The following is a 271,197-nucleotide window of genomic DNA, read 5'->3' as shown; positions in this document are numbered from 1 at the left end:
TATCTGCTGTGGCACTTGGACTCGGAATATATGTGTGTGCCCCTCGCGCTCTGCTGGAGACCATCTTTTCCTACTGCGTGAGTGTAATTACCGCCCACTTCCTCCTGGTAAACGGTTTCTGTCAGAGGCAGAGCATCAGAGTGAATCTCTCTGCTGAACCATGTGTTTTCCTGTTAAATTCACACAAGTGGCTGGTCTGTGAATGATCTTGATGTTTTCAACTTGCTGAACATCCTGTCCATATGGCATTCTCACCAATGACGAGAATATCTTGATTCGCTAGACTTTGGATGCCAGTGATAGCGACAGATGGCATATCTATTTTAGCTGTGGTGTGTCAACCTACTGTGTCATGGTATCACTACCTACACAGGACACAAATTATAAGCAATACAATTTATACAGCAAAAATATTACCGTAATCTTACTTTTTCCCCTCATTTTGAATTCTGTGGCTTTTAGTCCAGTGCGGCTTATTTGTTGATTTATTTGGGTTAATAGGACACACAAAGATTGCAATAAGACCGTCATAATTATGGCATGACATTATCAAGGGCATTAATGAATATTTATGACAGATGTAATTAAGTGTCATCTGGCAAATTATGTCACTAACTCCAGTTATGTCCAGCTCAGATCTTTAACATCCATTCAAAAAGGAGCTCATTTGCCGGATGACACAAAATCTATCATAAACATTCATTAAGGATCATGGCAGTGTCATATCATAATTATGATGGTCTTATGACAGTCTAGCAATTAATGAAACAACTAGAACTGTAACTGAAGAAATAATTAGCACAGAGCATAGACTTCATAATGATATTGACAGGTCAGATTGGACCTTCACTGCTCCACGCCTTCAAGTAGGGGGCCATCCCACAATCCGCTTCAGTTATTTGCAGTCGGTTGCATGCAGCGTTCGAACACTGGATTTTTTTGAAGGTTGTACTGCATACAAACAGGAAGGAATGTCTCAGGAGTGATTTGTTCGAGGATTCAAGGTAATTATCATATTTTTCGTTTTTTCACAAAAAAAAATTCAACGTAAAAAGCTCCTTGTTGTAAGGCTGCCACCACATTGTCTAAGAGACTAGCATAATTCTTCGACATATTTACGTAAAATAAATGCTAACTGCACGTTTTGTTTTGCTTTTAACCAAGAATCGAGACTGTTTTACGTCCATATCTATCAAGAACTCAAGGATTTAAGCATTTATTCACAAGAATTTCCAACGTAAAAAGCTCTTTGTTGTAAGGCTGCCACCACATTGTCTAAGAGACTAGCATCATTCATCGATATAGTTACGTAAAATAAATGCTAACTACAGGTTTTTCTGCTTTAACCAAGAATCGAGACGGTTTTACATTCGGAAAAGCTCTGTTTACATATGGCGGCTGCCGCATTGATTGACAGACTAACATCGTACTATGACATATTTACGTAAAATAATGCTAACTGCACATTTTTTTTGCTGTTAACCAAGAATCGAGACTATTTTATGTTCATATCTATAAAGAATTCAGGGACTTAAGCATTTATTCACAAGAATTTTCACCGGAAAAGGCGGCCGCCACATTGACTGAAAGACTGGCATCGTACTTCGACATATTTACATAAAATAAATGCTAACTGCAGGTTTTTTGCTTTCAACAAAGAATCAAGACTATTTTACATCCATATCTATAAAGAATTCAGGGATTTAAGCATTTATTCACAAGAATTTTCACCAGAAAAGCTCTGTTTACATATGGCGGCCGCCACATTGACTGACAGACTAACATCGTACTATGACATATTTACGTAAAATAAATGCTAACTGCACATTTTTTGCTGTTAACCAAGAATCAAGACTGTTTTACGTTCATATTTTTAAAGAATTCAGGGACTTAAGCATTTATTCACAAGAATTTTCACCGGAAAAGCTCCGTTTACATGGCGGCCGCCACATTGACTGAGAGACTGGCATCATACTTCGACATATTTACATAAAATAAATGCTAACTGCAGGTTTTTTGCTTTTAACAAAGAATCGAGACTATTTTACATCCATATCTATAAAGAATTCAGGGATTTAAGCATTTATTCACAAGAATTTTCACCGGAAAAGCTCTGTTTACATATGGCGGCCGCCACATTGACTGATAGACTAACATCGTACTATGACATATTTCCATAAAATGCTAACTGCACATTTTTTTGCTGTTAACCAAGAATCGAGACTGTTTTACGTTCATATTTATAAAGAATTTAGGGACTTAAGCATTTATTCACAAGAATTTTCACCGGAAAAGCTCCGTTTACATGGTGGTCACCACATTGACTGAGAGACTGGCATCGTACTTCGACATATTTACATAAAATAAATGCTAACTGCAGGTTTTTTGCTTTTAACGAAGAATCGAGACTATTTTACATCCATATCTATAAAGAATTCAGGGATTTAAGCATTTATTCACAAGAATTTTCACCAGAAAAGCTCTGTTTACATATGGCGGCCGCCACATTGACTGACAGACTAACATCGTACTATGACATATTTACGTAAAATAAATGCTAACTGCACATTTTTTTTGCTGTTAACCAAGAATCAAGACTGTTTTACGTTCATATTTTTAAAGAATTCAGGGACTTAAGCATTTATTCACAAGAATTTTCACCGGAAAAGCTCAGTTTACATGGCAGTCGCCACATTGACTGAGAGACTGGCATCGTACTTCGACATATTTACATAAAATAAATGCTAACTGCAGATTTTTTGCTTTTAACAAAGAATCGAGACTATTTTACATCCATATCTATAAAGAATTCAGGGATTTAAGCATTTATTCACAAGAATTTTCACCGGAAAAGCTCTGTTTACATATGGCGGCCGCCACACTGACTGACAGACTAACATCGTACTACGACATATTTACGTAAAATAATTGCTAATTGCACATTTTTTGCTTTTGACCAAGAATCAAGACTGTTTCATTCATTCAATTCAGGGATTTAAGCATTTATTCACAAGAATTTTCAACGAAAAAAGCTCTTTGTCTTTGATTCCACTCGGTCAGCTTTGAAGGCCACGCCAACAATGCAGGCCCCCTATTAATCGGGCCCGCGCCCCATGTCCTGTCAATTTCATTATGTCAAGTCAATACAGTGAGGACAGTGCGGCTTATAGTCCAGTGCGGCTTATCTATAAACAAATGCCGTTTTTGTATCCAATGTGGTAGATGGCGGCTTATAGTCAGGTGCGCCTTATAGTCCGAAAATGACGGTACCTAGATCAGGGGTGTCAAATGTGAGGCCCTCTGGGGCGTCCAATCCGGTCTGCGGGGTTATTCTGCCTGACATCCATGTTTTAGTTCATTCACAATGTACATACAGAATCGCATGCTTTTATTTTGACAATGGCACCTTAGAACCGGAGATTTGTGCACTACTGCACTTGGTTTACGTTTGTGTCTGTAGTCATATTCGTTCGTTCGCCTACTGCCTGTCAAAATGGAGTAGCGTATCGCACGTAACTCGTCACCATTGCTCATGAATATTCATGACGTTAGCAACTGTTGCTAGGGGGGGGGTCAAACTCGCGTTTGTCCCTCATGCTAGATGCATGTAAACAGTGTACGAATGAGATGCATACTAAGCCAAATCTATCAATTCTATCCGAAAATGATGACTCCGGTGCCAAATTCACTGGTAAAGATTTGGAAGAACAAGTAAATCTTTAAAGAAATGGCTTGAATGTCGAGGGCTGAAAAAGACAAGCCGACCTGATCCAGAGGTGGCTTTTCTATCGATACCTTTTTCTTGTGTGCATTGCCTGACTCCACTGACAATTACATTCTCTATTCTCCAACAAGCTATCCTTTAACATCATATGCCCTGTCTTTCTTGTATTTTATATCCTCTGGTTTTCTCTTTACGACTGTTCTTTGGGGTAATTTATATTGGTATTTTTGTGTAGCGATCGCAAATGCTACTCGGTATGGACCCCAATCACCAACGTCACACAATCACATGATCGCTGTGTTGTGCCGCCATATTGTCCTTCATTGTGTGTCCGTATTCTCAATGGTCTCAATTTATCGTGCAATTTATAGTGCAATTCATGGAAGCCCCGGTGCTTTCAGATGCTGTAAACCCATTGGATGTGTTGCATAAAAGGCGTTATGTGGAAAAGCTTCAGTCGATCCATTCGCCAGATCCATATTTGATGCGTAAATCGATATTTTTCTTCTTCGCCGTCTCTGCCTGACATCTCTTACCCTGATATCTACAACTATCTTGTCCACAGAAACTCAGCCTATTCTCACGAAACTTTGAAAAACTTTAAGAGCAGCACTCTAAGCAACATTACCCCGTGTGACCCTTTACTTCCAATTTTCTAAAGTGGCAACAATCAACAACCACAAAAAAGTTAACTGCGATGGCCGATGCTTCAAGGATAGGTGGATATTGGACTATTTCTTCAATAAAACACGCAACAACTGTATCTGCCTCATTTGCAAAGAGACAGTCGCTATTTTCAAAGAGTTAGATGTGACGCGATATTACCAAACAAGACACGCTGACATGTACGACAACATTACAGGGAAGATATGCAGCGAGAAATTATAGCAACTTGAAGCTAGTTTAATTTCACAGCAGCAGTATTTCGCAAGAGCCCAAGGGTCAAAAGAGAACGCCACAAAGGCGAGATTGTTGAAATTATTAATTAAAAAAAAAATAATAAAGCAATTGTGACACACAGAAGGGCTTGCTAAAATATGTTTAAATATATTGTTCTACGCAAATCAGCCAAGGTAGCCCCCCACATTTTTACCACACCAAATCTGGCCCCCTTTGCAAAAAGTTTGGACACCCCTGTTTAACTGATGATCCGTAGACGAAGCCAGTTTCTTTCACTTGGTACCAGCTAAATATTATTCAAAAAATAATGATGGCGGAAGAAATAAACATCTTGAATTTGAAACTGTACGTTGTCGGGGATTAGCCTTGCACTGATCTTAATTGTGATTGTCAGCCCAAAACCCTCTAAATATATATTAAATGCATCTTACCAGGTATAAAAATGACTACTACATAGTCTGTTGTGATCGTTTGGTGCCCAGTTTTCTCGTCGAATTGCAGCAGTCCATCTCGCTTTCCTCTTCGGGTCTCTCGGAATACGGTAGAACTTCAAGTCCAACCGCCACACACGCCTTCACCATTTTGATTATTAACCCTTTAACACCGAACGTGTCAGCAGCGACAAGTTTATGCATGTCGTCTTTGAAGCTTCGTCACGCTGTAATTACGTCACCCACGTGCCGCTGGTTGGTCTCATTTGAAAGTGCGGAAGTTGATGTCCACGCCAGTTTTTATCTGAAGTCAATCGACCATGAAAAACGGGAGATAATGTCATTTGAGTTTTATAGTTTTATTGCACTCATAAATATGCATTAGAACGCTGCATGTACCATGTATCTATCTCCATATTTCCATCATTTCTTGTCCTTTTTCAAAACCGAACGCAGCACAAAAGACTACATATCCCAAGATCCGTTGTGATGTCAAGAAGGACGAACCGAATGTGAACATTTTTAATAAATTGCCGAGCTAGGCGCCAACTAAGGAAAAGGAGGCATGAACACCGGTTGGATTGCGCGAGCGACTTTGAAACGTGCAGAATGAATCCAAAACTAAATTTAGCGCAAGCTAATGCATTTTTTCATCAACTGAAGGAATAGGATGAGCTGCATTTGTCGTTGTTTTCCTCGGATTAGTCGGCGTCTCGGCGAGTAGAAGTGACAGCAGCGCTCTTTTTTTTTTTTTTTTTTTGACAGCAGCGCTCAAACGGCAGAAGAGTAGGCTGTGTGACGTTGTATGTGACGCAGTTCAGTGACCTGTTCGAAAACAAACTTTATTGAGTGCGCAAAAAAAAACAAAAAAAAAAACTATCGGGTCGCATGCCTGAAAAAATTGAATTGAACTGAACTATTTGTAAATATTTTTGAAAATACTTTTTTTTTTTTCAATATTATATATATATTTTTCTTCACTATGAATCTTTTCAACTTTTATATAGATGTGTGTTCGAGAAGCTTGATTGCATGTACGTATACTTTAGATAAGGTGATGGGTATAATACCTAACTTCACAAAGAGATATCCTCCAAACCTTTTTTGTGTTAGATGATATATATATATAATTTTTTTTCTCACTATTTTGCACTGTATATAACCCTTTTTGACCATAGTATGTGTAAAGGCCAAAAACGCCTATGACCATACCCGCTGTTTGTGTTGAATAGTCAAACATAAAACTATTCAATCTTATTTTTTTCTATTGAATGTATATCCTAACAAGTTGAATAAATATTATCAAGCTTCAAAACGGTTGGTCGAGCATGTTTGGTTGTCAATGGGACACCAACATTGCAAATTTTGAAAAAATATTTTGGGATTTTTTTGTCTTTTTGGGTCCAAAATGTGGATTATAATTGGTCAGTGAAGAAAACAACAGTTTGGACATGAAGTTCAAGGTGTCCTGAAAAAAGGGACCCAACTTGGCCATTGTGAACATTTTTTTCTTTGAAATATAAAGGCAACATCAAATGCATGCAAATTCGGCCAAAATAGGCTTAGGTGTTAAAGGGTTAATGTTAACGAGCAGAAAAACACACCGCAATAGGAGGCATGTACGTAGCGGTGATATGTGAACACGACGAGCTGACGGACAATATGGCGGCTCCAGTCAAGGGGGCGGAGTTGTGACGTCATGTGATTGCGGTCCATTTTAGCGGTTTGCAGCGGATGTGGGCCTCCTTGACTCCCTCGGCTATCCTTCCCAACACAAATCTGACAATCACCCTAATCAATGAACTCACACTAATTGACAACATTGCTTAAGTGCTATGGCAATCAATAACTTTTGGGAAGAAAATCCATGTGGCAAAAAAAAAAAAGAAAAGCTCATGTAATGTGATGTAAGCAACTCTACCATGTTTGATTGTGCGTCCTTGGCTGCAAGGGGACGGGTCTTGATAAGCATATTCTTCTCCCGTCTGCCCTTGTCTATCTTCGGTTCTTTCTTTCTTCGGGCTAATCATATCACATTTTGCAACTGTCAATGATACCGATGATGACAATAAACATTTCATTTCATTTCATTTACACTTCCCCCTTACTAAAGTTGTTTCTTTTCAACAGAAAAGGTAGTTGTTAAATCTAGAGCCTACTTGTAGGCATGAACAAGCTAACTATACAAAAAGACCAAGGCCAAACATGGCTAATTTATTCAAATATCCATATTTTAGTAAAATAGGCCTACATGACTGTTGTGATATATAGATAACTTTTTTTTTTTTTTTTTCAGGTCATTCATTTACAGACAGAAGCAGCACGGCAAAACGCCACACTAATAAATAAATAAAAATATCAAAACGGCTTACCTCTGCGTGGCAGGCATGGATTGTCATCTTTACAACCATGGCCCCCAACAAAATGTTTACGGCTTATGAAGTTGAATGGCTTCACCTAGCTGGCATTAAACTGGTCTTTTGGACGTCCGCACAAGTTGATCCATTGTTCACATTTTTTCCCTCTAAATTTTTGGCTTCGGGAAACGTATGAAGAAAAAATCCTTCATATAGTGGGGAGAACAAGTATTTGATACATGTGGATGGTCGTAATGTCTGAAGCCATTTGTAGAAATTCCATAGCAGCAGTGTTTACTCGGCATGTTTTTTTATTGAACGATTACCGGCACAGAACAAGCAGTACTTGCTTGGGTTGTATGCGAGCGCGCTTCTATGTTGACCTCCTTCCGGTTTATAATGGTGATATCATGCACCCTTGCGGTCTAAAAATAGCATTGGTGTGGTACGCTATTGACGTCTAGCGCCGTCAATGGCAGCTAATAAATTAACAAATGGCCGAAATCAACAAGAAGTAACCTGGAAATGCTCCAAAATCAACAGAAAGTGAAAAATGAACAGGAAGTGGCCCAGAAATGCTCGAAAATCAACAGAAAATGATCCAACATGTACAGAAAGTGACATTGTGATACCTTAAAATGTACAGTAAGTGATCTGTAACTACCCTAATATTACAAGAAAGTTACCCAAAATTACCCAAAACTCATTGGCTTCCACTGACAACGATAGATGTCCAATTGGCTTAAAATGGGAGGACCGGTTGTGAATGCTCATATTCTAGTGCCATTGACAGCGGTACACGTCCAATCCATTTTGACTGGGAGAGGGGGGAATATGGATTGGGCGTTCTGTTCCTACGCTGGTGATGTAACCCGAATTTCCATGTTAGTCTAACTATCCAAAAACAACGACGTCCAATCCATCCGTCCAATAATTAATTGGCTGCTATTGACGGAGTTCCGTTCCTATGCTGGCGACGTAAGCCGAATTTCCATGTAAGTCGGAATTAACCCTTTAAGTACCCCTACATCTCAAAATAACTATCCAAAAACATGGACGTCTAATTCATTGGCAGCTATTGACGGCGCTAGATGTCCAATCCATTTCCCCACCTCTCCCAAAATGGATTGGACCTCTAGCGCTGTCAATGCAGCCAATTAATTAACAAAGAATTGATGCAAAAATGCCCTGACACCAACAGGAATTGACAGGAAGTGACCTAGAAATGTTCTAAAATCAACAGGCAATGATCCAAAATATACAGGAAGTCACAAGTACCCTAAATTACAAGGAAGAGACCCCAAATTTGTTTGCCTTCCACTGACAGCAATAGATGTCCAATTCACTTAAACTGGGATGACAGGCTGAGAATGCTCATACTTCAGTGCCATGCCATTGACGACGCGAGACGTCTAATCCGTTTTGACTGGGAGAGGGGGAGCGGGGGGTGGATTGGAGGTTTCAATCCATCAATTGCAGCCCGTGAGTGAACCGATTTTTGAAAAATATACTGGTCTGGCCCACATGAGATATAATGAACGAACCAAAATGAGTTTGACACTCCTTAATTAGATATGATTGGATGAAATGTAAGTCAGCCATCTGTGACGAATCTTTCTCCAAACTTCAAGAAATCTACTTAATCTATGGCTTGAACATTGTTTTAAAGATTCAAATCAGCATATTAACTTATTCACTGCCAATGACACCCTCTCACTAATAGTTTTATCACTATCAGACGGCCAATCCACTTGAATGAGCAAATGTTCATTCGTTGCCATTCCTCCCATTTCAAATGGGTTGGACGCCTATCGCAGTCAGTAGCAGCCAATGAGTTAAGAATGTAAACACACCACATGTACAGCTAGTGTAGGTTTTAGATTACAAAATAAATGCTGGAATGGATTATTTTAATCGTAATTGTTTGGAAAATTATGCATTAAAATGCAAATGATTCAGCATTTGCTCTGATTTTCCGCCTCACCCAAAATAAAACGACGCAGATTTTTTTTTTTATAACATCTAAAATGACAACTACAAATTCTCTCCAAGGCTTTCTGGTCTCACCTAATGTTCTGACAGAAAATCTGCATACATATAAACTAAAATTACTTGTCGCCATAGCTACCGCCCACTAATCCTTGCTGAATGCTCAAGAAGGATCAACATCTTCCGGTATTGTCCTGTGATTGACAGAACACATATTACTAGATTCAGGAGCAAAAGCTTCTTTACAGTAGATTTCTCTAGTGACATTGCTATGTTCCCCAATTTGCATGTCGTTGCAGCTTTTTCAAGGTGAAGAACCTTCTTGAGGTGGCTGTTAGAAATGAAATGTTTAAAGGCCTCGGGACCCAAGTGGGGGTCAAGGGATAACAGTATTATCTTTTAGTCGTGTTCGTTTACCCGAATGCAGAAGTACAGTGGGGCAAATAAGTATTTAGTCAACCACTAATTGTGCAAGTTCTCCCACTTGAAAATATTAGGGAGGCCTGTAATTGTCAAGATGGGTAAACCTCAACCATGAGAGACAGAATGTGAAGAAAAAAAATAGAAAATCACATTGTTTGATTTTTAGAAAATTTATTTGCAAATCATGGTGGAAAATAAGTATTTGGTCTATACCAAAAGTTCATCTCAATACTTTGTTATGGACCCTTTGTTGGCAATAACGGAGGCCAAACGTTTTCTGTAACTCTTCACAAGCTTTTCACACACTGTTGCTGGGATTTTGGCCCATTCCTCCATGCAGTGATGTTTTGGGGCTGTTGTTGGGCAACACAGACTTTCAACTCCCTCCTCACCCCGTGGCGTCAAAATGAAAACATGAACGGTGAGCAAAAATCCCAGAACCACACGGGGGGACCTAGTGAATGACTACAGAGAGCTGGGACCACAGTAACAAAGGCTATTATCAGTAACACAATGCGCCGCCAGGGACTCAAACCCTGCACCGCCAGACGTGTCCCCCTGCTGAAGAAAGTGAGTGAAAATCTCCTTCCATCAGCAAGGGCATTGAAGATGAGACGTGGCGGGGTCTTTCAGCATGACAATGATCCCAAACACACAGCCAGGGCAACAAAGGAGTGGCTTCGTAACAAGCATTTTAAGGCCCTGGAGTAGCCTAGCCAGTCTCCAGATCTCAACCCCATAGAAAATCTGTGGAGGGAGTTGAAAGTCCATGTTGCCCAACGACAGCCCCAAAACATCACTGCTCTGGAGGAGATCTGCATGGAGGAATGGGCCAAAATACCAGCAACAGTGTGTGAAAAGCTTATGAAGAGTTACAGAAAACGTTTGGCCTCTGTTATTGCCAACAAAGGGTACATAAAGTATTGAGATGAACTTTTGGTATTGACCAAACACTTATTTTCCACCATTATTTGCAAATAAATTCTTTAAAAATCAAACAATGTGATTTTCAGTTTTTCACATTCTGTCTCTTAATGGTTGAGGTTTACCCATGTTGACAATTACAGGCCTCTCTAATATTTTCAATTGGGAGAACTTGCACAATTGGTGGTTGACTAAATAGTAATAATTCAAGACTAGTTTAAAAAAAAGAGACTCACAGAAGTTGCAATTTGGTCCGAGTGTATTGATTCCAGAGATATTGCAAACATCAAATATGGAATTCTGGCTGACAGTTCCCTTACCCTGAAAGTGCCCATGTATAGACTTCACTATCAGTTGACGAGACAGCTCCTACAGACATTGCGTCACGGCTTTCCGTAGCAGGCTAGGCGTCGTTGCAGCCTTCACCGCGATAAACTCAAACAAACGCTGCGTTCTAACGCCGGATTTAGGTGGAAACAGGACGAAAGTTTTAGTGCATACAAGCAGGCAGGAGTGTCTCAAGAGGGATTTGGTTGAGGATTCAAGGTACAGTGATATGAAAAAGTATCGGTACCTTTTGGAATTTCTCACATTTCTGCATAAAATCACCATGAAATGTGATCTGATCTTTTTTAAAATCACACAGATGAAAAAACTGCCTGCTTTAACTAAAACCACCCAAACATTTAAAGGTTTTCATATAAGTGAACCATCAGATTTAATATTTTGTGCCCCCCCCCCCCCCCTTTTGGCAGCAATAACTTCAACCAGATGCTTCCTATAGCTGCAGATCAGTATGACACATTGATCAGGACAAATCTTGGCCCATTCTTCACTACAAAACTGCTGTAGTTCAGTCAGATTCCTGGGATGTCTGGCATGAATCGCTGTCTTTAGGTCGTGCCACAGCATCTCAATGGGGTTCAAGTCTGGACTTTGACTTGGCCACTCCAGAACGTGTATTTAGTTCTACTGAAACTATTCTAAAGTTGATTTGTGTTTTGGATCATAGTCTTGTTGCAGCATCCATCCTCTTCTTAGCTTCAACTGTCTGACAGACAGCTTCAGGTTTTCCTGCAAAACATCCTGATAAACTTTTGAATTCATTCTTCCATTAGTTATTGCAAGTTGTCCAGGCCATGAGGCGGCAAAACAGCCCCAAATCATGATGCTCCCTCCACCATGCTTCACAGTGGGGATGAGGTGTTAATGCTGGTGAGCTGTTTCATTTCTCCTCTTCACATGACGTTGTGTGTTACTCCCAAACAATTCAACTTGGGTTTCATCAGTCCACAAAATATTTTGCCAAACTTCTGTGGCGTGTCTAAGTGCCTTTTTGCAAACATTAAACAAGCAACAATGTTTTTTTATTTTTTTATTTTTATTTTTTAGAAAACAGTAGGTTCCTCTGTGGAGTCCTCCCATAAGCATGATTCTTGGCCATAGTTTTTACATGTAGTTGATGTGTGCACAAGGATATAGGGCTGTGCCAGTGATTTCTGTAAGTCTTTAGCAGACACTCTAGGTTTCTTTTTTTACATCTCTGAGTATTTTGCGCGGAAGTCTTGGCGTCATCTTTGGTGGACGGCCACTCCTTGGGAGAGAAGCAACAGTGCCAAACTCTCTACATTTGTAGACAACTTTTCTGACTGTCGATTAAAGAACATCCAGACTTTTACAGATGTTTTTGTATCCTTTCCCAGCTTTATACAAATCAACAATCCTTGATCACAGGTCTTCAGACAGCTGTTTTGACCGAGCCATGATGCATATCAGACAATGCTTCTCATCAAGACATTTCTTACCAGGTGTGTGTTTTATAGTGGGCAGGGCAGCTTTAAACCACTCATCATTGATTGGACACCCACCTGACTTAAAATGTTTAGTAAAAATTGGTTTCAATTGCTCTTTAAGTTTCCTATCACAGCTGCTAACAGCTTATGACATGCTCAAAAAGAGGAAGAAATATGAATCATAACTTTATTTTAAAAGCAGTCATTTTGACTTGACAATGATCAAAGATAATGGGCCATGTCTTCTCGCAGCTCTCCTATAGGTGTAGAAAATTGGGCCGACTTTCTAAAAGGTGTGTTAGGGCACTCTACTGGAGTCACACCCTGTAATACAACACAAAAGAAATACGTTCAAATACTAAAATCCATCCCAAATCTGATGGCTCTATTCAGAATTGATAGTTTGCACAATTTGAAAATGGCAAAAAGTAGGAAGAAATATCTTGCAACGCTCTCTAAAACTTTTTTTTAACCTTGATGCAAGTACTACAAGTTTTACAACTTCAAACCACGCATTTCCAATGAAACTACAAAAAAATTACCATATTTTCCACACTAAAAGGCGCACCTAAAAAAAGCCTTTAAATGATAAAAAGGTAAGAGTGCGCCTTATAATCAGACGCGTCTCATATATCTATCAATATTGGTTGCTGCAGTGCTACTTCGACATGCGAATTTAATTTTTTCCAGGACCTGAATTGTATGTTGAAATGGTCGTATGTCGAAAGGGATTTCCACGTAAGAATGATATTAACAGATCTAGCATAGTCAAATAAACTCAGAATGCATATCATTGTTTCAAATATCCATGCAGCCATAACAATGTCACACCAAACTGCCGTAATTCATGCTATTCAGCAGGATTGTTTTTTTCAAATGCGTAATGCAACCACAATAGAGAGGAGTTATTCAGGCACTCGTGCTCATGCTGCATTCGAGGAAGGTGAGAAGTCGGACTTGTCCCACTCGGATGGTACCGAGTGCCTCAAAGCGTTCCAAGCTAATGTAAACAGCAAGATGGCTGATTGCGACAAGTTGCTATTATTTGGCCATCAAAAGACATTTTGAACTCCAGCAAACCTGCCTTCTCGTAAGCGATCAAATAGGGGAGGAAAAACGATAAATAGCACACACTGTAAAATGCCTCCTTTAGTTTTATTATTGACGGTCTGCTTTTTGATGGACAGCGCCATTTTGTTGAGTGACATCAGATTGAAACAACTCGTTATGTCTGGGTACTTTTTTTTTTGTTCTCGACTTTGCGACTAGGACCTCCCAGTTTGAGTGGCGTTCCACTCAGGGGTCGCGTTAACCGAATATTTTCCGTCGTTGACCGATTTTTTAAAACGGTGACGGAAAAAACTGAAGTCCACCTGTCATTTTGACAGGTTGCAATTCACACCCCAGACCACAGGGTGGCGAGTGAGCATATTAATTAGCTATTGTCCCTCTTGATGCATGACGTCGTTGGCCTTACTCTGAAAAATGTCAAGGCAACTGAGTGTCCGAAGTTTCTTCAAAAAGCCCCAAAACGACGATGGTGTTGATAAAAGAGGTGAAAAAACAGGGACTGCACAAGCGGGCACGTAATTCAAGTCCATGCGCACCAGGAGGAAGGTGTAAGACTCCGGTCAGGCCACAGCAGGTGAACTGTTAATTTCATTGTTCCATACGTAGCCTAGCTACTGGGGCCACAGTCAGCTGCTCAGCCAAATGGACACACAAGTACGGAAGGTGAATTATGCCAGACAAAGGGTCACCACAATGTCATTATCATCATTTTAAAAATTTAAGTGACGGGTAAAAATAGATTATGACCAGATTTCTATGACCCTGTCAGTCAAAATGACAGACAACGAAAAAGTCTAGCGCAACCTCTGGTTCCAGTGATACTTTTCCGGGTCGGAGGTTGGAAAACTCCGACTTCCCACCTTCCCCGAATGCAGCATCAGTCTACTGAGTCTTGACTGAAGAACGGCAACAATGTGAAATGCGCATTGAAAGACTGTGGAAAGGAAACAAACAGAAGGGCAAATAAAAGTTTCCACAAATTACCTATGAAGAACGAGGAACAATATTAACTGTGATTACTTGCTGCTGGCTACGACAAACACACCGGTGGAAAAAATATCACTCTGCTATGCAGCCTGTTCCCTGCAAAGCTGCTGGATTAAAAATGTTGCTGCTACAATTACTGGCATGCAATGGTAAGTTATAATAACTTTATCCTGAAAACATAGCCAACACCATGGCTTGCATAGGTCATCGGTGATTCTCATGCGTGCATATGTTGTTTTTTATTGGCATGCTAAGATGGGACCATTGACTCGCGCTAGCTTAGCCACTCCAGAACCTTGAAACTAACAATTAATTGATAAACTGCATGCAATTTCTTGAAATCAACTCCACTGACTAAGTAAACCCCCGCTAACTCGAAGATTAAGCCTAATGTCAAAAATTCTGAACTTCCCTTTTAACTTACTGGCTAACGGAAGTCGGATGAGACAGCGGGTGCGGAGGTAGAGGAGGATACAGTGAGCCGTTTAGCCAGTTCACTCGCACGCCACGCTCATATTTTCCTGTAAACATCACCTTCTTCCTTTTTCACCACCACTACGACCACCTTTACTGACCTTCTTGGGATCCATGATGATTTCTCTCACAATAAAATCTGATGCGCTGCTGTCTTGCGGGACAACAAATTGCAACGCTGTCGTAAATATTTTGAATAAGTCGTCATATGTTGAAACAGATGACGAGTCAAATTTCACGTTGTATTTCGAAAGAATCGCATGTCAATGTAGTATATGTATGTAAAGGTACCACTGTGCATGACATTCCCTTTAGCGCAGCTACATCTAGTGGATGCATAACTTAAGCCCTACTACTACTACTACTACAGCTGTGCCTTATAATGCGGTATGAAAACAGTTTTAAAATAGGCCATTCACTGAAGGTGCGTCTTGTACTCCGATGAGCCTTATAGTGTGGAAAATACGATAAACTATGTACAAGTATGTTCCGGGAACAAATGTGACCTACTTGGATCCGCTGAAAATTTTCACTCCAATAGCTGATGGCTTGCTCTGTTGTATAATCATGAAGCTGGAAATGGACGCAATAAAATGACAAATAAGTAATTGGTTTTACACAAAATTCACATGTGAAAGACATGGATGTTAAACAACACAGTTTACAGTGAAGATAAGAAGTATTTGAACACCCTGTTATTTTGCAAGTTCTCCCACTTAGAAATGATGGAGGTGTCGGAAATTTTCATCATAGGTTCATGCGCACTGTGAGAGAGATAATCTAAAAAGAGAAATGCAGTATTTGAACACCTGAGAAAACGAATTTTAATATTTGGTACAGTAGACTTTGTTTGTAATTACAGAGTTCAAATGTTTCCTGTAGTTTTTCACTAGGTTTGCACACACTGCAGGAGGGATCTTGGCCCACCCATCAGTCAGGTTTCTGGGCTGTTGCTGAGAAACACTGAGCTTCAGTACCCTCCAAAAGTTTTCTATTGGGTTTAGGTTTAGGTATGGAGACAGGCGAGGCCATGCTAGAACCTGGTAGTGTCACCAGTAGGTACACTCAAAAAAATGGGGTGTTGAACTGACATAAAAACATTATGGAAAGAATTTGCACCTGATAATATTGTTTTCCTTCAGCATTTAGCAATTGTGTCCTTTTAACATAAAGCACACATGTCTAGCCAATATTAGGCACTCATGTTGTGCTAACATAAAGCACTCTTGTTGAGCCAGCATAAGGCACTCATGTTCACCCCAAAATTCATGCTGAACCAACATTAAAGAAATACATAATATGCACCTGATTTAATTGCTGTCCTTCAGTATTTAGCAATTGTGTTCTTTTAACATAAAGCACACATGTTGAGCCAACATAAGGCACAACGAGGGCTGTCAAATTTATCGCGTTAACGGGCGGGAATTAATTTTTTTGATTAATCACGTTAAAATATTTTACGGATGCACAGAACGACCCACTTATGCATTGCCGCAAACAGACTACAACAGCGACGTTTTACGTATATACAGAGCTAAGAGGCAGTCACAGGTGAGTGGAGTGGATACATGCATTCATTTGGACCTTGCTTTTAATTGTGTAAAGCTTTGACATCTCTTCCACAACAAATATACCTACTGAGGCGAGCAACGTGGGGAAAAATGACAGAAGTTGATCTTTTTCTTAACAACCTGCATTGTACACAACACAGAGAAGATATATTATTTGCAGCCGCCACACACAGTCATGGTTACCCACTCCCCATCATGCATTTGGGCAGAACAGTTTTGTCACTACATTATCATTTACTGACAGCTATACACATACACTAGATGGCAATATTTAGTCACAATATACAAACTCACATTTATCCTATAAGAATCTATCCGTGGATCCCTTTCACAGAAAGAATGTTAATAATGTTAATGCGATCTTGTGGATTTATTGTTATAATAAACAAATACAGTACCTATGTGCAGTATGTTAAATGTATATATTGGTCTTGTCTTATCTTTCCATTCCAACAATAATTTACAGAAAAATATGGCATATTTTACAGATGGTTTGAATTGCAATTAATTATGATGAATTAATTTCTAAGCTGTGATTAAGTCAATTAAAAATTTTAATCGTTTGACAGCCCTAATTTTAACGTAAATGGCCGTCAATGGCATCAATTTATATATGCCTCAATGGAATCCAGTACATTGGCATCAATAGTAACGACATTCATGACAGTCAATGGCATGGACGTACATAGCTGTCAGTGGTATTGACTTACTTAGGCGCCACTTCATTGTCAATGGGCTGTAATGGTAAGTGGTCAAAAATCACAACCACCTATGTTTTCCTGTAATTGAAAATGAAGGGAAAATGTTTGCCATTAAAAACGAATGGAATTCCGGTATTTTGATATTTAAACGGTGCCGGTCAAACGGTTTGGGGTCTCCACTGCGCCGAAAAAATGTGGATAATAAGATTATGAAAGTAAGAAATAAAAATAAAGTTGAGGAATTTTACTAGCTGGGCCTTTTCCTTTCAAAGTCCCATCTAATAAAAAATCTCTTTTCACATACAAAATAATATTTCAATGGTGACGGTAACAATGAGGTGTCCCTTACTTTTTCAGGGAGTTGCCAATCCTACTTTTAAATCTCGCGAGAAATCACGAGACTATTGCAATTAGCTGGAAAGACACAATAACATTATGTTGCAGCAACAATATCTAATCAAGCCCCTCATTCACTGTTCATGTTTATGTAGAGACTGCATGATTCAATCATGCTCACCTTGGAAACATGATCGTTTCTTGCTGAAAATGCACACTGTCTTTTAGTAAACTTTACAACCTGCCTGATTCATTTTTTTGAGTGTAGATGGCAATGTAGTGTAAAGCGCTTTGAGCACCTTGATAGGTGGAAAAACGCTATACAAGCATAACACCATTTACCATTTACGCTTTTTACGGAGCCACTCGTTGATTTTCCTGGCTGTGTGCTTCGGGTTATTGTCATGTCGGAAGACCCAGGCACGACCCATCTTCAATGCTCTGACTGAAGGAAGAAGGTTGTTCCCCAAAATCTCCCAATACAGGGCCCCAGTCATCCTCTCTTTAATACAGTGCACTCGTCCTTTCCCATACGCATAAAAACACCCCCAAAGCCTGATGCTACCACCCCCATGCTTCACTGTAGGGATGGTGTTCTTGAGATAGTACTAATCATTCTTCTTCCTCCAAAAAAGGTTAGTGGAATTATGAGCAAAAAGTTGTATTTTACTCTCATTTGACCAAAAAACCTGCTCCCATGACTCCTCTGCATCATCTTAATGGTCATGGGCAACCTTATGACGGGCCTTGACATGTGCTGGTTATAGCAGGGGAACCTTCCGTGCCATTCATGACTTCAAACCATGACATCTTAGTGTATTACCAACAGTAACCTTGGAAACGGTGGTCCCAGCTCTTTTTTAGGTCATTGACCACCTCCTGTCGTGTAGTTCTTGGCTGATTCTTCCACCTTTCTTAGGAACGTTGAGACTCCACAAGGTGACATCTTACATGGGGCTCCACTCCGATGAGACTGATAGTGATGTTTAGGTTATTCAAGTTTCTAATGATTGCTCCAACAGTAAACCTTATTTCACCAAGCTGCTTGGCAATTGCTCCGTAGCCCTTTCCAGCTTTTTGGAGGTGAATAATTTTGCCTCTGGTGTCTTTGGACAGCTCTTTCGTCTTGACCATGTTACAACTTTTGAGTCTTACTGAATGTATAGGGTGGACAGGTGTTTTTATGCTACTATCGACCTCAAACAAGTGCATCTGACTCAGTATAATACATGAAGTGGAGGTGGACTTTTAACAGGGGGACTAACAGGTATTTCATTGTCAGAATTTTAGCTGATAGACAGGTGTTCAAGTACTTATTGCTGCTATATTACACAAATAAATTGTTTTTAAAAAATCATGCATTGTGATTTATGGATTTTTCTTTTTAGATTGTCTCTCTCACGGTGGACATGCACCTACGATGAAAATTTCAGACTCCTCCATCATTTGTAAGTGGGAGAACTGGCAAAATAGCAGGGTGTTCAAATACATATTTTTTTCACTGTATATTACAAAATATAAACTAGATGATTGTAGTATAGTTTAGCTCTATAAATCACATGCGATTGACAAAACATTTTTACTTTTGTTTCCCTTTTTTTAACAAAGACGGTCGAAAGCTAAAAATAAAAAAAGATTAATTAGTTCTTTCACTACCATTGACATCAATAGACAACAATTCTATTTGAATAAGAAGACTGGCAGTGACTGATTACAGCCAGCTAACTAAATTTGAGGGTGGGGGGGGGGGGGTGTATGCAAGGAAACATACGCGGTTGTTTTTACTAGGTTGGGGTACGAATCCCTCAACTCTAAAATCCCTCTGAGTTACAGATGCAAAGTCCGCTTGGGGTAGTGGTGGGTTCTGTTCTGCTTGAATCTTGTCTCTGCAAACACATCATCAAATAATTACTACATAATTGATGCGTAATTTGTCTGGTAACGTTTTAGCAAATGTTTTTTTCATGTCTCTTCAGCTCACTAAAATGAATCTCAAACATGTATGATAATTTGTTGCATAATTATCAGGAGGGAAAAAAAAAGACTCCTGCACTTTACTTTTTAATAGAATTAATGTTAAATATTTTGTGTGTACCCAGGGGTGAAAGTGGGCCAGAACGGTCAGGAATTCAAGGCCGGAATGCTGCTCCGGTACACCGTGCTTTGATTCCAAAAATATGACGGCAACTGTCAAAACGCTATGTAAACAAAAAAAAATGCTAAACTGCCACACATGCATTTCATCTCCCAGAAGAAAAAAAATCTACCAACATCAGATTTACATACACAAGTGTTAACAACAAGCATCATAAAGTGCTTGTGTAGCGTAATCCGTTTTCACTGATATTTATTATTTATTTTATTCCACGGACGACATGGAGGTTTCCCCAGCTGCTGCAGTTATCTGAGTCTGACGATGGTAAGTCACGTCAATGTGCGAATGCACGCAGCAAAGCAAAACACCTGGACTCATTGATCCGTTCAATTCGCTGACATACTGACATGTGATCAGCAGAGATAGCTCCGATTGGTTCAAATGTGCGTGTTTCCTGGAACAGCAAAAAAATCTTTCCAAGGAGGGATAGAGTTGAGGAGGCTTATTTATCATATTCAGTGACATGTTCAGAACATCTTAGCTGTCAATGTGCGCTTTGGATTTATATTTGTTCATTTATGTTAGGCTACTTATTCATTTCCTTATGACTTAAAAACTTCAATGTTTGCGCAATCTTCAAAATATATTCTGTTTCACTCTGCATAATATGTCATTTCTACTTATTTTTCTGAATGTATGTTACTTATATCTTTATTATTATTATTTAAAAAAAAAAAAAAAAAAGCAGAAGTAAATGTTTACATTAACTTCAATTTTAATATACATTTCATGTTCTTAAGTAGTTAAAATTGAGATTTGACATTTAGTATGTGAGGAAATGAGGGAAAATAAAAATTAGGAGATGGAGGTTGGGGTTATTGCTGTTTTGTTAACTTTTATTTTGCAAATCATTGAAAAAATACAATTTTGAATGAAGATCAGTTTCTGTATGTGTTATAGAAATAACCGTGCCAAAACAGTTTTCTTTGCATTTCAGTAGTTTTAGGAGGTTTGAACCCCCCCCCCACACACACACACACAAAAAAAAAAAAAAAAAAAAAAAAAAAAAAAAAGAAAATGAAATGAATAAATAAATAAATAAACAAAATTTCTGGCTCCATGGCGACCTTCACGTCGGGGAGTTCCGGCAAGAAATTCTAGCCACTTTCACCCCTGTATGTGCCTCTTTGGGAGGTCTTTATGGATTGAGTTTAAAAGAGCTGTTCCTTTTGGAGCAAAATTACTAAATGAAATGATTAAAAAAGATAAGTAAGACAATGCACCAGCCCATGCTTGGATAGATACAATTGAAGATTACGATGCTATGGATATCAAGATAGAAAGACATGATGTGGTCAGTTTTTCCCTGACTGCCACCCTATTGAAAACATGTTCAGGCAGTCATCTTTTTATTGAGATATGTGTGGTTGCTGAATGTTCCAATAAATATTTAAATAAGAATAAGAGTTGTCCGATAATATCAGGTAGCCAAAAATTAGAGGTCCACCGATATATCGGCCGACCGACTTTTTTTTCCAACATCGGCCATCAGCCGATAAACAAAAAAATTAAGCCGTTAAAAAATAGGATTTTGATTGCTGAAATACGGGGCTGGAGGTCAGCGAATGCATAAAAAAATGGAAGAACCTCCGATACAAGTATGTGTATGTTCGGAAGCAAATGGCCACACGAAGCGGTGACCCAGCCAGCCAAAAACTGCCAGCTTTTTATCAGTTTATATTGTATTTTTGGTTGGTGCACTTATCATTTAATTTGTGCATACTAGTCTGTTTGCTGTGAGTCTGTGACGTATTTACATTTAAACTGCAAGTATATGAAGAAAAAAGCACAGGTTTGGTGTCAAAAGAGTTGTATTGATGTTTAATTTTCAACTTCAGACAGTTGACACACTTGATACATCATAACTGATTTAGAGTGCTTCGGCACGACATTTCACTTTTCCATAGCACAGTTCCTTGAGGTGACTGAAAGAAAGCCATCAGGTCATTTTGAACAACTTTATAGTTCAAGTATTCGCTTCCTGAATGTGATGGTGCTTTTGCTGTGCGTTGTCTGGTGGAATAGCAAGGGATGTATACGGCGCAATAGGTCATCAAACCAGTCCATTGAATGCAAAAGTAGCGAAAGTGCATTTCCGCATCGAGACGCAGTGGGCAAACCAGTGTTGTAAATTCGCCGGTTCTCAACCTAGACTGGTTGAGTGGTCGGACAGACCACCTCCGCAACCGTCTTCTGCATTGCCTACACTTCAACACTTGTATGATCAACATTTGTTGTTCAATGTTGATGAGCTGAAGATCCACATCCAAGCGTTCCATCACTGTTGGCATTGTTGTCGAAACGGAAGAAAACTAGAGGAAGTCGACAAGAGTCCCCCAAAACAGTAAAACACAACGCCACACCCATCTAGTGGGTTGCTGGTGAATTACAGATCAAAGCGTTCCCTTGCCGCAGAACTTCGAATGCTCATTGACGCCGGAAGGCCTACATCGTCGCTACGCCGTCACTGCAACGCAGAAGCATAACTTAACCTTGACGGTAGGACCCTGGACGGACCCTGCAGCAGCTTGAGGGCCGGTTGCTACAGGTAGCTTCAGGCTTGCCTGTTTTGCAAATATTGTAAGTTTTTTTTTATCTTGCATGAGAGAATATGCAGTGTTGCTTTAGCCATTTAATGTTTTTACAAAGTGATGCTTACACTCCAAGTATAGCTCGTAGCGTTAGCGTAGCATTCGCGTTAGAATTAGCTTTAGCATGGCGAGCATCCTCTTAAACTCTCGCTTGTTTACGTCTCATCGTGACGTCCTGGCGGGTATAACTATTCGAAAATAGTATACTGTTTTTGCTGAGTGTGTATAATCATAAAAAGAAGTGCTGCGTTCATTGGATTGGTAGCACTAGACCGAATAAATCCTTTAAGTCTCGGGTCATCATTGTAAATTTGAAGCTGTTTTAGCAATTTTTTAAAGATTGCATTTTATAACTTACGAACCTATGCCTCAAATATCGGCTTACAAATCAGTTTATGATATCGGCAATCGGCTGAAATTATTTTTAGATATTGGTTTTGGCATCGGCATTTCAAGATCCCATATCGGGTGATCTCTAACAATAATATCGGCCGATAGAAAAATTTAAAAATGATATTTGATAATATCAACATCGTTTTTTCATTATCAGATTTGGGACAATATGCATGTTTTCTTCAAAGTGAATGTAGACACCTTTGTACAAGGGCTGGTCACAGCTTAGCACAGCAGTTATGCTTATTGATCATTAGATGTCTCCAAACTAAGATGCTTGCTTCAGGAGATCAGGGCAGATTGATTTCCGTTTACAATAACATTATTGTACTTTTTTATTTGAAAAGTTATTGCCTGTTGGTTTTCATATGCCAAACTTTTACCTCATTCGCTGTATTAAAGTTGTTTGCCTTTGTTGTTATTTTGAGCTCACTGTGTGAGCCATATGTGATATGAAAGCTCCTTATTAGCACTTTTTTTGGCATTTGCACTTGATCCCCAAAAGCTGATGTTTGCACTATTTTGATTTCAACAATAAATATAGTGGTGCAATGTAGGCACCTTTTCCATTAGTTCAGTTGAAGTTGCTCTCTTATTTTTCCACAGAATTTTTATTTGGAAAACATTGAAGTTGTTACATTTATCATTATTTAAGCATCCAGGGGGCATCAACATACAATTAGCATAACATACAATATGTTAACATCTACATACAATTAGCCATAATATGTTAAGCCCATGACCGCATATATCAGTATTGGTTTAAAATCGGTATCGGATTTTTGGAGTTGGACAATATTAGGATATCGGTTAAAAAGTCATTATTGGACAACTCTAATAAGAATAAACAAGTCCTTAATTGCGATGATAACAGGAACAATGAAACTGAACCTGTAATGTGAATAGTTACCTTACTAGCTGGGCAATTCGTCGTTCCAAAAGCTCTGTCCTGAGGCCTGAGGATATGAAGCATATATTAAAAAAACAAACAAAAAACAAACAAGTTAAAAAAATATACATATAAATTAGAATACACAATATTCTAATTTCCTGACTGTCTCAGGAAATTAGAATATTGTGTATTCTAATTTCCTGAGACAGTCCTGTATATATACACAGGACTGTCTCAAAAAATTAGAATATTGTGTATTCTAATTTCCTGAGACAGTCCAGTATATATATATATATATATATATATATATATATATATATATATATATATATATATATATATATAGTGCCTTACAAAAGTATTTGGCCCCCTTGAATCTTGCAACCTTTCGCCGCATTTCAGGCTTCAAACATAAAGATATGAAATTTAATTTTTTTGTCAAGAATCAACAACAAGTGGGACACAATCGTGAAGTGGAACAACATTTATTGGATAATTTAAACTTTTTTAACAAATAAAAAACTGAAAAGTGGGGCGTACAATATTATTCGGCCCCTTTACTTTCAGTGCAGCAAAGTCACTCCAGAAGTTCAGTGAGGGTCTCTGAATGATCCAATGTTATCCTAAATGACCGGTGATGATAAATAGAATCCACCTGTGTGTAATCAAGTCTCCGTATAAATACACCTGCTCTGTGATAGTCTTAGGGTTCTGTTTAAAGTGCAGAGAGCATTATGAAAACCAAGGAACACACCAGGCAGGTCCAAGATACTGTTGTGGAGAAGTTTAAAGCCGGATTAGGATACAAAAAGATTTCCCAAGCTTTAAACATCTCAAGGAGCACTGTGCAAGCCATCATATTGAAATGGAAGGAGCATCAGACCACTGCAAATCTAGCAAGACCCGGCCGTCCTTCCAAACTTTCTTCTCAAACAAGGAGAAAACTGATCAGAGATGCAGCCAAGAGGCCCATGATCACTCTGGATGAACTGCAGAGATCTACAGCTGAGGTGGGAGAGTCTGTCCATAGGACAACAATCAGTCGTACACTGCACAAATCTGGCCTTTATGGAAGAGTGGCAAGAAGAAAGCCATTTCTCAAAGATATCCATAAAAGGTCTCGTTTAAAGTTTGCCACAAGCCACCTGGGAGACACACCAAACATGTGGAAGAAGGTGCTCTGGTCAGATGAAACCAAAATTGAACTTTTTGGCCACAATGCAAAACGATATGTTTGGCGTAAAAGCAACACAGCTCATCACCCTGAACACACCATCCCCACTGTCAAACATGGTGGTGGCAGCATCATGGTTTGAGCCTGCTTTTCTTCAGCAGGGACAGGGAAGATGGTTAAAATTGACGGGAAGATGGATGCAGCCAAATACAGGAACATTCTGGAAGAAAGCCTGTTGGTATCTGCACAAGACCTGAGACTGGGACGGAGATTTATCTTCCAACAGGACAATGATCCAAAACATAAAGCCAAATCTACAATGGAATGGTTCAAAAATAAACGTATCCAGGTGTTAGAATGGCCAAGTCAAAGTCCAGACCTGAATCCAATCGAGAATCTGTGGAAAGAGCTGAAGACTGCTGTTCACAAACACTCTCCATCCAACCTCACTGAGCTCGAGCTGTTTTGCAAGGAAGAATGGGCAAGAATGTCAGTCTCTCAATGTGCAAAACTGATAGAAACGTACCCCAAGCGACTTGCAGCTGTAATTGGAGCAAAAGGTGGCGCTACAAAGTATTAACGCAAGGGGGCTGAATAATATTGCACGCCCCACTTTTCAGTTTTTTATTTGTTAAAAAAGTTTAAATTATCCAATAAATGTTGTTCCACTTCACGATTGTGTCCCACTTGTTGTTGATTCTTGACAAAAAATTAAAATTTTATATCTTTATGTTTGAAGCCTGAAATGTGGCGAAAGGTTGCAAGGTTCAAGGGGGCCGAATACTTTTGCAAGGCACTGTATATATATATATGTATATGTATGTATATGTATATATATAGTGGTCTAATGATGAAAATTACATAAAGCAAGGGTGTCAAACTGGTGGTTCAGGGGCCAGATCCAGCCTGCTGCATCATTTTCTGTGGCCCGCCAAAGAAAATCATTTTCATGGCCTCTTTTTGCTAAATTAAAAATCATTTCAAATTGCCGTAGTCGAGAAATCTGAGAGATGTTACTCTAACCCTTTCTGCCCCAGTTTAGCAAACTAATTAAATAAGAATAAAAAAAAGTTAACAAAAATAAGGAGAATATTAGGGTTTTTTTGTTTTTGTTTTTTTAAATAATGGTAACAGGTAGGTTAAATTGTCAACAAAGGATTTGGGCCAATGTCTCTAAACTTTTTAATGCCTACCAAAATACGTGATGATTCATTTGCTAGGCATCCAATCCTTATTGACTAGGAAGGGCGAATAAATGATATGGGTTGACTCAGAAAATGGCCCTCCATTTTTTTCTTTTAAACCTGTCCTGTTCAGCTGTTTGACACGGAGAATGAAAGTCTAAGTGTCCGGTTGGTCTGAAGAGCTTTAATGTTTCACATTGAGACCATGACATACTCCCATTGTGATCATTCAACATACCTTGTTTATAATGACAAAGCAGTGAACAGGAAGGGGTTATGGGGGAACAGAATAAAAGAAAAGAAACACAAACAACAAGAAATAAAAAAAATACATTGAACGCCTAAACTAACTATGAATATGTTGGAGATAATGGCCCTCCAAAGGAAACCATAACTACAATGTGGCCAGGTTTAACACCCCTGCCTTAGAGTGTACATATATATATACACATACCCTGCAGCCTCACCCCTGTTTTCTTTGGAGGGGCAAATGATGCTCTCAGAGTGGTGATGTTCTCCATTTTAGCCCCAGTGTTCATGGTGAGGATTCCTTTGTGTCCATATCTCAGGATTTCCTGCCTTGTTTGTTTGACCTTGAATAAATGTGACATTTAGATGAAAAAAGTACTTATGAACAATACACACTGCTAAAAAAATAAATTAAAATAAAGGGAACACTAATGTAACACGATGCAGATCTGAATGAATTAAATGTTTTCATTAAATAATTTGTTCGGTCCATAGTTGAATGTGCTGACAACAAAGTCACACAAAAATTATCAATGAAAAGGCTTGTTTGAAGGACTTTACATCAAAGTTGGATCAGCCTGTAGTGTGTTTTTTCCACTTTTGATGTGAGTATAACTCCAAATTCAGACCTCCATCGGTTGATTTATTTCATTTTCATTGATATTTTGTGTTTTTTTTTTTGTCTGCACATTCAACTATGGAAATAATAGAGTTTTTAATAGATATATTTCATTCATTCAGATCTAAAAGTGTTCCCCTTTATTTAATTTGAGCAGTGTATATATTACCGAAGTGCAAGTGCACATCTTGATTTAAGTCATGTTGAAATTCGCCCCCCCCCCGGCCAAGACGCACGGAAACAGCGACAGCCAAAACAAGTGCCGCTCGGCCGATGCTGCCACCGCGCGCACCAACCAGGAAGGCAGAACTTCGCGCGTCCACCTCTGATATTAACCCTTTGTACTGACTCCATGTTCCAAAAGTTTGAAAAAGACTCGCCGAAAGCAGGTTGACAATTTATTCGTCGACAATGGTCAAAAACAAGGCAAAAAACAGACGACGGTGGGGCAATTCTGGATCCAAAACAAGGCTACATGTTTCCGAACAGCAAAAATCTGTGTTATCTCAGTGTCCAGTCTTTTTAAAGTCCGTGGCCGAAGCGGGCCGTGCTGAAGGTGTGTCCGAAGGTGTGTCTGGGTGTTGCTTTTGGGTCTTCTCCTCTGTGGCTGGTTTTGGGCGGCTTAGGTTTGTGCACGGATGGGACGCCCGCTATCAACTTTGTTGTCCGGGCTGGCTTGTACTTGTTTTAGGACAAAGCGCTTTGTCCTTGGAGTTTGCTGGGAGAGCTGATTGCAAGAGTTGGTGTGTCAATCTTGTTCGTGACGCACGCGTTGGGCTTCTGTGATAAGACGGCATTGTGGATCTCTTCTATTTCTTCTCATTAAACTATGGTGTGCTATTTATTTTATATCAGTAGTGCAGTCCTACCGTAGATATGAAAATGATACTATTTCCTGATAAATTATATTACGTGTGTTAGAAACACATAGACGGTGCCTACGAGAACCTGTACCATTCTTTCTCATCTCCCCCTCATTAGCCCGAATAAGGTGATTCACTTTACTGTGTCAAAGGGCATGTAGTGGAGTTTGCTTAAACAATAGTTAGATGAATGTGTTAGAGACTAAGGCAAACAATTATATGGTGTGTGCGATGACGTTATCTTTTCCCTTCAGTCATGATAATGGACCATTACATCACCAGTGATTAGTGTTTTGTGAAATTTATGCATATGCAAATATTTTAGAAGTGAGCCATTTTTATAAAGTGATGTCTTCAATCTGAATAAAAATGTGTGACCATAGCTGAATCCCAAATAAGAGGTCTAAAAAAATTGCAATAACAGAATTCATATTGTACAGCGGAAAAAGTTTACAGGGGTTTATTTTCGACGCTATCAAAGCTGCAAATACATTAACTAATTGGCCGCCAATGACGGCGATATACCGTGAGATCGATCGGTGCTGGCCCCCCAGTCAAATAGCGTACAGCACGAATGCTATTTTTAGACCGTGGCATCGCCATCGTAACCGGGAAATGGGTCAACATGGACAAGCCCTCGCATACAATCCATGTTATCACTGCTTGTTTTCTGCAGGTAATCTCGTCCAAAAACTCAGAGGAAAAATGTGAAGAATGGATCAACCTTTCGTGGACGTTCAAAAGACCACTTTAACACCAGCAAGGTGAAGTCATTCACATTTCATATCATCCCCGTCACTGGCAAGGAAACTCAATGCCAACCATCCTGGCTGAAATAGAATTGATGTGTATCATTGTCATTGGCACTGAATGAGGTAATTATTGCAAAAAAAAAAAAAGTGAGAATTAAGTTTTTATTATTATTTTCATTCATATAAACTTATTGCTTGACTTTTGCTCTGTTGTTTTTGAAATTTAATGGGACAGGTCATGATAAATTCACAATATGAGGCACAATGGTTATAGCACATTAGATCAAAATTAACTAATTGGCTGCCATTGACGGCGATATACGGTGCCAGCCCCCCAGGCATATTGCATTGGACATCTGCAGTGTATCACAAAAGAGAATAAGCCCTTACATTTCTGCAGGTATTTAAGTATATCTTTTCACGGGACAACACTGACAAAATGACACTTTGACACAATGAAAAGTAGTCTGTGTGCAGCCTATATAATAGAGTTAATTTATTTCCCCTCAAAATATAGCCATTAATATCTAAAAAACCCTGGCAACAAAAGTGAGTACACCCCTTTGAAAAAACATTCATCTCTAAATGTCCAAATTGAGTACTGCTTGTCGTTTTCCCTCCAAAATGTCACGTGACTCGTTACAGGAGTGCTGTCAGCATTGCTGCAGAGATTGAACAGGTGGAGGGTCAGCCTGTTAGTGTTTAGACCATATGCCGCACTCTACAACAAGTTGGTGTGCGTGGCTGTCACCCCAGGAGGAAGCCTCTTCTGAAGACTGTAAACAAGAAAGCCCGCACACAGTTTGCTGAAGACATGTCAACAAAGCACATGGATTACTTGAACCATGTCCTATGGTCTGATTAGACGGGCGGGCTTTCTTGTGTACCATCTTCAGAGGAGGCTTTCTCCTGTGGTGACAGCCATGCACACCAATTTGATGTAGAATGCGACGTATGGTCTGAGCACTAACAGGCTGACCCTCCACCTCTTCAATCTCTGCAGCAATGCTGACAGCACTCCTGTAATGAGTCACATATAACATTTTGGAGGGAAGATGACAAGCAGTACTCAATTTGGACATTTAGGGGTGTACATAGTTTCTAAGGGGTATACTCACTTTTGTTGCCAGGGGTTTAGATATTAATGGCTATATTTTGAGGGAAAAAAATAAATGAACTCTATTATATAAGCCGCACACAGACTACTTTTCATTGTGTCAAAGTGTAATTTAGTCAGCGTTGTGCCATGAAAAGATACTGTATACTTAAATACCAGCAGAAGTGTGAGGGGTGTACTCACTTTTGTGAAACACTGTACCATGGTCACTGGCAATGAAACTCAATGCCAAACATCCAAGCTGAAATAGATTTGATGTCTATCACAGTCATTGGCACTGAATGAGATAATTATTGCAAAAGCAAAAGTGAGATCCATTAATTACCATAAATTTCACACTATAAGGCACCCCTGACTATAAGCCGCCACCTACCAAATTTGACACGAACACAACATTTGTTCACAGATAAGCTGCACAGGACAATAAGCCGCAACTGTCGTCACTGTATTATGGGATATTTACACCAAAAGATATTAACCGGTAACACCACGACAGCGGCATCATACGACTGTCATGACCAAATGAATCACCATGAAGCTTTGAACCAATTGGCTGTAAAGCTTCATTGCTTCAAGAAGCTTCATTTCGCCATCACAGCTCCCTTAGGGGAGACAGTCAACCTCTGCTGCCACCTGCTGTCAACACTGTTGTTGTCAAACATGCCTCCTAGCATGCATTACAGCGCTACAGATGTAAATAACAATCAAAATTCAAAATTTTCTGCAAATTATTTCTTCATTTACTGTTCCAGTTGTTTCATAAATTGCTAGTTATTATATTTGGTAACACTTTTATTTGAAAGTGGTGCCATAAGAATGTCATTAGACAATCATAATTATGACATGACACTGTCATGAGCGTTAAAGAATGCTTACAACATATGTCATTCAGTGTTATCCGGCAAATTATCTCACTTTTGAATGGATGTAAAAGATCCGAGCTGGACATAAGTGGAGTTATTGTGGAGTGGAGTGACATAATTTGCCGAATGATACTTAATGATATCAGTCATAAGCATTCAGTAATGCTCATGATAGTGTCATGTCATAATTACGACGGTCTTATCACACCGCTGTCAAAAAAAGTGTTACCTATTATTCCCAAAAAAATCAACAATTAAGCAGCACTGGACTCTAAGCCAGTTTTTTTTTTTTTTTTTTTTTTTTTTTTTTTTTTTTTTTTATGGGACAGGTCATGATGAATTAACAATATGGGGCACAGTGAAGAACACTAAGAAGGGTTATGGCACATTAGCGGGTGTAATAATGGTTATTATTCAGTTTGACATAGGTGGTGCAGAACCTATCTTTGCTTATCTATGGAGGTGACGTTTTGTGACAGCTTAAAAAAAAAAAACTGGTAGAAAGAATAAACCTTGTTAAACAGGATTAAAAAAAAAAAATTCTGTGATTCTTGGGATTGTTTTCTCTGCTTTGGTTTAACAAAGGTCGGAGGGAAAATAACCGAATTGCGCACATTGGATATTCGATTTTTGTTTTAAAACGGACTTTTAAAGTTACGTTCGTATTCTTTTGTATTTCAGTACAGCCACGCGTTTTTCCTCGATTCTGTATGATAGGAAAAGCAGAACATTGCCAACGGAAGATTGCCCCTGGACGTTTACCTGAGTTTGAATACGTTTGGTTCTCTTAAAATAAGCTAAATTGTATGACAGTCCAGCCGTCGGTGACTCACCTCTTGAGGTTGCGAGCAGTCATTATGTCGATGTCCAGCCACTTCACCGTCCGACATTTTAGCAAAATTTGAACAGAGATTAAAATGAGTCAAGGTTGATTGAACTGCTTTTTAATCGAAGTAATACCCCGAAAATCCATTCGCGTCACGACGACGGAAGTGTCTCCATGGTAACGGTATAAACATACGGGAGATGAAAGCTTCGAGAAAACCCACGTTGTAGGTGAATTTGACGTCATATCATTCGTTCATACTTCTTAAACTGATTTAAACATGATATATTTTCACATATATGTGTTACCTTTTAGCTCACTTTTAAGTGCACCCAGTCTTGTTTACACCCTAATAATCTTTCAGTGCGTTTATTACAGGGGCGTCACAAATGCAATGCTGGAGCACAGCGGGCACAGCTAGCTATTTTGGTGCCCTAGGCATAATTACTTTGTGGTGCCCCCGGTGAAATATTGTTTTGAACCATGGTACAAACATTTTCTAAATTAATTATAGTATTATGCTGGCCCATATTTAAAACACAGATACATGAAAACTTTAATATTATACCTTTATAGACATGGACTGATAGGGCACTATATAAAAATTCTGGACATAATGTGGAAACAATGAATATGAAAGGGGAAATCTACATAGCTTTGAGATTTTTTTTTTTTTTCTAATTAGTTTTTTCTACTTAACAGTAGATGTCGCTCTTGGCCTCTGAACCTCTCGAAAATGACCACGGCTTCTTACTAATGGAAAAATTTCGGTATCAACATAGTCGTTGCATAAAACCACTACCGGTATGTCTCGTAACATTCCATTTAATTTTCATTGTGCAATGAATTTGCAAGTCACATAATTTCCACCACAGCGTTTTGGAGTGTTTTTTTTTTTTGGTTGTGCACACTAATAAACCAATCATAAACCGATTTCTGAAATTACCAGATTATTCAAGTGGTCATGTAAAGAGCATGATCCGCTATCCATTATCTGATAAACACCGCTATTTTACATCTCTGAGCATGTGTACAAATGGAAAAACGGATGTCGCTAGAGAGGCCTTAGGGACGCCAAACTGATTCGCTTTCAGCCTGTGGGCCTACTCTGCAGTTAGCGAGCTTGTGTAACACAATCGCCACACTCGCATTTGAAGAGGTTCAGTGGGACAACTTCAAGCAAGCATAGGTTTTTGGTAGACATAGAGAAAGGCCTATGCTGAGACCAAGAGTTTTACGTCATGTACTTGGAAAGAAATCGAACTATTGACTTAACATGTAAACCAGGTTTTTCCTGATTATCACATCACTGAAGTGCATGCAAATGCGTCAAATCTCATTATTGTCATTACCTGGTTATTCCCAGTTATCAGATTATTGTAGTCATGTAAACGTAGCTGATAATGAATAAACAATTGTTTAAAAAAAAAAAAAAAAAATTCTTACCTGCAAGTGATGCGCGGGCATCATCTCGCTGCTTTTTCCTCTCCCCTTTTCCCGCCCCCGACTCTTGTTGTCTTTTCGATGACATTTCCTTTCAAGAATAAACTTGAAGAATAAACCAAATTTGCGACTGAAGCATAAAGCCTGAGTTATACTTCCGCGTCAGACCTATGCCGTCAAGGAAGAATCGAGTTACGACCCTACGCCGTAGCCTGACGCGCACCTCTCGATTTTTGTAACCTTCGCGTCGCGTAGACGCGTATGACGTAGCGAAAACGGACTGTGATTGGTCCGCTCAGACTGTTGTTTCCGGTTTACCGCGAAAACACTGCCATTGTACAATAGAATCAAACATTGTTTTCTACACGCAAAAATGGACCAAGCTGACGGGAGTATCATCGAAGAGCAAGTCTCGTCAAGAAATTATTATTGTGATTGCCAAATGGCAAGGTCGGCGATCGAAAAAATAAATAAATGGAAGAACCACCGAGACGTGGGTGGTCGGAATCGAGTGGCCACACGAAGCGGTGACCCAGTCGGCCAAAAACTGCCAACTTTTTATCACTTTATGTCGTATTTTTGGTTGGTGCACTTCATCATTTACTGTGTACATATGTTTCAAGTATATGAAGAATAAAGCACAGATTTGGTGTCAAAAGAGTTGTTTTGATCTTTAATTTTCAATAACAGACAGTTCACACACACAATACATCATCACTGATTGAGAGTGCCTCGGTGCTTTTTATGATAACCTTAAAATCAAGCCTCCCAACGCAGTTTGGGAAGTTCCCTAGACGCCAGAAATCTGCTATGGCTTCCCACTGGCTGGTTGTAGGACACGGCAAACAAATCAGGCTGGAGGGCTTTGCAGACCTTGAACGCAGTGCTCGACGCCAGTTTGAAGCTAGCCGCCACAGCTAGCTCTCTCCACCCGAGTCTAAAACTCTCTATGCGGCATCAAAAGTCGGCCAGACCGACTCGAAACCGTCTTCTGCGTCGCCTGCCCGTCAACATTTGTATGTTCAATATTTATTCAGTGTTGATGAGCAGAATATTTACTTTCAAGATTTCCATCTTGCATTGTTTATTTTTCTCCGACTAGCGGAAGTAAACAAGCATGCCCCAAAACCGTACAAACATAACGCCACGTCCCTCTAGTGGCTTGGCGGTGAATTACAGAGCAACGCGTTCCCTCACCGCAGAACTATCGAATGTCGAATGACGCCGTAGTCGCTACGCCGTCACCGCAACGCGGGAGTATAACTCAGGCTTAATGGAGCAAACCACTAGGGAATTTGGGGGGGGGGGGGGGCACCAACCAAAGGTAGACTGACGAGAGGGCCGCACAGGAGATTTTCTTTTTTTGTGTAAATAATGAGCCTATGTTACTTATATTTGTATTACTTGCATTCATCAGTTATAAGTTTTATTTTAAATACGATATATTGTTGTTATTACTACAATTACTATTTTTTAGGATTTTTTACAAACTTGATTTTTTTTTTGGTGCCCTTTCAGGCAGAGTTGGTGCCCTACGCGCAGTGCGTGTTATGCGTATGCGGAGCGCCGTGTCTGGGGGGCACTGGCAACAGAGCAAAAAAAAAAAAAAAAAAATATATATATATATATATATATATATAAAAGGACTTATCTGTCATAAAAAGTCAGAAATAGCGCTTTAAGCTATATACTAGTATAATCAAAACAAAATCCATGTTTCTGTAAAAAAAGAAAAAACTTTTTATTATTTTTTTTTCAGCTCTCAGTTTTCAAAATCAGAACTAGGGCATCCCTTTTTATAGTCAATTCACCTCTGCTCACGCTCATTAACTTCCATCTCTCTTCCTGCACTCTCCTTCTCTACTTTGTCTAGACAGAAATGTGCATACAACTAAGTATTATGCAATTACCGTAATTTTCGGACTATAAGCCGCTACTTCTTTCCTTCATTTTGAATCCTGCGGTTTATAGTGCAGTGCGGCTTATTTTTTTATTTATTTGGGTTAATAGGTAACACTTTATTTCACAGCAGCATCATAAGAATCATATTATCATGGGAATACTGACTGGTTATGACAGCTATCACTAAGTGTCATTTGGCAAATTATGTCACTGCAAATCTTAGTCAAGGAAACACAAAGTGGACCTTTGATATATTATGATATCTGACCAATCTCTGGGAGATTGCTTGCTGCAATTATGGACAAAGTAAGAATTTGCATTCATCAATTACTTGGAGAAGCTGGGGATTGAACCCATGCGAAGCACACGCTCTACCACTGAGCTACTTCCCCACAGTGTTTCTCAAATACTTGTTCTCCCCACTGTGTGTGTGTGTGTATATATATATATATATATATATATATATATATATATATATATATATATATATATATATATATATATATATATATATATATATATATATATATACTGGACTGTCTCAGGAAATTAGAATACACAATATTCTAATTTTCTGAGACAGTCCTGTATATTGTTCTATGTAAAGGACGTCAGCCAAGGTCGGCCCCCCACATTTTTACCACGCCAAATCTGGTCCCCTTTGCAAAAAGTTTGGACACCCCTGCTTTAAATGGTGGATTAATGTACAGGACTGTCTCAGAAAATTAGAATATTGTGTATTCTAATTTTCTGAGACAGTCCAGTATATAAAATGGTCATGTCATGATTATGACATGGTTATGGTTATGATTGTCTAATGACAGTCTTATAGTGCCAGTGTCAAATAAAGTGTTATCAAATACCATAACTTGCAATTAATGAAACAACTGGAACAGGAACTGAAGAAATAATTAGCACAGAACATGAATTTTGATTTTTTATTTATGTAGCGTGGCAATGCATGCTAGGAGGCATCCTGGACAACAACAATGTTTAAACCAAGTGGCCGCAGAGGTTGAATGTCTCCCCCAAGGGAGCAGTGATGCCAAAATGAAGCTTCTCGAAGCAATAAAGCGTTGCAGGAATTGGTTCAAAACTTCATGATCGTTTATTCTGTCTTATGACAGTCGTATGATGCCGCTGTCAAAAAAAGTGTCACCGGTTAATATCTTTTGGTTTAAATACCCCACAATACAGTGAGGACAGCTGCGGCTTATAGTCCAGGGCAGCTTATCTATGAACAAATGCCGTTTTCGTGCCAAATTCAATAGGTGTCGGCTTAAAGCCAGGTGCGCTTTATAGTGTAAAAATTACAGTAATCAGTGTTACTCAATTGGTACAACCCCTAGCAAAAAGTATGGAATCACCAGCAATCATCACTTTGTCCAATGTAGATTCTTGAGTCTTGACACCTTGTCCAATGCAGATTCTTGACTCTTGACAAGGTGATGATACTGGAACTTTGCTTTGGTGGTGTTCCAGTGAGATTTACAAAGATGACTGGCTGAAGAAACCATCAAAATTCCCTCAGTCCTTGATGTTATGGGGTTGCATGTCAGGCAAAGGCACTGGCGAGATGGCTGTGGTTAAATCTTCAATAAATGCAGAAGTTTACATTGAAATTTTAGACAGCTTTCTTATCCCTTCAATTGAAAATATGTCATTTTCCAAGATGACACTGCATCATGCCACATAGTTAAAACTGTTAAAGCATTCCTTAGAGACTCATTCAGTCATGTCATGGCCTGCAAATAGCCCAAATCTCAACCCTATTGAAAACTTGTGGTGGAAATTGGGAAAAAAATGGTCCTCAGCAAGGCTCTGACCTGCAAGGATGATCTTGCAACTGCAATCAAAGAGAGTTGGCACCAAATTGATGAAGAATACTCATCAAGTCCATGCCTCAGAGACTGCAAGCTGTCATAAAAGCCAGAGGTGGTACTACTAAATACCAGCGATGTGTTTTGTTATTTCTTTGTTTCTCATGATTACATATTTTTTGTCCTCAGGATGGAGTGCAGTCACAGTGATGCCAAGATAAGCTCTACCAGTTTCACCAATGAGATGTCGCTACAATACTCGACCAATCAGACGCAAGCTTGCCGTTCTATGATCACGCCAGCCTTTTCAATCACGTGGCGTCTTTATCGCACAGTAAAAAATGAAGTATTTGACATAGATCGGTGCCCTCAATATGACTCGAAAGTGCGGGATATAACCTCTCTTGTGGTTTTTATTTGGCACCGATTGGCCACGGAAAACAGGAGATATGATCCTTTTAATTTCATAATACTAATAACTATGAAGCAACTAATCACTGTTCAAACTAGGAACTATTTTCTCCACTAGAGGGCACTCGTGTTTTTTGACAAATAATGCTCAATTTCTGTCTTTTTTTTTTTCTCTCGCTGGAATTCAATGTTTTTTTATTTTTGGGGGGAATTTCTTTGGCATAATGTCGTTATGTCAAGGGTTATTGTACAGTATCATTATAGCAACAGTTCATATTGATAACGTTGTGATGAGAAAAAAAAATAACATTGTTTAAAAAAAAAAAAAAAAATCAAACAAAAATGTAAGCGGAAACTCACAAAGTAAGTGAGTATTCTTTTCACCAAATAATTTTTTACTTGTATTTGAGACCATTTTTTTGGATGTCTACTTTTACTTTTACCTGAGTAATATTATTTTGAATTAACGCTACTCTTACTTGAGAAATTTTTTTGGTTACTCTACCCACCTCTGATAGCCAGTTTGCTAAAAGACAGAAGCTAATATGATTCTTCAATTTGCGACCAGAGTAGTTTACCACAGTTAACTGCCTGGTAGGTCAAGAGTAAAGTTGAACCATTTAAATTTGGAATATGTGACCAAACAAATATCAACACAGAGGTAAAAGTGAACAACAAGGATGGGTTATTTTATCTGGTTACTAACATGTGAAGCACGTGGGAAAGTGTCATTTGCACCGTCGACTGTATGACTGGCATACGCACCGTAATATTGATGCTGCATTCATGTGTTGTTGGAGTAATCTATAAAAATAATTATCTATTACATTGCGTCTACAAAAAGTGGCAAACAGTCACTCAACTTGTGATGTAGTGTTGGGGCATTAAATTGGGCTACTATCCTTTGTAGCAACCATTTTCTTATCCCACATTAAGACTTTATAACAAAATCAGAACGAACACACAGATCTCCCGATACACCTGAACGCAGCATATCTTCCGAAAGTGCTTCGCGGAGGTGTCAACTCATATGCCTATCACAGCCAAAATTACGTGCATGAATTACCATATTAGGTAGCCATGTGAAGATTGTGTATATTGGAGTGAATACAGTAATATGGCCATATTGAATAGGCACATTTTGTAGATTATGCTATGTAAATTTAAAAATCAAAAGTTTTTTTTTTTTTTTTTTGACCGGTGAAATTATAATGTGGCAATGCAGATCAATACTGGGGCACGTGCCCCAGTGAAATATGTCTGGTGACGCCCAAGGTTTATTATTAAGATAGTCAAATATTTTTAGTTTGTTTTCACTGTTATGTATTGAATTCATTGGCTGCCATTGACAACGATAAACATCCTATTCATTTAAACCGTGAATGCTCATCAATCCTGTGCCGTTGGTGCGATAGATGCTCGGATCATTTCGTCTGGGATGGGTGAATAGAAGTTCATTCGATCCTCCCAGACAAAATGAATTGGACATCTACCCCCATCAATAGCAGCCAATGAGTTAATGTCAACATTGTATAACGTTAATGCCATGTGGCTACATTACATGTATTTGCCAATTCCATCTGAAAAAGTCACTCATCTTACATTAAGCCTTGTAAAAATAAAACGATTACATAAAAACAACAATAAAGTTGGCTGAGACATATCGATACACATTTCGAGTAGTTCAATATCTCCATCCATGTTGTACAACGCTTATCCTTTTAATACAAGGGCTGCAACTTAATATCCCAGCTGACTTTGGACAAAATATGGACTACAGCATCGTATGGTTTTTGTCACCTGTCAGTTCCTCCCAAAAAACATTAGATAAATGCCACTGCACAATTAAACCACAAAAATCAACGTATTGCCATATTAATACATCTCTCAGAGAAATGCGAATCGTTTGGTCTTGCTTTGGTACATTTTTCCTTGTAGTGGCTACGTACAGAGTATTGAGTATTCTCCTGTAGCGAATCAACAGGTAATCATCTACCTGACATTCCTTCAGCTGCCCACAGATGAAGTTTGCGAGTGTTTGATTCAGCTAATAGCCTTGTCCCCTGTGGTGCAATCAAGGGGGTGGGGGGTAGCCACACTCCTGTCATTTGACCACCTGTTTGACATCCAATTACATCCAATCATTGATCCAGCCAATCTTCATTTTAACAGCAGGGTTCAACTCAAGCATGTGTTTTCTGGTAAAATCTGAAATTTTTTTTAAAGGGTTGGTGTCTTGGGCCACCTATATAAATTGGTTGTTTGATCAGGTCATTCAATTAGAAATACTAACGACAGTATTTGAAGCAGTTATAAAAAAAAAAAAAAATTTAATCCTACAGACATATACTAAATATGTACGAAATAAATGAAATTGGGCTCTAAATATTTTGTTGTGCAACCTTTTGAGATACCCACATCAGTCACATAAACATAACTCAGTTGCAGTGAATGAGTTATTCATTTAAGAAAAAAAGTAATTAGGTTATCATGATGCAAAAAAAAAAACAAAAACAAAAAAACAAGTTAATGCTCAGTCAAAATAATTAACTACGGAATTTACTGTAAATTTAATGATGTATAAAAATTATTCAATAGTAATAATAACAATGATAATAATAATAATAATAATAATAATAATAATAATAGTGCCTTGGATTTATATAGCGCTTTTTTTGGACACTCAAAGCGCTTTACATTGCATCATTCTTTCATTCTGCACTTGATGGTGGTAAGGCACTAGTGTAGCCACAGCTTCTCTGGGGCAGTCTGAGAGAAGCGAGGCAGCCAATCCGCGCCATCGGCCCTTCTGACCACTTGTTCTCACACAAGCAAGAAGTTTGAAGTATCTTGATGAAGGATACAGTTACAATGGGCACAGGTTTGAGCTACAAACGACCCCCTGATCTGTCAATCAGTGGACGATCTGCTGAACCACCTGTACCACCAGTTTTTAAGCACACTTTTATTTTAAATTATTACTGTTATAATCATAAAATATCAATCTGCATAAACTCACTATGAGACAATGAGTTAATGTGCAATATGAATAATTAACTGCGTGAATAATATCAGAGTTCACTCACCCAGCCTAAAAAAAGTATATTAAAATAAAAAATAAAAAACATCCTCTTAACCCTATTGAAAGTGCCACAATCATTCTATTCTGCCTTCACATCCAATTCATTTCCCATCACATCCCCTTCGTCTTTATTCAAAATGATGCAGAGCCTGCTAAATATAACACCCTGGTCTTGTTACAGTGGATATGAAACCAAATGAAAACCACAGAGCTTGTTGCTCAGACTCTGCAGCAGAGTTTTGACTGTCAGGCAGCCAATATGTCTGGAAAAGGCTGCCAGCTCAGCATGAAAGAGCACTCAGAACTCGACAAACTATCAAACTGTGCTTCATCAGGCTAAACGCTCTTACTAATAGGTTTCCAGGTGTTCACAGTGAGCGCACATTTTGCCTACAGAAAGGCAACAAACTTTTTTGCAAGCCAATTGCCGGAAATTTCAGACTATAAGCAACTGCTTTTTCCCTAATTTTGAATCTTGTGGCCTATACTCGGGTGCGGCTTATTTGTTGATTTATTTGGGTTGATAGGTAACACTTTATTAAACAGTAGCATTATAAAACTGCCTTAAGACAGTCATAATTATGACATGACACTATCATGGGCATAAATGAACGCTTATGACAGATGTCATTTAGTGTCCGTCCGTCCGTCCGTCCGTCCGTTCGTCCATCCATCCATCCATCCATCCATCCATCCATCATCTGCCGCTTAATCTGGGGTCGGGTCGCGGGGGCAGCAGCTTGAGCAGGGAAGCCCAGACTTCTCTCTCCCCAGCCACTTCAACCAGCTCCTCCGGTGGGATCCCAAGGCGTTCCCAGGCCATCGAGAGACATGGTCTCTCCAGTGTGTCCTTGGTCGTCCCCTGTGCCTCCTGCCAGTGGGACATGCCCGTAACACCTCTCCAGGGAGGCGTCCAGTAGGCATCCGAACCAGATGCCCGAGCCACATCAACTGGCTCCTCTCAACGCGGAGGAGTAGCGGCTCGACACCGAGTCCTCCCGAATTTCCGAGCTTCTCACCCTATCTCTAAGGGAAAGACCGGACACCCTGCAGAGGAACTCATTTCGGCCGACCCTTGTATCCGGGATCTTGTCTTTCGGTCACGACCTACAGCTCAACAAGGGTAAGGTAAGGGTAAGGGTAGGAACGTAGTTCGACTGGTAAATCGAGAGCTTCGCCTTTTGGCTTAGCTCCTTCTTCACTGCTACGGACTGGTGCAGTGTCCACATCACTGCAGACGCTGCACCGATCCGCCTGTCGATCTCCTGCTCTCTCCTACTCCTCCTACTTGTGAACAAAACCCCAAGACACTCGAACTCCTCCACTTGGGGCAGGATCTAATTCCCGACCCGGAGACGGCACTCCACCCTTTCCCAACTGAGGACCATGGTCTCGGATTTGGAGGTGTTGATCTTCATCCCAACCCCTTCACAATCGGTTGCGAACCGCTCCAGTGAGAGTTGGAGGTCACGACTTGAATAAGCCATCAGCACCATATCATCTGCAAAAAGCAGAGATGTAATGCTGAGGCCACCAAACAGGACCCCCTCAACGCTTCGGCTGCGCCTAGAAATTCTGTCCATAAAAATTATGAACAGAATCAATGACAAAGGGAGCCTTGGCGGAGTCCACCCCTCACTGGGAACGAATCCGACTTACTGCCAGCAAGGCAGACCAAACTCTGACACCGGTCGTACAGGGACAGAACAGCCCTTACCAAGTGTTCAGTACCCCGTATTCCCAGAGCACCCCCTACAGGACTCCCCGAGGCACCAGTCGAAGGCCTTCTCCAAATCTACAAAACACATATAGAGTGGTTTGGCGAACTCCCATGCCACCTTGAGGGCCCTGCCGAGGGTATAGAGTTGGTCCACTGTTCCACAGCCGGACGAAAACCACACTGCTCCTCCTGAATCCAAGATTCGACTTCCCGACGGAACCTCCTCCAGCACCGCTGAATAGACTTTACCGGGGAGGCTATAACTGGAACACACCCTTCGGTCCCCCCTTCTTAAAAAGGGGGACCACCACCCCCGTCTGCCAATCCAGATCCAATCCAGTCCTCGATGTCCATGCGATTTTTCTAGAGGTGTGTCAGTCATTTAGTGTCATCAGACAAATTATGTCACTTGCCATTTATGTCCAGCTCAGATCTTTTAAAAGTAAGATAATTTGCCGGATGACACAAAATGACATCTGTCATACGCATTTATTAATGCTCATGGCAGTGTCATGTCATAATTATAATGGTCTTATGACAGTCTTATGGGGCCACTGTCAAATAAAATGTTACCAAATACCATAACTAGCAATGAATGAAACAACTGGAACAGTAACTGAAAAAATAATTAGCACAGAACATGAATTTAGTTTGTTATTTGCATCTGTAGCACTGCAATGCATGCTAGGAGGCATGTTGGATGGCAACAGTGTTGACGGCAAGCGGCAGCAGAGGTTGACTGTCTCCCACAAGCGAGCAGTAATGGCCAAATAAAGTTTCTTGAAGCAATCTAGCTTTACAGCCAATTGGTTCAATGCTTCATGGTCTTTCATTTGGTCGAATGACAGACTTATAATACCGTTGTCAAATAAAATGTTACCGGTTAATATCTTTTGGTGTAAATATCCCATAATACAGTGAGGACAGCAGTGGTTTATAGTCCAGTGCGGTTTATCTATGAACAAATGCTGTTTTCGTGTCAAATTTGGTGGGTGGCGGTTTATAGTCAGGAGCGCATTATAGTCCAAAAATTACGGTAAGCTGCCATTGACGACGATCGGACGATCGCTGCCAGACCCCAGTCAAATTGGACTGGACGTCTATCGCTGTCAATGGCAGTGAAAAAGGTAATGATAAAGGCTGCCTTGCTTTATATTTATACATTGCAATTTTGCTCAATTCATTATATGCAAATTGAAAAAGTTTTTTTTTTTCTAAACATATGTGAGGTAACACTTTTTTCCCACCCTTTAAAAAGAATTTTCAGACTGATCAGGTGTATCTAATAAAGCGATGAATATAGGCATACAGTATTTTATTTTTCACTGGATTTTCACTGGAAAAAGCAAATCAAATATATTGAAACAAAAAGAAAAATTCCTTCGTCAGTAACCACTGACATAAAGGTCTACACCCAGAAGTCAGTGTGCTTAATCTGGCCTGTGTGGGCAAGGTTGTACGCAATCTGCTCAACAACTGGTCTCCATGGAAACATGAACATTGGCAAAGATTCAGACCCGGTCCCTCTCTGTTAGACAGTAGAAAGAGAGTGATTCAGACACTTCCGATGGATTATTCAAGACCTACCATTACATCCGTATGAGTCCAATGAATAGCAGACATTAATTTGTCTTAAATAGAATAGAATAGAAACCGTGATTAGGCCTCTATGACATTGGGAAACTAGATGCAGTATACTTGTATTGCACAATGTTGTTTTAACTACTAGCAACACTGCAGCATTGTCAAAGTAACCATTCCATAGCAACAGATCCATGGTCATCTTTCCTCACTTTACTTTAATCTTTTCCTGACCTTGTTCCAACTCACACCAGCTCCCATTACCAATACGAGCCTCAGATAACAGCTGAGAGCAGTTGCGGGCTTTCATCTTCTCACTCTTCTGAGTTTTGCTGTTTTCCATCATTAGTCGGTGCAACATTCCAGGGTGCTCTTCAGGTCTTGCAAACAGTAGTTTTTTTTTTTTTTTTTTTTTTTTTTTTTTTTTTTTTTAAACCTGTCTTGTTCAGCTGTTTGACACAGAGAATGGAAGTCTAAGTGCCCAGATTCTGAACAGTTTTAATGTTTCACATGGAGAGTCTGACATACTCCCATTGTGATCCTTCAAAATACCTTTTTATTATGACAAAGCAGGGAACAGGAAGGGATTATGGGGGGACAGAAGAAAAGAAATACAAGAGAAGAAAGAAAAGAAACACATACACAAACAACAACAAGAAATACATTGAACATCTAAACTAGTTACTAATATGCTGGTGCTATCGTCAGCGAGATGTATTTCCGGTTTACACCATGTGGGGGCCAATTGGCCAGTGAAAGAGGAGAATGGGGGTGGGGGTGTCTATAAGACTATAAGCTAAGTGATTGAAAGGGGTAGAGTGTACACAAATCAGTTCTGTGATCTAGAACCCAGTAATCGTGTGAATCTCTTATGAGTGTAAGCCCGTTGGCGACCAACCCTACGCCGCCGCATCGCCAATCCCGGCACCGGAACCCCCAACCCGAGCATGCCCTACCACATCCAGCAGCACGCAAGCCCCACCGGGCGCGCGACAGCCACGCAGACGGGCGGAGAAACCATTTTATTTACGAAAGGTGGTGGGTCTAACGTACCCGTTAGTGATGGAAATTTGCTTCTGATGGCTGCCCTGATTTTATTGTATTGAAGGAAATTGACCCCTTTGATCTGGAAATCTTGTAATATTTTTTCATATGACATGAATGTATTATCTTTAAACAAATGCTGTAACTGGTTTATTCCCGTATCATCCCATGTGCTGAAATAAATAGGAATTTTATTAACTCCAAAGTCTGGGTTGTGCCAGATTGGTGAAAATTTACACGGGGCTTGTTGTGATTGCGTAATTTCCATACCTCTCCACCAGGCTTTCAAGGTACATGCTATCATTGGGTTTTTGAAGCAGCTATGGTGCTTAATACTAGAACTAATAAAGGGGAGGTTTGCCAATTGTATTTGGTTGCAGTCTGTTTGCTCTAATTCTAGCCATGACTGTTGTTCAGAGTTAAGATATAACCACCTAATAAGATATTGTATTTGATTTGCTATATAATAGTGTTGGAAATTAGGGGCCTCTAGACCCCCCTCTGGTTTATTTCTTTGCAATTTGGCAAGGCTAATTCTGTTTTTCTTGTTTTTAAAGTAGAATTTTGTGACGGCTGAGTCTAGGTCTTGAAACCATTTTTGAGTGGGTTTAAAGGGGATCATTGAGAACAAATACCTGTAGTTTATTTGTGGTAATACTTTCATTTTGACTGTTGCTATCCGGCCCAAAAGTGAGATGGGTAGATTATTCCAGTGTGTCAAATCTTCACATATTTTTGCTAGGAGGGGTGTATGGTTTAGTTTAGTTAATTCTGTAAGTTTTGGTGAAATGTTGATTCCAAGATACTTTATATTCCCTATTGGAATATTGTGATTTTGATTTGCAGGATTCCATGAGTTTGTTGATAAGGGCATTATAATTGATTTTGACCAATTTATAGCATAATCTGATATTTGTGAAAATGTCTTTATTAGTTCAAAAGTCTCATGTAGGGAGGATTCTGGTTTTTCTAGATATAAAAGTATATCGTCTGCGTATAAGTTAATTTTGTGTTCCGATGTGTGCGAGCAGATCCCTTTGATATTAGCGTTTTGTCTTATTGCAATTGCTAATGGTTCAATAAATAGAGCGAATAATAGGGGTGAGAGTGGACAGCCTTGTCGAGTTCCCCTTTGAAGACAGAAACTTTGTGAAATGACCCCGTTTGTGTTTACAGTGGCTTTTGGGGCGTTGTAGAATATTTTTATCCAGCGGATAAATGGCTCACCGAAGCCAAATTTTTCCAAAACTTTGAAGAGAAAAAACCAGTTGACTTTGTCAAATGCTTTTTCTGCGTCCAAAGAGAGGATAATTGCTTTCTGTTTATAATTCTGTGCAATATTAATAAGATTTAACAAGCGTCTTATATTGTTTGTAGAGTTACGTCCTTTAATAAAGCCGGTCTGGTCTTTATGAATTATAGTGGGAAGAGTTTGTTCTAATCTAGTAGCTAAAGCCTTTGCAATAATTTTAATATCTGTATTCATTAAGGATATTGGTCTATAGTTTGCTGGTTGGGTTAGGTCTTTCCCTTCTTTTGGCAGTAGTTTGATTACTGCAGTGTTCATATTTTCTCTAATTTGACCCTTGGCACTGATTTATTGAACAATTCTATAGAAAAGTGGTGCCAGCATATTCCAAAAGTGTTTAAAATATGATGTCGAGAACCCGTCGGGCCCCGGTGCGCGACCTATTGGCATGTCCTTTACGGCATTCCATAATTCAGCGAGGGTAAGTGGGGTATCTAGCAATTGTTGGCTTTCTAAAGTTATTTGGGGGATGTCAAGATTATTAACGAATAGGTCAATGTCTTCATTATGATCGTTTGTCCCCGAGTATAAGTTTTTGTAGTAGCTATAGAAAGTTTCGTTAATTTTTTCTGGTGATTGTGTTATTATGCCGGCTGAATCTTGTATTGTTGTAATTAATGTTTTTTCTTTGTTACGTTCGAGTTGGTTTGCTAAATATTTCCCGGATTTGTTATTATGCTCAAAATTGGTATATCGTAGTTGTTGTAACAGAAACTGAGTTTTTTTAGACAGAATACTATTGAGCCGTTCTTTGGTGCTGAAAAGTTCTTTTGTGGTATTGTCTGTGGGATTATTGGCGAATTCCTCCGTCAGTTGTTTGATTTTCATTTCTAATTCGTTTTCCAACTTCTGTTCTTGTTTTTTTTAATATGATGAATATGAGATAATCTTGCCTCGAATTACGCATTTTCCTGTTTCCCAAAGCAATGACGGTGAGATGTTTGGGGAATCGTTAAGTTCCATAAAGTCTTTCCATTCTTTCTTAACGAATGTATCAAATGCTGGGTCATCTAATAAGGAATCATTACAGCGCCAGGTTGCGTGGGGTATCGTGCGGGAGTCAGTTTTAAGGGCTAAAGAAATTGGTGCATGACCACTGATGATTATTGGATGTATTCTTGGCGAAATATTATTAATGGCGGAATTATTCGCTAGAAAAAAATCGATTCTTGAGCACGAACCATGGGCTAGGGATTGAAAGGTACTGTATATTCCCTTTTTGTTAAATGTTTTGCTCTCCAGACGTCACTTAAGCCAAAATCGTCCATATATTTCCTAATGGTTCTTGCAGTTTGTGACTGTTTAGTGAGTTTATAATTGGAGCTATCTATACTTGGATCAAGTGTAGTGTTAAAGTCCCCTCCTATAATAATTGTTGAGTTCACTGACATGTCACTCAGTTTACCAAAGATATTGTGGAAGAACTGTGTATCCTCGTTGTTTGGGGCATATATGTTCACTAATGTGAACAGTTTATTACTTATGGTAGCTTGTACTATTATGAATCTACCTTCCGGGTCTGCAATTGCACTATTTAATGTGTATGAGATCCTTTTATTGATTAATATTGATACTCCTCTTTGTCTGCTGTTATAGCTGGCTGAATACATCAAGTTAAAATTTGAGTGTTTAAGATATTTCTCTTCGGATTTGGCTAGATGTGATTCTTGCATGAAAAAGAGGTCTGCCTTTAATTTGGTGATGTATTCCATAATTTTAGTTCTCTTTGCCTGCGATCGGAAGCCATTCACATTAAATGAAACAAAATTTATATATGTCATATGCGGATATTTCTAAGTATCTTAAGGAAAATAATGATCTCAGGATGTGTGTTATAATATTTGGTCCTGAGTGTCATCAACCATTCACATTCATTAGAAGCCATACGAGTATGTAATATATCAAATTCTAATAGAAATGAATGCAATTTTTTGTAAACCGCTTGGCATAATTCCCACGACATTAAGACGTTGTTAGAAGGATTAAATACATGGGTAGCATCATCACTAAACATTACAATTTTAAAGCGTGTACTTAGTGTGTGTTTGAAAACAGCGGTGTGGAAAAGGTGAGACAAATAACCCAGAAAAAGAAAAGATATGAGCGCCAGTACAGAAATGTGTAGTGTGAGACATGCGTGACTCTTAAAGACTAAGTGATTATCATGCAACCCTGATCTGTACGTGTGCATTGTTGAAATAAAATCGACTTAATACAGCATTGTGTACATATTGGAAGTGCTTAGGAAGTACAGACAAAGTGATTATCATGCAATCCTAATCTACACATGTGCCTTGCTCAAACAAAAAAAACACTTAATTCAGCATCATATACGAACTGGAAGTGTTTCGAAGGTACAGACAAAATAGTTATCATGCAGCCCTAATCTACATATGTGCCTTAATCAACCCAAAACAATTTAATTCAGCATTATATGCATACTGGAAGTGTTTAGGAATAGCAAACTAAGTATTAAGCATCCCTAATCTATACATACAGTATGTCTTGCTTAAATCAAGGCAGCTACATTCAGCATTGTATGCATAATAGAAATATTTAGGCATTACTTATCGGTCAGAATAGCCATGGGGTGAGCACTTGGTCTCGGTATAGTTGACCATCAATGAAAAGTTTGTCGAGCGTGATAATTGCACGTTTGCCCTCTGCTCTGGACCGCTTCAGAATTGGATAGAGGATTTTCCGTCTTTCGTTGATCTCGCGCGGGAAATGATCATTCATACCGAATCTTGTTCCTTGTAATTCTCTTCCTTTGGATTTCACCAGTACTTTCTGCTGGTAGAGCTCGAACTTGGCGATTATTGGACGCGGACCACTTCCTCTTGGCTTCCCAAGACGGTGTACCCTCGCAAACTTGATCGAATCCACCATTTCCTTGGGCAGCTTGAGAGATGTTGCCATAAATGACTTAACGAGGGCTTCTGGTTTGTCTACTGTGTTTTCTTCGATGCCAGAGAAAATTAAATTGTCCCTCATGCTCCTTGATTGAAGGTCCAAAATAGATTCTTTCATTATCTTGTTCTCTTTTTTCAGGGATTGTAATAGACCTGTCGTCGACTCGAAGGCGCCTTTAAGGATATCATTTTGCGACTTGAGATATACTACCTCCTGCTGAGTAAACACAAGGCTTTCTTTTAACTCTTTAATCTCGGCTTGAAGGATTTCTAATGCTATCGATATTTTCTTATCGATTGATCCAATTCCCTCGCTAAGTGACTTTGTGTATTCGGGTGGGCTTGCTAACAACAGATCGTCGGTCGATGTAGCCGAATCAATAGAATCTGCCTTTTTACGCTTCGCCGGGAGATCACTGCGTTGACTGGATGTTGCCATGGCGTTTCCTTGATGTGTGGCGGAGTCGGAGAAAAAAGGTAAATCACGATCGTGAAAATTTTTAGGGAAAAATTAGTTGAAGTCTTCTTGAGCAAAGTTACTTGCTAGCCTAGCCAGTTGATTGCGTCATGCGTCTACGGAGTCTCGCGAGAGTAACGACGTCACAGCATGCTCCTGAATGGATTCTTCCCAGGTCGTACAGTACAGTACAGAACAGTAGTTTTTCTCCTGCTACTTTCTAAAAACGAGCATGTTGACCTGAAACATGTTTTTGAGCCTTAGTAAATCAATATTAATTTCTTGCCAGTAAAAAAATATATATATAAACACAAATGTATTTTTAAACAGATACAGTGCGGTCAACACCTGGACGGTCTCTTTTGGATTCAATATGGTCTTCAGTGGTGTTTGAAGGAACGACACATGCAAATTTAAGAAACTGTTGAAGGTTGAAATTGTGGAGAGACAATCGAAATAATTTTGAGATCCACTGGACTCAACAGAAACTCAGCTTTCCTGTGGGGGTTGCATTTCAAAAGACACCGGCACCACTGAAGGAAAGAAATATGTGTGGATCACAAACCAAATAATTTACTAATCGTTAGAGATGTGACTGAAAATTCAGCGCTGAAAACTCCATCATTCTATCCATTACCTACTGCTTAATCTGAAGTGGTCAGGTTGTGGGGGCAGCAGCTTTTGCAGGGAAGCCCAGACTTCCCTCTACCCAGCCACTTCAACCAGCTCCTCCGGTGGGATCCCTAGGCATTTCCAGGCCAGCCAAGAGACATATTCTTTCCAGCGTGTCCTGGGTCGTCCCGCTGGTGGGACATGCCCGGTAAACCTCTCCAGGGAGGCATCCTGGAGGCCGAACCAGATGCCCGAGCCACCTCAATTGGCTCCTCTCAATGCGGAGGAGTAGCAGCTAGACACAGAGTCCCTCCAAGATGACTGAGCTTTTCACCCTACTGTGGTACGAAAAATTATCTGAACCTTTTGGAATTTCTCACATTTCTGCATAAAATCAAAATCAAATGTGATCTGATCTTTGTCAAAATCACACAGATAAAAAAACAGTTTCTGCTTTAACTAAAACCACCCCAAAATTTGTAGGTTTTCATATTTTAATGAGGATAGCATGCAAATAATGACAGAAGGGGGGAAAATAAGTAATTGAACCCTCTACCTAAGGAGATGTAACACTGGAAGTCCCGGGTTTTTTTGGGCTATAAAAAAATACCAGAAAGGCGTCAAATAACCCCGACTGATTACTTGGCTTTGTCAAACAATAGGCCACTCAAACAAGCAATCAAGAAGTCTAGGTGTGAAGGGGGGGGGGGGATCACTCTGGATAGCTGCAATTAGCATCTTGAATATTTGCAAATCCAGACTTGTTAACTCCTGGGTTAGTGTAAAATTGATGAGAGGGCCATGTGGCATGAAAGTACGACTAGCATTCGGAACTGTTGTTAAACCCGACTGTCTGCATTTTAGAAAATTGAGTGTTGTTGACAGTTTATTATGTTGAAGCACACAATGACCAAAGAACTTTCCACAGGAACTCAAACAGCTGTTTTGTCACAGCAAACACAAGCTTCAGCATACAGTACATACAGTACATACACTGTAGGCCTGGGGTGCCCAATCCTGGTCCTCGAGAGCCCCTATCCAGCTTGTTTTCAGTGTCTCCCTCCTTTAAAACACCTGAATCAAATGATCAGCTCATCAGCAAGCTCTGCAGCATCCTGATAACGATCCTGATTAGTTGATTCAGGTGTGTTAAAGGAGGGAGACATGGAAAACAAGCTGGATAGGGGACCGGGATTGGGCACCCCTGCTGTAGGCAAACTGCAGCTTTTGGAATCTGTAAAAAGGTTGTCCGCCTGACTGCCTGCCTGAGCGGTCCACTGTCCAACAAAGTAAAGGCAGCCCTGCCCTGCAAACACTCAAGATGCTAATTGGAGCAATCCAACCCTGTGGTTTAGCAAGTGTGAATGGGAATGACTAATGAGGACCTCAGTGCTCACAAAAGATATGCTGATTAGGGACAGATGACCCTTCTCTGGTGACAAAAGTGATTTGTCTCAACTGATCCACCCTTGGTAGTTCTAGTGTTAAAGAGCAATTGAAACCAATTTTTATCAAACATTTTGAGTCAGGTGTGTGCCCAATCACTGATGAGTGGTTCAAAGCTGCCCTGTACAATATATAACACACACCTGGTAAGAAATGTCTTGACGAGAAGCATTATCTGATGTGCTTCATGGCTTGGTCAAAGAGCTGTCTGAAGACCTGCGATCAAGGATTGTTGATTTGCATAAAGCTACATAAATCTCTAAAAGTCTGGATGTTCATCAATCAGCAGTCAGAGAAATTGTGTACGAATGGAGAGAGTTTGGGACTGTTGCTTCTCTCCCAAGGAGTGACCGTCCACCAAAGATGACGCCAAGACTTCAGCGCAGAATACTCAGAGAGGTAAAAAAAAAAAAGAGTGTCTGCTAAAGACTTACAGTAATCACTGTTACCGTCCAATATCTCTGCGCACACATCAACCATATGTAAAACTATGGCCAAGAATGGTGTTCATGGGAGGACTCCACGGAGGAAGCCACTGCTGTCTGAAAAAAAAAACATTGTTTCTCGTTTAATGTCACAAAAAGGCACTTGGAAACAGAAGTTTTGGCAAAATATTTAGTGGACTGATAACACCAAAGTTGAATTGTTTAGGAGTAACACACAACGTCATGTGTGGAGGAAAAATGGAACAGCTCAACAACATCAACACCTCATCCCCACCGTGAATTATGGTGGGGGGAGCATCATGATTTGGGGCTGTCTAAAGCTACAGGAGGCATCTTCTGGTTGAAGTTATTGCTGCCAACGGGGGGGGGGGGGGGGGGGGGGGGGCAAAAAATATTAAATGTGATGGTTCATTTACTTATTTTCCCCCTTCTGTCATTATTTGCATACGATGCTCATAAAAATATAAAAACCTATAAATGTTTGGGTGGTTTTAGATACAGCAGACAGTTTTTTCATCTGTGCAATTTTGACAATGATCCGATCGCATTTGATGGTGATTTTATGCTGAAGTATGAGAAATACCAAAAGGTTCAGATATTTTTTCATACCACTGAATCTTTAGGGAGACCATGCGGAGGAAACTAATTTCAGCCGCTTGTACCCGGGATCTTGTTCTTGGTCATGACCCACAGCTCGTGACCATAAGTGAGGGTAAGAAAGTAGATTGACTGGTAATTCAAGAGCTTCGCCTTTTGGCTCAGCTCCTTCTTCACCTCTCCGAGCCGGTGCAGAGTCCGCATCACTGCAGACGCTGAACCGATCCGTCTGTCGATCTCCTGCTCTCTCCTACCGTCACTTGTGAACAAGACCCAAAGTCACTTGAACTCCTCCACTTGGGGCAGAATCTCATCCCCGACCTGAAGAGGGCAAGCCACCCTATTCTGACTGAATACCATAGTCTCGGATTTGGACCGCTTCACACTCGGCTGAGAACCGTTTTCAGTAAGAGTTGGCGCTAACGGCTTGATGAAGCCAACAGCTCCACATCATTTGCAATAGCAGAGATGCACTGAGAAAACTTTCAGCCAAACATAGCTAAAATTGCATTTTCAGTTTTCGGTTAAAAGACTGAAAGTTTACCACCGAAAAGTGTAATGAACCGTAGTCCTCTTGTGATGACGTAACCACAACACAGCAAGAAGCAACACTACTGGCTCACCGCCAACATGTCCGCAGTTTGGAAGTATTTTGAGGTATCAAAAAAATATAAAAATGATTAAATAAAGGAAGATAAAATAGCTTTGCTTCATCGCTTGTACGTGCACATTCAGAAGTTGCTTTCCTTTGATGTCCCACATCACACAGATGATTTGAGCCGGTGCATATGTAGTTTGGAGTTTAATCAAGCGAACAGTATACAAATAAAAATAGTATTTTAAATGCATACACGTGCATTTGCTGTGGTTTAGTACAATACTTGTACGTAGCACGACCACTTCCTCCTTTTGCCACACTTTTTTCTGCGACTTCCACACCCCCTGTCGCGGTTTAATCAGGCCGGGAGCAACTTCGCTTGGCTTTTTGTTGCTAGAACAGGGCCGCTCGCCCGGTGTTCCGACTCACTCAATTTCACTTGTTGCACAAGAAAGAACCAAGTCTTATTTTAAGGAGCAGGAGAGATTGTAATAGTCTTTTAAAGAGCTTTACTAGCTTCGGCGAGAATTAGTTTTTTGTTGTTGTTGTGAACTACAGTTCCACACAAATTCATATCGAGAACTCATTTAGTTTAGCAATTGGAGGAGTGAGATCCATTTACGAGTGTCTCAAACTTCCAAGAAACCGCATTTATATAGGTTTCTTAGGCCGTGACGTGTGCCTACGTCCACCGAACAGGTGGTGCTACGATGACGCCAGCGCTCACCACCACCGGGAACGGACCTTTCTATGGGCAGACGCAGATCTCGAAAAATACTGGGTGACAAGAGGGGTGCCAAATATATGAAACATCAGATTTTTTAACAAAACAGGATATTGAAATGATAACCATTTTGCATTTTGATCGAATTACATTCAGTTGTTCTTCCCTAATTGAAATAGTATTGAGCCACAACAACTAATGTTACACCCCTTGTGGATCCCTCCCTGCCCATGAGGTTTCAGAATCGCCACCTTTCAAACTAAATTTCTCGAGCGTCCGGGGTTGTTGAACCAATGCCAAGGCAAAGGGCATTCATCGGAAAATAATTAAAAAAAATTTAAAAAAGAAAGAAAAATTAATTATACGCATGTGCAGAGGCGTAGTTAGAGTCCCCGGGGGCCCCAAGCAACAAGCAACATGGGGCCCTTCGGAGTCACGTGACACACATACATACTCGCGCTGTATAATGAACACAAAGGGAGTGCGGGTGCGCCCTGCGTGCACGTGCGGTCATCTTGGCCATAAAAGTGGCGAAAACTAAGCACTTTACACTGACTCATATGGATGTACTTACATTCATTCATGGACGCACACATTTTAACAGGTGGCCGTCCTCTGCTCGAAATGCACACCTTCCACCTATTCTCGCTCCCAGAATACGCAGCGCTTGTGACGGTGGAAAATAACAGGACTAGTTGCTCTGGGAACGTACGCTGAAAGGAGTATTAAAATTGATAATAAAATCGTTTAGGATCATTTTAGATGCATATATGTTATGTTTTTCTTATAGAGTATTCGACGAGGAATACGATAGACCCATTAAAAGACTTTTTTGGAAAAATGACCATTTCTTTAAGTAGTTACATGAATAATGAGGTGGCCTGTGAAAATCGACGTTCATTCTTGAAAGGACTTTCAAGAGGTACTTGGTGAGTCACTCTTTAAACAATCATGTGGTATTAGTAGCTGATTGGACTTTCTTAAACATGTATAATCTACCTGATATGGTTAGTACTGGTTGGGATTGATAACAGAATCGTTAGATATTCTGCCAAATTTTTCCATGGTATGGAAACACTCCCTACACTTGTCGCTGCGATAGTGCAGTAAAGCTGCGTGTGCTAAATCTGTTGGCCCTCTGGGGGCCCCTGCTGGCTGGAGGCCCTAAGCAATTGCCTGGTTTGCCTAATGGGACGCAAAGCCTCTGCGCATGTGTATTTTTCAACTTTTTGGTTTCGGGTTTTCAGCCAGGTGTTTCCAATATTCTGGATTCGGCTTTTCAGCCAGGTGTTTCCAATATTCCGGATTCGGCCAAGAATTTTGTTTTCGGTGCTTCCCTACTAATCGTATTCATAAAACGTATTGGTAAAGCATTGCTAACATGGCTGCATAAGTAGTCAGCTGTTTATTCTTGCTTATCTTAGCCAAAAAATATTTTTTCCACTAACAAGGCCATGGAAAAAGGAAGTGGCAGGTCATCATCCATCACTGTCGACTGTACCACCTGTCAAGGAGGCGATCTTCTCATTTGTGGGCAACATCATAAGACAGAAAGGGGGGAAAAAAAGCATTTTTAGTATATAGACAGCATACTGGCTGGGGGACAGCACTGTTGATTCTCGTAAACTGCACACTACTGTAGTCAGGGCCAGGAAATATCAGACATGATCCTGTATCTTGTTAGTCAATATGTTTGGAATATCAATAGGCACGGAACAAATTGCAATCATTAAGTATGTGAGTCATCATTGAGTCATTCTTTACTTTCTATTCACTGTAATTATTGAATACGGTGGTGAAATGTGATACACATTTTCCCTGGGCCTTGCGTGGTGGCCTATGGATTTCTTAATGCCCTTTTAATCCAACAGATTGCACCGATACCGATATGGCACTAAATGTCATTGGTATCGGGGAGTTTTAAGAAGTAATGTGCCGACGCTGCGCAATTTATACTCTTTAAGATCTAGTTTTTTAGCCTTGCCCAAGATGCCTGCCAGCTACGCACGCTGCTGTAAAAAAAAAAAAAAAGGAGTGCTTTTTGCCCTTCCCAAGATGATGATAGAGGTCCAGTCATGTGGTGTCCAATAATTCTTCTGCTGAGAATTTTATTAATCAGTTGGAGAGGTCCAGTTCATTTGAAGTGGGAGAGTGGCAGCGAATGAACGTTAGTTTATTCGCTACCAGCACTCCCACTTCGAATGGATTGGATGTCTAGCACCGTCGATGGCAGCAAGGGCAGATTGGCATATGGGGTAACCAGGGATTTCCCCAGTGGGCCGTGAAGGAATCTGACCTTTTAGCCAGATTGCCCGAATCACGGCAGCCGAACCGACGGAACCGTGCTAGCGCAGTTCCAACGACCCAGGCCGGCGGTAACCCGACAACCCGGCAAAAAGGCCAAACTCTGCGTATTCGCCTTAGTTTGTACTGACTCCATTATAAAAGCTGGAAAAAGGCTTCATATCACAAGTTGACAATTTATTCCATGTCAGCAGCAATCATACAGCACAGAGAGACCCAGGCAAGGAGGCAAACTGGATCCAGGGTCACCGTATCACAAATCAACAAAAGATCCCCGAGAAAAATGACAATTAGTTAAATGTTCAGTCTTTTAAAGGCTCTGGTGAGGCAAGCTTTGGTCCAGAAGAAGGGTGTGTTTGGGCGTTGTTTAGGATTGTCTGTTGGACAGGAGAATTCAGGCGTTACTGTTGTCAGGGCAATGAGAGTTAAGGATCTTGCCATCCTCAGCGCCACGTGAGTGCTGAGTGTTCACGTCTCGGTCGTGGGTTCCTCTGTATCAGATGTTCCTTGTGACAAAACAAGATGTCCCGCCATTTGTTCTGGACTGTCCAGAAGAGCTGGTTGCGGAATTTGGTGGTGCGGACGTGGGCTTGTAGATACCTTGCCTATCACCTGCTTGTCAGCGTCAAGCTTGCTTAGTCAGCTGCATAACATGTGCGTCGGGCTTCCGTTGTCCTAAGGCGTCCAGTATCTGTTTTGCCCTTATCTAAATTCTAATCAGTCCAGGTCCAACTGTTCATTCTATTAAATACATTCTGCTTGTTTTTCTTAAACTATGCTATAAATGCTATATATGTTTTATATTGGGTGTGTTAGAGTAATACAGACAATTAGACAGTAAATATGAGAAAAGATACTATTCACTGATTGATTATATCAAACGTGTTAGAGTAATAAAAACCGTCAAATAGTATATATGAAAACGATAATAGTCCCTTCAGCCTGTGTCTGGAGAAATAAATAGGGTCGTGAAACTGCACTCAAGCCAGCGGACGTTCGCGCTCCCATGGTCAAATGAGCGGACCCTAAAATCGACGCACCTGCGTTGTCCGAGCATTACGTTCAGTTCGACCGAGGCAGTTGACTCCCACATGCTCGAACTGTTCACAACTCTTAAAAAGACTCTCAACACTCTAAAATACTGTATATAACACCAACAATTTCATCTTTTAAAAATCAAATAAAGTCACCTGATTTCAAAACCGCTCCATCCATATGTGCGTCACGTCAGTATAACCTTATGTGATTCCCGGAGCAACGGGTCGTTTTAGTAGACGATAGATTAAATTTCCCGTTTTTGTGGCAGCTTTGGCCGAGAGCAGACAGCCAGGTGTCGGAATACGAATCAGAGCTAAAAAATACTATCAATGAAAGACTGGTTTTTTATCAATACAGTGGTATGAAAAAGTATCTGAACCTTTTGGAATTTCTCACATTTCTGCATAAAATCACCATCAAATGTGATCTTATCTTTGTCAAAACCACACAGATGAAAAAACAGTCTGCTTTAACTAAAACCCCCCAAACATTTATAGGTTTTCGTATTTCAATGAGGATAGCATGTAAACAATGACAGAAGGGGGGGAAATAAGTAAGTGAATCCTCTGCCTCAGGACATTAAAGAGCAATTGAAACCAATTTTTACCAATCAGTTTAAGTCAGGTGTGTGCTCTGATTAGTGGTTTAAAGCTGCCCTGCTCACTATAAAACACACACCTGGTAAGAAATGTCTTGATGTGAAGCATTGTCTGATGTGCATAATCGCTCGGTCTAGAGAGCTGACTGAAGACCTGCAATCAAGGATTGTTGATTTGTATAAAGCTGGGAAAGGATACAAAATCATCTCTAAAAGTCTGGATGTTCATCAATCGACAGTCAGAGAAGTTGTCTACAAATGGAGAGAGTTTGCCACTGTTGCTTCTCTCCACCAAAGATGACGCCAAGAGTTCAGCGCAGAATACTGAGGATAGGTAAAAAAAGAACCCTGGAGTGTCTGCTATAAAGACTTACAGATAAACATTGTTGCTCGTTTAATGTTCGCAAAAAGGCACTTGGACACACCACAAAAGTTTTGGCAAAATATTTTGTGGACTGATTAAACCAAATTTGAATTGTTTGGCAGTAACACACAACGCCATGTGTGGAGGAAAAATGGAACAGCTTACCAACATCAATACCTCATCCCCACCGTGAAGTGGTGGAGAAGAACATCATGATTTAGGGCTGTTTTGCTACCTCAGGGCCTGGACAACTTGCAATCATTAATGGAGGTATGAATTCAAAGGTTTATCAGGATGTTTTGCAGGGAAACATGAGGCCGTCAGTTAGACAGTTGAAGCTAAAATGAGAATGGATGCTGCAACAAGACAATGATCCAAAACACAGAAGTAAATCAACTTCTGAATGGTTTCAGAAGAACAAAATACACGTTCTGGAGTGGCCAAGTCAAAGTCCAGACTTGAACCTCATTGAGATGCTGTGGCATGACCTAAACACAGCAATTGATGCCACACATCCCACGAATCTGACTGAACTAAAGCAGTTTTGTAGAGAAAAACGGGCCAAGATCAGTCCTGATCGATGTGCCAGACTGATCTGCAGCTACAGAAAGCGTCTGGTTAAAGTTGCCAAACGGGGGGCCAGGCACTGTTTTTTCATCTGTGTAATTTTGCTAAGATCAGATCACATTTGATGGTGATTTTTTGCAGACGTGTGAGAAATTCCAAAAGGTTCAGATACTTTTTCATACCACTGTATTTAATCTAAAAAATTTAAAAAAAAAGTTTATACAAGACTAGATATTGTTCAAAACATTACGTGAAAGCAAATTTTTCCTGATTAAGGTGAAAAATTGCCAACTTTTAGATATTTGGGCTTAATAAGAACAAATGGTAAAATTTACTGAAAATAAGAGGAATAATCTGATCTATGAATCTGTTAACTAGTCTTAACACTCAAAACAAGATGGAGAAAATTATTTGACTAGATTTGAGAAAAATTAAGACATTATACATTTGCAGTGAGATGCAAAGAGGAAGACTGGCAGTTCAACAAAATAAAATTAGGCCTCTAAGGATGCTATAAAAAAAACCTAGCTGAAAAACAAAAGAAAAAAAACATTACATTCGTTTCATATGACCGACTGGCGGTACTCTAATTACAAGCTAATATTGATTGAGCCAATCTTCATCCATTGTTACAGTCCCAGTACAGCAGAGCTGAGACGTACTCAAACACTTGCTTCATTAAAACCTTTGGTTATCCCTCACAATAGAGCTGTTTTTGGTCATTTCGAAAGTATAATTAACCAAAACGCTATTGTTTTTATCAGGGGTGAAAGTTGCAAGAATTTCTTGCCAGAACTCCCTGACATAAAGGTCGACACGGAGCCAGATTTAAAAAAAAAAAAAAAATTCAGGAGGATGTCAAACCTCCTAAAACCACAGAAATGCGAAGCTGTAATAGCTGGTTGTTATACCTATAATACGCAATAAAACACAACATGCTTAACACATGCATTAGGCTACTGCATTACAACTACTGTAACAAGGCATACATGAGAAACGTATTTTCATTAAAAATTTTTATTTTTTTCCAATGATGTGCAAAATAACAGTTAACAAAAACACCATGCAGTCACCCCAACTTCTATCTCCGATTTTTTATTTTCCCTCATTTCCTTACATTTAAATGCAAAACCTCATTTTCAACTACTTTAGACCATAGGATGTACCAGTGTAATTTTCGTCAACGATGACATTAACGAAAATATTTCGTGAACACTTTTTTCATGACAATGACGAGCTAAAGACGTGTTTTGGGAGACTACAACATAACTAGCCTAATTCCAGTTTTCGTCTGACGAGACAAGAACGAGACGAAAATGTGCAATAGTTTCCGTCACATGTTCACAATGTGTGACATTTTATGTGTAATTAGCCTGCAACTGTGTCACTTGTGTCACTCATGTGATGTGCTGCTCCACTTACCAGTACAATGTCCTCTCCAGTCTCAAGACTTGCACACAATCATACACGGTAACATTTGTTTTCTTACCTTTGCCAGAGAGAATAATCAATGTTGCTTTAGCCTTTAAAGCTCTGTGCAGAGTTATCATCAGACACTAAATGTAACTCATAATGTTAGCATAGCATTCACTTTTTGTGTTAGCATTAGGCTAATGCTAACGGCGAGCATCCGCTTAAACTTTTGGAAAACACTAGATAAAAATAAAAGATAATATAAACTTTGGCTTACATATTTTTGTTAATGTATGTTACTTTTTTAAAATAATAAGTACAAATGACTTACATTATGCACAGTGAAATGGAATCTAATTTGCAATTAACGCAAACATTGACTTTTTTGTTTTATATTATAAGGAAATAAATAAGTAGCCTAACATAGGTAAATGAACAAAAATAAGTCCAAAGTGCACATTAACTATACAGTATTGCCAAATGTATCACATTTGAGACAATCATTTCTGGATCTCAAACCTTATTGTGTTCAATCTCCCTTTAGTTATATTTGTTTTACCATGAGAACTGCATGTAATAATTCATGTATCATTTATGATACAAAATAGAGAACATATATACAAATTCATTTTTAAAGGGAACCTCAGACTTAAAGACTTGTAGGCTCTAATAAGCCACAATTGTTCTGTTTTCCTAAAATATGTTATTAGGAACACATATATTATCGCCATTGATTTAAAAATCTATAATATTTAGTACATGTTTTGACATGCAGAGGGCGCCATGTTTTACACACGCAATGCACGTTGGGGGGATGACGCAGTTGGCCTGGACTGGAAGAATAGCTGTGCTAGCTAGCAAGCGAAGCTAGTATGAAGACTGGCATGATTTTGTCACATTCTGGTGTTGGTCAAATTGTTTTGTTACAGAGCTGTGGGATGAGTTCCCAACATCGTACCTGCATCCAATTCCAGCTCATCAGCAGTGTCTTTAAACCGATCCTAGGCCGCTTGCCGAAATATTGCTGTTAATTGACAGTTTATATACAGTATCCCTTTGTTGCTAGTTGCATCATTGCCTTTTTTTCTTTTTCGCTTGTCTGCATCTCACCGCGGTTTTTCCTTGTTTTTTAAAATGTTTTTTACTGATCCCGTCCTACTGTCACGGACCTTTTATGTGTCTCCCTTTCGCAATCTCGTGTTTTTTTCTGTGTTCAATAAACCCTTTTATGCAATCCCTACGTTATTGTTGTCTGCTTGCTGTCTGTAATTGAGCCATGTTTTCTAATTCCGTGGTCAAGCCAGCCATACTTCTTTTTCAGTTGTTTCAGTTTCCCTTTCAGGTTTTACCGCACGGACAACGCATGTGGGTTGCGATTGCTTTATAAAGAAAATCATGTACCTAAAGTCACATGGAAGTACAGTGCTGTGGTCTACGCGCTCATCTGTCGCACAGGAAACGCGGGTTTAAATCCCAGTGGAGACCTTTATTTAATTGGTTTTGCTGCTCGTTTTGTGAAGTATAGACAGTGCTCTCCTGCTCATCACTTTTCTGCTCGGATTTAAATTGGAAGGGCAGAACCGATGACATGTTTACATATCTAACGAGGGACACTGTGGAAGCACGGCAGCGCTGCCCAGTGGTGTCACTGCCCAGAGTGCATTGTGTCGTCCACAACAATGGCGACCTACTAGTTAAACTAATTTTTCAAATTTTATAAAAACGAAAAAATTAAGAGTTTGAATGTCAAATTATTATCACTCATACGAATATTTATCTTTTAAGAACTACAAGTCTTTCTGTCCATTGTTCCCTTTAAAACAATGTTTTAAAAATGTTATTATATTATGCTTAAGGACCATATAAACCTTTTAAAATGTTCTGTTTATTATTTCTGGGGTCAGGGATAATAACATGGAAGATGTTCTGAACCTCCCCATCAAAGCAAATATTATAAAATAAGCCTCTTCAACTCTTTCTTTTCTCTTAAAGATCTGATCAATTTTCTGTTGCATTGCCCTTTTTTGTCGCATTAATTCAACAAGCTTGTTCTTTTTTTTTCTTTTTTTGTTGTTCCAGAAACATGTGCATTCGAACCAATCAGAGCTAACTATCCATGATAATCACATGTCAGTTTTCAGCCAATTGAAGGGAAAACTGGAGTCCAGGCAGGGGTGTTGCTGAGCACATGCCCACATCGACGCGAGTCGACTCAGATACACACGCGGGGAAACTCCGTGGAATAAATAAATAATAAATATTGGTGGAAACGGATGACGCTACACAAGCATTTTATTTGGCTTGTTGTTAACACTTATGTATGTAGATCTGATGTTCGTAGATTGTTTTCTTCATGGGGATGCGTGTGTGTGTTTTTTTTAACATGGAAGTTTGATAGTTGCTGTCATAGGTCGTGATCAAAGCACCATTCCGCCCACGAACTTTATACTAGAACGGCGTTCCGGCCCACTTTTTTATGTAAAAAAATTAGGACACCTAATGGAAGCCTGTGTGTTTTCTAACATATTTGGTCATATGGATATTTAACATCAATTTTAACAATCGTGACAGATTCAAGTAGTAGAACTAAACAATTAAAACTGAAAAAAAAAGATTTTTTTAACAACTTCCTGTAAAATGTAATTTAAATGAATGCTGTTAAAGAATAAATTAGGACATCCCCATATTCAATCCCACTTAAAATGGCTAAAATAACATACAGCGGGATCACATCAGGTGCACATGATTAGAGCATCATTACCAAATGTTTTGAAGAAGGCTTGCCTTATTTAAACCTCACATTTAGTTTGGCGTGCCCCTGACTGTTGAAGTGAGAGAAAACACCATGTTGATATCAAAGGTGCTGTCTGAGGCCTTCAGAAAGAAGATTGTAGACGCTTATGAGTCTGGTAAGGGATTTCCAAAGATCTCAAAAGCTCAATCAGCCATTCCACTGTCCGGAAAATAGTCTACAAGTAGAGGACATTCAAAAAAACTGCCAACATGCCCAGGTCTGGCTGTCCAAGCGAGTTCACCCCGAGAGCAGACCGCAAGATGCTAAAAGCAGTCTCCAAAAACCCTCAAATATCATCATGGTATGTCCAGCAGGCTCTTGCTACTGCTGATGTGAAAATGCATGCCTCTACAACAGTGGTTCCCAAACCGGTCCTCAGGGGTCCTGGTTTTTGTTCCTACCGATCGAGCACAGACCGTTTAACCAATGAGGTTGCTGCTAAAACAATCAGCACCTGACTACAATCAACTGATTACACTTGTAAAACACCAGATTGGTACACAGGTGTCGTCCTGTTTTGTTGGAAAGTAATCCAGCACCCACAGCGGCCCGATGTGGAATAGTTTGGGAACCCCTGCTTTACAATCAGAAAGAGACGTCACAAGTTCATGGCAGGTGTGCAAGGAGGAAACCTTTGCTCTCCAAGAAGAACATGAAGGCCAGACTGAAGTTTGCCAGAGTGAATGTAGACAAAGACTTCTGGCGCAGCCCATCCCTCCTCCCGCAGCACAGCAAAGGAGCTACCCCCCCCCCATCCGCCCGCCCACCCGGGCCACGAGCCACAGCCGCAGCCCCTCAACCGGCACGGCACACCACGGGACCCCCAGCGGCCCACCAAGCCCAAGGCAGGGCAGGGCAGGGCCCCCCACCGGTGTAGGCAACACCCAGCTGATACACCGGCGCCCAGCCAGCGGCCCGCGACGGAGCGCAGGGCGGATGTCCAGTCAGAGAAGAGGGGAAGGCGGAGGCAGGAGAACGCCGAGGAGAGCCCAGATCTTAATCCCAATGAGATGCTGTTGGGTGACTTGAAACGGGCTGTACATGCAAGAAACCCCTCAAACATCTCACAGCTGAAAGTATTCTGCGTTGAGGAGTGCGGCAAACTTTCTTTAGACTGAAGGAGATAGTACCTTTTCTCGTAGTCACCGTCTAACTGTTTGCATTATTCTAACACACTTAAAATAATCAATCAGGGAATAGTGTCTTTCCTTGTATTTACCGATCGGCTGTTTGTATCACTCTAACACAGGGGTCCCCATCTGCCAGGCCGCGGACCGGTACAGGTCCGTGGCGCATTTACGACCAGGCCGCAAAGAAAAAAATAATTTAATAACGACCGCATTATGGCCGAATTAACCCTGTACCCCTGCTTAACACACCAATATCCCTGTCTACTCTAGATATAATACTACGGGATAGATTACAGTGTTGTCATAGAAGTCCATTGATTGGACTGCTAGCAGTACATCTTGTTTGTGTATATAATATATCTATGTGCGCTTGTCCTCGATAATAGCGTATTACTAGGCCGCGGCGCAGCACATTTGTTCCCGGAAATAACACGAGCGAAGATAACAGGAAAACAGACGTCTTTGGAAATATTTTTACGGCGAAAAGGGCACCTGACGAGCCTACAACCTCGAAGACCCACGAACTGCGAAGGAGTGCATTCGTGACCCGTTTGTGAATAAACAGAGAGATCGCAAATGACGGCGACCTTATTAAACATACATTTGAGACAACAACTCTATCGAGGTTCTGGATTAAAGTCATTCTGGAATATCCTGACATCGCGACAAGAGCGTTGAAAACCTTGCTACAATTTCCAACATCGTATCTTTGTGAAGCGGGCTTCTTAATTAATGTTTAACGACCCGGCGAAGTCATTAATGGTGAGCGCGGTGTGCAGCTGTTGTGTGAAGCTTACATGGCAGGATGAATCTGAGGAGAACTTTTCTACAAGTCCTTCCATGATCAAACGTAAGTTAATATTCCTTTCTTTCAAGAAAGTTTGTAGTGTTTACTTTGGAATCGCTGCATTTGCGCATTTTGTGGCTATGTTTAACGTTACGCGCATGCGCAGAACCGCATCGTTGCAATTTTTGATGGGTTGCAAAATTTGTCAGAACACCGGTCCGTGAAAAAAGACCCAAATAACACCGGTCCGTAGTGCAAAAAAGGTTGGGGACCCCTGCTCTAACACACCTAATATAAAATAAATAGCACTTATACCATAGTTTAAGGAAAACAGGCAGAATATAGGGCATAAGAGATACATGACACCTTCTTATCACGGAAGCCCAACGTGTGTGGCATGCAACTGACTGAGCAAGATTGACGCCGACATCTACAAGCCCACATCTGCACTACCAACTCTCGCAATCAGTTCACCCGGACAGTCCAGAACAAATTGCGGGACGTCCTGTTCCAACACAAGGAACACCGGAAAACGCCCGATATGCAAATGATAACACGACTGATAAGACTCCAAGAACCCCTTTGACACTGAGGAGGCAAAATCCATAATCCTTGTTGACCTGGGAACAGTTATAACAGAATAGTTTCGAATGCTCCTGTTCAATCCCACAAACAGACAATAATCCTAAACAGCACCTAAACACAACCTTCTTCACAACCTTCGCCATGCAAGAGCCTTCAAGAGACTGAATGTTTAACTAAGTATTGTCGTTTTTTTCTTGGGAACATTTTGCTGACTTGTGATATTGTGACCTTGGATCCTCACCTGGATCCATCTGTGCTGCATGATTGCTGTCGACTCAGAATAAATTGTCAACTTGTGTTTCCAAACCTTTTTCCAGCTTTCAAAATTAAGTTAGTACAAGGGGTTAAAACGAAGGTGAACGCGCAGAGTTTGGCCTTTTGGTCAGGTTGTCGGGATCTCGTCGGGCCGGGTCGTTGGATCTGTGCCAGCCCTGGTCTGGCGGTTCGGCTGCCGTGAATCCGGCAATCTGGCTAGGAGGTCAGATTCCTTCAAGACCGATATCAAAGACTGGTAGATGGCTACAAAAAGTGTGTCACTGAAGTTTTTTCAGTCAAACTTTTTCCTCAGTTAGAATATGCATTTTTGTTAATATATTCGGTTTATTGAGTAAAACAATGTTAAATTTTGTTGTTTACCTGCAATTAAATCCCTTTCTTTTCCAGAGATAAAGAAAAACAAGACCAGACATTGATATGTGAACATTTCTTAATCAGGAGCTGAATATTTAATGGGGTGTCCTATTTTTTTCACATGACTGTATGAAGTTTGTTCATGACAGTATGAAGTTTTTTCAGTAACATATTGACTTTTCTTCTTGCAGAATGTCAAGTAAAATCAACCGTTTTTCCTGTAGAGTTGATATTTTGCTTTTTTGATCATCAAAATGTACTCAGTGGTCAGATTATTCACTTTCATGGTGATATTATGCATGTACAGGTGTTTACAGGTCCTTGAAACCATCTGGCCTCAATATAATTGGGGAAAGAAATTCAACCAACTTGTTACAACATTCTCCTTTAAGAATATCTTCCAACTTTAGATTGTTTCAGCTGCTGCCTACACGACACACAAACACTTCAAAAATCATTTGTCACCTTTTTGCACTAATCCTACTTCGACATTTCTGGAAAAAATAATAGTGGACAATGAGTTAAGGTGGCCTGTCTTCATCACTAGAGTATGAAACCAGAATGCTCTTCATGGGTGGTTAATCCAATTCCATTATTTTAAAAGTCAGCCATTATGGATTAGTCTTCTTGCTTGCAGTTACTTAAAGATTTCCCGCCGTTTTGTTATTAATGGCCCGAACTCATCCGCAAAAAGACTTTAGTTAACTCCTGAGAAGACAACACACTTGAGCAGTTCAATACTTCTCAGCTCTGTTTTAAAGCTGTCATCTAATTTCCTGAGCTCAACAGGACAACATTTGATGACGTTAAGGATTAAAGCCAAAGTAGTCATTCAAATGGTATAAAAGCATGGGAGCTGGTTGAAACCACAACAAGACATCGAAATATCTGCAAAGACATCTGTCCCTGAAGCCGAGCATTCTTCACCATGAGACAGTCCGTCATCTGCGTGATCTTCTCCGCTGCGCTCCTGCTGCACTCTTCTTGCGCGTCGCCCATGGGCCTGGCTGAAGAGAGCTCCTTGGAGCAGGATACATTGGCCTCCTTGCTGAGCGAGGAGGTGACAGACAACATCCGCGGCGAGGCGGATCTGTTCACCGACGGCAAATCGAGAGGGCAGAGGGTCATCGTTGTTGCAGATCCGAGTCTTTGGCGTGACCTGCGAGCGCTGCACAATGGAATGCCGCTCTACAAGCGACGAGCTGATGACAACAGCCAGGTCGTTGAACATAGAAACAGCGGTCAGGAGCTGAGCATCCCCATCCTGAGGCGGGACACCATGAGATGCATGGTGGGACGTGTGTACCGACCATGCTGGGAAGTTTAGGACATTTTACTGCTTTTACTGCCATGTGCTATATTGTAATGTATTCCAGAATAATGTGTCCATGCTCAATTGAGTACACCTCTGAAATTAAAATCTAATGTATTCTCATTTGTGTTTTGCTTATGTTTATGTATTTTGTAAAATCTCAGAGAATGGGAATATGCTTTTTCATTGGTAATTGATTACAGTGATCCCTCGTTCTTCGCGATTAATGGGGACCGCCATACCAATCTCAACCACCAATCCCCAACAATCGCTTTGACGCACAATCTTTTTGACATATGACGAAAATTTTAACTTGCCTTTTTTTTCAACCTGCAACGACACGCTCGAAATACAATGATTTATGACAGCGCCGCAGTTTTTTTGTTTTACCGCAAAATGGACGCACGGCGGATTTTCTTGTGAGAGAAATCGACACGGGTTCCAAGGTTAGTGCAAGTGGTGAAAAAAGGAAAAAGGTGATGCTTACCAATGAAATGAAGAGGAAAATGATAGATAAATATGAGCGTGGTGTGCCCATCTGTGAACTGACTCGACAATACGGCCGTAGGATGTCTGCGATCTCGACGGTCCTCCTCCGACTTTTTACTTTTACTTTTACTCTTTATAATTTAAGGTAACAATTGTTATTGTTGTAAAATCACCAAGAAATGGCCAGTTTTTGTCGGGTTTTTAATCATTTATTTCAAAACTTGTGCAACACAACACGCCTACTCTCCGCTGCAGCTGACACCGACAACAGAACATTAGAAGACAAACTAAATTCTCTGCCGCACCAATCTCTCGCTGTGATGCTAGCCACGCAGTACGTTCAGATACATCACGCAAAACACATCGGCCAGATTAGAACCCGATTCGTTACATCATTATTATTATTATTTATTATTTATTGGTTTTGCTCTGTGTAAGCAGTATATATTAAGGACTTGGTACAGGTTTTCGGGCTGTGGAACGAATTAATGGAATTATAATGTATTCTTATAGGAAAATTCTGCTTGATATACGACCAATTTGACTTACAAACAAGGTCCTGGAACGAATTGACTTTGCATGTAGAGGTAACACTGTATATTTCTTTATTACCTCATTTGCTCCCAAAAACATATAAATACGTTCTATTTTTAATTGTTTCAGTGTCCCAAAAACGTATTTTTAAGTCTTTTATGTTTTTTTTTTTGTTTGTTTGTTTTGATTTTTGACAGGAGGCATCTCTTGGTTCTGTTGCACTTAACTGCAATGCACAACGCTCAAAACAAATTTTAAAGCAATAAAACTGGCCACTGGAGGGCAGCAGTGCATTTTGTAAGAACTCATCTCCGGCCAAGAAAGGGAGTGAAGAAAAATAGTCAGGAAACGGAAGTTGGAGGGATCTTGTGAAGGCGCGTGAGAATTTGAGAAAAATGTGGAGAACGATCGGGAAAAAAAAGGCATATGACACTGGAGGAGTGTTTTGAAAAGAAAACGAAACCATCGTCAAAGAAGGATTCATAAAAATCTATCTTGATGAGACAGACGGTGATGGCCGCAACAGCGTCAGGTTCCAAACGCGTTCTGCCGAGCTCATGTTGCGTTACTCCTGAGCCCGATGTTGAAAACAACGATGAAGATGATGAAAAAAATGAGACCGATCTTGATCCGGACTAACCAGATTACTGGGAACCACCTAATTCAACCGGGAGGAGCCGAGAGCATAAGTATAAAAAACATACAGTATATAAGTCCCACTGGAGTATAAGTCGAATTTTGGGGAGGTCAAGCACAAACATTATACATTATTGCTGTAATAAAACATAACAAAGTGCTAAACAGGTATCTGTTAACATATTACAGGTATTCAGCTAATGATAAACAATACAAACTCTCAATCTCTCTGCAAATCACTATCAAATCTCCATTCAGTCTTCATCTTCACTTTCACTTTTGAACAACTGCACCCACTCCAAGTAGTAGGCACGGGGTAATGTGAGACACCCCCTGTATCTAAATGAGGGAGCACATGTCATGGTCATTCAACCATCATGTTTTTAAGCCCCTACCAATTCACCTTGTCCATGGAGAATAGATCATCCTGTTACAGTGGTAAACATGTTTTTTTTTTTCCCCCAAAATATTTTTTGCACGTAAAAGTAGTTTGTGTTTCTGTCAACTTAATCAGCAGTTGTACTAAAATAAATTTATTAAACTTGAAAATATTTTATCACATATGTTGATGAACTAACAACATATAAAACCATGTGCGGATCCTTGCTTAAGGTTAGCCTGTGTTGCTTGGAGAGGCTGTCTTTTAACAAAATTGTGGCAATGGGGTAAAAAGAGACCAATGACGTGGGTAAAGTGAGATGTCTCACTTCACTCCTTCTTGTCAGAAGTGACACTACACAACATCACATCTGGATTTAGAAGTACTGAATTTTCTTTGATTAAGCATTTGCAACATCAATGGTTTCAGACAGGCCAAACCATGAGCCATGCTTGCCACTGCAGAAGATCTGGATGGCCCACCCAGGCAGATGATCCACCTGCAGATGAACTACTCGCTTCAGACAATTCAGTAACTGATTATCATCAGTCTACTGCACACCTGGATAAGCCTGGCCAGCTGACTAAGATGTGCCAAATGGTCCCTGTCAAAAATTGGTTGGGGAAAAAGGCAAAGTTGTAAAGAAAAGACCAACCTGAAAAAGCAAACAACCAAAAATAAAATTTAGTTAGCAGCTCTGAGAAGATTGATATCATTGTCCCACTTGCTCGATGACAAGAGTTCTAAAGATAAAAGAAGTGATCCAGGAAAAAGATCTGGCCATGGGTAGTTTTGTCATAATATGTAATGATGCATAATGATATTGTATTATGGTGTAGTAGATCTCGAATTGCATTCAGGTGTTTAAAAAAATGTTTTTAATCGACCAAACTCGAGGATGCTGTTACTATGCTGATATTCATTCTGAATTGTCCTTTTGTCAAGCTACCTGTTAGAATTTGACTTTTCACAATATTCAATATTATGATTTTTACATGAAGAATGAATAAGTAAGTGAATCAGTTTACTTCTCATTGGTTCACTTTACCCCTTTAATTTTTCGAGACTGTCTCAGTTTGCACTGTAGAAGGGGTTATAGCAGGGGTCGGCAACCCATAATGTTGAAAGGGCCATATTGGACCCAAAAAAAAATGTGTGGAGCAACAAAAAATGAAAAGCCTCCTAAAGAAGGCAACACATGGTATCTGTATTAGCTATATTAGCATACTGTCAAAACGACTAAGTTAGCTATACAAATACATCCTGAGCCTTCATGATTAAATGTTTATTTTCCCTGCAGTGCATCCTATAGAGAATGACGCACCACGTGACTACAGCTGTTGTATGATGCCGCCTCAAGTTTAACTTCATTACATCTATGCATGTGCCAGTATGACATTCTGAGGGTATGGTAACCTTAAGCAAAAATATCACGATTTCACGGTATCACAGTGTTGCAATTACAGCTCTAAAATATGTTACTTTGAGATATCTGGGTTTAGAAAAAAAAGAAAAAAACTTTTTTCTATCGAACAGGATTTTTCTTTTTCAAAACAGTATAGCAAATGGAACATAAGTATAATGTTAAGTTAAAATAAATTTAAAGAAATAACAAAATATTCTAAATAAAATTAAAATAAATGCAGTCCTAAACCCACAACCACAGCGCAACATTTTTAGTTTTTTACCATTAAAAAATTCTATTATTTCCCATAAAAATCACGTGTGTAGGACTCGTATCATGTTTACATTATATACACACTCTTTCTTAACACGGACAGTTGCCAGAGAGAAAAAAACACCACGTTTTACCACCGCTAGACACAATAAACACGCTGGAGTTAACTTCCATAGCTGGTGGGAAACGTTCATGACACCTTTAATTTTGTATAAATGCGAAATCATATTGGAGGTATTGCTTCCCCAGCAGCCACCCTCAGCAAACATGTTTTACATGTCGGTTGCCCTTCCTCTAAGCCGCGGCAGTCTGTAACTTTTTTTGTAGCCAAAGTATTCCCATACCAGCGATTTTGTTTTCTTCGATGGGGAGAAAAGGTTACAGGCATCGTGTAGCACAGCTGACTCACTGACACTGAGCAACAACCGGTAGGGGGGGGTTCAGCCTTGCAGCTGCAAGCGAGGGATTTCTCCATGCATTTTTGGGACATAAAAAATAGCTAATACCAGAGAGATGGTATGACAGAATTTTTTTACAGTTTTGAAACCATGACATTTTGATACCACGCAGTGTTGTTTTTGGCAGCTGTTTTAATTTTTGTCTTAGTTTTTGTCTTTTGAACGATAATAGTTATTAGTCTTAGTCATATTTTAGTCATTTCAAGATGTGTTTGTCTACGTCTAGTTTTTGTTGACGAAAACTCAGACTAATTTCGTCTAGTGTTAGCCAACATTAACTCAATATTTCTGTTAGTAAAATTTAAAAGTTTCACTCCAAAAATAAGTAAGAAAAGGTTTCTAATAAACATTGACAGAGGAGCACATATTTTAGCATCCACAAATCTATCACGTGATAATGCACCCTCAGTATGAAAACAGTAGGCTACATTATATTCAATTACCTGCCTGGACGCCACGAACTGTATGTGAAAAAGTTGTCCGAGAGTTTAGGAGGACACTCGCCGTTAGCAATAGCCTAATGCTAATGTGAATGTGTATGCTATGCTAATGCTACAAGTTACATTTAGCACTCAGCACAGACCTTACTAGGCTAAAAACACATTGCATATTCTCTGTTGCCGAGATAAGAAGTCAAATCTTACCGTTTGTGTATCAAAACAAGCAATGGGGAGACTGGAGAGGACACTAGACTAATGGGTGAGTTGTGGGGGGTCGGAGCACGTAGTGACACACAATGTTGTTAATAACGGCGTTACAATATAACGGCGTTACTAACGGCGTTATTCTTTTCAGTAGTGGGTAATCTAATTAATTACTTTTCTCATCTTGGCAACGCCGTTACCGTTACTGAGGACGGAAAGGCATGCGTTACTCTGCGTTACTATATTGGTCGAAAAGTCAGAGGGAGACGGACTCACCGAGACGACAGAGCAGAGCAGGAGTGAGGAGGAGCCAAGAAAGTTGTGACGAGGAGCAAACGCGATGCTAGGTAGCTCCAATAATACATGTTGTAGCCGATAGCCTACAAACTACACCCGCTGCTATGGTAGATATGGTAGACATGGTAGATATCACATGTACTGTATATAGATATAACTAGATGCAAATGACAGACATGGCACTAAATGCGTTAGTAGACAGCCGCCATCTTAAAGCAGTAGACTTTTTAGGACGGCTCTGTTGTAGAGAACCTTCCTAGCGAACCTAAGTAACTTTTTATCTAAAATACTCCTAAATCGGCAAAATCTTGACTTGAATCTATCTTTAAATGATGAAACAGTTTTAAAACTTTCATATGTCGAAAGTAGAGAGAAGGGAACTAATGCAATAATGGGAACAATTTTAACAACTTTTAACAGTTGATTAAGGGTAAAGGGTAAATTAGGGTAAAGAATTGGGCTCGGGCCAATTGTACCAAAAACCTTCACAAAAAACTTCACATAGTGTGGCCAATGTTTTTTTTTTTTTTTTTTTTTTTTTTGAAGGAAAAAAAAAAGTAATGATCACCAATTACTTTGCCAAGTAACTAATTACTCTTACATTCAGGTAATTGAGTTACTAACGCAATTACTTTTTGGGAGAAGTAATTTGTAACTATAATTAATTACTTTTTTTCAGTTAGATTAACAACACTGGTGACACATAAAATAGCACACATTGTGAACATGTGATGAAAACTATGGCTCATTTTCGTCTCGTTCTCGTCTTGTCAGACGAAAACTGGCATTATTGTCGTTAAGTTTTAGTCTCCCAAGATATGTTTTTAGCTCGTTAGTGTCTCGTCATCGTCATGAAAAAATTGTTTGTCGACGAAATATTTTCGTTAAAGTCATCGTTGACGAAAACAACACTGATACCACGGCATACCTTGAAACCGGTAATCGGCACATGTCTATTACAATATTAATGAATTAAAATGTTTGTGTCATGTTTGTCCTCCTACAGAAACCAGAAAAAAAATATTTCCCTCTCCCATCTTTTTCTTGCCTGGGATACCAGACTCACCGCTGTTCCAGTGATTGAGTCCGGCGACTGTCTGGCGGATCAAATTCCGAGGGTGGAGCAAGCCACAGCAAACAGACAGCGGAGTGGACCAGTCGGCGACGGGCAGACGTGACGTTGTTAAAGCGACAAGTAATTAGCGTGAGCGGAGAATGGAGAAGTTTATTCAACATGGCTAGCGCGAGCCATGTTGACTGTTGTCAATGACTTGTGTCGATGTGGTTTTGGTAATTTAAAACTGGTTTTGAACATATTCTCAGCTCTCCCGTTCGCCATCTGTAGTGTTGTAGAGACGACTTTCGGCGCGCAAGAGTGTCGTTACTCGTTAAGAACACGTCACGCAAATAAACAAATCTGATTGGACGGTTGATTTTGTACTTGCTCGAGAGGCCGTTAATGGGCTGGGTGAAAAATACAGGGAGAATAGTCTGGCGGTGCCATGCAAATATTTTTCCATTGTCAAAAATTTTTCAACAAGCTCCAAGGAGCCACTAGGGCAGCGCTAAAGAGCCGCGGGTTGCTGACCCTTGGGGTAAAGTATGATACAATATCACTTTTTTTTTAAACTTCTTATATTTTCAATACAATTCATCCTGAGTATATTCTGATAATTTCCATGTCTATGAAACATCCTAAATTAATGGGTAATATGTAAAATTTACTGGTCTGTTGTTAATTTAGCCTGCTGGGAGGAGAGTAAATGTAAAAAAAAAAAAAAAAAAAAAAGTCTCACATTGCCCCTGGCTCCTACTAACATATAAGTTGCTCCTCAACATAAGTCGCAGGCCCAGCCAAACTATGAAAAATAGTGTGACTTATAGTCTGGAAAATACGGTCTGTATTATAGGTAGTGTGAGTCATCAACACAGCAACCACAAATACTTTTTGTAGTCTGCCAAATATTTCCCCCAGTGGATGATTAAAAAAATTAATTTATGAGCACACACTAACACACAGTATGATAATAAGACAAGAGAAAAACAAAAGACTGTCTATCAGTAAAAGGCTACAAAAGGTGATAAAGTATTGAGTTTTGCAGTCTCATAGTAATAGTTGAAGTTAGATCGTTAAACATGGATAGCTTTGCTGGCAGAGTCAAATGAGGTGGGTGAGTTGACCATTTTAATGGTGTTCAATTGATTTCAAAGTGAACTTCCCCCACCATCTGTCTCAAGCAATAAAGCGTGTCCATAATCGTTGCATTTAGTGCTGTGACAATGACTAGCACTCACTGGACGAAATTTGATTCTAAAACCTAATTAGAGCCTTCCTATCTTTTTTTTGGGCGTCCTCTAACATGATAAATCTAACATAAACGGTTAAACGGTTCCACGGCATCTGGCGTCAGTGGGGTCTCCGTTGTGCATTACAAATTGAATCCCACCCAGTAGGTTTAAATGATCAGTTGAGTCTGATGACCGGTCTCATCCTAGAAATGGAAGAGAACAAAATCACTAAATAAAGCATAAATTCTGTTTGGTGGAGCAATACATTTTTAAATCATCACCCAAATTTGGTTCGTTTTTACATACTGTATATTGGTCATAAAATAATGAAAAGAACGCAAAAAAGGACAAGATTAACATTTCACAGATGACTCTCCTATCTTTCACCAAAAGAATCAGTGATGTTATCTTCCACATCAGTTCATCTCAACCATTTATTACAGGGACGGAAAGTAGGGGGGTACTAGTGGTCTGACCGCACCCGGACATCTCAGGCAGTGGTCCCCAATCTTTTTTGCACCACGGACCGGTGTGATGCTGAAATTTTATTCACGAACTGCTATGTGTGGCAGAAAATATATACAGTAAATATAAAATAACATGACAGGGCTAAACATCAACATTAAGTCAAGGGCGTAGGTTTGCATAGAGATGGTAGGGACATAACACTACCAACTTTTCAGGATTCTCACATTGTCCCCACTAACTTTTAAGTAACCTTATTTGCATTAGATAATGAGTTTAGTTATATAGGTAATTTAGATTCTCTTCCTATTTGTTGTAAGGATATAATTGACCCTACCATTATTAAGTGAGTTATTTTCATTATGTTCAGACTTACATTTACCCCTTCTCACTTGCTAAGCATTTTTCCCCCCTTAACTCATTCACTCCCAGCCATTTTCACCGGCGCAACCCCTTCGCTCCCGGCCATTTAACTGGGTTTTGACTGATTTTGCAAGGCCCACAGAAAATTCTGTTCTATTGCTATTTAAACATGGAACCCAACAAAAGAAAGATTAGACTCTCTTTTTTCAGCAAGAAAACAAAGTCAGTTCATATCTTTTTCCATTCTTTAGAAATCAGCATTAGAAAATAGCTTAGTTTGAGCAATTTTCCAATTTCTGATGAAAAACAGAGAAATTTAGCTTTTTGTAAAAGTATACATTTCAAACAAAACTTTGACTTTAACACAGCTATTTTTTTTGGTTTTTGTGACATCCCAATCATCTGAATAATGTTTTCCTTCTACAAAATAACACGAATAACAAGACAAATAGAGCTTTTGATAGCAAAGTAACAATTTATTTACACATAAGTAAACTATTGAACTGAGACATGACGCTGTTGTGGCCGCTGTTGTGGCCCGGCTGTCGCCCCGGCTGTGCAACTCGACCGTTCAATTCCGTTAAATCGGGTTACGCCTGGTGTCCTGTGTGGGTGAATTCTGGGGGGGACCTGTGTAGTGAACACTACCTCATAACAGAATTTACATAGGGAACTTGTGTGGGGCATGTGCCTTGTGTTTGGCATCGTTCTCCACATTTTTCTCACGCTTCTTACTTCTTCCAACTTCCGTTTCCTGACTATTTATCTTCATTCACTTCCTTTAATGGTCCGATATGAGTTCTTACCAAATGCGCTACCTCCAGTGGCCAGTTTTATTGCTTTAAAATGGATTTTCAGCAATGTGCTTTGGAGCATAGTTGCATCAGAACCTAGAGATGTCCCTTGTGAAAAAAAAAAAAAACGTAAAATTTTGGGACACTGAAACAATTAAAAATAGAACATATTTATACGTTTTTGGGAGCAAATGAGTTAAACACACGTTTGATTGGCTGATGACTTGAATTTATTTAAAATGTATTTATTTATTTTCTACTATATTTATTTTAAAAGTTTTTTTATTTGCAGCCTGTGCAGACATTTTTTCCCCAGATACATTAATCATATTCGAGGTAAAAAGTTTTCATATTTTGTTGAGTTTGGCTGTGCTTGTGGACAAAAGCAGTAGCGTTTTACCTGAAGGAAGGCTCCATTTTCATTTATTTTTCTTATACCGTGACAAAGACGTTTTTCAGTTATATTTAATTTCTTTATTTAGACGGACAATGTTGAGTGGTCTTAGGACGAATGTTTATATTTTGCATTCCTGGATAGTTCATCATCATCACAGCTCCTGGACAGTTAAGACATTATTTATTTAATAAGATTGTGTTTATTATGTATGTTAATACAATTTAAGTTATGTTCAAATATTGCAATTTTAATTTGCTAACAAAATACAGACATTAATTCTGGAAGTTTTCAGAATGTTTCTTTAGTAGTTTTTGAAAACAAAGGTTTGAATCGAATGCTGTGTCACCTAAACCGATACATGTGAAAGTTAATATGAATCAATACAGATTATTTTTTTGCATTGATCATTTGGCCTGTCAATTATTAGGTTCATATTCATGAGAAATATACCCCTGACCCCCATTCACTCAATCTGTTTGGTCGTATTGATGTCCTGTCCCCACCAAAAAGTTTACACTCAGGTTATGCTGTTTCATCCTCCTTACCAATGTTGAGACCAGACCTATGCCCTTGCATGAAGTGCAGGGAAAATGTAACTCAGCATCAGTGTAGTTTTCGTCGACGATGACGATAATGAAAATATTTCGTCAATGAACAGTTTTTTCATGACGATGACGAGACGATAACTAGCTAAAAATGTGTTTAGGAGTGATAAGATGAATTTTAAATGGTTATTAAATAGGGCTCACAATAAAGTATTGATTCCTATAACGGTAGGTTCCATGATTAATTGCTGTAAGAGACATTTTAGTGGTTGATAACTATAGACATGTTTAGCTCTTGATAAAACTGCCTTGTCATTCTGACCGGTTAAAACCCGCATAGGTCCACTTCAAGCCACAGACATTGAGAAACTAAAACTGTCTGGGACATTTAAGAAATCATATTGTTACATTTTATTACTTGCCAAATGCTATTCCTTCATGAAATGTATTTGATGAGATACTTGTTCAGATGTTATTATATATTTGCTCTAATCAATTGCTGCTCGCAATGAATAAATGCTTTTGCTTATTGCTGCCCGCAATGAAGAAATGCTTTTGCTTACTGTTATTGTTCACAAAGAAAGAATGTTTTGTCCTGAAGAAGTCTCGTGCCTGGTCAAAGGCAGAAGAGGCCGCTTTGCTTTGCAGAATTGTGCTGACACACATGTATATAATTCCACCCAAATGCACACACATAGCCAAAAAAAGACAAGGGGTGCTTCCCCTTATTCCCTTTTAGGGCAAGACACCCGTGTGTTTCTAGGGCCATCCCAAATAAAAGAGAGGTGTAGGAGGGGCTAGTCAGAACGATTGTGGAACCTGTAATTTGTATTGTAGTATAGTTTCCCCTCCTTCTCCTTGCAAGCTTTTCAACTAAATTGAGTGCCTTCTCACCTTATTTTGGGTAATATTATACATGTCTACCTAAGGATTTGTATTTAAACTTGACAAGCAGACCAAAAGATAACAAGCCTAATGCCAATTGGGTAGTAGTGTCTGGTTATATTATGTCATGTGAGGTGCTTCACATGCGCCACCTCACCCTTTACATTCTCCAGTGCAGAGTCCCCTCCACTCTCAAGGCTTGCACATACGGTTAGATTTTTTTTCTTATCTTGGCCAGAGACAACATGCAATGTTGTTTTAGCCTTTAAAGGTCTGTGCTGAGTGATCATCACACACTAAATGTAACTCGTAGCATTAGCATCACATTCACCTTAGCATTAGGCTAATGCTAATGGAGCATGTGCTCTTAAACTTTTGTACAACTTCTTTTTTATACAATTCGCGGCGTCCAGGTGGGTATAGTTTATTGAACATGCTAATGAGTGTTTATTGTCACCAAGTTGGCGTTGTCTTTGTAGGCGCCACAATATGTGCTTGTCTGTCAATTTTCATTGGAAATAGTAAAACCTTTATTTATTTATTTATTTTTGGAATATACAGTTGGGCAAATAAGTATTTAGTCAACCACCAAATGTGCAAGTTCACCTACTTGAAAAGATTAGAGAGGCTTGTAATTGTCAACATGGGTAAACCTCAACCATGAGAGACAGAATGTGGGGGGTAAAAAAACAGAAAATCACATTGTTTGATTTTTGAAGAATTTATTTCCAAATTACAGTGGAAAATAAGTATTTGGTCACCTACAAACAAGCCAGATTTCTGGCTGTCAAAGAGGTCTAACTTCTTCTAACGAGGTCTAACGAGGATCCACTCGTTATCTGTATTAATGGCACCTGTTTTATCTCATTATCGGTATAAAAGACACCTGTCCACAACCCTCAGTCAGTCACACTCCAAACTTTACTATGGCCAAGACCAAAGAGCTGTCGAAGGACACCAGAGACAAAATTGTAGACCTGCCCAGACTGGGAAGACTGAATCTGCAATAGGTAAAAAGCTTGGTGTAAAGAAATCATCATTAGTGGTTGACTGAATACTTATTTGCCTCACTGTATATAGTTTTTTTTATTCCACAGACGAAAACATCTTTACTCAATGTTGACTAAAACTAGACAAAATTGGCTTGAGTTTTTGTCAACAACAAATAGACAAAGACAAACACATTTTGAGATGACTAAAATATGACTAAGACTAATAAATTAGTTCAATCTAGGACCTTGTTTGTAAGTCAAAATGGTCGTAATGTATGTTGACCAGGATTTTCCCATAAGATTTCCGTTAATTCATTCCACAGCCTGAAAACCTACACTAAATCCTTAGTGAATGCTGCTGGTGCTATTGCAAATAGCAATTACACAGAGCAAAACAAATAAATTATGAATAATAATACAATAATAGTAATAATAATAATAATAATTATACCTGTAAAAATGTAACGAATCGGGTTCTAATGTGGTGAATGTGTTTTGCGTGGTGTACTTGAACGCACTGTGTGGCTGACCTGACAGAGAGAGAGAGGACTTTTATGTTCAGCTGCAGCGGACAGTAGGTATGTTGTGTTGCACAAGTTCACAAATAAATTGATAAAAAACTTGACAAAGCTGGTGATTTTTTTAGCGATGTTACCACAATAATAATTGTCTCCTTAACTTATGAAGACGTGAACGGAGGTCAGAGGAGGACCGTCAAGATCGTAGACACTCTACGGTCGTATTGTCGAGCCAGTTCACGGACACACACACTTTCTATTTTTTCCATCTTCATTTCAATGGTAAGGTCACCTTTTTCCTTTTTTCACCACCTGCAATAACATTCTTTGAACCCATGCTGATTTCTCTCACAAGAAAATCCGCCATCGGTCCGTCCTACGGGAAAACAAACTACGGCGCTGTCATAAATCGTCGTATTTCGAGCATGTCGTCGCATGTAGGAACAAATGGCGAGTCAAATTTTACATCGGATGTCGAAAAAATCGTGTGTCGAAACGATTGTATGTCAAGGTACCACTGTATTACTGTAAAAAAGAATAAGACTAAAGCCTGAGTTATATTCCCGCGTTGCGGTGACGGCGTAGCGACTACGGCGTCATTCGACATTCAATAGTTCTGCGGTGAGGGAACGCTTTGCTCTGTAATTCACCGCCAAGCCACTAGAGGGATGTGGCGTTATGTTTGTATGGTTTTGGGGCATGCTTGTTTACTTCCGCTAGTCGGAGAAAAATAAACAATGCAATATGGAACTCTTGAAAGTAAATATTCTGCTCATCAACATTGAATAAATATTGAACATACAAATGTTGAGGGGCAGGCGACGCAGAAGACGGTTTCGAGGCGGTCTGGCCGACTTTTGATGCCGCACAGAGTTTTAGACTCAGGTGGAGAGAGCTAGCTGTGGCGGCTAGCTTCAAACTGGCGTCGAGCACTGCATTCAAGGTCTGCAAAGCCCTCCAGCCCGATTTGTTTGCCGTGTCCTACAACCAGCCAGTGGGAAGCCATAGCAGATTTCTGGCGTCTAGGGAACTTCCCAAACTGCGTTGGGAGGCTTGATTTTAAGGTTATCATAAAAAGCACCGAGGCACTCTCAATCAGTGATGATGTATCGTGTGTGTGAACTGTCTGTTATTGAAAATTAAAGATCAAAACAACTCTTGACACCAAATCTGTGCTTTATTCTTTATATACTTGAAGTGTGACACGTAAATAAGTGACAGACTCACAGCAAACATATGTACACAGTAAATGATGAAGTGCACCAACCAAAAATACGACATAAAGTGATAAAAAGTTGGCAGTTTTTGGCCGACTGGGTCACCGCTTCGTGTGGCCACTCGGTTCCGACCACCCACGTTGCGGTGGTTCTTTCATTTATTTATTTTTTCGATCGCCGACCTTGCCATTTGGCAATCACAATAATAATTTCTTGACGAGACTTGCTCTTCGATGATACTCCCGTCGGCTTGGTCCATTTTTGCGTGTAGAAAACAATGTTTGATTCTATTGTACAATGGCGGTGTTTTCGCGGTAAACCGGAAACAACAATCTGAGCGGACCAATCACAGTCCGTTTTCGCTACGTCATACGCGTCTACGCGACGCGAAGGTTACAAAAATCGAGAGGTGCGCGTCAGGCTACGGCGTAGGGTCGTAACTCGATTCTTCCTTGACGGCGTAGGTCTGACGCGGAAGTATAACTCAGGCTTAAGGCAAAAATTAAAAGGGCTGCCAAAAACCACACTGCTCACCATACGCTGAATCAACCTTTTTTTAACAGCGGCTTCTCCTAAAACTTGACGGCAAATATCACTGGTCGCAGGCATAATGATTTCATCTCCAATCGTGAACGGTTCGCCACAAGTTATGATGCTCTCAGGCTACGTCAACACTAGGAAGGATAATATTTTTGCCTTGTAATTCGGACAATATTTTATACCTGTCCACACTACGTTTAAGGTGTGTTTATAAACACCACGCTCCTGCAAGGGACGCCTGCATTTGAGCAGACTTTGCCAGCCTCGTATGTGACGTCATCGTCTACGCGGGTCACCTCTGAAACAGAAGCTTCTAATTTTTCGGCATTGTTCGATGTTTTCTCCGGCCATATTCAAGGGTAAACTTTACAAGCTCTTCAGCTGGAAGAAGAGGACCGGGAAAGCTGAGTCTGTACCATTGGCCTTCATTGTTTACGATGCCATAATGACACACAAAGAAATCGCAATGGCACGGTCAATGATGTCACCTCTGTTGGTTCCGATTTTTACACTAGACCAGGTATCCCGGGTTTAAGAAATTAGATAGCCCTTTCCTCTGTGTAATAAAATATCTGTATAAGAGGTATACATTATTATGGTCGACATGTCGTATAGTATAATAAATTGAACGCTTAAGGCCATTATCTGTCCGAATGTAGACGTAGCCTCAGTGCATTCGCTTTTGTTGCCTTGTTTGCTGGCTTTTAGCCACATATTATGCAGAATGGACTTGGTTGTAGGTTCCTCTTCTGGCTCAGCAGGTGGCCTTTTCCCTGTTAAAAAACTGTTTTTCAGTCATCTTCGCTAATGTGTGGGCTGACTATTTCCAGGAACACATCTGATGCGTCTACGTCATTATCGAGGACAAGAGCACATAGATATAAAAAATAGTAATCTGAGTACTGCCAGTGCTGCCCGCAGCACACAGTCAGCAGCAGCTAACGTTACTTTTTACATTGACTGGCACTGGGCTGCCATAGGTGTGCAAACACCCCAGCAATGGGGGCCAACCACTAGAGGGCGAATTACACAAATCTCTGCTCGGCCATTAAATTAATAAAACAAAAACTAATTATTGATCATCGGCCCGGTGGTTGTGTATCCCTGCTCTAAGCGACCTGGTTGACGGGTGGAAAGTGGGCGTGGTTGGGCGAGGGGAGGGTCAAACAGAAATGTATGATGATACACAGAGCTGTAATATAGTGTTTTAGGTAGGGATGTACCAAAAGCAAAAATCTTGGCCGAAACCGAAAACAGAATATTGGAAACAACTGTCCGAAAAACAGAAAGGCCAAAAAATACACATGCATACAATTATTTTTTTTATTATTTTATTTCATTATTCTCCAATTAATGCCCTTTGCCTTGGCATTGGTTCTACAACCTCGGAGGCTCGACATATTTAGTTTGAAAGGTGCTGATTCTGAAACCTCATGAGCAGGGGCAGATCCACGATGGGTGTAACAATTAATCCATGTGTATCAATACCATATCAATCAGTTAAGCACAAATGAATGTAATTCGATCAAAATGCAAAATGATTATCATTTCAATATCCCGTTTTGTTAAAAAAAAGTTTTCATTAAAAACATCTGATGCTTCATCAACAAAATTGTCATACATTTAAAAACTTATTTGTATTTTTTATTTAATCAGTTGGAACTAATTGTGTTAAATGTTTTTGTGCAAAGTTCCTGCCTTCCTCTCGCCACCCCATAAATATTTTTCTTTTAAAGATATTTTTTAAATAATTTAGTAATAATTGCTAACAATAACATTTTTATATTTTAATTTTTTTACCTGTCCTGTTCAGCTGCTAGACACGGAGAATGGAGATCTGAGTGTCCGATTGATCTGAACAGTTTTTATGTATCACATGGGAGTATGACATTCATCCACTGTGATGATTCAACGTACCTCGTTTATTAGGAGAAAGCAGCGAACAGGGATTATGGGGGAACAAAATAAAAAAGGGAGAGAGAAACAGTAAAAGCACAAACAACAGCAAGAAATACATTAAACACCTACTCTAACTAATTAGGAATATGTTGGAGCTATCGTTAGCTAGTTGTATTTCTGGTTGACACCATGTGCGGGGCCTGATCACCATGGAAAGGGGGGGGGGGGTCTGAGAGATAAGTGACTGGGAGGGGTGAAGTGTATGTTGGCATCCTATTCTATGCTGTCTCATCCTTAATCCTGACACCAAGGTTTCCTACTTGAGTGCGTCTAATTTCATCTAGTCATGCGTGAGTCCCATCTAACATGATACGTTGTTCTGAATGTGATTGTCTCGCAGACGACTAGAGATGCAGCGTGGGTGCCAATTTAGGGCCACGGCCCTTCCCCATCCAATCCGGGAGCGAGCCAGCGCAGCACATCCCTCCTCCCGCAGCCCAGCAAAGGGGCCATTGTCACCCCACAGGGACCCCGCACCCCCATCAAACGGCCTTCAGGGATGGAAGAAGGAGACGCACCACCAACCTCAGTGGTAAACTTTTAAACTTCGACCTTTTAACCGAAAATGCAGTTTTAGCTATTTTCGGCCGAAAGTTTTCGATGCTGAATTTTCGGTCACATCTCTAGCTTTATGTGTTAAATATCTATAAGCGGGCTGCGCTTGGCCGGTTGTCTGGAGGGGCCTGAAAAAATTTCCACTTGACCCCGCCCCCCCCTCCCCCCCCCAAACACACGCAGACGCCCCCCCCCCCCCCCCCGCCCACCTACACGCACCAAATGATTGTATTGAAGAGCCTGCAAAGGTATTTTTACCAGCACCCCACCCCTGTCGGACGATCCACTCAGGTCGGGGGTCCCCTTTTCTGCTCATTGCACCTGGGCCTTGTTCACATTTGTTCCGCCACTGATCTGATATGAATTTGAAGCTCTTTTAAGGCTCTTTTGGCAGTTTTTTTTTGTCTTCATGGCATAGTACCTTTATTTCTTTTCCTTGTTACAAATGGTGTTGATTTCCACTGAGTTTTAGTGTTTCTGCTCCACATACTACATCTGAACTTCCCAGAAATGACCCAGAAGTCATTCCAGCAGGAGAGCAGAAATACTTCACACTACTTTGACAACATACATGGCTGTCTTTGTGTATGCTTTTAAGGCACGACAAGGCAGCTTATTTTAAATTGCCTTTCCTATACAAGGTAACTCAATGTGCTCTACGTGATTAAAAAAATAAATAAATAAAAAAACTCAAACTGACTTAATCAAGCATTATTTCAGTTTTTCGTAACTTTTCAAACAGCATGTTAATATTTAATGTCCTTATCAGGCAGAGTAAATATTTCTTCAGAGTGTTCTTTGAGTCACACTGTTCTGATATCCTATTTAATGCCAACACTTGTCTGTCCGCATGAAGTGAGTGAAAACAAAAAAATGTCAGAATGTATTGTCTCTAATTCCGCGAATTCTGAATAAATTTCTATAATGAACGTATTGAAATTGAAACAAAACATTCCAAGGTCAAACCCTGACAATAGTAGAACCTGTATTAAAGTGCCTATGACAGCAAAAAGCATGTGTATTTCATATTTCACGTGGTATTTTATGCTCCTGAATGAAATGGACCGCTTGAATGTGTGGGGAAGCGATCGATTTATTTATTCAATTTTCTTTAATCCCGCGCAATGAAAATGTCTTTGTGTCTGTCATCGTAGCAGACATTGGTCAAACTATGATTCATGACTATGAGTTCATCATCAAGTCCCAGGTGTCCTGATTTGGTTCAATGGGCAAAAGTGACATCATCCTCATGCACCCTCCTGTCCACCCCCATTCTTTCTTCGCCTTCTGCCTCTAACAGAGGGCAGACCTTTGGATGGGGGTTGGGGGCTTATTAATAATTAAGGCACTTGGGTGCACTTTCCAACCTAGCCAGCAATGTTTGCTGTGACATTCACCCTAAGTGCATTAGTATAACAGTCCGAGCGGAAACCGGTCTTTATTGACCAATATAATCAATACCAGTGCTTCTGCTGCCTGTTAGGACCTTAGAGTGCGTATGTGACCAATGAACTGCTAAATCTCTGGAAATACCTCATGAAAATGGATGAAAATAAATATTTTTGAAGAAACGTGACTGGAGTGTGGTTCTTGGCAAATTCATTTTTTTCCAAGTAAGGAATACTTCTTAAACAATCTATACAATGATTAATTTCTGTTATGCTGTTGAGTGAAGAGAAGTAATCAATATAACAAATTATGTTATGTCGATGCTGTATGTATTTCCTTTTATTCACATAAACATATACAGTCATGAGAAAAAATTAGGACATCCCATTAATTATTCAGTATTTATTGAGAAATGTTCACATATCAATGTCTGATCTTGTTTTTATCTCTGGAAAAGAAAGTTATTCAATTGCAGGTAAGCAACAAAAAATAATTTTGTTTTACTCATTAAACCAAATATATCAACAAAAATGCATATTCTAACTGAGGAAAAAGTTAGGCCATCCTTACACCTTATAGACCCTACTCACCAACTTCACAGAATGACGTGTCGCTGTATCCGGCCGCCATATTGTCCGTCTTTGTTTATCCGTATTCTCAATGGTTTCAATTTGTCGTGCAATTTATAGTGCAATTCATGGAAGCCCCAGTGCTTTCAGACGCTGTAAACTCATTGGATGCGTTGCATGAAATGTGGAAATATGTGGAAAAGCTTCAGTCTATCCATTCGTCAGATCCATATTTGATGCCTAAATCGATATTTTTCGACCCGCTGTCTTCGCCCTCTCTGCCTGACATCTGCTACCCTGATATCTACAACTATCTTGTCCACACAAAATCAGCCTATTCTCACGAAAGTTTGAAAAACTTTAAGAGCAGCACTCTAAGCAACATTACCCCGTGTGACCCTTTACTTCCAATTTTCTAAAATGCCGACAATCAATAAAAAAAAAGTTGACTGTGATGGTCGACGCTTCAAGGATAGGTGGATATTGGACTATTTTTTCAATAAAATACGCAACAACTGTGTCAGCCTCATTTGCAAAGAGACAGTCGCTGTTTTCAAAGAGTTCGATGTAACGCGATACTACCAAAAAAGACACGCTGACATGTACAACATTACAGGGAAGATACGCAGCGAGAAATTATAGCAACTTGAAGCTAGTTTAATTTCACAGCAGCAGTATTTCGCAAGAGCCCGAGTGTCGAAAGAGAACGCCACAAAGACGAGACTGTTGAAATTATGAATTAAAAAAAATAATAAAGCAAATGTGACACACAGAAGGGCTTGCTAAAATTTTTTAAAATATATTGTTCTATGTAAATCAGCCAAGGTAGCCCCCCGCATTTTTACCACACCAAATCTGGCCCCCTTTGCAAAAGGTTTGGACACACCTGTTTAACTGATGATCCGTAGACGAGGCCAGCTTCTTTCACTTGGTACCAGCTAAATATTATTCAAAATGCAATGATGGTGGAAGAAATAAGCATCTTGAATTTGAAACTATGTTGTCGGCGATTAGCCTCGCAATGATCTTAATTGTGGTTGTCAGCCCAAAACCCTCTAAATATATATTAAATGCATCTTACCAGATATAAAATGACTACTACATAATCCGTGGTAATCGTTTGGAGCCCAATTTTCTCGTCGAATTGCAGCAGTCCATCTCGCTCTCCTCTCCGGGTCCCTCGGAATACGGTAGAACTTCAAGTCTCTCCGTCTATCTTCTCTATTATTGCAACCAACCGCCACACAAGCCTTCACCATTTTGATTATTAATGTTAACGAGCAGAAAAACACGCCATAATAGGAGGAATTTACGCAGCGGTAACACGACGAGTTGACGGACAATATGGCGCGGAGGCGTGGTTGTGACGTCATGTGAGTAGGGTCTATAGCTAGAGTTACACTCTTTGGCTGAAATAACTTCAGTGAGATGCTTTTTGTAGCCATCTACCAGTCTGACATCGCTCTAAAGAAAGTTTGCCCCGCTCCTCAATGCAGAATACTTTCAGCTCTGAGATGTTTGAGGGGTTTCTTGCATGTACAGCATGTTCAAGTCACCCCACAGCATCTCAATAGGATTAAGTTCTGGGCTTTGACTCATCCATTCCAGGACTCTCCATTTCCTTCTTTTCAGCCAGTCCTTGGTGGATTTACTGGTATGTTTTGGGTCATTGTCATGTTTCAGGGTCCAGTTTCGCTTCAGCTTTAATTTTTTCACAGATGATCTTATACGTTCCTCAAGCACCCACTGATACACGATAGATTTCATGGTGGATTCTGTGATGGTGAGCTGGCCAGGTCCTGCTGTAGCAAAGCATCCCCAAACCATGACACTTCCACCTCAATGCTTCCCAGGTGGTATGAGGTCCTTTTCCCGGAATGCTTTATTGGGTTTACGCCAAACATTTCCTCTATTCGGGTGTCCAAATAATTCAATTTTAGATTCGTCTGTCCAAGGAACATTATTCCAGCAGTCCTGGTGTTTGTCTACATTCACTCTGGCAAACTTCAGTCTGGCCTTCATGTTCTTCTTGGAGAGCAGGGTTGCCTCCCCCTAAAATAATTTTTTACCCATTCAAGCACTATTCCTCTAATACCATACCATTTATTTAATAATATGTCATGTTTAATTGTATCAAATGCCTTCTCCAGATCTATAAGTGCCACTCCAGTGGCATATTTCTTATGATCTATAGCATTTTTATTGATTCTATTGCTTCTTCTGCCCCTAGCAAAAAGTATGGAATCACCAGTCTCGGACGAGCACTCAGACATTTTATCATGCAGAACAAATGCAGATAAAAAGCTTGAAAAAATAATGAATTTGTTCAAAAGTGCAACTCTTTAGCATTCAGAAACGCTAAAAGAAATGAATAAAAACATTGTGGTGGTCAGTAAATGTTACTTTTGTAGAGCAAGTGCAGGGAAATACATATGGAATCAGTCAATTCTGAGGGGAAAAAATGATATCATGAGAAACAAACAAAGAAATAACAATCAAAACACATCTCTAGTATTTAGTAGCACTACCTCTGGCTTTTATGACAGCTTGCAGTCTCTGAGGCATGAACTTGATGAGTATTCTTCATCAATATGGAGCCAACTCTCTTTTGTTGCAGTTGCCAGCTCATCCTTGCCGGTCGGAGCCTTGCTGTGGACCATTTTTTTTTTCCAATTTCTACCACAGGTTTTTAATAGGGTTGAGATCTGGGCTATTTGCAGGTCATAACATTGACTGGATGAGTCTTTCGAGTGCTTTAACTGTTTTAACTATGTGGCATGATGCAGTGTCATCTTGGAAAATGACATATTTTCAATTGAAGGGATAAGAAAGCTGTCTAAAATTTCAATGTAAACTTGTGCATTTATTGAAGATTTAACAACAGCCATCTCCCCAGTGCCTTTGCCTGACATGCAGCCCATATCAACAAGGACTGAGGGAATTTTGATGTTTTCTTCAGGCAGTCATCTTTGTAAATCTCACTGGAACAGCACCAAACAAAAGTTCCAGCATCATCACCTTATCCAATGCATATTTTTGACTTTTGACACCTTGTCCAATGCAGATGATTGACTCTTGACAAGGCGATGTGTTTTGATTGTTATTGCTTTGTTTGTTTCTCATGATTCCATATTTTTCCATATATATTTCCCTGCACTTGCTCTATAAAAGTAACATTTACTGACCACCACAATGTTTTGTATTAATTTCATTTAGTGTTTCTGAATGCGAAAGAGTTGCACTTTTGAACTAATTCATTTTTTTTTTTTTTTCAAGCTTTTAATCTGAGTGAGTGCTCGTCCGAGACTGGTGATACTTTTTGCTAGGGGTTGTATAATTGCCAGAGTTGTTGACTCGTTTGACCAAAAGCTATACTGATTTTCAGCAAGGATGTTGTGTTCCTCCAGGAATGAATCGAATCTATTGTTGAAGAGTTTTTCAAGCATTTTTGAATATTAAGTAATAAAGATATCAGTCTATAATTGGTAACGGAATGCTTGTCCCCAATTTTGAATATTAGTATTACCTTGGCTATCTTCATTTCTGTTAAATGTTTATCCTAACAAGTTAAATAAATATTATCAAGCTTCAAAACGGTTCGTCAAGCATGTTTGGTTGTCAATGGGACTTCAATATTACAAAATTTGACAACAGATTTGGGGATTTTTTTTTTTTTTTACTTTTTGGATCCAACATTTTTATTTTAATTGGTCAGTGAAGAAAACAACAGTTTGGACATGAAGTTTATGGTGTCCTGAATAAAAGGACCCAACCTTACTATTGTGAATTTCTTTGAAATATAAAGGCAACATCAAAGACATGCAAGTTCAGCCAAAATAGGCTTAGGTGTTATAAGGTTAAGTGTACAAAAAAAAGTGAGTACTTCATCCACCACTGACAGAAAAACACTAAAGTGGATCTCTTACCTTAGCCAATTTGGGGATGGGTAAAAGAAAAAGTAATTGCTTTCTTAAAAATTAACATGCAGAGTTCACATTTTTGTTATTTCCCTAAAATTAAAGTATTATAAACCACTCAGTCATTTTATGTTGAATACAACTCCTGAGATTGTACAGGTTGTTTCGTTTGAATTGTGACCATATTTTTCTGAAAAATATGCCTTGTATTCTTGAATGGGAAATTATAATCACTGTCATGCATCATGTCTCTCACATCCTCAAAAATTAGGCAAGAGCTCAAGGGAGCTCCAAAGAACTCAATTAATTTTTTTCTTTATACTCTACATTATATTTAGGTTGACAGTTCGAGCTGAGTAACGAGTCAGTGTCAAAGCATGATCAAATTCATTATCCTGTGTGACACATACCTAAACAAACAACCTCATCATTTTTTAATTCATGCGAAATGTTTGAGAAGAGACGTCGGTGTCTGCTCATCATGCAGCATTGTAGCTACTGCAATTGTCGTCATGGTGATGAATTCTTCAGGTGTGCCATGTAAGTCTATACCAGGGAGGAAAGCATTACGTAATAGAATTGATAGGAGAAAGTGAAAAGACAGGGTAGCAGTTACCAACTCAAATAGACTTAGTAAAAGACAACAAAAACAAAGCATGTGAGATAATTCTATAGTAACAACAGATGATTAATATTTTAAAATTCTTAATTCAAATTTTATGTTAAAAATGCAAGATAAAAGAAATATATTAATTTAAAAAAAAAATAAAAAAAACACTGACTAAAGCACAGCAGTTTAAAGGGGCAAACTGATTGGTCAATAAAGGGAAGTGCTGACTAGAACAGGTGAAATTAACACACATAATCGGAGGATTAGCGGCTCGACACCGAGTCGCTCCCTGATGACCAAGCTTCTCACCCTATCTCTAAGGGAAAGCCCGGACACCCTGCGGCGGAAACTCAATTTGCAATAATAACAGCTCGTGACCATAGGTGAGGGTAGGAAAGTAGATCGACTGGTGAAGAGTCCACATTACTGCAGACGCTGCAACAATTGGCCTGACGATCTCCCGCTCCCTCCTACCCTCACTCGTGAACAAGACCCCAAGATACTTGAACTCTTCCACTTGGGGCATCATCTCATCCTGGTTTCTTCTTCCTGCCTTCGACGGGGGCGGACGTGTATTTCCTCCCTGCTGCTGCTTGCTGCTATCTTTGTCTTCGTCAGTCAGTCTGTTTGCTTTTTTTTGTATTTCCTGGTCTCTCATACAAAAATGGATCTGATTAGTGGGTCTATCAGCGCAATTGACAAGATTTTTTCATCAAAAACACGGTGCACAAGGAGAGCCGTCTTGCCCGGACGGCACCTTCGCCGCTGGTTACGTGAGAGATTCATGGGAACACTGGAAACCAGCGTGCCTTTCTGTCCTGTCCGTTGAAGATATTGAGGATATTTGGCTGTTTGGCGTGATGGTTGTGGGGTTCCTTCTGCTTGGCTTAGGAGGTGCCCTGCTCTACCGGAAAGTTTCCAAGACGGCAGCTTTCAAGGAAATCAACAAATTGACCATGGATCAAACGGTGCGATTCAAGGCATTGGAAGATAGCGTCGAGGCTCGTACCGAGAACTGGCTCCGTGGACTCCCGGTTCGGTCTGAGGAAGGATGGAGAAAAGTGGATGCTATCTTGCGCCAGGTGACGGAACTGTCGAGGCAGGTGACTAAACGTTTGAGACAGACCGCGACTATTGGCAATGACTTAAGAGACCTGAGATCTCGCCTACGCCATGAGGAGCGCGAATTTGACTGAAGACCAACAGTATTTGGACATGTCAAATTACTTATTCGGCTTAATTTGATTATTTTTATTTATTTTATTATTTATTTTATTTTTATTGAGCCGCGCAGATGGCCGTATCTTTTGCCCTTGATCTCTACCCAAGGCCGGTCGCTCTGCGACTCTTATTTTGTCTACTAACACGTACAAATACTGATACACTTGCGCACACGCACACACTCACACACAACCCCCCCAACACTTCAGTCCGCCACCGCATTTTTCTCACTTTGACAGATTTTCCCCCTCCCTCTAGCCATGACTAGTAGTTCTCCTTGTTTTTCGTACAAAAAAAATCCCTGCACATGACCTGTGCGTCATGTCATACCATGCTATGTAGTATGATATATATGTGTCTACTTGTAACTTGCTCTGTAATTTCTGAAGAAGAGAGAGAACTGGCGGCGTGGAACAAAGTCTCCAGCGGCCCGATGCTCACTCATTGAACGTAATTTCGTTGCATCTGTTGTCATCTTGTGAGTGCTGGTGTCAATGACAAATAAATCTCTGAATCTGAATCTCCGACCTGGAGAGGGCAACCCTTTTCCGACTGAAGACCATGGTCTCGGATTTCTAGGTGTTGACCTTCATCCCAACAGCTTCAAACTCGGCTGCGAACCGCTCCAGTTGGAGGTCACGGCTTGATAAAGCCAACACCACCACATCATCTGCAAAAAGCACAGATGCAATGCTGAGGCCACCTCAACGCTTCGGCTGCGCCTAGAAATTCTGTCCGTAAGAATTATGAACAGAATCTGTGACAAAGGGCAGCCTTGGTGGAGTCGAAACCTCACTGGGAATGAATTCGACTTAATGCCGGCAATGCGGACCAAACTCTGACATCAGTCCTACAGGGACCGAACAGCCCTCCTTATACTAGTACATTGTTTACTTATTTATTTTGCATTTGTTTGTGCGAAAACCTTTTTGGGGTGTGCACTTGTGGGTCCCAGGCAGAGGTTGTGCTAGACTTTTTCGTTGTCTGTCATTTTGACTGACAGGGTCATAAAAATCCGGTCATAATCTATTTTTACCCGTCACTTCAATTTTTAAATTGTTAATAATGACATATTCAATAGTATTTAGTTTTCATTCATCTTTAATTAATATTCTGTCCGAACAAGCTTAACAGAGAATCCACACCGCGCCATCACACATCATGCAGCTGTGGGTTATTAGCACCTAGCTTGCCTTGAACACGGCTTTTTAGGAAGGGTCGGACTTGACAAGTCATTAAAAAAAAAAAGGTTTGAGGATAAGCCTGAGAATGATCGGTTTTCTCTCTGCTCCATATAAGCAATATTTCAACATTGCTTACACGGCCGAGAGTCGGGGCAAACTGCTCGTATGTGTGTGTGACATGCACGAACAGTGCGTGCATGCTATCGATCCATATACTTTGAATATAAACCTGTACAGGGATTATTTATGCCTGTTATTTGTGTCCTCTTTTTAATAAGCAAAATATGATATCCCTGGAATGACGGATGACAGCCAGCATGTGTGATTGTATGGTAATTTGTTTTGATGCTTCTGCGCATGCGGGTCGTCTTGCTCAGCGCATGTCGGACTGCGAATTAGTGCGCATGCGTAATACTTGAATGGTCTCAATGGACAAAGGCAGTCTGAACAGGGACGCCAAAAAAACAGATATGAAAAAAATCGGATTCGTGCATTAAGACCTGTAGTATGAACGTAGCTATAGGCTTGTTGCTGTTAAAAAGAGGACACAAATAACAGGCATATATAATCCCCGTTTAGGCTTATATTCAAAGTATATGGATTGATAGCATGCACGCACTGTTCGTGCAGGTCACACACACATACGGGCAGTTTGCCCCGACTCTCGGCCGTGTAAGCAATGTTGAAATATTGCTTATATGGAGCAGAGAGAAAACCGATATTTCTCAGGCTTACCCTCAAACCTATTTTTATTTTTTCATGACTGTTGTCAAGTCCGACCCTTCCTAAAAAGCCGTGTTCAAGGCAAGCTAGGCGCTAATAACGCACAGCTGCATTGCTACCGTAGCTACCGTACCGTCTCTCGCTTTTTGATGACGTAATTGCTGCATTAAATCCGATTTGCGGGACTGGACAGTACAGACCACCGCGACAGTCTGGAAAAATGTGGCCCAGATCGGATTTAGACCACATACGAAAGTGACCCAGATCGGATTTGAAATGGTCCCGTTCTATGCGACTTGTCACGTTCAGACCATCAAGTTAATGCCTCACTCGAGTCGGAAAAACACGAAAAAATCGGATTCGTGCATTAAGACCTGTAGTATGAATGTAGCCTTAGTTCGGACGCTCAGTTGCCTTGACATTTTTCCGAGTAAGGCCAACGACGTCATGCATCAAGAGAGACAATAGCTAATTAATATGCTGACTCGCCACCCTGTGGTCTGGGGTGTGAATTGCAACCTGTCAAAATGACGGATGGACTTCAGTTTTTTCCGTCACCGTTTTAAAAAACCAGTCAACAACGGAAAATATTCGGTTAACGCGACCCCTGGTCCCAGGTATTCCTTGCTTTGAGCCCCAACAGATCCTAGCAACCCCACTGCCCCTGATATTACCAAATACAGTTACGAAATAAATTTCAGGATACGAAGGGCAAAAATACAGTATTGCTGGTACTCGCAGCTCCCAGAGTTTACTAAATGAAATAGACATATAGCTGCTCTTCCATTGGCTATTGCCTAGCATTCCTGCATCCAATGACTAAGAGGGACCTCTGCTGTACTGTATGTGTGCATCCCAGCGTCGTCTTTATTCGCCCCTCGTGCTCCAAAAGCTTTACATGAGTGTATTAACTTTGATTCTTTAGTCTCGGTTTTTTACATTATGCATAACTGTGATTTTATGTTTAGTGTGCAATAATCTAACTGTAACATGTATTTGTTACATGTTTTGATGCATTTTCATTAGGGCTGTCAAACGATTAAAATTTTTAATCGAGTTAATTACAGCTTAAAAATTAATTAATCGTAATTCATCACAATTCAAACCATCTATAAAATATGCCATATTTTTCTGTAAATTATTGTTGGAATGGAAAGATAAGGCACAAGACGGATATGTACATTCAACATACGGTACATAAGTACTGTATTTGTTTATTATAACAATAAATCAACAAAATGGCATTAACATTATCAACATTCTGTTACAGTGATCCATGGATAGAAAGACTTGTAGTTCTTAAAAGATAAATGTTAGTACAAGTTATAGACATTTTATATTAAAACCCCTCTTAATGTTTTCGTTTTAATAAATTTTTTAAAATTTTCAATCAAAAAATAAACTAGTGGCCCGCCATTGTTGATGTCAATAATTACACAATGCTCATGGGTGCTGAAACCTATAAAATCCGTTGCACCCAAGCGCCAGCAGAGGGTAACAAAACTCCAAAAAACACAAGTAACATGTGGACAATACACTGTGCTGTCATTTTAATCTGGTTGAGCGGGGCATGTGCCTTAATTGCGTCAAATAGTTTAACGTGATTAATTTAAAAAATTAATTACCGCCCGTTAACGCGATAATTTTGACAGCCCTAATTTTCATAAAAGATTTATGTCTGAATTTTGGAGGGACCTGGAACGAAGTACCGCATTTACATGGAAAACGCGTCTCTACTTAGAGAATTTTCAGGTTACGAAAGAACTTCCAGAACCAATTAATTTCATAAGTAGCGTTACCACTGTACACTTTATGTTCAAAGCCATATCAAAGTCTCTCAAATGTTTACAATAATCTCTGAGAAGAACTTGTGTAATTAGAAGAAATAATGTTTAATTCTTGGAGCATCTTGGGAATTTTACTCAAAGAATTATTAACACTGGGCAATGAACCAAACTTTAATATCTTTTATAGAGCAGTGCAGCAGACTAGGTGCTCCAACTAACACACACATTTGATAATATCAGTTTAATATCAGCAGAGTACTCAAACACCAAGATATTAAAATTCGCGCATTTAATAAAAGGTTCTGGTCTAGAAATTGAAGCCAATAAGTACTCGAACATAGCAGGCAAAACGGCAGATGCTACAGTGACCCCCGAACACTCGTGACCACAAAACACACAGGGGGGTGTACGGCAATCACTGTAAAAGGGTAAGAAAAACATCAATCCCATTCTATTAGTCACCATCTAAAAAAGGGCCATGAATGTTTGAACCCTTGCACAGCATCAATCAAATGTCATGTTGAGCAGTGGCGGAACAAATGTGAACAGGGCCCGGACGATGAGCATAAACGGGACCCCCCGGGTGCGGTCGTACCCAAGCGTCCCCCCCCCCCCCCCCCTCCAAGTTCTGCCCCTGATGTTGAGGGTTCACGATGGATATTTTTATGGTGTTACTGTTTCCTCAAATCCATGCTGACTCCCACAGCAGTATTATGCAAATTCACACCATAGATTATACACATAGGTTATTAAACATTTATCAAAGTAAGATTTGTAGCTATTAGGTGATGGACCAACCATTTTGATAAAAAATTGTAAAAAGCTGGAACCAGAAGATACGAAACTTAAACACCAAACAGATAGATGCATTGGCTCATGTGTCACGTAGACTAGAATGAAGATGCCCAAATGACACACTTTGATTTACGAAGTGTCAGCATCTTCCATCCCCTCCCCCAAATCATCCTAGGATTTATCACCACTCAGGATTACACGTCTGCCCGGCGGTCTGACTTAGCTGCTCAGGTCAGATTACAGCACACCGCCAGAAACTGGTCATGCTCATTGGGGAGTCTTCATTACGTTCACATATCAGAAAACCTTTAAAACTCCTGAAATGATCACCATGCACTTGACAATATCAGCTAAGAAACTAGCATCAATAAAATTTGGATAGCATTTAGATGCTATCTATATGTGTCAAAAAAACAATGTTGCACCAATAGTTTTTTAGCTCCCAATACCAACTACAACCCCGAGCAAAAAGTATGGAATCACCAGTCTCGAACGACCACTCACTCAGACATTTTATCACGTAGAACAAACTCAGATAAAAAGCTTGAAAACATAATGAATTAGTTCAAAAGTGCAACTCTTTAGCATTCAAAAACACTAAAGGAAATGAATAAAAAACATTGTGGTGTTCAGTAAATGTTACTTTTATAGAGCAAGTGCAGGGAAATATATATGGAATCACTCCATTCTGAGGAAAAGAACATAGAATCATGTGAAAGAAATAACAAAACACATATCTAGTATTTAGTAGCACCACCTCTGGTTTTTATGACAGCTTGCAGTCTCTGAGGCATGGACTTGATGAGTATTCATCAATTTGGTGCCAACTCTGATTGCATTTGCCAGATCATCCTTGCAGGTTGGAGCCATGCTGGGGACATTTTTTTTCCAATTCCAATTGATGAAGAATACTCATACTGGCACAGCACCAAACAAATGATCCAGCATCATCACCTTGTCCAATGATGATTCTTGACTTGACACCTCGTCCAATGCAGACTCTTGACTCTTGACAAGGTGATGATGCAGGAACATTTGTTTGGGGCTGTTCCAGTGAGATTTACAAAGATGCCTGCCTGAATAAATCATCAGATTTCCCTGCAGGTCAGGCAAAGGCACTGGGGAGATGGCTGTGGTTAAATCAATAAATGCACAAGTTTACATTGAAATTTTAGACAGCTTTCTTATCCCTTCAATTGAAAATATGTTTGTCATTTTCCAAGATGACAATGCGTCATGCCACAGAGCTAAAACTTTAAAAGCATTCCTAGGAGAAAAACTCATCCAGTCAATGTCAATGCCTGCAAATAGCCCAGATCTCAACCCTATTGAAAACCTGTGGTAGAAATTGGGGGGGGAAATGGTCCACAGCAAGGCTCAGACCTACAAGGATGACCTGGCAACTGTAATCAAAGAGAGCTGGCACCAAATTGATGAAGAATACTCATCAGGCCCATGCCTCAGAGACTGCAAGCTGTCATAAAAAGCCAGAGGTGGTGTTGCTAAATACTAGAGACGTGTTTTGATTGTTATTTCTTTGTTTGTTTCTCATGATTCCATATTTTTGTCCTCTGAATGGAGTGATCCTATATTTATTTCTCTGCCCTTGCTCTTTAAAAGCAACACTTACTGACCACCACTATGCTTTTTATTCATTTCTTTTAGTGTTTCTTAAGGCTGTCAAACGATTAAAATTTTTAATCGAGTTAATTACAGCTTAAAAATTAATTAATCGTAATTAATCGCAATTGATCGCAATTCAAACCATCTATATAATATGCCATATTTTTCTGTAAATTATATATATATTCTGTAAAATAAATTGTTGGAATGGAAAGATAAGACACAAGATGGATATATATACATTCAATATATGGTACAAAAGGACTGTAGTGGGCATTTCACTCTACTGTCATTTAAATCTGTCAATGCTGTCCTCACTCCGAAGCGTCTACTTTTTCCAAAGCTAGACAGCTAGTGAACGACGCCTTAATAATTAGACTTCTTCCTTTTTCATCTGATTTATTAATAAAATGGCCTCAAACCATTGTCCTCTTTAGACCGTTGTAAAACTACAAAAAAAAAAAAAGTACACAAGCATTGCATTAGCAACAACGTTAGCTTAGCACGCTATACAGGTTCACTAAACATAAACAAAAAGCGTCTCATACAAAAAATATAACATTTCGCTTACTAACATAATACGTACATTCTTTACAACAACCATACTTACGGACAAATCTTGTCCAAGGATCATATAAGCACAACATTATCAGCCCGAGACGTCGTGCAGCCATAATGAACTGGAAAGAAAACAATGAACCATGTCGCAAAGCGACCACAAGAGTTCGCTGTTGGACAGCACAAAAAGTCTTGCTGTAAAACTTACCAAAAGGCAGAATACTTTCTGAGCGGGACATGTGCGTTAACTGCGTCAAATATTTTAACGTGATTAATTTAAAAAATTAATTACCGCGCGTTAACGCGATAATTTTGACAGCCCTGGTGTTTCAGTATGCTAAAGAGTTGCACTTTTGAACTAATTTATTATTTTTTTCAATCTTTTTATCCGAGTTTGTTCTACATAATATAATGTCTGAGTGAGTGCTCGTCCGAGACTGGTGATTCCATACTTTTTGCTACGGGTTGTAAATTTGTTACATATATATTACATACCAGTATACATTTTTTTCCACTTGAATGTAAAGTATTTTCTAATCATGGCTTGGTCAGACACTACTTAACTCAATGGCTGCCATTGACAGTTGTACATGTCCAATACATTAGAAGTGGTAGGGAGACAGTGAATGAATGTTTGTTCCAGTGTTGTTTTTGGCAGCCATTTGAATTTTTGTCCATAGACTTCATAATGATATTGACGGGACATGGGGCCGATTAATACGGAGCCTGCATTGTTGGCATGGCCGTCAAAGCTGACTGACTTGAGTCACAGACAAAGCGCTTTTTTGTTGAAAATTATTGGGTATAAATGCTTAAATCCCTGAATTCTTTTTGATTTGGATGTAAAACAGTCTTGATTCTTGGTTAAAAGCAAAAAAAAAAAAAAACATAAATATGTCGAAGTACGATGCTAGTCTGTCAGTCAATGTGGCGGCCGCCATATGTAAACAGCTGAACATTCTTGTGAATAAATGCTTAAATCCCCGAATTCTTTATAGACCCCATTCACCTACATCACATAATCACGTGATCGCTTTATTGTGCCACCATATTGTCCGTCATTGTGTGTCCGTATTGTCAATGATCGTAGTTTCTTAAGGGGGATTCAATTGCAAATTATGGAAGCCCCAGTGCTTTCAGACGCTGTAAACTCTTTGGATGAGTTGCATAAAAGAAGCTATTTGGAAAAGCTTCGGTAGATGCAGTCGCCAGATCCATATTTGATGCCCAAATCATTGTTTCCTCCCATCCGGTCCAATCCCGTGCGTCAGAGCTCGTCCTGAGACCACAAAATTTCCAGTCATACTCCAGTTTATGTCACGATGAGGAGTTGGGTACCCTAAATCGGCACCGGCCCGAATATAAACCGACATTTGGGCAGCTGGGCGTCACCGTTGTCACGATTGTAAAATGAAACCTGATCGGCCGTTCAACGACGGACCGGAAATGTTGCGCTCACCTTCTTGCTGCGCGACCGTGACGACGAGCTTCGTAGTCTCTGTCTGATGACGTCTGCGATCGTGTTGGCATCAGGACTATTGATGTTTTCACCGCTGTCTGACGGCTGTCGACACAAACGCATAGTGGACCGAGATAAACCAACCGTGCTGCTTTAGAGATTTGCCCTTTTAACAATGGGCACACAGTAACTACTAAAATGACCGTTTCTTTCACTTGGTCCCAGCTAAATATTATTCAAAAAATAATGATGGTGGAAGAAAGGGAAGAAATAAACATTTTGAATTTGAAACAAACTGTATGGTGTCGGCGATTAGCCTCGCAATGATCTTAATTGTGGTTATTTGTCAACCCAAAACCCTCTAAAGATATATTAAATGCATCTTACCAGAAATAAAATTACGACTACATAGTCTGTGGTGATCGTTTGGTGCCCAGTTCTGTCGTCTAATTGCAGCAGTCCATCTCGCTCTCCTCTTCTGGTTTCTCGGTATACGATACAACTTCAAGTCTCTCCATTTATCTTCCCTGTTACTGCAACCAACCGCCACACATGCCTTCAGCATTTTGATTAAACAATGTTAACCATTGTCAGGAAGGTTTTTTTTTTGGTTCCTTTACTAGGCGGTGATTCCTTAGACAAGCAGAAAAACACGCAGTAATAGGAGTGCAGTAATGTACGTAGTGGTAGTGGTTGTGGTAATATGTAAACACGATCAGCTGACGGACAATATGGCGGCACAAGTCAGGGGGCGATGCTGTGACGTCACGTGAATGATGTCTACAGATATGGACGTAAAACAGTCTCTATTCTTGGTTAAAAGCAAAAAACCAAAGAAACTTGCAGTTAGCGTTTATTTTACGTAAATATGTCGAAGTACGATGCAAGTCTGTCAGTCAGTGTGGCGGCCGCCATATGTAAATAGAGCTTTTTTTGTTGAAAATTCTTGTGAATAAATGCTTAAATCCCTGAATTCTTTATAGATATGGACAGTCTCCATTCTTGGTTAAAAGCACAAAAAAAAAGGAAAAAAGTGTAGTTACCATTTGTTTTACGTAAAATGTTGAAGTACGATGATAGTCTGTCAGTCAATGTGGCGGCAGCCTTACAACAAACAGCTTTTTGCATTAAAAATTCTTGTGGAAAAAAAAACGAAAAATATGATAATTACCTTGAAACCTGGAAGAAAATCACTCCTGCGCAGTGTTGTTAACCTTACTTTTAAAAAGTATTTAATTACAGTTACAAATTACTTCTCCCAAAAAGTAATTGCGTTAGTTACTCAGTTACCATGAATGTAAGAGTGATTAGTTATCTGGCAAAGTAACTGGTGATAATTTTCTTTTTTTTTCCTCCTCAAAATAAATAAATAAATAAATAGATAAAAAAAATAAAAGGTCACACAATGCGAAGTTTAAAGGGTTTTTGGCACAATTGGCCCTAGCCCAATTCTTTACCCTAAACTTAACTAGACACAGGGGTATTGTGGATATTGCGATAACTAGATAGTAACCTTTGCTATGTGTGGAAGTAATTTAATGTTGTGAATCAACCGTTAAAGTTGTTAAATTTGCTCACGTTATTGCATTAGTTCCCTTCTGTCTACTTTTGACATGCGTAAGTTTAAAAACTGTTTCATCATTTAAAAATAGATTTAAGTCAAGATTTTGCTGATTCAGGAGCATTTTAGATAAAACGTTACTTAGGTTTGCTCGGAAGGTTCTCTACAATAGAGCCTTCCTGAGAAGTCTACTGCTTTAAGATGGTGGCTGTTTACTAACGCATCTAGATCTTTATACATGTTGCTAATGCCACCGTGTCTGTCATTAGCATCTACTTCTATATATACGTGATATCTACAGTAGCATCATGTGGGCGTAGTTTGTAGGCTATCGGCTACAGTCAGGTATTATTGGAGCCACCTAGCATCGCGTTTGGAACGGTGTCACAAGTCCCTTGCCTCCTCCCCACTCCTGCTCTCCTCTCTAGTCTCCGTGAGTCCATCTCTCTCAGACTTTTGTCGCGTCATTCAACCAACATTGTAACGCACAGTAACGCACGCCTTTCCCGCCTTAATAACGGTAACGGTGTTGCCAAGATGGGAAAAGTATTAATTAGATTACTCACTACTGAAAAAAAATAACGCACTTATATTCTGACGCAGTTATTAACAACACTGCTCCAGAGACAATCCTTCCTGTTTGTATGTGGTACAGCTTTCGTATTTTTTCAACATAAATCCGGCATTATATCGCTGCATGTGTCGCTGCAACCGACCGCGAATAACTGAGGTGGATTGTGGGATGGCCTCATACTTGAAGGCGTGGCGCAATGAAAATCGAATCTGACCCGTTAATATCATTATGAAGTCTATGGTCAGACAGTGCACACTCATTGGCTGCCATTGACAGTGCTAGATGTCTAATCCATTAGAAGTGAGGGGGTGGCAGTCAATGAATGTACGTTGCAGTGTTGTTTTTGGTAGCCGTTTAAATTTTTGTCTTTTGGATGAATATACTTATTTAGTCTTATTTTCATCTTAGCTGTATTTTAGTCATTTCAAAATGTTTTCTAGTTTTAGTTGACGAAATCTCATACAAATTTCGTCTACTTTAAATCGACAGTTACTCAAAATGTTTTCTTCTGTAAAATTGAAGGTTTTGTCCAAAAATAATTAAAGGTTTCCAACAATTTTGAGTGAACATTGACAGATGAGCACATAATGTAGCATCTACAAGGACAACACAAACTTTGTGAAGATAATACACTCAGCACATTATTTTCAATTAAACCTATTTAGAAGCCACCAATTGTGTGTTTCAAAAAATGTCCGAGTAATGCATGACTAGGTGAAATTAGACACACTCAAGTAGAAAACCTTGGTGTCAGGATTAGCGATTAGACAGCATAGAATAGAATGCCAACATACGCACACTCACAAGGGATTCACACAAACACTGCGTTCTAGACCACATGGCTGATTTATGTACACTTCACCCCTCCCAATCAATTATCTCTCAGACACCACACCCTCTTTCCTTGGTTATCAGGCCCCCCACATGGTGTCAACCGGAAATACAACTAGCTAATTATAGCACCAACATATTCATAGTTAGAGTAGGCGTTTAATGTATTTCTTGTTGTTGTTTGCGCTTCTTCTGTCTCTCTCTCCCTCTTTTCTTCTGTTCCTCCATAACCCCTTCCGGTTCACTGCTTTCTCCTAATAAAAGAGGTACGTTGAATGATCACAATGGATGCATGTGATACATTAAAACTGTTCAGATCAGTCGGACACTCAGATCTCCATTCTCCGTGTCAAGCAGCTGAACAGGACAGGTTAAAAAAAAAAAAAGAATACAAAAATAAAAACTGTCCTACAGTTTAACATTCTCTAGACTTACTGACCAGAAAAGCCAAGTGGCCCTGTTTTAGACTGGCCAGTGTTTTAAGAGGACGCTTGCCATTCTGGAGCTAATGCTAATGCTAGGAGTTACATTTAGTGTCTGAAGACCACTCAGCACAGATGTTTAAAGTCTAAAACAATATTGTATATTCTCCCTTGCCAAGACAAGAAAACAAATCGTACCGTATTTCCAAAGAAGCAAGATGGAGCGCAGCCTAACTTGAGATACATCCTAAACTCCCGTGAGGGTGAGGCACAGTACATTTCACATGAGTGACACGACCAAAACACTCCTATGATGCAAGCTGACATATACCATGTACAATATGAAAATATCACACGTTGTGAACATACGAAAGAAACGGTATCGCATTTTGTGTCTCATGTCGTCTCGTCAGACAAAAACTGTCATTCCTCCTGTTATACTCTAGTCTCCCAAGCAACATTTTTAGCTCATCATCGTCACGTCATCGTCATGAAAAAAAAGTTTGTCGACGAAATATTTTCGTTATAGTCATTGCTGACGAAAACAACACTCATCTGCCACTGACGGTGGCGCTAGACATCCAATCTATTTGGATTGGGAGGCTTGACAGCGAATGAAAATGTTCAATAGCAACGAATAAGTTAAATATGTGCCTTGTAATGTTTAGAAGAAATATTTGTGCATTAAATTATAAATTCAATTTACTTTACATGTATGGGGATGCAGGAGCAAAACATTTCGTTTTTGCTTATCTTGAAATACCCTTGGACGCACTTAACAATGTCCCTCCTTTCAGACAGTTCGATAAATGTTAGTTTAACCTTGATGTTAAAGTCTACTTTCGCTTCGTAAATAAACCCAAACATGAAGAGGCTTAAGAGGTCTCCAGAAAAGCCTACTTCCAGCACTCTGCCGTAATAGGTCAGAATAGGTTCTTTGTTTCCTTCAAGACACTGAAAAATTAATGTTCCAAAAGTTTTTACATTGAAAATCTATACGCTGGAGAAATAAATGCCTGTGTTTATCCGTGCCATACTCGACTTCGATCCACTCCACAAGACCGCATTCCATTTTGCTTTCTGCCAACATATTAACACCCCGCAGAAACGATAACAGAAACAAAACTGCTGGTTTGTTTGACTTTGTCATTCTTCAATTAAGACCCGCAGAAATGATAGACAGGAGTATTTACTTCTTGTGAACAGTTCATTTGTTAGACGGCTCTGACTTTACGGGCCATGTTTAGACTGGGAAGAAGATTCAAATGTACAAGACTGATCTCAGACAATCTCTGAGTTGCTGGAATTTTGAGGGGTTTGAGGCCAAGATTTTCATTCTTGGTGGACCTCAGTGCTGACTAGCAAATTCTTGCAATGAATGCCTCAAACATGTAAAGGGTATAAAATGTCTCTGCTATGGAGACTGAAGAAGACTATGGCCATTGAAGGCGTATGTTTGCATAGGGACGACAGGGACATTACACTACCAACTTTTCAGGATGTTCAAATTGTCCCCACCAACATGTAAGCAATCTTATTTGCATTATACGATGAGTTCAGTTAAATAGGTAATTTATAATGTCTTCACATACACTGCTGGCTAAAATTATTGGAACCCCTGCAATTCTGTCAGAAAATGTTCAATTTCTCCCAGAAAATGATTGCAATTACAAATGCTTGGTAGTAATATCTTCATTTATTTTGCTTGCAATGAAAAAACACAAAAGAGAATGAAAAAAAGTTAAATCATTATCATTTTACACAAAACTCTGAAAATGGGCCGGACAAAAGTATTGGCAGCCTCAGCCTAATACTTGGTAGCACACCCTTCAGACAAAATAACTGCGAACAACCGCTTCCGGTATCCATCAATGAGTTTCTTACAGTGCTCTGCTGGAATTTTAGACCCTTCTCCTTTGGCCAACTGCTCCAGGTCTCTGAGATTTGCAGGGTGCCTTCTCCAAACTGGCATTTTCAGATCCCTCCACAGGTGTTCAATGGGATTCAGGTCTGGACTCATTGCTGGCCACTTTAGAAGTCTCCAGTGTTTCTCTCAAACCATTTTCTAGTGCTTTTTGAAGTGTGTTTTGGGTCATTGTCCTGCTGGAAGACCCATGATGTTTGAGGGAGACCCAGCTTTCTCTCATTGGCCCCTACAATATGCTGCAAAATTTGTTGGTAGTCTTCAGACTTCATAATGCCATGCACACAGTCAAGCAGTCCAGTGCCAGAGGTTGCAAAGCAACCCCAAAGTATCAGGGAACCTCACCATGTTTGGCTGTGGGGACCGTGTTCTTTTCTTTGAAGGCCTCGTTTTTTTCCCCCTGTAAACTAATAATACCTTTTCCTAAAAAGCTCTACTTTTGTCTCATCTGACAAGACAACATTCTTCCAAAACGATTTTGGATTTCTCAGGTAAGTTTTAGCAAACTCCAGCATGACTTTTTTTATGTCTCTGGGTCAGAAGTCGGGTCTTCCTGGGTATCCTAGCATAGAGTCTCTTTTCATTCAGACGCCAATGGATAGTACGGGTTTACACTGTTGTATCCTCGGACTGCAGGACAGCTTGAACTTGTTTGGATGTTAGTCGAGGTTCTTTATCCACCATCTTTCGCTGAAATCTCTCGTCAGTTTTTCTTTTCCGTCCACATCTATGGATCTTATTGATGGCATTGCGCACGGTAGACACAGGAACATTCAGGTCTTGTAGCCTTGAGCTTGCCCTATGCTTCCTCACAATTTTGCTTCTCAAGTCCTCGGACAGTTCTTTGGTCTTCTTTTTTTCCCTGCATGCTCAATGTGTTACACACAAGGACGCAGGACAGAGGTTGAGTCAACTTTAATCCATTTTAACTGGCTGCAAGTGTTATTTAGTTATTGACACCACCTGTTATATGCCACAGATAAGTAACATGTGCTGGTAATTACACAAATTAAAGAAGCATCACATGATTTTTTTCTACCAATACTTTTGTCCAGCTAATTTTTGGAGTTCTGTGTAAAATTATAATGATTTAATTTTTTTCCCATTCCCTTTTATTTTTTTTTATTTTATTTTTTATTGCAAGCAAAACAAATGAATATATTATTACCAAAGCATTTTTAATTGCAATCATTTTCTGGGAGAAATTGAGCATTATCTGACAGAATTGCAGGGGTGCCAATACTTTTGGCCAGCAGTGTACAACAGAAAAAAAAAGTTCTTTTTTTGAGGGCTGGGCCATGTTTTAAAACCTTGTGTATAACTACATCACCAGAACAGGGAAATCAAGCAAATCAGTGCAGCAGTGGCTCCGCCCAGGGGATACAATTTTTGACGGGGGTAACTACATTGGCATGACACCGGTGGGTGTACCATATTGAGTGGATGACGATTTTGGCGAAAAGTATAGCTGTCCTACGCAGCCTGATTTAGAATTCCACTCAAGAATGATGGAAAACAAAAAAACACTCATCTTCATTTCACACACCCCCCCCCCCATTCTCTTTTGATTTTTTTCATTGCAATCAAAATAAATAAAGATATTACTACCAAAGCATCTGTAATTGCAATGATTTTCTGGAAGAAATTGAGCATTATCTAACAGAATTGCAGGAGTGCCAATACTTTTGGCCAGCAGTGTATGTTGTAAGGATAGAATTGACAGTACCAGTATAAGTGAATTATTTTCTTTTTTTTTCAGACCTACATTTACCCCTTTTCACTTACTTAATGTGCAGGTCCATTTTTTCCCCGTCAAACGTACGTTTGATTGGCTGATGACTTGAACACACACATACAGAGCCCCGACAGAATTACAAGTCGACGACATGTAGCCTCCTCCGCCCCCTTCGAAGAGGAGGGATATTGGAAGACTTTTTTTGGCCAGCAGCAGCAGACACCGTAAGTAATGTAAAAAGACGGGAGGTGCGTAACACGCCATTAATTTTGCTACTGAAAATCCGATCTGCATCAGAGTCAGCATAACATTAAACTGTGTGAACTTGCTAACCTACAAAAACTCGAGTAGGAAGCTGCTTGGAGAGAAGTGTCCTCCTGTATGTGTTTTCTACTGTTAACATTACTTAAACTGAGAGAAATCTAGTGAACTATGCTGGAAATTATAGAACCAGAAAAACTTTAGCAAGAAGCTGCTTGCATGAGAGGTCCCCAGTCTGAGTGTGTCAGTCATTTTACATTTTTATTTGATTTATGTGGCTTGAAAGCAGCTCAGCGTTCATTTTTTGTTGAGTTTGGCTGTGCTTGTGGACAAAAGCACTACTGTTTAACCTGAAGGAAATCTTATTTTTTTCTCATTTTTGTCATTCTCTGACAAAGAGGTTTTTTCAGTTATATTTTATTCATTTATTTAGAAACACAATGTTGAGTGGTCTTAGGAAAAAAAAAATTTTTTTTGCATTCCTGTATAGTTAAGAGATTATTAACAGGTAAGTATACTGTATATTGTGTATCTTGATATAATTTAGGTCATGTTGAAACATTGCAATTTAAATTTGCTAATAAAATCCAGACATTTATTCTGGAAGTTCTAAAAATGTTTCTTTAGTAATTTTTGAAATTAAGGTTTGAATCGAATGGTGTATCACCTGAACCAATACACATGAAAGTTAGTATAAGTTAATACCGAATTATTTTGCATGCATCATTTAGCCATTCGATTAATTAGGTTCAAATTCGTGAGAAATGTAGCCTTGACCCCCATTCGCTCATTATGTTTGGTCTTATTAATGTCCCGTCGCCAGCAAAAAGTGTACATGCAGGTTATGCTGTTATGTCTCTACCAATGTTAAGCCCTTGATTGCCCTATTCATAGCGTAATGCATTATAGTCACCTGAAATGCAATGTTACGTGTTTCTAAATCATAAACGCCGCATAGATAAACACTATACACAGGAAAAAGTTCCTGGCAACTGCAAATGTATGGACTCCAGCTAAAGATGATTCTCTTGTAAATTGATACATCTGCGCAGTCGTGACCTCAGTCTTCAAGCATGAATTCTTTGTATTAGCGCTGCGCCTAAAAGCTCCGCTTGTCAGCATAACCAAGACAAATGATGGATCTTGCAGGAACGTAATAGAGCGTTCAATACGTGAGTGGTTTGAGAAAACTTTTTAAATTCACTGATTCAATTTCACAGTAAATAACACTTCAAGCCAGGTGTTTGATTTTGGAAGATAAAAATATTAAATTTCAGCCCTGTTAAATATGACATATGTATAGTATTTTCTGCACTATAAGGCGCATCGGAGTGTAAAGCCTGAGTTATGCTACTGCGTTGCGGTGACGCAACTACGGCGTCAATGAGCATTTGATAGTTCTGCGCCGTTTCTCTGTAATTCACCGCCAAGCCACTAGAGGGGTGTGACGTTGTGTTTGTAGGGTTTTGGAGGACTCTTGACGACTTCTAGTTTTCTTTCGGTTACACTGCTATGCTAAAATGCTAACGAAGATAAAACGCTTGAATGTGGATCTTCAGCTCATCAACGTTGAACAACAAATGTTGATCATACAAATGTTGAGGCACAGGCGACACAGAAGACTGTTTGTTGGACTGTTGATGCCGTCACATTACGAATTCTAGCCTCGGGTGGAAGCCAGCAAGCTGTGGTGGCTAGCTTCAAACTGGTGTCGAACACTGTGTCCGAAGTCTGCAAAGAATTGTGGACGGCCCTCCAGCCCGATTTTTTTTTTTGCAGTGTACTACAGCCTGCCAGTGGAAAGCCATAGCAGATTTCTGGCGGCTATGGAACTTCCCAAACTGCGTTGTAAGACTTGATGGTAAACACGTTATCATAAAAGCACAGAGGCACTCTCAATCAGTGATGATGAATCAAGTGTGTGAACTGTTATTAAACATCAAAACAACTCTTTTGACACCAAACATGTGCTTTATTGTTCATATACTTTAAGTGTGACACGTAAATAAGTCAGACTCACAGCAAACATATGTACATAATAAATGATGAAGTGCACCAACCAAAAATACAACAGAAAGTGATAAAAAGCTGGCAGTCTTTGGCCGACTGGGTCACCGCTTCGTGTGGCCATTCGATTCCGAATACAGATACTTGTCTCGGTGGTTCTTCCATTGTTTAATTCAAACGCTGGCTGACCTCCAGCCCCGCATTTTCAGCAATCTCCTCCCACGAATTGCTTGCCATTTGGCAATCTTCACAATGTCTTGACGAGACATTGTAAAAGTTGTCGTACTTGCTCTTCGTTGATACTCTTGTCGGCTTGGTCCATTTTTTGCGTGTAGTAAAATAATGTTTGAAAATGACGGTGATTTCGCGCTGAACCGCAAACAAGAGTCTGAGCGGACCAATCACAGTCCATTTCCACCGCGTCACACACGTTGACGTGACGCAAAGTCATAAAATTGTGAAGGAACATGAAAGGCTACGGCGGAGGGTCGTAAATCGGGTCTGCCTTGACGGCGCGGGTCTGCCGCAGTAGCATAAGTCGGCCTTAAGGCGCACCTTAAATGAATGGCCTATTTTAAAACTGTTTTCATATATAGAGCGCACCGCAGTAGTAGTACAGGTAGTCCCCGGGTAACTATGTACTCAACTTACGTGATTTTGACTTACAACGCCTTAGTCTTGTTCACCATTTTGCCCCCATTCGTTTTTTTTTTTTTTTAGTTGCGTAAACAGTACCTTGTTGTACCTCACTGTATCCTTTTTTTTTTTTTTTTTTACTTTACTTTATTAAAGTGATGTGTTCTGTACTGGCTAAACATGAAGTTGTTCAGCTTGAAAGCCAGTAAACAAGGCAGTTGTGGTATTTGAAACTTTTGACTTCCTTCACTTTTGACAATTTGTAAAGCTGTAACATACATACAAGTATGTACACTTATGTTCAAAATGACACACATTTTAACAATAAAACAACTGGCACAAAACAAATGGTGTCCGAACATCCATCTAGTCTGATCAATATGTAAATTTAGTTGATTAAATTAGCCCAATTTGCCTAACAAAAGTCTGCTAGCTTAAATGCTATGAATGCTAATGTATTTACAATTCTCATAGTAAATCACTCACACATAACTCCACAAACAGTAGACCTAAATTACAAATGCATACACAAACATATATTAGCTGAAACAACTTAGTCTTATGTTGGCCAAAACAGAACGCAGCTGTCCATTATCCATGTCAGACAAGTCTGCTACTCAATCATAGAAGCAAAGGTGACAGTCCAACCACACCCAACGGTGCCACTAGAGGGTAGTCTATCTATCCTGCATCATCAAAAAAAAAAAAAAAATACAATACCTTTTGAAGGCTATTTTGCGAGAGGTATTAAAAAGGTCAATTTTGATTTACGTGGCAATTCAGGTTACGTCGCCACCGTGGGAACGGAACTATTAGTAGTAGTAGTAGTGGCTGGGATTGCGTTGTGCATCCACTGTATGAAGATGGGCTCAAGGGAATGTCCATGATCAACAATATTGATCCATAATGTACAGTGTATCACAAAAGTGAGTACGCCCCTCGCATTTCTGCAGATATTCAAGTATATCTTTTCATGGGACAACACTGACAAAATGACACTGTGTGTAGTCTGTGTGCAGCTCATATAGTTAATTTATTTTCACCTCAAAATAAAGCCATTAATATCTAAACCCTTGGCAACAAAAGTGAGTACACCCCATTGAAACTACATACATCCCTAAATGTCCAAATTGAGTACTTTTCATTTTCCCTCCAAAATGTCATGTGACTCATTACAGGAGTGCTGTCAGCATTGCTGCATAGATTGAAGAGATGGGGGGGTTAGCCTGTTAGTGCTCAGACCATACGCCGCACTCGACATCAAATTGGTCTGCATGGCTGTCACCCCAGGAGGAAGCCTCTTCTGAAGACAGTACACAAGAATGCCCGCAAACAATTTGCTGAAGACATGTCAACAAAGCACATGAATTACTGGAACCATGTCCTTTGGTCTGATGAGATGGGCGGGCTTCCCTTGCATCTATGCATTGACATAATTGTGCCATAATCTACACGTACTGATTAGCAACAGGGTAGCAGCAGATACAGTAGTTGTAGTAAACATTAAAGAACGTCATAATTACAATTACAATCATCACCGTAATAACAATGTCACAGGCAACAAGTCGTTTCATGCACAAGATTTAATCTTTAGTATTTTTTGAGCACCAGACACATGAAAATGCAGGGATAGGAAGAAGATAACGTCCATAACACAGCAGCAACATGGCTACAAAAACAACCGGTCTTTGTGGTAGCACGAGCTTGATTCCACATTTGTGGACATGTCGTCCCCTGCTGTGATGAGAGCAGATGGATGTGGTATTTCCAAATTTTATTTATTTATATATTTTCCAAATTTAAGGGATTTTGATGAGTAATGTTACTCCAGCTCCACTGTTGTTTTGGGTGGAGAAATTCTAAAACGGAAGTTGCTTGCAGACATGCAGAAGTACCGTACCTCGGAAACTATGTAACAATACTTTTTACCCTTCCAAATACCAGGGGGTGCTGCAACACCCTCAGCACCCCACTTCCTGCACCACTGAATCCAATCAAATACAAGGACTAAAGCAGTGTTTTTCAACCTTTTTTTGACTCACGGCACGTTTTTACATTGGAAAAAATCTCGCGGCAAACCCAGACCAAAAATGTTCCTAAATTATTTTCTGTGCAGTATATTTAAGTATAAAATAATTTCTCAGTATGTATACTTACTCGGTGTGAAACTTCAGCCTGTTTAGATGAACACAAAGTCGATATCCTTATTCTTCAACAGCTGTTTTTATTTTAATAGCAGTTAGGCTTGAAAAAGCTCAGAATTATCAGGCAGGGGGACTTGAGCTATGTCTTAACCACATCAGGGCTGAGCATCTTGCAGACAATGGCTTTGCAGGCAGGTAGTATTAATGTCTCTGTCACGGTGAGGGACTTTTTGGATTTAGCAACAAGGTAACTGGCTTTGAGGGCTTTCTCATTTACCTTCATTGTTTTTATCAAAAAAAGTTTTCACAAAGGCAAATAAAATAGTCCATCGAGTAGTTTTGAAGTGACGGGTGTTTAGTTTGGAGATGACGTTTAGGAGAGCTGCTAATGTCGCGTTCAAGAACTGCTTGGATTTCTAGCAGTCAGCCATTTTGGTGTCCTAGACAATGTGTTAGAATTAAACAGGGGGCGGATTGAAGGTCATCACATATGGATAAAATAGAAAGGACACTTTTGAATATATCAACACATGACGAGTCTAACCAAATAATGTGCAGTAGACGTGCTGGGGTCCACATTGTTGCAGACAGCAAGGTCGTTGATGGCTAGAAATCTGAGTTTTTGAACACGACACGAGCATAACTGCGCATTACTGAGAACTTTCTACCTAGTACCTACTGCACTTCGCCCGACGACGTAAAAAAATATTGTAATAGCCCCGAATAGTGAAATAGAGGAGCCGGTGATGACTTCCCCACTTTAATGTGGCAACAATGGAAAATAACATAACATGCGACCGCTAACTTTGCTCTCAGGCCGTGCTCCCTCTCTCCTTGCTTCCCGCTACGTCACCACTGCAGTCTGATGGCCCCTTCAAGGGCCCGCAGTTATGGACATAATATTTATAGAAATGAGACAGAATTTCTCGCGGCACACCTGACGATCTCTCACGGCACACTAGTGTGCCGCGGTACACCTGTTGAAAAACACTGGACTAAAGCAACATTAACACCCACAAACATGTAACAGTTCAGGGAGCCAAATGTCAGATTACCTTCGGTAAAAGTATTAATGAATCTCCTACAGTTCAATGAATTTGAAGGGAAATACAAATTAAAGCCGAACATGTGCAATGTATGAGGCTGCAGTTGTCATTGTCTTTAGCTCAACAGTGCAACAAAGCCAGCCCCAAATCAAATATTTTCAAAGTCCCATCTAACCATTAGACAGCTTCAGGGAGTGATAGCCTTGTGAACCTGATGAAAAGACTTAGCTCATGTAGTATACAGCAGGTGTTCCTACCCATAAAGGCCCTCTGGGGAAACGGCAAAATGGATTGGGACCAAATGTTACCTCCAGGGGCTTGACAGAAGACAAGGCAACCAGTGTACTGTCCACTAGCTTTAACTGTGACTTGGTGCAGCATAAATGCTTGTTAAAATGGGAAACGATGGTTTAGAACCTCATTTTATTGAAATTACCAGAAAATTGTCCGCAAACAGTTTGAAAGGGCATTTTATGAAATTTCCACAGGACGACATTTGTCAGAAATGTACCTTACCATTCAAGCCACCGTGCTAACATTAATTTTCCCACACCACTTATCTCAAGGGTGTTTGAGTATACCGGCATCAGCAGTATTGAAATGGCCAATAGTCCAAGTTATCCCAAAAATAATGTACAATTAGAGTTTACTAATGCTACAAGAACATTAAAAGTGGAGCAGTATTGACCACGAATTCAACTTCCCACTCTGAAAACAAAAAAATGGCCCGATTTCTTAAATCGGTGGAGGCCTTTCAACACAGCAACTTTTCCCCTCAAGTAGCGAAAACATGCGTGCAGTACATTAACAGTGCCCTCTGTTGGCAGTAAATACAAATTAAAAGTACCACATTCATATAACTTACACAATAGCATCCTCTAGAGAGCAAAAACAATTACTGCAAAAAAGTTCTGGTCAAAACATTTAATATAAAACTCATTCAAGAATGAAAAAACCACTGATGCTTCGTTGTACATTTACAGAACAGCAGAATATCAACAGCATAAATGTGACCGAATATTTGTAAATAAAGCCACAAGTCTATCGGTAGCACATTGCAAACAATCTGGGGTTGAGTGCAAGCATTTCAAAGATGAAATGAGCCGATGTAGGGGGTAACAAAACGCAACCTTTAAACCGACTTGTGCTTTTTAAAAGCAGCTTAAAAGTGATAAAACGCTTATACAACAAACAATTGAACACATTGTCAAACCTGTACAAAATTAACAAATTGAATCATTGTGTGACTTGCTTGGCAAAATCTTTCACAATAGACGAGTTAAGCTGTGAGATTGTTGCAATTCTCATCTGTCTTGAACTGGAGTACTTTCCTTTCACAGCCTGTAAAGAAGAAATACAATGTGATTTGACTTTTAAGTACAGTGCTAGTAAATGCCAACATAATCTTACCATATGCTTCGTTTTTCCTGTATTCACCTTCACAACATTTTTGGCAATGTGTGCCATGACTGGAAGCAAACTATCCAAGGTGTAGCTCATGTAGTGCTGCAGCGTTGCATCCTAAAGTAATTAAAACAAATTAGTGACACGCAAACAACTCAAAATTTAGGGTTTAGGTCAAATTATAGCAATACTTACCCATTCACCAGCATCCAAGATCTTGAGTGTAAGAGCCAAAGCAGCACTTGCTACCATTGAAGGCGGATAATGAACCATTTCATAGTCAACCATGGTCAGCTCGAGCAAGTATTTAGCCAGGGTGTGTTGCTCTGCAGTTACCTTAGTGATGACAGACATCTCAAAGTTTGAACTTAGCAGGGGGTGAAGGAAAGAACACATTTAGTATCAGCAACAAACTTCATGAATCTTTGACGCCCTTCTGAGGAACTGCAATGGAAGAGGTCTGCCAAGTTGAAATTTCAGCACACGCAGGATTGTCATTTCCATTTCTCTGATTTGTGCAGTGCTGTAAGCCTTATCTGTCACAAAGGCAAAGTCTGAAATCTCTGGTGGATACATCTCCTCATACTTTGAAGCAAGGAACATTGAAGCCACTCCGACAAGTTGCAGCTCCTTTTTGGACACTGGGTTGACCTATGGAAATGAAAAAGTGCTTATTTGCAGGTTTTTATGAGGCAAGTACGCCATAATGAGGACAGTCTACCTGAAGAAAGCGATCAATTAATCCCACAGTCATGTACATGGTCTCTTGAAGCAGGCGGAACTTCAGGCTCACTTGGACTAGCCAGTCAATAAGTATGGCACGCATATTACCAGTCACTTCTTGATCTTTTAGATAATTGGCTCGAACACTCTGTTCAGCCTGAAGAAGAGATACTTAACACTTTTGCAAGAAGGTAGCTACTGTATACAAGCCAAGAACATTGACGGAAAACAGACAAAGCTGAAAAAGCAGTTTCTGCTCTTGCACCCTTTAAAATCAACTGTTTTATAGAACAATGTGTCTACATGCTGTCATAGCAGATTCATGGTGCAGCAAGCCCCCAAACCATTTTTAATTTGTCCGTCTTACCCTGCAAACCCCCGTTTACAGACGTCATGCGACCGCTTTTGTTTCAACCTTGCCATCAAAAAAATAATCGTATTTATTATTTGAAATGCCCATCATTGATGTCCAATCTTTAGTTATGTAATAAAATTATTCACTCGCATATTTTAAACCAATTACGTCACAATGAAAAAATTGGCGTCTAATTAAGCCACGATACCTACCTCATAACTGGCTTAATTGTATTTTTCTAGTCGTTAGTCACATTTTCCCCAATATTTTAAATATATCCAAACAAATTGGAAAAAACATTTAAAAGGGTAAATATATGAAAATCTCGACTACTCCTGGATGTCTGCATCGTGACCTTTGTTATATTCACGCCTAAAATTCCCCCCAAATCCAGCTGTGTCTTGACACTGATACATGCTACATTAAGTTTTTGGATCAAAAAGAGGCAAGTATGTGATTATCTCATAAATATCATCAAGTCTTTATGCCCTCACCTCCAGTTATGGTTTTGCCGTTTATTTATTTATTTATTTTTTAATTCCTCCTGTTCAAAATTTCTCTTCCTTCAGAAAATTGACATTTTAAGCTTTCCAATGATGAGAATTTTGAAATTTGGCCAAATTGGGGCTCAGAGCGGAACTTCAAGTCACCCGAGTGTTTTCCGCCATTTAAAAGCACAATTTCTCACCTCTAGCTGACACATGTACTTGTAAATATCTTTTACAAATTCACTGCAGAGCATAGGATTGTCATGGTCATCTGCATCCACATCCCGCACAGTTTCCAGAATGACATCAGAAAATGCCTGGCACAATTCAGCGGGCTCACACCCTGAAGTCTCCATTGGTGTTGGGGACACGGGCCCAGGCGCCACCTAGAACAAGGACATTGTTTCGAAGTTCAGGCACAAATCAGCCACTTCTGATGAAACGCAGTGTACCTCAACCTCGGGAACATTTTTGGGTTTAGCCTCTGCTTTTTCAGTCACAATGGGAGCCTTGGTCTTCTTAACCTGGGCCTTGACTGCCTAAATGGTGAAACCATGAACAAATAAATCATTTCAAATGTACTTAAATCCAGACATTTTATAGAAAAAATGGTAATCGTCATGGTTATGAAGCAAATAATGCATTTTTTTAGCCAAGGCAATGTCAATACTCTGCATACTTCAGAAACTTTTCGACGAATGGTGAGATTTTCTAAAATGGCTGCAGAACTTTGGGCAGCAGCTAGAGGCCGTGGTAACAAAACGCCAAGTACGTTAATCGCGGTTTCTCAACAAAAAATACATTTTAAGCAAATCCATTACCTTCTTTTGAGGTTCGTTGTCAGCTGGAACATTACCGATTTCATGGAGGGCGACTCGCGGCTTGAGTGTGGGCCCACTCACGGAGGAAGTCTTCCCAGCAGGGCCAGTCCTGGTGGAGGCTATGCGATTCTGAAAAGCAACAAAAAGTTCGAATGTTTTTATACTTCAAGGTGTACTGGCAAATGTGACTTTGAAGGAATGGCAACAACAGGACAATCCATACGACTGCACAAAGAACAACCGAAAGCCAAGCATTTAAGCTACATCGTGACCACGCTAATAAAGGACTTACAAAACATCCTTTATCAGTTGTGAATAACTTACCCTTGTAACACGAAAAGCCATTTTTTCCGAAGCTCGTTGTTTTGTTGAAGAGCGTTTTCTGACGGTGTCCCGTTTACTTGCAATGTATCTTGCTAATGCCCAGACCACTGAGAAGTGCTTGTCTTGGTTTAAATCCTCGCGCACTGCAACCCGATTGGCTGAATCAAAATGTAGGCGCATCTGATTGGTCGAGCGCATCTGCTTGAAATGAGTTCCCTAGCTAAATGCCTGCAAACAAATAAGAATAAATAAGAAAAAAATAGTTATCAGAAGTCAAACATAGATATAACTTGTGTTGAGCAATTTGATTCGTCACCGTTATAATATATATACATGCTTAGTAAACAAATCAATATAATATTCGACGTTTTTGTTGAAGTTTTTCATCATTTAAAAAAGTATGTCTGTTAATGCCTACTCGTGGTCCTTTAGTGAGTGTGAAATACGTCAAATATGGCAATACAGCCACCAAAGAAAACAAAAGTGGCAAAAAAAAAAAAAAAAAAAAAAAAAATCCGTAATAAACAAGTTGGTGTAATATTGCATAGATTGCGATCAAAATAGGGACTCTGCATAAATAGAAGAAATCGAGAGAATTGGACTCTACCTCTCCAGAATGTTTGTGCAGAAGGCGCACATGATATGTAATTTCATCATTGTGAATGTTGTATTTGTTTTATTTCTAAATATATTGCTCTTCTGTATTTCTGCCGTTGTTTTAAATTGTATTTTGTCAGCAGAGATTCAGTGGCGATTGACATGACTGAACAAAAATAAAACCTGGCAAAACACCAGATGGAGTTTCAAGTCACATGGCTTTTAGACGCTTCGCTTCTTTTTCCTGTTTCCTGTGACGTATCGGACCAATCCTAAAAGTACAAATTTCAAACCTTTACTCCACTTTTCCGTAATCTTTGTTGGATTAAGTAAAAATAAGTAAATATTTATAGATAAAGTAGTTCAATTATAACATGGAAAACCACAGCACTGGATGAAGTTATTTACTACTGACGTCACTGCGCGTCGGTGAGGGTTAATGACGTAACTCACTTGCGACTGTTTTGTCTTTGTTTAAAATTTTATATTTTGTGTGATTCTGTACTTATTTTGAGTTTATGTATAGTACTTTTCATGTGGTCGTTATCATGTTTGCTGCCATTGACGGCGATAGACGTAAGATTCATTTTAATTCCGAGTGCGGGAATGAGTGCCGTTGAAAGGCGAAAATTGAAGTGGGAGGAATGGTGGTGAATTATCGTGTTTTGGTACCACTGACGGCCATAAACGTCAAATTCATTTGAATATGGAGAGTGTAAAATTGTGGGTTACCTTAAAAGTCAGTCGTACGCGATTCTATAAATATCCTGCAACTACACTCAAACACGTCTCGGTCTGACGTTGAATTTCGCACAATTGTCAAAAGATGGCGATAGTGCGCCACAAGTTGTTTGCTCACCGCCCAAAGAAAGTATCCGAAGAAGATGAATTAGCAACACAGTAATAAGTAGTAGGACGCTAGCGACATCTCGCTCATTTCTGTTAGACGATTCCATAGAAAACTGCCACATAATCGGCCCTAGTTGTGCACTTTAAATTCAATTTTATATTTGATTTGAGCTCAAGAGATCTACCATCTGACGTAAGCGGTAAGTAAACTTTTTGAAAAAGCCGACTGGCTGTTCCATGAATTTATGAAGGACCGAAAAGCTTCCCCTCGCGTTTTGTTTGTTTGTTTGTCTAAATTTATTTTTTTATCAGATGTAAAATCGATTAATGAGCTTTGTTGTCGGTGACACAGTCAACCTCCAAAAAGTTACATTCGATACATGAAGTCGTGCCCGTCGTGTACAACCTCTCATTGGTAACTGGTATCGAATGTAGATACATTACCCGATCTTACTTTGGGTATTATTGTTTATTAAATATTCACTGACGTTTCTGAAATAGGACTCATTTTCCTTTAGCAACATTAAGAAGTAACATGAAAGCTTCTTCAATGTTTCTCGGGTACATGCCTCTACAGTTTATCTTTTTTTTTAATTAGTATTATTTTTTTAACATAAACACTTGTAAATATATACTGTGTTATTACATATATGGATAATACGCAGATTGTATGTTGACAACAAGACACGGGAGGACACAAAAGCGAGGGACTTTCCTGCTAACCATGAGCTCATATTAGCAAAATCACGAGAATCCTCTCACGCAGTATATGTGGCTAGCTATCGTTAGCATGCTAGCTACAAGACGCAAAGTTGGGTCGATATATATTTAAAACTACACGTTTAGTGTCCCATACGTGAAGCTGCATTCATCATATATATCGTGTTGGAGCGTGGGATATGTTAAAACGTGAAACAAATGATTTTGACAGACATTAGCGTGCTAGCATGACTCAGTGGATTTCTTCCAGTTACACTATTGTGGCCTGTTTTTCGAATGAAGCGACGGCTATTGTAAACGTATTGTGTTCTTAACAACTTCGAAGACAACCAGGTAAATGGTAACATATAAAAAATATTAATTTTTGCGTTCTTATAGGGCTTCGTTTAAAGGTTTCGGGTTAGAAGTACTTGTGGTACAAGAACTTTGTGGGATTGCTTGTCTTTGTCTTGATGGTGCAAGCATGCTGCTATTGATTTGATTTTGGTACTGCTAGTTTTGTGTAAATATGTTTTATCCTTGGTGGAAAAAAGGTAAATTATCCTCGTAGTAAAGGGTTCCTTTTTTCCCCCCTAACAATCTCGTGGTTGGACGTCTCACGAGGGGAGCTCTTGGCTCATGTTTGTAAAATCGTTTGGGTATGTGCATAGACCATATTGCCGAAAGTATTAGCTGTATTCATAGCACCAAAATCTATATTCTTATGGACCTTCTTTTAATGTTGTAGATTCATGTTTGGTCAGAAAGGTGCCTTTCCCAAAATGTACCTTCCAAGTTTAGAGGAGCGAATTGTCCAAAATCACTATGTATGCTGAAGCATTTAAAATTCCAATCACCATAACTCAGCGGCTAATATTTTGGCCAATGCCACATATCCAAAGGTTGTAGAAAGACTTGATAAAAGTGTTTTAACTTGTTTAGCTGTTGACTGATATCATAGTAAACCACAGAATGACATTTGTTTAATTTCTGTTTTATAAAATGCAAACCAACTCAGATTTTCATGAAACATTTTTTGTTTGTTTGTCTCCAGGTCAGTGCACTAGACATCGTCATGGCTCAGGAGACCAATCAGAGCCCAGCTCCTATGCTCTGTGCTACTGGCTGTGGTTTCTATGGTAACCCCAGGACTAATGGCATGTGTTCTGTTTGCCACAAGGAACACCTGTCAAGACAGAACAATGGCGGAGTCAGTTCCCTCAGTCCTGTGGGTAAGACCTGCTGTTTTTTGTTGTTGTTGTTGTGTTCCACCTGCATGGAAAAAAATATCATACAATTCCATGCATGGTTTCCTAACCTTATATGAACATGTATCTGTGACTTTCAAGGTTATATTAATTGAATGCTAAATTGTCCTAAAGTGGGAGTATTATTATGAATGTTTGTCTACACTATTTGTCGGTGCTGTCTCTTACACCGCCTGCGTACAAATTTCCTTGCAAATGCATTTTGAGGTCATACAGAAGTATATACAGAGAGAATAATTTCAAAGGCACATTATACAGTGGGGCAAATAAATATTTTGTCAACCAATAGTAGTGCAAGTTCTCCCACTTGAAAATATTAGCGAGGCCTGTAATTGTCAACATGGGTAAACCTCAATCATGAGAGACAGAATGTGGGGGAGAAAAAAAACACAGAAAATCAAATTGTTTGATTTTTAAAGAATTTATTTGCAAATCATGATGGAAAATAAGTATTTGGTCAATACCAAAAGTTCATCTCAATACTTTGTTATGTACCCTTTGTTGGCAATAACGGAGGCCAAACGTTTTCTGTAACTCTTCACAAGCTTTTCACACGCTGTTGCTGGTATTTTGGCCCATTCCTCCATGCAGATCTCCTCTAGAGCAGTGATGTTTTGGGTCTGTCATTGGAAAAAACACAGACTTTCAACTCCCTCCACAGATTTTCTATGGGGTTGAGATCTGGAGTCTGGCTAGGCCACTCCAGGATCTTGGAATTCTTCTTACGAAGCCACTCCTTTGTTGCCTTGGGTGAGTGTTTGGGATCATTGTCATGCTGAAAGACCCAGCCACATCTAATCTTCAATGCCGTTGCCGAAGGAAAGAGATTTTCATTCAAAATCTCTCGATACATGGCCCCATTCATTCTTTCCTTTTCACAGCTCAGTCGTCCTGGTCCCTTTGCAGAAAAACAGCCCCAAAGCATGATGTTTCCACCCCACCCCCATGCTTCACAGTGGGTATGGTGTTCTTTGGATGCAATTCAGTATTCTTTCTCCTCCAAACAAGAGAACCTGTGTTTCTACCAAAAAGTTCTATTTTGGTTTCATCCGACCATAACATATTCTCCCAGTCCTCTTCTGGATCATCCAAATGCTCTCTAGCGAACTGCAGACGGGCCTGGACGTGTACTGGCTTCAGCAGGGGGACACGTCTGGCAGTGCAGGATTTGAGTCCCTGGCGGCGCATTGTGTTACTGGTATTAGCCTTTGTTACTGTGGTCCCAGCTCTCTGTAGGTCATTCACTAGGTCCTCCCGTGTGGTTCTGGGATTTTTGCTCACCGTTCTAGTGATCATTTTGACGCCACGGGGTGAGATCTTGCATGGAGCCCCAGATTGAGGGAGATTATCAGTGGTCTTGTATGTCTTCCATTTTCAAATAATTGCTCCCACAGTTGATTTCTTTACACCAAGTGTTTTACCTATTGCAGGTTCAGTCTTCCCAGTCTGGTGCAGGTCTACAATTTTGTCTCTGGTGTCCTTCGACAGCTCTTTGGTCTTGGTCATAGTGGAGTTTGGAGTGTGACTGACTGAGTTTGTGGACTGGTGTCTTTTATACCAATTATGAGTTTAAACAGGTGCCATTAATACAGGTACCGAGTGGAGCCTCGTTAGAAGAAGTTAGACCTCTTTGACAGCCAGAAATCTTGCTTGTTTGTAGGTGACCAAATACTTATTTTCCACTATAATTTGGAAAAAAATTCATTAAAAATCCAACAATGTGATTTTCTGTTTTTTGTTTTTTTGTTTGTTTTTTTTCCCCCCACATTCTGTCTCTCATGGTTGAGGTTTACCCATAATGACAATTACAGGCCTCTTTAATCTTTTCAAGTAGGAGAACTTGCACAATTGGTGGTTGACTAAACACTTATTTGCCCCACTGTACGGTATATCAAACCAAGTCTGGAACGAAGTTGAAAATGTCATCTCACTGCTTTGATAGCCATGATGTGAAGTTGCAATAGAAATTAAATGAGTGGCAGCGGGGAGAAGAAATGGTTTCCGCTTCTGTAAACATTTTTGAATTGGCAAAAACAAAGAATCTTGACATATTTTCCATTTCATAATTGAATTTTCATGATTTTGACTGACATAAAGAGCTGACTTAGAGTCAGTCTCCAGGAAAGAGTTATACCTTATCAAATATGACCAACTTCCTTTTTGCTCTGTTTCCTTTTGGTTATATCAGGTTAATCAAATCAAATCAAGATGAGAGATCAACGTTTAGCTCTGTCGTGTAAGTGTTTTGTCATGTATCCTCCCCGCCAGGCAGCAGCAGTGGCCCCACAGTCGAGGCTTCAGCAATCCAGAGGTTAGAGGCCACCTTGAATAATGCTGCAGCTGCATGTGCGGCGGCAGCAGAGGTTGCAGCTGAGGCTGCAGCATCGGAAACTCTCAGGTAGGCTCCTCTGTCATAACTGCAGAGATTTGTTCAAATTTGCAGATGGAAATGGCAGCACAAAATTGTTTTAAGGCATCAATTTTCGGGAACCCATGATTGCTTTCATGTTAAAATGTGATATGTAAAATACAGGTTTATAATCATTGTGTACTTCCTTCACAACACGTTTCTATATTGCAGTGCAATATCAACAACAGTTTCTATAACACAAAAGATGGCTGAGATGAGTCTGTCGCTTGAGAAAGGAGCATCGGGATCGGGGAGTAAAGCAGAACTCTCAGAGCCGGGTGGGTGTCATGTTTTCATCCTGCAACCCCCCCCCCTCCTTGTTTAATCACCATTTTACATTTACTATACCTGAGTGGAAGTGGGAACCTCAGGGCACCTCACGATACGATTCGCGATGCAAGGTTCACGATAACGATTATCGCACGGTATCACGATACAGCGATTATCAATATATTGGTCAGAAATTTGATACATGATATTCTACGATACAACTGTTGAAACGAGAGAAAAAAAGATATTTCAAAATAGAAAAAATACTGTTTTAGTCATTTACTAAACAGTGACACCTTTTCAGTGCATCATTGTTGCAAAATATAAATCTACTGCAAATTGTGTACCTGCACATATAGAGGAAAGAAACCACAACCACTGATATTTCTTGGAGAGATCATGATGAATGGCACCCTTAATATATTTAAAGTTTTAAATACAGTGCTGTAGGTGTCAGTCAGCAATTGAGCTTGGAGTGGGGCAATGATAAAATCGGTGGGTTTTTTTCTTCGTATATGACCTTTGTTGCCAAAAGCATTGGTTTGAGCACTTCCACCATCTGCTTCAGCATTTGAGATGTCGGACTCAGTCACATTCTTCCTCACCTTAAAAACAACAAAATAAATATTAGCTACTTATTAGCTTTTGAGTTGAAATCCTGATTTTTTTTTTTTTGTGTTGGATGTATTGAGTGAATTAAAAAAATATGAATTGAATGTATAGAAATTAAAAATGCAGTAATTACCTATTTTTAATATGTAGGGTACATTAATTATCATGCACATCACCTTATATATCTTGGAAGTTATTCAAACCATTTTTATAGCTTATTGTATCAAAATGGTAGTAATAACAGTTTGTGTAGTAAACTAGATGGAAAGTGGTTCTCAAATAATAACAAATAAATCTGTAAATTCGCGTAGGCTTGCTCGATATTCATTTTCATCCAGTTTAGGCTCCTGGTTTATTTTATATCATTTTACACCAAATGTCATCAAAATAATACATGTAAATTAAAAAATCAATTACTAGTACATTGCAAAACTTTCTTACCTCAAGTGATGGAAGCGAAGCAGTGAAGAAATCCGGTGTCCACTTCATCACCAGCTGCCAGTGAACCTTATTTTTATGAGACAATTCTTGCATGCAACAAAGACCTTGTTCACCTTACTTCCATTCTTGTTGGTGTAAAATCCAAAGTGTGTCCACATGTGTTATTTGTAGCAATATTTTTCTCACTTTTTCCTCCACCGTTCTCACGAAGTTTTTCTATTTTTTTCAACCCACTTGGAGCTTCCTTTCTTCTTCTCTAGGCGACTTGTGTGCACTTTACCTTCACCGCCACTCTTGAGCGTCCCTAGTGGACCGCCTAGGAATTGCTGAACAAAAATTGAGCAGTTTACAGCATCCATACTCCATTGTATGGCCAATATGTCAAATAAAAGTATCGATACTTGGCGGGAGCATATCGATAACCGATCGGGTTGCAAAATATTGCGATATATCGCTGTATCGAGATATTGTCACACTCTTATACCTGAGTGTATGATATACTTGAGAAATAACAGTGTGTTTTTTCATTGCGCTTTTGCAGTCGCTGATCAGATCACTGTTGCTGTCTGTCCACCCTCCACTGCTGGCAGTGAAGAGTCCCAAGCCTCGGAGCCTCCCAAACCCAAGAAGAACCGTTGTTTCATGTGCCGCAAAAAGGTTGGACTTACAGGTGAGTAAAGTTTGAAAGGAGGGCCTGCTATAGTGATTCACCGGTCTTCCCAGGCTTCATCTGATCACCAGTACCATTTAGGGCTGTCCTAAACGACTAATTTCCTTCCGATTAGTCAGCCGACTATTTTTACGATTGGTCGACTACTCTTTTAACTAATTTAATAATGAAATTTTTGTTGAACCTTATTAATTCACAAAAAACAATTTACAACACCTAAATTCTTTATTAATGTATAAATAACATAAATATCAATAATAAATCACTAACAATTAGGTCAAATGCTGCTGGCATTAACTAGTGTGGGGGGGGGGATGTAAACGGAAACACTGTGACTTCACCTTTTCAACAGGAGTCAAAACAATTCTTACTCTTTTTGTGGTATGTCTATATTGTTCTAAATGTTAAAATGAATTGCAATGGGCCTCATGTCCCGGACAATCATTTCCAGAATACTTTGTGTGAGTTCAGATGCTCTTTCTGGTGTGCATTCCGCGTTTTTGGGGGAAGGCAAAAACTGTTCACCTTTTGTTTGTTTCAACCTGAAAATAGATAAAGCAGAGGGCACACTGAAATAGTAATGCAATTATTTTGTATGAAAGGCACACATGGTCATAGTAACAAAAATTAAATAGTGTGTTAGTTTGATAGTATACTACTATATGTATATACACAATAAAAAAAAAATTATAACAGTAAACAAATAATAAAAAATAACAGTAAATAAAATACTCCAGTCCCCATTCTGTATCAGCAGCTTTAAACTACATTCAATTAATTTAATGTTGTGAATCAACTGTTACAGTTGTTAAAATTATTTCCCTTCTGTCTACTTTTGTCAAAGTTTTAAAACTATTTCATCATTTAAAGATTCAAGACAAGTTTCTATCGATTTAGGAGTATTTTAGATAAAAAGTTAATTAGGTTCGCTACAACAGAGCCTTCTAGAGAAGTCACTGCTTTAAGATGGCGGCTGTTTACTAACGCCGGAAAGTCTGTCATTTTGCATCTCTGTTCAATAATACATGATCCAACACCGCCGTCGGCTGTCATTTTGCATCTAGTTCTACATATATATGATATCTACTGTAGCCGTATGTTTGTAGCAACTAGCATCTGGGCGTTGTTTGTCGCAGCAGTCAGGTATGATTGTTTTTTTTATCTAGCGGCATGAATTGAACATATTTACTCTCGGTCCGTTCCTCATTGCGTCCCAAAGACCGCGCTGACTGTGTTTTACCTCTGTTTTACCTGGTATAATGCAATAATCGGAATTTGGATGTTTGTGAATCGTTCTTGAATCTTGCACGGCCGAATCACGAATAATCTAAGAATCGGAAATTTCGCACACCTCTTAACTGCTAGGATGATTTACAATTTCTGATCAAATTGGCTCAAACTCTTCCCTTGGCCAAAGCTAGAACACTATAATGTAATGTTCATGTCTAGGTGTATTGTACTGTACTGTACTGTAAAGGGGCAATTGAGTCAAAAAAGGCAGTGCAGGTGGAGAGATTGGCTTTCCAGCAGACAAAGGGGCCAGAAATGTCAAAAATGATGGGAAGGTGGTCCGAGATAACAGTATACACTATTTCTCTGATGGAGACTGAAAGCCCAAGCTAAATTACCAGATCCAGACTGTGACCTTGCTCATGAGTCTGTGCATTCACAGACTGGGTGAGGCCAAATTAGTCCAGAAGTCCTTTGAACTTATTCACCAGCTGATTGGCAGAGCAGCAGACATGAATGTTAAAATCCCCACAAATTAAAACCCTGCCAAATTTTGGAATAGCATCTGATAAAAACTCAGTAAACTGGATAAAATTCTTTGTTAAAATCAGGGGGGCGTCAGTGACGCTATTCTGCTATAAAGCCAGCGAACCAAAAAAAGATACACTCCAAACACAAGGCGTACTTTTTTTGAATTGATGGACGTCTCAAATAATGGTAACTGAAATAAAACGAATACATTTATAACGTACAATAGTATTTTTACATGTGTGAGTAGCTTCATTAGCACAAACACAGTAGAATGTGAGGAAGTCATATCCTTGAACAACATGAAAAAGTTTGCCAAAAACAAAACACACATTTTCCCTTCAAATTCAATTCAAACTAACTAAAAACTTACAGAGACGAATGTTAGCCTAGTCTTGGCAGCGAGAGCAACTTCGTCGAGGTTATAAATCTCACGGCCACTCAGAGAAACAAGCTTGAATAAAGGGGAAATGATATCGTCAAAGATCGCTGATTGCGACAGATGATCTTGCCCTTAGCACTTAAATGCACGTTCGCTGGACAAGGCGAGGTCTCACTCCCAATGTTTTTTACATGAAACCTTTACACAACAATATTTAAATTTTATCTAACTGATACATATTTAACTTAATAACTTATGAATTCTTTCTTTTTAACACAAAGGCATGACATGTAGACTAGAGTCGCCCCCTCAAAAAAATTGTACAGTAGATATTTCTTAATTTTATTTAGAAGTGTTTTTACTTTTTTATAGCAATTATTTTTGTTCTTGCTCTAATCTTGAGCAACCTGAGCGGTGGCTGTGGGTAGTCTAAAAGTTCTATTGATTTTAATTTTGTTTAAAATATTTATTTTTTTGTTTACCGTGTTGTTATTTTAACATTTTATTCATGTTTCAATTTGCAAATATGTTATGGAAAAAAAAAGAAGCATCCCGGAAAGACTTTTTTTTTTTTTTTTTTTAAACCCATACATCTCAAAAGAACACATTTTGGAGCAATACCGTGAAACCGAGGTATTTTTCCTCAAGGTTATTGTACCGTGAAAATCTCTAACCCTGTGACGCAGGATTTCCCCGTGTCATGGCTTACAGACATTGGGAGATGTACCGGGAACAACGGAGACTTTCAGACCTGTCCCATTTTGGCGACTCTGCGCTCTCTGAGCGTGGAGGGCGAGGGACGGGATTTTATAATCCGGACATGAAATTTTTTTGGGTCATTATCGGCAACAAAACAAACCAGACATTTCCAAAGATGGAGGATTAGCTGTCTATTCCTCGGTTTTAAGATTCAGTAGCAAATTAATTTCGTTAGCTTTCAAGTTGAATTTACCATCTTTTCAGTTTGCAATGTTGATAATTGCCTTTTCGTCTTACTGCGAAGAAAGAGCAAATGACAATCTGCCCCCCCCCCCCCCACCCCACCCCCATGCTATTTACGTCATCAGCCTTCATGCCGTGACCGGGGAATTAATAGGCCGCTTTCATGCATGCCACGCCCAGCTGAAGTCCCGGGCATTATACGAGAACGCAAGTCTGTTAATGTCCGTGTCATCTCCGTGTCAGTCGACCCGGGAAATTGCTTTCAGACATGAGGGCTACCCTTTTAAATCAAAGGATATACTGAAATTTAGCGTATGTTTGAAAGCGGCTCAAGATTCATGATGCTGCGTTTAATCGACTTGTAAAATACGAAATGTTTAATTATGAGTAGTAAGGATGGGAACCTCTTGGTAGCTCACGATAACGATGATCTTACGATATGGCGCTACAACGATTATCGATATTTGTAGAATACCCTAGAATGATTTTCTGACCAACAACTACTAAACAGAAAAACAAGCTTCTGGTGTGAATTGAAATGCGTGAACATTCTCATTCGCTGCCATCCTTCCCACTTCAAAGGGATTGAACATCTATGGCCGTCAGTAGCAGCCAATGCCAGGCAATGAGGTAATTTTGGGCCATTTAAGGTCATTTACTTATTGGTTTTCAGTTACTTCCTGTTGATTTTGGGGTATTTTATGGGTCACTTCCTGTTCATTTTGTGTTACAGACCTGGGAATCACCCAAATGAATAGGCAGTGACTCAAACTTAACAGGAAACCGGGAAATGCCCTAAAATGAACAGCAAGTGACCTATAAATGCCCTGAAAATCTGACAGAATGACTGTGAATGCTCTGGTTTCGGATGAACGAACGTTCCCAGTCTAAATGGACTGGGTGTCGAGTAGAGCTGTCCCGGCTAGTCGACATAGTCGACGTCATCGATGACGTCGACGACGTAAATCCGTCGACGAGGACAACATCCCGTCGACGGTTAATGAAGGGTTAAAAAAAATACATGTGGGGAAAGTTCAGAATGTCGGATGCTCTGTATGCAAGCGGGGAAAGCGGCACAAAGCCAAAAAAAGCGCACCAGAGTGTCCAAAACATTGACTTATTTCAAAGAAACAACGGAGGGTACACTCTTCTGTCCTGTCTGTTCAATGCCAAGCTTGGCTGCACGTCGGCCGTGAATGAACACCTCAAGCGCCGTCACCGTTTGTAATTAATTTTTTTTTTTTTCATTTTTTGTACACCAGAGGGTGCTGTCGCCTTACTGAATAATAATGTTTCATTGACAATTGGCCTATAAGTGCTATTAGTATTGTCCTTCATGCTAACTGAAAGGTTTATTTCATGTTATGGTTTATTTTATGGTATAGAAAATTATATAAGGTTAAAAGGTCATAAATATATACAGTATATAGAGTGATTGCACTCAAGGGAGAGATTGTCAATGATAAGGTAATAAATTAAGGTAAAGGCAATTCATTGATAAAAAATAAGGTTTAAAAGGAAAAAGGTGAAAAGTTTTTGTTAATTTCTAATAGTGTTGTTTTATTTGTGTGCACCATAGCTCTTACGGTGTGATTACATCAAGGATGGAATAAAAGTTGTAAGCCATCAGTTTAAGAGACCACCTTTTCAATCAGGGATGCTACACTAGTAAATTCTATCAGCATTTAAACTAATTGTTTATTTGTGATTTATTATTATTTATGTGTTTATTTGTACTTTAATAAATAATTTAAGTGTTCCAATATGTTTTTTGTTGATTGATAAGCGTCAACAAAAATTTCATTGCTAAATTAGTAAAAAAAAAAAAATTAAAAACATTTTTTTTTTTTATCATTATTAGATTAGTCGACTAATCGTAAAAATAGTCGGCTGACTAATTGCGAGAAAATTAGTCGTTTGGGACAGCCCTTGTGTCGAGCACTATCAAGGCAACCTTAAGACTCAACTGAGAAACTATTATGGTGGAAGAGTTCGGTAGCAATTTGTAGTCTTCCCCCCCCATACATTGACACCTTTTTAAAATGATATCTCGATTCCTGCAGGAGCATATCGATAACCTTTTGGGATACAAAGTATCACGATATATCACCATTTCGATATTTTGTCACACCCCTAATGAGTAGGCAGTTAAATGACTAGTCGCGCACATCCCTAGTTGGTGAACTCCGTCCGAACGCCGGCTGTAGATCGCTGGATGAATTCAGCCAAGCGGGCTCGGCGACTTGACTGTAAGAAATGGGGCAACGGTGTTTTTTTGTCTTTTGAGACCAATAGAGGTGAAACTATAGATCGACAACTAATCGTTTAGCTAATTAACAACTATTTTGATAACCAATAATCGTTTAGGACCTTCACCTTAAAGTTGTCTAAATTCTAACATACCGTACATTAGAGGTGGGAATCTTGGGGCACCTAGCGATTCAATTACGATTCAGAGGCTACGATTGAATTATAAATCAATTATTGATGCCCCCCCTCCCAAGCTATTAGCTGCTTTTAATGTTTCGTACATTGGATACAAAAATTGTACAAAAATCCTCTCAGGCTTAAATAAACTACTATTTCAGTATCAAGTTAACAGTTCAAAACAGTAAATAAAGTACTCAAGTCCCTATTTTGTATCAGCAGCTTTAAATTACATTTAATTAATTTCATGATGTGAATCAACCTTTAAAGTTGTTAAAATTGCTCCCGTTATACCAGAATTACCCTTCTGTCTACTTTCGACATGTGAAAGTTTTTTAAAACCATTTCATCATTTAAAGATGGATTCAAGTCAAGATTTTGCTGATTTCGGAGTATTTTAGATAGAAAGTTAATTAGGTTCGCTCAGAAGGTTCGCTACAACAGTCTTCCAGAGAAGTCTACTGCTTTAAGATGGCAGCTGTTTACTAACGCTGTCTGTCATTTCACTAGTGCTGCAACGATTAATCGATTAACTCGAGTATTCGATAACAAAAAAAATATTCGAATTAATTTTGTTGCCTCGAGTATTCGTTTAATTAAAGTGGCGTTGTAATGGTTTATTTTGAAAGCGTTTACATTTAATTTTATTGATTAGGGTGGATACAATGCCCTCTGGTCTGCCTCAATTCACATGGCTGAATCTAATTGCTCCCTGTTAAAACCAACGAAAGCTACGTTTTTGTTTGGGCTAATGTTTCTTAATGCATTCGTAATTTAGTTTATAGGTATAGTTCGTCATTTTTTTTTTGTGGGAATATGAACCATTTGTAAAGAGCATTGTAAAAAAAAAAAAAAAAAAAAAAGTTAGCATTGTATAGCATTTAAGCATTAAGGACTTTTGCTATGTAAGTTTGCCAATTGTACTTTTGTTGTACATACATCCTCATTTTGATTCATTCATTCATTTTCCATTTATTTTATTTTTTTATACCGTTTGAGGCTCATCCCAGGTATTTTAATACTTCATTTTCTTTATCCGATTACTCGATTATTCGAACTAACTAGTTCATCGATTAATCGACTACTAAAATAATCGATAGCTGCAGCCCTACATTTCACATCTAGCTTACAGACCTGTTTGTTTTTTCAGGTTTTGAATGCCGCTGTGGGAACTTGTTCTGTGGCTTTCACCGTTACTCAGACCAGCACAACTGCCCGTACGACTACAAAGCTGAAGCTGCGGCCAAAATTCGTAAAGACAACCCCGTGGTGGTTGCGGATAAGATCCAGAGAATATGAGGAGAACTTTGATTTACTTGGATCGACCGGCTTTACACAAAATGGACTTCAGCCCCACAGTCTCTGATGGACCCCAGCATCCACTAATGAATTTCTTTCTGTTGATCCCTCTTTCCAATTACCATTCTTTGTGTGATTTTTATTTTTAGAATGTGTTAGTAAATCGTAAGGAAGGGTAATTGGGTCCGTATTATAGTATCCATCCATTTTCTATACTGCTGTTCCCGTGTTGCCCTTGATGGAAAAAGTGATTTTTCTATAGAGCAGTTGAAGGTTGCCCGGTGGCTATTGTGATCCTCCATTAAGATAGAAGGACCGCATGTTTGGGCTGTACTGAAACCGTTACTGCTGTTGGCTTGTGATGCCATCCCAGCCATGCTTGCTCTCTGCTGGCATGAGTAGCAAAGTGGATTTTGGAGTTGTCCCCCTTTATTTTAGGTTTGGCTCCTTGCTCAGAATCTAACCTTTCTGAAACGGTCAGGTAAATGCATCCTGTGTTTGCAAGTGCGTGGCGCCATGTGTTCATGTTGCTAACAAAATATAGTAAAATTGTTGGAGTGTGTCGGTGTGAATTTTTGAGAAAGATCTGAATGTTGGCACATCAACTTTGTGCTCTTTAGGTCCTTGATTAACACAACTGTTTCTTCTATTCTCATACACCCCCCCCCCCCCTTCACTGTTTTTCAACAATGTGTATGTTGTTGTCACATGACAAGTAGCCTAAACTTGAATAATTCGTTTGGCCTTTGACAGGGTTTGGTCCCACTAATACTTTCCGTTAGTCTTCACTTTTGAATGTTTTCTGCTGTTTTAATGTGAGTTAATATTCACAATGTTGGGAGTGTTACATTGTTGCGATCTATATATAAAAATAGACATTTTTTTTGTTGGGAAAAGACGTGAATGGTTGTTGACTGAGTATATGAGGTGACTAGTGATCATTAATTTTTGTTTCTTTTCTGGGGGCAGGAGGGTTCTGGCTGCCCCCCCCCCCTTTTTTTTTTTTAACCCTTTTAGTTATGCAAGTTTGTACAAACATTTATTTATATACTGCAGTGTGCGTAATCTTTCAATAATACAGAGTAAGTTGTATGATGTAAATAAAATGTGTTCACAAAATCATAAGAGTTGTTGACTCTAAATGTTCCTGTTAATAGCTAATATGGTTGCTCAAGTGTGCAGGTTCTTTGAATGAATTGACTTAAACTGGGCTTTTATGATATTAGAACGAGATCCCAAATACAAGTGGCCAAAATGAGTTTCCCCCACAAGGTGTCCGGAAGCTCTTTCTCCCAGAGATAGGTGAGAAACACTGTCATCCAGGTGGGACTCTACTACTGTGCGTTGAGCGGAGCGAGCTGAGGTGGCTCAGGCATCTGGTTCGGATGCCTCCCTGAAGAGGTGTTCTGGGCCTGTCCTATCAGCAGGAGAACCCAGGGACGACCCAGGACACTCTGGAAAGACTACGTCTCGGCTGGCCTGAGAACACCTTGTGATCCTGCCGGTAGAGCTGGTTGAAGTGGCTGGGAAGAGGAAAGTCAGGGCTTCCTTGTTAAAGCTGCTGCCCCCGCGGCTTCAGGTAAAACACTACTGCTTTTGTCCACAAGCACACCCAAACTCAACAAAAAAATGAGAGTTCCCTTGTAAGCTGCTTTAAGACCACATAAATTTTTTTTAAAAAAGTCAAATTGGGCAGAAGGGGGAAAACCTCGGTTTACTGCATTTCTAACAGTTAATTTAACGTTAACAGTAGAAAACATATACAGGTGGACACCTCTCTAAGCAGCTTCCTACTCGAGTTTCGCAGGTTAGCAAGTTCACACAGTTTAATGTTATGCTAACTCTGATGCAGGTCCGACTTTCAGTAGCAAAATTTGTGGTGTGTTCCCCACTTCCCCAACATTGACGTCTTTTTACATTTCTCAAAGTGGCTAGTTCTGGCTGAAAAAATAAACTTTTAATATCTCTAATATATGATGTGGGGGTGTCAAATCATCAGCCAATCAAATGTGCGTTTCGGAGGGGGGGATGGACCGGCACATTCAGCAAATGAAAAGAACTACATGTAAATCTGAACATAATAAAAATAATTCACTTAATAATGGTTACATTAATTAAAACATGGGAAGACAGTGTAAATGACCTATATAAATGAAGTCATTATATAACGCAAATAAGGTTGCTTAAAAGTAGGTAGGTAGGGACAATTTGCACATCCTGAAAAGTTGGTAGTGTTTTGTCCCTACCGTCCCTATGCGAACCTACGCCCTTGATCTGAGCGTCTTCATATCCAACACCGAGGGTGAAGACTTCCATGGTTTGAGTGCACAGGAGGAAGATGAAGATGGCCAACAAAGACTTTTACGTTTTAATAACCAGCCCACTTAGTGCTGTTACCGCCGTGTTAATGCTATGTAACTTCCGTGCCGCTGCTATATAACTGTCGTGTTTGCTGGCGCTGTTTGGAATGAAAAGGTGTGTTATTAAAATTTAGAAAACTCTTTCTATTTCTTATTATTCATATTTCTTTGTCAATATCTCATGTTACAAAGTGGGCACACGCGGCTTATAGGCAGGACAGGCTTATGTATGTACAAAATGGTTTTTCCTTTAAAAATGTACCGGGTGAGGCTTGTAATCAGGGGCGCCCAATTGTCCAGAAATTACGGTAATTGTTTAGGACATTCTTCACCTTGTCTAAATTCTTGAAATTTAAACATACAGATTTCTTTGTCATAAATTTGTTGAAGGAGCACAAAAACCAAAATCTGCTTTTACTTTGGAAAAAAGCAACTCCCATTTCTGCCAATTTTCAGACCTCTTACTGTCCAAGCCCGTCAACGGGGTTGTCCCGGGCCTCAGACCATAGGGGCCCCTGAATGACCCTTAATTTATTTTACTTTACATTCACATTTAAAAAATATATATAAATTCTTGTCTGATTAAATATTATGTTCTGCACGATATATCCTTAAAAACTTAACATTCAAATTTTCAAATATATATATATTTTTTCCTTTTTTTTGCACAACTCCCCACCCCCTCTGTCTTAGCAGAGAATGGTTTGACCCTGCTCTGGCACACTCTAGGCTAGACCACGTACGTGCCCTGAAGCGAGAAATTAAAATCTGTCATTGTTATAAACTCTAAACATGGCGATACCCATAAATGGGGTGCGCAGAAAAGAAAAAGAGATGAAGATCATAGAGGTGAATGAGAAAAAAAGTTTTTAAAAGGGGGACAAGAAGCCAGAGAATTAGGGCTAGAGTTGGCTGCGGACGGTGATGTCGGTATGTGAACAACAGCCGCTAGGGTTTGAACGTTTACATTCGCGATCACCGTGACCATAGCCCGATTCGAGTCTGTCACCGGCCGCTTGTAGCCTATTGAGCTGTGGTATGACAAGACATGCTGCTCGCGTTGAGCCGAGGCAAGAGAAGGTGATGGGAGATCTGGTATATACAGTATGTTAGTCTGTTGGGAGCAGGTGCGTGAGGCTGAACAGACTCTGGTCCAGCGGCTGGATTTACAACCTACTGTGTATTACAGCAAACGCTAATACGAATCCATCACCAAAACAGCACAAACAAGCAACAGTGAAACAGCAGAGGAGCCTGTCAGGGAGCTGTCAGGCAGCCCACAGTCTATGAGCTAAAGAGGGGGCGCGTCCCAGGTCCCACTCAGCGCAGCAGCCGTAGATCGATAGGGAGCAACTTAGCTATGCTCTCCATTGAGCCTGAGCTTGCTCAAAAACTGGATTTCACTGATGTTATAAATGACTTTGCTGTCAAAAAATGTACGCGCATCACAGTTTGAGGGCTTCATAACCCCAGGAATGTGGAGGGGCAGGCACAGGATGTTTAGTTATACTGTTTTGTTGCTTAGCAAGCAGGCATAGCACTCTCAGTTGTATTGTATTGTAGCCTACGTGGGACAATAAATGGAAATGTTTTTTGTTTATACTACACACATTACAGTCTGTTGAATTTAACTGTCCATCTCAAATTAAATAATTTTAAAATTTATACTGTCATTGCGTGCAAAGCGTTAAAAGTACTGTGTATGTTGTGACAAGCCGGTGGCAGGGGCGGGGTTGGAGGATTCACTCATTCATGCCTTTATTCAACACCATATACTGTGGTGGTCCTTTCCCACACTCCCCTTTGCTGGCTTTTATTGTTATAACACTTCTGGTTTTGATGTAAGATATCACTTCTAACTTGGCTCACCTGGGAGTGCACCTGCAGCTCATCAGTGATCTACACTGCTTATAAGGAGCGGCCTGGGCAGCAAGCAGGTGCCAGATGATTCTGCCAGTCACCACTGGTACATCGACCAACTAAGCCTTTAGTTTGTGACTCTTGTCTTTGAACGCTTAACTAATTCTGTTTTTTGCCGTCAGGACACCCACCTATCAAAGCCCTCGCCGCCACAGCCACAGCCAGTGACCATCCAATCCACCAGCCGCTCAACACCCTGCCCTTGTACAATAAATATCACTTCACACTTCATCTGTTTCCGGCTCGCATTTTGTTCCACATTAACTTTGCCTACCCTGCCTTAACATATACTCTACTATACTAGTACATCTAAAAGTGTCTTTGGCAAGACCTATGATACCGGATGTAGATGTTACAACACCATTGACCACGATCAAGCAGCTGCTTATCAACTGTCATTGCCTTGTCTCTGCATGTGAGGGGGGAACAAGATCTGTTGCACTGAGCGTCCATGACTGCAGGTCACGTTTCCACCTCCGGCTCTCTTGCCTCACCATTAAACTGCACGTTTGGATCATGGTGTCCTTATCATTCACACCAGGAGCGCAGAGTAGGACGCTTTCCTAAATAATCCCCCTACAGTCCAGAAATTCTCTATTTTAGCACCTGAAAACCATAACATTTGAAGGAAATGGTTTTGTATCATCTTTACTGTATAATGCTGTTAAATGAGTTTGTCAGTAGTCGAAATGGATTGGACATTTATCGCCGTCAGTGGTAGTCAGTGAGTTAAGACTGAATTTCACATGTGAAAAATATTCGTGTACTTTTCAATGTGATGTTTCTCTTCCTGTTATAGGCTGGTTGAATTACTTGACACCTGGAGTTCGATCATGAACAGTGAGCAGGAGTACACAATATAGATATCCCAGACATACTTTTAAGACCATCAGGGCCACCAGAATGCTCCGACCACTAGCCTGGTGGGGCCAGTAAAAATAATGTGTCGATTAAAAAAAAAACCCATCTTACTTCACATTAATTCCTTGTGGTTCTGTGTTTTTATGACGTTACACTATCCCGATCGAAGACCTTTACAGTCTATGCAGCAGCCGTTGCTCTCCGTGGGGCATAAACACACCTTGTTCGCTTGCTCCCGTGTGAAAGTGCGCAACAGCTGCTGATTGTTTGTCAGTACCTCACTACCCACCTAACGTTAAGCTTCAAGACGGCATGTTTCTAAAATCCCCAGCACCTGGCCAAGCACTGGGGGAAAAACACTCAAGAAAGACAGTCACCGGAGGAATTGAGGGAAAGGAAAATCCAATATGAAAAGAAAAGGGAGAGAAAGTTTTAGCCCCAGTGGCGAGACTGCTGGAATCGGCTCAGTGACGATGAGACAAAAAAACAAGGTTTACTGTGAGGTGTGCAGATCAATGACCATATATGCAGACAAGTAAGTTCGAGAAAAGTTAACTAGTATAAAACCTTTGGTTTGAACATAATGTGATAATTCATCCACCTGACTACAGAGAAAATAATATCGTCATTACGACGGTTTATCTTGAAAATCATTAGCTGCCTGACACGGAGAATGGAGATCTGAGTGTCCGATTGATTTGAACAGTTTTAATGTATCACATGGAAATATGAGATACATCCAGTGTGATCATTCAAAGTATCTCATTTATTAGGAGAAAGCGGCGAATCTAGCACAGCCCATCCCTCCTCCCGCAGCCCAGCAAAGGGGCATCGTCACCCCCCAGGGATCCAGGGTGATCCCCCGGACCGCCTGCGCCCCCATCAACCAGCCTTCAGGGATGGGAAGTGGGAACGCACCACCAACCCCCACGCCCACCCCAACGAACCGCCCGCCCACCCGGCCTATGAGCCACAGCCGCAGCCCCCCCAACTGGCACGGCACATTGCGGGACCCCTAACAGCCCACCAAGCCAAGGGCAGAGCCCAACGCCGGAGCAGCCGACATCCAGCCGACCCACCGGCATCCATCCAGCGACCCGCGCCGGAGTGCAGGGCGGATACCCAGACAGAGATGAGAGGGGAAGGCGAAAGCTGGAGAACGCCGAGGAGCCGCCGCGGGCCGACACGAGATCGGAGCCCCGACCTCACCCCACTCCCGCGGCCAACAGCCCAGGTGGAGGAGATGCCACGCCCCGGGAGCCACACCATAAAGAACAAGTGTGGGACCCACCTACCACTTATTACTGTGGCTGTCAGGTCCCTGACTGGCAGCCATTACCCAGCACCATGATGGTATTGTGTAGTGCAGTGTATGCATCAAAATAGGAGAGCTCGGCTTGGGGCAGTGGGGCGCTGCATGGAAATTCTACCCAGCCGCCTGTCCCACCGCCCCTTGCTGGAGCTCCCCCATGGTGTATGATGTGTGTGGTGCGTTAAACGAGGTGCAGGAATGGCGGGGCCTGCCGTGGGGTGTTAACCGTGATGTCAACTCCCCCCCAACAGATCTCCATCCATCCCACAACCTTGGTGTGTGATGTATTACAATCAAGGGGGAGCCGGTCCGGGACTGTATGGCCCGTCCCGACTCTCCCCTGAGGCATGAGTGAGTATGTAGGTGCCAGGGTGAAAGATATTTACAGTGCAAAGTGAGGCGTGGCCCCGTCCGCCAGAACCACCGGCCCCAGACGGCCCCCCCATCCGCCCACCCATCCCCCCGCCACCCAGGTACCCTCCTCGCACCCCAGACAGGCGCCACACCGAGCGCCAGAGACCAGGGGATATCCACCCCACCGGCAGGGGACAACAAGCCCTACCCCAGGAGGCCCCAACGACGACCTCGCCAACAGAGGGGCAGCGGCAGCCACCGCGGTCCTGGAGAGACGGACAGGGCCGAAGTCAGACCAAGGGGAGGCACGAAACCCCCCACCCCACCCCCGGGCCGGGAAGTATGCGCGGTATGACACCAGGGAGCACCTCCCTGGTACCCAATACAAGGAGACATGGCCGAGGAGACCTTCTCTCTTTGACTTCTAAATTGTTGCCACAACAACTGAGTCGGGGGAGAATTCCAGAGGGCGGTAACTAGAAAAACACAAAGTTTCCCCCCAGGCACTTATTCATGTTCCGGGTTGGTGCATGCCGTAAAATTGAAAACGCTACATGCCAGTTTGTTGCACGCCGACATTACACACAAAAAATTAAAATTATAAACATGATTTTAGCGCAAAAACTCCCTGGTCATGTGACCAATGGACTCAAAATCTGTGGGATGACAGCACTCTACTGGCTGAATCAGTTAGGCTATGCAGCTTGTTGGTACATTATACATTATATATGATTATAGAATTAAAACAAGACTATTTGCTCTAGATTATTTGCTCTGGATTAGACTATTTGCTCTGTTTTTGCACAGTTTTGCTGCACTTTTCAATAAAGCAGCAATGGTTCGATGCTAATAAATTATCTCTAAATCTCGAAAAAAAAAAAAAAATACATGCTATTTGGCAGAAAAGGTCTCAAGAAGCACTTAAACTTACAAATAAACAATGTGATGATACCAAGCGTAAGGCAGCACAAAGTCTTAGGTGTAGTACTAGATGATTTACTAACATGGAAGGCCCATGTGGACCAACTGCGCAATAATATAAGCTTGCCAGAAATATTGCTATTCTCTTTAGAGCTCAAAATACGCTAGATGAGAAGGCTCTCCAAACTCTCTACAGCACACTTATCTTGCCGCATCTTAGTTATTGTTCGGAAATATGGGGGCATACGCATAAGGTTCACCTCTATCCTCTTTTGAGCTTGCAAAAGAAAGCAATTCGGATCATCCACAACGCACCGTTCAGAGCACACACAAATGATCTACATCAAATCCAAACTATTAAAACTCTATGACCTGATAAACTTCATAACTGTTCAGATGATGTACAAAGCCCACTCAAACTGTCTCCCGCCTAACCTACAAGTTCGCTTCCAACTGAGGGAATCCAATTACGACCTGAGAGGAGCTAGATTGTTCTCTTATCGGAAAGTCAGAACTACCATAAAATCATTTAGAAAAGCATTTTGAGTCGCTACTTGCACACCAGCTGTGATAACACATAGCACTTTTGCTACACACACAGCCACAACGAAATGTTCCCACAACAAATAGATGCTGGAATGTCAGGGACAATGACAAAGCCATAACTTTGTACGCCCTGAAACTCAGACTACTTATCTGCTTGTGCTCGAGACTGCTGTGTGATCTCAACAACTGCAATGGAGCTGCTTGACTGGACGCTAAGTTCACTGGACAGAATTTTCTCAACAATGCGGCTTAACCAACGGCCATGTCCGGGCAACACCTTAAGGAACTCACACTAATCGACAACATTGCTTAAGTGCCGTGCAATTAATAACTTTTGGGAATATAATCACGTGAAAAAAAAAAAAAAATAATAGGCTCATGTTATGTGATGTATGCAACTCTACCATGTTTGATTGTGCGTCTTTAGCTGCATGGGGAACAGGAAAATGATAAGCATATGCTTCTCCAATCTGCCCTTGTCTTTCTTCGGTTCTTTCTTCCTTTGGGCAAATCATATCACATTTTGTAATTGTCAATGATACCGATGATGATGATGCTAAATATTTCATTTCATTTCATTTCATTTCAAAGCTACCATAAAAAAATGCTATTCATGTTATTCAAGCAAATTGTTCTTTTTTGTGATTATTGGATCAATAACTGATGAGTTGACATGGGCCAGTGGTTTTGATAGTGGGGCCAGTGAACTTCAAAAGCCACTGTCCCTTATTGTCTACCCCGGGTGAGGCAAAAAAGTCGAGGTGTTTACTGTTTAGTTTAAAGTCCCTGCCTTAAGAAATCTAAACCTTCATTAAATCTTAAAAGTGTCGAGCTCTTGCTCGTGTGTGTGCGTGTGGTCGAAGATACATGAGACTGTTCAGCACTTACTCTATAACTAATGGGGTGTTTTGGCCATTTAGCAAAGCAAATGGGAGTCATATGAGGTTTGGAGGGAGTCACACAACTGAACAAAATTAATTTGAAATAAAAGTTTTCCCCTCCAATGAAAAGAAGTTTTGTGTTTTTTGACACGTAGAATGGGAATCTAAGTCTCTTTATGGTCTGAACAGTTTTAATGTATCACATGGGAGTATGATATACTCCCATTGTGATGATTGTTCTTTGTGTCTCATTTAAGAGGAGAAAGCAGCGAGCAGGAAGGGGCCATGGGGGGACAGAAAGGAAAACAGAAGTGGAGAGAAAGACAGAACAAAAGAGCAAACGAGCACAACAAATACACTGCTGGCCAAAAGTATTGGTACCCCTGAAATTCTGTCAGATAATGCTCAATTTGTCTCAGAAAATGATTGCTATTAAGAATGCTTTGGTAGTAATATCTTCATTTATTTTGGTTACAAAGAAAAAACACAAAAGAGAATGGGAAAAAAAATTAAATCATTATAATTTTGCACAAAACTCCAAAAATGGGCCGGACAAAAGTGTTGGCACCCTTTGAAAAATCATCTGATGCCTCTCTAATTTGTGTTATTAACAGCACCTGCTACTTAGCTGTGGTGATTGATCTGTATGTGCACATAACAGGTGGTGGCATTAACTAAATCGCACTTGCAGTCAGTTAAAATGGATTAAAGTTGACTCAACCTCTGTATGGGCAATCTCAAGGCCAGAAGTCTATCTCCAAAGACCTTAATGTTCCTGTGTATACCGTGCGCAGTGTCATCAATAAGTGTAAAGCACTGTGGCTAACCTTCCTAGACGTGGATGGAAAAGAAACATTGACAAGAGTTTTCACCGAAAGATTGTGCGGATGGTGGATAAAGAACCTCGACGAACATCCAAACAAGTTCACGCTGTCCTGCAGTCCGAGGGTACAACAGTGTCAACCCGTACTATTTGTCATCGTCTGAATGAAAAGGGGCACTATACTATGATACCCAGGAAGACCCCACTTCTGACCCAGAGACATAAAAAAGCCAGGCTGGAGTTACCTGCGAAAACCAAAAACGTTTTGGAAGAATGTTCTCTGGTCAGATGAGACAAAAGTAGAGCTATTTGGGAAAAGTCCCCACAGTCAAACATGGTGGAGGTTCCCTGATGTTTTGGGGTTGCTTTGCTGCCTCTGACACTGGACTGTTTGACTGTGTGCATGGCATTATGAAGTCTGAAGACTACCAACAAATTTTGCAGAATAATGTAGGGCCCAGTGTGAGAAAGCTGGGTCTCCCTCAGAGGTCATGGGTCTTCCAACAGGACAATGACCCAAAACACACTTCACAAAGCAATAGAAAATGGTTTGAGAGATAGCACTGGAGACTTCTAAAGTGGCCAGCAATGAGTCCAGACCTGAATCCCATAGAAAACCTGTGGAGGGATCTAAAAAATTTGGAGAAGGCACCCTTCAAATCTCAGAGACCTGGAGCAGTAGGCCAAAGAAGAATGGTCTAAAATTCCAGCACAGCATTGTAAGAAACTCATTGATGGATACCGGAAACGGTTGTTCGCAGTTATTTTCTCTAAAGGTTGTGCTGCCAAGTATTAGGCTGAGTGAAGATGTTACTACCAAAGCATTTGTAATGTCAAAATGATTCGTACTCATATTTATTTTTAGTGCGTAAATTCGCACTCATATTTGTATTTAGGCATTTGTGTTTGTAACCACATAATTCTCACGTCGGATTTTTTTGTGGGTATGTGAATACAACTCGACGACTACGAATCTTGTCTGTGGACGAATTAAAGTTTACGGCTACGACTCAAAAACGTTGAAATGACGTCATGTAGGTCTCAGGGAAAACGAATCTGTCCTCATATCCTCTAACGGCGCATGCGCCAAAACAATAAAAAAAATGGCTGACTGCAGTGTTGTGTACGGCAGTAACCTGTTAGGTGAAAGTGATGAATCACTGTTAAAGTCAGTAACCTGTTTGTCCAATATTGTTTTTCTTGTAATTGAAGTTTATTAAAAGATGTACAGTTCATTGTCTAAAAGTTACTCCTGTAGCCCGCAACTGTTTTTGTTTTGGCACATGCACCGTTAGAGAATTCGGGCGTGCCGTGGCGCAGTTGGTAGTTGGAGTTGTCCTTAGACCAAAGGGTCAGCGGTTTGATTCCCAGCTACGACTGCCTACTGTCGAAATGCCCTTGGGCAAGGCACTGAACTCTAATTTGCCCCCAATGGGTTGGCAGCACCACCATTGATGTGTGAATGTGTGCTAATGTAAAGTGCTTTGGGCATGGTAACCATGTAGATAAATGCGCTACATAAGTACTGTCCATTTACCATTCGAAGACAGATTAGTTCTCTCTAAGACCTACGTGACACCATTTCAACGCTTTTGAGTTGTAGCTTTAAAATTGAATTCGTCTACAGACAAGATTCGTAGTCGTCGAAAAGAGAGTTGTATTCACACACTAACAAAAGAAATCCGATGTCAGAATTTTGTGTTTACAGATACAAATGTCTAAATACGAACACGAATGCGTAAATATGGATACGAATCTCTTATATGGCGGAAAACACTCAGGTGACTTGAAGTTCCCCTCTGAGACCCCCAATTTGACCAAATTTCAAAATTGTCCTCCATGCATGTGTGATACATCGTTGGAAAGCTTAAAATCTCTTTTTTTCTGTGGGAAGAACATTTTTGAACGGGAGGGCATTTACAAAAAACACAAAAAACAAAACAAAAAAAAAAACATTTTTTTAAACAGCAAAAACCTAACTGGAGGTGAGAGCACGCAAGAGCAGAATTACAGACGCCATGACTTTAACAAGATATTACTGCGTACTTATCTTGTTTCAATCCAAAAACTCCACGTAGCATGTATCACTCAGTGTCAAGATACAGCTGTGAATAGCCACAGCTGGATTTTGGGGGGATTTTATGGGTGAAACATGGTCATATAACAAGGGTCGCGATGCAGAAATCGCAGACATCAAGGAGTGGTCGAGATTTTCTTTTTCATATATTTACCCTTTTAAACATTTTTTTTTTAATTTATTTTTTTGTTTGGATCGATTATTTATCACCTAAAAATTTGGAGAAAATACGACAGTAACAAAAATAAAAATACAATTAAGCTATAGTTCTGAGGTAGATATCCGTGACTTTTTTACAGACGCCATTTTTTTCATAGTGACATAATTTGTTTAAAAGTTTAAAATATGCGAGTGAATAATTTTTTAAAGTCGTTTAAAAAAAAAAAAAAACGATATACGAGACATCAATTAATGATTCTAAGCTAAAAACGACAGATATTTTGAATAATAAATATAATTAATTACCTTCGTGTTATGGCTGGGTTGAAACAAAAGCGGTTGCGCGACATCTGTAAACGGGGGTTTCCAGGATAAAACGGATAAATTAAAAATAGTTTGGGGCTTAATGCGCCATGAATCTGCTATGGCAGCATATAAACATTTTGTTATATCACACACAACAGTTGCTTTGGCTTAAAATACAGCAGTTTCTTTTAAAGAGGAGTGCATGAGCAGAAACTGCTTTTTCAATCTTGTCTGTGTTTTCCGCCATATAAAAACACAAATGTGTAAATACGAGCTCGAATCTTTTTGGCAGTTATCTTACTCCATGTAGAACACAGTTGACATCCTCTTCTATGCTGCCTCATCGCTAAACCTGGCACTGACATTCTGTCTACTTGAGTGTGTCTAATTGCACCAGAATAGAAGTTGCTTAGTTTTTTTGTAATTTATGTAAGCATTTCGGTGTGGAAAGACAATTAACAACTGGGGAAAAAATACAGGGTGTTCCAAAATGTTTGACCCCATTTCGTAGGCCAATAATTTTGACAATTTTCGTTGGAATGGCCTCGAATTTTCACAGCTTGTGTAGAAACATTTCAAGTTTTTGTGTGTAGAGTTTGGCATTTCTATCTTTTCAGGTTAAGAAATGCCGTTCGCTTCAAAAGAAAAGGCATTTTGCGTGTTAGAGTATGCTCGGACTCAGTCACCGAAGAGAGTGCAGCGTGCCTTTTTCACAAATTTTGCAAAGAAGGCACCAGAACTGAAACAGGGAATTACAGCTGCACTGGAAACTGTTACCGAAGACATACTACAGTGAGTTTGGCATGAACTCGAATACCGACTCGACGTATACAGAGTCAAAGGCGGCGCTCGTATTGAACATTTATGAAAATCTGTCATAGAACCAACAAATATCTGTACTTTTCTTTTTAATATTTAACCAATAAAACCTATGACCTTCAACATAAAGTGTATTTAGTTCCATTAAGATCCATCAAGGTGTTTCTAAGATATGGGCATTTACTGTAGAATGGGGTCAACCATTTTGGAACACCCTGTTTTATAACCTGGGATCACCTCAGAAAGAATGATTTCATTGAACTTGTCAGGACACCTTATGTGACCAGATCACATGCTGCTGTCGTCATAGTGACAGCAATGGGAGATACCTGAGTCTGGTACTGGCATAGAGCCGAGACAAAGGAGAATTAAACGGCTACGGGGAGGACACCGCTGTAGAGGACTGCGAAACGCTTGTGTTTTTCCATCATGCCGAGAAAAAGGGATTTGTCAACAGATGATGGTGAGATACTGTACTGTATATCAGAACATTTCTGCTCTGAATGTGATTTGATCTAGATTCATGATGGTGTACTGGCTTGAGTGTGTTTTACAAATTTACACAGAAGTAGTTTATAAGTATCAATTCAACTTGAACACTGAACGATCAAGCGGCTACAGTTTTTTTTTTTAAGTTGTACACAAAGTTTAGTGAGGGTGGTATTAGTGATTATGAGGTATTAGTAATATTAGTTTATTATCTCACTAGTATTTAATGTAAAGTATTTTTCCCCATTAGATGGTGATGCATCATAGAAATAAAAAGTTGTCACACTCTTGGAAATGTTCTTCCTCTGTCATCACTTTAATATTGTTAACATTTTGCATGTATAATTTTACAAGACATGATGTTACATGTGGTTTAAGCATGGCGGCTTGATTACAGTATATAGCGCATTTCATACACACTGCAAATTTATAACACCTCAGCAAGATTATTTTTCTTAAATCTAGTCAAGTAATTTTCTCCATCTTGTTTTGAGTGTTAAAGACCAGTTAACAGATTAATGTGTAAGATTATCCCACTTAGTTTAAAGCAACACCATGTAACTTTTCAGTTTTGGTTGATTTTAGCGACGCCGGTGGACAAAATCGGTAGTGTTTTGCCTTAAAGTGCCTGTGACACGAAAAAGCATGTTTATTTCATAATACGCACAGTATTTTATGCTCCTGAATGAAATGGACCACTTGGATGTGTAAAAAGCGATCGATATATTTATTCAATATTTTTTTTTTACTTTCACGCTACGAAAATGACAGACTTACGGCTTCAGTCTTGCATTGAGGAACAGGGCGCTGTGACGTGTACGGGAGAAGGAGTACTTTTCACTATACAGCCGTACTGTTGTATGAGAAGGACTAAGGATTCAGCTGATTTTGCGGATTAATTCGTTTATTTTTTGCATCACGCCAGCCAAATGGCTGCAGAAAAATCTTGCTGTACGAGGGAGTGGCGCGTGAGCCTTTTTGGGGTTTCAAAAGGTTCCATTTCACCGGTGGATATTGGCCAAAACAAGCCCTACTACTGTGGGACCATGGGACTCACGAGGAAGTGAGTAAACATTGTGTTTTGAATTATGTCAAATACTGGATCATTTTAGTATGTAGGTGGCTTGCATTTTGTGGCTGACAAGCTCATTGTCCCCTCGGCCGACGACCGGCGGCTTCTCGCACATGCCCCCGCGGGGAGAGCACTATAAACGGCTTATTGCCCTCTTCATGTGCCCGGTGTTCTGTCAAATTTTCCGACCGATCAGAAATTGCAACTTTGTGTGCAAATACAGCAATTACAAAGTAAACACTACAAACTTTCTTTAAATAAAGGACTACTTAAGTTTGATCATGGATGGGCATGTAAAAAGCTCTCCTCATACACATATTGTCATGTTAGCTGTATAACAACTGCAGCCGCCCTCCTCCACTGAGTCTCTCGCTGTTTACGACTTCGCCGTGTAGTAAAGCATTATTTTGCCCTATTCGTGTTAACCATTTGGCAGCTATACGCTCCTCCGACGTCGGCCGGTTTGTCCGGTGGTCATTGTCCAGCTGCTTCCCCGCAAACGAGCCCTCTGCCCTCAGCAGGGGAACGACGAGCTCTAACTTGTTCGCCCCTGGGCGGGTTGCCGATCGGCAAAGACGATCGACAACCCAGTCGTCATGTGAAATGATCCGGGCTAGTTATGTGTGATTTTCCGCTTCGAAGACTTTGAAACATCACTCGGTTCGGGTTAGCATGTCAGCTAGCTGTCACACCTCTTGGTTTGTTTACATTCTCCGAAGCCGGGGAAGAGAAATGACATAAGCCCGACTTAGGTGGCATAAAATATCGTTTGGGAGGTGCGACAGTAAAGGTGAAGTCGACAGTTTTGACCATTATGGAGTAATTTTGCAATGTCGTCCTGAATAAATGCATTTATATTATTTCATATTCCATTTAGCACAAGACTGTTATTTTTCATGACCATGCCATTTATTTAGCTATTGGGGAAAATACTTGGATAAAAAGAATATCCTGTAAAAATATTGGAGTAGAGAGACTGAAACAATGACATTTTGCGGCTCTCTTCGTCGCGTTTTCCTCGTTCTGAATAATTCCCCCTCAATGGGCTGAATAGTAAAACCGATGAGCCCAGTCTACCGCTGACGTCATCCACCTGTTGGGGACGCTAAAGCCCTATAATGGTAGGCGTGGCTGACCAGCAGATTAAAAGACTAATTTCTCATCATCTGCGCTTTGCTAAATTGTTGTATGCAGTCGAATTGTCTCAAAATATGATTCTAATTCACATAATAATGCTATTTTTTTCTCATGTCGTATGCACTTTGGGGAAGACTGTGTTTCCCATGAGGACCAGCGCATACCCACATAGTGTCGTAAAATCATTAATTTATTAAAAAAATGCCTGGTTGCCTGCAGATGGATTAAACGCCATTTCTGTTTCCAGCGGCTGTGTGAGGGATAAATAGGAATAAGGTACTGAATCCAGTTGTGGCTAAAAAATAGCATATGACCATTAGCAACCCTGTGGCTAAAGCCTGAGTTATGCCTCTGCATTTGGTGACGGAGTAGCGACTACGGCGTCAATGAGCATTCGAGAATTCTGCGGCAAGGGAACGCGTTGCTCTGTAATTCACCGCCAAGCCACAAGAGTGCATTGTGTGTGTAGAGTTTTGTAGGACCTTGTCAACTTCCTTTAGTTTTCTTCCGCTTACCCAACAATGCCAAAAGAGTTGGAATGCTTGAATGGGTGGATTTTCAGCTCATCAACATTGAACAACAAATGTTGATCATCCAAATGTTGAGGCGCAGGCGACGCAGAAGAGAGTTGCGGAGGTGGTCTATCCGACTGTTGATGCCAAACGGAGACTGGCAGTCACATTATGAATTCTAGCATTTAGGGGTGTAAGCCAACAAGCTGCGTTGTTCAGCGTTTTGTCCGATTTCTTTGCCGTGTCCTACAACCAGCAAAAGGGAAGTCATCGCAGATTTGTGGCAGCAATGGAACTTCCTAAAATGCATTGGAAGCCTTGATGATAAACACGTTATCATAAAAGCACCAAGACACTCTCAATCAGTGATGATGTATGTATATGTATGAAAATTAAACATCATAACAACTCTTTCGACACCAAACCTGTGCTTTATTCTTCATATGCTTGAATTGTAAAACTTAAATAAGTCACAGACTCACAGCAAACATATGTACACAATAAATAATAAAGTGCACTAACCAAAAATACGACATTAACTGATAAAAAGCTGGCAGTATTTGGCCGGCTGTGTCAGCGCTTCGTGTGGCCATTCGCTTCCGAACACACACCTATACTTGTGTCGGAGGTTCTTCCATTTTTTAGGAAATCGCCCTGTATTTTCAGCAATCTCCTTCCACAAATTGCTTGCCATTTGGCAATCTTTATAATGTCTTGACAAGACGTTGTAGAGGTTGTCGTACTTGCGGATCTCTTTGAGGATATTCTCGTCGGCTTGGTCCATTTTTGCGTGCAGCAGAACAATGTTTGAAAATGGCGGTGATTTCGCGCTGAGCTGGAAGCAACAGTCTGAGCAGACCAATCCAGTCCATTTGCGTCACGTCACAACGCGTTGACGTTATGCCCAGCCAGGATTCTGTGAAGGTGTATGTCAGGCTACGGCGGATGGTCGTAAATCGGGTCTGCCTTGACGGCGTAGGTCTGCCGCAGAAGCATAACTCAGCCTTTAGTGTGGCCAACCCCCACCATCTGAACTCATCATTGACGAGTTTGGGTGCGGTTAATTTTGCCTGCACTGTAAAATATTATAAGTTGACTTTACTAAAACAAAATATGCAAACTTGCTGCCTTAAAAAATTTAATTTATGTTGACTTAGATGAATTAGATTTGATTAACTTAATTATTTTGAGTTGGCAGTACTCAAATTAACTTAAAATTTTTGGATTATAGTCACTTGTTTATTGTGAGTTGGCAGTACTCAAATTAACTTAAAAAATTTGGATTATAGTCACTTGTTTATTTTGAGTAGGCAGTACTCAAACTAACTTAAATAACTGGATTACAGTAACTTGCTTATTTTGAGTGTACAATACTCAAATTAACTCAAATAATTGGATTGTAGTAACTTTTTTTTTTTTTTTTTTGAGTGCAGTATTCAAGTGATAATTGTGTATTAATTATCTTTAGTTTTCCATTTCATCCATCATATTCAGGTCAACTTAATTTTCTTGACCTAAAAGAATTCCACAATAGAAATTACAACTGCACATACTAATTTTATTAAAAACACATTATCTAATAGTAATGACCCCCAAAACACAATAAATGGAGAACACTCATTGGATTAACTCAGTGGAATTAAAGTTTACTTTAAAATGCTCAAAAGTGCATTTAATGGGAGACACTGGCTCCTGGCAGGCTGAACAGTGTTTGGTTAATTCTCAGTATCAATGAACAATCAGTGGATTAATTATAAACCCACTTTTGCCAACATTTTGCACTTCATACAAAGTACAGTATAAGTACCTAAGATAACCTTTTGCGACAGAAATTACTGAATAATACCTGAACTGCATCAATGGTCACTCCTATCCTGTGATTTCCAAAGACTAACAGGAGAGATCCTATTTTCATAATTTCAGGACATTAACTTAGCATTGAAGACATGGCAACAAACTAGTTGCCCATTATTTTTATTTATTTATTTAATAGGGACAGTGCACATTGATGAACATCTAAAAAGATGTAAATATGCCAGATTGTAGCAAGTATATGCTAATTTACATCTGTAGTCCCTAAACAGGTGACACAAAGATACAAAAAGGAAAGAAATAACAAAAGATCACAATAAAACAACAATACAATACGTTACTAAGAACTTAAAAGTCAGTGATTGCAAGACTGATTTGCTTTCAACCACTGCTTGAGCTGAGTTTGAAAGTTCGTATTGTGGGACATTGCCTGATGGCCCATTACAACATGAGCTTGAGCTCTGGTAAAGCTAACAGTTCTGATTTCTTCAACAATATTAGTGATCACAACGAACTACAATCAACATTGCCCCATGGTTTAAACTGTGCAGCAGTGATAAAATAAATATAAAAATACAGAACTCTTTTTAAAACACACAACTCAGTTCAAATTCAAATTTCACTTTAACACCTGAAACAGTGAACAAGATACCTTGTTTTTTTCACATCACCAGAAGAGTACATGCAAAACGTGTACTGGAGTTATACACCTCAGAAACCTAAAATCTTACCAAGAATATGTGTCTTATTTTTATTCAAATTCTAATTTCATATTAAGCTCTATCGTCTAAAAAAAAAAGTCTAATTTCTAGTCAAAAGTATGTCATTAGTAGATATATATTTTTTTCAATCGAAGAAAAAGTAACTTTAAAAAAATCAATTGTAGAAAAAAAGGTTTGAATGTGAAAAAATATTTGAGACTCAGAAATTCACATTTCTACACTTTATTTTTCATTGAAACTGTTTTCTTTGATCGAAGCAATCCTTTTTGTGTTTGAGCCATATTATGGGTAGAGGACATTTGTGTCCAAATCATTCAATCCCAATAAAAGTTGCTTCAATCAAAAAAACTATTTTTAATCAAAGAGAAAAAAATCTTTTGCAAATTTTTTTTTAATTTAAATATATTTTTTTTTATTGACGTGTCACTTTTTTTGAAAAGCAAAACGTTTTAAACGCCTTTTTTTTTTTTTTTCTGAAGTGGAAAAAGTTTTGAAGGCACTTTTTTTCGGTTGAATCATTTTGACACGAAGATACAACTTCAACGCTACTTCCGACATGTTTGAGTGGCAGGTGATTACGCCAATGGCATAAAAGCAGGCAGCAAGAATAATGGCCACCAGGGCTCCATCCAGCCATCGGACTCTGCTCGAGTCCAAGCCAAAAATAGGGCACCGGTAGGGGGGTGTGACATCGGCATCTCACCGGAGTGTCCGCGATGGTACGGTGCCCTGTCTCGGCACACTGGCGGACCCCGATATCACCCCCCCTCCCCGGCGCGGAGGCCGGCTGTTGAGTGGACGGCCCACGAGTGACACAACACTCATTCAAAGCTGAAGCGACGGGGCTCCCGAAGGGGGCTCCCGGCGCGGATGCCGGCGACTCGCCGGTAGTCCACTCGCTTACTGGGCAGGCTAGTGTCGGGCCACTCGTCAGCCACTCACGTACCGGCGCGTCGCGACACTGCGGTTGGACCACGATTGCCAACTATCACGTCAGGGCAGCGGGTGAAGTTCCCTTTGTTGAATGACATTAAGCAGCAGCGCACCATACCATCGCAGGCACTCCGGTGAGATGCCGATTTCACACCCACGTACCGGTGCCCTATTTTCGGCTTGGACTCAAGCAGAGTCTGATGGCTCGATGGAGCTCTGGTGGCCATTATTCTTGCTGCATGCTTTTATGCCATTGGCGTAGTCACCTGCCACTCAAACATGTCGGAAGTAGCGTTGAAATCGTATCTTTGTGTCAAAATGATTCAATCGAAAAAAGTGCCTTCAAAAACTTTTTCCACTTTAAAAAAAAAAAAGTTTAAAACTTCATGCTTTGCAAAAAAAGTGACACGTCAATAAAAAAATATATATATTTCAAAAAATATATATTTTCAAAAAAACATTTTAGCAAGAGGTTCTTTTTCTTTCATTAAAAATATTTTTTTTGATTGAAGCAACTTTTATTGGGATTGAATGATTTAGACACAAATGTCCTACCCATACTATGGTTCAAACTCATTTCACATTTCTGCTTTTGTGTGCAGTGAAGGTAGAATAAACAGTGCTCTGAAAGTTACAGTCTTGATATATGCAAGTAACCATTTGCCTCAGCTTAAGATGTCTTCGCAAATGGGTAAAGAAGTCTGCTTCTTAACATGGCTCCACAAAGTTGCACAACTGACAGTCAAATGCAGTTTCTCCACTTTTGTCTGCATCTTTTTGAGAGTGGCATGTCGATAGGTGTACTTTGAGTGCATTAAAAGATTTAAATGTGCAGAGGCAGTCCTTATGAAGACATGGGGAGTAGGGATGTCCGAGTGTGGTATCCATGTTTTAAGCGGTAATGCTTAAGCAAGTAGCCTCTCTTTCCAGCAGAAAATGTGCAGTACTTACAAGTCCACTGCATTAGAGAATACTGCTCTGGTTGACCTGAAAAGACATAATAATTTCAGCATTGAGAACTTGTTAGAAAAAAAAGTTACATTTTTTCTTAACAGTTACAAATTAAAATGTCCAATTATTTTTAATCACAAATTAAAATCTGCAATGAATTAGTTTAATATTCACAAACTGTGTAATAATGAGTTATTTTTAAATTAATGTAATTGATTATTTTTTTAACATTCAAATTGAGATGTACAATTAATTTCTTAATCCATCTGTAAAAACATTAATGCATGTTTGTTATCCCAACCCAACAAATACAAATATTAAATAATTCATTGATCAGTGTATGAGACATACCTGTAATTGCAGAGACTGAGGTATGTGTGGACTTCTGACCATTTGCTTCAGCCTGATTGGGGGACGGTGAAAAAGAACACAAAATTAAGGCAACAATTTCAAAATATAGGCACATAAATGACCAACCTTCAACACACCAGGTTGTTATAGCATCGACTGTGATCTCTGCACTCTGAAATGTGATCTAGTCCTCCGTTTTTGCGATTAATGCATTTTAAAACAATTTCAAATTATCAGTGCAGTTTGATCAAACATGGAGGGGGAGCACTGCACATGAAGAAAAGCAAATGGAAGTGCAGATGACAAACACTCTAAAGCAGGGGTCCCCAAACTTTTTCCTGTGAGGGCCACATGACTTTCCCTTCTCTGATGAGGGGCCGGGTCAGTTTGAAACAGAAACAGTGTGACGATTGCAGCAGTGCCTAAATGTAAAAATGTATTGTTTTTCAGAAAGCCACAATTAAATTACCCTTTCTGGATTCTTAACGCAACAAAATAAAATAAAAATAATAACATAATATAATATGATATAATATCATATAATAATAACACTATTAATTAAAGAGATAATAACCAAATAACCCTGTTTGGATTCTTCACAGAAAAAAAGCCAGGAAATAGATAACACTATTTGGGGGGGGGGTTCAGGAGGCCGGACCAAATGTGGAGGCGGGCCGGATACGGCCCGCGGGCCGTAGTTTGGGGACCACTGCTCTAACGCAAGAACCGATTACGTTGGCGTACATTAAGTCTGAGTGTGCATTTAGCTCTTACCTGAGCCGAAATAGACAGGCTGAAGCTGACTTAATTCTGGCACTAACTCTGTAAATAAATCACTTTATCGACATTTCTAACATTTTTACGTGAGAAAGTAGCCGTTTAGATCCACAACGTGGAAATTCGGCGCTACTCAAGCTGGCCGTAGTGACTAAGGCACTTCCTGTTATTTTCACAAAATAAAACACCCACTAACGATACAATTACTGTTTTTATTTTGAAAACAGGAAGCGAACCTCCTCTCGGTCTAGCTAACTTAACTAGTGACAAGATTTGTCGTTCACTTGAGTAAACGAATCGATTCCGGTTCGTTCAGTAAAAAGATTCGTTCAAACAAATCGTTCAACGAATCGTTCGCCCCCCCTCATCTCCCTCCCCGCCCAAACGAATCGTTCGGTTACTGAACGGGAAGTGACGTTGCCGAACGAATCACCAAAGACCGCTTCGCAGTATAACTGAACGGGAAGTTACATTGCTTGGTCCCTCCCTCTCTTCCACATTGACCACTCGTCGTAGTTTCAGAAATGAGTGACAGGCGGTATCATTCTGCTTCCACAGACAGCCTCGTCTCCCTCCTGCTGCTGCAAAAGCGAGGGAGAACTTCCGCGTCGTCTGTCCTAGTTCTATGGGCTCAAAGTCATGGCTCGTGCTTGCATTTCGATTTAGGACACGGTTAAACATTTTCCTTTTGTGAGGGGAGTAGGGGGCGGGGGCGCACGGACTTTCTTTAGCAGGTTCTTGATCACACATGCAATCACATATACAGCATGTTTGCTGTCACGAAAATAAAAATACATCGAAAGTTTAATTTCTGAATATGGAACGACCAACACATCATATTTACATCTCGCTCTGTTGTATTTTTGTTTTTTAGTATTAAGATGATCGTGTTGAATTTTTGCACTGGTATTAATAAATAAAATAATCCGGTCAGCTCCCCTGTCGTCCCCGCATCTCAGATCGTCAAATGCTGACGAGAAATAATTGTTTGCTCTTTACGATGTCGCCTTTCTACTCTCATTAGTCTGTTAAGAAAAATGTAGACATATTGCGACATCTCCCGTGTCCGCGTGCTTTGTTTTTGGGCGCTTGAGTAGCACATGATGGACGGATTGACATAATTTGTCAAACCAACCAACACCTGACACGAAAAAAAAAAAAAAACTCGGAAAAAAATTACATGTATATACAGTTTCATTGCAAATCAGTATTATGGTGATCATATTGTTTTTTTGCACTGGTATTAATAAATAAAATAATCCGGTCAGCTCCCCTGTCGTCCCCGCATCTCAGATCGTCAAATGCTGACGAGAAATAATTGTTAGCTCTTTACGATGTCGCCTTTCTACTCTCATTAGTCTGTTAAGAAAAATGTAGACATATTGCGACATCTCCCGTGTCTGAGTGCGTTGTTTTGGGCGCTTGAGTAGCACATGATGGACGGATTGACATAATTTATCAAAACAACCAACACCCGACACGCTGACACGAAAAAAAAAAAAAAAAAAACACTCGGGAAAAAATTGACATGTATATACAGTTTCATTGCAAATCAGTATTATGGTGATCATACTAAATATTTTTTTCTGTGCACATATGAGGTAAATATCGCTGCCATGAAGCCTCCATATAGTGACAGTTCTCTGCCCGCTTCACTGCCGTCACGCGACCGCAGCTCAGCTTTTGCTTGCCTGGTAGCTACCCGTGTTTTAAATTACTGTAAATTTGATAGTATGTCGTCATAGGCAGTCACGAGTTTGTTGAGAAAAGTACTACTCTAAACAATGCTCGCTAGATTTGTGTGGTGTTTTTGTCTGTTTGAGCAGCATTTGATAGGCTCCACGTTAACAAATATGTGACAAAGTCATTTCCTTTCATTTTCTGATTCGTTCACCGCATAGTCATTACTGGAAAATCAAGTTAGCAGCAAGCTAGGTCAGGAACCGGAGGACCGAGTCACTGAACGGGAAGTGACAAAACTCAGTCTTGCCCCCTGCCTGCACGCTGGCTGCTTATTGGCCACACGTGGACGTGAGTGACAAACGCCCTGATTCTGTTTCCGCTCCCTCCCCAGCCCGCGATGAGGCTGGCGTCTGATTGGTCGTGTGCGATGTCAGAAGACGCTGCCGCTTGCTCAACGCCCTCCCACGCAGCGAACAAGCACCACCTTCATAGAACGAATCAGTGCAGATGATGATTAGTTCGGTCTCGTTCACCAAAACAATTCGTTCAAAAAGAACGAATCGTTCGCGACCGATACAACACTAAACTTAACTGCTCGGTAACACAGGAAGCGAACCTCCCCTCGGTCCAGCTAACTTAAAACCGCTCGGTAACTGTTTTAAATCGGTTTTAAAAACCTCTCCCATCGCCTAAAAAACGTTACGAGCCCCGTCTGTCAACTTAATCACCAAGAATTCAAAACGCCGGCATAAATGGTAGTCTACCATAAACTGTAGTCTACATTTGTTTCTGAAAATTATGAGGTTACTGTCACGGTCATATAGCATGCTTGCTAGCGGTGATATTTGATGTAATTGACACTTTTCCTCCCTGGCAGCACACAGGCTACTACACTACAACAAGACAAATAGACGGTTTACAAAAGAGTAAAATATTTACTTACCAAATCAGTGTGCTGAGGACAAATAAACCCACAATGGCGAAAATAAATGAGAAAGGTGTTGGAAAGAGCGCGAAAGTAGGCAGGGCAGATCTGCGCATGTCTGATAGAACGCGCAAAGGACACTGGGTACAATAAATTATTTTTTCTAATTTGACTTAACTGGGATATATCAAGTTAAGCAAGTTCTCCAACCCCAAATTACTACTTACTTATTTAAAAGTAGTGTTCACAACAGGTTGATGAAAACTGAGTTTAGTTCACTTATCAAATTTAATTAATTTGAATGTTCGGATTTACAGTGTGGTATACCAGACTCACCGCTGTTCCAGCGATTGAGTCTGGCGACCATCTGGCGGATTAAATTCTGAGGGCGGCGCAAGCCACAGCAAACAGACAGCGGAGTGGACCAATCAGCGACGGGCAGACGTGACGTTGTTAAAGCGACAAGTAATTAGAGTGAGCGGAGAATGGAGAAGTTTATTCAACATGGCTAGCGCGAGCCATGTTGACTGTTGTCCATGACTTGTTTCGATGAATTTTGATAATTTAAAACTGGTTTTACCGCGGATTGGAACATATTCTCGGCTCTCTTGTTCGCCATCTGTGTTGTTGTAGAGACGACTTTCGGCGCGCAAGAGTGACGTTACTCGTTAAGAACACGTCACGCAAATAAACGAATCTGATTGGACGGTTGATTTTGTATCTTGCTCGAGAGGCCGTTAATGGGCTGGGTCCCAGACTATTTCTCACAGTGTTTGAAAAATACAGGAATAATAGTCTGGCTGTGCCAGGCAAGGGTTAATTCATGTTAATTCATGGTAGCCTCCCTTTTTTTTTTTTTTTTTACCCTCCTCGGGCAAAACCTTTTGTCTCTTGATGCCATGTTTGCAGAATTCGCACAAAAGCGTTTGCATCGTCTTTATAATGAATGGGGAAAGGGGAAAGTGATGTATGCCGTTAAAGAGTCAGCACATTTGTAGATTTTTTCTGTGGCAGGGTTCCTGCCACCCTCCTCAAACAAACTAGTGCTGGTAAAAGTGATACAAACCCCCTTAAGATATAAAAGAGGTGTCATTCAACTAGTTGTCAGTCGACATACCATCACAAATATTATGAAAATATTTTATAAAGGTTGAAAAGATACCTAGTGTTGCTTTGAGTAAATATTACTATTTGTTCTTATTAAGCCAATAGATCTAAAAGTTGGTAATTTTTCAGCGAAATCAAGGAAAATTTGCTTTCAAATAATATTTTGAAGAATAACCTTAAATGAAGAACATTTGATACATTTACTTTTCCCCCCTTAAACACTCCAATATAACTTAAAATCACTTTAGAATTGAATTTTTATGTTTAAAAAAAAGAAACAAATAAGACATTTTAATCTTAGTAAACAAGTGTTTCAATTTTTTTTTTCACGATTTAACTAAGTGGATTTTAGTGTTTTTTAAAAGGTTAAATTTCCTTGATTTGTTGCCTCTAGTTTTTTGTGCTTGTGCTAAGCAACATGTTGCTTAGGGTGATGGTTTAATGCTCTAAAAGAATGAATATACTTGGTTTCTCAGCAAAATATAACTGGAGCGGACATGGGCCAGATGTACTGAAAATTTCAGCCCAACTTCGTAAAATGGATCCGCCCCAGTGTCTTTTTGAACAACGGCACAAACTCACACTACATTATTGTATGGCCTGGATACGGCACACGTTACCCAATCTGGGCCAGATTTGTATCAAAAGTTTTCAATATTAAAATTTGGGTCAATTCTGTTCAACGTATCATACGTTAAAGTGTTTATATTGCAAATTAAATTAGTCTATTAAAAGCAATAATGACAACACTTCTTTTTCATGCCATTTATTAATGCTAACATTAATTAATGCAATTAATTAATTTTAATTTTAATTAATTAATTAATTAATGCAACATACAACAATATAACATTGTTTTTTTCCACATAACTGGAACAAGCAACTCAACATTAAAGATGACCCATATTTAGACAGTAAATAACATATTGTATTTGTTAAGGTTCCGGGGTGACCTGGGGTTACCTAATTAATTGACAATGAGAGGGAGTCGTAGATAGTGTCCGAAGTATCCGGTGGGCAGTTTGGTGATAGAACAGGCAGGCAGGTGTTTTGGCAGGCAAGCAGTACAGGATCTCGGGGGGGAAAACACAAAAATGAGCTCAGTATCAGGTTTACAAGATTCTTTCTTAGCTGAAAGTCACATACCTGTACGTGAGTTGTTGATCTTGCGATGATGTGAGTCCAAGGACCGGTTTAAAGTAAGCTGCTGATGATGATCAGCGGCGCCTGGTACCAGACTCACCCATCTGTGCAATCAAGGCCGTGAAAAAAAATACACAAACACAAGGATGAGGGGCTCAGTTTCAATAATGGGATTCAAACATTGAAACATTTACAGCAACCCAGAGTAAATGCTTTCTCCCTCCATATGTTGTCATGCTATAAATTTAGAATGACTTAACTTGCAGACATGGCAGATCACTTGAATACACCGGCTATTTTATTAAAGCTCGATTGAATAACTTGTTTAGCGGTCAAGAAGTGACTTGAAAACGCAATTATGACTTTGAATAAATCACTTATCTTAAACATTCCGTACGACGAGATGATGTGTCTTGAATCCTGCGTTCCCCTGTTAAAGGCTGATTCTGACGTGCACCTCCATAAAAAAATCCTGACTACACGTCACATCAACGCATGTGATGTGAACATCGAAGGACAGTGATTGGTTTGCAAAGAACGTTTCCGTTTCAGCACAGCAACAACACCGTTTTCAAACATTTCCAAGCGTCTTCTGTGTCGCCTACGCTTCAACATTTGTATTAACAACATTTGTTTTTTCAATATTGATTAGCTGCAGCTGCAAATACACACGTTCCAGCTTCGTTGCCATTGCTGTCAATGACCGGAGTCGCAATGGATGCCCGCCTTCAGGGTGAGCGCTGTTGTGATGTCACACGCCGAACGTTAAATTTCAGGTGTTTAGCGCGTTCAGTCTGCACGCTCCGCCCCGGAGCAGTGCCTAACCTATCATTTAGACTGTCAGTTGCTATGCGGATCTGGCGAGCTGAGGCCGGATCCGGCTCAGAGTTGGCGACTATGGGGTTGTTGCTTGATTTGTGATTTTTTTTTTTTTTTTAAAGGTTTAATTTCCTTAATTTGCTACTTAGAATAACTTATTTGTGCTTATTATACACAAAGTGACACTTAAAATAAGTGTTTAAAGCTTTTTTTAAAGATTTAGTATACTAATTCATTGCTTGAAATAATTCATTCATTCAAGAATTCATTGCTTATTTTTACCTGGCTATTTTTCTTATTTCAAGAAATTATGGTGAGTAAAATGTACTTCAAGCACGAGCAGATAATTTTACTTATTTCTAGTAGGTTTACACCGAAAACAAGGGAATTTAACTAGTTTAAAGGAGCTGTGTTTTTGCAGTGCACAAAGTTATGCTTTCCATGATTAAAATAACAAAATAGAAAAACATTTGAGAGTGGAGAAATAAATACTAGCAAGGCAATCGCGTGAGTAAAAAATTTAAAAGCGATTTGAAAATACCAAGAAAGAAAAAATGAGTTTAGACATTGCAACCAATTACGTTGTTGTTTATACTATGTTTGTATCACATAGTTGAGATCGATATGGGGGACGATGCCAGTGACAGTGACGGTAAGTCAGCTACAATATCCCACGTAACGATCATGTACACCAGTTTGAAATCTGATGACTGATGTCATCATTTAGACGGTGGCACCCGGAGGCGAGGGAACAGGAGGCAAGCGGCTGGACGAACCGCTTCAAAGGCAAGAGCCCGTGGCAAAAAAACAAGTGAAGATGAGGAAGATGAAGAGGAGGCCCCTAGAACAAGAAAGGGAGCAAATGCAAAGAAGCCGACCAAGAAACGTGGCGGTGATGATGATGACGAGGATGAAAGTGAAGGGGAGCGCCCCAAGAAGAAGCAAGGGGCAGCTGCCAATAAGAAAAGAAGAGGCAAAACAGTGGACAGTGAGGAGGAGGACAGCGATGTGCAGAAAGGTAAAAAAGGGAAAAAGGGAGGAGGAAAAAAAGGAGAAAAAGAGAAGGATGACAGTAAAGGAAAGAAGGGTGATCCCAAAGGGAAAGACAAAAAGAAGAAGAAGAAGGAAGAAAGGTAGGCTGAATACCGATACTGTACCAATACCACGTTTGTTGAAAAAAATTATTTATTTTTTCTTTTAGTACTACTTTACTACATACTCACTTGAATGTAGGGGTGAAAGTGGGCCATAGCGGTGTTCTGGTAGAATATTCAGGGCCGGAATGGGACAGAACAGTGCTTTAATCGTGTAAAAATGATGGCAACTCTCAACACCCTGTTTTTAAAAAATCCTGCCAGGCACACACGCATCTCATCATCTCAAGAAAAAAATCTGCCAATGTCAGATTCACATACGCAAGTGTTAACAAACATAATAAAGTACTTGTGTAGCATCATCCGCTTCCACCGAAACCGTCAAAATGGCTTAATGGCGCCCCCTTGAATTTTTCAAAAAAGCATGAATAGACCCTACCCATGTGACGCCACAACTCCGCTCTCCTGAATGGTACCGCCCAATTGTCCGTCAAAACATAGTGTTAACCTGTTACGGCTACGTACATTCCTCCTATTTACGGCGTGTTTTTCTGCTCCTTAACATTAATAATCAAAATGGTGAAGGCGCGTGTGGCTGTTGATTGCACTAACAGAGAAGATGGAAGGAGAGACTTGAATTTTTACCGTATTCCGAGGGATCCAAAGAGGAGAGCGAAATGGACGGCTGCAATTCGACGTGAAAACTGGGCACCAAAAAATCACCACAGACTATGTAGTAGTCATTTTATATCCGGTAAGATGCATTTAAGATATACTTAGAGGGTTTTGGGCTGACAAATAACCACAATTAAGATCATTGCTAGGCTAATCGCCGACAACATACACGTATGTATATAGTGAGAGTGCTATCGCTAAACCATATAAACATTAAAAGCCCTAACTCCATTGACAAACGACATGAAATACATTAGACTTGACAGTGGATGTTAGCAATAACAAAAGATTTTGAATTGAAAATTTCGTAACTCACCTTTCCAAGCACAAGATAGATTCCTGCCGAATTTTCGTGGACGAGGACCTGTTTCACCCAACCAGCAATGAAGTATTTATAAGCCTCCAAGCTCTTGAAGTTTTTCAAATTTTCGTGAGAATAGGCTGATTTTGTGTGGACAAGATAATTGTAAATATCAGCGTAGCAGATGTCAGGCAGACAGGGCGAAGACAGTGGGTCGAAAAACATCGATTTGGGCATCAAATATGGATCTAGCAACTGTATAGAACGAAGCTTTTCCACATAACGCCTTTTATGCAACACATCCAGTGAGTTTACGGCATCAGAAAGCACTGGGTCTTCCATGAAATGCATTTTAAATTCCTCGATCAATTGAAACCAATGCTAATACAGAGACAAAATGACGGACAAGTGGGCGGAACCATACAGCGAGCACGTGGTTTTGTGACGTCGGTGGGTAGGGTCTATACTGGGGAGTTGATACCTTGTACAAAACAGCACCAAAAAGTCTCCTGGACCCATATGCCAAACCCAACAGGAAATCAAGTATTTTGGATTGAATGTGAATTTCTTATTGATTTATCGGTGCACATTTGAGACATTGGCGCCTAGAGTGTTAGTTGGATCCTCCTCAAAATTGGTGAGACTGTTCATGAGACATACAGTATGAGCTTTAAAGTCTTCAAAATGGTGAGTTTTCATTCACAGGCCTGACCTGAGAAGGGTGCCAAAGTCAGCCATTTTTTGGCAACACGGCATATTCAGTAAATGACTAATAACTTTTTCATATCTGGCATATATAAGAAGTATCCCTGCCTGTGCCGTCCAAGTTGCGCTAAACTGTAAGAGCCCTTTCAGTCCTACTTGCAGCCCTAGTTTGTACTTTTTTTTGCGAATGTATGGAACTTATATCTTTATGATTTGAAAAAAAAATCAGTAAATATTTACATTATCTTAAATTTTAAAGGGATTCTCGATCTTAAAGACATGTAGGCTCTAATAAACCACAATTGTTCTCTTGTACTAAAATATGTTATTAGAAACACATACAATGTTAAATTAATGGCAATATTTTATATTATTTAGAACATATTTTGACCGATAGTTGGCGCCATGTTTTGCGGGCTCGGAGTGATGACGTAAATGGGAAGTTTCCAATTGTGTATTGCTGCCTAAACTTGCTAAGTAAAATGCCAAGATGTGCTGCTTTTGAATGCAATTTCCAGTCAAATGGAAACAAGGGGAGTCCCCACAGATTTCGTATTGACAAGAAGAGGACAAAGGTTTGGGAAAATGCCTGTAGACTAACAAAACTTCCCAAAGACCCAAGGCTTTGTTCTCGCCATTTTTCTCCTACCGCGTTCGATGCTTTTAGTCGACGACAACTTATGAAAAAGCTCACCAGAGCGGCTGGATATAAGCGGAGACTAAAATCAAATGCTGTTCCAGCTATTTTCCCTCACAAGAAGCCTCAACGCGCTCGGATAGCGAGTGAAATACGCACAATAAAGCGCCAAAGACAAGAAATTGTGGGCAGCTCTCTTAAGCAGGCAAGCCGCTCCTGTCGTCACAGCGGTAGGCAAACCTTCTGGCGTACCGCTAGTCACAGAGGAAAGCTAATAATCCACCTTTACTGTCAGTTCATCAAGCAGTAAGTGTGTCTGTTCAGTATTCACCTAATGTGAGTGATGCTGCCACTTAAACTGCTCCAGACACGTCCGATGCAGCGATACAGTGGCCAGCTGATGCGCGCCGAGCACTTAATATGGACCACCCTTACGTAGCTAAACGTGAGTTGGATGTACAAGACATGGCGGACACTCGATCCAGATGACGAATTTAATGAGGACAGTCAGCCACGACACGACTCCGATCCTCACTATCACACGTGTGCATTCATAGTTTTATAACCTTCAGTGAGAGTTTATAATGTCAATAGTCATGAAAATAAAAATGCACGAATGACAAGGTGTGTTGAAACTTTTGGCCAGTACTGTATGTAAAGCACACAACAGCTCTGGATGCTAACAATCGTCACAATTATATTGGAATAAGTTTGATCACGCAATAGCTCACCTTGAAGATCTGCTAACAAAAACCGGAGTTCTCAACAGCATACACTCTCTCTCTCCGTTGTCATTGAAACGCACTTGCCGCGAGTAAGTCTTGCTGTCCTGCTCTTCACTTTTCCGCTCTGGTTCAAATTGGAAGGGCAGAACCTACGACATGTTGGGGTAGCTAACGAGTGACACGCTGGAAGTTCAGCAGCGGGCCCGGTGACGTCACCGCACTCCGACGTCAACAAGCATGGCGACCTATCACTTAAAATAATTTTACAAATTTTATTAAAACGGAAACATTAAGAGGGGTTTTGATATCAAATTATTATAACTCATACTAACATTTATCTTTTAAGAATTATTTTTCTTTAAGATCGAGGATCTCTTTAATGTACATCCTCTTTTCTTAAGTTGTTAAAATTGAGGTTTTGCATTTAGATGTGAGGAAATGTGGGGAAAAGAAAAATTAGGAGATGGAGGTTGGGGTTACTGCTGTTTTTGTTAACTATTAAAAAGAAAATTGAATGAAAATCAGTTTCTCATGTTTGCCTTGTGACAGTATGTGTAATGCAGTAGCCAAATGCATGCATGAAACCAGTTTTTTGTGTGTATGTGTCATAGATATAACTATGCCAAAAGCAGTAGGAGGTTTGACACCCCAAAAAAATCTGGCTTCGTGGCAACCTTCATGGCAGGGAGTTCTAGCAAAAATTGTAGCCACTTTCACCCCTGCTTGAATGTAAATGCTCTCATTACTTAGACACTGCTTAACTCATTCTCTGCCATTGACGGCGCTAGACGTCTAATTCATTTGAAGTAGGTGAGTGGCAGCTAATGAACGCCACTTTCCCACCTCAAATGAATTGGACCAAGGGCGTAGGTTTGGTCTCAACATTGGTAGGGACGACATAACGTATCAAGATATCCAAGGACTGATCTACATCTGAGGCATACTGGACTTCCCCAAGACTGGAACCAAAGTACTCTCATGAAATTCTGATGTGTGATTTCATTTCACAGATTTTTTTTCTTGTGTCAGTAAATGTTCATGTTAAGTAAAGGGACTTGGACTCTGAAGCCACCACGTTGCATTACCGTAATGCACATAATGCAAACAATGATCCAAATGAGGTACGGCTAGATTGACTTTGTTAATCCTTGTGGAGGCTGTCCTGACCGAAGTAGTTTTGCAGGTTAGCAGGTTCACACAGTTTAATGTTATGCTAACTCTGATGCAGGTTGGACTTTCAGTAGCAAAATTACTGGTGTTTCCCCCACCTCCACAACATTGGCGTCTTTTTACACTACTTGCAGAAGCTGCTGCTGGCCAAAAAAACTTCAAGTATTCCTCCCTTTCGAAGGGGGCAGAGGAGGCGACATGTTGTCGACATGAATCTGTCGGGGCTGTGTGTGTCTGTGTGTGTTTGGGGGGCGGCGGGGGCAAGTCATCCGCCAACCAAACGTGCGTTTGGGGGGGGGGGTGCATTCAGCAAGTAAAAAGGGATAAATATAAGTCTGAACATAATGAAAATAATTATCTTAATAATGGTAGGGTAAATTCTATCCTTACAACATATGGGAAGACAATCTAAATTACATATATAACTGAACTCATTACAAAATTTTTATTTTTCTATTTTATCTTTATTTTAATTATTTTATCTTTATTTTATCAGGCAGTCTCATTGAGATTAATATCTCTTTTACAAGAGAGGCCTGAGCACAAAGAAACATTCACAAATATCAAACAACACAAAATACACTACCGGAAACAGTTACAATAATCAGTAAAAACATCAGACAAAAGAGATTTAAAATCACCTAGATGAATGATTGACTGTAGTTTAAGAGTGGTTTGCAATTTGTTCCATTTAAGAGGAGCATAGTAGCTAAAGCCAGTTCTGCCAACATTAGTGCGAGTGGATGGAATGTTTAAGGTTAAGTAGTTGGATGATCGTGTTTTGTAGTTACTGGATTTGAATGACAGGAGAGATGTGAGGTAGTTTGGAAGTTTGCACAGTAAAGCCTTATAGATGAATAACATGATATGGATATTTCTTCTTGACTGTAGTGAGGACCAACCAACGTTTTGATAAAGGGTACAATGATGAGTGTAGAAATTGTCATTGGTGATGAAACGTAGTGCACTGTGATAGACCGGGTTTAACTGTTGAAGAGTTGATGGACCTGCATGACAGTACAGGATGTCCCCATAATCAAGAACAGAAACAAAAGAAGATAATACAATGGTTTTTCGGTTAGAAGTTGACAGACAGCCTTTGATTCTATACAGGAAGCTAAGTTAAAATTTAAATTTACGGATTAGATGATGAATATGAGTTTTGAATGATAAATTACTGTCAATCCAAATTCCTAAGTATTTGTATGAATCAGTGAGAGTAATTTGAGTACCATTTAGGGATTTGATTCCGGGTAAGTCATTGTCAGAAATAGTGGAAGTGGAGAAAACCATGTATTTAGTTTATTCAGACAATTCAAACAATGTTGCTTAAAAGTTGGTGGGGACAATTTGAGCATCCTGAAAACATGGTAGTGTTATGTCCCTACCGTCCCTATGCAAACCTATGCCCTTGAATTGGACGTCTACTAAGTTATGAACTAATTGAAAGGAAGGCACATCTTAACCATTGACAACTTATTCTAGTGCAGCATCGATACCGATACCCGTATTGGTATCAATGCAAGACTAGTTTAAGCAATGCTAGAAACTCACATTTTCTAGTTAGAACCCCAACAATCCTAACTTCATAATCTGCCACCTGTCTCCAGTTCATCTGACTCCAGTTCAAGTTCTGATGAGGAGGAAGAATCTTTGTCTGAGGGCGAGATGGCCCAGTTGATGGAGGAGGTTGAGGAGAAGAAGAAACTGATATCTAGCATCAGGAATAAGCCATGGAGGATGAAGAGGCGACTCACACACCTCAAGTAATGTCAAACTGGTAGTCATAACAATACATCAATGGAATATGCGTCCATCATTGTGTTTTGTAGCTGAATATTATTATTTTACCCTCTTTGTGTCCTCGCAGAGAAGCTCAAGAGTTTGTGGATAAATTTGAGGGAGCTCTCGGCAAAGGAAAAGGCAGGAAGTGGTACGCCTACAAAGTAATGATGACAAAGGTTGGTTTAAATAACCTGATTGTTTCTGTAACCCCTTACTTATTCTGAGTGCACGTGCTTAGCCTTATAGTTAGTCTTGAGCCAATACCGATATTAGTATCCACTGGCGTGCACACATCGATGCCAGGTGGTGTTCAAGCACTGGCCTTTGGCCTTTTAACCGAGCAAGCACCCTTGTCAAGGTTATTAAGTCAGTTAAGTTTTTTATGTTAGTAATGCTTGTGCCCTCTAAGCGCCGCAGCCATAATCACTGTGACATCGCCCTCTGTCCTCCAAACGTGGAAACACGCCTCACCCCCGCCTCTGTGTGGCGCTATATAGCAATAGCAAAAATTAATTAAAAACCTGATCCTTTTCACCCAATTCCATACCTGTCAACCCGAGGCCGTTGGTAATCTTACAAATAGTGACGTATGCCCTGACAAATTGGTGACTAATCTTACAACGTTGTATACTGGACTGTCTCAGAAAATTAGAATACACAATATTCTAATTTTTTGAGACAGTCCTGTGTATATATACAGGACTGTCTCAGGAAATTAGAATACACAATATTCTAATTTCCTGACTGTCTCAGGAAATTAGAATATTGTGTATTCTAATTTCCTGAGACAGTCCAGTATAGCGTGCAATATGAAAAAAAAAATAACACTCAATTTTTAAAATAATATGAATTTATTGGTAATATTGTTACATATAACCTGGTGCAATCAAAGAACAATCAATATCATCAGCTACATCATGATTACTAAAATTTAACAGTGACTTTATTATAATTGTATATGGCACTTTTGGCAATTTCTATCATGTCTTGATTGCTGCACTTCAGATCGCAATTCAGTTTGACTTGAAGGTAGTTCGTTAGTGTGTCCGCTTATACATTAAAAAGGTCAATTGATAAAATTAACTTACCGATGCAATCTTTGAGTCAGGGCACATTTCTTTTGCTAGTGATAGTGAGAAGTGATTAGCAATAGTTGCAGGCAAATTGTGTTCGGCAACAAATTGGCAGAATAAAATCTTGTCACTTTTCATTCTGCAGACTTCTTCTTTATGACCAGTGTTGTTAATCTTACTTTTATAAAGTAATTAATTATAGTTACAAATTACTTCTCCCAAAAAGTAATTGCGTTAGTAACTCAGTTACCTGAATGTAAGAGTAATTAGTTACTTGGCAAAGTAACTGGTGTTACCTAACAAAAAAAACATAGTAAGCTTTGCCATGTTGGAAATCGTTTAATGTTGTGAATCATCAGCTGTTAAAGTTGTTCACATTTCTACCGTTTTTGAACATGTGCCCTTCTGTCTACTTTCAACATGTGAAAGTTTTAAAACTTTCACCATTTTAACATAGATTCAATTCAAGATCTTGCTGATTTAGGAGTATTTTAGATTTTAAAAAATTACTTAAGTTCGCTTGGAGGTTCACTACAACAGAGCCTTTCTGAGAAGTCTACTGCTTCAAAATGGCAGCTGTTTATTAACGCTGCCGTCTGTCATTTCGCATGTAGTTCTATAAGCATGTGATATCTAGGCATAGATTGTAGGCTGTCGGCTACAGTCAGGAAATATTGGAGCCACCTAGCCTAGCATAGCGTTTGCTACAGCGTCACAACAAACACTCTTCTCTCTCAGTTTCTCTGACTTTTATCAGGTCATTCAACCAACGTAGTAACGCATCGTAACGCACATTGTCTCGTTGCCGAAACGGTGACAAGATCCGAACGGTGTAAAAAAAAAAACAACAAAAAAAAAAAACGTAATGCACGAAAAACGTACAGATTTTGAACGTATGGCATACACATTTAAAAATCAGTGCTCACTTGTTCAAATTATGCCGGAACCGTACAACTTGACAGGTAGGCAATTCCGATCCTTTGAAAAATAGCCCGATTGGCATGATTTTCGATTACGTGATCGGATCGGGACATCCCTAATTGGTACAATATTGGCATCTGCCGAAACCACACATAAACCCATTGTGTAGGAATCGGTCTCAGGAGCCAAAAAAAAATGTATTGGTGCAACATAACTTATCATACTGTTTGTATCTTTTCATGTATTTTTCTAAAGAAATGGATTAAGTTCCAGAGGGACTTTGAAAATTTTAAAACAGCCTGTATTCCCTGGGAGAGGAAGATCAAAGAGGTGGAAAGTGAGTCAATTTGCTGTGCAGATTTGCACTGATTTCCTTTGTTTGATAATAAAATCTTTGTTCATTTCTTCAGGTCACTTTGGGTCATCTGTGGCGTCTTACTTTATCTTCCTGCGCTGGATGTACGGAATGAACCTTGTTATGTTCGGTTTTACTTTTGGACTGGTGGTTATTCCTGAGGTAAAGTATGTGGGCTCCCTCTAGTGGTATTTGAAAGAATCATTGCCAAATACCGTAATTTTCGGACTATAAGCCGGTACTTTTTCTCTCGTTTTGAGTCCAGTGCGGCTTATTTGTTGATTTATTTAGGTTAATAGATAACACTGCAATAAGACAGTCATAGTTATGACATGACATTATCATGGGATTTAATGACATTATGAATTATGTCACTAACTGCATTTATGTCCAGCTCGGATCTTTACATCCATTCAAAAGTGAGATAATTTGCTGGACGACACAAAAGGACATCCGTCACAAGTATTCATTAATGCTCATGGCAGTGTCATGTCATAATTATGATGGTTTTATGACAGGCTTATACGCCACTGTCAAATAAAGTGTTACCGAATATTATAACTAGCAATTAATGAAACAACTTGAACAGTAAGTGAAGAAATAGCACAGATGATGAATTTTTAATTGTTTTTTACATCTGTAGCACTGCAATGCATGTTATGAGGCATGTTGGACGACACCAGTGTTGACAGCAGGTGGCAGCAGAGCAGTGATGGTCAAATGAAGCTTCATGAAGCAATGAAGCTTTTCAGCCAATTGCTTCAAAGTTTCGTGGTGGTTCATTTGGTCTTATGAAGCCGCTGTCAAATATAGTGTTACCGGTTAATATCTTTTGCTGTAAATATCGCATAAGGGAGGGCAGCTGTGTCTTAAAGTCCAGTGCGGCTAATCAATGAACAATGCCGTTTTTGTGTCAAATTTGGTGGGTGGCGGCTTATAAAGTAGTCAGGTGCGCCTTATAGTCCGAAAATTACGGTACAGTTCTGTTGTTTTTAACTTTTAATACACAATTCATTAGCCATTAATCTGTATTAACTCATTGGCTGCCATTGAAGGTGATAGACGTCCAATCCATTTAAACTGGGAGGGCAGAAAAAATGTTCATTCACTGGTTTATTTTTTGTTTGTTTGTTTGTTGTTGTTGTTTTTTTTTGTTTTGCGTAATGCTTCCTTACATTTCTACTACAAATGTTTTTTGTGTAATGTACAATAAGTTCATTGTTGTTTTTCCCAATTGTTATACATTTTTAATAAAGCATCCCTCGTGTTTTTGATAAATATTTAGGCCTACTACACTCCTGTAATTTAATGTTAGTCACTATTAACCATGGTACCTGGACAGCCAATGACTAAAGCAGTAGTACAGAGATGTTAATAGTTTAGTTTCGAATTACCGTATTACTTGATTATAAGACGACCCCCTCTTTTTCAAGACTCAAGTTTGAAGAAAGACTTTTTGAACACCAAATTAATTTTTATACAGAAAATAATTACAGTACATCTGAAACAAATAATTATAACAATATATTTGAGAGAAAAAGCATGTATTTTGCCTCATTCAAATCTTAATATCTGAACATTTAAATATGTAAACTAAAGTGCAATCACATTCGTAAATGAATGGCTTCTGGTTTTTGAAATGTAAATATCCCAATTTATTGCGATAAAACAACCAAATTGCAATAACTGCATTAACCATCAAAGTGAAGTCTAACTGTAACTGTAGTCTTGAAACAAATCTGAATAAGGAACATTGCAATAAAATAATGCAAACTGGTAAACTAGTAGCTGAGATCTGTCATGACAGAACATCGCTTCAATGATATCTGGCGCCATCTAGCGTCGTGAATGGGGAGAGTAGCTGAGATCTGTCATAAAGAACATCGTGTCAATTATATCTGGTGTCATCTAGCGTCGTGAATGGGTATAATCTCTAGACCGCGAATATAAAACGACCCCCTCTTTTTCAATCTTATTTCAATGCAAAAAACACCGTCTTATATTCGGGCCAATACGGTATTTTTGTTCGATTGAATTTTCATGATTTTTACTACAAATCATTTATTCATTATCTATGCCAGTGATAAAAAGTGACATTCAGAACAGTTAAATTATCTTCCACTACCTGGTAAATGGTACAATATACTGTTTTAGTGTATCAGAGTAATACGTTTGAGTTAAATTAACCAGGATCATATTCCACAGTGAGCAAGACCAGTTTGATGTGAATTTAAATCATCTTTTTATCAGTATGTGTACTTTTTTGACATCTGCTGGCAGGGGCGGACTGGGACTAAAAAGCAGCCCTGGACTTTGACTCAGCCCAGCCCAAAAGAATCGCTGTACGAAGGGAAACACAGACCCCCTAGGGGGGTCGGGGGCATGCCCCCCGGGAGAAGTTTTTTTTAATGTTTTATTGTAAAATGCATCAATTTCGTGCACTTTGAGAGAAAAATGAAGAAAATGTGTCTAGAGTGTGAATGTCTGACTTGGGGCGCTCAAAGTACTACAAGGCTGAACTGGAGTTGGATTCATCTTCTGCCCTAGCTCTATGATCAACCTGAATAAACAAATGAAAAAAAATATTTTTAAAGCAAGTTTTATGTATCCAATTGATTATAATAACACCTATCCCCTGGGTCTATAAAATGACTTCATTGTTTATGCCATAATTAATCTTGCCACACAAATAATAAATTTCAATGAAAATACAATAAACATTTCAAGACAAATCCTGTATACATAACCTTCATTGGAAAGTATTAACCAGAAAACAAAACGATATATAAATGATTAAAAATATATATCATATCAATTTAACTACCTAAACTCTAAAGTAAAACCATTCATTTTATTAATATTTTGTTATATTTCTTCTGAATTAATATTGCTGCTGCGTGTGCATACGTTGTTTTACAGCTAAAATACTAGCCCTTTAGTTGCCATTTATTTCATTTAAATTGTAGCTACCTAGTGGATAACAATAGCCAATGCCCCTAACAAGTAACCCTCTTCATTCCATCTCAGCCCGGTGGCAACTAGAAAGTCCGCCAAAGCTCTTATCGTTCTATCCTGCCCCTTCGTGTGCCACAGCAAGTCTTTCAGAGTCACAGCGCCTTGCGGCAATGGCCCACTTCTTCGTTCTCCTCCTATCAGATTGGCGGTTAACAGCCAGGCGCATTGCTGCCACCTGTCGGATTAGGAGCGAACTGTAGATAATCATAAAGGATAAGGGGATAAAAACAGTGATGTGTGTATGGCGGCCGCCAGCCGTCCAGAGCATCGGCCGTTCTGTGATCCTCCAGAAGCTACAGATTACCAGTCCGCCCCTGTCTGCTGGTGTGCCACGTTACTTTACAAACGTATAAAACACAAAAAATTACCTTGGCTCAATTAAAAAAAAAAAAAAAAAAGTGTAAAAGTAAAGATGAGAGGGGAAAAAATCATGATAAAATCATTTATTTTTCTCCTGTTGCGATCTAGGTTCTGATGGGACTTCCCTATGGATCTATTCCCAGAAAGACTGTTCCTAGAGCAGAGCAGGCCACTGCGCAAGACTACTCTGTCCTCATGGACTTTAATGTAAGTTTGAGAAAAAAAAACATTAGAAAAAAATCTGCTCTTGTAGTGGATGTCAGACTCCAGATGTGCCTGTAATTGACGTGGCTAAAATGAACACGGAAAAATCCCCAATAAGAGAAAAGACAAAAGCATTTTCTTCCATCAGGGATATTGCAAGTACTCTGTCCTGTTCTATGGCTATTACAACAGCCAGAGGACAATCGGCTTGCTGAAGTTCAGGCTACCTCTGGCCTACCTTATGGTTGGGATTGGAACGTTTGGGTACAGCTTGATGGTCGTCATACGCACGTAAGTAATGAATATCAGATGTGACCATCTTGATGCAATCACTTTAGAATCACACAAACTAAACAAAGACGAACAAATTAAGAAATGATTTTGCTGTCACTTTATTTAAACTACAGCATGAATATCGCATTAGCTCTCACAAACGCATCCATCTCTTTTTGTTTCATCATTCAGAATGGCAAAGAATGCAGACCTCGGAGGCGGGGATGGCGAAGACGGTGAGTTCACCTTTGCCTGGAAGATGTTCACCAGCTGGGATTATCTCATCGGAAACGCTGAGACGGCAGACAACAAGTACGCATCGATCACCACCAGCTTCAAGGTAACCATGGAAAGCTTGCTTGATGAATGTGATACATGAACAGAAATGACATGTAACTGTTTTCCTGCGAATCCTGTGCAAGATCAGGAGTCCATTGTGGACGAGCAAGAGAACCAGAAGGATGAAAACATTCATTTGAGGAGGTTCCTTAGGGTCCTGGCCAACGTCCTCATCACCTGTAGCCTAGGAGGAAGTGGATATCTCATCTATTTTGTGGTTAAGAGGTCTCAAGAGTTTGCTAATAGAGACGATCTTAGCTGGTATGAGAAAAATGAGGTAACGTCAAGACAAATAAAAAACAAACCTGAAAACGTTGTCTTATAAAGATAACCTCATTCCTACTTTCCAGCTAGAGATCATCATGTCTCTGTTGGGCCTTCTGTGCCCTCCACTGTTTGAGACGATTGCTGAACTTGAGGACTACCATCCTCGCATCGCCCTTAAGTGGCAGCTGGGGCGCATCTTTGCCCTTTTGCTGGGAAACCTGTACACATTTCTCTTTGCCCTCTTTGATGAAGTCAACACGAAGGTGCGTGTTTCCATTCTTGTTCAACATTAAAGGTGAACCTCAGCATCATTACAGTAATCCCGCGTCAACTTCTTTTGACCAATAAGCTGGAAGAAGAGCAGTCCATAAAGAATGCGACTATACTGGCCATGAAAGAATATTATGAGAACTACACTCGCCTTGTCAATGACACGGAGGCTACTCCACCCCCCATGAACCCAGCTGATGTCATCAGAGGTCCTTGCTGGGAGACTGCTGTTGGCATAGTAAGGGCATATATACAACTACGATTCAATTTGTATCAATTTGTATTTGCGATTTAAAGTGCCTGTGACACCATCAGTGTTGGGAATAACGCCGTTATAAATAACGCCGTTACATAACGGCGTTATTTTTTCATTAACGGAGTAATCTAACTATTTTTTCCGCCGTTACAACGCCGTTACCGTTACTGACGGTCAAAAGCGGTGCGTTACGTTAATTGAAGAAACTACCAGCCGTAGCGAGTCTACTCTGCTCTGTGTATTTTTCATCCAAGACTTGGGGTGCGTTCAGGTTTGAAAATAGTGCACGTGTTTTGTTTTCTGCTTTTTCTTAGCAAAGATATATCACACAGGATGTGATGGCAACAGAGGTTGCGCTAGACTTTTTCGTTGTCTGTCATTTTGACTGACAGGGTCATAAAAATTCGGTCATAATCTATTTTTACCCGTCACTTAAATTTTTAAAATGATAATAATGACATATTCAATAGTATTTAGTTTTCATTCATTTTTAATCAAAATTCTGTCCGAACAAGCTTAACAGAGAATCCACACCGTGCCATCACACATAGAGCAGTGAAAATGTAACTTTTTCTCCGCAGTGACAAAAACAGCTGACTGTGGCCCCAGTAGGTAGGCTACATATGGAACAATGAAATTAACAGTTCACCTGCTATGGCCTGAACGCAGTCTCACACCTTCCTCCTGGTGCGCATGGACTTGAATTGCGTGCCCGCTTGTGCATAATCAAATGTCTCAAGTGGGATTGCTGCAGAGGCTATTGTCATGAGGTTTTGGACTTTTGCCTCCGACAGACGACTTCTCATGGCCGTTTTGATGTTGTTCTGGAGGCTGAATCCGCGCTCTGCGGCCACACTGGAGACTGGGATTACAAGCGCCACTTCAGCCAAAGTTTTGAAATCAGGGAACATTTCTCCAAGTGATCTGATCAAAAGTTGACAAGACTCTCTGAACGAGGGGTTTCCTGAACCTGCAAGCACCCGCTTCAGCGGAAGGAAATCCCGCAGCATGCGCTCCTTCTGCACCAGTGGTTCAGCTGCACTGGTCTGTGACCCAAGGTCACAGACGCGCTCCAAAGCCTCCTGTCCATAACCGGATAGCGAGATGCGTCAAGAGAGACAATAGCTAATTAATATGCTCACTCGCCACCCTATGGTCTGGGGTGTGAATTGCAACCTGTCAAAATGACAGATGGACTTCAGTTTTTTCCGTCACCGTTTTAAAAAAATGGTCAACGACGAAAAATATTCGGTTAACGCGACCCCTGGCTGGCACTCTGTTTCTTTAATAGCACATATAACTTCAACATTAACACAAACGTACGTGTCTCTAACTCACTGCCACATCATGTGAGCAAAACAATATTGGCGCCGTGTGCACTTTAGGGTGCCTCAGATGATTCTGTATCAGAATATTACAGCACGTACTTCTTATGACCCCAGGCTGTTTGTCCCTGCTCATTCAATTTGACAATGCTTTCCAAAGCTTGCTAACGTTTCTGTTTTTGTTACACCTGAATGCTAGCCTCGTTCCCATCCCCCACTGTCAGGAGCAAGAATGCTGCTTCCATCTTGAGGACGGCAGACGCTTTGAGGGTGACGGTAGGAGTAGGGGGACGAGGCTACCTGAATGCACCACCTGGATAGATGCGATGCAAGTGATTGTGATTGGCTGAGTCATGTGTCATGGTAAGCCAATCTGAGCCGACGTTTTCGCACACAAACCGGAACTGCGTGTGCGGCAAACACACACGCAAAACAGATGCAGAGGGCTATGATGGCAGAGCATTCAGAGGAAAATTGTCCTTTACGAGGTGGAGCTATAAACACTATTTCAAGTCAAAATACTTGAAGTACAGTAGGCTATGTCTACTTGACCAGTTGTCTCAGGTTGTGAGAGTTAAATTTAATTAATTAAACTCACTTTATATTGTTTACTGCTGATTGTTATTTTATTATGTTGTTTACTGTTTATTTTTGTTGCACTTCAAGTGTAGGATACATCTCTTGCTGTTGAGGTGCAATAAATATTACAAGGTTCTATAACACAACTACCTCTCTGTTCTTCTCTATTGAACTGACTCAAATACTCCTCAGAAAATGTCAAATTCTTTGACATACAACAACTTATTTTTAAAGTAACGGAAATAATTACTTTCCCTGGTAACTAGTTACTTTTACTATAGAGTAATTCAGTTACTAACTCAGTTACTTTTTGGAAGAAGTAGTGAGTAACTATAACTAATTACTTTTTTTAAGTAACGTGCCCAACACTGGACACCATTAAGAAAACCTTAAATAGCATTATTATGTGAATTAAAATCATATTTTGTGACGATTCGACGATATACAAAAATGAGTCTTTCAATCTGGCGTTTAGCTACCCCTGTCATTATAGTGCTCTGGCGCCACCATCTGGGTGATGACGTCCGCAGAGTAACGATTTAAACTGATTTAGAATTCAGCCTAATAGAGGAGGAAGATGCAGAATGAGCAAAATGCGACAGGGAGCAGCAAAAGGTCATCATTGTTTTTATCTCTCTACTCCAATATTTTTACAGGATATTCTTTTTCTCTGACAGTTTTTCCCCAATTGCTAAATAAATTGTATGGTCATGAAAAATAACAGTCTTGCGCTAAATGAAATATGAAATAATAAAAATGCATTTATTCAGTACGACAGGGCTAAATTACTGTATAATGGTCAAACCTTAAACATCCGAACTGTATTTTATGCCATCAGAGTTAGTCCTGCTTTTGTCATTTTCCTGCCCCGGCTTTGGAGACGGAGGAAAAAGTGTAAACAAAACAGGGGGCATGAGAGCTACGCGACATGCCAACCCGAACAGAGCGGCTCTTCCAAGTATCTTCCTCGCCTTTTAGACACGAGAAATCACACAAAACTACCCTGACTCATGTTACACACAGCGGCCGGGATGATTGTCTTCACCGATCGGCCAGCCCTTGGCGGCAAGCAAATTTCTGTGCGTTGTTCTGATGTGGCCCGGCAGGCAAGCTGTGCGCGTCGCCGGGGACGCAGAGGGGAATGAACGCCGAAAATGGCGCATTCTTGGTGGACAAACCGGCCGACATCAGAGCACGTGGCTGCCTGAGCCCAAGTCGAGTATAGTGCTCTCTAGGCAGGCACGTGAAGAGGACCGAAGGGGCTGGAAATCTCAACACAATCGAGAACCGGAGACGAGAGCGGGGGGCTCCTTGGGCCAAAGCCGAGGATAGCGCTCTATAGGTGGGCACGCGAAGAGGACCGAAGGGGGTGGAAGTTGCAACACAATCGAGAACCGGAGACGAGAGCGGGGGGCTCCTTGGGCCAAAGCCGAGGATAGCGCCCTATAGGCGGGCACGCCTTTATCGGCCGGCGACCATGGTGTCCACCGAGTAGCCTTCTCGGTGGACAGGGAGCATTGTCACCCACAAAATGCAAGCCACCTCCTTATTAAAAGGTTTGCCATGATCCGAGTATTTGACGTAACATAAAACACGTAGCTTACTCACTTCGTCGTCCGTCCAATGGTCTCTAGATTGTCAGAGTTGTTTTGCCCATTCTTCACGGTGAACAGGATCATTTGGAAATCCCAAAAGCCTCACACCACACTCCCTGGTGTAGTAACAAAAGCCTGCAGCACATTGGGCTGACGTGATGAAGAAAATAAACAAATTGATCCGCAAAATCAGCTGAATCTGCAGTCCTTTTGCATACTGTAGTAATGGCTGTATTGTGAAGATGATTAGTCTGCTGACGTCACATTCGCCTCCTTCCTCAATCCAGACTCTGGCCGGAAGTCACTCATTTTCATGGCGGGGGATTCCAAAAATTGAATAAATATATTGAGCGCGTGGTCCATTTCATTCAGGAGCATAAAATATTGTGTGTGATATGAAATAAACATGCTTTTTTTGTGTAACAGGCACTTTAAATCAAATATTTCACATCTGTCTGTACGATGCGGTAAAACACTATGTAGGAATTCAACATTACTGATCAAAATAAAAATGTTTTTTGTAGGAGTTTGTGAAGCTCACTGTATCAGACATTCAAGTTACCTACCTGACCATCCTAATAGGTGATTTTGCCAGAGCTGTCATCGTGCGATTCCTCAACTACTGCTGGTGCTGGGACTTGGAGGCTGGATTTGTAAGTATAAATGCTAAGTGCTTCATCGACAAGGTACACGATGACTTATTCATCAAATATAGCAGTTTTGAGCTTTATCAATTATAAAACTACAGCAAGGGAAGCTTTCTTCAGTTTTCACTGTTTCGCTAAAAGAACACATACACAAATCACACTACATTTTTAATTGTGTAAATAAAGTACAGTGGTATGAAAAATAATGTGATAATGAAAAAGTATATGAACCTTTTGGAATTTCTCACATTTCTGCATAAAATCACCATCAAATGTGATCTGATCTTTGTCCAAATCACACAGATGAATTTCCCTGAGGCAGCCAAACAGCCCCAAATCATATTGATCCCTCCACCATGCTTCACGGTGGGGATGAGGTGTTGATGTTGGTGAACTGTTCCATTTTTCCTCCACACATGACATTGTGTGTTACTCCCAGACAATTCAACTTTGGTTTTATCAGTCCACAAAATATTTTGCTAAAACTTCTGTGGAGCGTCCAAGTGCCTTTTTTCAAACATTAAATGAGCAACAATGTTTTTTTTTAGGACAGCAGTGGCTTCCTCCGTGGAGTCCTCCCCCTGAACACCATTCTTGGCCATCGTTTTACATATAGTTGATGTGTGCACAGAGATATTGGACTGTGCTGTGCCAGTTATTTCTGTGAGTCTTTGGCAGACACTCTAGGGCTCTTTTTTACCTGTCTGAGTATTCTGCGCTGAACTCTTGGCGTCATCTTTGGTGGACGGCCACTGCTTGGGAGAGAAGCAACAGTGCCAACCTCTCTGCATTTGTAGACAACTTTTCTGTCGATTGATGAACATCCAGACTTTTAGAGATGGTTTCATATCCTGTCCCAGCTTTATACAAATTAACAATCCTTGATCGCAGGATGACAGCTGTTTTGACCGAGCCATGATGCAAATCAGACAATGCTTCTCATCAATACAATTCATACCGGGTGTGTGTTTTATAGTTGGCAGGGCAGCTTTAAACCGCTCACCACTGATTGGGTGCACACCTGACTTAAATTGTTTGGTAAAAATTGGTTTCAATTGCTCTTTAATGTCCTTAGGCAGAGGGTTCACTTCCTTACACTCCCCCACCCCCCTTATTGTTTGCATGCTGTCCTCAATAAAATAGGAGAACCTATAAATGTTTGGGTGGTTTTAGTTAAAGCAGACACTGTTTTTACATCTGTGTGATTTTGACAAGATCAGATCATATTTGATGGTGATTTTATGCAGAAAAGTGAGAAATTGCAAAAGGTTCAGATATTTTTTCATACCATTGTAATTTAAGCTATTAATCTACACACTTATTATTATTATTTACTATTTTCAGGTGTTTTTTTTTTTTTTTTTTTTTTAACATTGCAAGGAAAATTTCAATGGTACCAGTAAAAGAGCTTCTACTATGTAAACCACCGCAAAACTGTACTTAACATAATTATAGTGTCTTTTCATTTTAGCCATCATATGGAGAGTTTGACATTAGTGGCAATGTTTTGGGACTTGTCTTCAATCAAGGAATGATCTGGTATGATTTATATTGAATGTTAAATATTTCGTAACGTGATACATAAGCAATGTAATGTATGATAATGATAGCAATGTAGAATTAAATGTTTTAATTTCTGCAGTGACTCTTATTTGAATGAAATAATTCATGTTTCAGGATGGGGGCATTTTATGCACCCGGTCTGGTCGGCATCAATGTTCTCCGCCTGCTGACATCCATGTACTATCAGTGTTGGGCTGTCATGGCCACCAACGTCCCTCATGAAAGAGTCTTCAAGGCCTCCAAATCCAACAACTTCTACATGGGTCTGTTGCTTCTCATCCTCTTCCTCAGTTTGTTGCCAGTGGTCTACACCATCATGACCCTCCCGCCCTCATTTGATTGCGGACCCTTCAGGTATCATGTACAGAAAAAATAACCAAAAAGCTTGGATTATGAGCTTGTTCATGTCTGATTTCATTGAGACTTCTGCTTTTTGAAGTGGAAAGGCAAAAATGTTTGACGTGATCATTGAGACCATCGACCTGGACTTGCCAGCCTTCATCGGGACATTGTTTGGCTATGTGGCCAACCCTGGCCTCATCATACCAGCTGTTTTGCTCATGGTGTGAGTAAAGAGGCCTTTAAATGCTTAAAAAAAAAAAAAAAAGCATGCAAACAACTTCAGGTATGTAGTCTTTGTTATCATTTAGAACCATCAAAACGTATCTTTCCTTTGCAGACTTGCTATCTACTATTTGAACTCTGTTTCGGAGGCGTATAAGAACTCCAACTTTGACCTGAAGAAGAAAATGCAGATGGTAAATGGAGACGATAATCGTAAAACTTCTCGTAGTATCGTTCCTTCCAAATCATAGACAGTATATTGTTGCATACTAAGGGCTCTATTTTGGAACTCCAGACTCATATACTTCATAATTATATTAATGGGACGTGGGGGCGATTAATAGGGGGCCTGCATTGTTGGCGTGGCCATCAAAGCTGACCGAGTGGAATCAAATACAAAGAGCTTTTTCCGGTGAAAATTCTTGTGAATGAATGCTTAAATCCCTGAATTCTTCATAGATATGGATGTGAAACAGTCTCGATTCTTGGTTAAAAGCAAACAACGTGCTGTTAGCATTTATTTAATGTAAATATGTCAAAGTACGACGCTAGTCTGTTAGTCAATGTGGTGGCCGTCGTATGTAAACAAAGTTTATCCGGTGAAAATTCTTGTGAATAAATGCTTAATAAATCCCTGAATTCTTTATAGATATGGACGTAAAATAGTCTCGATTCTTGGTTAAAAGCAAAAAAAAACAACCTGCAGTTAGCATTTATTTTACGTAAATATGTCGAAGTACGATTCTAGCCTGTTTCAATGTGGTGGCCGCCATATGTAAACAGAGCTTTTCCAGTGAAAATTCTTGTGAATAAATGCTTAAATTCCTGTGTAGATTTGGCCGTAAAACAGTCTCGATTCTTGGTTAAAAGGAAAAAAACGTGCAGTTAGCATTTATTTCACATAAATATGTTGAAGTACGATGATAGTCTCTTGCTCAATGTGGCGGCCATATGTAAACAGAGCTTTTCCAGTGAAAATTCTTGTGAATAAATGCTTAAATCCCTGAATTTTTTATCGATATGGACGTAAAACTGTCTCGATTCTTGTTTGTGTGGCGGCAGTCTTACAACAAAGAGCTTTTTACGTTCAAAGTTCTTGTGAAAAAAACGAAAAATATAATAATTACTAGAGATGTCCCGATCGAGGGTCTGATCACGTCATTTTCAAAGTATCGGAATCGGCAAAAAAATATCGGCCATGCCTTTTTTTAATATATATATATTTTTTAATTAAATCGTTTTCTAATTGTATTTAACGTTACAAACATAATATGTTACACTCATCCAGAGTCTTTAGGGTTAAGGTAGGGTTATCAAATTTATCCCAATAACGGCAGTAATTAATTTTGTAAAAAATGTATCACGTTAAAATATTTAACGCAATTAATGCATGCGCTGCACGACCCACCCTTGTCGCACTCAATCTGTAATGGCGCTGTTTTACCTATATAGAGAGATAAAAGGCAGTGTATAATGAGTAGAGTGAATTTTGGCAGCCTTTGGCGCCTTTTTTTAATTGGCCAAAGCCTTACAATCCTTCTCCCTATCATTAAAAATATCATGGGAAGCAAATGCAATGTGGGGAAGCAAGGTAGCAAATGATCTTTTGCTTAACACTTTATATTATTTCCCAACGCAGAGAAGATATATCAATTGATAGCACTACGCACAGTAATGGTTCCACTTCCCATCATGCATTGGGCATGGCTACAGTATCATTTACTGCAAGCTCAACAAATACACTAGATGGCAATATTTAGTCACAATATACAAAGTCACAGGTCTTTCTATCCGTGGATCCCTCTCACAGAAAGAATGTTAATAATGTAAATGCCATCTTGAGGATTTATTGTCATAATAAACAAATACAGTACTTATGTACTGTACTTTGAATGTATATATTCGTCCGAGTTTTATTCATTTTTATCTTAATGCATTGCCAAAATGTATATGATTGGGAAAAATTATCGGGAATGATTGGAATTGAATCGGGAGAAAAAAAAAGCAATCGGATCGGGAAATATCGGGATCGGCAGATACTCAAACTAAAACGATCGGGATCGGATGGGTAGCAAAAAACATGATCGGAACAACCCTAATAATTACCTTAAATCCTCAAACAAATCACTCCTGAAACAATCCTTCCTGTTTGTATGCGGTACAGCTTTCGTACTTTTTCAGCATAAATCTGGCGTTGGCTCGCTGCATGTGTTGATGCGACCGACTACGAATAACTGAAGCGGATTGTGGTATGGCCCTCTACTTTGAGGCGTGGCGCAGTGAAGATTGAATCTCACCCGTCAATATCATTATGAAGTCTAAGCCAGACTAGATTATGATTTTTAGGAGGTTTATTTATTTGTTATATATTTATAAAACCCTTACTGGGCTCTGATTTAACTTTAGTCCCTCGCAATATGCAATTAGTAAATTTATCGAATGGTGGTATGAGGTATTTTTCCCGGCTGCGATTTATCGATGCATGCGTCTGTGTTTGCGTGTGGTGCGTGCACACGTGCATGTTGAGAGTGTTTTCCCTGGAGCTGTAAGCAGTGTACATTTCTGTTTTTATACATTTTATTTACGGCGGAAAACACTCAGGTAACTTGAAGTTCCGCTCTGAGACCCCCAATTTGGCCAAATTTCAAAATTGTCTTGCATATCATGTGTGATACATCATTGGAAACCTTAAAATCTCTATATTTTGGGGGAAGAAAAATTTTAAACAGAGGGCATTCAAAAAAAGAAAAAAAAAAATTAAACCCCTAAACCCTAATTCGAGGTGAGAGCATGAGAGAGAATAATTACAGACACCATGAGCTTAAAGAGATATTATCGTGTACTTACCTTGTTTTGATCCAAAAACTGTGTGTAGCATGGCTCACCCAGGGTAAAGACACAGCTGTGATTGGCCACGGCCGGACTTTTGGGGGATTTTATGGGTGAAACACGGGAATACAACATGGGTCTCAATGCAGAAATCGCAGACATCAAGGAGTGGTTGAGATTTTCTTTTTCAAATATTTACTCTTTTGAACATTTTTGTTTGTTTGTTTGTTTGTTTGTTTGTTTGGATCAATTATTTATCATCTAAAATATCGGGGAAAATGCGACAGTACAAAAGAAATACAATTCAGCGATAGTTATGAGGTAGATATCCGTGACCTATTGACAGACAATTTTTTTCATTGTGACAAATAATTTTATAAAGTCATTTTCAAAAAACTAACTCTTAGACATCAATTTATGATTCTAAGCTAAAAATGATAGACATTTCGAATAATGAATATAATTACCAGCCTTCTTTTTATGGCTGGGTTGAAACAAAAGCGGTTGTGCGGCGTCTGTAAAAGGGGGTCTCCAGGGTAAAATGGACAAATTAAAAATAGTCCGGGGGCATAATGCGCCATGAAACGGCTATGGCAGCATATAGACATATTGTTCTATCAAAAACAACAGTTCTTTTGGCTATACAGCAGTTTATTTTAAAGAGGGGTGCAAGATAAGAAACTGCTTTTTCAGCCTTGTCTGTGTTTTCCGCCTTATTTATTTTGTATTGACATTGTATTCATTAATACATTTATTTATAATGACAAAATGTATAAAAAAATAAGATAAACATTAATAAATAAAAAATAATAATATAATAAATTGTTCTTATCTTTTTTAATGACCATAAATAGTCACTTGCCCTATAAAAGGTTAAGACATGGCATGCCATGGCATTAGAATAAAATACAATAAAATATAAAGAATTATCAAAAATAGTAGCCCTAGCCTTGTTCTAGCTCAGTTGAACACAATCATCAAAACACAACATTACATCACACCCCTCCTTATATATTTCTTTTTTTTTTTTTTTTTCTTTATTCAAATTTATTATTTGTTGTAGGCCCGCGATGAAGAAAAAAACCGGAGGAACAACACAGACAGCACTAATGAAGTTATGAAAGATTTAGAGGATCTACTGCCAAACCGCTCTCTGGCACCCCCTGCTCCACCTCCGGAGCCAGGTTAGTAAGCATTGACTCAGTTATAAACCAATTCAATCCAAGTGCAAACTGCAATATTTGGTCATTGATGTCATTGTGTTTCCTCTTTCTTGTTAAACAGAAAAGACACCAGATCCAAAGCCAATGAAAACCAAACCTGGGGCTGCTGGGAAAGGAGTTCACCTTCAGAAAGACGTGGCACTGGCAACATCCAATCCCTCCAGTCGGGAGCCAGTGGTTCGACCGCCTGGACCGAGAGAACAGGGTCCTGGGCGAGGGAGAGGGCGAGGCCGCGGGAGAGGAGCTCCTCTTAGATAATGCCAGCTAATTTAACATAGATCTGCAATTTTTGGATCACGACATAAATTGGACTCACAGGGATGGCAATTTGGCCCTCTTTACTTTGACTTTGTAAACATAATAAAGTTTTGTTGTAATTTCTGGAAAATTCAATCTACAATTTCACTGTGCTGCATATCCAAAATGACTCTTTATTGTTATGCATACCCATTTATGACTCAAATGGCACTAAACATGCCATGATACAAGTCCATTTATACAACTGTCATTAAATTGCTGCTACTATTTATTTTTACTATTATTAAATAGCCACTGTTTAAATCAAGTCAAAATAGTGGACTGTACTTGTTGGGTTTTTGGGGTGTTTAGTTGTGAATAATTATTCATGCATGACCCTGTCAAGGACAGTGGTCATTACAATGGACATAGGATGAACTACCACATAGTAAGCAATCTAAATGGCAACAAGAGTCGAAAAGATATTAGATAACACGGTAGTCAGTTTGCCTGCTGTGTCTATAATTCTCGCGCTAGCATTCGACTGCAATGTATGTCTTTTTGTGGCTTTCCAGTAACTCGAGGTGCGAGCATGAGCGAGCATCATTAAAGACATGCTGATTTTAATGAGATATTATCGCGTACTTATCATGTTTCGATCCAAAAACTCAGTGTAAACATGCTTTAGGCATTTTAATGCAGTTTAGTGTTTGCATCATTCCATTTTTACACTTTTACTGCAAATGAATATCGGCTCCAAAAAATCAATTATCGGTCCCTCTAACTTCTAATAATCGGTATTGGTCCTGAAAAAACAAATAAGTCGGTCTGTTTAAGGAATAGTATCTTTTCTTGTATTTACTGTTTGACTGTTTGAATTACTCTAACGTACCCAGTATAAAATAAATAGCATTTATATCATAGTTTAAGTAAAACAAGCAGAATATATTTGACATAGGGCATAAGAGATACATGACGCCTTCTGACCACGGAAGCCCAACGCATGCGTCATGCAGCTGACTGAGCAAGATTGAGACTGATTACCAGGTGATAGGCAAGACATCTACAAGCCCACGTCTACAACACCAAATCCCGCAATCAGCTCTTCAGGACAGTCCAGAACAAATGGCGGGACATCCTGTACTACCGCAACACCCGATAACAAAAAGAACTCCAAGTTTGATAGCTCAGCCCCTCTCAGACAGTGAGGCATGCCGACCTCCCACCTCAGTTGCCTCATTAACCATGACCCAGCAACGGTGACACACAAACTTGACCGGCCAAATCTGCAACAGAAAAAGACCCAAACACCCCTCTTCTTGTCCAGGGCCCGTCCCACACCCCTCTTCCTGTCCATGGCTCGTCCCGCGAGAGCCTTCAAAAAGACTGAATGTTTAACTAATCGTGGTCATTTTTTTTTCTTGGGAATATTTATTGAATTGTGACATGGCGACCCTGGAACCAGTCTGCCTCCTCGCCTGGGTCTGTTGCTGCTTTTCCATGCCGTTTGATCGCTGTCGACTTGAATAAATTGTCAACTTGTGTTTCGAAGCCTTTTCCCAGCTTTCAAAATCAGTCAGTACAAGGGGTTAAGACTAAGGTGAACGCGCGGGGTTTGGTCTTTTGGCCGGGTTGTCGGAGTCTCGCCGGCCCGGGTCGTTGGAGCTGTGTCCGGCGGTTCGGCTGGCGTGGTTCCGGTAATCTGGCTAAAAGGTCAGATTCCTTCACTCTTATATAAACAAAGTAAGTACACCCACCCACACACCCACTCAAGGTGGGCCGTCCAGGACAGAAATGCCAGGGCCATTTTTTAGTTCCAGTTCACCTCTGATTGCATGACTGCGGTAGATATCTTACTCATTTAAACTAGGAGGACTGGCCGTAAATGCTAATTTTTTCTTTGCCATTGACAGCGCCAGACATCCAATCATAATTTGACTTGGGGGATGAATGGATGAACATGTAAAAATGTGGATGATCAGGTTCAGCAACATCATACACGAACACATTATCCTGATGGTTGTGCCAGAATAGTGTTAAGTTTGCATTATTTTATTAGGTATTAAGTAAACCAACTGTTTTCGTCTGAGTTGCCCTCATGTTCATGTGAATTACACTGTTTGGTTAAAAGATTAAGCAATTATACACACACCAAGTCAGAACAGAAGTCACCCAACCAGTCAGAGAGACAAAAACCCATTGATTGCTGGGTGTGTTCGGAAAGGTGGCATACGACTGGTTCAGCTTGTGCAGATTTTTCTGTGTGTTTTTGGTGGGTGGGGTTACTTTAAAACTTTTATTCCCTTCTCAACTATAAAGCAGATTGTGAAAACTGTCTCGAATAGCTCAAGTAAGTTTCCCAGCGCTTCTCGTGCTCAAAAAAAAATAAATAAAAAAATAAAAAATTTTTAGATTGTTTTGATCATCTTGCCTAGAGAAGATGTCTTTCCTCAAGAAATTCTTCCAAAACATCATCCATGACAGAAACCCTGAGGATGACCAAATTAAAGTGAGTAGAACCTGCTCTGCGTTGGATATATCCAGCTCAGTGAGTGATTCACTTTTCGGTTAAATCTATTGGTTTTAGGTCAAAGGAAAGTTGACACCTGTGTTTTACGGGACTGTGTCTCCATACCCAAACTTCAATGCAACTAAGGATGCTCAGGTTCTGCAAAGTGCAATTGAAAGTAAAGGTATGTGTGCACTTTCTAATCTGCGCATTTAATTAATTAAAAATACTTAATGACAAGTGCTAACTTTACCTTCATTCACTTTCTTCATTGTATATCACTTGTAAGTGGAATTTTAACAATCGAAAACTTTTACTTCATTCATTCTAAATGGTCCCAATTTAATTTAAAAGATACCAATATGACCACTACAATGGTGTTTCTCAGACATATAGACTAGAGGTCGACCGATATATCGGGCCGATATGTGGAGCATCCTCTTAAACACTCACTCTCACTTGTGTTTATCTCATCGTGATGTGCTGGAAGGTTTAATTATTTGAAAATGATGTACTGTTCTTAGTTGGAATTGTTAGCACCAGACCGAATTAACCCTTTAAGTCTCAGGTCATTATTGTAAATTTGAAACTGTTGAAGCAATTTTTAAAAAATTGCCTTTCATAATGAACGTGCTTTACACATACATTTGTATATTGGCAATCGCCTACAATTTTTTTTAGATATCGATATAGGCATTGGCATGTGAAAATCCCTTATCGGTCGACCTCTAATAAAGACCTATTAATCCATTGGCTGCCATTGACAGTGATAGATATCGTCTGTTCACTCGCTGCTAGCCCTCCCACTTCAAATGGATTGGATGTCTACTTGTAGTAAACTCATATAAAGAGTTTTAATTTAGTTTTTAAAAGCAATATGATAAACAGATGAAAGAGTAACTTGTTTTTCTCTTTTTGCAGGGGTGGATGAGGATGTAATTATTTCAGTCTTGGTCAAAAGAAACAATGAGCAGAGACAGAAGATCAAAGCAGTTTATGAGGCTTTAACTGGTCAGGTTGTACCATCATGTCATTTCAATGGTCAAATTTTATTTTTATCAAGTCTTTCTATTTTATAGTTGTTGTTCTCATTTGGGTTGTGGGTGAGCTGGAGCTCATTCATCTTTTACTTGCTCTAATGAATGATCTTCTCTCCATGGGTTGCAGCTATTGAGCAAAGCCCTGAAGTCTGCGCTCAGGTCAGATTTAGAGGACATATGTCTGGCCTTACTAATGCCGCCAGCCCACTTTGACGCCTACCTGATCAGAGCTGCAACCAAGGTATTGTATCAATACTTTACTAGGAACAGTGTCATTAATCTTACTTTTAAAAAAGTAGTTAGTTCGAGTTACAAATTACTTCTTCCCAAAAGTAATTGAGTTAGTAACTCAGTTACCTTATTGTAAGAGTAATTAGTTACTCAGCAAAGTAACTGTGACATTTTGTACACGTTATTTCTAGTGCTGTCAAACGATTAAAAAATTTAATCTAGTTAATCATATGTCAACTGTGTGATTAATCATGATGAATCACATTTCCCTTGGGATAAATAAACTTGCTCTTCAGGAAAAAAAAAATTGGGAAAATACTATAATTGACTTAAAATTTGTTTTAAACTGAAATGTATGATGTGTGAATGAATTAATACTTAACCAAATAGAGTTTTAAAATTTTATTTAACAACTCGTATAAAATAATAAATAAAATAAATTGTATAATACAGCAAAGAGCTTTAACAGATTAAAGTGCCTCAGACTAAAAATGTGGCTCAAGTACCGTTTGGCATATTACCCAAAATTAACTGCCAATTTAAAGAGCAGACAAGCACAATACAGTAACAATAGCTAGTGTTTCAAAAAATGTGTAAACAACTTGTCTGTTAAATTGAACATTTCACACAAATAAATGCATCATTTGCAGTTTTACACTAAATGGCCTGAAAGCTGTGTGAGATATAAAATAAATTGTCAATTTTCACACACTTAACTGAAAAACATTAAACTAAACTGTGTGTAAAGGTGTTTAGAAACACTGCTTAAGTTAGCCAGTCATACTCTATTTTTTTTAACCAACTGCTCAGGCAAACTAGCTTGTTGACTTTTTCAGATAACAGAGCAGACCTTTTCTTTTGAACAGTGTGCTCTGTCAAAGAAAACAGTCTCTTGCAAGGAACAGTTGTGGCAGGTGTGACCAGATACCTTTTTTTTTGCATGGGCCAGCTTACTGTGGGCACCTCTGTAGTGGACATGAGTCCATGCTAGCACTGCCTTGTACCTGTCTAGTGGTCTGTCGTTGTTGTTTGTTGTCATTGGATTTTCAACGCCCTCGTCTTCGACTATGTTAATGGGTCTACACTCTACAGTCTCTGTATACCAATGTAGCGATAGCAGTAGTCAACCTACTTGTTGTCTTTTGTTGACAAGTCCGAGTCCGCACTCTGCCAGCGTAGCTTGATAACTGCGGCTTGTTTCCCGCAGTGTTAGCGTCATTGCTAACACTAGCTGTGCCCGAAGGTGGTACTTTAGGCTGGTTGAGCTTCGATCGAACGACAGTTCATTACATCAGTATGTGCACACAACTTTGGTTTTATGCAGATTTCCATTAGGCAGCTTTTTAAAACGGAATTTGGTCATCATCCTCACTCATCGTGGCTGGCTGCATTATGTCCTGCATTGCCGCGCGGACAATGTAAACATCAGCGTGTGGGACTACGGGAGGCATTTGTGGCTAAACTTAGTGTGAACGGTAAATTGCATTATTTTTTTTTAATGCGTTAATTTTTCCAGATTAATCATGGTCGTTAACGCGTTATTGTTGACAGGCCTAGTTATTTCATTATACATTCTATAACATCTTTCACACCAGAGATGTTTATATTAAGTGATTGAATTGAACTGATTTTTTTCATTAAAAAAAAAAAAAAACGTAGGTCACACTTTTTACATTTTTTTATTTTAATTTCACCTACTATATAAGAGTGTAATAGTATACAAATTTTAACTTTCAAATACTGTGAGAAAAAAAGCCTTTTTGGTTTTTCTGTTGTACTCAACCTGCACCGAACTGTGACCCCTGTACCGAGGTACATACTGAACCGTGACTTGTGTGTATCGTCACACTCCTAATATATTTTGATATATTTTTCAATAAGCAGGTGAGGCTCTGCGTCTCCTCCCTCTCCTATCTTTGCTCGAGTTGTTTTTTTATTAAAAAACATCACACAAGGTTCATGGATACATAATTTAAAAAAAAAGTTTAGGACAAGTGACTATTTTTGGTAATAGAAAAAAAAATGTTATACTACAAGGACAACGCCAACTTGGTGATGATAATGCACACTCAGCAGGGAATAAATAATACATTATTTTCAATCAATTGTACCCACCTGTACGCCACAAACTGTGTGTAAAAAGTTGCCCGAAGGTTTAAGATGACGCTAATGCTAACGAGAACGCGAATGCTACGCTAACACTCCGAGCCAGCTAGCCAATCATCATTACTTTTGCAACGGCGTCATCCCCCTCCTTCCCTCCTCCCCCCTCCCGCTCTGCTCTCTCCCAGGAAGCTGTGACTAAATCAAACAACTTGCATTTCATTCAACCAAATCGTAGTAACGGACGCCTTCACAACCTCAGTAACGGTAACGGCGTTGCAAAGATGGGAAAAGTAATTAATTAGATCACTTACTACTGAAAAGAATAATGCTGTTATCCTTTATAGTGCCTGTGACACCATAAAATAAATCTTAAATAACATTATTATTGGAAGGAAAATCAAGTTTTGAGACAAATTGACTATAAACAACAATATGGCAAAGCACAGATGACGAGAAATGAGTCTTTTAATCTGCCGTTTAGCCCCGTTTATCATAATGGCCTCTATCTGGGTGATGACGTTGGCAGAGTAGCTATTTCAGAATTCAGCCCAGCGGAGGAGGAAGCTTTTTTCACTGATTCTGGTTGAAGTGTGTGATACAGCCATATATGTTTGAGTCGTATTTGGAGGAGGAGGAAGATTCAGAACGACAACAAACACGAGGCTGATGACTAGAGAGCATATTATAAAATGTGATCATTGTTTTTTCTCTCTACTCCCATATTTTAACAAGATATTCTTGGCTATAAGTATTTTTCCCTGATTGCTAAATAAATTGAATGGTCATGACAAATAACAGTCAGTCCGAGCCCAAGCCAAGGATAGTGCTCTCTCGTCGGGCACACGAAGAGGGCCGAGAGAGGGGGGAGGTGTCTACACAATCGAAAACCACAGACTAGAGCGCGTGGCTGCCCGAGCACGAGCGCTCGGCGACAAGCCGCCGATCGTCAGCTGAGGGAGGGGGCCACTCCCGCCTTTTTGGTGGAACTGGAGCATTGTAACCCACAAAATGCAAGCCACCTCTTTATTAAAATGTGTGCCATTATCCCAGTATTTGACATAATATGAAACACGTAGCTTACTCACTTCCTCGTCCATCCCACAGTTGTCGGACTTAATTTGTTCAATCTTCCCAGTGAACAGGATCTTTTTGAAACCCAAAAAGGCTCACATGCGTCTCCCTTGTGCAGCAACAAAAGCCTACAGCACATTGGACTGGCGTGATGCGAAAAATAAACAAATTAATCCACAAAATCAGCTGAATACACAGTCATTCTGCCTACTATAGTAATGGCTGTATAGTGAAGATGAGCCTTCCTCCTCAATCCAGACTCTGACCGGAAGTTACTCATTTTCATGGCGCGAGATTAAAAGAATTGAACAAATATATCGATCGATTCACTTTGTTCATTCATTTCTGAATACACAGAACCAATAAATTAAAGATATTTTCACCCATAGGCATTGCTTTGGTATTTAGGTAATTGAGAAAATTTATCCTAAAATCAGTGATGAACTTTTTGAATTGTAAAAGTCAACTAGAAAATGCAATTTCTGAAGAAATTGTGGTGGTAGCTTTGCTGGGATGGTTGGTGTATCGGGTCACTTCATGTTGATTTTAAGGTACTGAAACACACTGTGAGCAGGGTGGGTGGAGTCTTTCATGATGCGGAGGGCCCTGCCTCTGCATCGTGAGGTGTAAAGGTCTGCGGTGTTGGGAAAGCTGTCCCCCACAGTCCTCTGTGCAGCCCTCACCAACCTCTGCAGAGCCTTTCTCTCAGCAGCAGTACAGCTGCCGTGCCACACGCTGATACAGATGCAGAGGACACTCTCCGCCACACAGTGGTAGAAGCTCGTGAGGACGGAGTTCCTGAGTCCAGCTGTCCGCAGCTTCCTGAGGAAGTACAGGCGCTGGTGGGCCTTCCTGACCAGATGGGAAGTGTTTGTACTCCAGGTGAGGTCTCCAGTGATGTGCACACCCAGGTACCTGTGGCTGGAGACCACTTCCACAGCCACTCCTCTGATGTACAGGGGAGAGTGAGGGCGTCCGTCCCTCCTGAAGTTTACCACCATGTCCTTGGTCTTTGGCACATTGATGCAGACGTTGTTTGCTCTGCACTACTCCAGCAGGTGTTCCACCTCCTCTCTGTGTTTTGACTCATCGTTGTTAGTGATGAGTCCCCCTACTGCTGTGTCGTCCGCAAACTTGACAACATGACAGCTTGAGTGTTTCGCCGTCAGTTGAGTGAACTAGAGGGGGCTCAACATTCAGCCCTGTGGTGAGCCAGTGCTGAGGGTGATGGAGGAGGAGACGATGTTGTGGATCCTGATAGTCTGTGGTCTGTTTGTCAGGAAGTCCAGTTCCCCAAAGTCGGACTCAGTCCAAGTGTGGAGAGCTTCTGCACCAGGGTCTGTGGCCTGATGGTGTTGAATGCTGAGGAAAAGTCCAAGAAGAGCAGGCGGAGTTCCTGCTCTCCATATGGGTGAGGGTTGCGTGGACCAACGACGAAATGGCGTCATCTGTGGAGCGGTTGTTCCTGTATGCTTATTAGTGAGGATCCACAGTGATGTCGATGGAGTCTTTGATGTGGGTCATCACCAGCCTCTCGAAGCACTTCATGACTACCGGGGTTAGGTATATTGGGTCAAGCCCTGTTGATTTGGTGGCATTTTGAATTCATTTCCTGTTGATATCGGGCCACGTGGGTTGTAAATCAATTGGAGTGAAAGGAAGTTTATGTTCTATTCAAATGAATGGTGAATAGGGCCATTGGAAATAAATGGGAAATTTTTGCGATTAGAAATGAATTGGTATGTTTTTGGTAAATTTTGGCCGAACTGTATGTTTTTAGCAAAAACTAAATGCAATTTTTGTGCCCTTTGGACTCCTGGATCCTTTTTATGTATAAATGATGTTATTTTGACCCCCAAAAAATAGTACAAGGAATGTTTAGAATTTTTTTTTTTTTTTTTTTTTTTTCATAAAAAACCCTGCATTTCTTGGGGGAGTCAAACAAAAGACAGCCCACGTCGCATGAGAATTCCGTTTGTTTTGGTGTATGAACAGTGTCGGTGGGTCAAAACGGTTTCGGCAGGGTGGTGGAAAAAGAAAATACATTATCAGTAGTAGTTTTTGTATACATGCAATGGTACCATTAGTAACGTTTGATTGTATTGCAACAGAGACTGGGCACAGATGAAGATGTCCTAGTGGAGGTTCTGGCAACCAGGTCAAATGAAGAAATCCGAGAGTTGACGAGGGCCTTTAAAGAAGGTTTGGCTTAGAAAACTACCATTGTGAATGCCATTTTCAAGAACTGAGTCCAGTTAGCATTTCGTTTTCTCTCAGACTACGGGGAAGACCTGAAGGAGATTATTAAGGATGAAACAAGCGGTGACTTCACTGCAGCACTTCTGAGAATGTTGGAGGCCGACAAAGATGAGAGCACGGATGTTGACATGGATCGGGCCAAAAAGGATGCCAAGGTAAAATATCTCCCTTAACCCCAAAATATTCAAGAAAATAATCAACCTGCGATGTGTACCTGCAGACTCTGTTTGACGCGGGTGAGAATACAAAAGGAGTGGACATCTCTCCTTTTTTGGACATTTTGACGAAACGCAGTGGGCCTCAACTCTCCAAAAGTAAGTGTGTGACTCCAAAGTAGGTCAATGCTTCCGCTGCAATTCTTGACTCGTGAGATCGAACAAACAGGTAGAGCCACAACCATCTTGGGTAACAGGTAGAACATGCCTTGCAGAGTAGAGAACATTGCAAATGTGCTGATCCTGAGATGTCAAATAATAACTGTGTGGCAAATACTATTTATAATATTTAATGTTTGATTGTGTCCCCTTTTTCCTGCTAGCATTCCAGATGTATGCCTGTGTCAGTGACATGACGTTACCTAAAGCTCTGGACATGGAGCTCAAAGGAGACATTGAAGACTGTCTCATTGACATTGGTGAGCATGCACTCAATGTCACTTTCCATTCATACTCACACTGACACACATTTTAAGAATGATTGTGAGTTTACTGAATTCAGTACAAAAAAAAGGATCAGGTAATCGTTTACATCTCTGGTGATGTCAATCAAAAATGAGCATTCATTTGAAAGGTAGGATTTCAAATACAGTGTACATTTTTTGCTCCATATGAAAGGTTAGTTGATGGTAGTTTTGTATGCAATGCAGCGCTACCATCTATAATATTCTTTTTGATTTTAATGGCTTTTCTTCGCTGAAGCGCCCAACCAAAACCGTTTAACCGTATAAGGCAAAATGGATTTTTGTTGGTGGCATTTTTTTGGTATGTGGCAAAATGACTTTTGGTACATGGCTTTTTTTATATATACAGTAGTCGTATATGGCGTTACTTGGGTGCCAGTTGAATGTCAATGTGCTGTAATGGTAAGAGTATGGTCAAAAATCACAACCACCCGTTTTTCTGCCATTCAAAATGAATGGAAAATTCCATACCCAAAAAAAAAAAAAAAAAAAAAAAGCCAAATACCAAATCCATTTTGCCTCATACAAAATAAAAATGCCATATACCAGAAGCCATTTTTCCACATGTCAAACTCCATTTTGCCACATACCAAATAAAAACACCATATGCCAAAATCCATTTTGCCACATACCAAAATCAGTTTTGCCACATATCAAATAAAAACGCCATATGACAAAATACATTTTGCCGCATACCAATAAAATGCCACATACCAAAATCAATTTTTCCATACACCAAAATAATGCCACATACCAAATAAAAATGCCATATACCAAAATTCATTTTGCCACATACCAAAAAATGCCATATACCAACATCTATTTTGCCACACACCAAATGAAAATGCCATATACCAAAATCAATTTTGCCACATACCGAAAAAAATAAGCTACATTCCGAAATCAATTTTTCCACACACCAAAAAATGCCACATACCAAATCCATTTTGCCACATACCAAAATACATTTTGCCACATACCAAATAAAAATTCCATATACCAAAATCCATTTTGCCAGATACCAAAAAAATGCTACATACATAAATTCATTTTGCTACATACCATAAAAATGCCACGTGCCAAAAGCCATTTTGCCATACACCAAATACCACTTTTCGTTCTCGGCCCTGCTGCAAAAATGACCATTAGCCCAAAACCCCTTTTTTTTTTTTTTTTTTTTTTTTTAAGAAAAAGTGAAATTTGAAAACATTACTTGTCCTACAGTTTGGTTCGGCCAAAATTTGCCAAAAACATGCCCATTCATTTCTAATGGGCAAAATTTCCCCTTAATTTCCAATGGCCCTGTTCGCCTGCTATTCATTCCGATAGTACAAAAACTTCCATTTACTCCTTTGGATTTCCAGCCCGAGTGACCCGATATGAACAGGAAGTGACCCCGAAAAGCGCCCAAATCATCAGGAAGCCCGATATCTACAGGAAGTTCAAGATGCCTCAAAATCAACAAAAAGTCACCCGATATACCAACCATCACAGCAAAAGCTTCCATTGCAATTTCTCCAGAAATTGCATTTTCTAGTTACCAACCTTTTTTCACTTATCTGTTTGAATGTGAAAAATACATCAAATCTGAATATGTATGTATTATTCGTTAATCAAAGCAATAAAAAATTACAATATTTTATTTCTTTTATGCTCAGTGAAATGTGCGTGGAGCACACCAGCCTTCTTTGCCGAGAAGCTCCATCGAGCTATGAGGGTATGAATAACCTAACAGTTTGATTTACAGTATTTTAATGTTTCTTAAATTATTAGAGTTGCCCTCGGTGTCAGCCTTTTATTATTATTTTTTAATTAATTATTCTATTTTCTAAATGTTCTCTTGCAGCGCCACGGAACGTGTGAAGATACACTGATCAGGGTGTTAGTAAGTCGCTCAGAGGTAGACCTGAAGAGAATCCTGGAAGAATACAGGGCTATGTATGATGCAACTCTACAGGAGGACATACTGGTAAAATCAACTATGCCATTTATCCTGAAAGGCTTAGCTGCAGTTAGATGACAGTCATGATATTTGCATTACGGGTTTAAACTTTTGTTACCTGTATTCACAGAAAGACACAGAGCATCATTTTGAGAAGATCCTCATTGGACTGTGTGGACCCCACTGAGAAACCACTTCACTGAAATTTGAGACGAAAATGAGGCGAATAAGAGAATATCAGATGTCTCATATCTTTGAATTAGTGGAAATTGCTATGGTAGTCTGTTTAGTTGATAGTGATAAAATTAGTAATAGCAGATGCTGCATGATTATACTGTATGTTTACTGAGAAAAAAATGGATGAAAAGAGAGAGGATTCAAGTGTCTTTTAAAGCTTAAGTTATTTCCAAATAAAAAATTTAATAAAAATTCTATTAGTACTGATAAATATTTGATGGGCACATTTATTTTCATTTCCTCCTTCCATTGAATGTGCTGGCTGTTCTCATTAATTTTGTGTGCTGGAGCCCAGCTAATTACAATTGTAGATCAAAAACACCTGACTGAACAACAACAGTATAACATAGATTTGAATGGGTCTGATTAACCAGGTCATTAGTAAGTAGTAACATTAACGGTAGAATACAAATTTTAACCCTCTGGTGAAAAGTGGTCACTACAATGGATTCAGTGGTATGAAAAAGTATCTGAACCTTAGGGAATTTCTCACATTTCTGCATAAAATCACCATCAAATGTGATCTGATCTTTGTCAAAATCACACAGATGGAAAAATAGTGTCTCTTAACTAAAACCACCCAAACATTTATAGGTTTTCATATTTTAATGAGGATAGCATGCAAACAATTACAGAAGGGGGAAAATATGTAAGTGAACACTCTGCCTAAGGAGACTGAAAGAGCAATTGAAACCAATTTTTTACAAACATTTTTAGTCAGATGTGTGCCCAATAACTGAGTGGTTTAAAGCTGCACTACCCACTATAAAACACACACCTGGTAAGAATTGTCTTGTAGAGAAGCATTGTCTTGTAGAGAAGCATTGTCTGTGTATCGGCTTGGTCAAAAGAGCTGTCTGAAGACCTGCAATCAACGATTGTTGATTCGTATAAATCTGGCAAAGGATACAAAATCATCTCTAAAAGTCTGGATGTTCATCAATCGACAGTCAGAGAAGTTGTCTACAAATGGAGAGAGTTTGGCACTGTTGCTTCTCTCCCAAGGAATGACCGTCCACCAAGGATGAAGCCAAGAGTTCAGCGCAGAATACTCAGAGAGGTAAAAAAAGAACCCTAGAGTGTCTGCTAAAGACTTACAGAAATCACTGGCACAGTCCAATATCTCAGTGCACACATCAACTTTATGTAAAACTGTGGTGAAGAATGTTGTTCATGTGAGAACTCCACGGAAGAAGCCACTGCTGTCTAAAAAAACCCCGATTGTTGCTCGTTTAATGTTCGCAAAAGGCACTTGGACACTCCACAGAAGTTTTGGCAAAATATTTTGTGAACTGATGAAACCAAGTTGAATTGTTTGGGAGTTACACACGACGTTATATGTGGAGGAAAAATGGAACAGCTCACCAACATCAACACCTCATCCTCACTGTGAAGCATGGTGGAGGGAGCATCATGATGTGGGGCTGTTTTGCCACCTTAGGGCCTGAACAACTTGTAATCATTAGCCACGTTTACATGCTGACTTTTATTCATACCGATTCAAATCATTCTGAATGGAAATTTCACATCAGCTGTTTACATGTCACTTCATCTATTCCGATCCAGCGTTTACATGTGACTGCCTTTATTCCGAAAGGACGTTTGACAACTGCCGTCTGACATGCGCAGATTAATCAAAACAAAGCGTCACGTTGCAAAACATGGAGATCGATCGTCAGATCAGCTGCTGTTTTAACTTTTCGAGTGGAAACAAAACTTCAGAATGATACGCCGTTCATTTAAAAAGTTGTATGGGTGCGCTGTGCATGTGCTTGGAAGCCATGTTGCAAGTGACGTTACTTGCGTCACCAAGTGACGTCACCACGTCAGTACGGAGCATGCGCAGAAAGAACGCAACCAGACACCATTCCGCTTCCCTGTTTACATGATATAATTTTACTTCTAATCGGTTTGGGAAAAGGAATATTCCACCCCTGTGAATCGGAATGAAATACCATTCGGTTTGGGCCTGTTCATTCCGAATGAGATGTTTATATGGAACACATTTATTCGGTTTGAACAAATATTCCGATTGTAATTGGAATATTTGGCTCCATGTAAACGTGGCAACTGATGGAAGAATGAATTCAAAAGTTTATCGGGATTTTTGCAGGAAAACCTGAGGCCGTCTGTCATACAGTTGAAGTTAGAAAGAGGATAGATGCTGCAACAAGACAATGATCCAAAAGAAGTAAATCAACTTCAGAATGGTTTCAGAAGAACAAAATACACATTCTGGAATGGCCAAGTCTAAGTCCAGACTTGAACCCCATTGATATGCTGTGGCACGACCTAAAGATAATGCCTAAACTCCGTGAGGAACAGTCTGTCAAGATACAATATGCAGCCTCCCTGCAGGTGTAAACACAGACGCATGGTGATGACGTCCCCAGATCGCGGCTCTGTCACCATGACAACCACGGAGCCAGGAAGACGGTTCAATTTACTTTCCTTCCCTTCCTCTCATCACAACTCGTCTTTCTCCCACTCTCTTTTCTCCCTCTCATCTATTTTATTTACTTAATATTATTTCTTCTCTCTTTCTCAATTTGGCTTAGGACTTGGCTTAAATAATATTTAACTGAACAGACCGAGGCCCTCCTCATTTTCCTGGCTGCTCTGTGACAATATAGTTGGTAATGTTCACAGAGCATTACTTTAAGTCTGAGTGTATGGTTGTATGTGTGTATGTCGGCCGGGTCGTTTTTGGCATGGATGAGTGTGTGTATGTATATTTACATGTTCTTAAGTGTGTGTGTTGGTTACAGGATGTCAGTAAATTGCACTACATTGTAAATGGCATTTAATGAATTACACAGTGAAGGAGAGGAGGTGACACAGTGTATCGACTATTATAGAAACATAAGTCGCAATCAGTACAAACCTGAGCACCTACAAGCGTTGAAAAATATAAATAATTGTTCATTTCTACATTTAAACATCAGAAGCCTGAACAAGCACTAGATCTAGTGTACTCTCTGACATTCGGGTCATTTGCCCATTGTACTATTTATTGACCATCCTATTAAACTATCACCCATTCACCATTAAATAAATATAAAAATACTAAATGAAGAAACCATCCAGCATTTGAATGAGGACTTAAAGGCCAAGGCATGGAATAGAGTATACTGTTGTAGTGATGCTAATGCTGCATTTGAGACTCTCACTAAAGAAATAACTGACTCGATTCAAAGAACCATTCCAGAAAAAAACTATCAAATGCAGCACATTGAATCAAAATCCATGGATCACTAAGGGCATATTAAAATCTATTAAGCACAAAAATAAATTATACAAAAAATATATAAATAAACCTAATTATGATAATAAAAATGAATATATAAATTATAGAAATAAACTCACACATACTATCAGGAAAAGGAAGAGTAATTATAATGCAGAATTGATAAACACATCTCGTGGTGATTACAAGAAATCTTGGAGAGTACTAAACAAGGTCCTAAATAAAGGACAAAAAACTCCTGTGTTTCCTGACCATGATATCAATCCAAACGCATCCGCCACAAATAATAGTCTTGCTGACGAATTTAACGATTATTATGTCTCTATTGGTAGCAGCATCTCTAGTATAATCAGCCAGCCTCAAAATGCCTCCTTTAGAGACTGTTTATCAGGTAACTACCTGGGCTCATTTTTTCTGAATCCAACTAATTGTGGCGAAGTACATAAAATAATCATGAATATGAAGAACTCAAACTCAGTTGGAGCAGATGGAATATCCAATAAAATTCTGAAACGCATCTCCAACATTATCACTGCAGCTCTAACCCACTGTATCAATCTGTCTCTGCTCTCTGGAGTGGTGCCCCAAATCGCAAAAATTGCACGAATCACACCAATCTTTAAATCTGGGAATAAAAATGATCTGAGCAATTACCGGCCAATATCAGTTCTGCCTACCCTCTCCAAGGTTTTAGAAAGAATAGTCCACAACAAACTCAATAACTATCTAGACAAACTAAACATCATTGTCCCATCACAATATGGATTCAGAAAAGAAAATACTACATATATGGCAGCACTTGACTTGACAGAAAAAGTCTATGATGCAATCGACAAAGGTGACTTTGGAGTTGGCATTTTTTTAGACCTACACTGTAAAAAATTTCACTGTAAAATAACGGTAAAGAGCTGGCAGCATGGTTGCCATTTATATACTGTTATTTTACAGTCTTGGTATTGTAAAAATGTTTCACAGTAATAGTCAGTTATCCAGAAAAACTGTTGATTCCTGAATTTATTGAAAATACAGTAAAAGTGTCAGCAGGATTGCCATTACCAGACAGTTATTATACAGTCTTGGTAATGTAAAAATGTTTCACAATAATAGTCCGTAATCCAGAAAAACGGTTGATTCCTGTATTAATATAAAATACACTAAAAGTCCGTCAGCGGGACTGCCATTACCAGACTTATTTTACAGTCTTGGTAATGTAAAAATATTTAACAGTACTAGTCTAATCCTGGAAAACTGTATATTCCTGTATTACCAGAATTCACAGTAAAGAGCAGGCAACTGAGGAGCTGCAGTGCGCTGCGTTTTCAATGATATACTGTGTTTTAACGGTATTTCAGAAAATGAATTTACAATCTATGAATGCATATATTTCCGTCTAGTACAGAAAAAAATGCTGATGTCAGGTGCGAAACAGAACAGGTTTTATTTCATCGTGTTGGCAGGCAGTGAAAACGGACAGGATCGGGTCGTGTAGGTCAGGCTGAGCAGGCTGGAGATCTGCCGTAATCGGGTCAAGCAGGACAGGTTGAGCTCATTGGAGTGCTGGCATAGTCTGGTCAAGCAGGACAAGGTGAGCAAGTTGATTGGGCTGGAACTCTGGCGTAGTCAGGTCAGGGAGGCAGGCTGGGTCAGAAGTGGTGATCGGTCAAGGACAAATCCCAAATTACCCCTAAACAATATACTACAATTGTCCAAACATTTCCACCCGTGAGTCAAGCCATGTGCTAATGGCCGCTGCTGGCACATTTCATCTTTTAATTCTGCTGCTTACCGGCTGCCTCTCTGGTTATCTTTTGCCAACGTCTTCAGCTGCACAGGACTGCAAGTGTCAATAGCCAAACCAGGCTGCCATCTTCCTTTCCTGCTTTTATAGCTCTGGGTTGCTCATGGGTTGATTGGCCAATCTCTTCCAGCTGTGCATCGTTTCCATAGTGCTTGCATGCCAGTGATTTTCCAGTTCACGCCCTGGTTGTCTGCTCAATGCTTTTTTGTTGATGGTTATCAGGGTTTGACTTTAGTATGCGTAAAAAATCATTGTCCATAATACCCCCATTCTTTGCATGGGTTCTTCAATATGAAGAAGTAAGAGTTTCTAAAAAGAAAAACAAATTGAAGCAAAAAAGCACCTGTCTAATTTACTCCAAATGTAAACATTGGTCCCATGTGTGATGTGGGGACAAAGTTTGTCGCAGCCACTAGATTGGTGTGGCTTTGTACTTGTGTGGTTTTGGGGGACTCTTGTCGAATTCCTTTATTTTCCACTGGTCATTGACAGCAATGGCAATGGAGATGAAACGTGTGCATTTGCAGCTGCAGCTGATTAATATTAAACAACAAATGTTGTCAATACAAATGTTGAAGCGTAGGCGACAAAGAAGTCGTTTGCGAATGTTTGAAAATGGTGTTGTTGTTGTGCTGAACCGGAAACAATGTTCTGAGCGGACCAATCACAGTCCTTCGACGTTCACGTCAAGCGTGTTGACGTGATGTGTAGTCAGGACTTTTTGGAGGTTCACGTCAGGCTATGGTGTAGGGTCATAATCAGGTCTGCGTTAATGGCATAGGTCCGCCGTCACCGCTACACAGACACATACTGTAAATCAGCCTTCAGGGTGATAGAATACTACAATTTTTGGAGAAGGGCCAGTTTAGATCAGAGTGGGGATACAACAAGAAACATATAACATATGAGTAGAATAGAATGGAGGCGACGCCAAATAATATAATAATATAGCCTATAGGCCAACAAAACATCCAGTCTGGTGTTTGCGTCGATGTGATTGTGTTTTAGTCTGAGGCCCCATACATCATCCGCTACAGCTAACGCTAATGGATTTAGCTAACATTTGCAACATTAAAATTTAAAACTACTAACAATCAAAACATAAACATAATAAATTCATTAAATAAATAATAATATAAATAGAGAAATAATTAAAAATAAATTTTATCGTATTGTAACTCCACTGTTGGATACATATGAGACACTCGGATTTTGCCTTTTTAACCGCTCACTGGCAAACACCTTTTATTTATTTCCCCAAAAAATTCACTCAGCTGCATCTTTTGCAAAACAATACAAAACTGCCCTCTACTGGCACTCCAGAGGAATTAACATCAATATTATATATCGCTATCCACCAATCCTCAGAACTTTAGTTTAATATACAATAATTTAGGTAATATGAGTAAGACTTAATTAACTCACCGTTAATAAATTGGTACACATAAATCCCAATATAAGTTGTAGAACAAGCACTGCAGAGCAGCAAATGTCATCTAAAGTCATCCTCTGAAGAGTCTCCAAAATCCAAATTATGGCTAATTATGTCCTCCAGGATTTGATGGCAAATTATTTGCGGTATCTAGTTATTTTAATTTAAATTGGCAAAAAACACAGTCTATATTGCCACAATGTAAAAGATGTCAGATTTCTGACCATGCTCCAAATTTCCAGTCAAAACTCAGTTTCCACAAAATACGGTAGTGTCATGTAATTGAAACATTAATATACCATTTACAGCATTTGTCTTGTTGCTTTAATGCTGGTAACCCACAATGCATTGCTAACTACAGTAGTAAACTGTTTAACACAAAAACGGTATTTTAGTGTTCAAAATTGGCCGTAAATTTACAGCAATTTTTTACAGTGTATCCAAAGCATTCGACACCATTAACACTGAAATACTCATCAATAAACTGCAGCATTATGGGATTAGAGGCCTAGCGCTAGACTGGTTCCGTAGTTATCTGTCTGGACGACATCAGTTTGTCAACATTAACAATTCTAAATCATCATCATACAAACTCATCAAACATGGAGTCCCCCAGGGCTCCATCTTAGGGCCGCTCCTCTTCAACCTGTACATTAATGATTTTCTTAATTCCACGTCCGTTTTACATAAGGTAATATTTGCTGATGATACAAATTTGTTTTTTTCCCATAAAAATCCAACTGCACTAGAGCAAATCATAAATAGTGAATTAAAGAAAATAGACACATGGTTGAAATTGAAATGTAATAAACTATCTCTAAAAATCAATAAAACAAATTACATTGTGTTTCGCTCCCATAAAAAACCAGACACTAAACAAATTTGCCTAAACATAAACTGAGAAAACATTGAAAGAGTTGACTCTACAAAATTTTTGGGAGTCCATATTGATGAGTGCCTTAATTTTAGAAAACGTATTGATGATCTTACAAATAAACTGTCAAAATATGCTGCTCTTTTCTTTAAACTGAGACACTATCTCCCACTCTCTGCACTTCTCATTTTTCATATATCTTTATTTGAACCACACTTACAATACTGTAATGTCATATGGTGCAACACATATCCAACTTATTTTAAAAAAGCTTCAAATACTACAGAAAAAAGTTATGCGTGCCCTAACATGGTCTGAGTTTAATGCTCCAGCTAAAATAATTATATATTAATAATTAAAATAAAATGTCTAACTGGGCCCCTGCTAAAAGCTTTGAATAGCTTCTTTGGAGTGCCCTATTTGCCCATCTTAACATGTGAACTGCTAGCGTATGATCATGTACTGTATTTGATGATGTGCGAATAAACTGAAACTGAAAGACAGCAATTCATGCCAGTTGCCAAATTGAACATTATTTTCATGTTCTAAGAAGAATTACAACAAGTCAGAAAAAAATCTTGACGAAGGATTTCATAATTCATGCATCAGAGGGTTAAGATTTAAACTCGCGCTAATGTTTTTACATATAAAAAACCTAACTGGGGTGTGCAGATGTTTTTTTAGTCCTGTGCCACTTCTTGAACGGTACGTTTTTATTTAATTTTATTTTTAATACATATTAATAATAATCTAAAATTGATTATTGGGGGGGGGGGGGGGGGGGTCCCATTTTAAAAATTTATTTATTTTTACTCTGCGCACAATTTGCGCAGCATTGTTTTCGTTAAGCTATTGCATGACGTGGATTGTTTATCGTGTCCGGAAGTGGTTCATGCACAGTTTAGCTCTCAGTCTAGATTCGCTTTTGTTTTGGACACGGACGCCATTTACCACTACTAACCTATTATGAATACATGTATTCAAGTTTAAGAGACGTGTTACAATTTACAACGTGGAAGGGCGAAAACAACCGGTGTTACCGCTATTCTAGCCAGCTAGCTCGTAGCTAACCGCACTAAGAGCCACTTTCCTATGGTTTGTTTGCCAACGTGGGTATTAATAAAGGGCAATTATGACAACATTTTGAGACCGAGTAGAGTGGAAGCTGCTGCTGCTTTATTGCTAGATGAGCTCCAAATTAAATTCGCTTCTTAGATAGCAGTAATGTTTGGGACGTAAAGCCAGCTGGTTGAAAATGGACGAAAAATACAGTAACAATGTCCTTTCTGGGGGGCAACTGGGGATGGTTGAGGTCCCCAATTCCAGGTAATGGAAATAAATACTTTTGCTGCAAACGTTCATGTGTTCATGTAAGTGCTTATCATCTTCAGGTTAACCAGGTACTTAGTGTTACTGGTCATCTCGAAGATCTTGAAGGCCTTGGGGATATTTGAATCATATGACATATTGAAGGTTGTTCACATTGTTCAGTTTATCTTCATACTAAAGTTAGGGTGAGTAAAAATTAGTACGTGTAAACCTGAGTGGAAATGTCGGCAATAATGTAAACGGTGAAGATTGAATTTGACATTAATTTTCTTAGGTCTGCTGTTATTTTACTTCTCTTTCAAAAACCTTTTTCTTCTGGAAAAGTCATCTCAAAAAGACAGGTATCGTCTGTTGATTTTTCTTCCTTTACCGTTCATAATTTGACACGCTTTGCATTTCCGTGCTGGTATGATGATAAACCTGTTTTTTCCCCCCCTTTCGTTTTTCACAGTGGATAAAGTTACTAAAGCACAGTATTTTCAGCTGCATCATATCCCTACTGGGATTTTTTGGTCTCACTCTCTGTGGACCACTGAGGTAAATGTAAATGTAATCTTCTATATACTGTATATAATAATGCAATTTGTTCCCCAAATTATTTTCTGGTTTTGTCTTTGTTTTACAGGACATTACTACTTTTTGAGCACAGTGACGTGGTTGTGATTGCCCTCCTTGGGGTTCTCTTCACCAGCTCAGGAGGTGGACCATCCAAGGTAAACAGTGCTTATTTAAACATTGAGCAACAATAAGTGTTGGTCCATCTATTCTACACAAAAAAAGTTTTTTTTTTATGGAGGTAGATTTGTGTCTATTATTCAAGCCCAAAAAAAGTTGCTTCAATAAAAAAATATATTTTCAATAAAAAATGTCACTTCAATCGAAAAAAAAATGTGTTTGAATGCAAAAATAAATTTTAAAATAAAATTTTTTTTTTTGAAAACTTTTTTTTTCTTTTTCTTTTTTTGTTGTTGTTGATTGAAACAACTTTTTTGATTGAAGTAACGTAGTTTTGCATTTGGGCAACATTTTGGCTAGGACATTTGTGTCTTTATTATTTAATGAAAAAAAATAAGTTGCTTCAAAACAAAACAAAAATTTCTAAAGAAATATTACTTCAATCAAAAATAAAAAAATATATAATCATAGAAAAGTTTTTGAATGCGAAAAAATGACACTCAGAAATTTGCATTTGAACACTTAATTTTTCATTGAAACTGTTTTCTTTGATTGAAGCAATCCTTTCTGTGTTTGGGCCATATTATGGGTAGGACATTTGTGTCTAAATCATTCAATCCCAGAAAAGGTTGCTTCAATCAAAAAAACTATTTTCAATCAAAGAAAAAAAAATCATTTGTAAGAAATAAATTGCCCTTCCCTAAAAAAAAAAAAAAATATATATATATATATATATATATATATATATATATATATATATATATATTGCTGTCAAACGATTAAAAACATTAATCTAGTTAATTATATGTCAACTGTGTGATTAATCATGATTAATAACATTTCCCTCGGGATGAATAAAGTTGCTCTTCAGGGAAAAAAAAAAATCTAGGAAAAGACTATAATTGACTTAAAATTTGTTTTAAGATGAAACGTATGATGTGTGAATGAATTAATACTTAACCAAATAGAGTTTTAAAATTTTATTTAACAACTCAGCTCGTATAAAATAAAAAATAAAATAAACTGTCTGTATTGTACAGCAAAGAGTTTTAACAGATTAAAGTGCCTCAGACTAACAACGTGGCTCAAGTACCGTTTGGCATATTACCCAAAATTAACTGCCAATTTAAAGAGCAGACAAGCACAATACAGTAACAGTAGCTAGTGTTTCAAAAATGTGTAAACAACTTGTCTGTTAAATTGAAAATTTCACACAAATAAATGCAGCATTTGCAGTTTTACACTAAATGGCCTGAAAGCTGTGTGAGATATAAAAAAAAAAAAAATTGTCAGTTTTCACACACTTAACTGAAAAACATTACACTAAACTGTGTGTAAAGGTGTTTAGAAACACTGCTTAAGTTAGCCATACTTTAATTTTTTTTTTTCAACCAACTGCTCAGGCAAACTAGCTTGTTGACATTTTCAGATAACAGAGCAGACCTTTTCTTTTGAACAGTGTGCCCTGTCAAAGAAAACAGTCTCTCGCAAAGAACGGTTGTGGCAGGTGTGACCAGATACTTTTTTTGCTAGGTGGGCCAGCTTACTGTGGGCACCATTGTGCGCAGACCACCACTGTAGTGGACATGAGACAATGCTGGCACTGCCTTGTACCTGTCTAGTGGTTTGTCATTGGTTGTTGTCATTGGATTTTCAAGGCCCTCGACTTCGACTATGTTAATGGGTCAACACTCTACAGTCTCTGGCTACCCTTGTAGCGATAGCAGTAGTCAACCTACTTGTTGTCTTTTTGTTGGCAAGTCCGAGTCCGCACTCTGCCAGTGTAGCTTGATGACTGCGGCTTGTTCCCACAGTGTTAGCATCATTGCTAACACTAATAAAGATATGCTTTGCCCGAAGGTGGTACTTTAGGCTGGTTGAGCTTCGATCGAAGGACAGTTCATTACATCAGTATGTACACACAACTTTGGTTTTATCCAGATTTCCATTAGGCAGCTTTTTAAAACGGAATTTGGTCATCATCCTCATTCAGCCTCACTCATCGTGGCTGGCTGCATTGCCGCGCGGAGAATGTAAACATCAGCGTGTGGGACTGCAGGAGGCAGTTGTGGCCAAACTTAGTGTGAGCGGTAATTTGCGTTATTTTTTTTAAATGCGTTAATATTTCCAGATTAATCATGGTCGTTAACGCGTTATTGTTGACAGGCCTAATATATATATATATATATATATATATATATATATGTATGTGTGTGTGTGTGTATATGTATATGTATATATTAGGGCTGTCAAAATTATCGCGTTAACGGGCGGTAATTAATTTTTAAAATTAATCACGTTAAAATATTTGACGCAATTAACGCACTAGCCCCGCTCAGACAGATTTAAATGTCAGTATAGTGAAAGGCCAACTTGTTAATTGTGTTTTATGGAGTTTTTCCGCCCTCTGCTGGCGCTCGGGTGCGACTGCTTTTATTGGTTTCAGCATCCATTACCATTGTGTAAGTAGTTATTGACATCAACAATGGCGGGCTACTAGTTTATTTTTGGATTGAAAATTTTACGAATTTTATTAAAACGAAAACATTAAGAGGGGTTTTAATATAAAATTTCTATAACTATACTATACTATACTAATATTCATCTTTAACAACTACAAGTCTTTCTATCCATGGATCACTTTAACAGAATGTTAATAATGTTATTGCCATCTTGTTGATTTATTGTAAACAAATACAGTACTTGTGTACCGTATGTTGAATGTATATATCCATCTTGTGTCTTATCTTTCCATTCCAACAATAATATACAGAAAAATATGGCATATTTTATAGATGGTTTGAATTGCGATTAATTACGATTAATTAATTTTTAAGCTGTAATTAACTCGATTAAAAATTTTAATCGTTTGACAGCCCTAATATATATATGTATATATATATATATATATATATATATATATATATATGGTGGAAAACACAGACAAGACTGAAAAAGCAGTTTCTGCTCTTGCACTCTTCTTTAAAAGAAACTGCTGTATTTTAAGCCAAATGAACTGTTGTGTTTGATAAAACAATATGTCTATATGCTGCCATAGCAGATTCATGGCGTATTAAGCCCCCAAACTATTTTTAATCTGTCCGTTTCACCCTGGAAACCACCGTTTACAGACTTCGCGCAACCACTTTAGTTTCAAACCAGCCATAAAACGAAGGTAATTAATTATATTTATTATTCAAAATGTCTGTCATTTTTAGCTTAGAATCATTAATCGATGTCTAATAGAGGTGTGCAAAATTTCCGATTCTTAGATTATTCGCGATTCGGCCGTGGAAGATTTGAGAACGATTCACAAACGTCCAAATTCCGATTATTGAAATATGCCAAGTAAAGCGGAAGTACAACACACTCAGCGCGCCGCGCGGTCAATGAGCAACGGAGCGAGAGTAGCTAAACATCATGCTTCTCATTACCCGGCCCCTCGGGTAATGCCAATGCTCAACTCACGGCTCTAGCTCAACTCATGCCAGGAGATAAAAAAACACAACAACATACCTGAAGCTGCTACAAAAGTACGTCATCCACATAATGTTACGGTAGATATAATTTATATAAGACTAGATGCACTCTGGTAGCGGTAGCGTTTGTAGCACATCTACAAAAAGCTAGATGCAGACGTAGTAAACGGCCGCCATCTTAAAGCAGTACACTTCTCTGCAAGGCTGTTGTAGCGAACCTTCCAAGCAAACCTAATTAACTTTTTATCTAAAATACTCCTAAATCGGTAAAATATTGACTTGAATCTATCTTTAAAATAGTTTTAAAATTTTCACATGTCGAAAGTTGACAAAAGGGAAATTATGGATTAACGGGAGCAATTTTAACAACTTTAACGGCTGATTCACAACATTAAATTAATTGAATGTAGTTTAAAGCTGCGGATACAGAATGGGGACTGGAGTTTTTTATTTACTGTTATTTTTGTATATTTGTTTACTGCTATATGTTAACTTGATACTGGAATAGTAGTTTGGTTTAGCCTGAGAGTATTTTTGAACAATTTTGGAACAAATGTACAAAATATTTTACAAAAATGCATCAATAATCGTTTTAGAATCGAATCGGACCATCTGAATCGTAATCGTAATCGAATCGTTAGGTGCCCAAAGATTCCCAGCTCTAATGTCTAATATTTCGTTTAAAAAAAATAAGACTTTAAAAAAATTATTCACTTGCATATTTTAAACCTTTAAACAAATTACATCACAATGAAAATGTACCGTATTTTTTTTTGTTATTGTCGCATTTTCACCGATATGTTAGATGATAAATAATCGATCCAAACAAAGAAATATTGGAGAAAAAAAAACGTTTAAAAGGGTAAATATATAAAACAGAAACTCTCGACCACTCCTTTATGTCTGCGATTTCTGCATCGCGACCCTTGTTATAGTACCATGTTTCACCCATAAAATCCCCCAAAATCCGGCTGGGCCGTTCACAGCTGTGTCTTGACACTCAGTGATAAATGCTACATGGAGTTTTTGGATCGAAACAAGGTAAGTACGTGATAATATCTCGTTAAAGTCGTGCCGTCTTTAATTCTGCCCTTTCATGCTCTCACCTCCAGATAGGGTTTCACTGTTTAAAATTTTTTTTTTTTTTTTTTTTTTCCAAAAATGCCCTCCTGTTCAAAATTTTTCATCTCCCAGAAAATTGAGATTTTAAGCTTTCCAATGATGTATCACACATGCAAATCGGAAAATTTTGAAAGTTGGACAAATTGGGGGTCTCAGAGCGGAGCTTCAGGTCACCTGAGTGTTTTCCGCCATATATATACTATTTTTTTTTAAATATGTTTTTTATTTGAAATATATTTTTTTATTGAAGTGTCACTTTTTTGGAGAGCAAAACATTTTTAACTCATTTTTTATTTGAAGTACTAAAATTTTTGAACACACTTGACTTTTTGTTTAAGTAGAAAAAGTTTTGAATCATTTTGACACAAAGATCCAACTTTGCCGCTACTTCCAACATGATTGAGTTACAAGTGACTACGCCAATGGCATAAAAGCATGATGAAGCAAGAATAATGGCTACCAGGGCTCCAGCCAGCCATCGGACTTTTTATTTGATTGAGGCAACTTTTTTTTTTTTGATTGAATAATAAAGACACAAATCTACCTCCATAGTTTTTATACTCACTTGCATCCGATGAAACTGAGTAGGCCTTAGTTTTTTTTTTAAACGTCTTAGACGTGAGCGAAAGGATGATAATTTCTTTTCCTACAACTGCAAACATTTTTTTTACCATACTGATGACTCAACTTTTACACATGTCTTTCAGACCAGAGGTGCTGCTTGGTTCATCATTGCTGTGATCTGCCTACTCCTCTTTGACAATGATGATCTCATGGCGAAAATGGCAGAGCATCGTATCCTTAAGTTATGAGCTTTTAAATTTTCATATAAAGTGGTACCTCTACTTACTAACGTCTCTACATACAGAATTTTCAGGTAAAGACACACCTCAACGGGAACATATTGCCTCTTGTTACGAAATAAATTTCAGGATACAAAAGGCAAAAATACAGTATGGGATGCTCCTCTCAGCTTCCAGAGTTTACTCAACATAACATACTTTTAGCTATTCTGCCATTGGTGATTGCCTAGCATCTTCCTTGCATCCAATTGGCTAAGAGGGACCTCTACTGTATGGATGTATCCTCGCGTCCTTCATTCGCTCCTCGTGTTCCGACAGCTTTACGTGAGCGTATAATTTTTTAATCTTTATTCTTTGTTTTCTTACATTATGTGCAATGCTTATTTTATTTTTATTGAGCAATAATCAAATTTTAACATGTATTTGTTACATTTTTATTAGGGCTGTCAAACGATTAAAATTTTTAATCGAGTTAATTACAGCTTAGAAATTAATTAATCGTAATTAATCGCAATTAATCGCAATTCAAACCATCTATAAAATATGCCACATTTTTCTGTAAATTATTGTTGGAATGGAAAGATAAGACAAGATGGATATATACATTCAACATACGGTACATAAGGACTGTATTTGTTTATTATAACAATAAATCAACAAGATGGCATTAACATTATTAACATTCTGTTAAAGTGATCCATAGATACTTGTAGTTCTTAAAAGATGAATATTAGTACAAGTTATAGAAATTTTACATCAAAACGCCTCTTAATGTTTTCGTTTTAATAAAATTTGTAAACCATTTTATGGTTTATAAAAGATTTACGTCTGAATTTCGTGGGCTTGGAACTGATTAGGGCATTTACATGGAAAACGTGTCTCTATTTACGGGATTTTCACATTTCAAAACTACTTTCAGAACCAATTCATTTCTTAAGTACAGGTACCATTGTATCTTGTTTCTATTTTTGCTGCGTGACAGCCTTAACTTCTCTCGTAATTAGCTGAAGGACATCATGACAGTGCACTAACGCACTTCCTCTACACCACCATTGCATTTTTAGGAGTTGCCGATCACAAAGTAAGTTTGGAATCATAACCATGGTTTATTCATAAGTCAGAATGTGTCATAGTTTATACAAACGTACTAGTTAAGTCAAAATTACAGTTAGTTCAGAGGCCTTTTTTAATGTTGGCTCCATGTACAGTGTAAAGTGACATAATGTAATAAGTAAAAGTACTTGTACTGTATTGTGACTGTACTTGGGTACATTTTTGTGGATCTGTACTTCACTAAAAATATGAATTGGTACTTTTATAGCTATTTTCAGCGCCAAATTTCCGGTCACATCGCATATATGGCAGTGTATCAAATACTTGTTCTCCCCACTGTATACACTCACCGGCCACTTTATTAGGTACACCATGCTAGCAACGGGTTGGACCCCCTTTTGCCTTCAGAACTGCCTCAATTCTTGGTGGCATAGATTCAACAAGGTGCTGGAAGCATTCCTCAGAGAGTTTGGTCCATATTGACGTGATGGCATCACACAGTTGGTGCAGATTTGTCGGCTGCACATCCATGATGCGAAACTCCCGTTCCACCACATCTCAGAGATGCTCTATGGGATTGAGATCTGGTGACTGTAGAGGCCATTTGAGAACAGTGAACTCAGTGTCATGTTCAAGAAACCAGTCTGAAATGATTCCAGCTTTATGACATAACGCATTATCCTGCTGAAAGTAGCCATCAGAAGTTGGGTACGTTGTGGTCATAAAGAGATGGACATGGTCAGCAACAATACTCAGGTAGGCTGTGGCGTTCCAACGATGCTCAATTGGTACCAAGGGGCCCAAAGAGTGCCAAGAAAATATTATCCACACCATTACACCACCACCGCCAGCCTGAACCGTTGATACAAGGCAGGATGGATCCATGGTTTCATGTTCTTGACGCCAAATTCTGACCCTACCATCCGAATGTCGCAGCAGAAATCGAGACTCATCAGACCAGGCAATGTTTTTCCAATCTTCTATTGTCCAATTTCGATGAGCTTGTGCAAATTGTAAGCTCAGTTTCCTGTTCTTAGCTGAAAGGAGTGGCACCCGGCGTGGTCTTCTGCTGCTGTAGCTCATCTGCCTCAAAGTTCGACGTACTGTGCATTCAGAGATGCTCTTCTGCCTACCTTGGTTGTAACGGGTGGTTATTTGAGTCACTGTTGCCTTTCTATCAGCTCGAACCAGTCTGGCCGTTCTCCTCGGACCTCTGGCATCAACAAGGCATTTCCGCCCACAGAACTGCCGCTCACTGGATATTTTTTCTTTTTCGGACCATTCTCTGTAAACCCTAGAGATGGTTGTGCGTGAAAATCCCAGTAGATCAGCAGTTTCTGAAATACTCAGACCAACCCTTCTGGCACCAACAACCATGCCACGTTCAAAGTCACTCAAATCACCTTTCTTCCACATACTGATGCTCGGTTTGAACTGCAGGAGATTGTCTTAAACCACGTCTACATGTCTAAATGCACTGAGTTGTCGCCATGTGATTGGCTGATTAGAAATTAAGTGTTAACGAGCAGTTGGACAGGTGTACCTAATAAAGTGGCCAGTGAGTGTATATCTCCAGAGATCTGAGTCAATATTCAAAGAAAGAACCAGAAAATTGAGTCCTCAGTTTTATTTAAAACTGTGCAGAATGAAAAAAACAAGCAATAAACTTGACTGCACTGTAAACAGAAGTTTAACGAGCTCAAAAACTCCATAATTTAGCTTAATGGCGGATTGCAAGCAACTATCAGGTGCATACTGCCACCTACTGTACTCAGTTGCAGTATAGTTGCACGGTGCTTATCGATTGAGCAAGAGACATTCAAACGAAACTATCAATTCACAATGAGAAAAAAAAATTAATGTGAAACACAGGCGACGATTTGAAAAGTAATGGAGTGAAAAGTACAGATACGTGCTGTAAAATGTAGTGGAGTTAAAAGTATCCCTTCTTATCTGTACTCAAGTGAAGTACAGATACACAAAAATTACAGAGGTACGTACAGTAACAAGGTACTTTTACATGGTTGCATTCCACCACTCCTTTAACGTTTCTGAACATAAAGATTTGTCAAAAATAACTTCAGCATAACTTACTGAATAAAAGGAAACTACAATGCAATCAGTCAAACAGTGGTAGAAGTGATAGTCTGTTGAGCTACAATGCTCTTTCAGGACTTGGACATTTAATCCCGTTGTCTACCTGAAAATCATTTTTGTTCTTCTCGTCAGGGTGGTGTTGTACTACTTGTGGTCTCGCTGTGCCTAAAGGTGGGCTTCCATACAGCCGCAAGGAAACTCTCAGTAGAACTCGGAGGAGCCAAGCGTCTGTATGCCCTGGACAACCTTGTGTCTGCTGTAGTATTACTGCCTTGGGTCATAGTGTTGTCATTTACTACAGAAGTAAGTGCAAAAATATTATTACGTGCATTTCGACTCTTCTGAGGTTATAAAGCTTTTTTGCCCCATTGTTTTTCCACAGAGTAAGGTGGAGTCATGGTCTGCTCTCATCCTTCCTTTTGCCATGATCATCTTCTCTTTGATGATCCTCGAGTTTTACGTGGAGGCCATCTGCAATGCGAAGATGGAGGTGCAGCGTTGCGCCCGCTACGGCTCTTTCGCTCTTTTCTCCAGCGCTCTGCTGCTCGCCAACTTTTGGACTCACCCGCTGACTGACCAGTTACGCTCTATGAGCAAACCACTACAGGGGAGCAGCACGGAACATGTGCTATCTGGAGGAGTTCTCGTTAGTGCCCTTTTCTTTATTATGTGTAAGTATGACGCTAGTGATAGGTACATCTCTTATTTTTTCTTTATTTTGATGTATTTTTTTCTTTCTCTTTAGCATCCAGTATTCTCTCATCCCCATCAAAGAAAGGCCAAAAGGGCACTTTGGTTGGTTACTCACCTGAAGGGACTCCTTTGTACAACTTTATGGGTGACGCTCTACAACACACGTCACAGTCACTGCCGCGGTTTATTAAGGATTCCCTGAAACAAATTCTGGAGGAGTACGACTCCAGACAGATCTTCTATTTCCTGTGTCTCAACCTGGTATGTGCGATATTTTCAACTCATCAGCTGCCGGAGATGGCGATTAGACATCTATGGTCGTCAAAGGCAGTGGATGTGTCAAGTCCATCTCAGAGTGTCTTCTGTCAAAGGACGTTTACATGAGGTTCTCTGTGTTCCAGGCCTTCACCTTTGTTGAGTTGTTTTATGGTGTTTGGACTAACAGCCTGGGACTGATCTCGGATGGGTTCCACATGTTGTTTGACTGCTCAGCTTTGGTCCTCGGGCTGTTTGCCGCTCTGATGACTCGCTGGAAAGCGACCAGGATCTTCTCTTATGGGTAAAATTGAGGCGGTCTCATGAGGAGGTACAGGTAGTCCCCAGGTTACGACAAGTGTTCTCACTAACCCGTTACTGTAATCTTATTCATTTCCTCAGTAACGAGTAATCTAACGCGTTCATTTTTTCAAACCAGTAATCTGATTAAACTTAGTTTCCTTAGTGTCTGTGCGTTACTATTTTGTTATTGCTTCATAATGTATATTGTAGTCATGTACGAAGAGCATTTTAAATAGAAAATGTTCGAAAGGTTCTCGCTACATGTTAGTTGCCATGGTAACCGTTCATAGGTCTTCCTGTTTTGGTTTTGAGTCACATGCGCCATGTGTTTTGGGACTGATGTGTGCCAGTGCGGGTGAATATTCAAGCAGAGTGCAGCCACTTGTTGAGATGTGCGAGGGAATGTTGATCTGTGTGCGTCCATGAATGAACGTGAGTATTTTTCCTTCATTGTGGTGGGTTCCAGCGATAGTTTAGAGCCGTTAAGTTCACAGCCGTTTCATAGCTTTGCAGTTGCAACGGCAGGTCATTGTCGCTACCATTCGTCCTTGCGAAGTCGGCAACCATTTTTTAAATCATATTCGTGTTGCACATTATGCCGTGAGGTGAAATGTTCGTTTAGCATCTTTGGAATGTATTGTTAGTCCAATTGAGTGTAAAGTGCTTAGTTGCCGCCACGTTTTGTGGCCAAATTGGTCGCATGTGTGTATGGTGTACTTCCGCGCCCGCCCCGACCTTTGTGTTTATTGCACAGTGCAATTCATTTGTGTGTTGTTGATTATTGTGCAGTCAATTTGCCTTGCTTCATAATGGCACTGATATGCTGTTAACCCTAACCCGAAATTCAGAATTTTTGACATTAGGCTTAGTCTTCGAGTTTGCGGGGCTGAATTAGTCGGTGGAGTTGATTCCAACAAATTCACTGCAGTTTGTCAGTTATTTGTTAGTTTCAGGACTCCAGAGTGGCTAAGCTACCGCGAGTCAATGGTGGTTGAAATCAACTCCAACGACTAAGTAAACGTCCGCTAACTCAAAGTTTAAGCCTTATGTGAAAAATTCTGATCTTTCCCTTTAAATTCAATTATCGGAAAGTCAATTACACGTGATGACATTTTTCTGTTGGCATTCTTATGTTGAGGCAGCAATGGAAGAAAAATTGGTAACTGATAAATTACTTTAACTTAGTTACTTTGATAATAAAGTAATCAGTTAAGTAACTAGTTTACTTTTTTGAGGCATAGTCAGTAATTAAATGACTATTTCAGGTAATCTGTGACAACACTGGTTACAACGTACTCGACTTAAGCGATTTCGACTTTACGACGCCGGAGTCTAGCCAGCCATTTTGTCTCCAGTGGTTTTTTTGTTTTGTTTTTTTTGTCGCATAAAAAGTACATTATTGTGCCTCACAGTATCTTATTTTTTACTTCACTTAATTAATATGACATGTTCAGTCCTCACTAAATGTGAAGTTTACAGACAGCAAACAAGGCCATTGTGGTTTTTAAAGCGTTTTACTTCACTTTTAACAATTTATAAAGCTATAACACACATATGTACACTTATGTTCAAAACGACACACATTTTACCAATAAAACACTTGACTCAAAACATTTGGTGTTCAAATGTCCATCTAGTCTGATCATTATGTAAATTTAGTAGATTAAATTAGCCTAATTTGCCTAACAAAAGTCCACTAGCTTAAATCTACAAATGCTAACGTATTTAAAATTGTCATAGCAAATCGCTCACACATAACTCCACAAACTGTAGCTCTAAACGTTAGAGATGTCCCGATCTGATATCTGGATCGGATCGGACGCCGATATGGGCAGAAAAATGTGTATCGGTATCGGATCGGCCGACACGGAAAAATTCAGATCCAGACTTCCGATCCAGTTTTTTTGAAAGTCCGGTCCGGGTCATCCAGTGCACCGATTTACATAATCCATTCCAGTTTTTGCTTCGGTTTCCCTAAAATCCGGTCCGCATTTTACGCACACCTTCAACACACTACATTACCGTCTCCCAATTGACTGAGAGACTATCTGTAAAAATGTCATATGTGTGGGATTATTTCACTTTAAAGGACGACAAAGATGAAGAGGCAGAGTGCAACATATGCCACAATAAAGTCAAGCGTGGTGGTAAAGCTGTAAGAAGTGTTTATACAACCAAACTAATCAAGCATTCATGTAAATACCACCACAAACAATACAAGGAGTATGAGGAGTATATGAGTAGTATAAGGAGAAAACCGAAGACAGAAAGAAAGGTCATACGCAATGAACTCTGGCAGACACTTTTGCTATGCGTGACAAACTGGCACTTGACAGTCCCAAAGCCCAGGGAAGAGTCATTGCCGAAGGAATCATTCTGGATGACGAGCCATTATCTCTCGTGAGTAAAGTGGGATTTAGACGCATCGGGCAGACTTTTTTCAAAAAAAATATATACATATATTTATACTAAAACGATGTATGTATGTACTTTTCCAGCGTTATTTCGCTGTGTAAATGCATTTATAATGATAAAAATATGTAGAGTATTTCAACATTGAGAAAACTTGCATTTTTTTCTGCCAACTCGAGGAGATTAAAATGTCAAATCCACTATCCACCTGTTAGAACACACATGCAAATATAAAATATATACAGTGGGGAGAACAAGTATTTGATACACTGCCAATGGGAAAACCCATTGGCAGTGTATCAAATACTTGTTCAAATAATGTTTATTGAATATCCATCTTACAGTCTTGTATAACTGGGAGAATTTGTTACAAAAGACAGGCGATAATTTGTTATCATTATGCATATATGCACTGGCGTCACCAAACGTGATCACACAAAACATAACCACGCATCGCTCCTGAGTCCTCACAATTAAAGCATAAAATTTTGGGGTTTTTTTTCGGGCTCTTGCCTACAAATAAAACATAAAATTTTGGGTTTTTTCGGGCTGGGCAAGCAAATCAAAGGGAGTGTGTAATAGTTAATAGTTTGAGGTAGGCATGTGCCGGTTACCGGTTTCACGGTTTACCGTGGTGTGAAAACGTCGCGGTTTCAAAACCACTAAAATTTTCCGTCAGACCGTAGTACGGTATTCGCTATTTTTCTTGTGTCAAAAATGCAGTCAGAAGCGGCTTGGCGCAGCAGCGCTCACCCCCTCCCGTTTGTTGCTGTGTGTGAAAGTGACGCTATCGGCTAGCAAGCCAGCTAACCAAAACAAATACTCCAAATATAAGGCGTACAGTTCTTCAATTTATTGAGCTCTCAAATCGTGGTAAGTGTAATATACAAAATGAATACATTTAAAATGTTGTACAATTAGATTTTTACATGTGAGTAGCTTCAACAGATTAGCACCATGGAAAAAGTTCGCCAAAAACAAAACACACATTTTCCTTTCAAATTCAATATAAAAACTAACTAAAAGCTTACAAAGATGATTGTTTGCCTAGGCTTACCTGGGAGAGCAACTTCGTTGAGTGTGACAGCCGCAGAGTGAGAAAACAAGCTTGAGTCGCTTGAATGAAGGGGAAAAGTGATGGCGTCAAAGATCGCTAATTGCGAAAGATGATCTTGCCATAAGCACAAATCCACGTTCGCTGGATCAAGGAGAGGTCTCACTCCCAATGTTTTTTATTTTATTTTATTTTTTAGATGAAACCTTTCCACAACAATATTGACATTTTAACTAACTTATACATTTTTAAGTAACTTATGAATTCTTTGTTCTTTTTAACACAAAGGCATGACATCATGTAGACTAGAGTTGACACAGTGGCTGAAAATGGCGAAACTTCACTTAAGCTTTTCCACCCTCAAAAAAAAGTCATGCAGTATAAATTTCTAAAAAAAATTTATTCAGAAGTGTTTTTACTTTTTTATAGAAATTATTTTGTTCTTGCTCTAATGTTGAGCATCTTGAGCTGTGGCTGTGAGTATAGTCTATAAGTTATATTTAGTTTAATTTTATTTAAAATATTTTTTTATTGATTATTTATATTAACAATATATTCATGTTCCAATTTGCAACTATGGTCTGAAAAAAAAATCCTGTTCAATGGAAAAAAGTTTTTTTTTTTTTTAACATCTCAACATTTTTTGGAGCTATGATTGCAATACCGTGATACCGTGAAACCGCGGTATTTTTGCCCACGGTTATCGTACCGTCAAAATATCATACCGGCACATGCCTAGTTTGAGGTTGTTTGTGTGTTTTGCTTTTTTAAGACAGTTTACAATATTATTAGCATGTTTTACTGTCTGAATATGTCATTTGTTTGTTATTTATAATGTTTTGTGTTTATCATTTAATAAACAGGTCAGTTTCTTGTTACCAACCATTATGTGTTATTCCAACTCACCTAATTCAGCTGGCAAGTTGTTATCAAGACTACTAAAACCCTTTTCAACATGAGTCTGAACAACTAAGTAAGGAGACTAAATAACTTTAAACTTTAATACATCCTCAGAGAGGCCGGTATCGGATCGGAAGTGCAAAACAATATCGGTATCGGATCGGAAGTGCAAAAACCTGGATCGGGACATCCCTACTAAACGTTATTACAAATGCATACACAAACATATATTAGCTGAAACAACTTACAGCTGAAGGAATCGGAACTTTTAGCCAGATTGCCAGAATCGCGGCAGCCAAACCACCGGACCCGCGCTGGCGCAGATCCAACGACCCGGGCCGGCGAAACTCCAAAAACCCGCCCAAAAGTCCAAACTCCGCGCGTTCACCTTAGTCTTAACTTCTTGTACTGACTCAATTTTGAAAGCTGGAAAAAGGCGTCGAAACACAAGTTGACAATTTATTCAGGTCGACAGCGATCAAACGGCAAGGCAGAACAGCAACAGACCCAGGCGAGGAGGCAGATTGTTTCCAGGGTCACCATATCACAAATCAACTAAAGATTCCCAAGAAAAATGACAGCGATTAGTTAAGCATTCAGTCTTAAAAGCTTTGGTGAGGCGGGCCATGGTCCGGAAGAAGGTTGTGTTTGGCTGTTGTTTAGGATAATCTTCTATTTCAGTTTGGGCTGTTTAGTTTGTGCGTCACAGTTGCTGAGTCACCGTTACTGGGCCAACTGCAGTGGGAGGTTTTGCCCGCCTCAGCGTCAAAGGGGCGCTTGGAGTCTTATCAGTTGTGTTCTCAGTTGGATACCGGGCTGTTCTCCAGTGTTCCTTGTGTTGGGACAGGACGCCCCACCATTTTTTCTGGACTATCCTGAAGAGCTGATTGTGGCATTTGGTGTTGGAGAAATGGGCATGTAGATGTCTTGCCTATTACCTGGTTGTCAGCGTCCATCTTGCTCAGTCAGCTGCATGACGCACGTGTTGGGCTTCCGTGGTCAGAAGGCCTCATTTATCTCTTATGCCCCCTGTCAAAAATATTCTGTTTCTTTTCCTTAAACTATGATATAAATGTTATTTATTGGGCGTTTTAAAGTAATACAAACAGTCCAACAGTAAATACGAGAAAAGATACTATTCCCTTCACAGCCTGATATTGGCCAAACCAGAGCGCAGCTATCTTTTACCCATGTCAGACATCTGAGTCTGCTCAAGTCATACAAAGCGACAGTCCAGCTAGACCCAACGCTGCCACCAGAGGGCAGTGTATCCTCCATCATTAAACAAAATACAAAACTTTTGATTTTTTTGGATAGTTATTTTGACATTAAGAGGTGCTCAAAGGGTAATTCCGACTTATGCGCAAATTCGGGTTACGTCGCCAGCGTAGGAACGGAACTTGTTCATAACCCCAGGGACTACATGTATTTTAATAATATACTTTTACATGTGTTTAAAATGAGTGTCTGTTGGTCTTCCCAGTTATGGTCGTGTTGAAATCCTTTCTGGGTTCATCAATGGACTGTTCCTGATGGTCATCGCTTTCTTTGTTTTCATGGAGTCTGTTACCCGTTTAGTGGACCCTCCCAACATAAACACAGACATGTTGACTGTGAGTGAAGTTCTTTTCCATTATCTTATACTTGTAAAAGTGTACTTCTTGTTGCGTGATGTCGTTCTATTTTGGCATAAATTGCAACTAAATCATCTTCATTCACTGTTCTTTTTCCCCCTGGGGTCATTAATAACCGTCAGAATGTTATGCAAATGTTTTAGTGCGCAGGGGCGATGTCCACTCAGAGAACATAAACCATGTCATTAACATCAGGCCTGCATAGATGTGGAATCTGCAAATGTCAAACAAAAAGTTAGTGTTACATCGAAATGGGCACTTAGCAGTCACAGTCTAGTTGGAAGACACTATTTCAGGGTTCATCATAGCTCATCCTTTTATGGACATCCCTTTTGTAATATCACCTTTGTTGAACATGCTACTTTTATTCAATTCAGTTTGAGGATTCACCAAATTGAGGGATTCACCAATACACCTAAGGAGCTTCTCAAACTACTTAGCATGACTTTTACATATGTATTTTATGCAAAGTGTATCTTCTCTATGATATCTCCTTTAGCCGGTGTCTGTTGGCGGCTTATTGGTCAACTTGGTGGGAATCTGCGCTTTCAGCCACGCCCATTCCCACGGAGGCAAAAATTGCTCGGGGCACGATCACGGCCATTCGCACCACGGCCACTCCCACGCCGACCACAGTCACGGCGGGCACGGCCACTCTCACGGCGGTCCCGGGCACGGAGGACACGGACACAGCGGGCACGGGCATTCCCACAGCTCAGGTGGCGGAGGCATGAATGCCAATATGAGAGGTGCTTGCTTACGCTGCCAAAATAAAAATTGTCATATTTAATTCGTCCCCATTAAATCATTACATCTTCTCTCTAGGTGTTTTCCTTCACGTCCTGGCTGATACTTTGGGCAGCGTCGGGGTGATCATTTCCACCATCCTCATCCGCCAGTTTGGCTGGTTAATCGCCGACCCCATTTGTTCCCTCTTCATCGCCACACTCATCTTCCTCAGTGTCATCCCTCTGCTCAAGGATGCTTGCGAGGTTCTTCTTTTGAGAATTCCGCCAGAGCATGAAAAAGAACTGACTAATGCACTGCATAAGGTGAGAAGACGTTTATTGCACAGATCCACTTGCAATCGTTAAAAATCTGCTATATTGAAAGACTATCTTTTAGGAACGAGAACTTCTGGGTGCCTCTCGTTACGATACGATTTGTTATACAAAACGATTATCTCACAATGTGGCGATACAACAATTATCAATAAATGGGTTGGAAAACCAATTTACGATATTCTACGACACTACTATTGAAGAGAAAAACGATTTCTAAATCGAAAAATAAACACGTCGCGGACAATCTGTCAAAAATCTGTTCGTCTTCCTCACAGATTGGGAGAGTATTCAGTGCAACCTTTCACTAAATGAATACAGCAACTTTCATATTGCACCATTCTTTCGTAACTCATTGCCCGCCGTTGACAACAATGGACATCCAATTCATTTAAACTTGGAGGACTGGTTTTGAATGACTGGTTTAATATTTCTTTGTGCTTCAACAACATTGAACTGCGAATCGATCATTAAATTAATGGACAAATACTGTTTTTTTTTTTAATTCTACAGGCCATCTAACCCACAACATTTTACCAGAATATTATACAGTGGGGCAAATAAGTATTTACCGTAGTCAACCACCAATTGTGAAAGTTCTCCTACTTGAAAAGATTAGAGAGTCCTGTAATTGTCAACATGGGTAATCCTCAACCATGAGAGCAGAATGTGGGGGGAAAAAAACAGAAAATCACATTGTTTGATTTTTAAATAATTTATTTCCAAATTAGAGTGGAAAATAAGTATTTGGTCAATACCAAAAGTTCATCTCAATACTTTGTCACGTACACTTTGTTGGCAATAACGGAGGCCAAACGAGGCCAAATGCTATAATTTTTTTTAAAACATTTTTTTAAACAATGCTGTTAACAGATCATCCAAACACATATTCCCGCAAGAAGAATTGCTGTGTATACTTCTAAACTAAGGCTACGTCTTGCCGACTATTTTATACCTGTCCACACTTGCGTTTAAGGTGCCCCCCCCCCCCCCCCCCCGCTTCTGCAAGGTACGCCTGCATTTGCTCAAACTACGCATGCGTAGGAGGGAGCGGCCTCATATGTTACGTCATCGCCCTCGTGGTTTACCTCTGAGCCGAAAACTCATTACTCGGCGGCGACAAATTTCGAAATTACTTCACCTAGGCGTTATTATTTTGTGATCACAGTTTTTTTCGGGAACGCAACTGAACGCATCACGCAGGAGAGAGAGTGAAGGGAAAGCACACTCGGCTTTTACGAGTAGTCGCCGAGTTGCAATTGAAATAAATCTTTAGAAAACGACTAAAGCCTGACATCGTTACTTGGGATGTTACAATTGATGCTCAGTTGCGCTCTCACCACTTGAAAAATAACAAATAGAAGCAAATGATGTGGCGCTGCGTATATTTCCTGGAAGCCGCAACCAGGAGTGCTTGTGCATAACAGTGGCGATCCTGGAAGTGGCGACAGTTTTGACAGGCAGAAATGTCATGGAAAAAGCTGATCGCGCGCCTCTTTGACTGGGGGTACCACGCAAGTCACTTTTTAGGGTTTAATTTTCCTCTACGCATTTTTATATACTCATGTTCGGTCGGCATTGAGTTGCGAGGGGCCAGTCCCGGAGTCATCCGCGATGGGAGGACCACATATGGCCACTGAATTGAAGCATATTATTGAGACGTAGCTTGAAGGTTCAAGAAAAATGTGTGGAAAAGAAAAGAGGAGCAGGAATGCCACGTCGTGATCGTCCGCCTCAATTGTTTATGATGCTGTCATGCCACACTAAAAATGGTGACTGCATGACGTCACTTCCTTAGTATCCGCTTGTTGTATGGAGAAAGCAGTCCATATTAAGTGGCGGGTAATATTACCCACCAACATTATCCGTCTAACAACTAATCCGGATAATAGGCTTACTATTGTAGCTGACATGCCGTATAGTCCAACTAATTACACGTTTAAGGCCATTATCCGTCCTAAGGTAGATGTAGCCTAAATTACGAATGTATAAACATAATCATATTAGCTCAAACAAAAACTTAGAACCTTTAATTGGTCTTTACAGGGAGCAGCTGGATCCAACCATGTTTGATGAGTCATGTCATATTCACTGTTGCCACTAGAGGATAGTAAAACCATCAAATCAATTAAACTACCGTAATTTCCCGAATATAAGGCGCACCCGTGTATAACGTGCACCCCAACTTTACCTGTAAAATCTAGGGAAAATTCTTGTACCTGTGTATAAAGGGCACCTTAATTTTACCACCAATAAATATGAGTCTGGTGTCTCGAACTTTTAAAAAATACGCGGTTGCAGCATTTTTCAATCCTTTTGTCAAATATTTTTTTTAAAATAGAATATTAATTTTCTGTGGTAAAATTGCTCACAGTAAACGATAATAATTTTCACAAAGTAAGGAGTTGTAGCGAGTTTTAACAGAATTCACCAGCAGAACTAATGTTGGCAAGTTGTGTAGTTCCCGGGGGGAAGAGTTTAGTTAAGGGAACAGCCGAAGTAAACAAATGTCCCGCGATTTGCGTGCAAGACGTACGTTATTACCTTGTGAGTTTCAATGTAAATAAAACAACGCGGCTTGGCTCAGTGGTTCGACACTCTTCCTCAGACTCCTGTCCTAGCTCGCCACACGGTCAACATTTATATGAAACGGATCGTCGTACACGTTCTCTTCAAGACAACATCGCCGTAGGCCAGCTGGCATGTTGCAACGCAAAGGTTGGAAAAATGTACCGGTAAATAATAAACGAATAGTACAAAAATTTTAATTTTATTAGATGTGGAAAAATATCATGAAAACAATTATTTACCACATAAAACTTGATTATTATATCACTGTCGTTCAGATTAGGTAATATTGTGCTGGTCCATGCTTACAATGGAACATGAATCATGATGAATTTTTTCTGTCTCCGTCCCTGTACCCGTGAATAACGTGCACCCATGATTTTACGTGTAAATTTTGGGAAGAAAAAGTGCGCGTTATATTCGGGAAATTACGGTATATGCAAACACTTTCAAAACAAATAATTACAACGCCACTAAACGAATACTCAAAGTGGCAAAATTTGATTGGAAGCTTTTTTCTAATCATATTACTCGAGTAAAATCAGTAATAATTCAACTACTGAAATAATTCATGGCAGGCCTTTTGCGCACAGAGTTCTTCAAATACGAGCATATAACACAGTGGTCTCCAAACTATTCCACATAGGGCTGCAGTGGGTGCAGGGTTTCACTCCAACAAAACAAGACCACACCTTTTCACCAATCTGGTGTTTTATAGGTGTAATCAGTTGATTGCAGTCAGATGATGCTTGTTTTAGTACAAACCACATTGGTTAAAAGGTCTGCGCTTGATCGGTATGAACAAAAACCAGGACCCACAGCGGCCCTCGAGGACCGGTTTGGAGACCCCTGCTATAACATGTTTGCTCAAGCTGTTCGTCACCTAGTTGAAATTTACCGTAAGACTGAAAACTACATTAAAAATTGGGTATTTTTAACATTTTCAACTCGAATATTTATCTGACTAAAGTCTGATATCTGCTAAAATGTAAGGCAAAACTGCAGCTCCAAATTTGACTTGTATCTACATTTTCTGTTAAAAAAAAAAAAATCACCTAAATGTGAAATAGAGCAAGTGGGAACAAATGCTGAACTGTTATATAATCACATCCTTTATAAGAGTTATGCATTAATACTCCTGTGGCTATAGATGGAACAGCTGTAGACAATGTAGTATATTGTCTATTATGAATGAAGCCATGGACAGGATGGAGTTGTGTGCCAGTTGATCCTGAACACTTGCTGGATTGTGTTTCCCAGATTGAGAAGATTGAAGGAGTGTTGTCATTCAGAGATCCTCATTTCTGGAGACATTCAGCCAGCGTGATTGCAGGGACCATCCACCTACAGGTCATGTCAGACGTGGTAGAGCAGCGCATTGTGCAGCAGGTCAGTGTCAACTGCAACTTGATCGGTGTTTTGCATGTTTCTGACAGACTACTAATTAATTTAACCAACTAATTAACTACTAATTTTTCTTTGATAAGCGGATTACAAGAGTAATTATCAGTGCCAAATCGGTACCCATACAATACAAAAACAAGTATCAGTGCAACACCGGTAATTATAAATCCATAGCTGCTGCAATTGATCTAATTGCGTGCTCTCTTGCAGGTGACAGCCATTTTGAAAGATGCCGGCGTGAATAACCTGTCAGTGCAGGTGGAGAAGGACGCGTACTTCCAGCATATGTCCGGACTCAGTACCGGATTTCAGGATATTTTAATCATGACGCAACAGATGGAGTCCTTAAAACATATGGATGATGGGACATGCATTATGTAATGTCCATACATTACCTGGGACCAAATGAAACTATCCATTCCATTCAGTTGAAATGTACAAAAATGGAATGTGTGTGTGACTTGAATAAATCAGAATATAGTCGTTTTATCACTACTGTACTCACTTTGATTTTTTAAAATCTGATTTAATTACAAATAGTTTTAGACAACAAGTAAAACATTTGCTCACAATAGTTCAGTTTTGTTGGATGAGATTTATAAAAAAAAAAAAAAAGGAAACGAAACTCATCAGAATCACAACTCCGTAGCTTTATTTGCGCAATGAGCATTAATCTAATGCATATAAATGTGAAGAAAAATACAGCGTTAACACTCTGTTGTTACAGTGCAAAGGGTGATGCTCTATGAAAATAGACCTCAAGGAATGTGACCAAGTTTTTGCATTAAAAAAAAAGCTGTGAGTGAAATTGAACTTCAGAGTGAGCCAAAAAAAAAAAAACATGCATCCTGCCTGATAATGTACTGCTGTTTTCCTTCTACTCGATCTCGTTGGATGTCGCCACGGGGGCCTTAGTCTCTTTTGCTGCAAAGAGGACAAAGACATCATGAAGCTGCACCAGATGTTACTTCCTGTACTTTCAGATCAAAAACAGGACTTGCACCATATTTAGCAAATACACAACCAGCCAAAAAAAACGTGTTTTCAAAATATTTTATTGGACTACATTTAGCTTTCCACACAGCACACACTGGCCATTGTGTCCCCTCAACCGAGTCTGGACTTGGACCAGATAATCTTTTCCCATTCCTCCTGAGTCCAGTTTTAATACAGCACTGGCAATGATTTGGTCCACATTTCTATATATTTTTTTCCATTTCATTAAATTATGTTCACTACATCAAATTGAAGTTTTATGAGTTTCGACTCGTTTAGAAACTGCGAGTCATTTAAAGTTGTTTAAAATTATTCAACCCCAAAGTCATGTAGTGCTGTAAGCAAGTCTTTTGAAAACCATATCAAATAAGGACTTAAGCGTAATATAGACAACTGCAAATGTCAACTTTACAATTAATTCGATAATAAAATATATATAGTATACAGTGAGGAGCAGAAGTACAGTGGGTCAAATAAGTATTTAGTCCACCACTAATTTTGCAAGTTCTCCCTCTTGAAAATAGAGAAGCCTGCAATTGTCAACATGGGTAAACCTCAACCATGAGAGACAGAATGTGGGGGAAAAAAAACAGAAAATCACATTGTTTGATTTTTAAAGAATTTATTTGCAAATCATGGTGGAAAATAGGTATTTGGGCTATACCAAAAGTTCATCTCAATACTTTGCCATGTACCCTTTGTTGGCAATAACGTAGGCCAAATGTTTTCTGTAACTCTTCACAAGCTTTTCATACACTGTTGCTGGTATTTTGGCCCATTCCTCCATGCAGGTCTCTAGAGCAGTGATGTTTTGGGGCTGTCGTTGGGCAACACGGACTTTCAACTCCCTCCTCACCCCGTGGCATCAAAATGATAACAAGAACGGGGAGCAAAAATCCCAGAACCACATGGGGGGGACCTAGTGAATGACCTACAGAGAGCTGGGACCACAGTAACAAAGGCTACTATCAGTAACACCACGCGTCGCCAGGGACTCAAATCCTGCACTGCCAGACGTGTCCCCCTGCTGAAGAAAGTACACGTCCAGGCCTGTCTGCGGTTCGCTAGAGAGCATTTTGATGATCCACAAGAGGACTGGGAGAATGTGTTATGGTCAGATGAAACCAAAATAGAACTTTTTGGTAGAAACAAAAGTCCGAAAAGTCTGCGTTGCCCAACGACAGCCCCAAAACATCACTGCTCTAGAGGAGATCTCAATGGAGGAATGGGCCAAAATACCAGCGACAGTGTATGAAAAGCTTGTGAAGAGTTACAGAAAACATTTGGCCTCCATTATTGCCAACAGAGGGTACATAACGAAGTATTGAGATGAACTTTTGGTATTGACCAAATACTTATTTTCCACCATGATTTGCAAATAATTTCTTTAAAAATCAATGTGATTTTCTGTTTTTTTCCCCCACATTCTGTCTTTCATGGTTGAGGTTTAACCATGTTGACAATTACAGGCCTCTCTAATATTTTCAAGTGGGAGAACTTGCACAATTAGTGGTTGACTAAATACTTATTTGCCCCACTGTATTTGCACCCCTTGTGATTTTGCAACAACACACTTAGAAAATAGGTAAAGGCCAGAAATTTCAATCATAGATGCATTTCCACTTATAGAGACAATCTATATTAAAAAAATCTAACTCTCATTGTAAGATTTTTCAATAATTTATTTGTAATTTACTGGGGTTCCAAGGTATCGGCACTACTCAGAGTTGTCAATCTACCTTAAAAAAAGTCCACCTTTACCCCGACTAAACACCCACTCACCACCCATTTGAGCTCTTTATTGTCACCTGTGCACCCCACAGTCAGTCAGTCCAACTGCTACCATGGGCGAGACCAGATAGTTTCTGAACGACACCAGAGAAAAAATTGCTGAGCTCCACAAAGCTGGAAAAGGCTATGTGACAATTTGGAAAGCAGCTTAGTGAGAATAAATCAACAGCTGCAGCAATTGTTAGAAAATGGAAAAGGCTAAATGTGACTGATAATCTACCTCGGACTGGGGGTCCATTTAAAATCTCTCCTCGTGGGGCATCACTCATGATGAGAAAAGTAAAGGCTCAGCTTAGAACTACACGGCAGGAGCTGGATGCAGAGTTTCAAAGGCTACTCTCAGTAGAACACTACGGTGCAAAATCATGCATTTCTCAGAAGGTTCGTTCCCCTGTTGAAGCCAGTACATGTGAAGGCCCGTCTGAAATTGGCCAGGGACCATCTTAATGATGCAGAAGGGTCATGGGAGAAAGTCATGTGGTCAGTGGAGACCAAAGTACAACTTTTTGGTGCAAACGTTACTCGTCATGTGTGGAAGAAAAAGGATGAGTACAATCCCAAGAACACCATCTTCACTGTAAAGTATGGGGGTGGAAACCTCATGCTTTGGGCCTGCTTTTCGGCAAAAGGGACAGCACGACTGTACTGTATAAATCAGAGGATGAATGGTGAAATGTATCATCAGATTTTGAGCCACAACTTCCTTCCTTTGAAGATGAGTCGTGGCTGGATGTTCCAACATGAAAACTATCCAAAGCATGCAGCCAAGCTGACCAAGGAGTGGCTGCGTAAAAAGCATATCAAGGTTCTGTAGCTAGTCTCCAGACCTCGATCCAATAGAAAATCTTTAAATGGAGCTGAAACTTCGTCTTTCTCAACAGATCTAGAGAAGATTTGTGTAAAGGAATGAGCCGAAATCTCCGTTTGCATATGTGAAAACCTGGTGAACTACAGAAAGCGCCTTACCTCTGTAATTGCAAACAAAGGCTTCTTCACTAAATATTAGCACTGATTTTCTCAGGGTTACAAATACTTATGAACCCCAGTAAATTACAAATTGTTTGAAAAATCATACAATGTGAGTTCCGGATTTATTTTTTAGATTATGTCTCTATGAGTGGAAATGCATTTATGATTGAAATTTCAGAACTCTTACCTATTTTCTAAGTGGGTGAACTTGCAAAATCACAAGGGGTGCAAATACTTCTGCTCCTCAATGTATACATCACACTAAGGCAGTGGGGGTTGAATAACTTTTAAGACAACTGTGTATGTGTGGATATATACAGCAGGGGTGCTCATTACGTCGATCGCAATCGGCCAGTCAATCGCAACGCTAGTGTGGGTAGCTTTCAGCATAAAAAAAAAATATATGTGCATACGTTAAGGTTGCCAACAGTCAGAGAGTGCGCGGGACATCCTGGAATATAGGAAGTTCCAATTGGAATCCGGGACTGTTGGCAATCATAACATACGTAGTTACGTTGTGTGAGCAACTTTTTTGGGTTATGCAGCAGCCCCGTGGTATTAAGGTAGATTGTGTGAGGTTGTCTCCTTGAAATGTAGCTCTTGGAGCAAAAAAGTATGAGCACCCCTGATATACAGTATATGCATATAGTAATTTACAGAAAAAAAACAACCCCATAAAATCCTTGTGTCCACATACATGGACACCACAATTAAGGTCATGTATGCCACAATATTAACATTTGGTATTTAAGTTTGGGCAAGGTAGTAATTACAATCGTGTGTTTGTATATGTGTGTTTATATATATTTGTTTCATTACTCAATATATTTAAAACTGATAGTCCCCGGGTTACGAACAAGTTCTGTTCCTACACTGGCGACGTCACTCGAATTTCCGCGTAAGTCAGAATTAACCCTTTAAGTCCCCATAATTACTTCCTTAATCTCAAAATAACTGTCCAAAAACATGCATTATACGTCATTGTCATGTCCTCGCCAAGAGGCGAGTCCTAGCTAGACAGCGAGCTAAGCTCCGAAATAACAATAGCAGACCTCCGTGTGGTTTGCCAACTTTATTCAGCTGCTCATGACATCACAACTTGCCAACTGAAACTAAAAACATGCAATTAAATCAGTTTCATCTTTAATAATAGCAATTCAATTTTGCGCTTATAACTAGCTGTAAATACATTAATAACAATCCACACAAATGATTAGCATGTATCATCCGCACATCATCAAAAATAATCACTCGTCCCAAGTATTTGACCACAATTGAGAACGCACCATAAACAGTACAAAAGGTGTTATATACAGATGTTGCCTCTGTGGATGCTTCACGAATCACAAGCATTTTCTGTGCGTGCAGGCTTGCAACTGTAATCAATCACCTCTCTCTCACTCGGCTGTGCGACTTCTTTATGGGAGAAAATGCGCTCTTCCTCGTGTGTGCGCGTGCGCTCCTTCTTGTGTGCGTAGATACGTTCTTTGTGTGAACATGCGCTCTTACTCGTGAGTGGGAAGTACTATCTGCTCTATGCTTCCTGCGCTAAAAAAAGCATGCATCACAAAACAAAAGTCAACTAAAACAAAACAAAAAATACTGGAAACCAAATGGCGGATGAGACTCCGACATCATAAAGTCGAAATCACGCAAGTCTGGTACGTCATAACCCGGGGACTACCTGATACAGTGGTATGAAAATGTTTCTGAACCTTTTGGAATTTCTCACTTTTCTGCATAAAATCACCATAAAATGTGATCTGATCTTTGAAAAAAATCACACAGATGTAAATACAGTGTCTGCTTTAACTAAAACCACCCAAACATTTATAGGTGTTCATATTTTATTGAGGATAGTATGTAAATAATGACAGAAAGGGGGGTGAATAAGTGAACCATTACATTTATTATTTTCTGCCCCCCCTTTTGGCACCAATAACTTCAACCAGACGCTTTTTGTAGCTGCAGATCAGTCTGGCACATCGATCAGGACTAATCTTGGCCCATTCTTCTGTACAAAACTGCTGTAGTTCAGTCAGATTCCTGGGATGTCTGGCATGAATCGCTGTCTTTAGGTCATGCCACAGCATCTCAATGGGGTTCAAGTTTGGACTTGGACCTTGCCACTCCAGAATGTGCACTTTCTTCTGAAACCATTCTGAAGTTGATATACTTCTGTGTTTTGGACCATTGTCTTGTTGCAGCATCCAGCTTATTTTTAGCTGCAGACGGCCTCAGGTTTTCCTGCAAAATGTCCTGATAAACTTTTGAAAGGCTAGAGGCAAAAATCTTGGCAACACGGAGAGAAGTTAGCCTCCTAACAGAGCTGAGCAAAGGCGTGAAACCTAAGAAAGAACTGCCCAAGAAATATAGCAAGCTGTTCACAGCTGAGGCACTGAAGACTGCTAAGCAAAGGCTCACAGCCCTAGCTAGCTAAAGCGGTACACAAGAGAAGTGGAGGCCAGGAGAATAAGCACTATGTTCTCCAATATTCCAGCTAAAGTCTAGTCTCAGTGGCAGGGTAGCAAGACCACAGCAGATCCACCCAGGGCTGAGACTGAATGATACTGGAAGAGTATATGGGAAAAAGAGGCGTCTCAAGACACTAACGCCCAATGGCTGGCAGACCTGCAGTCAGAACATCGCAACATCCCAGAACAAGACCCAGTAGTCATCACAACAGCAGACATCCAGACAAGACTGTCCAAAATGAAGAACTGGACAGCTCCAGGGCCCGACAAAATTCATGCCTACTGGCTTAAGAAGATAACTGCACTCCATGAACGCCTAGCAGCACAAATAAACCAGCTGCTGAAGTCAGGGACCCACCCAGAGTGGATAACCCAAGGTCGGACAGTCCTCATCATGAAGGACCCCCAGAAGGGCACAGTACCATCCAACTACAGGCCTATCACCTGCCTCAGCACAACATGGAAGCTCCTATCAGGCATCATAGCGGCTAAAATGAGCAGGCACATGGATCAATACATGCGCAGGGCACAGCCAAGCACCAACTGCTGGTGGGCAAGGCAGTCGCCAGAGACTGAAAGGCAAGGAGCACCAACCTGTGCACTGCCTGGATCAACTACAAGAAAACCTATGACTCAATGCCACACACATGGATACTGGAATGCTTGAAGCTGTATAACATCAACAGGCCACTAAGGACCTTCCTCCAGAACTCAATAGGGCTGTGGAAGACAACTCTAGAAGCCCATGTGCACATGTGAGCATCAAATGCGGTATCTACCAAGGAGATGGTCTGTCACCCCTCTTGTTCTGCATAGGCCTAAACCCCCTCAGCCAGATCATCACCAAGAGTGGTTATGGGTACCGGTTCTGAAGTGGAACAACCATCAGTCACCTCCTCTACATGGATGATATCAAGCTGTATGCCAAGAACGAGCGTGGCATCGACTCCCTGATTCACCTCACGAGAATATACAGCAATGACATTGGGATGTCATTCGGACTAGATAAGTGTGGGCGAATGGTATCCAGAAGAGGGAAGGTGCTCTCAACTGAAGGGGCTGAACTACCTGAAGGCAACATAACTGATGTGCAGGACAGCTACAAATACCTGGGGATCCCACAGGCAAATGGGAACCATGAGGAAGCAACTAGGAGGTCTGCCCACAACCAAATACTTACAGAGGGTGAGGTAGGTCCTCAAGAGTCAGCTGAACGGCAAGAATAAGATCCAGGCCATTAACAGCTATGCCCCACCAGTAATCAGATACCCTGCCGGCATCGTATCCTGGCCGCTGGAAGAGATGCAGGCTACCGACATCAAGACAAGGAAGCTCCTACAATGCACGGAGGGTTTCACCCTAAGTCCAGCTTCCTGAGGCTCTATACACAGCGGAAAGAGGGAGGCCGAGGACTAGTGAGCATCAGAGCCACTATCCAGGAAGAAACTACATCCCTCCAAGAGTAAATCAGGAAAATGGCCCCCAGTGATGACCTGCCTCAGGCAGCAGAAGTCCAGTAAGGAGGAGGACCTTGAGGAGGTATCATGGAAGGACAAGCCCCTGCATGGTATGTACGACCGACAAATTGAAGGGGTAGCTGACATGGGAAAATCATACCAGTGGCTGGAAAAGGCCGGACTGAAAGACAGCACGGAGGCACTGATCATGGCAGCACAAGAACAGGCCCTAAACACAAGATCAATAGAAGTGGGGGTCTATCACACCAGACAGGACCCCAGGTGCAGGCTATGCAAAGAGGCCCCTGAGACAGTCCAGCACATCACAGCAGGTTGTAAGATGCTGGCAGGCAAGGCATACATGGAACGACATAACCAGGTAGCAGGCATAGTGTACAGGAACATCTGTGCCGAGTACGGACTGGAGACCCCGGAGTCAAGGTGGGCGACATCTCCAAAGGTGGTCGAAAACAACCGAGCCAAGATCCTGTGGGACTTCCAGATCCAGACAGAAACTGGTGATAGCCAACCAGCCTGACATAGTGGTGGTGGAAAAACATCAGAAGACAGCAGTATTGATAGATGTAGCAATCCCGAGCGATAGCAACATCAGGAAAAAAGAACACGAAAAGCTGGAGGAATATCGAGGTTTGAAGGAAGAGTTGGAGAAAATGTGGGGAGTGAAGGCAACAGTGGTGCCAGTAGTGATCGGGACACTAGGGACAGTAAGCCCCAAGCTGGGTGCATGGCTCCAACAGATACCAGGAACAACGTCCGACATCTCTGCTCAGAAGAGCGCAATCCTAGGGACAGCTAAGATCCTGTGCAGAACCCTCAAGCTCCCAGGCCTCTGGTAGAGAACCTGAGCTTGAAAGGGGAGACCATACCGCCCGGGTGGGATGTCGAACAAAATTGTAGACCTGCACCAGGCTGGGAAGGCTGGGAAGACTGAATCTGCAATAGGCAAAACGCTTAGTGTAAAGAAATCAACTGTGGGAGCAATTATTAGAAAACAGATTAGAAGACATACAAGACCACTGATAATCTCCCTCGATCTAGGGGCTCCATGCAAGATCTCACCCCGTGGCGTCAAAATGATAACAAGAACGGGGAGCAAAAATACCAGAACCACACGGGGGGACCTAGTGAATGACCTACAGAGAGCTGGGACCACAGTAACAAAGGCTACTATCAGTAACACAATGTGTTGCCAGGGACTCAAATCCTGCACTGCCAGTCTCCAGGTCTCAACCCCATAGAAAATCTACGGAGGGAGTTGAAAGTCCGTGTTGCCCAACGACAGCCCCAAAACATCACTGCTCTAGAGGAGATCTGCATGGAGGAATGGGCCAAAATACCTGCAACAGTGTATGAAAAGCTTGTGAAGAGTTACAGAAAACGTTTGGCCTCCATTATTGCCAACAAAGGGTACATAACAAAGTATTGAGATGAACTTTTGCTATTGACGAAATACTTATTTTCCACCATGATTTGCAAATAAGTTCTTTAAAAATCAAACAAAGTGATTTTGTTTTTTTTCCCCCACATTCTGCCTCTCATGGTTGAGGTTTAACCATGTTAAGAATTACAGGCCTCTCTATTACTTTCAATTGGGAGAACTTGCACAATTAGTGGTTGACTAAATACTTATTTGCCCCACTGTATATATATACTGGACTGTCTCAGAAAATTAGAATACACAATATTCTAATTTTTTGAGACAGTCAGGAAATTAGAATATTGTGTATTCTAATTTCCTGAGACAGTCCTGTATATATACACAGGACTGTCTCAAAAAATTAGAATATTGTGTATTCTAATTTTCTGAGACAGTCCAGTATGTATGTATGTATGTATATTATATATTGGACCATGCCAGTAATTTCTGTAGAGTTGATGTGTGCACAGTTGGACTGTGCCAGTGATTTCTGTAAGTCTTTAGCAGACACTCTGGGACACTTTTTAACTTCTCTGAGTATTCTGCGCTGAACTCTTGGCGTCATCTTTGGTGGACGGGCACTCCTTGGGAGAGAAGCAACAGTGCCAAATTCTCTCCATTTCTAGACAACCTCTCTGACTGTTGATTGATGAACATCCAGACTTTTAGAGATGGTTTTGTATCCTTTCCCAGCTTTATAAAAATCAACAATCCTTGATCGCAGGTCTTCAGACAGCTCTTTTGACAAAGCCATGATGCACATCAGACAATGCTTCTCATCAAGACAATTTTTACCAGGTCTATGTTTTACAGTGGGAAGGGCAGCTTTAAACCACTCATTGGTGATTGGGCACACACCTGACTTAAAATGTTTGGTAAAAATTGGTTTCATAGATTTCTTAAGCACAAGGTTCAATACTTAGTTTTTGCCCCTTCTGTTATTGTTTGCATGCTATCCTCATTAAAATATGAAAACCTATAAATGTTTAGCTGGTTTTCATTAAAGCAGGCAATGTTTTTACATCTGTGTAATTTTGACAAAGATGAGATCACATGATTTTTTTTCAGAAATGTGAGAAATTCCAAAAGGTTCAGATACTTTATCATACCACTGTATATCCACTTTAACATTTTTGTTTTAAAATGTCATACTTTTTAACTTATTCCCTGCCATTGACAAGAATAGATGTCCTGGCTGGTTGTGAATGGTAATGATTCAATGCTATTGACGCATTGGGTGTCCAATCCATTGTGACTGGTAAAGACTGGCAGCGATTATTCCACCTGTCCCAATCCCCAGATTTCTAGTTCCGTCAGTGGAAGCTAATGAGACTTATGTTATGGCTTATTTTAAAAAAGAAAAACCTAAAATGTATAAATAAAAATAGGATATTTACCTGGACAAGGCCCGCCCTCCAACATGATGTCATCAATGGCAATGTCACTCCTGACTGATGATCCTCTGGTGGCTTCAAACACAATCTGGAGCAGTACAGAAAAAGTAAACCAATAATTTTAATTTACATTACTGCAAAACTGTTGTGATGGTCTGACAAGTTCTGAGCTGCATTTTGTCCGCCATGCCTGATGTTGGCTCTCGCTCTGGTACTCCACCGTGGCCCTCAGCCACGCGATGCTCTGCTCGCCGCTTCTTTGCCACAACAAAACGTCCCCTCCGTCTTTTTGTAGGTGAACACTGAGCTGGCCCGTACTCGAGCCGTACATATGATAGTAGAAGCGAAGACACTGGGGTCCCCTCGAGCTCCGAAGAGGGCGGGACAGCAGGCGGACGGTTTGGCCGGGCAGCATGGGAGATGCTTCCATGTATAGGTAGTATCCTGCCAATCAAAATTTTAGCAGTCATGTACCAATAGCTACTGTATAATTTAACATTGATCATAACCAAAGGTGGGTAGAGTAGCCAAAAATTTTACTCAAGTAAGAGTAGTGTTACTTCAAAATAATATTACTCAAGTAAAAGCAGTCATCCAAAAAATGTACTATAGTACAAGTAAAAAATATTTGATGAAAAGAATACCGAAGTAATGAGTAACATTGTGAGTAACTGTTTATGATGTTTGATTTTTTAATGTAATTTAATTTTTTATTTTAAAAGGTGCTTAAAACCCGAGAGAGTAGATCGACTCTCACCCATCCCACTAGTGTGATCTCCTCTGGGTCCAGTATATGAGGTTGGGGTGGGTCCTCTCCTCAACTCCCAGTCAGCAGCATCATTCTGCTTGTCCTGAGTGTAACCGCACAAGCCCGTTGCAAAGTCACAGCAGCCGGGAAGGGATGAGGACATTCCTGCATTAAGAAAACAATCAAATGAAATTAACTGGACCCCCTTTTTTGGCTTTATTTTCAATGCTAGTTCACATTAAAAGTCAGGGATTCAAGTAAATACTCTCATTGTGGTTGGTTTTTTAAAAAACAGAAGAACTTGTACCTGTCGCCAACTCACAGTCACCCAGACTCATGGTGATGTCATCAAGTGCCACAGAGCCACAGTCCCACAAACTCCCGCATGTGCTGACAAAAACAACCTGTACAGCAAAAGCAAACATTTAAGCCTCGTCACTGCATCACTTTCGTCACAGTTCTGTGTAATCGCAAGGCTTGAGGACATTGAACATTGAAATTGGCTATTTCTGAGGAAAAAGCACAAAAATCATAGTGGAATTTAGCAAATTTGTTTATTAATACAGCTGACCTTTGTGTGGGTGGTTGTGGAACGGAATGGAATCCCATGCAATAAATGGGGTTCGCATAGATTTCTCAAATCGTTCTTTAAGTTTTTTTTGTTTTTGTTTGTGAATATCAGTAATGGACCTCTCTGTGTTGCTGGCTGGATGGCATTTGAAGGAGATAGTACCTTTTCTCGTAGGCAGCGTCTGACTGTTTGCATTATTCTAACACACTTAATATAATCAATCAGGGAACAGTATGTTTTCTCGTATTTACTGATCAACTGTTTGTATTACTCCAACACACCCAATATAAAATAAATAGCACTTATACCATAGTTTAAGACATGTCCAAAGTCCGGCCCGGGGGCCAAATGCGGCCCACGGTCAAATTTCATCCGGCCCCCAGCCTCTGTCATAAAATCAATTATGTCTGGCCCGCACAGACTTAATAAATTGGTCAGCAGTGCTGCTACAAGCATACCAAGTAGCTTACACACTAAATGCTGCTCCTCATTTACCCGCTAAAAGGCAGCAGCACTCTAAACAACATTACCCCATGTGACCCTTCCAATTTTCTAAAATGGCGACAATCAACAAAAAAAAAGAAAGTTGACTACGACGGACGACGCTTCAAGGATAGGTGGAAATTGGACTATTTCTTCACTAAAATATGCAACAACTCGGTCTGGCTCATTTGCAAAGAGACAGTAGCTGTTTTAAAAAAGTTCAATGTGAGGCGATAATACCAAACAAGACACTCTGACATGTACGACAAGATGATAGGGAAGATACACAGCGAGAAATTGAAGCAAACTTGGAGCTAGTTATATTTCACAGCAGCAGTATTTCGCAAGAGCCCGAGAGTCAAAAGAGAACGCCACAAAGGCTAGTTGCGAGATTGTTGAAATTATTAATTAAAGAAAATAATAAAGCAAATGTGACACACAGAATGGCATGCTAAAATTTGCTTAAAGAGTATGTCATGCCCTTGGGAAAATGTTAATATTCCATCATTTATCCATAAACGCATGCCTTTTGTATTCATATCATGCCACTTCGTGTTATTACACCCAAGAAAATGAGAGAAATTTGGCTCGATTGTCAAGCTAAAACGACCGGCGCCCGAGATCTGGCAGATTGTGTGTGTGACGTCATTACAAGTGAAGAGAGTGCCACCGGCCACTAGGGGGGCAGCGCCTGTCTGCATCAATATAATTCCTTCTAGTGAGGGGAGAATTAGCGGTGTTTTGAGCTGTATATGCTGTTGCGTTGTGTTCGTCCTGCACATATTCCAGGTTCCCTCATGAAGAAACACCCTCATTGTCAATAAAAGAGAATTCAGAATTGACAGTGAGGGGTGTTTCTTCAACAAGAAAAAAGGCTCAGTGCTTTAATACTGAATGGCGGCGATGATGGCAGACAATTTTGTTTCTAGTTTCAGCGACGAATCCGACGTAGAAGGACATAACGAATGTTCATCTAATGGTGACGAGGAGAGTTACGAAGCTTTAATTGGTGTTTTAGGTTACCAATTTGAGCCCAAACGAACGCCAATGCAGCGTAATGAAACGGTCATTGAGGGGAGCAATGACACTGATGAAACATCGGCAGCAGATCGTGTGGGAAACAACGAATGATATTTTTTGCATTTCTTTTTGTGAAGCTGATACACCGTGACCGCAAAATAAAGTAATGTATAGAATAATTATCATTTATTGCGCTATCATAGTTTTTCGCTCTGCCAACAGACACAAATATGAATGGGATCAGAGGATTTGTTCTATATATTTTACAAGCGATAATTTATACATGTGTCCAGTCCTGTATCCAATGCGTGATATTTTTTTATTATAAAAGAGTACTCACTCTGGCCATTTCGAACTTGGCTGCTCCCCTCCTTTGCTTAGCCTTAGCCTCCTTTGCCAGTCATCGTCCTCTTTCTTGATATCTCGGGACATTTAGGTGGCTGGGTGTATGGTGGGCACCGCATCTGCTTTGAGCAGTAATCTTGCAGCAAAACCCGATTTCACTTGTCCATAGTTCGAGAAGCTTTCAGGTGGAAAATAACAGAAAACTGTGCCGGAGGCTGGGTCTAGAAAATTAGCCCTCTTTGCACGGACGAACTTTACCCATTGTCTGCGTAGTCTAGCTTTTTTTTTTCGCGTTCGGGAACTCATGGATACTATATTCCGATAAATAGTTATTTGTACACCACATAGCACAGCAGTTTTGAACCATTTTAGTGATGTTTTGGTCAAACAAACCCGAACGCTACTCTCTCGTCGATAAAAAAAACAATGGCACCTGGCTCCGCCTCGACTGTCAATCACTTGTTGTGACGTCGCCGCCCCATTCGGCTGTTTCCGGAACACTTTCGGAAATGTTCGTCATTTTCGATCTATTTTCGATAATTGCTCATTAATGTGATTGATTTTTTTGTTAACTTTATCAATATTTGTTATCTTGGCACATAACGGTTCTATTGATGTCTCACACCCCCTTTGCCGTTACATACCCTTTAAATATATATTGTTCTACGTAAAGGACGTCAGCCAAGGTCGGCCCCACGCATTTTTACCACACCAAATCTGGCCCCCTTTGCAAAAAGTTTGGACACCCCTGGTTTAAGGAAAACAACCAGAATGTACGGCATAAGAGATAAACAACGCCTTCTTATCACGGAAGCCCAACGTGTGCGTCATGCAGCTGACTGAGCAAGATTGACGCTGACAAGCCCACATCTGCAATCAGTTCCCCCGGACAGTTCAGAACAAATGGCGGGACGCCCTGTCCCAACCCAAGGAAAACAAACGCCCGATATCCAACTGATAACACGACTGACAGGACTCCAAGAGCCCCTTTGACACTGAGGTGGCAAAATCCACAACCCTCATTGCCCTGACAACAGCAACTCTTGCATCCTCCTGTCCAATCCACAAACAGTCAATAATCTTAAACAACGCCCAAACACACCCTTCTTCCTGCCCACGGCCGGCCCAGCAAGAGCCTTCAAAAGGCTGAATGTTTAACTAAGCGTCATTTTTCTCGGGAACCTTTTCTTGACTTCTGATATAACGAGTTTGCCTCCTCACCTGAGTCTGTGTCTGTTTCGCATTTCTGTTTGATCACTGTCGACCCGAATAAATTTTCAACTTGTTCTCGGTGAGCCTTCTTTAAACCTTTCAAAATGAAGTCAGTACAGTAAGACTAAGGTGAACGTGCGGAGTTTGGCCATCTAGCCAGATTGCCGGGATCCCGCCAGCCCGGCTTGTTGGATCTGCGCCAGTGCGGGTCCAGTGGCTCGGCTGGCGTGGTTCGGGCAGTCTGGCTGGAATATCAGATTCCTTCACATCCAACACCGTACATGAAGAGGGCCAGTCTTTCAAAGACTCCCTGGCCACTACGCCCCTGCTTCCAGAACAAAATAGCAACTTCTCCTGACCTTGGAAGGCTGTGATGTCTGAAAGGTGACGTCTGCTGCTATCCAGATCCCTCTTGACTTCTCTCCCTGAGTCCAGATCTTCTCCTGGCGACTGCCTTTTTGCAGATACACTGCAAGGGCTTGGTCTGTCTGGTTGAATCCTGCGGTTTTGAGTTGCTCACTTGAATATTATGAATTATTCAAGATGCAAAAAAGTGTCACCCACCTCTCATGGAGAAGTAAAATCGTAGGCAGTATTTCATGTTCGCAGCCAGTGTCGGACTGACTAAGTGACTCATGTAGCTGGACTGTGTGCTCAGCTGGGAGTGAGCCAATAAGAAAGTCCCTGAAAGACAACAAGCATCATATTGTTCATCATAGAAAGCTGAGACAAGTAAAAAAAAAAAAAAAAAAAAGAATACAGTAAATTTATCCTACCTACTCCGGATGTGTGGTCCCCGTTTCTAAAAATATTGGGTTTTACAGAAACTCTCCTCCACAATGATCCTATCGACTGGTCCTGTGTGTACTGGCACAAATCTGACTCAAAGTCACAATTGGCAATGGAGGCATCAAAGGTTGGCTCTGTTAACAAAAAAAAAAACAAAAAAAAAAGCTATTCTGGGAATGGCTCAAATACTTACATTTGAGAGGCTCAGAATTACAGGCCGTTTCAAGTCACCCCACAGCATCTCAATGGGATTAAGATCTGGGCTTTGACTCGGCCTTTCCAGGACTCTCCATTTCTTCCTTTTCAGCCAGTCTTTGTTGGATTTATTGGTATGTTTTGGGTCATTGTCATGTTGCAGGGTCTAGTTTCGCTTCAGCTTAAATTTTTTCACAGATGATCTCACATGTTACTCAATCACCCTCTGATACACGATAGACTTCATGGTGGATTCTGTGATGGGGAGCTGGCCAGGTCCTGGTGCAGTAAAGCATCCCCAAACCATGACACTTCCACCTCCATGCTTCAAAGTTGGTATGAGGTTCTTTTCAATGCTGTATTGGCTTCACGCTACGCCTGAACGATATTGGAAAAAACTATTGCTGCGAATTTTGGGGGGGTTTGCGATAATTTGCCATATCATATGGCGATATTTAAAAAATATATATTCAAGAAGTCCCGGACCCGATTGATCGGAGCCGATCGATCGGGTCCGATCACGTCATTTTCAAAGTATCGGAATCGGCAAAAAAATATCGGACATGCCTTTTTTTAATTTATATATATATTTTTTAATTAAATCGTTTTCTAATTGTATGTAACGTTACAGACAAAATGTCTTACACTCATCCAGAGTCTTTAGTTAGTCAAATGTATCGCGTTAATGGCGGTAATTAATTTTTTAAAAAATTAACCACGTTTAAATATTTAACGCAATTAACGCATGTGCTGCACGACCCACTCACGCATTGTCGCATTCAATCTATAATGGCGCCGTTTTACCTATATATAGAGCTAAAAGGCAGCGTAAAATGACTAGAGTGAATTTTGGCAGTGTTTGGAACCTTTTTTTAGTTGGCTAAAGCCTTAAAATCCCTCTCTCAACAATTAGAAATGTCGTGGGAAGCAATGTGGGGAAGAAAGGTAGTAGTTGATCTTTTTCTTAACACCCTATATTATTTCCCAACGCAGAGAAGATATATCAATTGGTGCCACTACGCACAGTCATGGTTGCACTTCCCATCATGCATTTGGGCAGAACAGTTAAATGGCTACAGTATCATTTACTGAAAGCTCAACAATTACACTAGATGGCAATATTTAGTCACAATATACAAAGTCACATTTATCCTTTAAGAATTACAAGTCTTTCTATCCGTGGATCCCTCTCACAGAAAGAATGTTAATAATGTAAATGCCATCTTGAGGATTTATTGTCATAATAAAAGAATACAGTACTTATGTACTGTATGTTGAATGTATATATTCGTCCGAGTTTTATTCATTTTTTTCTTAATGCATTGCCAAAATGAATATGATCGGGAAAAATTATCGGGAATGATTGGAATTGAATCGGGAGCGGAAAAAAAAGCAATCGGATCGGGAAATATCGGGATCGGCAGATACTCAAACTAAAACGATCGGGAGCAAAAAAACAAACGATCGGGAGCAAAAAAAACATGATCGGAACAACCCTTATATATATATATATAATATATATATATATATATATATATATATATATATATATATATATATACATACATACATATATATATATATATGTATATATGTATATGTATGTTTTTAAAGACATTTTTACTAGATTACTTGAATAGCTGTTTGGAAAGACTTTGGATGACTCACCATGACCACAGTGTACAGTATTCCATCGTTTTTCGTGGTTAATAGGGACCAGAACCGGCCGCGATAAGTGAAAAACTGCGAAGTAGTGCATACAAGACATTGTTAACTTTAATAAGCAAGTGCAGCAGTGACTGAGAGCTGGGAGAGGGGGTGAGGGAGGCTGTGCGAGCGAATGAAGCAGAACAAAGGTTTGTGGATTGAAAAAAAACAAACAAAACTATCGCACATCCTTGCGATGGGACTATCGCGCATGCGCACATCGTGATGGCAATTTTTAAACGATATATCGTTCAGGCTTAGAACTTCACGCCAAACATGCCCTCTCGTCTGATGTCCAAATAATTCAATTTTAGATTCATCTGTCCAAAGAACATTATTCCAGAAGTCCTGGTCTTTGTCTATATTCACTCTGGCAAACTTCTGACCTTCATGTTCTTCTTGGAGAGCAAATGTTTCCTGCTTGGACACCTCCCATGAATGTTAAATTTGTGTGGTCAATTTCTGATTGTAGAGGCATGCACTTTCACATCAACAGTAGCAAGAGCCTGCTTTAGGTCCCCTGATGACATTTTAGGGTTTCTGGAGGCTTGGACGGCCAGACCTGGGCATTTTGGAAGTTGTTTTGAATGTCCTCCACTTGTAGACTATTTTTTCAAACAGTGGAATGGCGGGTTTTATATTCTTTTGAGATCTTTTGAAATCCCTTAACAGACTCATGAGCGTCGACAATCTTCTTTCTGAAGGCCTCAGAAGCTCCGTTGATCTCACCATGTTTTTTCTCTCCAACAGTCTGTCAGTGTTGAAAGTATTCTGCGATGAGGAGTGGGGCAAACTTTCTTCAGACTGATGTCAAAGACTGGTAGATGGCTACAAAAAGCATCTCACTGAAGTTATTTCAGCCAAAGGGGGTAACACTTGCTATTAGGTGGTAGGGTGTTCTTTTTCCTCAGAATATGCATTTTTGTTGATATATTTGCTTTAATGGATGAACCAATGATAATTTTTGTTGTTTACCTGCAATTACATCACTTTCTTTTCCAGAGATGAAGAAAAACAAGATCAGACATTCATATGTGAACACTTCTTAATAAAGAACTGAATATACTGGACTGTCTCAGAAAATTAGAATACACAATATTCTAATTTTTTGAGACAGTCCTGTGTATTAATACAGGACTGTCTCAGGAAATTAGAATACACAATATTCTAATTTCCTGAGACAGTCAGGAAATTAGAATACACAATATTCTAATTTCCTGAGACAGTCCTGTATATATACACAGGACTGTCTCAAAAAATTAGAATATTGTGTATTCTAATTTCCTGAGACAGTCCAGTATAATGGGGTGTCCTAATTTTAAAAAATTTAAAAAAGTCTTTTCTGTCACTTTTTAAAAAAAAATGGATATATGTCAAAAATATAGTTTGCTATCATTTTAAAGTCACTAGCACCTAGCACTAGCACAAAAGATTTTAGTCTGATATATTAACATCCAGCATTTTATCAAAATGTGACTCTTCTGAATCATATTTGAATGAAGCAATGACATTTAGTGGCTCACCCGTGTCAGAGCTGCAGAATTCAGGCGAAAATGAAATGTCATCAACTGCAACGTGCCCGCCTCTCGGGCTATTGAAGGCCACCTCGAACACCACCTGGAGGATACGCCACCAGTACGCAAACACATACAGTACTGTGCAAAAGTTTTAGGCAGGACACCTGCCTAAAACTTTTGCACAGTACTGTATATTTTTATTATATTATGTATATCCAGGATATACTGTATGTATATATTTTCCCCAAGTGGAGGCTTCCATGATCCTAATAAATTTAATAATTAAAAAAATATATATACAGTACTGTGCAAAAGTTCTAGGCAGGTGTCCCGCCTAAAACTTTTGCACAGTACTGTACATGCAGTGCTGTTCAGGGTTGCAGGAAGCTGGCAGCTATTCCAGTCAATCATAAAGCATGATGAAACAGGACAAAAAAATAAAAGTTAATTCTTACCTCCACTGAATATGGAGCTTTCAGGTCCACTTGCACAGGTACCCACTCTCCAGGTTTGTCACTCCATTCACTCTGTGTTTCAGGCTCAGCCCTCCACAGCTCCTGGTACTGACCTAGTCGGTCACGGGTGTAAACAGAGAAAAGGTTCCCTCCCTCATCACTGCGTTGATAGTGGAACGTCAGGCAGCCAGACATTGGCACCATGGTCATGGGGGACACCAGTTTGGCCACTTCTTTAAAAGTTTTGGAGTAGATGGAGTCCACATACATGAAGTGCCCTAAAAAAAAACAATAGTGAATTTAGTTTCCCCAGACTAATGGACCACATGCAGACTTTGTCTGCAATGGTCTTTGGGAAGTCTGTGATTTTTTTTTTAATTTTCTTTTTTTTTTTACATTTTGATAATTAAGCAGTCAAAACAAAAATGTTGCCATCATTATATTTAGTTTTCTCCACAGAGGTGGAAAACTGAAGTCAATTTCATGTTTCTTTGGCTTAGGCCTATAAACAAAATTTACTGTGTATACTGTAGTTTGAGCTAAATTACCCTGAAAGGAAATGTGCAATGTTAAAGCTTAGACAGTTCCAACAAATGATGATAATCAAATCAGAAGAAGTATTTAAAAAGTAGTAGTGTTGAAACGATAAAGCATTTAAAATGACATCATTGGTTATGAAGAGTGCTAAGAAATAACGCACTGATGCTATGCAACAGTGTTGTTTTTGGCAGCCCTTTTAATTTTTGTCTTAGTCTTTTTGACAAAAATACCTAGTAGTCTTAGACATATTTTAGTCATTTCAAAACGTTTTCGTCTTCGTCTAGTTTTCGTCTTATACATATATCGTCTAGTTATAGTTGACAGTTACTCAAAATGTTTTCGTCTATAAAATTCAAAGTTTTTGTCCAAAAATAAATAAAGGTTTCCAACAAATCCGAATGAACATAGACAGATGAGCACATATTGTCGCGTCTATAAGGACAGCACCAATTTTGTGATGATAATACACTCAGCAGGAAAAGCAGTACATTATTTTCCCAATTAAACCTACCTGGAAGCCACGAACTGTATGTTAATTAAAAAAAAAAAAAAAGTTGTCCGAGCATTGAACACAAAATGTTGAAAGAGGCATATTGGACCAAGAAAACAAAAAACAAATATGTCCGGAGCCGCGAAAAATTAAAAGCCTAAATTATAAGCCTTATAATTAAGGCAACACATGCTGTATGTACAATATCTATAGTAGCTACAGTATATTTGCCTACTATCAAAATGACTAAGTTGGCTACAAATATATAATGAGCTTTCATGATTAAATGTTTACTTTCCCTGCAGTGCATCCTATAGAGCAGGGGTCCCCAACGACCGGGCCGCGGACGGTATCGGTCCGTGGCGCATTTGGTACCGGGCTACGCAGAAATGATACAGTGCGGCAAATAAGTATTTAGTCAACAACTAATTGTGCAAGTTCTCCCACTTGAAAATATTAGAGAGGCCGTTAATTGTCAACATGGGTAAACCTCAATCATGAGAGACAGAATGTGGAAAAAAAAAAACAGAAAATCACATTTTGATTTTAAAGAATTTATTTGCAAATCATGGTGGAAAATAAGTATTTGGTCAATACCAAAAGTTCATGTCAATACTTTGTTATGTACCTTTTGTTGGCAATAACGGAGCCTAAACGTTTTCTGTAACTCTTCACAAGCTTTTCACACACTGCTGCTGATATTTTGACCCATTCCTCCATGCAAATCTCCTCTAGAGCAGTGATGTTTTGGGGCTGTCGTTGGGCAACACGGACTTTCAACTCCCTCCGCAGATTTTCCATGGAGTTGAGACCTGGAGACTGGCTAGGCCACTCCAGGACCTTGAAATGCTTCTTACGAAGCCACTCCTTTGTTGCTCTGGCTGTGTGTTTGGGATCATTGTCATGCTGAAAGTCCCAGCCACGTCTCATCTTCAATGCCCTTGCTGATGGAAGGAGATTTTCACTCAAAATCTCTCGATACATGGCCCCATTCATTCTTTCAGTCGTCCTGGTCCCTTTGCAGAAAAACAGCCCCAAAGCATGATGTTTCCACCCCCATGCTTCACAGTGGGTATGGTGCAATTCAGTATTTTTTTTCCTCCGAACAAGAGAACCTGTGTTTCTACCAATTTTTTTTATTTTGGTTTCATCTGACCATAACACATTCTCCCAGTCCTCTTCTGGATCATCAAAATGCTCTCTAGCGAACCGCAGACGGGCCTGGACGTGTACTTTCTTCAGCAGAGGGACACGTCTGGCACTGCAGGATTTGAGTCCCTGGCGGCGCATTGTGTTACAGATAGTAGCCTTTGCTACTGTGGTCCCAGCTCTCTGTAGGTCATTCACTCGGCCCCCCTGTGTGGTTGCCCAACGACAGTCCCAAAACATCACTGCTCTAGAGGTGATCTGCAAGGAGGAATGGGCCAAAATACCGGCAACAGTGTGTGAAAAGCTTGTGAAGAGTTACAGAAAACGTTTGGCCTCCGTTATTGCCAACAAAGAGTACATAACAAAGAACTGAGATGAACTTTTGGTATAGACCAAATACATATTTTCCACCATGATTTGCAAATAAATTCTTTAAAAATCAAAAAATGAGATTTTGTTTTTTTTTCCACATTCTGTCTCTCATGGTTCAGGTTTACCCATGTTGACAATTACAGGCCTCTCTAATATTTTCAAATGGGAGAACTTATACAAATAGTGGTTGACTAAATACTTATTTGCCCCACTGTATGTAAAAAAAAAAAAAAAAAAAAGTTGTCCGAGCGTTGAACACAAAATGTTGAAAGAGGCATATTGGACCAAGAAAACAATAAACAAATATGTCCAGAGCCGCGAAAAATTAAAAGCTTTATAATTAAGCCTTATAATTAAGGCAACACATACTGTATGTACAATATCTATAGTATCTACAGTATATTTGTCTACTATCAAAATGACTAAGTAGGCAACAAATATATAATGATCTTTCATGATTAAATGTTTACTTTCCCTGCAGTGCATCCTATAGAGCAGGGGTCCCCAACGACCGGGCTGCGGACCAGCACCGGTCCGTGGCGCATTTGGTACCGGGCCGCGCAGAAATAATAAATAATTTATTAACGACCGCATTCTGGACGATTGACTTTGGCCTGTGCCGCTTAACAAACCAATATCCCTGTCTACTCTAGATATACAACTACAGGATAGGAGGTCGTCATAGAAATGCATTGATTGGACTGTTAGCAGTGCATCTTGTTCGCTCGGCCTCGATAATAACGTATGACCTAGGTCGTCACCCATCACATTTGTTCCCGGAAATAATTAGCCTCCACACTAGAATGACTGAAAAACAGACATCTTTGGACAGATTTTTTCACGGGAAAAGGGAACCCGATGAGCCTACAACCTTGAAGAAAACAAAATCTATGCTCCTTCCCAATCACTAAAGACCCACAAACTTGGAAGGAGTGGATTCGTGACCCGTATGTGAATAAACCGAGTAATTTGAGCATGTCTATGCAACAGGAATATCAGCTTGTAGAGATCGCAAATCACGGCGACCTTAAACGTACATTTGAGAGAAGAACTCTACCGAGGTTCTGGATTAAAGTCATTTCGGAATATCCTGACATCGCTAGGAGAGCACTGCAAACTGTGCTACAATTTCCAACATCGCATCTGTGGGAAGAGGGGTTCTCTCTCTCTCCCATCTCGGGACCATTTCGTCGCGAAACAAGCTCAGGCCTCCCACTAATTCAGCGGGTGAGTTGTATTTTCCCTGCACTTAACACGACGGGGCTAAAAACAAATGTCATTTTATATTTGCTGTATTTTTCTGCCGCACATTGCCAGTGTTCTGACAAATTTGGCATGCGTGTAACGTTAAAAATGATTCGAAGTACACACTAATAACTTTCTTTAAAGAAAGGATTATTAACTTGCGTTTGCCATGTTAGCTGCACACAACAACTGCATGCAGCTCTCTCACTTAACGACTTTGCCGTGTCGTTAAGCATTCATTTACGCCATTTTCGTGTTGAACATGTATGTTTATGATGTAAATAGTTTTTTTTAGCACCGTTGGATAACATTGAGAGTCCAACTGAATATAAAAGAGGGCTTTTTTCACTGCCACAAAAGCATTGAGAGCAAAATTTCATAGGGGTACAAAATTTGACAGAACACCGGTTCGTGAAAAAAATGACCCAAATCACACCGGTCCGTGGTGCAAAAAAGGTTGGGGACCTCTATTTTAGAGGACGCTCGCCATTTTGAAGCTAATGCTAACGGTAATGCTAGGATTTACATTTAGCGTCTGAAGATCACTCAGCACAGACCTTTAAATTCTAAAGCAACACTGCATATTCATATAAAACACATCTTACTGTGTTTCCAAACAAGCAAGATGGAGCGCAACCTAGCTTGAAACACATCACACTAGTGTTGTATCGGTTGCGAACGATTCGTTCATTTTGAACGAATTGTTTGGGTGAACGAGACCGAACTAATCATCATCTGCACTGATTCGTTCTATGAAGTTGGTGCTTGTTTGCTGCGTGGGAGGGCGTTGAGCAGGCGGCAGCGTCTTCTGACATCGCACACGACCAATCAGACGCCAGCCTCATCGCGGGCAGGGGAGGGAGCGGAAACAGAATCAGGGCGTCTGTCACTCCCTTCCACGTATGGCCAATAAGCAGCCAGCGTGCAGGCAGGGGGGCAACACTGAGTTTTGTCACTTCCCGTTCAGTGACTCGGTCCTCCGGTTCCTGACCTTGCTTGCTGCTAACTTGGCTTTCCAGTAATGACTATGCGGTGAACGAGTCAAAAAATGAAAGGAAATGACTTTGTCACATATTTATTTACGTGGAGCCTATCAAATGCTGCTCAAACAGACAAAAACACCACACAAATCTAGCGAGCATGGTTTAGTGTACTACTTTTCTCAACAGACTCGGGACCACCTATGACAACATACTATCAAATTTACAGTAATTTAAAACACGGGTATCTACGAGGCAAGCAAAAGCTGAGCTGCGGTCGCGTGACGGCAGTGAAGGGGGCAGAGAACTGTCACTATATGGAGGCTTCATGGCAGCGATATTTACCTTATATATGCACAACGTGGAGCCTATCAAATGCTGCTCAAACAGACAAAAACACCACACAAATCTAGCGAGCATGGATTAGTGTACTACTTTTCTCAACAGACTCGGGACCACCTATGACGACATACTATCAAATTTACAGTAATTTAAAACACGGGTAGCTACGAGGCAAGCAAAAGCTGAGCTGCGGGCGCGTGACGGCAGTCAAGGGGGCAGAGAACTGTCACTATATGGAGGCTTCATGGCAGCGATATTTACCTCATATGTGCACAGAAAAAAAAGAATATTTAGTATGATCACCATAATACTGATTTGCAATGAAACTGTATATACATGTCAATTTTTTCTGAGTGTTTTTTTTTTTTTTTTTCGTGTCAGAGCGTGTCGGGTGTTGGTTGGTTTGACAAATTATGTCAATCCGTCCATCATGTGCTACTCAAGCGCCCAAAAACAACGCACGAGGACACGTGAGATGTCGCAATATGTCTACATTTTTTAACATACTAATGAGAGTAGAAAGGCGACATGGTAAAGAGCAAACAATTATTTCTCGTCAGCATTTGACAATCTGACATGAGGGGACGACAGGTGAGCTGACCGGATTATTTTATTTATTAATACCAGTGCAAAAATTCAATTCGATCAATCTTAATACTGATTTGCAATTAAACTGTCAAATATCAAAATGTAGTATTGTTTTTATTTTAGAGCAGCACATTTGGCAACTAGCTACTTACACTTTAGTTTTAACAATAGTGACCCAAAATAATAGTGATGAGCATAAAAACAAAAATACAACAGAGCGAGAGGTAAATATGATGTGTTGGTCGTTCCATATTTAGAAATTAAACTTTCGATTTATTTTTATTTTCGTGACAGCAAGCATGCTGCGTTGGCTGGTAGCAGCAGCATTGTATATGTGATCAAGAACATGCTAAAGAAAGTCCGTGCGCCCCGGACCCCAAACCCCCACTCCCCCCACAAAAGGACAATGTTTAACCGTGTCCTAAATCGAAATGCAAGCACGAGCAATGACTTTGAGCCCATAGAACTAGGACAGACGACGCGGAAGTTCTCCCTCGCTTTTGCAGCAGCGGGAGGGAGACGAGGCTGTCTGTGAAAGCAGAATGATATCGCCTGTCACTCATTTCTGAAACTACGACGAGCGGTCAATGAGGAGCCTGTGTGCAAGAGAGGGTGGGACCAAGCAATGTCACTTCCCGTTCAGTTATACTGCGAAGCGGTCTTTGGTGATTCGTTCGGCAACGTCACTTCCCGTTCACTAACCGAACGATTCATTTGGGCGGGGAGGGATATGAGGGGGGGGCGAACGATTCGTTGAACGATTTGTTTGAACGAATCTTTTTACTGAACGAACCGGAATGGATTCGTTTACTCAAGTGAACGACAGATCCCGTCACTACATCACACAGCGCCAGAGGTGGGTCGTAACGCATTACATGGACTCTGTTACATTTACTTGAGTAACTTTCTGAGAAAAAATGTACTTCTAAGAGTAGCTTTACTAAGCCATACTTTTTACTTTTACTTGAGTAGATTTGTGAAGAAAAAAAATCACTACTCTTACTCCGCTACATGAGTCGTAACATTTTTCCTCTTTATTCTACGTATTTACATATTAGATTTCTTTTTTTTTTTGCTAGCGATGCTATTACCAAGAGTAGCACTTCTAACCAATGAGACCTCGCAACAATAATCACATGACTCTGACTACACCAATCAGACGCAAGCTTGCCGTTCTATGATCGTGCGAGCCTGTTAAATCACGCGTTTATAAAGCACCTTAACAAATAAAGTATTTGACATAGAGCGCTGCCCTCAATATGAATCGAAAGCGCGGATTTAAAACTCCCAGTTTTTATTTAGCACCGATTGACCACGGAAAACCGTAGATGTGATCCTTTTAATTTCATAATAGTAACTATTAAGGAACTACAGTGTTCATTGTTAAGACCAGGAACTATTTTTTCCACTAGAGGACAGGGGACTCATGTTCTTTGAACGAGTAATGCTTCATTACCGTTTTTTTTCTCTCTCTTTAAGTGAATGAGATATATATATATATATATATATACATATACATATACATATATATATATATATATATATATATATATATACACACACACATATACATATATACATATAATATATATGTTAGGGCTGTCGAAATTATCGCGTTAACGGGCGGTAATTATTTTGTTAATTAATTATGTTAAACATTTGACGCATTTAACGCACATGCCGCGCTCAAACAGATTAAAATGACAGCACAGTGTAATGTCCACTTGTTACTTGTGTTTTTTGGTGTTTTGTCACCCTCTGCTGGCACTTGGGTGCGACTGATTTTATGGGTTTCAGCACCATGAGCATTGTGTAATTATTGACATCAACAATGGCGAGCTACTAGTTATTTTTTGATTGAAATTTTGATAAATTTTATTAAAACGAAAACATTAAGAGGGGTTTTAATATAACATTTCTATAACTTGTACTAACATTTATCTTTTAAGAACTACAAGTCTTTCTAACCATGGATCGCTTTAACAGAATGTTAATAATGTTAATGCTATCTTGTTGATTTATTGTTATAATAAACAAATACAGTACTTATGTACCGTATGTTGAATGTATATATCCGCCTTGTGCCTTATCTTTCCATTCCAACAATAATTTACAGAAAAATATGGCATATTTTATAGATGGTTTGAATTGCGATTAATTACGATTAATTCATTTTTAAGCTGTAATTAACTCGATTAAAAAATTTAATCGTTTGACAGCCCTTAAAATATATATATTAGTTCTTTGGCTTAATGTGGTTATGTAATGGGTTATTGTACAGTATCATTATAACAACAGTTCATATAGATAAGTTCGTGCTGAGAGAAAAAAAAAAATCACCCATTGTTTAAAAAAAACAAAACAAAAACAATCAGTTACTTAAAATGTTACTCATTACTTGGGTATTCTTTTCACTGGATACTTTTTTTTACTTGTACTTGAGTACATTTTTTGGATGACTACTTTTACTCTTACTTGAGTAATATTATTTTGAAGTAACGCTACTCTTACTTGAGTAAAATTTTTGGCTACTCTACCCACCTCTGCACAGCGCAGCACATCTCACATGAGTGAATACCACCCACACACTACCACGATGCAAACTAATGTACTCCACGTACAATATGAAAATGTCACGCATTGTGAAAATATGACAGAAACGTCGCATTTTCGTCTCGTCAGATAAAAACTGGCAATCATCTCATTATGTTGTAGTCTCCCAAGCCATGTTCTTAGCACATCATCGTCATGAAAAAATTGTTCGTTGACGAAATATATTCGTCATTGTCATTGTTGACGAAAACAACACTGCTATGCAATATGTACTTTACGAGACCTAGTTTCCAACTGCCGGTGTTCTGCCAGACCAGCATACTTTATCAGAATAGCATACCAGTATGCCAGTTTGACAACTAGGTCAATCGTGCGAGTACCTAATCACAGTAGCATTCTACGTGTGCTACAACGATGTTCAATTAGGTGGGTCTTTTAAGAATTTAATATTATACGTACCGTAATTTTCGGACTATAAGGCACACCTGACTATAAGCCGCCACCCACCAAATTTGACACAAAACGGTATTTGTTCATAGATAAGCTGCGCTGGACTATAAGCCGCAGCTGTCCTCACTGTATTGTGAGATATTTACACCAAAAGATATAAAATGTTAACACTTTATTTGACAACGGCATCATAGGACTGTCATAAGACCAAATGAACCACCGTGCAAAGCGTCATTGCTTCAAGAAGCTTCAATTTGGCCATCACTGTTCTCATGGGGGAAACAGTCAACCTCTGATACTACCTGCTGTCAGCACTGTTGTCGTCTACCATGCCTCCTAGCATCCATTGCAGTAAATACGAGGGGCATTCAAAAAGTAATGCACTCAAGTGCATTGCTCGTACAGGATTTTACCAATCTTGTTTATATTTGGCACAAATATGATAGGACACTCCTTTTTGCGATTGTTATAGGTGTTTTTCTTATTTTCAGATTTTTAAAGCTTAAACTAGCTTCCAAAATGGCTGCCCCTCTTGAAGTCCGTCAGAGGTGAATGGCCGACCACTAAGGGGCTTATTGGCTATGCTGGCTTTACCCACCTCTTCATGGTTTCAGTACTGTTTTTAAATCCCTGTACCCATCTATTTACAGTACAATGGTCTATGGTATCATCTTGGTAGACATTTCCCAGCAGGTTGTGAATTCTCAGAGGGGTTTCTCACTCTGCAACAAGAAATTCGATTACAGCTCTTTTTTTCTGATGAGCTTCAAGAGGGCTAGCCATTTTGGAAGCTAGTTTCAGCTTTAAAAATCAGAAAATAAGAAAAACACATACAACAATCGCAAAAAGGTGTGTCCTATCATGTTTGTGCCAAATATAAACAAGATTGGTAAAATCCTGTACGAGTAATGCACTTGAGTGCATTACTTTTTGAATGCCCCTTGTAAATCAAAATTCATGTTCTGTGCTAAATATATCTTCAGTTACTGTTCTAGTTGTTTCATTAATTGCTAGACTGTCGTAGACTATCATAACTATGATATGACACTGTGATGAGCTTTAATTAATGAATGCTTATGACAGATGTCATTTTGTGTCGTCCGGCAAATTATCTCCCTTTTGAATGGATGTAAAAGATCCGAGCTGGACATAAATGGAGATAGTGGCATAATATGCCAGATTACACTAAATGACCTCTGTCATAATCATTCATTAATGCCCATGATAATGTCACGTCATAATTATGACGGTCTTATGGCAGTCTTAGTGTGTTCTATTAACCCAAATAAATCAACAAAGCAACCGCAAAAACGTAGCGGCTTACAGTCTGAAAATTACGTTAATTAAAAAAAAAAAAAAGAACATGTATACAATAAAATGTAGCATAAAAACATTGTTAAAATCATTATTTTTCTTCCCCGTCATCTCCGGTATGCCACCACGATGAATGGAAAGCTAGTTCATGTGCGATTTCCTTCTACGCATGCGCTGTAATGAGAGGTATGCTCATATGATGGGCATCCTGATGTGTTAGAACACCAGTCACCCTACCTAGATGACTGCCATCTAAGTGTGTTGCCATAAAAGAAAAGCACTTGTCGCCCTTCCCAAGATGATTTTCATAGACGTCCTTTTGCTGTGAATTTGTGAATGAGTTTATCGCTGGTGGACGTCCAATCCATTTGAAGCGGGAGGGCGGCAGTGATAGAACATTCCCAAATATGCCGTTTATGAAAATAGAGCTACATATAGTTACATATTGCAACTGTATGATGAATAATAGTTGAATTTTTCGGTTGCATGGAGAAATTTGTAACATTGCAACGGATAGGAAACATTGCCATCTAAAAAAAAAGCACTCCAGACAGTTAGAAAGACCACTGTGTTCCGAGCATGTTGCCAAGATGTGCTCCATCAAATTTTCCATATAAAAAATACATTCGTCTCACTGAATAATGGAGAACTGTGACCACTGATCACAGTAAGGTTTGTCTCAGAAATATGACAGTGACAGATTGTGAATGCCATATGCCAAAATCTCATCATCAAAATAATTTGGGAGAAAACTGTAGAAAGGATGCAACATTTAAAAATAATTTAAAAAAGAATATAAAGAGGTCCATTTTATATGTTGACAGCCATCATTTTGCACTCACCAGTCTTGTTGTTGTGCGTGTGATCATCTGGCAGGTTGTTGTGAAACAGCTGGCCTCCACCACCGCCACCCACAAACCAGTTGACATTAGCATTCCACTGGTTATTGTACCCGCACAGGTGAGATTCCTCAAAGTCGCAGTCTAAAGGCATATAATCAATGGGAGAATGAAAGTATTATGTTTGGCAGCATCTCTTAAATTAATCCAAACTTTTATGCTCATATATTTCAACAGCTATGTTGATGACCAAATGACCACTTTAATGTCTCTTATGTGGTCCACCCAAAAGTGTTAAAATGAGCTCCAGCTGTGTGCTAAGCAGAAACATATGGGGAGAACACATGACACCTGTCATACTGATCAGCCTCAAAGTCTGAAAGGAAGTATGCCGTTCACTCATATGTGCAGTATATTTAATTATTATTTTTTTAAATTATGAAATGAAACCTTGAATAGAGCTTGAGTGACTAAATACATGTTGTGCAAGCCAATGAGTGACATCACCAACCCAGGCAGTATCCGGGGCTAATGTGGATCTCAAAAATGGCCACGCTGCTCCCAGCCATCTTCCCAGGTATCCCTTCGATAACAACCTAATAGACAGCACATGTACAGAAACACTACATGTGAGTTACCATGGGGTGATGTCATCATATATAAAAAGGTCAGATACTGCAGCATTAGCAGAAAATATTCTTTCACAACGTCATGGCATCTGAAGGAAAAATTGGAAGGGGAAAAAAACTTGTGGTCTTACAGTATAACCTTAATTTTCAGACTATTAGCAGCTACTTTTTTTCCCCCTCATTTTGAATCCTGCGGCTCATAGTCCAGTGCGGCTTATTTGTTGATTTATTGGGTTAATAGGTAACACTTTATTAGACAGTGGCGTCATAAGACTGCCACAAGACCGTCAGAATTATGACATGACACTATCATGGGCATTAATGAATAGAGGTGGGAATCTTTGGGCATCTAACGATTCGATTACGATTACGATCCAGAGGCTACGATTCGATTATAAATCGATTATTGATGACACCCCCCCCCCACTATTAGCTGCTAATGTTTTGTACATTAGTTACAAAAACTGTAAAAAAAAAAAAAAAAAAAATTGTTTTAAAAGCCTCGCAGGGTTAAATAAACGACTATTTCAGTATCAAGTTAACAGTTAAAAACAATAAATAATATACTCAAATCCCCATTCTGTATCAGCAGCTTTAAACTACATTCAATTAATTTAATGTTGTCAGTCAACCGTTAAAGTTGTTAAAATTGCTCCTGTTATTCCATGATTTCCCTTTTGTCTACTTTCAACATGTAAAAGTTTTAAAACTATTTTAAAGATAGATTCAAGTCAATATTTTAACGATTTAGGAGTATTTTAGATAAAAAGTTAATTAGGTTCGCTTGGAAGGTTTGCTACAACAGCCTTGCAGGGAAGTCTACTGCTTTAAGATGGCAGCCGTTTACTAACGCCCGCATCTAGCTTTCTCTACATGTGCTGCTATCGCCACCGAGTCTATTCTGCATCTAGTCCTATATAAATATGATATCTACCTTAACATTATGTGGACGTACTTTGTAGCAGCTTTCGGCAGCAGTCAGGTATGTTGTTGTTTTTTTATCTCGCGGCATGAGTTGAGCTAGAGCCGTGAGTTGAGCATTGGCATTACCCGAGGGGCCGGGAAATGACAAGCATGATGTTTAGCTACTCTCGCTCCGTTCCTCATTGCGTCCCGAAGACCGCGCGGTGTGCTGAGTGTGTTTTACTTGACATATTCCAATAATCGGAATTTGGATGTTTGTGAATCGTTCTCGAATCTTCCACGAATCGCGAATAATCTAAGAATCGGAAATTTCGCACACCTCTATTAATGAATGCTTATGACCGATGTCATTCAGTGTCATCCGGCAAATTTTGTCACTAACTCCATTTATGTCCAGCTTGGATATTTTACATCCATTCAAAAGTGAAATAATTTGCCGGATGACACAAAAAGACATCTGCCAAAAAGCATTAAATATTGCTCATGCATAGACTTCATAATTCTATTGGCGGGTCAATTCTGCCAGCCACTGCGCAACGCCTTCAAGAAGGGGGCCACCCCGCAATCCAATTTAGTTATTCGCAGCCGGTCGCAGCGACACATGCAGCGATTCAACGACGGATTTAGGATAAAAGTACAATAGCTGTACCGCACACAAACAGGAAGGATTGTCTCAGGAGTGATTAGTTCGAGCATTCAAGGTAATTATTATATTTTTCGTACCATGCATGTATTTTGAAACGTTGTGGAAAAAAAACAATGGGAGAAATTAGCCGCTACGGCATTGGCATCATAGTTCGCAATATTTACTTAAGATAAGTTTTTTTTTTTTTTTTGCTTTTAACCAAGAATCGAGACTGTTTTACGCCCTTATCTATGAAGAATACAGGAATTTAAGCATTTCTTCACAAGAATTTCAACGTAAAAAGCTCTTTGTTGTGTGGTAAGGCGGCGCCACAGTGACTTAAAGAGGAGCAGCACATTCGACATATTTACGTCAAATAAATGCTAAATGTCCAGTATTTTTACAAACAGGAAGGATTGTATCAGGAGTGATTTGTTCGAGGATTCAAGGTAATGATTATATTTTTTGTACCATGCATGCATTTTTAAACGTGAAAAAAATCAATGGGTGAAATCAGCTGTTACCGCATTGGCATCATAGTTCGCCATATATACGTAAAATAAACGCTAACTGCACTTTTTTTTTTTTTTTTGCTTTTAACCAAGAATCGAGACTGTTTTACATCCATATCTATGAAGAATTCTGGGATTTAGGCATTTATTCACATGAATTTTCACCAGAAAAGCTCTGTTTACGTCAGGCGGCAGCTAGCCTCAGTCGCTAACAGAGTAGCATTGTACTTCGACATATTTATGTAAAATAAACGCTAAATGCACGGTTTTATTTGCTTTTAACCATGAATCGAGACTGTTTTACCTCCATATCAATGAAGGAGCTACGCCAGCAAGGTTCTGGCGGTTCGGCTGGCGTGATTCAGGCAGTCTGGCTAAAGGGTCAGATTCCTTCATTTTATACTTAAGAACTATAATTCTTTCCGTGGATCCCTTTAAGGCAGAATTGTTTTGATATCTCATTAGATTGCACAGGCATACACAAGTGGTCGGCTGATGTAGGTTTTATTTCCGGAATTCATCCATTCCAACTACATAATCCACAAAAGATAAAGTTGTTTATATTGTAAGCACAGCTTGCTATCATTCATTAATGACACTCTTGGAAATAAAAATGTAAATATTCCTACAATACTCCAATCATATTCCTTTTCACTCAGGACTGGCCTGAAATATGTTTATGCTGTCAGGGGCCTACATGTATAGAGCAGACATGGCTCAACCTTGTGTAGGTCATGACCTTGTCAAAGTCAGAGCCACCTCTGCATACAACATAAACTTTTCCCACAGAATGTTTACATTACCTTGCCACACTCTTTGTATCCGCTTCATTTAGGGTCTGCGTGTGTAATGTCGGCCAGCACTTCCACTAAACTTAAATTCATTTTGACTCAAAAAAGGTTTTCCAGTTTTAATAGCTGTTTGGACTTGTAAAGTTGGATTATGCATAATTAGGAACAATACACATTAAATAACCTCCGGATATTTTCATAACACATAATTAATGTCACTAAAAGCTGTTTTTATGTTTCCTTTCCCACAGACATCCCTATTAATCATACTGTACTGTAATTAAAAGAAAACTATAGTGTCCTACTGTGAAAAACTGAGGCCACAGGCTAAAGGCTGTGTGAACTGAAGAGCGCGCATGCCCGCTATTGGCTAACTCCTACCATACAGGCAATGATAAGTTTGCGATTATTTAATCAGCCCTGAAACCAGTGGCGTGCACACATAGATGCCAGGTGGTGCTCAGGCATGAACCCTTGCCCTCTTAACCGAGTAAGTGCCCTTAGCAAGGTTATTATTATCATGTTAGTAATGCATGTGCCCTCCCAAGCGCTGCAGACAGAATCACTGTGAGAGCGCCTCCTGTCTTCCAAACGCACAAACACACGCCTTCCTGTGAAGTGCGTACTGCCCGTCATTTGTCAGCGTGAACGTGCAGCGCTGACACGAACTTACGAAGGCGGTACATTAATTGCATCAGGAACTGCACATAAAATAGCGACCATCCATGCCCCCGCCTGCAGCCCCTATGCAGAGGTAACACATAATGAGTCGAATCTCAAGCGTATGTGTGTGCCCCCTAAACCTTAGTTGTTTAACTTTTTTTCTCTTGAAGTAGCCTTTGTCTCTGTGCAACTCTTAAAATAAATCGACTCCCAAGTCCAATCTGTTCACCAAGCTAGGCTAGCCGCTCGTCATAAATCAATTAATAGATGTGGCGACCAGCACACAACCACTGTTGGTAGAAAAAGTAAACAAAACTATATATCATAGCCCAATATTTAGTCATGTGTTTGCATGTTTAATACTAGTACTGCTACTTCAGGAGACTTTTGCTGCTTAACAAAAACTAATAAGAATCAAAATTACCACACACAAAAAATATACAGTAATATATATATATATATATAATATACTGAGGGTGAGGAAGGAGAGGAGTCAGGAAGGTGTCTCTTAAAGGGGCCGCACATACTTACGGAAATTACAGTATACAATTAAAATTCACCTTGAGGAAGTGAGACTGAGTGTGCGTAGTAGAAAGTGAATAATATACTCCATGAAAACGGTAGGCTCCCTCATTTGAGTAAGCCGGCTTATTTATTAGGGTTGAGCATCATTTGAAATTGAACGATTCCGGTTCCGTTTACGATTCCACATTTCGATTCCGGTTCCAAACGATTCTCGATTCCAATACTTTTAAGAAGCAGGGTAAAAAAAGAAAAAAGGCAGGGTAAAAAAAAATTGCATGGTTTATATTATAGTCTTAACTTCTCGATGATTTTTTTAAATTATATGAACTTCACACAGAGCTAATTTTAACTTGTATATAAATACAAGTCTTTGGACTTGAGCATTTTTTTCCCGCTCTGCGGTCAGGGCATCGAAACATGGAATCGAAATTTAAGAATTCGAACGATTCCGGGAGCATCGGGGTGATAGAAGCGGTTCCCATTAATGCTCGATGCCCAACCCTATTATTTATTATGTTGGTCATATTGTCGAGATAAACCACGGTGAGATTAGCGGGATTTTCAAAACATGGCACTAAAGAGATTTCTCTTTTAAAGCTCGAATAATTGTCATTTGCACTGTTTGTATTTTATTTTGACTGTTACAATGTTTTGCTGACCCTTGCTAGTTCGGAATAGGTTTCTATTTATAATAATATATTAATATCTAATTACGTAATGCATCTGCAATGTTTGTTCTTTCTTTCACTCAAGGGCGTAGCTTTGCATAGGGACGGTAGGGACATAACAGTAGCAACTTTTCAGAATGCTCAAAGTTGTTGCTTCTGAAGCATCCACAGATGCAACACGTGTATATAACATCTTTTGTACTGTTTATTATGCATTTTCAATTGTGGTCGAACACTTGGGGCGAGTTTATCTGATTGTTTTTGATGATGTGCAGACGCTAACTAATAGATGCTAATCTTTTGTATGGATTGTTATTGCTTTATCAGCAGCTAGTTATAAACACAAATTGGAATTGCTGTGATTGAAGATGGACCTGATTTAATTTCATTTTTATTTGAGTTACATTTGGCAAGTGTTGATTCATGAACAGCTAATTAAAGTCAGCAAACTACATGGACGTCTGACATTGTCATTTCGGAGCTTAACTCGCTGTCTAGCTAGGACTTTGCTCCAACATCTTGGCGAGGACATTATAATAATACATATTTTTGGATAGTTATTCTGAAATTTAGGGAGTAATTAGGACTTAAAGGGAACCATGGACAGAAAGACTCGTGTTCTTAAAAGATAAATGTTAGTATGAGTTATAAAAATGTGATATTCAAATCTCTATGTTTTCATTTTTATAAAATTTAAAAAAAAATTAGATTAACTAGTAGGTCGCATTGTTTTTGACGATGCAATGCAGTGACGTCACTGGGCAGCACTGCCGGACTTTCACAGCATCACTTGTTAGCTACATAAGCATGTCGTCAGTTCTGCCCTTGCAATTGGAACCCGAGCGAAAAGTGATGAGCAGGACAGCACTGTCGATATTTCACAAAAAGAGCAGCAAAAGCAATTAAATGAAAGTCTCCAGAGGAATTCGAACCCGTTTCCCGACGAGCTGAAGACCACGGGAGTATACTTGCGCGTGACATTAGAGTCATGATTTTCCTTATAAAGCAATCACAACCCAAATGCGCTGTCTGGCTGTGCAGTAAAACCTGAAAGGGAAACGCAACTGAAAAGAAAGTGCGGCTGAATTGACCACGGAATTAAAAAACGCAGCTCACTTCAGACAGCAAGCAGACAACAACATAGAGATTGCGTTAAAGGGTTTATTGAACACACACAAAAAATGCGCGATCACGAAAAGGGAGGCACAAAAAGAGTCCGTGACAGGAGTTCGTTAATTTAATTTTAAATTAATTAATTTAATTTGTTAGTTTAATTTAAAACAAAAACCTGAGGGAAAACCGCGGTGAGAGGCAGACAAACGGAAAAACAAGGCAATGATGCCACTAACAACAGAAGTATATACAAACTGTCACATGGCAATAAGTCAATGCAAGCCACCTAGGATCGGTTTAAACGCACTGCTGTTGAGCTGGAATTGGACGCAGGTATGACGTTGGGAACTCATTTCACATCTCTGTAACTAAACAACCTGACCAGCAGCAGAATGTGACAAAATCATGCCAGCCGTCATACTAGCTTCGCTTGCTAGTCTGCACAGCTTTTCTACCAGTCCAGGGTAACCGCGTCATCACCCCCAGCGTGCATTGCGTGCTTAAAACATGGTGATCTCCGTAGGTCATAACATGTACTAAATATTAAAGATTTTCAAATCAATGGCACTAATACAGTATATGCTTCTAATAAGATATTTTAGTAAAATGAACAATTATGGCTTATTATAGCCTACAAGTCTTTAAGTCTGAGGATCCCTTTAAAGGGTTAGTAATGATTTATGCGTAAATTCGGGTTACGTCACCAGCGTAGGAACAGAATTCGTTCGTAGCCCGAGAACTAACTGTATTGGTCTTTTTTGTTTTGTATTTTTTATTTTAGGGCATACTGCTCCCTCTTACATTAAGGCAGTGCTTCTCAGTTAATTTTCTGTTACGCCCCCCCCCCCCCCCCCCCAAGGAAGACGTAAATGTTTCGCGTCCCCCCCAAACTCTGCCACCACTGTAAATAGTATCATTTGTCTATAATATCACTATTATAAGTACGCCTCTGCCTCACATTGTATCCTTTTTTTCTATTAGGGAAAATAACAGATCAACTCATAAAGTATGACTTTATTAACATTGTTTTGTTTGTAACAGAAAAGACAACGCGCATCAATTTGTCTGAATTAAAAAAAAAAAAAAGTCACATCTAAACTGTAAAAATACACTCAAGGTACATTTTTGACATTTGATACTGAAAAATAAAATCTGTAAATAATAACAAATTCAAATTGATTAAAAACATTAACTCATGAGGACAATATGCCAAAAAATTTGACCGAAAAAACAAAACTGAATGGAAGAAAAAAAAATAGTGTCTTTGGGCAGAAGGACAGTTTTTATTTTCGCTGCTCGCTGATCACAGTATCACCTCCAGTTTGCAATGGTGTGGGGTTCTTTTGCACTGAGCATGCTAACAGTGCTCACTGGTTTACTGATATAACACTGACAAAGCGGGACGATTGTTGGCAATATTCGGCACGTTTTCGCTGAAAAACAACCAAGTGGCTTATCAATGAGATTGGGGTCTAATGTCTTTAAGTGGCGTCTTAATTGATTTGCCTTCCGGCTGTCCGCTATAATCATTTTTAGACACAATAAACAGTGGTCTTTCCTCATCTACCACTGTATTAAATCTCAAAGCCAGAAGGCAAACGGCCCGAAAAAAGCGCATTCTCGGCGGCCGAGGGAGAACCGTAGGTGAGGGCGGTCGTCGTGACGATCCCAAGCCGAAAATGCCACTTCTCGGGCGGACACGTGAGAACCGGAGAAGACAGTGCAGGGTCCCCCCAGGATTGATAAATCTAAATTCAAGACTTTTAAGACCTTTTTTAATGCCATTTCAACTGAAAAGTAATACTTTTCTCGCACCCATTATTTAGATAATATTGAATCAAATTAAAAAATAAAGCACTGAACATCAAATTTAACCTCAATTACTAACTTTGTTTGACAAAAGAATGCACATTTACTGAAGATACAATTAAAACACATTTAACTATAAGGTCTCTCAGAATTTTTTTTCCAGGATAAAATGAATTTTACACTATTATTGTAAACCAACTTCAGAAATTACATTTGCAGTACAACAGGTTTCCCTTTTAAGAGGACCTAGTCAAGGTGGTAAGGTAGGTGATTGTCAAGTTGGCCACCTTAACTGTAAAGTGCTTGCAATTGGCAGTGAAAGTTTAAAAAACAGCCACTAAATGGCAGTAGTTAACCATTAATTACCACAAATTAAAAAAGCTACACATGACCATTTCCCTTGGTAATTGTTTTTTTCTAATCACATTATAAGAAGTATAAAAAACACATGTTAATCCTTTGTTAGCTATTGAAGACATTTCTTTTAATCAGATAGAGAAAATCCATACTCTTATTTAATCAAGAAAAACATTTAAATATACCGGGAGGTGTTTTACTATCACCTACATTATAATTTGCCTATCACCATGCCATGTTATTCAGATCAACATTAGTACGTTACCCCGCACTCGTTCCAATAATAGACAGTGTCAACCGTGTTGTGTATCTGAGAGTGATGGTGAATCTACGACTCCGGTTTATCCATGTTAAGGCTAGTGCACCTGCCAATACCCCATTTAACATGGCTAACTCTTGAGTTAAAACTGCGAAATTCACATTCATTCGAAAGGCAAACCGTGCAGAAATACGTTATTGCATCTAACACATTTGAATTTGAGAAATTGGCAACTTACTTTGAAATGTTAAGCAGGTCCACTGCCTTCGCATGACCCATAAACTGCGACCCAAAGTATCTGGATGCGACTTGGTCGCCGATCCGATACCTCACATGCTGGTTCAACTGTTTGGACTTGGTTGTCTTGTTGAGGCTTTCGTCGAACATAACAACTAAGGCATCTGAGCAGTTCCTTGCGTTAGCATACATTACTGTGCGATTGCCTGGTGTTGTGATGTTAATGCTAATGATGCTAACGGCGCGCACGCACGAGGTGCAGCGCATCGTAAAAATTCTACGCGCCATCTTCGTTATGGATTTAAAAAAAAAAAAAAAACTTTGTCACGGATATAATTTAGGTTGCAATGAGATGTTCTTGAAAATTAAAACCACGGTGAAAAAATTCCAGACCTACGACAGTTAATTTAATGCTTTCACAGTTAATTTAATGCTTTTAATACCTTTAATAATGGAAAACTATATTCAATGCTTTTTTAGTACTTTTGATAACCCGCGGGTACCCTGCAGTGGGTCGCTGCGTGAGTCCAGCCGGAAAACAGCTTTCGAAAACGGCGCACAGCTCTCCAGCTCTTCATGAGTCTCTTCCATGTGCTCTTGCTTACTTCAAAAATACTGCGCGCACTTTGAAAATGAGAGTGCCACTGCCACCCACTGAGTGGATGTGCAAGTACACTTTATTCTAGTACGGCAAAAAAAAAAAAAAAAAAAAAAAAAAACATGTTCCCCGAGGTCACACGCGCCACCCTGGCATCGCTCTGCCCCACTATTTGAGAAGTACTGCATTAAGGTCAAAAAAGTGATTCCATTGCTGTGAATGTGTGTTAAATTTTACTTGTGACTGAAGACAATTAAAAAATTTTTTTTAAATTTTAAACGTGCAGTTCGTGAGAGTAAGTGATCGTTCACTTGGCTTTTCGAGTTAAAGACTATGCGATAAACAACTTGTCATATCAGTTCTAGTCCCCAAAGAAGTATAATAACAGATCAAATGAATGTATATTACCCTTGTAGTCTCCGTGCTGTTCTGCAGGTCCATGCTCGCAATGACCCAGCTGTCTGACGACATTTGGCTGCTCCACAGCGGCCTGTCATAGCTCTGACCGTCTGTGCGTTGTAGGACTTGCAAGCTTCCTGTACCACTAATCTGGTAGACCAACCTTAGGCAACTCCACTCACTCTGCTCCAGAACCGGACTCAGTAACACTCCTGTGGTATCGACCCCGATGTCCAAGTCTTTGTCGCCATTTAAAGGGGCATCCACAGCGATGAAACGGCCTGATATGTAGGAGGAAATATTAATGGATTAATATGATTATGGTAGTGAATTGGTATTTTTAATACTTTCAATGCAATTGATGGCATTAAACGTCCATCCAATGGGACGTCTAGCAGTTCAAATGGCAGCCAATGAGTTAGAATAAAGGCTCATTTTAGTTGCATTATTTGTGTGAATCTTAGGATTCTCTGGTTAACACTGAAGATAGTATCCAGCTGCTTAGATTCTCCTGGTCGAACACTAAACGAACATGCTCAAGTCAACGAAAATTATTCCTGTCGCAGAATAATCCCGTTAAATAAACCACCTAACCATCGTAGTTCAGCGAGCTTTGATCACTTAAAACAAACACACACATCACGATGTGATTGTTCACAGGTCTCTTCTCTTCCGTATCAACTGCAAAGTTGACCCAATGAGAATGCTTAAATGTGCTCTTTCACTAAGTCCAGATGTTGAAGGATGTTGGAGTCAATGGAGACCAGATGTAGTAAAAAGTGTGACTGCGAGAGTCATCTCCTTTGACAAATTCAACATTTAGCATGCCAAAGGTCTGCAATTTTATTTGAGGTGAACTTCTAAAAATGACAAATATGGAGCTGAGGATTCAATGTGATGCATTACCATCTCTGTGTAGGCTCCAGGTGCTTAAATCTGCATCCGACACATAACCACAGGTGTTGGTCTCAAAGTTGCAGGAGCCCGACAAGAAGTCCTTATGGGCTTGGATGGCGGCTTAAGGGGAGAAGGGAGCAAAGTGAGAAAACAGAGTGAATGGCAAGTATGAATCACAGAAACTGGCATTGACAAAAACATATTCCTATGCAGAACACTAGCACCATCACTGAAAAGTCCTCACCAACAAGAGCCAAAAGGTAGAATAGAAGCATTGCAAACTTCTGAAGAGGGGGCTATTTGATTTTTTGAATTAAAAGCTCAAGAGCAGGAAAGTTCTCCCCTTACTCTTGCAGAGTGTCGTCCGAGTGTCTCTCCAGCACACAGACTGGCAGCACACTGCTGACTCCCCCTGAATGTGGAAGTGGGTGTGTGGAAGCGCAGCCAAGTAAAGGAGGGGAGAAAGTTAGAGAAGGAAACTGAATGGGTGGGGAAATGGTGCGAGGATGCTGGAAGAAAAGAAAAAATTGAGAAGACGAGATGTGGCGAGAGGAGATGTCAGCCTATACAGGACTGTTACAGATCAAGTATGGAGAAAGCTGGTTATAAGCAAGTTTCAAACATATCCACCTTAGTGACATTAATATGCTTAGCCGTTGAGAAAAGTTGGAACATACCTCAAGAAAACATTTACAGTAGATACAGCTAACTGGTGTAGCTTCCATTGGATTTTCCATTACCCAGTTTTTTGTTTGTCCCTCAAGGAAAATCTGTTCAGCAGCTGGCTTTGTATCCCGACCCATGCAACCATTTTATATAACGCTTCTCTTCATAGTCAAACTGGATTTTAGCTGACTCTGCGTGAGATGGGTATACACTGGAATTCTGGAAAGGTTGCCAGTAAATGACAACCATGCGACCAAAATGTTTAATATTTTCAATTGTGGGGATGGTTTGCCAAACCATATACTGTAATTTCTGGACTTTAAGCCGTTACGTTTTTCCTTCATTTTGAATCCTGGGGCTTATAGTCCAGTGCGGCTTTTTTGTAGATTTATTTGTGTTAATAGGTAACACTTTATTTGACAGCGTCGTCAGAAGACTGCCATAGACTGTCAAAATTATGACATGACACTATCATGGGCAAGGGCGTAGGTTTGGTCTCAATGTTGGTAGAGACCAGGGGCGGACTGGGACTAAAAAGCAGCCCTGGACTTTGACTCAGCCCAGCCCACAAGATACGCTATACGAAGGGAAACAGACCCCGTAGGGGTGTCCGGGGGCATACCGCCAAACCCTCGGGGGGAATTTTTTTTTTTTTTTACATTTTATTGTAAAATGCATCAATTTCTTGCACTTTAAGAGAAAATGAAGAAAATATGTCTAGACTGTCACTGTCTGACTTGGGGCGCTCAAAGTACTGCAAGGCTGAACTGGAGTTGGGTTCATTTTCTGTACTAGCTCTATGATAGACCTGAATAAACAAATGAAAATGTATTCTTCAAAGCAAGTTTTATGTATTCGGGCAAATTCCACATTCTGAAACTGTCTATGATTATGATGATGATGACAATAAATTCATTCATTCATTCATTCATGTATCCAATTGATTATAATATATCTCTATATATCTCTGTCTATAAAACGATTTCATTGTTTATGCCATAATTCAGTGGTCTCCAAACTATTCCACATAAAGCCGCAGCGGGCACAGGATTTCATTCCAACAAAACAAGACAACACCTCTTACAAGTGTAATCAGTTGATTGCAGTCAGGTGCTGCTTGTTTTAGCAGAAACTTCATTGGTTAAACTGTCGGTACTCGATCGGTTGAAAGAAAAACCAGGCCCCGCAGTGGCCCTTGAGGACCGGTTTGGAGACCCCTGCCATAATTAATCTTGCCATACAAATAATAAATTTCAATGAAAATACAAAAAACATTTAAAGACAAATCCTGTATACATAACCTTCATTGGAAAGTATTAACCAGAAAACAAAACGATATATAAATGATTAAATATATATATCAATTTAACTACCTAAACTTTAAAGTAAAACCATTCATTTTATTAATATTTTGTTATATTTCTTCTGAATTAATATTGCTGCTGCGTGTGCATACGTTGTTTTACAGCTATAATATTTTTTCTTAGGAGAGTGATAGTAGGACTAGCATATTATAACTTGACACGATTGCAAACGGGTACATCGACTAGCTGGCACTAACCCTTTAATTGTCATTTATTTCATTTAAAATGTACCTACCTTGTGGATAACAATTGCCAGTATACCGAGCAAGTGACCCTCTTCATCCCTTTTTACTTGCTCTGCGCTTGTCTGGGGAACTTCCCTCTCGAACTTCCACCAGCTTATCATTACCTCCTCCCTCTATTTTTCTCCCTCCCTGCACCGGCTGCACGTCAGAGCGGCTGCCCCCTCTCACCATCGCCGGGGCTGGGCTGCTGTTACCCAACGTGGCCGTTGCAGCCAGACTGCTGCTTGCGAAAATATTTGTCAATTTATGACATTTTAATGCTTTGCTCTCCAGTTTCTTTAATTTTTTTCTTCCTAACCTTCTCCGCGCCACCCTTCTCTTTTCTTTTTTTGCCACCACCATCCATATTGGGCATTAACGCTCGTCGCCATTTTGCTTCCACAAGGAACCAATGAAGGCAACTTTGTGTTTCTTTCGTTCTTCTATCGGACTGGCGATGAACAGCCAGGCGCATTGCTGCCACCTGTCGGATTGGATGCAAACTGTAGATAATCAGAGGCTAGGGGGGACAAAAACAGTGATCTATAATGAATGGCGGCCGCCGGCCGTCCAGGGCACCGGCCGTTCTGTGATCCTCCAGAACCCACAGATTACCAGTCCGCCCCTGGTACAGACAATATAACAGCATAACCACTTTTTGCTGGGGGTAGGGCTACATTTCTCACGACTAATGGGCTAAATGATCAATGTAAAATACATCTGTACTGATTTATACTAACTTTCATATGTATTGGTTCAGTATATACATTGTTCGATCCAAACCTTTGTTTTCTAAAACTAAAAACGAAAACATTTTGAAAACTTGCAGAATACATTTCTGGATTTTATCAGGTTAAATTAAAATTACAAGATTTGAACATAAATTATATTAACATACACAATAAATACAAATTTGTTCATCATCTCTTAACTATTCAGGAATGCAAAAAATAAACATTTGTCTTAAGACCACTTAACATTATCTGTCTAAAATAAATTAAATATAACTGAAAAAAAACTTCTTAGTCAGGGAAAAACAAAAAATAAATTAAAAAAATTAGCCTTCCTTCAGGTAAAACACTTGCTTTTGTCTACAAGCACAGCCGAATAAGAAAAAAAAAAAAAAAAAAAAGCTCCTTTGGGCTGCTTTAAGA

The 271,197-nt window shown here is 39.8% G+C and overlaps 8 protein-coding genes and 2 long non-coding RNA genes across 13 annotated transcripts; 6 read left to right on the top strand and 4 right to left on the bottom strand.

The window, feature by feature from the left end:
* Nucleotides 1-11,619: 11,619 nt before the first annotated feature.
* spag8 (sperm associated antigen 8) lies at nucleotides 11,620-31,520 on the bottom strand. Of its 2 annotated transcripts, XM_057818074.1 has the most exons (6): nucleotides 31,367-31,520; nucleotides 26,525-26,663; nucleotides 23,731-23,776; nucleotides 19,453-19,567; nucleotides 15,584-15,646; nucleotides 11,620-12,865 (listed from the first exon to the last, which is right to left on the bottom strand). In XM_057818074.1, exons 1-6 carry the CDS (start codon nucleotides 31,421-31,423, stop codon nucleotides 12,764-12,766), a joined length of 522 nt encoding a protein of 173 aa, XP_057674057.1. In that variant the 5' UTR covers nucleotides 31,424-31,520; the 3' UTR covers nucleotides 11,620-12,763. The 2 variants fall into 2 exon arrangements, with proteins under 2 accessions (XP_057674057.1, XP_057674058.1); XM_057818075.1 differs by lacking the exon at nucleotides 19,453-19,567 and having other exon boundaries at nucleotides 12,788-12,865.
* Nucleotides 31,521-66,601: 35,081 nt separating this feature from the next.
* On the top strand, nucleotides 66,602-67,000 carry pmchl (pro-melanin-concentrating hormone, like). The gene has a single exon (XM_057819508.1). The coding sequence runs from the start codon at nucleotides 66,602-66,604 to the stop codon at nucleotides 66,998-67,000; it is 399 nt and encodes a 132-aa protein (XP_057675491.1).
* Nucleotides 67,001-68,368: 1,368 nt separating this feature from the next.
* LOC130905711 (uncharacterized) lies at nucleotides 68,369-77,333 on the top strand. The gene is made up of 3 exons (XR_009061148.1): nucleotides 68,369-68,697; nucleotides 70,324-70,429; nucleotides 73,107-77,333. It is a non-coding gene; the product is annotated as an uncharacterized LOC130905711 (long non-coding RNA).
* A 36,171-nt stretch (nucleotides 77,334-113,504) lies between these two features.
* Nucleotides 113,505-116,868, bottom strand: ccnb1 (cyclin B1). The gene is made up of 9 exons (XM_057819497.1): nucleotides 116,711-116,868; nucleotides 116,387-116,515; nucleotides 116,018-116,104; nucleotides 115,766-115,951; nucleotides 114,721-114,879; nucleotides 114,414-114,650; nucleotides 114,195-114,335; nucleotides 114,006-114,116; nucleotides 113,505-113,936 (listed from the first exon to the last, which is right to left on the bottom strand). The coding sequence occupies exons 1-9, from the start codon at nucleotides 116,729-116,731 to the stop codon at nucleotides 113,832-113,834; spliced, it is 1,176 nt and encodes a 391-aa protein (XP_057675480.1). The 5' UTR covers nucleotides 116,732-116,868; the 3' UTR covers nucleotides 113,505-113,831.
* A 916-nt stretch (nucleotides 116,869-117,784) lies between these two features.
* LOC130905803 (AN1-type zinc finger protein 5-like) lies at nucleotides 117,785-132,461 on the top strand. 2 transcript variants are annotated; one of them, XM_057819498.1, is made up of 6 exons: nucleotides 117,785-118,356; nucleotides 119,910-120,087; nucleotides 122,392-122,521; nucleotides 122,705-122,811; nucleotides 124,398-124,526; nucleotides 131,186-132,457. In XM_057819498.1, the coding sequence occupies exons 2-6, from the start codon at nucleotides 119,931-119,933 to the stop codon at nucleotides 131,332-131,334; spliced, it is 672 nt and encodes a 223-aa protein (XP_057675481.1). In that variant the 5' UTR covers nucleotides 117,785-118,356; nucleotides 119,910-119,930; the 3' UTR covers nucleotides 131,335-132,457. The 2 variants fall into 2 exon arrangements, with proteins under 2 accessions (XP_057675481.1, XP_057675482.1); XM_057819499.1 differs by lacking the exon at nucleotides 117,785-118,356 and having other exon boundaries at nucleotides 119,912-120,087; nucleotides 131,186-132,461.
* A 12,581-nt stretch (nucleotides 132,462-145,042) lies between these two features.
* On the top strand, nucleotides 145,043-184,293 carry tmc2a (transmembrane channel-like 2a). The gene is made up of 20 exons (XM_057819560.1): nucleotides 145,043-145,136; nucleotides 159,720-159,758; nucleotides 159,834-160,239; nucleotides 166,024-166,179; nucleotides 166,284-166,374; nucleotides 168,448-168,529; nucleotides 168,603-168,709; nucleotides 172,031-172,129; nucleotides 172,275-172,417; nucleotides 172,592-172,739; nucleotides 172,827-173,015; nucleotides 173,089-173,268; nucleotides 173,355-173,513; nucleotides 177,555-177,683; nucleotides 179,149-179,216; nucleotides 179,355-179,594; nucleotides 179,680-179,805; nucleotides 179,920-179,998; nucleotides 183,697-183,817; nucleotides 183,918-184,293. Exons 1-20 carry the CDS (start codon nucleotides 145,103-145,105, stop codon nucleotides 184,112-184,114), a joined length of 2,793 nt encoding a protein of 930 aa, XP_057675543.1. The 5' UTR covers nucleotides 145,043-145,102; the 3' UTR covers nucleotides 184,115-184,293.
* On the bottom strand, nucleotides 151,699-156,324 carry LOC130905839 (uncharacterized). Its single transcript, XR_009061156.1, has 3 exons — nucleotides 156,056-156,324; nucleotides 152,653-152,704; nucleotides 151,699-152,337 (listed from the first exon to the last, which is right to left on the bottom strand). It is a non-coding gene; the product is annotated as an uncharacterized LOC130905839 (long non-coding RNA).
* A 2,045-nt stretch (nucleotides 184,294-186,338) lies between the features above and the next one.
* Nucleotides 186,339-196,365, top strand: LOC130905838 (annexin A1-like). Of its 2 annotated transcripts, none has more exons than XM_057819562.1 (12): nucleotides 186,339-186,443; nucleotides 186,506-186,602; nucleotides 186,681-186,786; nucleotides 187,524-187,618; nucleotides 187,770-187,883; nucleotides 193,162-193,252; nucleotides 193,328-193,464; nucleotides 193,530-193,623; nucleotides 193,848-193,943; nucleotides 195,647-195,705; nucleotides 195,835-195,957; nucleotides 196,061-196,365. In XM_057819562.1, the coding sequence occupies exons 2-12, from the start codon at nucleotides 186,534-186,536 to the stop codon at nucleotides 196,115-196,117; spliced, it is 1,041 nt and encodes a 346-aa protein (XP_057675545.1). In that variant the 5' UTR covers nucleotides 186,339-186,443; nucleotides 186,506-186,533; the 3' UTR covers nucleotides 196,118-196,365. The 2 variants fall into 2 exon arrangements, with proteins under 2 accessions (XP_057675545.1, XP_057675544.1); XM_057819561.1 differs by having other exon boundaries at nucleotides 186,379-186,443; nucleotides 186,529-186,602.
* An 8,002-nt stretch (nucleotides 196,366-204,367) lies between these two features.
* slc30a5 (solute carrier family 30 member 5) lies at nucleotides 204,368-226,852 on the top strand. Its single transcript, XM_057819384.1, has 16 exons — nucleotides 204,368-204,844; nucleotides 204,910-205,032; nucleotides 205,122-205,188; nucleotides 205,299-205,384; nucleotides 205,473-205,560; nucleotides 210,831-210,918; nucleotides 211,931-212,007; nucleotides 214,209-214,379; nucleotides 214,459-214,747; nucleotides 214,822-215,030; nucleotides 215,171-215,328; nucleotides 221,177-221,306; nucleotides 221,827-222,076; nucleotides 222,153-222,379; nucleotides 226,217-226,345; nucleotides 226,571-226,852. Exons 1-16 carry the CDS (start codon nucleotides 204,774-204,776, stop codon nucleotides 226,739-226,741), a joined length of 2,334 nt encoding a protein of 777 aa, XP_057675367.1. The 5' UTR covers nucleotides 204,368-204,773; the 3' UTR covers nucleotides 226,742-226,852.
* A 137-nt stretch (nucleotides 226,853-226,989) lies between these two features.
* On the bottom strand, nucleotides 226,990-270,655 carry LOC130905745 (MAM domain-containing protein 2-like). The gene is made up of 16 exons (XM_057819385.1): nucleotides 270,055-270,655; nucleotides 268,034-268,298; nucleotides 267,799-267,909; nucleotides 266,902-267,173; nucleotides 257,295-257,379; nucleotides 256,787-256,927; nucleotides 245,922-246,199; nucleotides 245,473-245,566; nucleotides 242,035-242,181; nucleotides 241,823-241,942; nucleotides 241,618-241,757; nucleotides 237,935-238,031; nucleotides 237,637-237,792; nucleotides 237,070-237,323; nucleotides 236,883-236,967; nucleotides 226,990-227,284 (listed from the first exon to the last, which is right to left on the bottom strand). The coding sequence occupies exons 2-16, from the start codon at nucleotides 268,062-268,064 to the stop codon at nucleotides 227,238-227,240; spliced, it is 2,058 nt and encodes a 685-aa protein (XP_057675368.1). The 5' UTR covers nucleotides 268,065-268,298; nucleotides 270,055-270,655; the 3' UTR covers nucleotides 226,990-227,237.
* Between the last annotated feature and the right edge of the window lie 542 nt (nucleotides 270,656-271,197).

This window comes from Corythoichthys intestinalis, chromosome 17 (assembly GCF_030265065.1).
Source record: "Corythoichthys intestinalis isolate RoL2023-P3 chromosome 17, ASM3026506v1, whole genome shotgun sequence".
Taxonomy (NCBI): Eukaryota; Metazoa; Chordata; class Actinopteri; order Syngnathiformes; family Syngnathidae; genus Corythoichthys; species Corythoichthys intestinalis.
The sequence above is the reverse complement of the archived record's forward strand: the minus strand, read 5'-3'. Positions and strand labels throughout refer to the sequence as shown.

Excerpts from the sequence above, each read along its gene's own strand:
- LOC130905838 (XM_057819562.1), top strand. The coding sequence starts at position 186,534 with ATGTCTTTCCTCAAGAAATTCTTCCAAAACATCATCCATGACAGAAAC. Across the intron at positions 186,603-186,680 it reads CTGAGGATGACCAAATTAAA|GTCAAAGGAAAGTTGACACC; the intron begins GTGAGTAGAACC and ends TATTGGTTTTAG. Across the intron at positions 187,619-187,769 it reads ATGAGGCTTTAACTGGTCAG|CTATTGAGCAAAGCCCTGAA; the intron begins GTTGTACCATCA and ends CATGGGTTGCAG.
- slc30a5 (XM_057819384.1), top strand. The coding sequence starts at position 204,774 with ATGGACGAAAAATACAGTAACAATGTCCTTTCTGGGGGGCAACTGGGG. Across the intron at positions 204,845-204,909 it reads GTTGAGGTCCCCAATTCCAG|GTTAACCAGGTACTTAGTGT; the intron begins GTAATGGAAATA and ends TATCATCTTCAG. Across the intron at positions 205,189-205,298 it reads AAGTCATCTCAAAAAGACAG|TGGATAAAGTTACTAAAGCA; the intron begins GTATCGTCTGTT and ends CGTTTTTCACAG.
- ccnb1 (XM_057819497.1), bottom strand. The coding sequence starts at position 116,731 with ATGGCTTTTCGTGTTACAAGG. Across the intron at positions 115,952-116,017 it reads AAAATGTTCCCGAGGTTGAG|GTGGCGCCTGGGCCCGTGTC; the intron begins GTACACTGCGTT and ends TCCTTGTTCTAG. Across the intron at positions 114,336-114,413 it reads GGGCGTCAAAGATTCATGAA|GTAACTGCAGAGCAACACAC; the intron begins GTTTGTTGCTGA and ends GTCATCACTAAG.
- LOC130905803 (XM_057819499.1), top strand. The coding sequence starts at position 119,931 with ATGGCTCAGGAGACCAATCAGAGCCCAGCTCCTATGCTCTGTGCTACT. Across the intron at positions 120,088-122,391 it reads CAGTTCCCTCAGTCCTGTGG|GCAGCAGCAGTGGCCCCACA; the intron begins GTAAGACCTGCT and ends CCTCCCCGCCAG. Across the intron at positions 124,527-131,185 it reads CAAAAAGGTTGGACTTACAG|GTTTTGAATGCCGCTGTGGG; the intron begins GTGAGTAAAGTT and ends TTGTTTTTTCAG.
- tmc2a (XM_057819560.1), top strand. The coding sequence starts at position 145,103 with ATGCCGAGAAAAAGGGATTTGTCAACAGATGATG. Across the intron at positions 172,130-172,274 it reads CTGTCCTCATGGACTTTAAT|GGATATTGCAAGTACTCTGT; the intron begins GTAAGTTTGAGA and ends TTCTTCCATCAG. Across the intron at positions 179,999-183,696 it reads TGAAGAAGAAAATGCAGATG|GCCCGCGATGAAGAAAAAAA; the intron begins GTAAATGGAGAC and ends TATTTGTTGTAG.
- spag8 (XM_057818074.1), bottom strand. The coding sequence starts at position 31,423 with ATGTCGGACGGTGAAGTGGCTGGACATCGACATAATGACTGCTCGCAA. Across the intron at positions 23,777-26,524 it reads AACAGGGGTGAGGCTGCAGG|GCCTCAGGACAGAGCTTTTG; the intron begins GTATGTGTATAT and ends TCATATCCTCAG. Across the intron at positions 15,647-19,452 it reads AACCTAGTAAAAACAACCGC|CTTCATGATTATACAACAGA; the intron begins GTATGTTTCCTT and ends GTCCATTTCCAG.
- LOC130905745 (XM_057819385.1), bottom strand. The coding sequence starts at position 268,064 with ATGCTTCTATTCTACCTTTTGGCTCTTGTTG. Across the intron at positions 241,943-242,034 it reads GGACCACACATCCGGAGTAG|GGACTTTCTTATTGGCTCAC; the intron begins GTAGGATAAATT and ends GTTGTCTTTCAG. Across the intron at positions 227,285-236,882 it reads GGAGGGCGGGCCTTGTCCAG|CAAAAGAGACTAAGGCCCCC; the intron begins GTAAATATCCTA and ends TCCTCTTTGCAG.
- pmchl (XM_057819508.1), top strand. The coding sequence starts at position 66,602 with ATGAGACAGTCCGTCATCTGCGTGATCTTCTCCGCTGCGCTCCTGCTG.